This window comes from Lagenorhynchus albirostris, chromosome 3 (genome assembly GCF_949774975.1).
Source record: "Lagenorhynchus albirostris chromosome 3, mLagAlb1.1, whole genome shotgun sequence".
NCBI lineage: Eukaryota > Metazoa > Chordata > Mammalia > Artiodactyla > Delphinidae > Lagenorhynchus > Lagenorhynchus albirostris.
Window position 1 is genome coordinate 101256328 of NC_083097.1, and position 241604 is coordinate 101497931.

Genomic DNA, 241604 nt, shown 5'->3' on the forward strand with positions numbered 1-241604 from the left:
CGACTGAGGGTTTCATTCCAGCGCGCGCCCCGCCCCGCCCCCGACTCCCCCTTCACCCCCACCTCCGCCAAGATTTATGTGAGAGATTGCGTGGAGGGCTAGTCGACTCTGGCACCCAGCAGTACTCCTGAAAAAACGGAGCCCGGGAAAAGCGCAAACCCGCTGCGGGGACTCGGTCCTCTCGCCTGGCCGCGCGCGCCGGCCCGGATGCGGACAGCCGAGCGCGTGCCGAGATGCGTTCCCGTTTCCGCGTTTCCACTGCTTTCAGGACCAGGGCGGTGAGCCGGCACCTAGAAAAGACATATCATGGGCAGAAAGAGACAACAGGCGAACGGGAGACGTCACGCCAAAAAAAAAAAAAGTGGGAGGTGGGAGGGAGGAGGAGGTTTTTGTGCAGGAGAGGCGCACGAGCTGTGTGTGGATACAGCCGAGTTAGAACTTCCTTCTCCCCTCTCCCCTCCCCTCCGTTCTTCTGGCCTGCCTCCCGCCTCCCCCCCACCCCCACCCCCATCGCGCGCTCGCTCTCTCTCTCCCTCCCTTCCTCCCTCTCCCTCTCCCTCTTTCTCTCTCTCTCTCCCCCTCTCTCTCTCTCTTTCTCTCTCCCTCTCCCCCCCCCCCCCTCTCTCTCTCTCTCTCTCTCACACACACACACACACACACACACACACACTTGTATTTTCTGCTGTCGTAAAACCCACGTGTCCAGCGGGGAGGCTGCCAGATCGTGGAGCGGAGGAGCCGGGACGCGGCAGCGGCCGAGCGCAGCAGCCCGCCGCGGCTCCGGCGCCCGCGTCCGCCCGCACTCCCGCGTTCAGCGTAACTGTTCTCACGCCCTCCGCAGGCCTCTACACCTCTGGCTTGCGGCCCCGGAGGGTCCCGGGCGGGCGGATCTCTAGGGCTCTGCTCCCGCGCTGCCCAGGGGCATGTAGCGTAGCCGGGGCGCACACTCTCCCGCACGCTCACCAAGACACACGCACGCACGCACCCGCCGGCGGCTCCGAGTTTTCAGGTAAGCGTGGCTTGTCTAGGGCTGAGGGTCTTGGACCCGGGGAATAGGAGGCTGGAGGTCCTGCGCTGGGGGCGGGGGGCGAGACTGTCCCGCCTCCTGGCGCCGGAGGCCAGCGCGGCTCAGGCGCTGCGCCACTCCAGTTCGGGTCGGCTCCGGGCGGGGGCAGAGGGTGGGGGCTGCGTGCTGCCGCCGAGTTCTGCTGGGAAGCGCCCTCTCTCCGGGCTTCAACAGTGCCGGGTGGGCGCTGGGCGCCTCGGGCTGGGAGGCAAGGCAGGGTGCACACAGCTCCCCCCGCGCGGCGCTGCGGCTTCAGAGTAAACTTTGCGCCCCAGCCGAATTGGGAGGAGGGAGCCTCCGAACTGGGTTGCCGCCGGCGGAGCCAAGGACTCAAAACTCTCGCTCCAGTGTCTTGGCGGCGGTCTTCCCCGCCCCTCTCGCACCAGGCCCTGAGTCCGGCTCACGCGCACCCTCCTCTTTGCCCTCTGCCCCCAGCTTGAAGCGTCGGACATGCTGAAGCCCGGAGACCCCGGCGGCTCGGCATTCCTCAAAGTGGACCCAGCTTATCTGCAGCACTGGCAGCAACTCTTCCCGCACAGCGGCGGCGGCCCGCTCAAGGGCGGCGGTGCCGCGGGTCCCCTGGGCGCACCGCAGCCTCTCCAGCCGCCGCCCCCCCCGGAGCGCACTGAGCCCCAGCCGGACAGCCTGCGCCCGCGGCCCGCCTCGCTCTCCTCCGCCTCCTCCACTCCGGCTTCCTCCTCCACCTCGGCCTCCTCTGCCTCCTCCTGCGCCGCGGCGGCGGCCGCCGCCGCCGCCGCCGCGCTGGCCGGTCTCTCGGCCCTGCCCGTGGCGCAGCTGCCAGTGTTCGCGCCTCTGGCTGCCGCCGCCGTCGCCGCGGAGCCGCTGCCCTCCAAGGACCTGTGCCTCGGCGCCGTCTCGGGCCCGGGGCCCTCCAAGTGCGGAGGCGGAGGCGGCGGCTGTGGCGGCGGCGGCGTCGGGGATGTCCGGGGCGCCCCGCGCTTCCGCTGCAGCGCAGAGGAGCTGGACTATTACCTGTACGGCCAGCAGCGCATGGAGATCATCCCGCTCAACCAGCACACCAGCGACCCCAACAACCGTACGTAGCAGCAGCCCGCGCGCTCTCTTTCGGGGCGCTGGCTCCGTCGAGCGCGGGCGCCGGTCCGGGAGGCAGGTCGAATGAGGGGGACACCGGCTTGTGGGCTTTCCAGGCCGCGGGCCCGCACCTCTCAGACCACTGTAACCAAAGTTTTATGGGTTAGAGAAGGAAGGAGAACGGTTGGGACGGCCGGGTGACACCTCTGGGTTACCTTTCCCCCCCTCCTCCCATTCCCTGCTTCCCAGCTCCGAATCTTTAAGACCCGAGTTGCTCGCGGACCGGAGAGTACAGATCACAGCCCTCCCGCGGCGTACTGCGCCTCGCGCGGGGCGGGTACTAGCGGCGCGCGATGGGAGTGTCCGGGGACCGGCCTGGCCTGGCCTTAGAGGGGACAGGGCAGGGACTGTCAGCGGTCCTGGGGAGCGTGGATTCCAGAGCTAATTTCTCCTTCTCGCTATCTTACCTCTGGGGTTAACTTCGTCAGCTCATTTTCGGACCGCGGGTTTGTCGGGGGACCGGCCGGGAGCTGCTTGCTGGCCCGGCCTCGCTGAAGTAGGAGTTTTGGATGACACTGGGTCAGTCTCTCCCTGCAGGCAGGCATTATTCTTAGGTTTACTATTTATTTTAGAGAAGAAGGAAGAGAAAAAGAATGCCAGTTGCTTAGTGAGAAAACATTTCCGACTTCAGGGCAGGGTTGTTCCCTGCGGATCCCGCATTCTCCGTGCACCCTGGACCCTGCAAACGTTTACAGTCCGTAGCCACGCTTGTCGGCTTAACGTATTTTTTTAAATGAGGGTAACAGTAATTTAGTATAAGAAGCTTGCTCTTCTTTTTCCGAAATAAATGACAAAATGCCTAAATTAACATCAATTTTCTTCTAGCTTCCGTTCCTGTATTCACAATTTCAAACTCTTGATCCCAAGTGTAGTTCCATTTTCAGGTTTTGAACCAAAACTCTAAATGAAGATCAAGGATGAGTCATTTATTTTTCATATCCAATTCTTTTTGGTAATTTCAGAAGTTATGCTATGTTTACACTTAATGTGTTGAGATAAATGCTAAGTATACTTCCAGAGACCCCAGGAGAGAACATTAAAGCAGGTCAAGAGTTAGGTTGAAAGCAATATGGGATTTGAAACAGCGCTCAGCTTCTTTCTTCGTCTCATTCCTTCATCTAGCTTCTGTATGAGGAAAGTTAATTGTAAATGTATATGATCATTCTATTTTGAACAAGTTCCTTCTTGCAGAATGTCTACTAATCCGTGAGCTTCTTAATTCGTTGTAAAAGCAAAATAACTACAGGTTGTAGTTATTTAAAGGACTCCCAAATGTATTACTTTGATTAAAAACACTGAGCATGACCCTAGTGATTGAGGTGTATTAATCTTTTCATAATGGTTGGAGATAATCGTTCTAATGGAGATAATTATTATTAATAAAAAGAGTAGTTGTATTTACTTTTTTCCTTTCTAGAGGCTGAGGGTAAAGTATTTGGTTTAAAATGAGGGTTTCAACTCAGATTTGCCCTGCAGTTAAGAAAATTCCTATATTTCAGAGTTCCAGAAAATTTTATAAAACTATGTTGTCTTAATGGATTTCAAAAAATACATATCTCCTACTGAATTTCTTGATTGTGTTTTTTTCAAAGCAGTTCTTTAAAAATGTAAAATACAAAGATGAGAAATGCTTTCATAAAAGGTATTTCTTACCTCTAAGTGAAATGTAGTCACTGTGGACTGAGAGTGCTTCATCAAACTTGCAGTCTTTCTTCTGAATTAAATTAGTGCTGGAAAAGACACTAGCAGTGCACCCCAAAGCCCCGGCTGTGCGCTGAGCTCCATGTGCTGTTTACAGTGCAATCTTGAGGTTCAATACATTTTCACCGGAGAAAAACCTAGACTAATCAGAGAAAGAATTGGGACAGATTCCTAATTAATATGTGCCTATTGAACCAGTTTATTGTCTAGCTACCCTTTTTCATGGCTGGAGGAAATGAATTATGATTTATTCAAATTATTCCTATTGTGTTAATCTTCTGCTATCTCCTTTTGAGTCGACTGGACTGCTTCAGTGTGCAAAGTGCAGAGGCAAGGACAGGAGAGAAAGGAAGTCAGATTGTCTCATTAGAGTTACGCTTCACATTGCTGTCTAATTAAAGGGCAACTGAGAAAGAAAATAGAAAGCTGAGGTAGCTCTCCATGTAATGCTGGGAGACTAGGTCTGCCATGCTTCCAGGAACTTCTCTGGGCAAGAGTAGGCATTCATTTGAAACCATGAGATGTGTTTTACAAAGATGAAGTGAGAAGCGATTGAGTTTAATCTAACTAGGGGATCAGAACAACTCAGAAATGCAAGCAGTGCGAAACTGTTTTTTCCCTTGGCAGGGAAAGTTGATATATCACTTGAAAGATGGTGAATAACAGCTTCTCCCCATTCCCAGGTTGTATGTGGGTCGGGGGTGGGGTGAGAGGCGGGCAGAAGGGAAGCACCTATTAATTTATCAGGCACAGATCATCCTAGTTTTCCTTTTAGTCTATTGCCCTTTCCCTCTAAAAGAATTCTGTGAAGTGACCACTCAGCATTGCTTCGTTTTATTACTTTGTATTTAAAAACATATTGAGTCGTATTCTCTTTTTCTTACAAGGCAAAGAAAGGGGCCTCCGTACTTCTCCTTTTAGAAGAGTAACTTTTTGCCTGGGATCAGCAACCCAGTAACACCTGTGACTCAGTATCACCTTCACCTTGAAACTTTATTGCCACCTATGGCAAATGCCATAGTGAAGGGTGTTGTAGCTCTCTGTCACACATAAAAAGATTTAAAACCAGCAGAAACTATACAAGCTGGCCCGGGTGAGCTCTTCCAGTATATATCTAACTAACTCCGTGTATGAAGTTATTCTTTGATTGAAGTACACTTTCCACTGAGGCTCTCAATGCTTGCTTAGTTGCCTCTTTTTTCATCTCTATAGTCAGGTGGAGCTTGTGTAATGCAAATGGGGGATGGGGACCTTTCTTCCTCCTGTATTACTGCCCTCATTTGCTGCCGGTTTGCCTGAAGCCATTGATTCCGTCAGGCTCCGTTGCGGCGGCCTCTTCTCGGGTTCCGGGAGCTGGTGCGTTGTTTGAGACCCTGTCAGTACGCTTGGAAGGTATTGAGCAGCGGCCAAGGGGAGCGCCGGACGTTTGTGTTTGTTCGGAGACAGCCGGCCGAGCCAGTTAGCTTTTCATCCCCCACCCCGTTTTTTTTTTTTTTTTTTTTTTTTTTTTGGTTAAGACATTCCTCCCTCGTATCTGGGAGAGAGCAGGGGACTAATCCCGCCTGGGGTCTCTCTGCGGAGAATTGAGTCGGGGCAGTCCGCAACTTCCCCAGCTGGAGGTCTCTATCTCCTCCGTATTTCGGGGAGCCCTGCTGCGCAGGGAACAGCACCGGCGTGTGCGCAGGTGTTGGAGTTGGGCCCGAGGCCCCCCTGTTGGTAGTGCCATCCTTTCCAAGGGTTTGAGGAGAGATATTGGGGAGAGAAGGAAATCTGGGGTTTGTTTGGTTGAAAGGTCAGGGAAAGAGAGAAAAGGAGGGCGAGTGTTTACTGACCCTCCCTAATCTCTTCCCACCCAGTTGGAAAACGCAGGTCCTGTTTGGGAAGCTCCCGAGCCCAGTAACCCACCAGTGGGATTCTCCTGACGCCAAGGCACACTCGCTGCGCTACTCCCCGCTGTCAATGGCCAGCAAGCGACTTAGCTTTCAGACGTGGTCTCCGGTGGGAGGGAGGCTCGGCGTCACTGTGTGGGCTCTTGTGTTGTTCTCTTTTTCTTTTTCTTTGCTCTCTTTTTGTGCGCACGCCCAGCCCCATCCCGTAACACACATAATTTAGCTATTTTACATCATTCGTTATCTAGCGCCCTGAAACTGAACATAGAGCCATATATTAGATTGAGGTTAGAAGAGGTGGTGACTGTTTATTTAAGGTGATAAAACGGTTCATCAGCAGTAATCTCCATCGATATGTGCCACCAGAAGATGAAGGATGAGGGGACAAGCCACAATTAATTGCCCTATAGTTTTGTAGGAGAGAGTGGAGCCAGCCCAGACCCGCTTCGATCTCCTCTCGCGCCTCCTATTCATCATCTCCGCAATGTATATGGCGGCCTCGCAGGGGCAGGGGCCGGCGAGGTTTATCTCGGCGCAATATTCTCTCACCCTCACACACTGGCGCTGCCATTTAATTTATTAATACAGTCATCAGGAGACAAATAAAACCCACATTTCCTCCCTCCCTCTTTCTCTCCGCCTTTTGTCTCTCCTTCTTGGTCCCAGGGCCAAGCCGGCAGCCAGGCCAAGCAGGGAAAGCCCAGCGCGTAGGGAAGCCTTAAACTCTTCTAGAGAGAGGCTCCCAGAAGGTTCCTGGGAGCTGGGCCGCCCCGCGGGGGCAAGAACACAATCGGTCCCCCTAGCGGGCCTGCCTCGCCTCTAGACCTGCTCCTAGACCCGCTCCTGGGAGCCTAGAAGACCCCTTCCCGCTGGCAGGAAATGGGCAAGGCCTTCAACATACAGCTTAAGTGCTGGGGGGCCTGGCGCCCACCCCGTGCACGGTCCACCGCCATCCCAGCCAGCCAGTGGCTTGGCGCGGGGAGGGCTAAGCAGGGAGTGCGGGCTGGAGGGGGACGTGGAACTCTGGTGCGAGAGACTCCCAGTCACAGCGCTCCGCCTGCCCTCGGCCCCGTCGGCCAGCGCCCTCGGCGACCCCAAGGCCCAGTGCCCCCGCCACGAAGCACGCGGAGCTGCCAGCAGGCGGCACTCCCGGGGCCGCGTCGCCGTCAGCTGGCGGCGATCGATGGGCGCCGGCCCCCACCCGGCTCGGCCTGTGGGACAGAGGGCCGCGACCTCGGCGGCGGTCGCAGAGAATTTATAGCCGGGCGGTTACCGCCGCCCAGGCGGGGAGACAGGCTTTTCAGCTGCTCCTCGGTTGCCTTCCCGGAGGATACGTGAGGGCAGGCGAAAGCGGCGGAGAGGCTTTGGGGAGCGAAGGCCCAGCGCGGCAGGCGCGTCCCGAGGGTCCCCGCTCCGCCTGCGCCCACGCGCTCCTGCCCACCTCTCCAGAAGGCGAAAAGAGCCCTGAGACGTTTTATATTTCGCCTTTCCTGGAACGAGAAATGAGATACCAGAGAACTCTGGCTTGCTTTGCCCCCTTTACCTTAAAATAGATCCATTTTCAATTACACAAGTCGCACGTGCCCTTGTAAAAACATTCGAACAATACAGAAGGATAAGGAGGGAAGAGTGAGAGTCTGGTCTTCACTCCACTTGGCCTGGCCTTCTGAAGCCAGTGGGTGAACTAGTCTATAACTTAATGATACCTCCTTCTCTTACTCAGAGACCCATAAACAAGAGTATTAACAGATCTATTCAAGGGAGAGAAGAGACCATGATCTCTTACATTCCCTAATGCTAAAATGGCATTTCAAAGTATCTTGCTTGGGGAATATAATATCTCTCACAGATACAGACAACATTTTATGAATAATAATTATGAAGTTGTGGAAAAAACTTACCCTGATTTTAAGAGAAAATAGGAACATTTACTTGCCTCTTCTTTATGAATACAAATAGATGTACTATGTTTTGTTTGGCCTGGAATGCTGTATCATGTATATAATACATACGTATTTTTTATGTGTAGTTTAGGCATCTAGCCCACTTTTTTCCTCAAATCTTTTCATGTAGGTGTTAGTGGCTTGCTGTCTAGAAAACACTCTGCTAGAATGTTTGTCCACTTGGGCCACATTTGTCAACCCCAGCTAATCAGTTACTTGTTTTAGTCGTCCTCAGGCTCCTTTGGGACTCCGAGACATAAGTCAGAAGCCACATGTTTTCAGTGGCAGAAGTTTTGTGTATTAAGAAACAGTAACGTTAGGATATAACATGTATTTTGACGTAGCCTTTCAGGTAGAGTATTTTGAAATAGCATGAAATGGTTTATAAATGAAGAAAACCTATACTGGATGGACTGATGATGGTGGGTTGGCCTTGCCTACCCTGCAGGTGTTCTTCTACATATTGGGAGAGCCTCAGCTTGTCACTCTGCAGAATGCTGCTATTAAATATTTCAATACTTCATGGAGACAAATGAAATTTAATAAGTTGAAGAAGTACTTTAGAAGACTTCTTAGAGAAAGGACTAGCCATACTCTATCGTGCATAACAAATAACAGGAGTGTGCTTGTTGTCTGTGTGGGTGGTGGCCGGAGTTGGCACCTTTCCTCATTATATTGCTGATGTAGTGGGTGTGACGTTACAGGTTGTGGAGATCTTGTAAGTTGACAGAATCTCTGGTATGGACTGTTAGGGAGGAAATACCAAATGCTCTTTCTTCTCACCCTTTGTTTCACTGAGCCAACCAGAAAGGGAAAGTCTGTTAACTCCCTGGGGTGATTTATTTTTATTTTTATGGGCATATTGCCTTTGCTTATTGTCATTTGTTTTAAGCTATTTTTGCTAAGGTGCTGAAAGCTCATTTCTGAAGTTAGGCACTGAAATTCAAAATTATGGACATCATCTACTTACTTTTCAAATCATCCTCTTATGTTAACCTCCCCAAACCCAAGAGTGTGGGAAAAAGAGAGAAATCTCTTTAGTTCAATCATGCTACAACAGTTTTGCAGCCCCCAAATAGTGACTTCAGTGAAATATTTCAATGATATTGATTGAGTTATGAGTTTGGATATAAAATTCTCCTAGTTTTCATTAATCTTAGATCTCTAGGTTTGGAGGCTTTGGAGTCAGGCAGACCTGATTGTGAATCCTTCTCAGCCACTTTCTAGTTTCTGATCCTTGGTCAAGTTACATTGCTCATGAAGCCTCAGTTGCCTCCTCTACAAAATGGAAATTGTGATATTTAGATAATATGGTGGTTGTTTGGTTGAAGGTAGGTGTCTGGCACATAGTAGGCACTTGGTAATTGTGAGTTTTTATTGTCTTTCCTTCTATCCCCCCTTTATCTTAAGGTTTTTGTTTCCACAATCAGAAGCTTGAGAGGGTGTGTGAAGTGTCTGCATTCTGGAGGAGTTGACTTACGGTGAGACTGCCTCCTTCCATCTAGCCCTAGGGTCAAAAGCAGAGCCTCGCACAGTTTTGACATTAGTTTGTCTTGCTGTAAAAGGGGTCCTTTGTGTGATGGAGGTCCAGGAGGCATGGCCACTTCACTACCTGCAGAAACAGGTTGCTACTTTTCACTTGAGAGGCCTGGGGACACCCTCAAGAAGCTGAGGTCAAAGGTCCCCTCATTCCCTGGGCTCTTTTGGGGGAAGTGGAGGAGTAGCTGCCGGAGGGGAAGGCGCCGTGGGCTGGAGCCCTTCTTCACTGAAATAGGATACTCACCTAGTCAACCTTCAGTTCGCGGTGAAGCGAATGGCAAAATGGTATCGCACATCATGCTGGGTTGCGATTAGGTGTTCCTCGAAGGTTCCTCAGTGACTCACTTTTCACAAGTTCTTTGGGCATTTCAATTGTTCAAGCACGGATAGGGCACACCCAGGGCGATCCACCAGGACTAGCTGTGACCAAGGCTGGGCGCAGGAGCCCAGAGGGGGACCCGCCGCCTAGCGCTGGCGCATCCGCTGGTGCCCAGCTCTTGCCATCTCCGCCAGTCGGGGCTCGCCCGATATCAGGCCCAGTGCCACAGGGCTCTGTTGCGCAGGGGCGCCGTGGCTCCCCAGGGAAGCTGGGCCAGGGAGGCCGGTTTCGCCGGCGGGCGCGGAGGCCGCCTCCCAGAGGCCGGTCCGCCAGGCCAGGGCGCAGACACGGCGGCTCCGCCAGGCCCATTAATAACCCGGAGGGCGCTGCGATCCGACAGCATGGTCGCCGCAGGCCTGCTTCCCGCGGCTGCTTGACCTGTTCCTGCCCAGTTTGAGTCGAGGGACACTGGGGGTCCACGGCCGGCCGCCCCAGAGGGTGGGGGATCCCTCGCGCGCCGGCTGCTCTGAGGAACATAGGAGAGAGTAGGCTTTACTACAGCTCTCACTTAATTTATAACGCAGAATAATTGCATTTAGCCTCGGGCTCAACCGTCTGGGCAGGATTTGGGGCCCTCTCCATTGAACCTTTATCCTCATCATTAAAGACCCATTATCTTGATCGTTAAATTTGCTGTTGGTTTTTTAGGGGGCGTGCTTCCGGGAAGAGCTTGCACGCAAGCACAGGGCACCCCAAACCCGACAGAACAGCACCCCCTTTCCCTACCCGTCCCCACCTGGCCGGAGTGCCCGGAGCGGGCGCTTCCGGGGCGCTCGAGAGACCCTAGCGCCAGTGCGCCCTCTGTGGCCGGGGTCTAGAACTGGGGCTCCGCGGGGCCAAGGCCGGCTCCGCCCACTTACGTGGACGTTCTCGCGGGAAGGGAGCGTGGGTCGAGGAGTGGGGATGGCGTGCAGCGCCGGACCGGTCGCCCATCTGCTGTGGTGATTTTGAAAGTCTCTTCTATAACTGTAAAGAAAGGAAAACCAGACATACCCTGGCGACCAAGGTAGAATCTCTCCGAGATATCAGATTGGTCGAGAGACCGCCTTTTCTCTTGGTACAACGATAAATACACTGAAACACCACTGAGAGAGAGAACCCGAGGGAACAGGGGAGAGGGTCAGAGGGAGCTAGAGGCAGAAGGGAAGAGGGAGAGAAAGGGGCAGAGGCCGGGGAGAAAAGCCGAGAGCCATCGGTTCCTTGGAGACGACAACGCCGTCCGCGCCCAACTCGGGAGGCTTTTGGAGGCGCCCGGGGCCTCGACCCTGTGCCAGATGGATTTGGGTGCGACGAATTCCAAGGGAGCGCGTCGGGTCACCTCTTCCCCTGCTCCCAGTGGCCTCGGCGCCCTCCGGCGTCACTTCCCTCGCAGGTGGCTCACCCGGGCGGGGATGCTGTTGGCACGGGGTTTACCCGGGGTTAATCCTCTCCCTTTCCTCCCTCCCTCTCGCGTGTCTCCGGCAGGTTGCGACATGTGCGCAGACAACCGCAACGGCGAGTGCCCCATGCACGGGCCGCTGCACTCGCTGCGCCGGCTCGTGGGTACCAGCAGCGCCGCGGCCGCCGCGCCCCCTCCGGAGCTGCCCGAGTGGCTTCGGGACTTGCCACGGGAGGTGTGTCTGTGCACCAGCACCGTGCCCGGCCTGGCCTACGGCATCTGCGCGGCGCAGAGGATCCAGCAGGGCACCTGGATTGGGCCCTTCCAGGGCGTGCTCCTGCCGCCGGAGAAGGTGCAGGCCGGCGCCGTGAGGAACACGCAGCATCTCTGGGAGGTAAGTCGGCCGCCACCGAGAACCTTGCCACCCAGCTGGAGCTTTGGCCGCCAAAGAGCCTCCCTTGTTCCCCAGAGTGTAGTGGAGGCTCGATTTCTCTGGTCACGCAGATGCCTGGTATTTGCAGCACCTGCAGTGAAGAGGTGCAGAGCCAGGCCCAGCACTACAGCAACCCAGCCAGGAAGACAGGGCTTACAGGTTTCTGAAGATGGAATCACCATAACAAGCTTCCATTCTAGCTGTGATAGATTTGGCTGTTGTCTCCCTTGATCTTGAGAAAAAGAGAAACACCTGAGAAGATAGAACCTGAGGAGAGGAGGCTGGGCATTGGGATGTGAGCTAGGTGAATTTTGTGTCCTATTTTAAGCTCTTCCAACATGTTGTTTTTGTTTTTGCCCACTGGGCAAGAAGGAACATAAGCATAAACAGGAGGAAGGAGAGTCAGGTTCATTTTCTCAGATAAAAACAATTTAGTAAACGCTGAATGTGAGAGACTGTAACATGTTTCACAACTTTCAAAGTGCCCAAAGTAAAGCAAAATCATACTGTGAATCAGATACCACAAATTCTACTTCTCTGACAAAGTACAGTTATTCAGTCTTCAACAAGGTACTGTAGGAGAACTCTGGGCAGTTTGGTATAACCCAATTGGTAGTACTTCAATGGTACAATCTTACCTGATGCTATTACTTAAAAGTCAACAACGTGTCTGAAAACTATTAACCTGAGATTTGCCTCAAATCTTCATGGTTGATTATTGAGGTCCATTCCGGAAGAGACAGACCCTTAATGTAGGTTTCCCCCACAACAATTTTAGATACTCCCACCATGGAGAGTTATTTATGAAAATAAAGTGCCAGAAGTCTTACTCTTAAGCAGTATGTACATCTGACTGAGGCCAGGCAATATAATGGAGCGGGATTTGCCAGAAGACAAACTTTTTTAAATGCCAGGGGCCAAGTTGGCATGGACCTTAAGGCTCCATTAATGGCTCATTTCTGCAATAGCTTGCCCCCCACTCTTGGCTCAGTAGCCTGCAAGATGATCATTTTTCACTGCAAGTTGCCTTATAGTCACTAACTCATGCGATTCAATAATCCACTCAGATTTTGCTGAGCACCCACTCTGGCCAGCACTATAACTTGGTCTTTAGAACGCTTGTATGACTGTTGGCAGTGGGTACTAAGGCCTGTGTCTGCAGAGCTGCCTTTGATTAAAGGGGAGGAACTAAATCTATGAGCTCATAGCCATGCAGCCCAAGATGACCACATGGTAGCCACTGGACTGTGTACCCTACAGTTATCCACTGGTGCACTGCACTGTGCCCAGGCTCCCAGGTTCCATTTCACGCCTAAACTATTGTGAAATTATTACTGGAAAACAATTATACATTTTTAATCTTTCAGAATAGAATTCTTAAATGAGGAAAAATGAGGCATATTTATGTTGCCAAATAGTTCCTTTTTTTTTTTTTTTTAACAAATTTTACATAGGGAAATGGGGCAGGAGAAAATGGTCAATACATTCAGTCAAGTTAGACTTTAGAGCTTTTGGATAGGAAAAACTGACATATGGGAAATCATCTGGTTTTGAAATATTTTCTAGTTGGTTTTTGCTTTTGACTAATTAGTTGTTACCTCCACTGTGGTTTCAAGTTTATAAAACAATTCCAGTCACTTTTCTTGTTCCAGTGGTATTATTAGGAACTCTATACCGTACAGTTAAAGATCTGCCAGTACTTTTCTGAGGAAATCGTAAAGCAATTGCTTAGTGGTACAGATTTGTTCTATCTGAAAATGTTAAAACTGAGCACTATTACATTGCCCTCTGATGCCTTGGGTTTAGTGCCTGTCTATTTTTAGAGTGCCAGGGGACAAAGCCACAAATATGAAAAAAATCCCATAGCTTATTGTGGTTGTTGGTTTTTGTTTTCCTAAAAGGCTTTGAATGATTGGGATGTTGGCAGGAGACCACTATACAGATAGGATATGATGATATATAGCAATACTGAAAACTATGGAGCCTTTTTTCTGCACCTTTACTTGTACTTGATGAAGTTAAAATTCTGTTGTAGCAAAGAGACTGGGGAATTTAATTAGTTTGTTGTTGTTGATGATACGTCGGTGGATGTAAAGTGAGTTTTACCTGTTGTTTAGGGTATGTGAGTTGAGTGTGTTGGGGGGTGGTACATAGACTTGGTTCTGTGTTACAAAAAAAGACTTGCTGAGTTTATGCTTGAATGATCTACTTCTAAAAAGGACATAATCTGTTTATTTTTATCATCTGTAAGAATAGTTACAATAACATGCATTTAGGGGATTGAAGGGATATTAAAACTGAGGCCATGTAATATGTATCAGACTCCTGGGAGATCATATAAATGTGACCGACCAGGGTCGGGTAACTTAGTGCCAATGTCCATGTGTAAGATAAAATACTTATTTAATAGGTTTCAGAGTTTTACTAGTATAATTATTTTTAAGATATGAAGTGTAAGTTTATTTTTAATTTTTAAGCATTATAATTTATTGTTTTTATAAAATGTGACCATTTGAATTGTTATATTTATAACAGAAAATTCTAAATGTGGGATTGTTCCTCAGATTTTAGTCTTTCCTTTCAAATCTAAATTTTATTGTGAAAAAATTCTAATTATTATATTTTTTATATTATAAAGAATCAGTAATTGGAATACACTGTAGGTCTATAGGAAACTTTTGGCAATAATTGTTTAATGACTCATGTAATAATTATCCATTTTGAAAACATACTTTTAAAGATATCTTCCAGACTATCAGATCGACATAAAGCAGATCTTGAAAAAATTAAAAGCAATCGATCATTACTATTTCATTTTAAAAGTCAACTGGAATCGTTTCTCTTTCTCACATGTTTTTTCAAGTCACTTGCAGGTGAAGAAATGTCTTTATATTTAGAGTTCAATACTCAGGTCCTGATGGATCTTACCAAGGTTACTTATCTTTATTTCAGTACAATAAATGGATTGCTAGTCACTGTTTCCAAGTAGATGATGGATTTTTGTTTCAGTTTACAGTTCATTGTTTTTAGTAAGGTTGTACTTTATTATACACATGAAGGCTTATTACAGAAACAATCAGATTCACTTTAGTTACTCCTTTTGTTGAAGCATTAAGAGCTCTTTTTGTTTTTTGTAGAAAAATGACTTTTTAAATATTTAACATACATCATTTACGGAGAGCTTGTTTGATTGGTTTGTAAGTGTGCTATCATCTTTTAGTTAATATTTTCTTTATGTATAACCCTGGTTCATAAAAATACAATTTAAAGAAAGTTTAATATCATGCCACTACCTTCATTATGTTTTGACTCTTTTGGGTATTTGTAGTTTAAGGAGGTTAACAAGCTAAAAGCCAAATTATTAGTCCTTTTTTGGGCCAATTTCTTTTAGAATCAGAATTTTAATGTGTTTTACAAAAAAATAATAAGTTCAGATACTTTAAAACAGAAATATTATGGGATGGATTAAACAGTCACTTGCCTTGCTTATATACCTGTATTCCAGCAAGACTTGGATGCATGATATATTTCTAGCTATTTGGCCATGACGGGAAAGATCTTTCTGAATGTTTTGCAGAGAAAGCGTAGTCTTTCTCAGCAATTAGGTCTTATTGATGAGAGTGAGATAATTTTGTCCTAATGTGTTTTCTAATAAAGAAGTGAAAAGGCACATTTGATTCCAACATTTATGAAAACATTATCTCAATTATTAATGTGCCCCTTTTCCCTTGAGATAAATTAATCTAGTCGTATATGGTTTCCCCTTTCTGCTTAACATCAGAATTTAATACGACTGGACCTGAGGAATGTACATGGTGTATACTTTAAATTCTACTGGAAGAAAATACGGAAATTTAAAATTAAGTTACAGTTTAAGATAGCCTAGAATTACTCAAGCCTTTCAACTCAAAGTCTGATTTGACAAGAAATTTTACCAACATTGACAAAATAAATTGCACTTATTTTCACCCTAGAAAAGTTTTTCTGTTAATTGAAATAATGCAGTAACTTGTTAGGATTACAGTCAAGGTACTAATTTTACAGAATTTCTCTTTGCCTGAGTAAAATTTGAGTGTCTCATTTTCAATTGCACTACGTAGAAAGCTTCATTATTTTTCTTCAGAAAATCAAGGGGTATAACATAATGTGGTCCTTTTTGTGGTTTGATTTTGTGCCATAATATTTTAGATTTAATAAGAGTTTTACTTTGAAGCAAATGGTCTATTTTTCATCATTACTATTTAGCTTAGGTCAAAAGACATTAATGAAAACCAATTTTAAAAAGACACTACATGCTGCTAAATGTTTATATTTCAAAGCCATCACAGGTAATTGGTACTAGAAGGAAATGAATTGATTTCATATTTTAAGTGTATTATGTATGTTTCCATAAGTGACCCAAATCCATCTATAGTACTGTACCCATTTGTATATATTTAGATGTTGAAAAAAATCACTTGAAAATAATAATTTTAAATTCAATAAAAATCATTTTTAAATTCAATTAAAATCACTTAAAAATTGTTCCAGTGATAGTGCTGTAACTGTATACTCCATATTTTGCTTTATAGACGTGGGCTCATTTTGGCCTTATTCACCAAAACACCAGGGTACAGAATTATGTGGCTGTCACAGCTATATTGAAGTAAAAATTGTGTTTCTTAGCAATTTATCGTTTAATATAGCAGAGTGCTTGTCATTTTAGTTTTGAATATATCAACTCCATGAAATCCAAGTAATGTCTCCTTCAAAATAAACCATAGTCAAGTTACTATTATGTTTTTAATTATGCAGAGTAACAGCTGGTGCATCTCTTTGGCTTTGCCTCATTTGATTTGAAGATATCTTTTATAGTGGTGCCCATTTGATCGAGTGTGAGCATTTTGTAGTTTTACATAAACTGTAAAACCATCTGCCGCCTCTTGAAATGGTTTCCAGAATTGTGTTAAAAATCAAAACTTAGTACTTAAAGTTGGCTTTGAAAAGGTCCATTTAAAGTTCTGGTCCTCTTGGTTTATGTACCAAATGCCACCCTTGGTTTTCTAAGTCCAAAAATGACTCTGCTTTAAAAAAAATTATAACAGCCGTTTGGAAATTCTCATGTTAATGAAGTTTAATCCAAATATGCATGTGACACTACAGTGTTTTAGTTGCAGTTACTTTATAAAGAATGATGTGTTCTGTATCTGCAGGACTATTTTTCTCATTGGTCAGTGCAGTTTATCTATTGTTTACAGATTGCTTCTTTTGATAGCATTTTGTCCATGTGAAGAAAGTAATTCACAAGTATTTCCTGGTCCATAACTGCCTATTTTCTTACATTGTATAATTTTTTTCCTTTTTCCACACTGCCTTAAAAATAGGGTATGGAAATTAAAATCAGAATTGCAGAGGTTACTGGACAGATGAAATCTGCTGTCCCCAATCACTGCGTGGCAGCACGTGATCTGATGAAAATGTGATTTTGGTAACACTGGGTCAGAGAAACCTGCAGGGGAGCCTTTTAATTTCACTGTCGATTAAGGCAGTTTTAATTATTCAAGGAAATCTACTGTGTTACCCAGAAACCATGTGTAGTTGTTGTATAATATTATGAGTTTTAAACGTTTTTGGTTGAATACGGAAAACTGCCTATTACTCAGCTGAGGAATCATGTCCCACAGTATCAAAATCCTCTTTTCTCAGAGGGTGGATGTGATGCATTGGTGTTTGGCTTTTCTAAAAAGTGCTGTGCATGGGACCACTATGAAACTGCCTTGCTCTCCTTTTTTCTTTTTCTTTTTTAGAATCATATATACTCCACAATTTCATGAGTTCAGACATTCCTTGTGTATTTACACAAGAAATACAGACTCCGGTATAACTACTTAGCATAAAAGCCAGAGCAGCCAGAACAGCGTATACTTTTCCTTGTAAGCATTTGCCACCTCGCTCAGATAAGTTACAGAATTCCATTATCCAAATTGTTACACATGTGTGACAGAGGTTGACCTTTTGTCATGTCAATCCTTTTTGTGTAGGCCCCAGGCTCCAGCCTAATGGCTCAAACCCTGATTTACTCACTGTAATAAGGGCAGGAGGTCGAGCAATTGTCAGGCTGCCTGTTCGTACTCTTCTTGGAGCCTGGTTGAAGGCTGTTAACACAAAGCTTTTCAAAGTGAATTTACAACCAGCACCACTGACAGAGGCCAATCAGTGCACCATAAATGTCAGGTTAGTGAGATTGAGCAGTAAGTAAAGTACTGACAGCACACTATTGGCTGGAATCAATTGGCCAAGGTTTAACTGAGAAGAGCAATCTCTGTGTGGTGGGCTTAGGGAAAGAGCAAAGTGTGTAGTCTGGGTTTCCAGGTGGAGTCTGTAGATTTACCTGTAAGGGTTGGGATGTCACCCATTTGCTGCGGTGCATCCAGCATCATCGTGTCGATATGCTTCACGATCTGGGAGTTCAGAGCGGCAGAGCCTGCTGATTCTGAGTTGGGTGGTAAAAAATGCCCCTAGCATTAGACAGGAGAGAGAGAAAAAAAAAACTATTAAAATATGGGGCTGTCCGAGCTGGGAGACACATCCAGTGCGTTACAGTTCAGTGAAAGGTAATTTGTTTAAGTTGCAAAACTGTAACAGGGCTTTCTACCAAGGCAGAGAGACAGATAAGCCCGTTCTTTTGCTCTTCCTGGGGCTCAGCAGGGTGAAACTTTCATGGAAGTCACTAATGACTGATTATGGGTTGAGGGTCTGAAGGTTTCCCCACCAGACAAATGTTTTTATCATTTTGTGTAATGACAGCCTGGACAACAATTCATTTAACTCTGAAAGCATCAGCATTAAAATGGAGGAATCCATTAAAATGCTGTATGCAAGGATTTATAAATTAGGCAATTTCCTTGATTATTGCAGTCATTTACAAAATTGATTGTTCCAGTGTGGTATAGACAGATTTCAGCAACGATCATTGACAACAAGCACATTCTGATATCTATAGCTACTGGTCACTAAACCAGGTCAGTATGCCTCACCCCCCTTCTGTTCTTGGTCTCAAGGTCAGGCAGACTGATTTCAAATAAGCTTATAATTATGAAGTTTCATTTGTCTTCAGAGGAGACTAACCTAGACTGTGAGGGTAGGTGTGGGTTGCTCTTAAAGGTTGTAGCATTCTATTTACAATAGCCAGGACATGGAAACAACCTAAGTGTCCATCGACAGATGAATGGATAAAGAAGATGTGGCACATATATACAATGGAATATTACTCAGCCATAAAAAGAAACGAAATTGAGTTATTTGTAGTGAGGTGGATGGACCTAGAGTCTGTCATACAGAGTGAAGTAAGTCAGAAAGAGAAAAACAAATACTGTATGCTAACATATATATGGAATCTAAAAAAAAAAAAAAAGATCATGAAGAACGTAGGGGCAAGACGGGAATAAAGACGCAGACCTACTAGAGAATGGACTTGAGGACATGGGGAGGGGGAGGGGGAGGCGGGGACAAAGTGAGAGAGTGGTAGTATATATATGGACATATATACACTACCAAATGTAAAAGAGATAGCTAGTGGGAAGCAGCTGCATAGCACAGGGAGATCAGCTCGCTGCTTTGTGACCACCTAGAAGGGTGGGATAAGGAGAGTGGAAGGGAGGGGGATGCAAGAGGGAAGAGATATGGGGATATATGTGTATGTATAACTGATGCACTTTATTATAAAGCAGAAACTAACACACCATTGTAAAGCAATTATACTCCAATAAAAATGTTAAGGAAAAAAAAAGGTTGGAGCATTGTTTTTATATTTTAATCATACTTTGTGGGGAGGGTATTGATGATCCCGATATGCTTCAGATCAGTAGCACAGATTTTGAGATGTTTCCAACTTAAAAGGAAATAAGTTTTGCAAATTGCATCTGTAAATATTTGTTTGATTGAGGATCTAAAAGTCAATAATGTGTTTTATTTGTTGGTCCTTAGAGTTCTAATTACCCAATAGATACATCAGAGAGTCACTGGATTTTAGATCAATTAATTCTGGAAAGCCTAATAAAGACATTGTTACAAGTGTGGAATGCTCAAAATGCTGCAGATTTTCCTATATAAGAATGCACACAAGTTCACTTGGTGTTTAATCATTAACCACAAACCACAAAGTTGTCTTTATTTCTGAAATATCAGAGATGGGCATGCCAGATGTGTCTGCAGAGCTCTATCCAATGAAAGCTGGCCGTGCAGTTTATGCTTAGTACAGAATAACTAACTTTAGACATTTGTTTTCAATCATCATTTTGTTTTTAATCATAATTTTCCCCTTTTGGAAATCTAACACAAACTGGGGCTTGTAAAACAATAACACTTTAGAAAATTGTTTAATACTGTTGGGAAGGCAAAAAATGTTCAGTTTGTCCTGATTTGAATATATAATAATTTGATCTCAAGGTAGTTCTTTGTTTTAAATTGAAGATGTATGTTTTGGGAAGTCCTGTGGCTTGGGGGCACTTTGCACTTATCTGGCTGCTGTTACTTAATACTGTAAGTCAGAAGTTCATTTTCATTTTTAATTAGTTGTAAAATTCACTGCTTAAAAATTGAGTAAAAAAGGCAGTGTTTCAATTCAGTGTCTTGATATGATCTCTTCATTTTTATTTAAATTTTTTTTTACACAGTATTCTGGTTTCTGTTAAGACTTAAAAAGCCGTGTGACTAGATCTGTCTCGGGGGAACTCTGAACGAAGCACTCAGTTTTATAGGTGTTTTTGCCAGTCCCCTTGTAAGTTTATTTAATAAACCAGCACCTACAGCATGCAATTGTGAAATAATGATATGGGATTAAGCCCATTTTATTAAAATGAACAGTGTTTTTCACTCTCTGTGATCATTTTAAATTAAGCCTGCCTCAGATAATGAAGTGTCTGTAGAAACATTCGGTGTAATCTAATTCAGTAGAAAGTTCTTAAGTGCTTTTTATAATTGAAATTAAATGTAATCAAGTCATGTTTTCAGTATCTTGTACAGCACCAGGGCCTCAAGTGTTGTTAGCACACGTGGGAATATTAATGTTTATCGCAAAAGCAACAGTACTAAATTCCTAGATAGCCTTGCAAACTCCAAAATGGTAGATAACCCGTAAATAAATTCTAGGTTAGAATATAATGTTTTTAGAACCTGTTGTGTTTGTCCCACACTGATATTAAAATCTATTTTTGATATACAAAATGCACAAATAGTTCCTGGGAGAGAGAGTCCTGAAAAATATTGGTCTACTGAGGAAAACACTTAATTTCAATTTATTGCAATTTAAAATTTGACCTGGATAATCTACAAAGTAGAAAATCTAATTGCTAAACTTTAAAATGGTAGAAATGAACTTTTCTATTAAAAATAATTCTTATCATAAGAAATTTAAACTGTATGAAAATATAAACCAGTGGTAACTATTATTGACAATTTTTATAATGGTCTTTTGAGAGATGACTATTTAATATAATATACATCAGTTTGTATTTGCATTGTATATACATTGAATCACAGTTTTGCTGAAAGATACTTGTGCTATCTCCTTGATACTGCAAAACACATTTTAAAAGCAGCAACTAATGACACTGTTTTCATAGGATCTCCTGCAGATGTTTAAATTTGGCTCACCCATGAATAGATTTTGATTTTGTGTCTAGTCCCATCCTCCGCTCTCTGTATCTTCCCTGGTGGGAAATTTCATTAACAGTCTGCAGACCCTACTGATACTATAGAAGCATTTCTACTGATATTTTCATGTTTTATAGTACATCTTTAATAAGACCAGAGCCTTTCTGAGATCTATAGGGAGATTTTAATAGTCCTCAGGGAGGAAGGAAAAAATTTTTGTGTTTCTTTTTATACATCAAGGTATTAACAAAAAAGAATCAAATCTCTTTGAAATACTTTTCTAAGTAAGAAGACTCCTTGATTTATGTAGCTGTGTGTGAGACTTGAGGGAAACTACTTAATTTCTTTGTACCTCTCATTTCTCCATATGTAAAAGAGAGCCATATTTACTATTACACAAATTTGAGTGACAATATTTATGATGCTTGTTTAACAAAAGAGATTTTCCCTTTTTCAATTGGGGTTTTAATAATAATTTTTAAGTCTGTAGTGGACTTGCATATAGTAATAAAGAATCTCATTATTTGTCTGTGGAAACAAAAGACTGTACATGGTAGCCCATGATACACAGTTTGGATTTAATTACTTACTATAAAATCAGGCTTAATATTTAAATGCAAATTTATTTAGCACTGCTTACAAGTAAGAAAGGATTATGTATTAAGGGGATACCATACAATATGGATGTACAAAAAATCATTGCTGGCTTTAATTTTTAAAAGAACATTTCTAATGGAGGGCAACAGGGTAACTACAAATATTAGACACATAAAGAACATTTCCTAGAGGTACATGATTTCAGTAAGTGAAATGGTCACTCATAATCCTCACAACAGAGGACTGACTTGCAATATGAACATGCAAGGGGAAGCACTTAGTAAAATCACCAGGCAGCCCTAAACCTGAAGGTCTTTTGACCATGGGCCTTGAATCAGGAGCAATTCATTAGGTAGGTTTGACCCTGGATATTGAATTCTGAATAGAAAAACATCTCAATGCCCAGCATATCGTGACTTGTCAATAAATAGTAAATGACAACGAATCAACATAGTGGCACTTTTGCCACTGTCCATAAAAATGTGTGTGCAGCTATGTGTGTACCAGTGAATACCTACATAATAGTACATTATACAACTTATGAATATGTGTCAGTGTTGATTCCAAGTGACAGAAAATTTTAAATGAAAAAATAAACATAAATACCAAAACTTGTCATAGAGAACGAAAATTAAACTGAAATTAATATTTTTCTAATATATATTTATTGAATATTAACCATATCTCTTATGTTATCTGGAGATTTTACTTTGATGATAACCTAATCAGGGGTGATAGTCAAAATATTTGACAACCAATCCAGCTTAGACCCTGCCTCATAAACCTGGATGCCTGCAGTTGGATCTGTGCTCCATGGGCTACGTATCAGCTCCAGAGCTAGGATAGTTAGCAGAGCTTTAGCAAAGCCATTAAACAAATAGTCTGTAATGGGTATAAGTTTCAGTTTTGCAAGATGAAAAAGTTCTGGAGATTGTACAATATGGTGGCTATTCTTTACTAAACTATATGGTAACTTTTATGTGTATTTTACCACAATAAGAAAAGAATAATAACTATATTTTCAGTGATTTTTCTTCTAGCTCAGTGATTCTTAAACTCTCACATCCTGGAGACAAGAATCTCCAGGTGCAGGGAGCCCAGCAAAATTCAATCTGGGGACCTGCCCCCAAAAGATTCTGATTCAGTGGTCCTGCATTGGGACCCAGGAATCAATTTTCTGAACCAATGTCCCACGTGGTGCTGGAACTACAGTTTGGGGAACGAAATGCTAAGCTTCCCCTTTGTCGGCCTTACTCCTGAGGTTGTCAACTTCCCTTCGTGCTTCTTCCCTTGTCTTGGCTGCTCTTGAGCAAACCTGGCATCTCTTCGGTTTCCCTTCTATATCTGGTCTCGTCTGTTCCTATGTTAATTCTAGTCTCACCCCTTGCCTTCATTCCTGCTACACCTTGCTAATCTCTGGGCATTTCCAATCTCCTCCTTTACCACCCACACCCCAAGATAGGTAAATAAACAGATAGTAATAGATATAAATATTAAAGAACTACTAACAGCAAAATGGACTTGCCTGACTTTCATATTTTCTGTCTTTCTGAAGTCCTTCTGGCCAGGTATAAGGAAGCAGCCAAAAAGGCAGAAAGCTTTCCACTGTGTGTCAGCTGCAGTGTGTAACTAGCCCCTTAGCAATCAAGGTGTGCTTCAGGAGGAGGTGGCCCTCTGGAAGGCGTTTGGTGGCGTTCACAGGGCCTGAGTTCCAGCCCTCACTGGGTGTGAGCTGTGTGACTGCAAGCAGAAACCTTCACTCCCTCGGCTCTTACCAGCCCTACATCTGACGGCACTGTCCTTTCCATGTCTCCTGCCAGCTCCTTCTGTACAGCCCTATATCGTAGAGAGGCCATATACTCCTTGCATGATATTTGTGATTTGCGGTCTGTAAATTTTCCATATGCTAACTTTATCTGCAAATGTGCTGGTTGTTTTCTGTCTTCCTCTTCGGGTTCCCATTTCTGCCCGTTGAGGGAGCATGCAGCCTGTATTCTGATCACAGCGTACTGTACTGCTCTTACTGTTTCAGTTGCTCCCTGTGAGAGGTGGCTCTCAGACTCCGTTTCCCACACTGGGTCTGAGATCCTCTATCCTCGCTTGTCTGTGGGACATCTCCATTTAGGTATCCTGACATTGTTTCAAATTGAGTTCACTAACAGTGACCACCTCACACCTCCTCAAATAGGAATCCACTTATCCTTAACTTACCGTTTTCTCATTCTGCTTTTTGGCCTATGAGCCTAGCATTTTTGGAGTTACTGTAATGGCTTTTTAAAATATTTGTATTTCTGGCAACTAACAGAGTAGCACACAAAAAGCACTTAATAAACACTTGATCTTTTTTTTTTTAGAGTTGGAGTTGTTATATGAACAAATTGGAAAAAAAATAAATTTGAGGATCACTCAAGTAAAAGTTAATAGTGCATATAAATTATTTTGTAAAAAAAATTAAGTCCAAATATGAATCCTAAATTGCATCCTTGCTTCTGTCCAGAAGTATCCATTACTGAAAGGCAAGTATCCTCTATTGCTAATAAAAAATAAAAGATTTCTTTTTATTCTTGAAATTTGAGAACACATTTGACATTACTAAAGATGTCTAAAGAAATCTTATCTGTGACACTTTTATAAACAAGGTATTAAAAATTGCAGTGGGACATCTTAGACACAAGCCTCAATTGGTGCTAAGATCCACTTTCAGAGCCTACTTCTGTAAAAAGTAAGGAGGTAATAATCTGACACTGGAAACGCTGTTGATCTGACAGCAGTATTAACAACTAATACATTTAAGCTGAGACTTTGTGCCAGGCATTCTGCTGAGAGCTTTATAGGAGTTATCTTAATTCACCCACAGAATAACCCAATAAGGTAAAGACTACCACAGTATTTTTCAGATGAAGCAAGTTTTCGGATGAAGGCAGAGAGAAATTAAGTAACTTGCCCAAGGTTGTGGGTAGTAAAGGTAGGATTTCCACTGAGTTGTGTGAGCTGCAGAGCTTTTGCTCTGAACCCATCTGCTGCTGTGCTGCCTGCCCTTTGCACTCTCAGACCTGAACTCCCATCATATTACAGGGCTCCAGTCTCTGCCACAGACTTCTCTGTGCATCCAGCCTGGTCTCTGGACCTGGCTGGGAACACTCCCTCCTTGGTGGGCACTGCTTTGGTTTCTCAGACACAGCCCAGCCAGCTTCACAAGAGACCCCATAGCTTAGGCCCTTGAGATTAGTCCACCTTGTGTTCCAGGATCATGGGCTCCACATTTATCATCCCAGAAAATGTAAACTCCCCAGCATTCAGGGAAGCACATTTATGGAGAAACTACTGTGCATAAGGTGTTGTGCATGTCACAGAGATGGGCAAGACCAACTCTGCCCTCAAGTACTGTAGAGTAGTAGGATTGCAAGTAATTCCAGTTGAAAACAGTGTCCGGAAAGTGCTTTTTGAGGTACACAGAGGGGAGAGGTTCCTGCTGAGATCAGGGAAGGAGGAGAAATTTGACCTCGGGACATAGATAGTTAATACTCAGAGAGTCAGGGATTGGGAGGAAAGATGCTCCTAGGGGAAGCTCAGCCGTCCCCTCCTGGTCCTTAGAAGCCCAGTTTTCTCCCTCTGCTCCTTCATTCTAAGTGAACTGCTTCCTGTTCTTTGTCAATGTCTTGCTAATTTCCACTGCTGTGCTTTCTGCCTAAGCTATTACTTCACCTAGAAGGTTTTTGCTTCTTATTCTGGTCAACCTATGTATCTTTTACTTTTTTAGAGTCATATCTTCCAAGAATTCATTGGGGGTTAACCCCAGGTCTCCACCACCCTTTCCACATTCTCTTTCCTTCAACCCTGTTCTTGACAGTTGTTAAAGTTTTACTCTTTCGCCTGATATTGCTTGCAGCCTCGGTTTGGTAAGCTCATTTTGGGGACATACTTTGACTAAAAAATTGCTTGTTGTTTGTCAGTGATTCAGCTTTGACTGAGTGTCCTGTATTTTTATGTGTGAAATGTGCAGTCCTATTAAGGTGACAGTTGAGGAGAGACCTGATGAAAAAAGGAATGAACTGTCAGGGAGGCCAGTGTGCTGTAGCCCAGTGAGTTCAGAGGAGCTTTGTGGGAGAGAAGGTCGGAGGTATCTGGGATCAGGTAAATTAGACCATGGGAAAGACTGCATTTTATCCTGAGTGAAGTAGATCTTGAGAGAGGAGTAGCACAGGCCAACTTATGTTGTTGTTGTTTTTTAAAAATAAATTTATTTATTTTTGGCTGCGTTGGGTCTTCATTGCTGTGTGCAGGCTTTCTCTAGTTACGGTGAGCGGGGGCTACTCTGTTGTGGTGTGTAGGCTTCTCATTGTGGCGGCTTCTCTTGTTGCAGAGCGTGGGCTCTAGGTGTGTGGGCTTCAGTAGTTGCAGCATGTGGGCTCAATAGTTGTGGCTCATGGCTCTAGAGCACAGGCTTAGTAGTTGCAGTGCATGGCCTCAGCTGCTCCGCGGCATGTGGGATCTTCCCGGACCAGGGCTCGAACCCTGGTATTGGCAGGTGGATTCTTAACCACTGCGCCACCAGGGAAGTCCCAACCTCTGTTTTAAAAGGATCACTCTGGGGTGCTGTGTGGAGAACAAGTCTGTGGCGGGACAAGGGTGGACGCTGGTAGGAGGAACTCAGAGGACAGGATGTGACTGGAGAAATAAACAGGAGTTGTGAGCATTTGGCTGTTATTTAAATCCATAGGACTACTTGAGGTCAGCTGGGCAGTGTTGGTAGGCAGAGCTTTGACTAGAGGAGAGCTACAATGTCTCTAGTTCTAGAAACCTCTGTGAATTGGATCTGCAGGTTGAATGTGGATGAAGGACCATGTAGTTAGGTATAGCTGTGGATGCCTCACCTCATTTCCCTCCTGCGCCAGTAATGGGAACTGTCCTTTCTTTTGCCTCTGTGGTTGAACGGCAGTGAGGCAGTAATACAGCGACTTGGAATGATGCTGCCGCTCTGAAATGTGTTGGCATCTGTGAACCATGAAGCCATTTTATGTCCTAGATGCGGTCTATACCAGGGTCCTTCCCCAAGGAGAGGATGCTTAATCTGACTCACCTACATGTTCTGTGGAAAATCTCATGTATGTCCTCTATTCGTAGTGAGTCATCCCCGTGTTCTCTTGCATTTTTCATCATGCTTTTTGCGAGGTCTTTATTTTATTTTTTTTTACGATTATAAGTGCTAAACATATTTATGAAAGGGAATTTGGAAAATGCAGAAAAATATTTTTAAAAGAAAAGAAAAATGAGCTGTAATTAATTTGGTGTCATTCTTATTGCAGTTAGTTTTTTCATTTACTATACAGACGAAAGCATGCTGTTTGCCTTTTATCATAAAATCAATAAGCATTTTCCCCATTTTGAAAATTCTTTGAGTACATAGCCAGTGATGTTGATTGGCTGTATACTCTTAATATGGTTGAATCCAATTGTTGAGTACTTGTGTTGGCCCTCCCTTACTCCCTCCCTCCTTCCCTCCCTCCTTTCCTCCCTTCCTTCCTTCCACCCTCTCTCCTTACTTTGAAAGTGTTACTAATCATTTGATATTCTGAGTGTATTGGATCATGCTTGCCAAAATACCTGCAGGAAAAAACACACACAGAAAAACTCTGTTTATACTAACAAAAATAACATTAAGAACAACAGGAGACATTTGTCCTGCATTTTCTAATTTATTCAAGATTTCACAACCGGCTCACTGATTTTGTTGCTGCTGCAGCCTCTCAAATGCAGGGAGTGCTCTGTGCTGCCTGGTACGAGTGAGATGGGGAAGCTGGGTCCTGGGGGCTGCCTGCTCTGCTCTTTGGAAGGCCTGGCGGGTGGAGCTGGCTCTTTTGACCCGACTGCTCCAGGGGAGCTTTCCATCTGTCCAAATGTTAGCCTGGAACGAAACGCCTCCATACAGTGATGAAATCCCTAACAAATGTAGTGACAACACTGAACATAAGGGCTTCATTTTTTTCAAATCGCTTGCATTTACCGTTAATTCAATTTGAATTATAAGTCACCTCCACGTGAATGACTCACGCACTCATTATTGTGAGCTTTGTTTTTGAAAATGTACAAAACAGGAGAAGTTGGTTTGCAAACTCTGCATTGCCGAGGTAGTACTGAACTGGTTTCCAACTGAGAAAATTGTTTTACGTCTTTGCACATCTTGTATTCCAGACCTGGAGTTCTACAAGAAAACAGAAATATCTTTTATTTTTTAATTTAATTTAATTTTTTTAACATCTTTATTGGAGTATAATTGCTTTACAATGTGTTAGTTTCTGCTGTATAACAAAGTGAATCAGCTATATGCATACATATATCCCCATATCCCCTCCAGAAATATCTTTTAAAAGCACACTTGTATCACTGTCCACAGTGGCTCTTGGAGGGGATAAATATGCAAATCAAACTTAACTGTGTAGCAAAATGAAAATTTTTTTTTTCTATTTCAGGACATTTCGTTTCAGGCCAGTTGAAACCCTTTTCCAAGTCCGTACCTTCTGGGATCTAGAGGGGTGGATAGATTAGGCCTTATAGGTTGTGACGAAAGTGGGGAAATGGTTTCAAAAGCAAATCACTTTCACACTGTATAAAATACTGGAGAGAAACAGTAAGGATATATTCAGAAAACAGCCATATAAATAGGTAATTGCTGAAATATTTGGATAATTTTGAGAATAAATGCAGGCTAACATTTTTGGACAGTGAAATCAGCTTTTCATAATAACTCTGTCTCCCAGCCAGTAATTTCCTTGTTCTCCCTAATTTACTTCACTTTTCTGTAGCTGACAAATTCCTGTACCTCAAGTTCTGTACCTCAAATAAACCGACTTTCCAGCTACCAAGTTCTGTTGTGAGACTCTTGTGTTACCTCCTGCTTTTATGCACAAACTGGTTCCCGCCACCCTGCCAGGGAGCTCTGGAGCCCTGAAAGCTCTGGGCTTTCTGATGACTTTCCCCATGGGGCTTCCAAGGATGCCTGATATCCCAACAGTTCATTTAATTTTGGACCCAGGTCCAGAGTAATTCTAGAGTTATGCAACTTTTAACAGTCTTAGGGCTCCTAATGAGGGGTGTGGGTACTGGGAGAGGGCAGTGAACACACCCAGCAGTCTCTGCTAGGGGGCTTATGGCTAAGTGGTCACAGCCAAGATTGGACTGCCCTAGAAGGCGGTGGGTCATTTGAGGTACCTTGGGTTTTTGGCTTTTTTTTCCTGGCCAAGGAAGAGGAACGGTAGTGACTTCTGAAAACTGTTTAGTAGCCTGGCATGATGGAAATTTTCACGCTCTTAACTTTGGATCGCAGCAAGTTTGTGTCTGGAAAGTTTAAAATGCCTGTTTTAGGAACACATTCTAAAGGACTAGGTAACCAGTAGGAAATAAGATGGGTTTCATTTTGGTGTCTTATCACCTCTCCTGTTTGGCTAGAGTCACCGATGGGTTTTGCTCAGATTCACCCCACTGGCATAAGATGTCTAACGATGGAAGTCCTATTTAAATCTTGCTGAAGTTACCAGAGCAGAGAGCATCACTCGAAGCAACTGTGGAGAGTGTCACATAGGAATGAATGTAAAATCCAAGTAGCATTTGCTTTGCATGCATGATGACTAGCACGCTGAAAACTGGAGCAGAAGCTGTGGAGATGTGTAAAGTGTTAACAGAGGCAGTGCCAGATCTGGAAGAGTTCACCCTGTGACCGAGGAGAGCCGCTCAACCGGTCAGTCTGTATACTGGGGCTGCCCAAAAATGTTCGTTTTCTTCCGTAAGATGGCTCTAGTAGCGCTTAGTTGTCTTTAACTTCATTTGAAACAATTTTGTTAGGTTGTGTTGTGACAGCTGTCATATCAGCGTGGAAGTAAAAAAAAAAAAAACTATCAAAATCGGTGAATTTTTGTGTAGCCATTTTAGTATTTAAGATGGAAGGAAAAAAGCAGCATTTTCGGCATATTATGCTTTACTATTTCAAGAAAGGTAAAAATGCAACTGAAACGCAAAAAAACGATTTGTGCAGTATATGGAGAAAGTGTTGTGACTGATTGAACGTGTCAGAAGTGGTTTGCGAAGTTTTGTGCCGGAGACTTCTCGTTGGGCAATGCTCCACGGTTGGGTGGACCAGTTGAAGTTGATAGCGACCAAATTGGGACGTTAATTGAGAACAATCAGCATTATACCACCTGGGAGATAGCCGATGTACTCCAAATATCCAAATCAAGAGTTGAAAATCATTTGCACCAGATTGGTTATGTTCATCACTCTGATGTTTGGGTTCTACACAAGTTAAGCGGAAAAGAAACCTTCTTGACCATATTTCTGCATGTGATTCTCTACTTAAACGTAATGAAAATGTTCTGTTTTTAAAACAAATTGTTACGGGTGATGAAAAGCGGATACTGTACAATAATGTGGAACGGAAGAGATTGTGGGGCAAGTGAAATGAACCACCACCAACCACACCAAAGGCTGGTCTTCATCCAGAGAAGGTGATGTTGTGTATATGGTGCAATTGGAAGGGAGTCCTCTATTAATGAGCTCCTTCTGGAAAGCTGAATGATTAATTCCAACAAGTACTGTTCTCAGTTAGACCAACTGAAAACAGCACTCGAGGAAAAGCGTCCGGAATTAGTCAACAGAAAACACATAATCTTCCATTAGGATAACGCAAGAGCACATGTTTCTTCGATGACCAGGCAGAAACTGTTATAGCTTGGCTATAACTGTTCCTCTCCACTCCTGCTACAGTGACCAGCAGCTTCTGCCCGTGATGCCTAGCCCTGCCCCCTCTTGGAATTAGAGGAATGCATCTGTTTGTGGGCTGGAGATTAGAGTTTCGGGTGGGGGACTACAAGGAAAGCTGTCTTTTTGGGTGGCCTCACAAGACATGCTTCAGACCCGAAGCTGATACTTCTAAACTTCCTTCTCTGATAATCTATAATTTTCTGTTTTTAGAACTACATTGTCAGCGATGTCAGAGAGACCCTTCTCAGATGATTCATCCATTTAAGACTAGCAGTAATATCTCTTGTTTGGAAATTAAGCAACAGAAAGGACTTCAAGGGGGCAAGCTAAATAAAGACATTTTAAATTAAAATATGTCTCTGCTTATACTACCAAGTTAAGTCAGGTCAGTTTTATTCCAGAGCTTTAAACAAGGTTGAAAAATTATATTTTAATTTATATTTTTAAATTTCTTTAATCTGAACATTTTAAGTTAAAAATTATTTTTACAGGATTTTCCTTCATCATGTCTTCTACAGTGCCCAGTATACATTAGCTATTTTGTAAAGAGTTATTGCTTAGTTTTTAACATCTTTCATTTTTTCAAGGTGTTTATTTATTCTCATTTTACCTTGTTCCGAAAAGATTTAAAATGGCTCTTAGAGAGTCTGCATTTAGAGACTGATAAATATATTAGGGATATGAAAATGGAAAATAGCAACAAATATGCATAGCTTAAAAATATTCTAGGTAGGCTTCCCTGGTGGTGCAGTGGTTGAGAGTCCGCCTGTCGATGCAGGGGACGTGGGTTCGTGCCCCGGTCTGGGAGGATCCCACATGCCGCGGAGCAGCTGGGCCTGTGAGCCATGGCCTCTGGGCCTGCGCGTCCGGAGCCTGTGCAAAAAAAAAAAAAAATTCTAGGTATTGTTTTGGTGCTAGAACATGTTATATCCAAATAGTGTTGTCTTGACATGGTTACCTGATTTACTCCCCCTCCAGGTGTTCTGTTGTTTATTTGCTTGCAGAATGGGTATGATGCTACCATCATCTGGAGGCAACAGAGCGACACATGCAGAGTTGCGCAGGCTGAAATCTGTCTGTGGGGTGTAGCTGACTGTAGCTGTGAAATACTGTGTTTCTTTATTGTTTTTTTTTTTTTTTTGCTTATAAAACAAGTAATTGATGTTTATTGTCAAAAATTTTAAAAAAACAGAAAAAAAATTAAATTCTCATAGCCCACCACCTGGCAACAAACTCTAAATTTTATTTTATTTTACAAACTCTAAATTTTAAATGTATTTTTAAAGAAAGATATATATGTGTGTATTATGTTGAAAAAAATTTTACTTAAAATTATTGCCTAAGCATGTTGGAGTATAATTAATATTCTTGTAATCACTTTATTTAATATATTGTCCAGCAAATGGATGAGTCAGGATTAGCTTAACTGTTTTCTTATTGTTAGATATTTAGCATCTGTGTTGTTTACAGGTTTTCATTATTTTTATGAACATATTTAGACATGCTACTTACCATGCTTTTGACCTCTGTATATTGGGAATTATTTCTCTCTTACAGGGTTATTGATAATAATGAATAAGGTAATATATGACAAATAGTAGGTTCTTATTAAATATGGGCCCCCATTTTCTTTACCTTTGGCCTGAATAGGGCTGTCTTAAGATCTTTGAGTTGATGTTTATAAACAGTAACTTACTGATATTTTGAAAATGATAATTACAAAAATGTAAAATTCCTAACTTTATACAAGAGAGAGTTCTGAAAAATTGCTTTAGGTTCAGTTTTGCAAACTGAATATTTTTAAATCACTAGGGCAGTGGTTCCCAAGCCACTGGGAAGCTTTTTCCCTAACTTTCTATAGAAATTTAAAATCTACCCAAAGGAAGGGAGAACTAGTACAAGTCCTCCTGTACCCAGCATCTGTTATGAATAATTTTTCTTTCCATTCTCTTCCTTCTATTCTATCCTGCCATTTTTTTTGCTTTGTTTTAATTTTGTTTTGTATTTTTTGTTATTGTTCGAATATTTTAAAGTAAATCCCAGGCACCATAGCATCTTACCTACAGATACTTTCTCTAAAAGATACAGATTTGAAAAACCCACATAACCATAATACCATTATCACACTCAGCTGTATTAACAATAATTTCTTAATATTATCTAATTTCCATATTCCCTCATTTCCTCCCAAGTATCGTTTTTACAGTTGGTTTGTTTGAATAACGATCAAAACAAGATCGTCACATTGCACTTTGTTGAAATTTCTCTTAGGTCTCTTTTAATCTATAACTATTGAATAGTTGTGGAGCTTTTTTTTTTTTCTTTTATGAAAGTTCTTGAGTCTTCCCCTCTAACCTACTGAATCAGGATCATCAGGGAGGTAGTCTGACGGTCTGCGTTTTGTAGAAGCTCTAGCAGTGATTCTGATGGAGAAACAGAGAATCTCTGTATCAAGGAGCATACTTAAGACACCTTTGGAGTGAATTTTTTAGTAGAGGAGTAAACTTTTTGAAATACTAAAATAATCACCCCCTAATTCCCTGCTTTATTTATTTTATAAATGTGAACCCTTTATTTATTGGGTTTTCCCCAAATGAGAATTACTTCTTGTATGGGTGATGATTGAGGTGGTTTATGGTTTCTTTTCACAATAACTTCTTTTTCTCTTGATGATTGTTCCTCCTTATAGGTGCTTTTACTGTTTCCTGTTAAGAAATCAGTACTAAAATTTCTTAGTCTATTTGTATCATATATGTAGTTATCTATCTTTGTAAAAAATTTTTTAAATGAGGATATGTAGGGAAATAAGAAGAAAATAAAAATTATCTATACTCTCTGTTTAGAGGTAATCACTGATAGTATTTTCACTATTTCATTGTAGTCTTTTCCTATGGCAGTCAACTTTTTAAAAAAACAAAGTTTTAAGTTCTATTATGAACATTTTGGTAACTTTCTAACATGATATATTGTAAATGTTTTTTTCAGCGACTAAACATTCTTTACTATAAATTTAATGGCTGCCTAGTATCCCAGCATATGGGTATGGTCTAATGTTGGGTATATGTCTTGTTAATTTTTTTCCCTGGTATGGATAATACTCTAATAGAATCAGTATAGATTTTTTTTACGTATGTTTGATTGTTTTCCTGGTTTAACTTTTTATATTTCTAAGCTAAAATGTTTTTACACTTTAAAGGCTTTTAATCTTGCCTAATTTGCCTTCGGAAGGGTTGTATCAGTTTACATTCTTCTGAGTGGATGAGAAACTATTTCCCTGACCCCATATCTACATTGTGCTCTTTTTCTATTATAAACCAGTTATTTGTCATTCCCTCTTTCATATTAGTGGTTTTTAGTATAGGACCTCACTTACATTCAGTTATGCTTTCTGAAGCACGTGGTACCTGATGATTCAGTATTTGATCCTTTTGACTCTTGGAGTATTAGGAAACAGACTTTGGAGGTCAGGGATTCCACCTGTGGTCAGTTCAAAGCCCTCAGTTCTCATTACAGGGATAAAGGATGGTAGAATCATGTAGCTGCTATTGAGTTTTTTTGTGTAGTTTGATCATTTTAAATATTGCATTGTGACATAGATAATGAAATGTCCTAGTTCTAGAGGTAGCTGCATTTTGTGGATAAGCAAAATGAATCCAAAATAAATGAACTTTGTCAATTATCTTTAGTAACGTCAGAGACCAAATTTGCAGACAAAATATTTTACAATTGGTTGTATAGTTTCCATTTTTATTGCCCTTCATTCTTTTCAACATTTATACTGATGCCATAATAGGCATATGTTCTCTCTCTCCTCCCATGCAAACTCTGATACCACTCTGATACAGTTTGAAACTTTAGACCTGGGTGACATAGACCCTTAATGTACCTGATTTATTATCTAGCTTTTCTGGCTCCCCTTCAGTCCAGTCTCTTGTGTCAGATGGGAGCTCTAGGGGCTGTCATTACAGGGTGACTGAAAAAGGAATACCATGGAAAGACAGCTAAGGTTTGGATGGAGAAAGGGAGACCTGGGGTCTTTGAATATTTTTTAAAAACTGTTGAAAACCATGGTTTGGAGTAGATGACAGTCCTTAAACAAAACTCATCAGAGTGGAATGAGCAAAGTCAGGGAAGACAGGATCCCTTGTAAGTTTCAGCTTGGCCCAGGGTGGGCCAACCTTGGAGCCTGACCAGACAGGCTGAGCTGCTGTTACTTTTGTGTTGAAGGCAAGTCGGTTGTGCATCTCTGTTGTGTGCGGCAAGTGTCCTGAGCAACCACACCAAAATACTTTGCATTTGTGACTTTTTATGCAGCACAACAGGAAGAGTCAATCTGGTGATTTTCTGAATAATTATTTCAGTCTAGATGGCTAGCAGGATAACTTAGACTCCAATGGAAATGATTTTATCTTAAATTGTCCAGTGTGGCTACTCACATTGGTACAATGAATGTTGCCAAATTTTAGCTTCCTTTTGTGCTGTTTATACACACTTCATACGGTGCTTTGTTTTAAAAGACCTCAAAGTATTTTTATGGAAGTATTTACAGGAAGTTTGGTTCTCAAGGGCTAAGGCAAAAATATTGTTACTTCATTGGTAAATGTATTTATCCAAATCTGCTTTTTAAGACAATAGCCTAACATAGAGCTGGCATTCAGTGGAATGATTCTGGTCTTTCACAGATACAGTGTCTAATTCAGAAACTCTGCTGTTTTTGGCAATCACACTGCCTTGATTTAGGTGGGACAGGGATCAGGGAATAAAATGACTCCACCCAGGAGCAAAGTGGACAAGTTTGACAGCAGTGAAAACTAAGACATTGCCACATCCGGAATATTTATGGTTACGGCCAGGGAAGTCTGGAAAGTTAGACAACTCTGTCATTTATTAATTTATTAGCCTTTGCATCATGCTTTACTTTAGAAGACTGATCTATGGCCTCTGAAAGGATGTCTTCTACCTCTGTATTTTTTCTCTTCATATAAAATAAAGATACTCTACTTACAGTTTTCTAAAAAAATAAAATAAAGGGAAAAGCCATCCATGCTTTTGCATCCAGATCTGTGAAAAAACTGCTTTCTCTCTAGTCACATATTGTGTACCCCAAAGATTTGATGCTAGAAACTCATCATTACAGATATTTCCCTGGAGACGTAGTGTGGGCAACTTATGAAACATTTTTTTTTTGAAACCTTGTGTTGCATTTTCCTGAAAACTCTCCCAGTACCCTGCTCAGTGCACATAAACACACACATGCACACACACACACACACACACACACACACACACACACACACACACACACACACACACACACACACACACACACACACACGGACTCTTCAGCTGTGGGTGCCTTTCGTGCTGCTAACCCAGCTAGGCTTGTAGTCCATTTTAAGTCTGGTGACTCACAGTCTATTTGGTTTTATTTTTGCCTCATTTAAATTGCGGTATCATAAATAACTCCATTTTTTAAAAATCATTTGAGTAGCAGACACCCCAAAGCATTAAAATTAAACAATGTTAATGGGGATTTACTTTGGCTGCTATTGTTTTAATATGACAAATGGCCATGCATCAAGCTGCGTAGCACAGTTTATTTATGCAGACATAATTGGGCCTTTGAAATGAAATATGCAGTGAGCCATTTGCCAGAAATTCAAAGTCGACTTGACATGGTCCCTCCTCCAATCTTACTCCTTCTGTGTGCTTGATAAGTTTACAGCAAAATGTAAGCTAGATGAATACTCTTGGGTGGGGGACATTGTAATTAGGCTTAGGAAAGAAGCTACCTGATACTCAAAATGGAACACTTCCTCCTGCATTTCTTTGGTGTTTTTTGGTGACTTCTAGTGGGAGAGACTTGAAAGGTAGAAAAAAAAATATTTTTGGTTTCAGATGTCTGAAAAAGAGGCCGTTTCCCAAAGTGTTCTCATTGAAGAGTTTCGTGGTCTGAAGGACACTGAGCCCTAACATGCAGGCTTTTGGAGAGAAACCATAGAATGTCCTTTCTCAGAGATCATGGAGAACAGTGTACACGCTCTCATTTCCAAGTCCTTGTCAAGCCCATATAGGGTCCTGTCCTTCTCTCTCTATGTTCATTCTGTTGTGCTTATGTGAATGGAGGGAGGAATAGAGATATAGTCGTTCATTTATGGCTGGACAGATGTTACTTTAAGGTTGTAATTACTTTTTAACAGTTAGTAAATAGGGACTAAGTTGGCACAGCAGATAAGTTCTGGGAATGAGGAACCAACCTGCCAGGAATTCTCCCCAATTCATTTCAGCTTCTCACTCTTGTTCATGCCTAACTAGGCCCAATCCCTCATTAATCTGAGAGGGTATTGGGTCGTATCAATAAAGGCAAAGAGAAGGGAGCAGGAGTCCATGAGTTATGTCACATTTGTGACAATCACTATATCTCATGCTTGGAATGAAATGTCAAAGAACACCTCCTTTGTCCTTAGGTAACTGCTTTGAAGTCTGAAAGAAGGGATTGTTTGTTTTGTTTTTTTTAACATCTTTATTGGAATGTAGTTGCTGTACAATTGTGTGTTAGTTTCTACTGTATAACAAAGTGAATCAGCTATACACATACATATATCCCCATACCTCCTCCCTCTTGCGTCTCCCTCCCACCCTCCCTATCCCACCCCTCTAGGTGGTCACAAAGCACCAAGCTGATCTCCCTGTGCTATGCGGCTGCTTCCCACTAGCTATCTATTTTACATTTGGTAGTGTATATATGTCAGTGTTACTCTCTCACTTCGTCCCAGCTTACCCTTCCCCCTCCCTGTGTCCTCAAGTCCATTCTCTACCTCTGCGTCTTTATTCCTGTCCTGCCCCTAGGTTCTTCAGAACCTTTTTTTTTTTTTAGATTCCATATATATGTGTTAGCATACGGTATTTGTTTTCTCTTTCTGACTTACTTCACTCTGTATGACAGACTCTAGGTCCAGCAGGGATTGTTGACTATAATTGATGATGATTTTCGTAGTGAAGTTTCGAATGTAGCTTCTCTGTAGTGGATCTCTGTAGATCTGAGACCCCTGGCAGTGACCAGTGAACTAGTTCTGTTTGGGAAGAGCATTTTCTCTGGGCTTAGCTAATTAGTTATGGAAATGGTGTCATACCAGCCACCACCATACCCAGGTTCTGAAACAGTCTCAGAACCGGTCCAGTTCTTTTTAAGACATTACCAATTTCTTAGATTCTGTTTTAACCAAGTTTTGTTTGTTTAAGCAAGATTTATTTCCTAGACAACAGGTCATATATATTCCTACATTTTCTTAGAATGTAGGAAATAAGATTAATTTTAAGGAGAATATTCCTTGCCAATGACAGGAATATCCAAAGGTTTTACACAAAAGAAATCTTCCAGATACTCACCTGATCCTAGTCTCCAAAGATTTTTTTTAACATAATCATAATTATTAATAAGATTTTTTGTCTTATAATGTGATACAAAGTGGTTTCTTCTGTTGGTGTAAGGAAAGTTGATAAATGTTTATTGTTTTTGTTGTTTTGGTACAAACGACTGAGCAGTAAGTTTAACTGAAAAGCCAGACTTCCAAAACTTAGACAAAGACCGCACCCCACTCCCAACACTTACTTCCTTTTACTCCTATTAATCAGAAGCACTGGGAAAATCTGACAGTTGAGGTGGAAAGGAAAAAAAATCAAGAGGTTGGGAAAAAGTTCTTATTTCTAATCCTTAGAATTGTAAGTTTGAAGGTAAAATATGTGGTCTCTGTATGCAGCACCGTTGAGAGAAGTAAATGGAGAAGTGACTACATATTTGGGGTTGAAAAAAATGAAAACACTGTTAGTAATGAGTCTTAACCCTTTTCAAGGTTTGTTAACTTTTAAATCCATGCCTTGGAAAGATCTGTGGATGAAAATAAAGCAAAGGATTTTGATCCTAAAACAGAACTTTTAGAGGAATGATATTCTAAGGGATTTCTTGATAATATTTTAGTATTTTGAAGTCATTTAAGATTATATGGAATTCAGGACTTAGTATATGGATTATTATTAACAAACAACATCTCCAAAATCTAAGCATAGTAAGAGACTCCTGAGGTGTTCATTAAGCTTTAGTTCTACCCTGAATATACGAATTCAAAGTGTCTGAAAAACACTTTGCATTGTAAACAAGCACAACACCATTTTAGGACATTAAGTAAAGGTTGTTGTGTGATCTTCCCAAGCATCTTCCTTCCTTCCAGTGCTGTATGAAGAATGAGCCTTTATGTGAAAGGAGCTACGTGGGGTGATGTAACGAATAAGGCCTTGGTAATCATGCAGGTTGTTCAAACCCTGACTCCACTTCATGTGATTTGGGACAAGTCACTTTTAACTTTTCTTAGCCTCAGGTTTCTCATTTGTCAAATGAGGAATACCAGTCTTATCTAACTTTGATAAGAATTAAATACAACTAAGTTATGTAAATGAAGCATGCTGCTTGTTACATAGTCAGTTCTCAGTAAATGTTTCCTTCCCTTCACTGCATTTTCAAAAAAAATCTAGAGTATGAAGTTCTGCTCCATTTAACATCTAAGCCAGAGAGAATCAGCAAATCTACTATGTCAGACCTAAGCAATTCCTGTTAATAAAAATAGCGTCTGAAAGGGCTGGCACCCTTTCTTCCTCCCTCCCTCCCTCCCTCCCTCCCTCCCTCCCTCCTTCCCTCACTCCTTCCCTCTTTCCTTCCTCCCTCCCTTTCTCCCTCCCTCCTTCCTTTCTTCCCTTCCTTCCTTCCCTTCTCATCCTTCTCATCCCTTCTCTCTTTATCTTTCGTCCACAGAGGTTAGCCCTGAAACACATCTTGAAGAATCAGGAAATCTTCAACCATGGGGAATAACTCATTTCTTAATACATGCAACAATGCACGTATATCTTTGGATTAGAATCAGGCACAGAGGATCTCTTTTGTAATGACTTTATTTAAATACTCTCATTTATTTAGGGATTTTTTTTTTTACATGATAAAGTCCATGTGTTCCATTAAAGTGTTTCCAGTATTAAGAGATTAAAAATTGCATTTGAGCCAAATGATAGTCAATAAGCAGTTATGAATTCTCTCAAGAGGTGGTCTGAGAAGTTAATACAGCTGCAATTCCACTTGTATTCTTGACAGCACACAGTATTCCAGGCTACTACATTCTGTTCATTATGTTAGAAGTTATCGTTATTAATATTAACAGCATTTACCATGTGCCAGGCATTGTTCTGTGCACTTTGCACACGTTATCCATCTTAATCTTGAATCATCCCTCTGAGGGTGGTTTAATTATGCCCATTTTATACATCAAGAACTGAGGTCTTGGGAAGCTATATCTATCATACCATCATGGTGCATTGTAGTCATAAAGTTTAATATCTGTATTTCTCAGTAGACTGAATAAAAACAACTTGAAGTCAAAGGTCATGTCTGACTCAAGTGTCCAGCTGACTCTTGAACATCGCGGGGTGTTAGGGGTGCCAACCCTCTGCCCAGTTGAAAATCCACATATAACTTCCATTCGCTCCTCTGTATCTGTGGTTCCTCCCCATCGCGGCTCTGCACAGAGATTTCAACCAACCTCAGATCTGTGATACTATAGTATTTACTATCGAACAAGCTTGTGTATAATGGAGACTTGCTCAATTCAAACCGATGTTGTTCAAGGGTCAACTGTATATTTTCAGTTTTGATAAATATTTGGTGGATGAACAATGATGGTAAGAGTTATCATTTTGAGTACTTACTCTGTGCCGAGATGTTTTGCATCTAGAATAATCTAGGTTTTTGTCTCAACTTAGTCCTCTAATAGGAGTGTGTCCTTGGGTAGGTTGCTTAGCCTTTCTGTGCCTCAGGTGCATCAAAGGCAAACTGGACATAATAATAGTATCTTTTCTGTAATGCATCTTGAGGAGTGAATGAGTTAACATATAAAGCTTTTAGTGCCTGGGACAGAGCAAGCAGCCTGTAAATATTAACTATCATTATTATTTCTAACCTGGGCATGTCTCATTCCAAAGTATGTGCTCTTTTTATAAAAACACCTATATTTCTTTTTAAAAAAACTATTTGCATATCTTTAAATAAAAATCGTGTATATGTAAGGTGACAGCTTGAGGATTTTGATATATATATATATATATATATATATATATATATAGTGAAATGATTACATAGTCAAGCTAATTGACAAATCATCTCCTTGCATAGTTACTGCTTTTTGGTATGTGATCATGCACTTGAAATCTATATTTTAGCATATTTCTACTGTTCAGTATGGTGTTACTAAGTATAGTTATCATGACTGTACATTAGCTTTCTTGCTGTTATGCTTAGAAATGTTCATGTAGAGAGATCCAGACTTCCTTTGTCTATTACTCAAGCTAAATTCCTACATTGTGGTCTTTTCAGCACTGAGAAGCCCATCCATTAACACACAGGATACATAAATGTGGAGAAACACCTCAGGCCTTTCAAAATTAGAATTATTGCTGGCTCAACCTTCACATAAGCGGGATAAACATATTCCTCTGTCCAAGTAACAACGAGTTATGCGGGGCTTTTTGTTTCCTCTTCCTAACTTATCAAAGAGAAGTTTCCAAATCCTGGATGTTCTGTAAGTACTTTCTAATGGGTTTCCTTGTTTAGTTTTCCACAAGGGCAGGTATAACATCCCCATATCTCTGGTGGAGCACTCTTAAAGTGTGTTGACATTTCAGGAAGCTTTGAATGTTTCTAAATGCATCGGTGTTTTGGGCTGAGTGGTTGGCCCAGGCCCAGAGAAATGTGCCTACACAAGATAGCTTCCAAGATGATTTCTAACATGGTAGAATTTTGGTTGTACACACATATGTATTATACAGGTTGATATCTCTTCCAGAGCACTGCCTTTCTCTTATTGTCATTATTTTAGAGGTTTTAATTATTTATTAAACATTTACTCTCTCAGATGTGTTAGGTTTTGTTAATTTTATTCTATTTTTCCAGTATGTAGATATTATATCTTTACAGTTGAACTTTGATAAACTCTTACATATTATCTTTGGCAAATATTATCTAGAAGGCTATTTTCTGACAAACAGGACATATTGTCCATCCAGTTCTCCAAGCCCTGGAAACGTACAGTATCTCCTAGTGAAGGGCCTTGTAAGGAGAAAGGACACGTTGATATTGATAACACATTTTAAGTTTTGGAAAGAAGATACAAAGTCAGCGACACCTAGTGTGGGATGGCTATAAATATGGAAGTAAAAAGAAAAGAATGACTTGATTGCAGAAATAGTGTTAATTACCTTTGTTATAATCTCCTTTTCCATTTGAAGCAAAGTATTCTTATTATCACAGGTTATGCATTTTGCCAAACTGAGGAGAGAGTAGGAATCTCATATAAATTCTTCCTGTTCAAACATGTATGTTCCTCCTATAACTGAGAGAAATAACCACCTTTGATAGTACTGGTAGTTTTCTCCTTTTGAAGTGGAATCAGAGTCAAAGCTTCTATCATAGAAAAGGACAAAAAAAAAAGAAAAAAAGTTCTGGTAGCTTATTATACCTTCTTAAAAAGAAAAAAAAAAGAACAAAACACAACCAAAATATCTTTTTTCATTAAAAGTCATAATTAGCATTGCAGATACAAGCCAGAACTTCAGCACTGTCACATAGGGTGAACCTTTTGATAAATTGAATCTTGATATTTACAGAATCTATTAAAACACAACCAATAGTATGTTTGTTTATATGTTGACAAGATGATATACACCCTGAAGGTCAAGGGTGATGTGAACTGTTATGGTGTTCTTGTCAAAGTAGCTAAGAAAGGGGGGCTATTTAAAGAGTTTTGATGGAATAATGGCTTCACCAGAAGTGTGACAGCAAATACAAGGATCATCCTGAAGGAGTTCAATTGATTTGAAACAAAAATCTGTGATGTTTATCAATCAAAAAAATAAAAGGGAACGTTTCTCTTCCTTCTGTAGCATGTTAAAAAATTGGCAGCTCCAATGGAAAAACAAATAGTGAAATTAAACAGAAAAGCATTGATTTAACTTCTTGGGTGGTTTATCAAATGCCACACCGAACTTTTCATTCTGTCTTGTCATTTATTAATTACCCTCTTTTAATCAAACCAGTTAAGGATCACTTTATAAACTTCTGGGTTACTTCTGTATAAATAGTTCCAGCAACCCAGAGTCACTTTGTCTTTTTACAAAGAGCTATCTCTAATTGTCAGCCAAGTTGTAGTTCTTTTCCCCTTGTAAAAAACTCAGAATATATCTGAAAAATAAATGTGAGGTTTACATAATATTTTCCTAGCGTGATTTTACCACTGCATTTGGGTTCCTTGTTTTCTTTTTCTTAACAGTTGTAATGGCTTTAATTATTGGAAACTAAAATGTAACACCAAAAAGAATGCGGATGCATTCAAAATCAGTAAGTTTTTAAAGAGATCTTATTTTGGTACTTCAAATGAGCATCTAGAAGAAACGTAGTAAAAATTGTACGTGTTAATTTCAAAGTAATAGATTAAGCTTACTTTAATGAAGAGGGTTGGTACAGTCTGTTAACAAATTATGAATCGGTATAAGGAAATAGATTTAGATGTTCGATCCCTTCCATCTATTTAGAAAGCTTTTTAATTTGTATGTATTTTAAATTATTGTAGCATACAGAAAGCTAATTTACGGGCATATTTTAATTTATTTTTGGAAGGACCTGAACTTGTTCATGTGTTTGTCATAAAATGGAGTCATTAAATGAAATTAAGACAGAATAACTGTAAACAGCCATATAAAAATTATTAACCTCACATCTCCACCAGTCATTTTCAGTTAAGATTTCTGCTAAACAGTCTATGTGGTTTAGCTTGCAGGAATTAGTTCTTTGAGTACATTTCAGTAGACTGGTTCATCTCTAGTTACTGCTCAGCATGCAGAGATGTGTAATAGAACGTTAGAGAAGATGTCAGTGTTTTAAGAAACTGATCACATTGCAGTGCAGGAACATTTAACCTGCAATGGTTGACACATTCAGCCTCTGCAGGATATGAGGACACCCAGATCGTACCAAATAAATGCATAAAAAGAGGCAAAATATTCTTTAAGAAAAGCTCATGGATCCCTGTTCTCCTTAAGTAATTAGAAACTTTTGCTGAAAATCAATCTCCATGGCTGTCTTGATTTAAAAGATCATGGTCATCCCAGAATTAGCAATTATTGGATGGTTTACACAGGGTAGAAACTATAGTGAGGTAAAATATATGAGAGTGTTTTGAGAACAATAAAGTTCTACACAAATGCACCGTGATGTCAGATAAACTTGGATGAAACTATAAGCATTGAAAACGTTTTACTCATCCTAACGGAGGGAGGGTTAGAAGTCAGCAGTTCAGATAAAAGTGTTCGTGGAACATCTTTAAGGCAGTGTAGGATTGTGAAACTCACCACACTGAAAAAGGTAAGGCCATTCCCCCAAACAATACACAACAAACCAGAAAGCCATCCCTGGCTCCAAGAGTGAATGCAGGAGTTTCTCCACTGATGTGACTCCACTCTGTGTTCATGTCTGAAGGCTGTATTTCAGCTTCGTATTAAAGACTGTGGATTTAATAAAACTTGAGGGTGTGTCCTTGAAGGGTCGCTATAGATAAGATGTTGGTAATGCAACATTACCCCAAATCACCCTCATCTTCCTAGCCCAGAGCCCCAGGAACTATATCTAAGCCACTAAACTATTATTAAAGCTGATTAATCACCCCTGACTGTTTTGAAATAAGACAAATGATTTAAGAATTAAAGTTTCTGTAGCCTATTATCAAACTCATTAAGTCATCTCAAACTGCTGGATTTTGGGTGAATTTCTGAATTCCTTAGAATCTGTTCATGCACCATCACCCCCCAACACACACACACACACACACACACACATATTTATCCATGTTACACAAATATTAAAATAACCAGACCAATCTATTTGGACAGCAGAGTACAACATAATTATTTAAGAATTTCATTAGTTTGTTTTGTTAGCTGTCACATTGCCCTGGGATATTTTTTTCAATTTTTTATTACTTTTTCACTCTCACCAAGTGAAGGAACGTATTAAAATTATGTTTGCAGATGGTCTAAGATCTTACAATAAAAATGAAACTTTCTTGTTAGGCCAAGTCTCGCTGTTCTGCTGACATTCATGGGTTTTCGGAGGTCTCTGTGACTTGAGAGCGACCAGGTTTCTTATGGGAACTTTAGGGGAAGAGTTAAGTTATAAGGCTATATTTTAAGCCTCATCATACTATGAAGTCAGACCTTTTTTTTTTTTGTGGTACACGGGCCTCTCACTGTTGTGGCCTCTCCCGTTGCAGAGCACAGGCTCCGGACACGCAGGCTCAGTGGCCATGGCTCACGGGCCCAGCCACTCCGCGGCATGCGGGATCCTCCCGGACCGGGGCACGAACCCGTGTCCCCTGCATCGGCAGGCGGACTCTCAACCACTGCGCCACCAGGGAAGCCCTGAAGTCAGACCTTTTATCTCCTTTCAGAAATTGTTCCATTTAAGTTTTAGGGCTGTGATCATATGACTGCAACTCTGAATGTATTCTGTGGCATGTTGCATGGTGTAATGTGAACTATGTAGGCCTAAGACGAATCACACCACTTCTATTTTATTTCTGCTCTAATTGTTTTAATGTGTTTATAGGGTTCGTGTTGGCCAAGAATGGCAGTGAGATATATGACGTTATTCGCCCAATACAGTAGACTGTTTCACAAACTAAATACCCAAGAGGCCGAAGTGTTTCCAATCATTATTATTTTCTGCTCTTTTGTAGAAAGAATGAACATGTAAAAAGAAAAAAACCTAATTGCAAATTATTTAATTAGCCACTAAATCTAAGAGACTGCAAGTACATTTTAGGCCACAATTTTTCTTTTTAATATGAATCCTTTTGTGGGGGCGGGGCAGAGAGATGCTGGGTATGGATTATTTGGGTTTTTTATTTTTCAGTTGATTGTAGTGCTATTAAAAGGTTTAATGTTACTGATGGCATTTAAGCTAAATTTAATCTAAAGAATATATGTTGCAGTGTATTTTGTTTCAGTTTCCTTTTCATTTTCTAGCTGTCATTCGCTTTCCATATTACTTTTTGGTTCTCTCTCTGCCTCTCCTGCTGCTCTCCTCACGTCCTCAGAGTTCTGTCAGTACAGTGTGCATGGGAACCTAAAAGTCCACACTGCAGGCAGGCTTCTGGGGCTCCAGTTCCCAGCTACATCACCTCCTACCTAACCCTATAATCTTGTGCAAGTTCCTTCTCTTCATGCTCCAGTTTCCTATCTGTGAAATAGGCTAAAGAATGGTTGTGAGGATTAAGTGAGATAATATATGGTGCATCCATGGCACCATCCCTGAGACAAGGTAAGCACTAGGTAGATGTTTGCTGTCATTTCCCAATATGCTTATTTCCAAGCCACTTGCAAATTTGTGTGCAAGGTAGGATGAGGATGAAGGAGCACTAAATTGGGAGTCAAGAAACCCGAGGTCTGGATCTGGTTCTGCTCTGGCTTTCTGTGTGCGATGACAGTGCAGATCATTCTAGGAGTCCTGAGATCGTCACATTTTAGAATTTAGAAGAGACTTGAGGTTACCCTGACATTACTTATGGCCGAGCAAACCGGGAGATCCACAGAGCCTGTAATTACTCCCTGCGTGCCACATATAACTAGGGCAGAGCTGGCCTTGGAAGCCAATGCAGTGTTCTTATTTCTTAAGTCAGTGTTTGCCAAAGTGCGTATGTTGTTGTAGTTAAAATAATTTTAGGTAGTATACAGAAAAATGTTTTCAATACTACCATATTAGTGGTATTAAAGTAGTATTAAACTTACTACAGGGTTAGGAGTATTAAAGTAGTAGCATTAGTAGTATACAGCAAACCCACAATTTTATAAATAGTGTTGATTATGTCAAGGCTATGTTATGTGAACAAATTGAATTAAAGTCATTTAAAAAAAGACATCAAATAGGTAATGGTATAGATAGTGTAAAGATAAAGCAAAAATCATTCATGCCGACGCTGAGGTATGGGAAATCCTGCTATTCCAGGTTCACCCCTGTCCCTTCAGATACTGACAGAGGCCAGAACTATGTGACAGCCCGCACGGTTTTCTATGATTTAAGATCTTTTTTTAATTCATGATTATATGCCCAAAGAGACTTCTTTGGCCCGAGGAGTTTTTCCTGTTCTAGTAACTTAAAAAATGGATAAACGGATATTGGTTAACCGTATGACATCCTGTTCTAGAATCCTAAGTACAAAGGGAAGCAGTAGTTGTTGGCACTGGCACCGAGCTGAGGGAAGTGTGAGATGCACTTTAGAGGGAAAAGGCAGATATGAAAACCCACATGTCAGGAATGGTTCTGATAGTGGGTTATCTTATCACACGCAGATGCATATTTACCCATTCACGTTCCACAAAGATTGTGAAGCACCCATATCATCCCTTCTCTGTAGCTGTATGTGCACACACAGGTAAACCCTCTTTCAAACAGTAGCTATATTTTTGAAATGTTATAAATACTTTGAATTTGTTTTATTTGGTTTATCCCTTAGGGTTCTGCAGAAGTTGAATATTCTAAGGAAAACTAGTAAAGCTTTTTGTCAAACAAAATCATCCCTTTATCTCGTATAAATTTGGATATTTATATATCACATTTTTTTAAAACAAAGCAGACATAATTAGAATGTTCAAGATTTGAGCATATTAGGTAACAAATACTTGGTTTTGTTTCAGTTATTTGTGCTGTTTGTTGATTGTTTTTGAAGACATGGAGGGAAGCCCTTGGAAATGTCAGCCGGGTTCATGGAGAGGAGTGACAGGGCTCTCACCCACCCTTGTTTTTTGGTTTTTTTTTTAACTTTTTATTTGATATTGGAGTACAGTTGATTAACAATGTTGTGATAGTTCAGGTGATGTTATACATATATATGTATCTCTTCTTTTTCAAATTCTTTTCCCATTTAGGTTGTTACAATATTGAGCAGAGTTCCCTGTGCTATACAGTAGGTCCTTGTTGGTTATCTATTTTAAATATAGCAGTGTGTCTACGTCAATCCCAGACTCCCTAACTATCCCTCTCCCCCTGGTAACCATAAGTTCGTTCTCTAAGTCTGTGAGTCTGTTCATGTTTTATAAATAAGTTCATTTATATAATTTTTTTTAAGATTCTGCATATAAGCCATATCATATGATATTTCTTTCTCTGTCTGACTTACTTTACTCGGTATGACAATCTCTAGCTCCATCCATGTTGTTTCACCCACCCTTGTTAAGCACCATTTCTCTATCTCTCACTCCAGGAAAGTGCACTAGGTCATTTTTTAAATGAATGAAATTCTAATATTAAATTGGCTGTTCTTTGACAAATAAGAAAAAGGAGAAGTTGCTTATTATCCCTCCAACTAGGGAGCTAGCCTGGCTCAAATCAGCTTTAAAGGATAACTTGGAATCTTGGTAGATTCTGAAAGCCAGTTCTTTTTTAGGTGGTTTGGGAACTAATCTCCTCATGTGGATGATTCAGAAGCACAGCTGGTCATTTACAGATAATATTTAGTGAAAGTTAGGTCTTGCTGTTGTGTTAAAATTAGCACCCATTTTTTGGGTAATTTCTTTTGTATGTAGTTTGGGATAGTGTGCTTGAGAGAGAGGAGGATACAGGACAGTGTGGGCCACAGGGTCTTTGCCGTTCTTGAAGGGATCTTTGGAGAGTCATTTCCATACTGGTGTATGCTGAGCCCATCCTTGAGGTCACAGGCTTCCCTTGGTGTGTGCAGGCTGTGCTGGACCCTGATGCCTTATTTCTATAAAGTCACCGCACCTACTGTTTTGATTCCATTGACTGATCCAACCAATGCTTAAAATGTGGGAATTTGGGGACTTTGGGTTTATTACAGAGGCAGAGTTGAATTGAAAGAGGGCAGAACTTCTTGCTCATTGAGTTGAACTAAATAGGGGAGAGAGGAGTACGAAGGTTGGGCTGAGTGATGGGGGAGGATGATCAGGAACAGGGACAGATGAGTGGCAAAAAGGAGGCTGCAGGAATGGCCTCTATTTGATGCAAATGTTTTTGTAATTTGTTTGTTAAAAGATGTTGACATAATTGTATAATTTATTTCAAACCGTAGTAAGCCCGGCATTTGCTATTTAAAAAAAAAAGAGCTGTGTATTTGATAGTCACAGTTTGTATCAAACCATTCAAAAAATACTCTAAGCACAACTGCAAGGTCATAGATTTCCTAAGTGACATCATAATTTCAGATCATAATTATATCATAATTACCATGCTTATGAGTTACCATGCTGAGTTCTAAGATATAAGAACATCTTTAATCTGAAATTATCTGTGCTTGGCCAAATCAGCTTGCCTGTATTTTCTTTCACAAAACATTTGGTCTCAATTGTAGATTTCTTTCTTTAAAAAAAAAAGGTCAGAAAAAGTTCAAAATGACATGATGAAATATGTATTTGTTTGGAAAAATGATCTGGTTATTGCCATGGCAGCTATATTAAATTTTTAGGGTTATGTGATATAGTTCTTATATTAATACCATCTTTGAAATTTATTTATATGATGTAACAGCTCCAGTGGTCACATTACATCCTTGAAAGCAAAAATGTACAAACTAGTCAAGATTTATGCAGCTTCTTAGCAGGACAAAATTATTCAACTTACAGGAAGATGTATATTTGTTGGATTTTAATTATGCCATTTAGAATTTGACATGTATTTAATTTATGACAAAAGAAATGTAAAGACAGTTATAGGAAAAAAAGTCAATTAAATAATGACTTGGTAAGACTGTATAATTTAACATATCTTGGTAAGACTATATTATTTTGCTTTCTAATGAAAGCAGAGGTCTGAGAAATGGGTGTTATGAATGAGAGAATCTTTGTATTCAGTCTTCCCTCTGGTGCATGAAATGGTTATACATATTTACTCTTGCTGCTGGTTTGTAAATGGTTTACTGATCAAGAGAAGGTAAATTGTTAATTCTTAAATAAATTATAGGTATTATTGTTTTTAACTATTTTTATTGACCTATATTTCATCAGTCATGTCCTCCCATTTAAATTGAACCTCAGGTTCTAAGGTAAAAAATTCTTTTAAATGAAGTCAGTTATTTTTTTAGGGTTAATTATGGTAGTTGTTGCAAGGGTGATTATAGAAACTAAATATTTCTATTGAGATAGAGAAAAATACAATTTTTTTAAAAATTAATTTTTATTGGAGTATAGTTGTTTTACAATGTTGTGTTAGTTTCTACCATACAACAAAGTGAATCAGCTATACGTACAAATATATCCCCTCTTTTCTGGATTTCCTTCCCATTTAGTTCACCACAGAAAAATATAAATTCTGTGAAGCTTCTTGTGATTATACTTCCTTGGTTTTATAACCCAGTTTTGAGTAATTATATCCCAAGCTCAGAATTGTTCTGTAAAATAAATATATCAAATTCTGATTCTTTTGAGGACATAGAAGTAGTATTTATTTTCCCCCTCTAAACTATTATTTTAACCTAAAAAGAAATACGATGTGTTACAATGAAATGAGATAAAACTGAAATGACGTGGAAATTTATTTTCAAGTTGGAATGTGCCTCAGTTAATATTTTAAACATTGAGTACCGTGGCATTTATGTTTTTAATTAAAAATAATTGTATAGAGTTTTTTTCAGAATTTGTTATTATTTGACTCTCTTAGTATTTAAGATAATGGGGCCACTGAACTACAGAAAAATTTTTAATTTTTCTAGTAATTCTTTTTTGTAGCTGTGTGTTTGCCACTATTCTCAGCCTTTGTTGTGTGCCTTATTTTTCTCAATCCTAGCACAGCCTATTATTCTCTTTTTACACATGAAAAAATGAACTTGGAAATATTAAGCAATTTGCTCAAACTCACCCACAACTCAAAGTCACACAGCTGAGATTTGATTCCTATTCTGCCCAATTCCTTTGAACACACAACACCCAAGGGATGAAAATTCTGTCATTTTCTTCTGTACTTAGTTTTTCAGAAATATTGAAGTAAATAGAAATTTGTTTTGGAAAGGAAAACTCAAACCCACCAGTAAAAAGCAATGATAATTGGTGCTATTTATTGAGCACTTACTATGTGTCAGGCACTTATATGGATCATCTCATTTCAGCCTAACAAAACCCTTTGGAAGTTGCACTAACATCTTCCTCATCTTACAAATGAGATAAGTGTTTTGCCCAAGATGACACAGCTCCTAATTGCTGAATCTATGATTCAGACTCAGGCTGTCTGATTCTATTCCATGACTGTGTCTACTTTTCACTGAAATCTGAATGTATCCATTACATATTTGCATAATTGAATTCACTTTCAATTACATGGAATTTAAAAATATATAACTGTTGGAGAAGAGTTTATTTTTGACTTAGGTATACTCTACAGCTTGGAAGGTATGAATTATAATTAAATTGGCACAGATATAATGAAAAAGTATGTGACTTAAGGTTGTTATTCTACCCCCCCACCTTACTGGACATCAAAATATTTTTATATGTACTCAAAATGGTTGTTATAGCTTTTATCCTTCCGAGTTCCAGCAACCAAGTACTTATATTTAAGACATATTTACACAGTCATCAATTCATAGGATCATGGAAGTTGAGCTGGAGGATCCCGAAAGTCATCTAATTTAACATCCATACTTCACATTGGAGGACTTGAAAAGTCAGGTTAAGTGACTTATCTACATCACAAAGTTACTACTGGCCAAGTCAGAATTAGAACCCAGGATTCCTATTTTGTAGCTCATCTACCAATGAATTAATTAGGAAATATAAAGGCATAAGGCCGAAGAAGGTAAATAATGCCTTAATTTAGAAAAACTTTACAATTTACAAAGCAAGCGGTTCTGTTGGGTGGGCTGATTTAGTGTGACTATATACTTTCTTTTTAGTAGGAAAAAATGGTGGCATCGAAGGGTTTGATCAAAGCTGAAAGGGAATGCTTTGGAGTATTAATAACCATTGACTCACTAAATCCAGAATGCTTAATGTCCACCGAGCTGAAACACTGAGCCATCCAGTGTAATCTGGCCCACTCACATGATCTCTAAGCTAAAAATATGTCTTATGAAATAAACCAACCAAAGGTTTACTATTCCAGTTTACTTTTCTAATGGTCATGAAAATGTGGTCAGAGTTTTAGGCAAAACCAGTACAACAAAACACAATTGTAATCAAATACAAAATGAGCCAGTAAAGGGATCACGGAAAGCTCAGGGTCCCTAGCTTCAGAGAAGAGGAAATGAGAATGAGATCAGACAGTTCAGAGGCCCAAAGAAGCTTATCAGTCCTTAAAGAGAACCTCACCAAAAGTACGTAAAACACTTCAAGGATTCTAACTCATCCACAGATAGTTTCATTTCCATTTCTTCATTCAGTACTTTCTCCTGTCTGAATGTGTAGAACCTGGCAGTAGTTTCGTGTGTGTGTGTGTGTGTGTGTGTGTGTAAACACACCCCCTTTGAGAATCCACTAACTCTACAGAACTTCTTCCCAGAAGATTACCCATATGCACGTATGTCATTTTCTTGAGATTCAAGGTATTTGTAGTCTTACCTGAAACCTCACTATGGACGCCGGTGTGAGAGATCTCTTTCCATTCGTTACTTTCATCCCACAGATGCTTCCTGTGGAAAGAAAGGAATCCTAAGTCTTGTCTAAAAGTTAGGAAGCATGCATGTTCTAACAATGTGATAACTAGGTGTTGGTTTTCTTTGGGTGTTGACATTAGTCACACCTCCGCTAGCCAGAGATTTGCAAACCTTGTGCCTCAGACGTTCAGGTTTACTACTTTTCTTGGTTGGATTTCTGGGGAATCATGCCTTGAGGACTTGACTGCGGATCCAGGAACACAGGACTGTCTCTCTGTGGGAAAATATCATGTCGGCTACACACTGGCCAGCCCCCTGGCCTGACTGTGTAAAAGGAGCTTTATTAACAAGCCCTAACCAGGGCTGTTTAGAGACCTGGGCAACTTCCATTTTTTGAGGTCCTTGATATATGGAAAAATGAAAAAATGCCAAAACAGGGTTACAAAAACAGTGGTATACTTTAAATGTTTATCTTTAACAGCTTAATGCTTTTAATACCAGAAACATACAATTGTGCTATTCATAAGTTAATTACAGGATTTATAAAAATGTTAATTTATGGTTTACTTCAGGCAGTGTGGTCTGGTCAAAGGACCCAAGTTCAGAGTTTGCAAAGGCTGCCTTCTTTTAATCCTGTCAGTCTGTCTCCTGATTGTATGTATAACCTCATTTGGAAATGACTTCAAAGGTCTAAATTTGAGGCTCTTTATGTAAGTGAGGCTGAGTGGCACTGCCGGCACACCCTGGAGAGGATCTGCAGAAAACGCTTCTGCAGGAGGAGCTGGGGTTGCCCAGAGTCCCTGACCTTCTCCTCCAGGCCCCCCACACTTCCGAAGCTACCTGTGCCCTTGACCTGGAGCTGTAGCAGCACAGTCAGCGGCCTAACCCTGCATCTCTACTGAGGACCAAAATGGACCATCTATCTGTGCAATAGAAGGGTCCCAGGGATGGTCATTTGTCCTCCCCAGGATGACTTCAGCCCCTATTATGGTACTTCAAATTCCTTTCAAAAGGCAGACCCCCTTTCAAGCCTCACTTGAAGATAAAGCTCTAAATGTAAATATTCTTTCCAGGAGCAGCATGTTGACCTACACTCAAAACTGGATGTAAGTCTCAGTTACTGGGAGCCTGATGAGGGCAAGCACTGGGCCCAGAAGAGAGGGCTGGAAGGATGATGGAAGGTAGAAAATGAGCCACCTAAAGAGAAGACTAGGGATAGTAACAGTGACCCACAGCAGGGGGCAGATTTGTGGGGGCGGCACGAGAGGGGACAACTGCAGAGAGGCAGGTATGTGCCAGGCTCTGGCCTTGCCGTTGACTGAAGTCTCCATCCAGCTGCTTTGCAGTGACCTCTGCTCTGCAGAGACAACTGAACATTTTTTATTTATTTATTTATTTATTTTTGTGGTACGTGGGCCTCTAACTGTTGTGGCCTCTCCCCTTGCGAGCACAGGCGCCGGACGCACAGGCTCAGCGACCATGGCTCACGGGCCCAGCCGCTCCGCGGCATGTGGGATCTCCCCATACCGGGGCTCGAACCCGTGTCCCCTGCATCGGCAGGCGGACTCTCAACCACTGCGCCACCAGGGAAGCCCACAACTGAACATTTTTAAAGGAACTTAAATGTTCTTACCAAAAAGAAAAAAAAAAGATAAGTCTGTGAAGTGATGGATGTGTTAAGTAACTAGAAGGGGAGGAAATCCTTTTATAGTGTATATCAAACTACCACCATGTACACTTTAAATGTCTTACAATTTTATTTGTCAGTTATACTTCAGTAAAACTGAAATTTAAAAAAGAAACAAACTGGGGCTTCCCTGGTGGCGCAGTGGTTGAGAGTCCGCCTGCCGATGCAGGGGACACGGGTTTGTGCCCCGGTCTGGGAAGATCCCACATGCCGCAGAGCGGCTGGGCCCGTGAGCCATGGCCACTGAGCCTGCGTGTCCGGAGCCTGTACTCCGCAACGGGAGAGGCCACAACAGTGAGAGGCCCGCATACCGCCAAAAAAAAAAAAAAAGAAACAAACTAGGGGAAAAATAATAAAAGTTAATTTTAATTAGTAATTTTAATTAGTAAGGAAAAGAACACTTTTTCGGCAATGTTGCATTCCTTAAAATTTTCCCAGTTGGATATTCATTTCTGCCTTAGATGTGTTGGCCTGCCCAAAGGGCAGAGAGACATGGTCCAGCCTTTAATGCTTGGGTACCTAGAAGGCACCTTATCCTATCACCTGTATCCTTCTGACTCTCTATTCATTCATCTATGTACCCAGCCACCCATCCACCCACCCATCAATCCACCCACCTACCCATCCACCCTCCCATCCACCCACCCATCCACCCTCCCATCCACCCATCCACCCTCCCATCCACCCATCCACCCTCCCATCCACCCACCCACCCACCTACCCACCTATCCACCCAACCACCCTCCCATCCACCCATCCACCCTCCCATCCACCCATCCACCCACCCACCCACCCACCCATCCACCCTCCCATCCATCCATCCACCCACGCTTCCACCCTCCCACCCATCCATCCTCCCATCCACCCATCCATCCTCCCATCCACCCATCCACCTTCTCATCCACCCATCCACTTCTCATCCACCCATCCACCCACCCTCCCACCCTCCCACCCACCCATCCACCCATCCATCCTCTCATCCACCTATCCACCTTCTCATCCACCCTCTCATCCACCTTCTCATCCACCCTCTCATCCACCCATCCACCTTCTCATCCACCCACCCACCCACCCACCCACCCATCCACCCTCCCATCCACCCTGCCATCCACCCTCCCATCCACCCATCCACCCTCCCATCCTCCCATCCACCCATCCACCCTCCCATCCACCCTCCCATCCACCCATACACCCTCCCATCCTCCCATCCACCCTCCCATCCATCCATCCACCCACGCTTCCTCCCTCCCACCCACCCATTCACCCATCCACCCATCCATCCTCCCATCCTCCCATCCACCCATCCACCCATCCACCTTCTCATCCACCCATCCACCTTCTCATCCACCCATCCACCTTCTCATCCACCCTCTCATCCACCCACCCACCCATCCACCCATCCACCCTCCCATCCACCCTCCCATCCACCCTCCCATCCACCCTCCCATCCACCCTCCCATCCACCCTCCGATCCACCCATCCACCCTCCCATCCTCCCTCCCATTCTCCCATCCACCCATCCACCCCCCATCCACCCACCCTCCCATCCACCCACCCTCCCATCCACCCACCTTCCCATCCACCCACCTTCCCATCCACCCACCCATCCACCCTCCCATCCACGCATCCACCCACCCTTCCACCCTCCCACCCTCCCACCCACCCATCCATCCATCCATCCTCTCATCCACCCATCCATCCTCTCATCCACCCATCCACCCTCCCATCCACCCATACACCCTCGCACCCGCCCATCCACCCACCCACCCACCCACCAATCCACCCATCCACCCTCCCATCCACCCATCCACCCATCCACCCATCCACCCACCCACCCACCCACCCATCCACCCATCCACCCTCCCATCCACACATCCACCCTCCCATCCACCCATCCACTCATCCACCCATCCACCCACTAAACCAACTAACCAACAGACATTTATTGAACACCAAGCACTACGGTATGCTGAGCTCTCTGTTAACCGTTAGGGAAACTATAGCACACAAGACATTTTATCTTTGCCCTCATTGAGGTTATAGTCTGGCAGATTTTAATTAAATGTTTGTTTAATGCTGCCTTCACAGTCTACAATTTGTTTAAATAGCTAGCTTTAACTCTTTAAGTCCTGATGTCCTTTTTACAGAATTGTAATGGATTACCCTTCCTACACCTAGGAACCCCATTCTAGACAAATGTTCAAAGATTGGATGGGAAAATCTACAGATCATTATGCCAGAATAAATGTCTTCTGATTTGTTTAAGTGTGTATCTCTCCTATTGAACTGTTAATTGCTTGAGGGTAGGAACCGGGTCTTAAGTTTTTAATGCCCTGCACTAAGCACGGTGGCTGGCACGTAGTAGCTGCTTTCTAAATGTTTGTTGAAAGAATGCTGTCTAGGAAGTCAGAAGTCTCCATTCAAGGCTCACCATTACTGCCATGACCTTCTGTCCTTGCTGCCTCATCTCCTGGATCTTGATGGGGAGGAGATCTATGGCAAACCAATGTGTTCATTCAGTCCTCTGCACAACTGTGCAAACCTTCCTTCAAGAAGAATGGTTCTGAGAAGCCAAATTTCATCCCTCTCCCATGTTTCTTGCTCCAGGACAAACTTAGAATTTCGCTCGGTTTTGCCTGTAAGCAGTTATCTTGGGAGGACAGCAAGCTCAGGGGGCTCTCCCTTGAGACCACCTGGTTTAGGCCTGCTTTAGCCTCCACACTCTCACTTTCTTGAGCACCCTGAATCTAGGATTTATTTTGTTCCTTCCATTCTACTGTGATCCAGGGCATGATGGTGTAAATTGGGAACTGAGGGCACGCTTGGTACTGTCCCAACTTGATGTAAGGAATGTCTCCTAGATTATTTAAGATCTGAAAATAGGTTTTCTACGCTTGACAGATGGTCACCTTCCCCTTAATAAAGCGTGTCTGACAATCACACTTTATTGGTGTGGTTAGGAAAAGAATGTCGTAGACTTGAGAAAACATAATAATTTAGAGAGTGACACATTGCAGTGAAGAAATAAAGCTGTAGACTACTTTGAAAAGAAGTAAAACCATAGGAAACCATGATTTCATTGGAACAAACGTTCTGTGTCTTCAGAAAGTTCTTACTAAAAAAAGAAGGGTGACCTCTAGGGTATGGTGTGTGTGTGTGTCTACACATACATGGAAGTAGCCTCGCTCTGATTTTTTAGGGACATTCTCTTTGCAAACATTCCCCACTTAGTACCTTGTAAGTTTTTTAATATGATCACTAACATAGCAGTTTGCACCTAGGCTTTGGTCCGGGCTGCTTCTTGGAAATCATAGCTACCATGCTGAAGTATAAAATCACTTATCATTTTTATCAAGGTCTAAAGGTCTGTATAGTATCATACCCCGTGGAATTTATAAACCAGTAATTTCCACTACAGTAAGGGTTAAATAATACCCCATAAGATACAGTGCATGAACCATATGGAGAATTCAAGTGCTTACCACAATGCACTCACTTTACTGTGTTCTTTTGTGGCTTTCAAGTGTAGAACTATTTGGTACACTATCATAGATAATGTGCAAATCCCAGCAGTTCACACTGGTAATATTTCTAGGATTATTTTAACAAAATAATGGTCCCCTTTCCTATTTGGTAGAAAACTAAGGCTTTGTTTTTCCAACTGTAGGAGTATGTTCATTCAAATTTCCCTGTGGTTTAATTTTCCAAAATTGATGCTTTCTCACAAGGAGCAAGTTGTTGTTTATTTTTTTCAAAACCCACCTCTCACTGATTTGAGAAAGGATGGAGAATAGCTGTGCGTGTTCACTAGTCAGAGTCTGAGATTAGTCATAAGGCAGGATTCTCTGATGCTCAGTGCTGAGATCTGGTTCCACAGATCCCTTTCCACCTCAGCAAAAGTGAAAATGAGAGAGAAGATCAAGAAGGGCCAGAATGGGAGGGTAGCTGGAAGCTGTGGTGTTTCGCTCGTTCATCTCAGTAGATACAGAAAAATGTGGTAATACTGTGAGCTGCCCTTTGCTTATAATACATACAGTTCATGGCAGCAGTCTATATAAGCCCCAGTGGCATTTAACAAATATGAGAAGATACAGGCTTTCTTGATTACTTAGATCTGAATGTTTATTCAAGCTTTCATGAGAGTTTTTCTTCATTTACACAGAGCTCTCTCCACTGAGCAAATGTCCATTTTTAAGTGTGGACCCAGTACATATGAAACAAGTTTTCACAGGATTCAAATTCATTTCATTTGGTCAGGACTTCTTGCTGGTTACTTTAATTAAAACTGGATTTTTTTAAAAAAGAGTAAAAGCAGTCTTTAAATGGGTGGCTTACATCAAAGATTTTACAGTTTGTGAAAAACATTAGTGCTGATACAATAAAAAAGAAAAAAAGGAAAGAAATGAAAGATAAATTGCTGCATGAAAATATTTCCAAGGCTGTTCTTAGCAATATAGGATTAGCAGTATTTTCCTTTTCAGTGTAGGTGTTGTATGGATACTGGAGACAGTTGTGCACTGTGGGTATTACTGCTGTGACAGAGGAGAGGGGAAAAGATAGGTTTGCAGCCGAGCCTGCGGATGGCACCAAGCCAGTGCCCTGAAAAATGGCAAACGTGTCACAGCTAACAGCTGGATGCAGAAATATTTCTCTTTAATTTGGATGGATAAAACTTTTTTCACAGCAGGGCACTCTCAAAAGAGGACAACATCAAAGAGGGTGGGTCTCCCCAGTTAGACATCAGCGGGCTCCAGGATGGAGCAAAATGAATGAACTGTCAGGACTTTTCCAGCATATATGCTTCTGCCAAGTGAGAAGTTAAAGGTTCAGTGGCTTGTTCGGATCACAGACAAAGTCCTGATAATGCAAGCCTGATCCCCAAAGTCTTCCCTCTGATCAACAGACAGAGGATGTCTGAAGAAGAATCTGGATTGATGGATGGCAGGCTTTGTAATGGTGACCACCGCCATCCTCGGAGATAAAGGGATTCACCAAATGCTCAGAGGCTCTCGGGAGCTCCCGATCTCCATGCTGGAATCCTCAGTCACCCACTCTCCTCTGCCAGCCTGCAGCCTAACAGCTGCTACCCCACAGTGTGACCAAAACACCCATCTCATCTCTTCCCACGCCTGGCTCTCTGAGGCAGGCTTCACGGATACCCCCACCGGTGTTTTACGGTTTATTGACACTTTTCAACTGTTTTTCTGATTACCATGTTTCAGTCTTGACTTATGTGTTAGTATTATCTGCAAAGTCAACATAAACCTCTAATGATTTTCTGATATTTCTGGAACTTGATGAATGTGAATTGACAAAGTACAGTATATAGCTTTATATCAGCATTACTGAAAATACGGCAACGGTGTATATAACCATTACTCACTTCTTGACCTTTGAAACCTCAACTCAAAACCTTGGCATTCCAGATATTCCAAAATACTCCAAACCAAAATGAGAGGGAAGAGTTTTCTTATGAAAAATAACAACAAAATAAGTTAATTCTAATGGAGAAATTTTTGAAATGAAAAAACATGTATAGTATTATATATTTGAGAAAAAAGTGGAAAAACTGAACACAAATAAATCTGGCCACAGTAACGAGTATTTGCTTTAATGAAGAAACTTTCATTTTAGAATATGCATCTTCATCCACAGACTTATGCTTTGGCCATTTTTTTGGTGGTCCTGGTCATTATGACACATTGCCAGTGGAAGGAGAGTGGGTTTTACGGAGTGGGGGAGTGGTGGCTTTGTCCATTGTGTGGTTGCTTTGTGTAAATTTGACTAACAGGTTAAGTAATTCTCACTAAATTGACGTTTGCTCTGAAAATAGGAATTTGATAATGACATTATTAATCATTATGGACATTTTCATGGCCCTCATTCCTTCCTTTGAAGAGTTTCAGGTGCTTTTTAATGAAAAAGCTCGGCTAGTTCTCCCTGATAAGACAAATGGGATGTGATAAAAACAACAGTCACATGGTGGCCCATGATTCAGGAGGGTTTCATCCTTGTCACACTCACAGACCCACTATATGACTGTGGGCAAGTCATTTCACCCTTCTCAGCCCAAAGTTTCTGATCTGTAAAATGGAATAAGTGTTCCAGCCTACCTTCTAGGTGAGTTGTAAGGATCAATTAAGCTTGGGAAAGTATTTTATAAACTAAAATCCCTCTCAAATGTGTATGACCTGGTTATTAGCTGCTGTTCTTTCTTTGTGTTAAGGTGGAGGCAGATGCTTCACTCATTTTTTTTTTTTTTTCGGTGGAGCCACACAGCTTGCAGGATCTTAGTTCCCTGACCAGGGATCAGACCCGTACCCTCAGCAGTGAAAACACAGAGTCCTAACCACTGGACCGCCAGGGAATTCCTGCTTAATTCATTTCTAAAGTATTGTTTTGTGGTCTCTCTTCTCAAGGTTTGACTTAGCTTGAGTTGAAAGTTTACAAGTAGAGCTTTTAGGAGACCACAGTGGTGTGGTTCTTGCTGTCTTCCTCTCTAGATTGGGAAGCAGTGCCCGGAAGCCATGGCTGACAGTGCTCCCTGTTGATCTGATGCTCAAGGCTGCCATCCACAAATGTCCCCTGCTCCTCCTCCAGGTACATTTGACTGCACAGACAGCTCACCTACCTTGGCCATGCTCAGTGCTCATGTAGACATGAGGCACTGTGAGTTGGAGCCTCCTCTGGCCAGAAGTGTCTTCAGAGGTCAAGCAGCTGCATGGTAGGGAATATTCAGTAAGAGGGCTGAAGCCACAATTAATTAAAATGCTTGTAACAACCTGTTAGTTACAGAGATACTCCAGGAATGCTCTTAAAGGTGTGGTGGGTGTCTGTGTCTTTTGGATTACATGTTTGTAACACTGTGTTAACTTTAAGAAATGGAAAATGTAGAACTGACGAAATGCTTCCTTACTGTTTTCTAGATAGTATTCACATTCATCCAGCATTTTTTATATTTTGTTTTATTTTTGGATAGACTCATTGGGGGGGCAAAACATAAATGAGAACGACTGGTTTATTCCTACACCCCCTTTATGTTATTCCCAATTTTTCCTTCTCTCTCTTTGAACAAAAGTTGATTTCCTGTTATGTACAAAGCTTTGTGTAAGGTACCGATGGTTAAAATCTTAAAATATTTAAAATGCATTCCTGCCCTCAGTGAGCTTGTAATGTTCCGGTCTTGTAATCTTAGCAATAATGAGTTTGTAAATGCCACATGTATTATCTTGTGGTCAGTGTCCATGAGCAGGTTAGTAGATGAAGTCCAGGCTGACATTTCCCATCTAATTATAGTGATGGCCTAAGGATAGCTAATGCTTTCTGGACTCTTACCATGTGCCCAGCGCTGATTTAAGTCCTTTACATATACTAGCTCATTTGATTTTCATATCAGCCCTTTGACTGGGACTGTCATTAGCACCCTTTTTTTCCAAGAAGGTCTCAGCTTCCTCAAGAGGTTAAGTAACTGCCCAAAGTCACTTGGCTATCCGAGGTGAAGCTATGATTGTAACTCACACACATTGGAGCTGACACCCACGCACGTGCTCTTAACCTCTGCCCTCTACCCTCTCCAGTTCCTCCTGACTGGGGTGGCTCCTATTGCATGTTTTCATTGGTAATACTTTAGAAAGTCTCCTCTAACAACCATACTATTTTTTTTTTTTTTTTTGTGGTACACGGGCCTCTCACTGCTGTGGCCTCTCCTGTTGCGGAGCACAGGCTCTGGACGCGCAGGCCCAGCAGTCATGGCTCACGGGCCCAGCCGCTCCGCGGCATGTGGGATCCTCCCGGATCGGGGCACGAACCCGCGTCCCCTGCATCGGCAGGCGGACTCCCAACCACTGCGCCACCAGGGAAGCCCCAACCATACTATTAAAAGTAAAATCTTTTATTGAGCAACAAAGGTATTGTGTTTTTTTAACTTTTCAGTCTAAACAGTCAAGAATTATTCTTTTGTGTAAATAGTTGTATAACAAAATATTGCACCTCTATCTTCTGATACAAAGGAATCTCACAGTAAAACATTTTTATCCATCTTGCCAAACAGTATAGTTTTCAATTCAGTTTCTCAAATTACTAATACACTTGATTATTGAAGCCCTTGTTTTCTGAATTTTACAGAAAGATGGGGTCGTCTAAAGGTAGTGTGTAGAGAATAGGTGGAGGAGATCTGAGAAACCCTCTTTGTATCTGTTCTTCCCTGGATCTTCCATGTGCTGTGAAGGGACTTAAAACAGTGCTGGGCTCTTAGGTTTAAACTGGAAAACTCCCCAAGAACTCTTCTTGACCCTTTTCTATGGTAATTGTTTATTACATTTTAATCATCATATGAAAACCACCTTCGCATTTCATAGAATTGAAAGAAGTTAGGTTCAAAAAGGATGTAATATTTTCTTTAAAAAGCCCTGTTGTTAGTGCTTAGAATGAAGTTTTAATTGCATTTAGTGGCGATTTCTTCTCAAGCTTTGAATAAAATCTGAGATCTTTAAGAAGCTATAGAATTATTGTGAGAATTCAATTCAGTTCACTTCAGCATGTTTTGAATTTTGCCAACGTGTTAGGCCTTGTGTTAGATGTTTGGATGTAAAATATGCACCCTCACCTCAAATTTGGGGGAAAACTGAAGGAGACTGGTGTTTCAGCACATGACCAAATGCTGCTGCTTGGGCCTAGGCACGGGGACATGCCACGGTGTGGAATCGTAGGAGAGGGAGCCTGAGATGTCTCCCTACTCTCTGAAAATTGGCTAATACTTTCAAATAAAACCTTTGGACATTTTCTTTTTCCTTTTTTCCATGCCAAAATTCAGAGATCCCAGTTCTGGGAGGAGCAGATTAATGTTTAAGTTATAATTCAAGTTCCTTTTGTTTAAGGTCTGTGGCTCTCTTTAGAATATCTGTAGGATTAAATGAGGTGTGAGGAGGCCTCATTCTGCCATTGACTAGAGTCTCAGTTTGTCTAAGTCACTAACTTTTGGAGACCCCTTTTCCTTATGTATATAGTCGTCCCTTGGTATCTGTAGGGGATCAGTTCCAGGACCCACCATGGATACCCCATTCTGTGGATGCTCAAGTCCCCTATATCAGGGGTCCCCAACCCCTGGGCCACGGACCGGCACTGGTCTGTGGCCTGTTAGGAACCGGGCCGCACAGCAGGAGGCGAGTGGCGGGTGAGCGAGCGGAGCTTCATCTGTATTTACAGCTGCTCCCCATCGCTCGCATTACCGCGTGAGCTCCGCCTCCTGTCAGATCAGTGTTGGCATTAGATTCTCACAGGAACTGTGAACTGCGCATATGTGAGGAATCTAGGTTGTGTGCTCCTCATGAGAATCTAATGCCTGATGATCTGAGGTGGAGCTGAGGCTGGGCGCTGGGGAGCGGCTGCAAATATAGATTATCATTAGCAGAGAGGTTTGACTGCACAGAGACCATTATAAATCAATTGCTTGCAGACTCATATCAAAACTTTATCAGTGAAAACAAGCTCAGGGCTCCCACTGATTCTGCATGTGACTGAGTAGTTATGGTGAGTTGTATAATTACTTCATTATATATTACAGTGTAATGATAATAGAAATGAAGTGCACAATAAACGTAATGCTCTTGAATCATCCCGAAACCATTCCCACCCCCTACCCCGGTCCGTGGAAAAATTGTCTTCTAGGAAACTGGTCCCGGTGCCAGAAAGGTTGGGGACCGCTGCCCTGTATAAGCCAGCATGGTGCATTCGGCCCTCTGCCCTCGTGTCTGTGCGCCCTCCGCGATTGGCTGAATACGCGGATGCGGAACTTGCGCGAGAACCAAGGGCTGACTGCAAACTGATCAGGTTAGAACAGGCCATCTCTGAGATTTCTTCCAAATCTCATTTCCCTGGCCTCTAAACTTAGCCAAGGTACTCAGCTGTCTAGCAGAGTTGTTGACTGAAGCCTATCTAGTGGAGGAAGTGCTCTGCCTGTGATTTTTCAAACAGGGTCCCTGCTTCACTGTGGGCCCTTGGTGATGTCCCAGTGACTGCGGCAGACAGCAAAGGTGAGGTTCGCTGAGCTGGTGGGATGCTTCCTGGTGGACTTGCTTTTTATCTGTTATTATAGTAGACCACAGCAACTTTTATCTGTTTTTATAGTGTAATTACATTTATGACTTCTTTGAATTAAAACGGACCCCTTGCTTAAAAAGATTATTGAAACCCTCTTCTGGTAAAAATAAAAGAAATGAACTCTCTTCTCTGCACTCCCACTCCCTGGAAAACTACAGCACAGATGCTTGGATCTTGGTCAGATGATGGCTTCTGTGCAGCACCCAAGTGATCAATGTTTGCAGTGTTTCCAGGCTATCAGTTCAAACAGGTTTTCTTGAAAGTGCCCCCAGCGGTAGCAGACTGATTTTCACGGGGTAGCAATAATTCCTTTACAGCTGGAATTCCAACTTAAATGCTTTATGAGGCCAAGCAGCTAAGTAAATGAGTGAAGTAAGGAACACTTAAGGATAGGGAGTAGTAGGGAGTATGGGGAATGAGAAAAGCCCATGGCTAATCTAAAGAGGCCACATTGAAGGGGCCTTGGATGTTTCCGTGGATTAGTGCCAGAGATTGGGGACCCATCTTCTGATTTTTTTTCTCAAGAAAAATTAGAAATTAGATAAAATTTCCAAAATTTTAAAATACCGGAGAGAAAACAAAATTGGTCAATTACGTGAATTCAGCCGGAGGGCCACCAGTTTGCAAATCTTGCTTTAGAGAAACATTGCTCAGAGCCACCAATATACACAAATTCTTATCATTCAGAAGATGGTTTTCTTGCTATTATGTTAAAATGGGCCCAAGTCAGTCACTGGCTTACATTGTTTCTATGATTATTATTATTGTTAATGTTAATTGGCAGCATTCATAAATGACAAAGTTGTGGAGAAGCCACTCAAGACCAGTGTTTTTAGGACACAACACTGGTGCAGATTTTACTCATGTTGTTCTCATGTAAAATAGATTCTTGTTCTAGGAAAATAAGATCGTAGGAGAGAATGCAGTTTCCTGATCTTCAGGATTGCATGAAATACCTTTCACATGGTGGTTTTCAGTTAATCTATGCGTGGTTTATAATGAGCGACAATTTGTGTGATCATTATCTCAACCACATGTGTGGTATTTCAGTAAATATTGGGTTGAAAACTATAAAAAGTTCCTTAAAAAGGTAAGAATGAGCTCTCCCCCTTACTTATCTTTCTACTCCCACTGATACAGGATAAAAGAAAAAGTACAGACCAAAACCAGTGGTTTTAAAATAGCAACAAAACAATCAGGAAGGAAATCAGTGGCTGATAATGTAGTGATACATATTACCAAGAGTTTCCCAGGAAGATAACACAGATACAGTTTTTAACCTTGGGTAAGATAGTAGGCTTCTCTATTTTAACAACACATGTAAAAATTGAAGTACAGAGAAATAAATGGCTAGGCTTTCTTTTCATTTATTTTTCTCTCTTTGATTTTAAAAAAAAAATCAGAAAAGTCCAAAGTATAATATATAAATGCCATATACAAGCCACCAAAAAAGTGAGTGTTAACACTTTGCCATATTTGCTTCAGAATCTTTTTTTTTTTAAGATAAATGAAGCATTTCAGATACATGTGAGTTCCCTTTGTTTTCCTTCCATCCCCTTCTTTCCAAAGCCATGACTCTGATGAAATTATCGTGAATCCTTCCTGTGTGTCTGTTCAGAATTGTACTATATGTATAGATACATATAGATAGGCATATTGCTATATGTATATTACAATATACACTCATAAAAGATACTATTGGGTGTTATTTTGTATATTTTGAAATGTTGACAAATGATATCATATACTTTAATCTGCAACCTGATTTTCTCAATCAACATTATGTTTTTGATGTTTATATCAACTAGATCTTAATGCAAACAGATCTAGTTCATTCATTTTAAGTGTTTTGTACTTTTTTGTTGAATAAATAAACCACAATGAATTTATTCTTCTGATGATGGATATTTCTCTTATTTATAATTATTTACTGTTATAAGCTGTGCTACAGTGAACGGCCTTGAACTCATCTCCTTAGGCACATGTATCAGAGTTTCACTGGAATAATTTCCTAGAAGTGAAATTGCTGAGTCACAGGAAATATGCATTGTCAACTTTATTTTGTTGCCAAAATGTTGCCAAAATGTTCTCCAGTGTGACTGTGCCATTTTATATTCCCTTTCAGCAATGCTAGGACTAGCTTTGTAAAATGAATATACTTTCTACAGCTTTGAGGGGTTTCCATTACAAAATTTAACCCTTTTCCTACCAAGTGTCCTGTGTGTTTCTTTACATGTGTTTCCCCTACCTCCAGAGGGTCATTTGTTCAGCTTCTTTAGAAAAAGCAGAGCAAATATTAAAACTTTGGTGGTTCATATTCTTTCAGAATAAAGTGCACAGTTTCCAGAAAAACTATGCTTGATTCAAGGGTTCTTTCAAGGAATTTTTTTCCTAATCTAAATTTAACTCTTACCTTCATTCTCACCATTTGAATGAATACAATTTCTGACCTTTTTGACATTTTCATCAGTCCTGAGGAGATTGTCTAAACACTTTATGCATGATTTTTGATATTTTTCTGCTTATTTTAAATCTTTTGAAAGGTAATGAAAACAAAATAACTCTTGGTCTTGGCATTAATACATCTCCTTAGATTCCTTAAATTTTTTAGACCTATTAGGTATCTAGCTTAAAATTACATTTTAGCATCACACAAATGTAGATGTTAATGTGGCTTCCAAGAACAACTTCCCGACCTTGAAATTGTTGCAGCTGCTCTAGACCGAAATCTGCTGAAACATTTCCCCACTCGTGGTTCCTTCTCTCCTAGAAGGAATAATGTCAGCCCGTCTGGATACAGGGACAGTGTCCTTGTATAGTTCAGATACACGCAGAATTTTATTGCCCTCTTTAAAAAAATTTTTTTTTAACTAAGCTCTTAGATGGAAGCAAACTTGAGCTAATGATGGAGAGTAATAATAATACTCAAATTAGGACCCAGAGCTTTTCTGAGAAGTCGTCTTTAGTTCCTCTTTGGCGTGCACATGTGGGTATCTTGGTTTTCCCAATTTTATTCTACTTCTATTAGGAAAATGAACAGAAATAGGCATCACTGCCTTCTGGCCCATTGTTTCACTTTCAAGAAACACAGTTTAAATGTTAACTCCTAACAGCAGAAGCCAGAAAGTGCTCCAGGATGGTCTTGAGCCAACTGCAAAGGCACGTGTTTTCCACCCACCTCCCTAAATAACGTAGGTTGGAGGTGCTGCCCGTATTAGTGTGATGGGCCCCCATGACGAAATTTCACATGCTGTGAATATATGTTGTTATGACTGGACATTTTATGACATTTATGAAGTTTTTATTTTGGGGGGGTTGAAAAGCATATCATCAGATTCCTGTTTTGAAAGATCACTCTGGCTGTACTTTAGAGACTAGGTTGGAAGGGCCTGAAGAAGGTGCAGGAAGATCAGTTAAGGGACTTTTGTCTTCCTTCAGGCAAGAGAGGAAACTGGTTTGGGCAGGATGGTGATGGTGGAGAAGGAGAGATGTTTAGGAGGCAGATTCAGCTGGATCTGGTGATAGCTGGGCTCTGGGGGGTTGAGGGAAAGAACAGTGTCAAGGTTGAATGAGCTTCCTCAACTCTGACTGGATGCACACTTGTGCGATCCAACTAGGTACATGGGATTTTCATCAGTTTCATGTGAAATCGTGTGATGTCGGTATCAGGCTGAAGCCAGGGAGGCTCAACCTCGTGCTGTGCGCTCATTGTGTGATATTTGGGGAAAGCTTGACAGATAGCCATCTACTTTCCTCAAGGCGAGAGGAGTTTCACCAGGTAGGCAAAAATTGTAGGATTCCTGTAATCACAATATACTTAGTTTAAGGAGACTATTGTTGAAACAGTGTGGGAGGAAACACTTTTTTTTTTAACATCTTTATTGGAGTATAATTGTTTACAATGGTGTGTCAGTTTCTGCTTCATAACAAAGTGAATCAGCTATACATATACATGAATGGATAAGGAAGGAAACACTTTTTTATACTCATTTTCAAGACTGACTGGCTAGTGTCTGGTGTTCAAATGAGCTCACGCTCAAGGCAACACCCACAACTACATATAAACGTTAGAGAGTTTTACTTGCTGTTGAGGACATTAGCTACAAGCACAAAGGAGAACTGCGCTTCTCCAAATGTGTCGTTATTTTCACTAGCAGCTGTCATGGGTGGTTTGTTCATGGGGGAAGGACAGGGCAGGGGGCTGGATCATCAACATTTTGGGCTCCGTTATAGATAAACAGTGGCATTCAGAGAACTGATGGCTGTGTTCAGTGTTGCACGGGTTGTCAACAGCAGACTCAGGGTTGAGACTTTGAGCCTTTGAACCAGTTTCCTAAAACGAAAACAAAGACAACAACAACAAAATAAGTACAGTGTAATAACCTAACCTAAATATGAAATCTGTCATTAGGTTGCTCGAAGAGCAGATGTATCCACTGCATGAAATGTTTCCGTTCTCTGCCATCATCCCCGAGCTAGGAATTTAAAATCATTAATCTTAAATATAATATCATCCAGGAATCTCTTCATTCTTCTCAGGCTACATTGATTATCAGCTGTAATCACTCTGGCCTGCTACCCAGTTATAACTTCTCCAACAATTGTATTGGTTAGATTGGTGTCTCTCTTCTGTTTCTGGGGGTTAGTGGAAAGATTGGGGGTGAAGACAAATGAGTTCAAGAAAAGCCAAAAAAAAGAAAAAAATCAGCTATTTTAAAATGACTGGTGATGATAAAAAGAACTGTCATCACTAAGCCCTTTGGCCTCCAGAATAGAAATACTGAGCTAAATTAATATGAATGACCCTACTAATTTTAGGGCCGAAATGTAACCAGTGAGGCTCTCTGTGAGACTTATCTCTGTGTCTATTTGGAAAGGAAAAGTGGAAAGGCTGATTAGCAAAGGTAAAAAATATTTTCTCAGGATGCTCTGGGGAACAGAATCTTACTGCTGATTTTACTTGAAAAGGTCCAGTTTTGCCATGGTCCTTCTGAGAACTGTACCCCTTGCTTCCTGGCTACCCCATAGGGCTGAGGATGACCTATGAGAATTGCTGTACATATATAACCCCGGATCTCCCACTCCTCTAGATACCACAGCCTTCAAGGTACCCAGGGCTGACCTGGTTTCTGGAAGTGAGAGCCGATTGTCTCTGCTGTCAGCACTGACTCCGCATGTCCTAGGCTGGCCAGTTGTTTCGCAGAAGACTTTTTGTCCCACGCTTATTGCCTGGTTTGAAGCAGATTTCATTTCCTTGAATGTGCTTGAAAGAAAATCTGCTTGAGGTGGCCTAAGGCAATAATTATTAGACCAGCCTTAGTTAAGACATTAAAAATCCATAGGAAACAGTTATTATTATTTTTTTCTTTCCCTTTGTGAGGGTCTCTCTTTTTTCATGACTCCTCTCCTAATAGTTTCAGGTCCTGACAGCTGAAGTCCTACATCTTCTGCGAGGTGAGAGTCCGTTTATTTCATCTGAATCAGAGTCTGCTTTATCAGTGTGATAACAGCTCCATAATGCTCCAACCTCTGCTAGGTGTCACCCAGCTTGTTAAGCAGACGGTCCCTGCCTCCCGAATGCCTTCGAGCAGTTATGTGTTTGAGAGGAGGGCCTCTCATGTGGATGTTCCAGCCATGTCAGCGTGGCCTCGCCTCTCAGCTTGCTTTGTTTACCCAGCAGCTCATTACTTAAGAGTAACCTGTCAAAAGAGGTTAAATATTCTTTGGGAAACATGGTCACTCACATCCTTGAGATGCCACAAATGTATTTAATAAAGGGAAGATTGGCTCGATAAGAAAAACGTGATTAACTTGCATCACCAGAAAATGTTTTTCTTCTGTTATTCCAGTTGAGTTTCCACAAGCATTCATAAGCACTAGCAAACCTACGGGCAATAAATTGCTGCAGCCGACACATAAAGACACCAAGGGAAGCAGGGAAAATGATTGCTGATGATTCGTTCTAACTACTTGACCTTCTGACCTCTTCTCTAGATATATGACCAAGATGGGACACTACAGCACTTTATTGATGGTGGGGAACCTAGTAAGTCGAGCTGGATGAGGTATATCCGATGTGCAAGGCACTGCGGAGAACAGAATCTAACAGTAGTTCAGTACAGGTAAAGTATACCTTGATTTACCGCTTACAAAGCCAAAGCCCTTTGCCTTGCATATATAAATTCAGGCTTGCTGCTAGTTTTGAAAAAATCCTGCAGAGTCCTGAAGAACTCTGCAAGGACTGGCAGGAATTTTTTTTGCTAGGTTCGTGATATCTCCTTAGTTCTCCTAACAGTAATTTCTTGAGAATTCGGGAAGAAAGATGTTAGGAGAAGGCCTTTTTTCACTCACTGCATGTGATAAAGTTACTTCCACATCATCACCTGAACTTTCATAATGGCCTGAGTGAGCCCGGCGAACTCACTGACTCGGAGTGATTTCCCCCAGAGCAGACATGTCCACACGTAAACAGGAGTTTAGAGATTCAGCCCCAGGTCGCTTGCCTTCAGTCCCCTGCGGTCTGGCTGTCTCCTAGGGAGAACAGTTTGATTTGTACAAAGGCATGGGAAATCAAGAACTCTCAACACTCCCAAAGCTACTTTTCTAAAACCGTTATGCTCGGCAGCCTTGGCTGAGTCAGAGCAACCTCTTCTGATCCCTTGAAAGGTGCCAAAGCGTTTGGCTTTGGTCCTGCGACAATTCAGAGTACGTTTCAGGGGATGAGGTAGTTCCGGAGCATAGAGAAGGCCCTGGTCTCCTGAGATGTTTGGGCAAAGCCCAAAGGGTAACAAAGATGAGGTGAGCCACCCCCATTGCCCAGAGTCTCATAGGGAGGCCTGGGGTGGGGTAGGGGCATAGAAGCAGGGTGGATTCCCAGAGCCTAAGCCACACCTGCCCAGTGCACCTGTTGGTCAGGCATTTCCATTTAATGCGAAAAGCTGGAGTGGAGACAAAAAGGCAAAGACAGATCCCATAGGAAAAAAGCCCTGCCACTAAGCCTTCTTTTCTCAGAATCCCTCGAAAACATGTGCCCTGTAAATATATGACCTCAGTTATAAACAGCCGTGTTCCCTTTCGGATCAGAAGCAACTGTTTAGCTTTACCAGGCACCACAGACACATCAAAGCAGAAGAGCCCTTGCTCGGCAACTTGGAGTCCTGCCTATGACGATTTATTTTCATTCTCATTTTTTTTTTTTAAATGAAGACTTAAAAAAAAAAAAGCTTTATTCCCCTTATAGGTTAAAGGCTGCACAAATCTGGCTTGCTCTCCAAAGGCCTCCAAATTCAAAAGGAACATATTTGGGCAGCATGTGACTCACTGCCTTGGTTTCCTAGGCAGTTATCTTTCATTACATAAGGGTTTAAACGAACTTGTGTACGACGGGATCTGGTTACAGTCTGTATATGGGCTTCACCCACCTTCCCTGCAGCTGCATCTCTGTCATGAGGTTTTTATAAAACTCGGAGCTAGAAAATTAGTAAAGGTTGTGCTTCTCCATTTGGCAAGAGATAGATTGGCTGGTTCTGTCATGGGCACCCAGGGAGCTCTTGAGGCAAATTCTGACTTTGGGAAAATAAGAAACCCCTACGAGGAAGGTGGGTATGAGCAAGTCATTACCTTTCTGTCGATGTTAAGTGGGTTTTATTGCTCCCTTTCCTGATGGCACTTACACATCAAGTTCTCTCTGCCGATCTGTTTTCGATTACTTCAGATCTTTATAAAATGAACTACAAAAACACAATTTAAAAACTGGCATCCGTCACCAGTGACCACGTCCAAGAGTAAGAAAATAGAAAAGTTGGACCCCGAAGAGCTAGCCTAATTTTTATTGTACATGAATGTCCTCTTCACAAAAAGTCAGCTGGTTTAGATTCATTCTGTTATGATTTGTAATATCTAAATGGAATTTTCTTCAAAGAACCCTTGATTGATTGACCCTTAGCTGAACGTTTTGTTTTTATTTTGAGGCTGACAATAATGTTTGTTGGCGTGTGTTCTGCTTCAGCTGCGTTGGGACGCCATGAAGCTATCTTTATGAGTCATCCAACCACAATACTAAATACATGTCAGCAAAGGAAATATTATCTGAAAAGGGAAAAATCCCTTTGATGTGCTTCAACATGCAGAGATTTCTGCGAGTTTTGGAAGCTCTGCCCGCTTGTAAAGAACGGTGTACGCTTACACATTTTTTTCCCCCTTTCGGCCTACTCTGTGCCTCAAAAGACCACCCATTGCTCGAAAACAGTTCTGCTCTTTCAGCGGCAAAGTGTGTCATTTGGTTTTAGCACATTCATTTGCCGGGCGCTGTGTTTATATTAAGGGAAGCCAAACCGAGAGATGAAATGTTACAAGGGTGAAGTACAAAGTCGACTCAATTTTTCTCAAGTTAGGAGATGCCAGTGATTTATAGCCCGGCTCCAATTTTGATTTTTTTATGTAGCAGTGGAAAGAATTAATAAAATGCACAGCTCTTGGAGGTGCGGAGGGAGGAAGGGGAGTGAGGTCCGGACAGCTGGCTGGAGTTTTTGTCAGATATTCATAGAATGTTGGGAGAAAACACTCTGCTTAGCTAGCAGTGCCCTCGTGAGACAGAATGGCAGCAAGTAAGGAAAATAACAAGATAAATGAAATTTTTGCAGCTGCAAGTAAAATATTGAGAATCTGCACTTTTTTTTATTGATCTTTATGATCCTATTGCCAAGAGCCACTTTGTGGTGACAAAATATGTTGACAAGTGCATATCTCACTGCCATGAAAAATGTGGTGAAGGCTTCGCATTATGTCTGCAGTGTTACACAAGGAACAAATTGCCCTGCTACGGCCAATTCCTTACAGAAAGGCTAAACTTAAGGTCCACCAACCCTAAACACTTTTATCTTGAACTTGAGGCTAATATTTGTAGCAATTCTTCATTGAGAAAACCCGTCGCAGGCTCCTCTTTCTTTTAATCTGTAGATTTTTCTTTACAGTGCCACAGCTGTTATAAAAAAGTGGTTATTCCTTGGTACCTTCACTCCATCATTTCAGAGTATAATCTTTCAGCCAGAGTAAAGTGCTCCTCTTGTATTTACTGAATTTCCATCCATTTCACATAAGAGGGTTTTTCTCTTCTCCTGTATCAAACTTTAGAAAAAAGGCAATGGGGAAGACTTTTATTTCTTTCAGTCCTTATATCACAAAGCTGCTTAATTTTATTACGAATTAGAGAACTCCCAATGCCAAGTTGTAAGAATATACGCAACACTTTCCCTTCAAATAAGAAATCAATAGTATTAATTTATATGTGAGGTTGGGGCACCGGAGTCTGCAATTTGCCAATAGAGAGAATCTTCTCATTAGTATGAGATGGAATTTTTTTAATGAACTCTTCCTTTCTGCTGTCTCCCGGGCCAAATATCTTGTCTCTTCAGCCAAGAGGTTCTGTGGAGGGACACTGTGGAAATAAACTGTGAGCTATTTATCAGACCAGGTTACAGGCTCTAATTGGTTGTTGGGAACGATAAGGTGGGTGCAGATTTTATTACAAACAGAAACTGTTTAGGTGGAAAGCTGGGCAGAACTTTTTCGGGGCAATAAAAGTGTGGATGGGGCACATGAGTCCTACCGATTACTAAGCTGGGTTTTCTTTTGTTTTGAATAGGTCGAATATATTCTACCGAGCCTGTATAGATATTCCCAGGGGTACCGAGCTTCTGGTGTGGTACAATGACAGCTATACGTCTTTCTTTGGGATCCCTTTACAATGCATTGCCCAGGATGAAAACTGTAAGAATTTATTTTAGCTCTGAATTCACATTTCCAAATACCTATTTCAAAGCTAACTTTTTTTAAGAGTGTTGTTTGAAACTCCTGAAATGCGGTTCACTCTGCTGTGTAACACAAATGTGCACGTCTGTTCCATCATTTTCTTTTCCTTGTATGTCCTTTGCTTTTTCACAGGGAGTCTTGACTTGTACAGGCCAATTTTTCTTCGCCTGCTTATGATTTTAAAACCTTTGTCCTTTGTCCTGGTTTTAAATCATTGCCAGCAGAAATGTTAAGGCAGTTGGTATTTACTGAGCACCTACTATGTGTCTGTTTACAAGAGCAGCATAAGATACAACTTCTCCTCTGAAGGGATGCACAGTCTTGCTGGAGTTGCATTATTTGCAAAAATGAAATAATGAGAAAACACTGTTGTTTAATCAGGAGTAACACCCCTCCAGTCGATTGGTTTTGCTTCCTCTTAAGTAGTCATTGAAATGAGAAATGGTAGGAAAAATCATAGACGTATGGTTGAGGAATTTGTCTCTCTCTAAGCAACTTAGTCTAAAGTGAACCATGTAATTTTCTTCTATCTTTCTTACCATGGCAATCATTATGTTTAAAAAATAATCTAATGTCTAGGCAGATGCAAACTTTTGCAGCAATTTTCACCTAAACTTTATATATTTGTTTTTATCAATTCTTTGGGAAAATGTTATGAAGTGATTTCCAGTATTTGGAACAGAATTAAGTGATTCTGATGTGCTTCAGTGAGAAACACTGGTTTTAATGACACTGTTTTTTCTTGTCATCAAATTGACTAATCTGTGAACTGATAATTTGGGATTATACAGTAGAAAAAGACGCAGAGAGAACAGATCTATTTAAGAAACTTCATTTTGGAAAAAAAATGTGTTATTTTAATTTTTCCTTCTCTACTTACTTTCTCTCACACACATATAAACTCCAAAAAAATGTTTGTAATACTACTGATTGAAATGCTGATCAGGTATTTCTTTTCCATGTTATCTTTATTTTCTTTGTGAAAAATAGAATCCTCAAAAAAGCATATTACTCTCAACTTTCCTTTTCCACTTTACCCTAACCCCAAACCAATCTCAAATCAAAAAATGAATCTCTGGACATGTAAGTACATTCTTCTTACTTCCCAAGTTTCCATTGGAAAGTTTCTTTTCTGCAGTCCTACTCCTGTTTGAGGGAGTGTCTGTTTCATAGGAGAAAATCTCAGTGTTGGACATGAGTGTGTGGTTGGTATTACAGGCAGAAATGGCCGTGGCAGCCAGTGTGCTTTGTCTTCCCACAATGGCTCCATGCCAAGCTCCCCTAAAACTAGATGTAGATCCACACATGGAAAAGCACCAGGATCAACTCCCCTGATCTGCTGACATGGGCCTGTCTATACATTAAAACCTTGCTGTAACTTCGCCTTCTAAAGGATGGAATCTGATCCAAAAAGATTCCAGAAATCTTATAAGGCCTTCTGTTTCCTCCTTTAGTACAGCCTGCTCCAGACTCTGAAAATATTGTGGTATGTGTGTCAAGGGATGTCTGGGAGTAAACATATCAAAGTCTAGAGTTGTAAAGTACATGGCACACAGTCTAAAAATAAATTCATTCATTCATTCATTCATTCATTCATTGATATTTGTTGAATACTTACTAAGGACCAGCATCATTGCTGGGTGCTACAAACATAGCAGTGAACAAAACAGACAAGAATTCCTGCCCTCCTAGAGCATAGAGTCTAGTAGAGGGAGACAGATTATCAACCTGTATATGAGTAAATAAATAGTTTGTCAGGTAATGATAAGTGTCATAGAGTTAACAAAGCAGAGAAGGGGTGAGGAGTGCCAGGAGTTGGGAGTTGCAATTTTAGAGATGATCGGGGTGGGCCCTACTAGGAAGGTGGCCTTTGGGCAAAGACTTAAGGAGATGAAGGAACAAGCCATGTGTTCTTTGGGAGCAGAGTGTTGCAGGCAGCTGGACTCCAAGTGTAAAGACCCAAGATGGAAATGCTACTGGCCTGTCAGAAGAGCATCACAAAGCTTGACATAGGTGTGTCAGTTGGAGTGTATTGGTTGAAGTGGGGAGGGGTTACCTTAGATTTGGGGGAAGGGATCTTGTAGGGCCCAGAAGGTCACTGTCAGGACCCTGGCTTTTACTCTGTGTGCCTTGGACAAAGGGGGTATTGCAGAGTTTTGAGCAGAAGAGTGATATGATCTGACTGAAGTTGTAACAGGATTACTCTGGCTACTGAGTGGGGACCTGACAGTGAGGGTGAGGATGGAGCAGGACCCAGTTAGAGGCTGTTGCTGGAATCCAGTGAGGGGAGGTAATGGTGGTTTGGACCAGTGTAAAAGTGGTGGAGGTGGTGAGAAGTGGTTGGATTCTTGATATATTTTGAAAGTAAAGTCAACAGCATTTGCTGACACATTGGATGCTGAGTGAGAGAAAGGAGTCAAAGATAACTCCAGGGCTTTGGTCTGAGGAGCTGGATGGATGGAATGGCCATTTACTGAGTTATGAGTCAGACATGGGAACTGTGGAATGACTGCTCAGGGAATGTGTTTCTTCCCCTTGACGTGGATCTCTGGGGTGGAAGTCTCACATCTACGACATTGCTTCTACCTCATGATGCTGTTACATGGACGAGAGGGATTTAGGGACTGAGCTGGAGGATTGGGGGTTGTATGTGTCATTCACAGCCACCTGACGATGGTGTCTAAGAGCGTACCAGCTGGTCTCCAGTTTCAGTGTGATAGTGCCATCAAAAATGTACTTTCTGGCAACACCAAGTGCTTTGCTTCTGAGGCCTTCTTTCTCCCATTGTCCAACCTGCGTGAAGCATTCTTGAGGTTGCTGATTAGAGGATTTAATAAACTCTCCCGGGGCACATGTTATGTATCATTTAGCACCTGAAATCCTTGGAAGAAAATTCACAAAGCTAACGCACCTGGAAGTATTGTGGATTCAGTAGGTAAACTATGCAGCTCTTTTAGGTTGAGTTCAGAGCTCTAAGCAAGGGTGGAGGGAAGTTTAAAGGGAATTAAGTCATTGACTAAAATGCTCGGCAGTGACCATCTCCCTCCCCCCTAAGGGTATTACAGGAATTTTATTTCAGTTCTTGTCTCAAAGTCATATATCTGTCATGCGATTGGCCACCCAGGAAACCAGCAGAAAGCTTCATCAGATGGCGTGGGGGGAGATATATGACTTTGACTCTAACTCGAAGATGGATTGTCATTCCATATGATTCACGGAGAGACCTAGGGATGCTTTATAATGAGGGATCCTTATTCTGTACTGAGAAAATACTCTGTGTGATTTAAAAGCACAAATGTGTGAAAGGGCATGGACAGATAATTTAACAGATAGCCTTCTGCAGCCCTGAGTAATTGAAATCATCTCAATGGGATTAGCAGTTTGAAGACAATTTTTATCCTACTGAGTTAGCCACAAAATAAATGAGGTACCCTAAAAAGAAGCTTCTTGAGATCAAAGACTTATTTGACAAAAGGCTTCCACAGAGCCTCCTTATAGTGCTATGCACACAGTAAACAATTAATACATGCTCACTGGATACATATTGAGAATTTTGTTGCCATTACTAGAAGGGGTACATAGTTCAGCTAGATTTTTTTCTTGGTTAATGAAATTTATACATGGTCCAAGACATTCAAGTAAAATATGATTTTACTTAGTGAATAATACTTATTAAGCGCTTTCATTTATAAAAATATCATTTTCTTCTCATAGTTCTTTCAACGGCGAAAGTACACATTTCCTATTGAGCATGTGGGCGGGTTCAGGCTTCAGTCACTGGCCCCTCTGGCAGTGGGACACGCTCACTGCCTGGAGGAGCCATTGAAAGCAGCCTTGCCTCAAAGAGAAGGCAGCGTTTCACACAGGCACTTGGGTTCTGGAAGCAATTCCTATGTTATTTTCTTAAAAAAAAAAAAACAACCCATAGTTATAAGTGTAATAGAGCTCCAAAGAGAGCGCAGCTCTGTCCACTATGGGCCTTTCAGAAGAGCCTGAAGGAACGCCTGTGTCGACAGATTGTATCCGCAAGAAGGAATGAGGTTCCCCAAAGCTTCCAGTGGGGGATTAGCTCCTGCAGAGTGTAAAGACCATAGTGTATTCATATTCATTTCAGAGGAAATTGAAAAAAGAAACCTGGGAATAAATGTTAAACACGTCTTCCTGCTGCTTTTTCTGTCTTGGCATGTGAAGCTGAGGTAGCAGAATGTGACACTTGATGGCAGCGCAGAGGTTCGCTGCACTGGAGTAAACTCTGCCCGCAAGAGGCCTGCCTTTTTCCTTTGATTTTAATGAGCAGAAAATAAAAATTGGCACCTCTGCACGGCGCACTGACCCCACCATCCCACCAACAATAAGGAACTAGGCCCCGGATAGAAAGGCCCCGCTCAAGCCTTCTACCTATGAACATTGAGGCGATTACAGTATAGTTCAGTCCAATGAGAACATCTGTGTGCAAGGCCCTGTGGGAAGCATTGTGATGGGGTACAAAACCTCAGACCCCGTCCTCAAGGAACTCCGTGTAGGAGAAGGCACGTAGCAATAACTACAACAGCAAACCTAACGCAGGTGCCATGTGAGATGGCCGTAGCAGCGAGCCTGGGCTAGGCGGGTGTTAGGCTCAGTCTTACTGCAGTTGGGAGGGGCCCGGTTCTAGGCTCCTTGTGCACAGTGAGCAGCTGGGACTGGATCCTCACATAAATCCAAGAACCAGAAGTCACTGTTTTGTCCCTTAACGGGACTAGAAAAGTGCTACCCTCAAGCCAATAGGCCATTGGTGAAAAAAACAGTATGTCATGCTCCAAAAAACCAGCCCCAGCTATGGGAGGATACAGGGTTGGATTTTGCCTTACCTGCCAGTTGTGGAAACCCTGGGCCAAGAAGTAATATAAAACTTGGCTCAGAACTGAAGGAACCTGTAGGGTCCTAGAACAAACAGAGGAGAAGTCACCCCAGAGGGATGTCTTGGTATCTGCACAGGACTCTAACAGAAAGCAACAGCCACTGAAAACACCTTCACAGAAGGAAGTGGCAAAAGACACAAGGAAACCCGTTGTCATGAGAGATTTGACCTCTTGGGCTCCTTGATCCCAGCCATGCTTTAGGATTGAGGCCCTCATTCCCCCATATCTGGGGGTGTAGAGGGCTGAAAGGTGCTCCCAGGTTTATACTGCCAACCCAGACCTCTCACCGGAGCCCCAGGATCTTGTCTACCTGTCGAATTCCCACCTGCACTTGCCTGTCTCAGAGGCGTCTCAAACTAAACATGGTAAAGTGAAACCATCCTACTCTGTCCAGCAAGCTGCCTCTCCCCCAGTTCAGTACCTCTCACTCCCATTCATCCAATTGTTCTTTCTAGAAACCTTGACCGCTTGTTCTTTCTCACCCCTTCTATCCAATCATTCATAAATCCCTGTTGATTGTGTACTCTTAAATGAGTTTCTTTTCATTTCTGCTGCCACCTCCCGATCAGCCTCACCATCAGCTTTGGCCTGGACCCCTGCGGTAGCCACCTGCATGTCACATTTTCCCTTTTAGTATCACAGCAGCCAAAGTGAAAATTCACTGATTTGTTGATTTTATTGTTTCAGCTTATTCACTTGTTATGTTTTTTTGTTTTTGTTTTTGCGGTACGCGGGCCTCTCACTGTTGTGGCCTCTCCCGTTCCGGAGCACAGGCTCCGGACGCGCAGGCTAAGCGGCCATGGCTCACGGGCCCAGCCGCTCCGCGGCATGTGGGATCCTCCCGGACCAGGGCACGAACTCATGTCCCCTGCATCAGCAGGCGGACTCTCAACCACTGCGCCACCAGGGAAGCCCTCACTTGTTTTGTTAATAGGTAGTTTGGTTCCATAGATCAAAATACAGAAAGTAATATGGGCATATTAATTCTTCTTCCAAAAGGCAATCAGTTGAAACACTCTTAGGTGTCCTTCCAGATGTATTTTTTTGCCCATTCTCTCATTTGAGCATATTCTCCCTCTCTTTCTCTGGCGCTCTCACTCTACCCCTCCCCTTGTATGCAAATAGCAGCATACTATATATTCTTTGTTCTGTACCTCGCTTTTTCATTTAATGATACAGAGTGATGATGCATTTAAAGCATAAATCTAATAACCTTATACCCTAGCTTAAAACCCTTCTTTGGCTAGCCATTACTCTTATAATCAATCCCTAGTTCTTTAATATGATAGTCCATGGGCTACATATAGTTTCCAGAAATGTTTTGTATGGCTCACATAGTGTTTTGCAAAAAATCGAATTCAAACATCTTTACGCTGGCCATGCCCTATTTAGTTTGCTGAAGACCCCACCGTCCTCTGTTGTATTAACCTGCTTCCCAGCACTGATTTCTGCTATGTGCCCTGCCGCCACGGGCATTGGGAATTGTGCTGCCTTCTTCTCCAGCCTCAGCTACAGCCCATCTCTGCCTCGTTCTCTGGCCACATGAGTCTGCTTTCCATTCCTTCCATGCCCTGAGCTCCTCACCTCAGCATGCCATTCAGACTTAGTGACACAGCTGCCAACGTGTCATCTCCTCTCATCCCCTTTTTCCTCCCTTTGCACCTGTCTGATGCTGTGTACCCTTCAGGACTCACGTTCAAGGTCACTGCCTCAGGGAAGCCATCATTCCCACCCGAAGTTTAGCCATCCCTGTTAGACATTTTCTTGGCCTCCTTTCTTCTCTGTCATACCACTTATTACACTTGTAGCAACTGTATATCGTCAATTCTAAAATTCATATATTTTTCACATTTTAATCTTTCTGAACCTGCTAAGTGTGTTATCATGATCAGTGACTTACAATTAACGGTGTGGCTTGCAGTTAATGGAAGTTTAGATTTGATGAAACTGAGTAAATATTTACCTGTAAGGACATTTGTATAATATCTGTCTCTGTCACTACAGTTTACGTGGCCTGAAAGCCGGGGCTGTGGCTCTCTTGTTCCCCTGTATCCTCAGTGCCAGCAATGTCAGGCTTGTCACTGTTGCTCTGTACGCATTTGTGGACTGAATGAATGGATGAGGGTGTAAAGTAGGACTTTGTTGTATAGATCCTGCATTGCATTCTCTCAGGGGTTTAATTTTGCAGGATTTGATGAGTTTATGTTCTTTCCTGACTAAATCCTTTAGGGCTTTGAAAGTTTGCCCTCTTTCCCTTAACCTTTGTCTTATAGACTGAAGAGATTTTACTTGCTCATTATGTCTTCATGTAGAAACCCCTTCATCCTTTTGGGGAATTGCCTTAGTCGTTTCTGGGCCTTTTGCAGTGGTCTGGACTGTCATGGCTTGGGATAACATAGTGTTTTCCGATTCATTTCTTGTCCTCTTATAATTCCCTGTGTTTTGTTAATACTTTTGTTTGTTGGGCCGTCAGACTGGTATTAGGAAGAATGATCCTCTGTGTCCTTTTAAGTCCTGCTTAAAAAATTGTGCTTTGTATCTAGACCTCTAGGGTCCTGTGGAAGTATGCAGGCGCTCTGCAGGACAGCTTCAAGAGCAAATATGGTTGCTTTCATGAAACTTATCCATTCCTAGCCTTACTTTTTTTTTTCTCTCTCTAAATTATATGCTCATTTCATTCAGCAGGATTGAATTTATTCACAAGTACAAGAAAAGATCATGCCAAAAGCAGAATATAGAGTGCAGGTGTCGCTGCTATATCTTGAAAACATAGTATGTTTGTTTTGAAGTGTTCCATAGGAGGAAAGAAGACAGAGAATAACCATCCCAACTCTTATTACCTAAATGCTATTATTATCATTAACTCAGATCCCGTTTATCCCACATCATTATACAAACTGGTATACACTTTTCTTTATTACTATTTTGACATTGATTATTAAACTTAGAAAAATCCATTGACCCACACATTCTTTTAATAGAAAGGTGGTGTGCCCTTAACAATTTTTGAAAATGAATTTATTGGGTTACTTTCCAGGAGCTTAAGTGAGAAGTCAGCATTTATAATCTATACTTAGAGTATTATTTGTATGATTTCCCCCAGAGGCATCATATTCCTCTTTCCAGCAGTGAGCTTCTGGCTGGCTTTCCTGCTCTCTTGCATGTTGATGACATCTTCATTCCACAGTCTCCCCACCCCTCCTTCCTTCCTGCTAGTCTGGCCTTCCCAACCCGCAAGAGCTTAGTGTTGCCTGAAGACTTGCGGGTTTCCCTGTGCTTTGTCTCTTCCGGATTAGTTATAAACAGGCTAAATAAGATGAATTTTACCCTAATCTCTGACAGTGCTGCTGTTTTGGTTTTTTTTTAATTAAGAAAGAGCCAAAAAATAAAACATTTCTCCTTTTCTTTCAATATGTATTTCAAAAGTCACAGTTTGTGTACAAAGATTTTTTGAGAGTCTGAAATGTGTGCACACATTTCATATTGGTTATACACTTTGCCCCAGAAGTTGAAATTATACATAAATTTTATATGTGAAATATATACATAAATATGTCTGTACATGTGTATATAGGTGCATATATAACATATGTTTATGCATGGGTATATATATACACACACACAGAACTCTGTACTAGCTGTAAAATGTCCTTTTTATTTTTGCAACACAGCTATTGAAAAGACACAGAATGGGAGTGTGGTCAGAAAAAAGTGCCTTGGAAATCAGAAAGCTACAGCTTCCAGCTTAGCTGTATCCTTGACCGAATGTATGACCATGGGCAAATTATTAGACCTGCTTGGTCTTTAGCATTTTCTTTTCCTTCTTTCTTTTTTTGGTAATAAGAGAGGGTAGGATTAGATCAGTGGTTCTCATCTCTGATTGTATATTAGAAGTACTTGGGGAATTTCAAAAAATGCAGATGCCTAGGCCCTACCAAGAGATTCTGGTATTTAAAAAAAAAATCTCCCCTGTGAGTCTAATATGCATTCAGGGTAAAGAACTGCCAACTAGACAAACTAGGCTCTCCCCTGGTCTGTGAGTCTCTTGTTTTATTTCTCCTTCCTAAGACAGGATGGGCCAGGCCAACAGAACCCTGTAGGATGAGCTATTCCTTTTGTTGGATTCATCAAATACATGTGATTGTGTAGAACACTCAGAGTTGAAGAGTCCTTAGTGGCAGCCCATTAACCTCCACACGTGGTGTCTACCTGTCCACTCAAGTGTGGAGCCTCCTGGCAGTCACGGTCCCCTACCACTCTCTTTTTGTAGTTGAGGACGCCTGAGTCTTCGTGCTTCGTAGGACTCTCAGAGATGGTCCATGTCAGGAAAGAATGAGAGCTCCCAGTTCATGTATTTCCTCCACGTGGCCTTGAACTAGTGACCAACAGCCATAGTTTACTTCCCATCACTAACCTTTTTGCCAGTCATCCTTTTTTAAACTTTTTGGTCTCTAATTTCCCTCTCTTGACCACCCTGTAACCTTTAATCTCTATGATCTCTGAAATACCAAGAAATACATTTTATTGACAGAGTGGTTACTTAAAAAAAGAATAACAGTTTTTAAGCATATTAGGTTCTAATTACCTCTGAACCTGTGGGTTGACCGGTGAATACATGATATATATTATTAACACAATGGCAACTTAAAAAAAAGAAAGAAAAATTTCATGTATATTAGGGTTCCCTCCTCAAAAATCTTTCTTTTAATTCTTTCCCCACTCCCACTGCCACCACCCATGCTTGAATCCATCTCCCTTCATTTCAGTCTCTTCTTCTAGAATAAGAATGGTGGCTGTTGTTGATGGTAGGCCCTGTGATGAGCACTTTCAGTATCTCATTTAAACCGCATAAAAGGGGGTTTAAAGATAAGGAAGCCAGGGCTCCTAGAGCTCAACATCTACCGAGTGGCAACCATATGGCAACCATAGCATTTACTAGCTGCCGTCTATGCATTATCGCACCCAATCCTTCCAGTAACCACTTTACATTTTACCAAGGACTAAATTGTGCATTCAGATGTTCTATGTTTTCCCACAGTCACAAAGGTATTACAGTCAGCCTTCTATATGCAAGGGTCTGCATCCGCAGATTCAACCAACCACAGATGGAAAATATTTGGGAAAAAATTTCCAGAAAGTGCCACAAAGCAAAACTTGAATTTGTTGCATGCTGGCAACTATTTACATAGCATTTACCTGGTATTAGATATTATAACTAATCCAGAGGTGATTTAAAGTATCCGGCAGGATATGAGTAGATTATATGCAAATACCGTGCCATTTTATATACGGGACTCGAGCATCTACAGATTTTGGTGTCTGCGAGGGCTCTGGAACCAACCCCCATTGGATACCAAGGGACAGCTGTGAATAGTGGAGTTTAAGTTTAGGCCGTCTCGACCTCTAAGCCATAATGCTATTACTGTTAGGATGATTACTTCCATTGTCCTCATTTTACAGATGATGAAACAGAGGCACAGGGAGATTGCGTAACTCCATAGATCTTTCTGATTCCAAACCCCGAGTGTCAAGCACCGAGCTCCAAGATTGCATACTCTGTCGCCTCCCACTCTTACCTTACACACCGCACCCTGTCTGTGCATCGTGCCTCACTCGGGCCCTTCCTGAACACTGACTCTTTTCTTGCTGTTCCTCTGGTCAGAAACAGTCAGTGTCTATTTCTTAGGCCTGAAGTCTTCTGTTTATTTATTTGGACATTAAAGGCCCTCTGAGATCTGCCCCCCGAAAGCCCGCGCTGTGCTCGGTCAGCTGATTTCCCGTGCCATCCCACCAGCATGCCAGACTTCTGTCTCCAGGCGTCTTTCATAGGGTTGCCTTCATCTCTTCAGCCAGTTTTTCTTGAAAACCTGTTTTGTGCTGGCAGGGTTGGATGGAAGGCCTGAAATCCTGAAGGCTTGAATCTACCTTCTCTGCTCAAGGCCACCCTCTCTGGGGAGCCCCACCTTTCTCTCCCTGTCTCTTGCTGTACCTCCTATCTGAGAACCCCCAAATCTAGGCTGCAGTGTGGAGCCTCGTTATGGAGTCTTTTTATCTCAAGTCATAAGTGAGCTCTGTGAGGGCAAAGACCATGTATGAAAAATCTCAAGCAGAAAATAGGTGCTTAATAAATATAGACATTGAATGAGTTCATTTGTGGTAATTGTGCTTGTCCCCTTAAATCAAATTGTCTGCTCTATGTCCATTCTGAGTCCAGAAAAACCAATTTTTAAACTGTTGACTTATAGGAATTTTTTAGAAGTGTGTGTTATCATGCTTATTTGAAGGGCTAATAAAACTGATCTTCTCAACCCCTTGCTGTTCTCCCAGTAAATGTCCCCTCGACGGTCATGGAAGCCATGTGCAGACAGGACCCCCTGCAGCCCTTCAACAAGAGCAGCAAACTCTCCCCCGCCGCCCAGCAGCGCTCCGTCGTCTTCCCACAGACTCCGTGCGGCAGGAACTTCTCCCTCCTGGATAAGTCTGGGCCCATGGAATCAGGATTTAATCAAATCAACGTGAAAAACCAGCGAGTCCTTGCAAGCCCAACCTCCACCAGCCAGCTCCACTCGGAGTTCAGTGACTGGCATCTTTGGAAGTGCGGGCAGTGCTTTAAGACTTTCACACAGAGGATCCTGTTACAGATGCACGTGTGCACGCAGAACCCCGACAGGTAACCCCACCTCTCATTGCTCGCCGGCTGTGTTTGCTTCTGAGACTCACTGCTTGCCTTCCTGTCGCCTCCTCCAGTCACACCTCGGGGAGAACTCTGTGATCAGAGGTCTGCATTCTGGAAGGTCATAGAGTAATGTTGGGCCCCTCTTTGGCTTTATTGTGTAGAAGGGCTGCATGAACAGTGGCTGCAGAAAGGAATCTGCTGTCGCTTTCCAAACAGCTCTGCCCAGGTCTAATGGGAGGCAAAATAGAAGGCACATTGATGAATATCATAGATGGAAAAATGAGGTCAGGATAATTAGAATCCTCTCTGTCTTCCAAAGATAATATAGCTGGCTGCTCTGCTGCTGTTCAGTCGTCTCAGGGTTCACCTCCAGTGTGCCGTGAGTATGAACTTAATTAAGTACTAAGAGGTAATGAATTGGAATTTTTTGCTTAGTACTATTTTTCTTCAGAGCATGCAAACCCATAAATCCTGCAAAGCTGTCAAAAGGAAATACCTACTCTGCTAGTGATGTGGAGGAAAACAGATGCCACTTATTCAATAAACTAATATCCACACAGAAGAAAAATGTTGACTAGATACCTCAGAGTCAAAGTTGCTTTGAAAGTTTGTCAATAAAGAATTTTATGGCCATGAACTGAGGATGAAATTTAGCTGAACAAGTGAATTAAAATTTCAGGTACTCTGACGAGTGGCACAGTAGATATAATGGAACTATTATTTATGAGTCAAAACTGGTTTATTCGACAGTCTTGATAGCTGGGAGTGCAAAAGACAAAAATCAAATTAATTCAATAAGAAAGGACAGTGTTTTATCTCCCCTTCACATCCTATGAAAATTTGATTAAACACCAAATATCTAAGAATATTTTGAATATAAAAGAAGAACGTAAATTTTGGAAGTAGGATAGGAGACTTGAAAGCAGGACTCCAGAATTATTTTCTTAATTTGGCCACTGATTAACCTTAAGCCACTCAGCTCTCCTTGCCTTATGATATACATCCAACTCTCCCCTCCCAGCTCTGCAGGATATGACAGTGTACTCGAACCCAAGCAGGCAGGGAGGATAGAAGTGTGGTGGAGAGGGGGTGAATCTTTTCAGAAATAATAATGATCCATTTTAGGGTACACGTGCACATTTACATGTGTATATATTTTTATTTGTGCCATTCTAGAAACTACTTGCTTGGCATCAAGCATTGCTGTGACTGATTGATGTTGAAGCATTTGTATTACAGCTGTTAAGGCGGTTGTGTCTTTATAATCTTTTACCTTCGATAGGAGAGTCCCCTGGTGAAAATATCCACGGACTTCTGCATATCTTAGTACTACTGGCTTTAGAGGGGACACAAAAGTTTTGAAAATGTTTTCCTTACTCCAACAGGGTTTTTTTTTTTTTAAAGTCTGCCTTCCTTGCAAGTATACAGATAGCCTCAAGATACATCTATTCAGAGTTTGCAAAGCATTTTATTTTTTTAATATAGAAATGCATTAAAATCTTGTTATAAACTTGCTTTTTGAATTGAATGAGTTTAGGTGTATGGATCTGTTATTTGCACAGGTTCATTGTGGTCATAGTAACTGAACATACAAGGTAAGATGAAATGATAGTTGAAAGTTTCTGGATACAGGAACTGAAAGCTTAGCTTTGGGTATGATACAGTTTCATGCTGAATGTCATATAAAACAATGAAAATATGTCTTGGTAAACAGAAAGTTAGCAAAACAGACTGTTTTGTCTGACCCCAGTTACACTTCGAAAACCGTATGTGGATTATGCTTTAAGTCCCTATGATGTCTGTTCTGTCAAATAATAATGTCAGAATTTATAAAGCATCTATGTAATCTTGTCAGAAAAGTACCCTACAAATTAGAAAACTTACATGTACAAAATAGACTTCCACGAGGGACTGTTAGGTCATCGCTGATTCCAAGCTAATCTAGAGTTACTGGCAAAAATCCAAGTGGCTTGAGACTCCCATCCAGTGCGAGACCCTGGTGGGCTTATTTGATGCAGATGCCCAGGTGTCGTTTGGCCAGGTTCCCAGATGAGGTGAAGTAATGTGCTTGATATTCAGGTAGATCACCAGGGTGGAATCAAATTATTAAAGCAGTGGATTCCTACTTCTCTCTTCCCTGTGCTTTGTTGGTGAAGACTTGAGAGGCGGTATGATTCACCATCATTCATGAATAAGTTAAAACTAAGAATTATGAGTTCAAAGAATTAGTCCTTTTATAGGCAAAGTAAGAAAGTACAATGTTTCTTACTAGTAATGGGGAGATGCTTGAATTACTCCATCACATCTGAGTTGATTACTGGAGATAAGGGAAATAGAGATGCCCAGTCTCTTTGACCCACTAGTTTCACTGAGATACATAATTTCATTGAGTTACATAATTTGCTTTTAGCATATAGGTTCTGTATGGTGTTCTAGAACCTAGCATGCTCTCCTGGTACCGGCAAGTTTTGAAGTACAAGATACTTTCCCTAATTCTTGACCACACAGGTGAATTGCTAAAGAGGAGAAACATGCAGAACTAAAATGGAACATCAATTTGTGCACGGTTGTGAAATTTGGAGTCATTCCTCTTATTATCCATGTGGAGACTTACAACTGCTGAATATACATATTTTCTTTAGCGATTGACTCCATAAATTCGGTGGCTTTTAGTCTTTGGCGGTTTGTGCCCATTCAGCCATATACAGTGAAAAAGCTTAGAACCTGCCAGTCAGAAACCATTTCCCTTCTATTTGAAAAACTCAAACGTTTTATTTTGCTAGGAAAATCTTGCTAGAACTAGAGGCAAGAAAGGGAGACACAGAAGACAAAGTCAGAAAGTAAACAGGTTAGAGTTTCAAACACGTCCAAATTTGAAACAGGCCCCCGAATCTTAGGTCCAAAAGATTTTTCACTCAGCACACTGAATATTTGGCCATGAAACCCAAGACATTTGAACCTTCATGAAAGAGACTGTGTGTGTCTTTATTTGTGAGCTTTTTCATGTGAGGGACCATCAGTAAGTCTATGCCTTGATATAAAGGAAGGAGATCCGAGGATACCCTGGGTTGTCAGCATTACCATTTTTCACTACTGTGTTATTTACATTGAACGCAGAAAAAAATTCCATTTGACCTTTCAAAGTAGGAATTAGCATTAAAAATAAAAATACACCCGTATGAGAGCCCAGGAGGCACAGAATCGTTATTTCTTGATTTTATTCTGTTAATATTAAACATACAAAACCAAAAGTCTCTTCTTCTTTTTTCTCAAGCTACTGACTTTTTCTTTCCTGATTGAATTCAAAGGGAAGAAGCTGTCGGAATCTAGATTAACCTAGATCTAGACTAAGGACTAGGGACTTAGGGACCTCATAAACATTTGAGGTTTGGCATAAGCTTATTACCTGGGCCAGGGCAGCTTGACTGACTTGTGCCTGAAACAGGAATTAGAAATCCCTTTTCTCTTCTGTTTTTCTGCTACAGAAACTCTCAACAGTCCCATTTGGGGGCGGGGGCAGTCGAGAAAGGGGTAAGCAATGCCTTCAATCATAGTGGATTATTTTCTGATGAATATGTTCTTTTTATTTTCTGCAGAATGTCTTTTTAGTGCTTATCTTTATTTTGCATCCTTTTCCTTTCCTTTCTGATTGTGCTACCTGGGGAAAGTTTGCCTTTAGCCTCCTGGGCATACTGTCAGCCATTCACATTTATGTTTTGAGTATCCTTGTTTATAATTGGGTGTGGTGGTACCAGAGGGGAAGATAACTCTAGAAGGAGCCGTTTGGTGGGAGGAGCCTGGAGATAATCCATCACCATAATAGTTTCTTTGGAATGTGTCAGTGTTCTCGTGTTCCATTGTTTCCCCCTCCCCCAAGTGTGAAGGTTACCTTCTTTCCATGTTCTCCCAGTGTTTCGGCTGCATACTTGAGCCACTTTCCTGAAATCTTTTTCTCCTTACATAGAGCTTAGTTCTTTTCTCACTCCACACAGCTAGCAGTGGACCTAAGTAACGCCCCGTATGAAGTCTCGGGAGATGTGCACTTGGGCTTGACTGACGGGGAGCAAGGCCCAACTTGCTCAACTGTGGGCCCAACTGAACAACTTTTGTCCTGGAGGCTTTCATGCCATGAAAGAAAAATCAAAGAAGGATTAATAATATATTAAACCAAACCACACTTAATTTTGTTAAATGTTTCATCCTTTTCCTATGTGTACAACAAACCAATTACAGACTCAAAGTAAATGAATTGCACATTTTACTGGAGTCATCTTTAGCAGAGGAGCCACCAGTTACAGAGAATGCCAGGGGACATACAAAATTGTCTTGCTGCTTTCTTTTTGCTTAAAAATCTACTGGCATTGATATACGCTAACTAAATCGACCCAGGCTTTGTCTGTTTTTTAGATATTTCATTGTTGAGGACAGAGCACATTTTAGTTTTTCGTGAAGCTTGATATTTCTGTGTTGGAACAAGCCACACGAGGCTATTTAAATTTAAATTAATCAAAGTTAAGTAAAATAATACTTCAGTTTCTCAGTCACCCTAGCCGCATTTCCAGTGCTCAGTAGCTGCTTGTGGCTAGGGGTTCCCATATTGGATAGTGTAGTTATAGAACACTTCCGTCATTGACAGCACTGCTAGATATCTCAAGTAGTGTTAAAAAAAAAAACAAAAAAACCCCGCCAAAAGCTTTTACTGGTTATGAAATGTTATCTCTTTGTGAAGAATGCTCATTGCATTTGTTTTGAGAATAATAAAATGCTGTATGTGTATGATGACTTGGAAAGAATCAAGGTGCTTTAGAAAGGAGAGTCCCATTTAGCTGCTGAATGACATGAGATCCTACAAAGAGTGAAGCTGAACACAGCACTTGACTATGCCAGTCCTCTTGGGCTGCCTCTGGTATGACACATCAAAGGGAGCAGAACTTGGGATTTGAAATTGATTGTATCCAAAAGCTTAATAAATTAAGGCTTACTTTTTAATTTTTTTTGGTTGATGATGATATTTTCTTTTATTTTTTCACTTTTTTATCCCTTTAGTATTTGTAGAACTTTTCAAACCCCACCCTTTATTCTATGAGTCTTTTTTTATAATATCCAATTTTTAAAGGTTATACTCCATTTACAGTTATTACAAAATATTGGCTCTATTCCCCATGTTGTACAATGCATCCTGGAGCCTATCTCACACCCAGTAGTTTGTACCTGCCACTCCCCCATCACAGTATTGACCCTTTGACCAGACCTTGAAAAGTTAATGAGAATGTTAGTCATCACAATAAAAAGCTGAGTAATGGCAACTGATTCTGTGCCCCCAAAGCCCTTTAGCTGTAACCTGAGAGGTGAGGAGTCAGGGTGTGCTACTAAAAACATCCATACAGAGTCTTAAATCCTGTGGTCAGTTGTCCCAAAAGAAGTTGTGATGTCTGGGATTCTATGGTGATGATGATGTTTTCTAAGTAAGCCCTGCTCTTGGGTTTGAAGATTTCATTCTGTCTTGAATGTATTCCTATGCCCTTAGATGAACTCTAGGATACAATTAATGTTAAAATTACTTTTTGAGCATTTCCTTTTATTCATTTTTAGGAAATATTGAAAATCTAGGGAAAGAAGTATCTTGTCTGTATTTTCTGAGGTCTAACTTTGCATATATTTCTAGGCTGAGAGAGAGAATCTGTTAACACAGTGGCAAATAGAGTACACATTTTAGTTCTAAATTCTACATGAAATCAGTTTCTGTGATGGTGAATATGACCATATGCTCTAAAATCTTACTCTTTAAGGTACCAGGATTAAAGGGATATCACTTTGTTTTTTGAGATCAACTAAAGTTGGGTCTTGTATTTTGGTACTAGATTTTCTTCTTGCTCTGAATTCTCAACTGTTTACCAAGTAAGTTTAAATGGTCTGTATTCTAATTAGCATGACTAGACACACAAAACCGTGGAAAGCTCTCCCTGCAGGGCACTGGCTGGTACACACGATGGAGGATGGAGGTCACATCGTTGATGCTGTCTACTGTGAGGCCATGTCTTGGACAGATCCTTAGGTGGCACGTGCTTGTTGATTATCTGAAAGCAGGAGCAGAACATGATGGGATGTGAGAGGGCATCTAGTTCAGTCCATCCTGCTTACCAGAGAGATGAGGAGATGGAGAGTCGGGGATGTTGGGCGACTTGTCAAGTCCCACAGCTAATTGGGGCCAGAGGCTAAAGCAGGACTCACCTCTCCCATCTCGCCCATTCGAGGTTGTTCCATTCAGTCAGCTGAATTCTGCAAAGTTTTAAAAGCTGTCACGGGATACCTAGCAAATACCGCTCAGGCTGGTACTGGCCAAGGTGATGTTTTATAATCTGATTTGCCTTTCATTGGTGTTACCTTGATATAAGAATTCAGCATAAGCCTCTCTGTGGTCATCTCTTCTGTGTGTAAATCTTTGCCACCTTGACTATTAGCATAAAAAGGATGGAATGACTTCTGACTATAGGAAATAAATCACCCCAACTTTTGACAGCAGAGTCAGAAAAAAAAGATTAATTGGTTTTATTTAGTGGCTAATTGTTTATTGTGATAGCTATTAAAAATAGATAACCAGAGGCTAATAAATGTTAATGGTCCTTCACTATTAGAAAAATCAATTGTCAGTGGATATAGCATATATTCATATATTATTTTGTTTATAATCTTCAATACATTTAAAAAATTCACCCCGAGAGAATGATTTCTTGAGGACTCCTTTAAGGTTAATGGTTACTACAAAGAATAATTTTGACAAAAGGATATTTTCATCTACATATGATTTTAATGGCTTCAAAGCTTTATTTCATGATGGTAATAAAATGCATGTGCAATTTGTCAAGTTTGATAAACTCCTTACCAAGGACTCTTATATATATTTCTTTGAAACTTGTTTGAGAGCAGTTAGATAGATTTCTAAATGTAAGTAATTAAAATTGTATAGTATTGAGTTATTGACCAATCCCAGACTATTAATCAAGCTAAAAAATTCTACAATCAGTGCTCAGTGCGCTGAAGCCTGGTAAAATAATCGTATTTGTGTTCAGTGAGGCAAGTAGCCACAATTAAGCACTTCACTTGACAAATGAGAGGGTACACTTTATTTTGCATGTAATTGAATTGTTGTACATGCTCGGTCACCATTGTTTCCTAGCCCTTCATTTTGGTTTCTGGTCATTGGAGCTTATGCATTTGCTAAAGGTAGAGCAATTAAGTCTGCTTTTGCCATTGGCTTTCTAAACGCAGCCAGAAATTTCTGAGCCACAAACCAAGGCTTCCTGAGCTCTGGTAATATCGCTCATGACAGATTATTAATTTTCGCAAGAAAAATTTTGATAAACAAATTAGAGCCCTGTCAAGGAATGATATGAAATAGCCTCGAATAGGGAAAACTCCCCAGGTTTTATATCACTCACCAGATTCTGTTTAAGTAAGCAGAAGAACTTCTGTAGAGAAGACAGAATTTTAATTTATTTTATGAAAACCAAAAATTGATTTCTTTCTCATGAGCTGAAAAGAATGCGCTCTGATAATCTTGCTAATTATCAGGTATTTGTCACAACTTCCTTCCATTTGCTTTTGCATCCCAGTCCGCCTGCAAGCATAGTGACATCCTGTCATTTCTGTGCTGCTATAAATCATTGCTTGCTACCAGATTAAACTGGGGAGCCGAAGTTCACGAAAAAAAGACCCAGTGGATAAATATGAGTTTAGGTTGGGGCGGGGAGAGAGTAAGTAGAAGTCAGGATTTCTTTTACAAAGAAACAAATCTGGGTGCACGCCTGTGTTGGCCTGTGCACTATCACACAACCCCAAGTTGGGGATGTGCTATAGACAGACCCCAGGACAGTCTAGTATCTATTAAAACACACATGCAGCTTGCTGACTTGCCTGCATCTTTACCTGGGACTTAGAATAAGGTCCAGAGTCACCCTAGAGTGACCTTGGCATCAAGAGCTTATTTCCTTTGAGGACAGTTTATCCTCACTTTTCTGAACTGGCAGAGATCATAACATCCGCTTTCCCTGAGAGGATTATTGTAAAGATTAAACTAGATCATTGATGTTAAAGCACTTTGAAAAGTTAAAGTGCCCCAGAATTACGAGAGACAATTACATATCTTCTCTTGTACTGTTGTGCTTCATCAAGTCTGTACTCTCAATGCTCCAATATTTGCCTGGGGGTGGGGCTCACAACAAGAAATAGGAGTTCTTGAAATGGTATGGCTAATACAGGAAAGGAATATTCTTTGGGGAATGAACGGCTCTCATCAGCTCTGTTAATTTTGTTCGTGTGGCAACAAGTATAGCCATGAGAACCTAGCAGTCCCAGTGCTATGCTTTGTTACAGAAACTGAGAGAACGTCCCCAGAACGTTTTGGCCCTTGCCTCGTGATGCTAACGTCTGCTGACTGACATAGAACGTAATGACCAGGCAGTGTCTTCATTTGTTTCAGACCATACCAGTGCGGCCACTGCTCCCAGTCCTTTTCCCAGCCTTCAGAACTGAGGAACCACGTGGTCACTCACTCCAGTGACCGGCCTTTCAAATGTGGCTACTGTGGTCGTGCCTTTGCTGGGGCCACCACGCTCAACAACCACATCCGAACCCACACTGGAGAAAAGCCCTTCAAGTAAGTAGCGGCTCGCACCGTATCCCTTCTTTCTCTGAGCCTTTCCTGAGAGCCGGCAGACAAGGTGGCCCAGCACTGCCTGGCTCAGCCAACTGGTGGAGGACGCTGTTTTAGAAAGTCAGCGTCCAGGCTGCAAAAGGCCCCGCTTGTTTAGTGGTCGATACTGGGGAAATGAAGTCAGGAAATTTATACACTGATCCTGGGTTGAGCTGTGCAACCTTGGACGTGAGACGTTCTTCGTGGTCTGTTTTCTCACCAGTAAAATCAGGAAGTAGGAGTAAGTAACTTTAAGACTCTTTCTGGTTTCTGAGGGTCTGTGCTTCTAGAATTTGAGCTAGGAGGCATGCAGAATACCATCTCTGGCCATCAGCAAGCAAGTCCCCTGACCATCAGCGAGGTGGCCACAATCGAGGACAGCTGAATGAATCGTCTCTTGGGAAATCTGAACCCTTTAGGATTCTGATGAACGATTTCCTCCTCTTTTATATTTGTTAAGGGGGTTTGAATCTATTATAGCAGCCAATTGGTAGCTTTTCAGCATGCCCTTTGGATCTCAGACTTATCATGTTAATGCAAAAAAGAAAAACCAAACCAAACATAGGGCATATCTGAGTCCTTGAGGATTCAGGGAATGTGGAAAGAGAACGGAATTCCAAGGGCTTTGGCAAGGTAAGGGCACCTGAGCGAGAGACTATGTTTCTGGATATAGCACAGTCATGAAAACGGTGGATATCTGAATCCTGCAAGATGGTCTCTTCATTCACTCGCTCACTCATTCATTCATTCATGTATATATGTGTTCATTCATTCAGCAAATATTTATTGAACACCTTCTTTTGTACTAGGCACCCTGCTAGGCACAAGAGATATAAAGGTGAATGAAACTCAGCTCCCTAGTCTTTGAAGACCTCATAGTTTATGGGGAAGCCCAATTAATAAGCAAGTATTACCACCTAGGGTGAAGGGTGCAAAAGTGAAAAACAATAAGGCATGTATATACAGTGTTTCAGGGTAGCACGAAAGTGGAGTAATCAGTGCTATCTGGAGAAGATGATGTTTAAGATGTGTTTTGAATGATGAGTAGGAGTTTTCCAGACATACAAAGGAAAGGAGGCTTTCTGGTAGCCCATGTGGGACATGGAAAGGCTTAGGAGGGTGAGCCAGCTTGGGTGAGTGGTTGGTCATCTCAGAGCAGATTTTACTGTCTGTGTGATAGACTCTTTTTTGTTCAACTCTCTTATATCTCTCTTTCCTCATTTGCCATAATGACTTTCCTTGATGAAGGAGGAACATGAAAAGGGCGTGGATGAACAGCCTATTTACCTTCTGTAGGACAAGATCAAGCAAGAAAGGAAATGATTCAGGCAGTAGGAGGTGAATCCCCTTTCTTGGTCTCGGCCAAGGAGTCTTCCCAGAGTCTCATTACCCATGCTTTTCCCTCTGGACCTGCTGGCGTAGCATGCAGTTGCCATGGTGCTCGGCCTGAGACGGGGCTCAGCTTGGGGTGGCAGAGTCCTGCTGGTCTGGGTCCTGCCTGCCTTGGTGTCTGCCAGGAGAGGGAGAGGCTCATAAAAGGCTGTCATCTTTACCCACCTCCCCATGAATTAGTTACCTTTATTCGTTATTCTTAACTGTTTTCCATTGAGGTTTAATTTATGATATTAATTGTGAAAAGTTTTAATTTTTGTCTGTGTACACAGGTGGGGCTTATTAACTGCATAAAGGCATCTGGCTGAGGGCACTGGATGGGGTCTAAAAATCCAACCTGCACTACGCCAGCCAAGCTGTGCCCTCTGGGGCTGCCATAGCCCCAGGGGGCCCTTTTTTTAAATCTACCCTTAAGGGCCGGGTAGGTTAGCACAGTCCTCGAGTTCCCTATGGCAGGTGTCTGTGTCTGCACAGTGGGCTTTGTCATTTCCCCTAGGCCCTCGGGGGTTCACAGATTCTGGTTTCACCACTGTTCTAGATGTAGAAGATGACAGTGGCACATTCCCTGTGCCTTTGAGCAAGAGAGCTCTTCAAAAGCAGAGACGCAGGAGGACTGACAATCCTCCTGGCCCCTTACATTAGAGAGGGTAGCCAGATGGATACAGTACCAGGAATCAGATTGATTTTTATCTTGTTGCTGTGTAAATAGATTTTAGTAATTAATTGAAGAGGTTTCAGGGTCAGCATGGGAAATAGATTTCTATTAATGTTCAGTTGTTACTTAAGTATAACCTCGTTGACTCCAGTCAGTTTTTTTTTCTTTAACATCCTGTTTTTGTCCTGTTTCCAATAGAGGTGCCATTTTAACTTAATTTTAATTCATCAGATTAATATTTGAAGGGCTTTAGTACTTGTACGTTTTTCCTTTCTCAAAGTATTTTTGGGGACCATAACCTGATTTCATCTGGAAAAACAAAAAAGGAAACACCAGACTTGGTTGGATTAGATTCACTGTGCCTGTTTTAGTTCCTCCTGCTTCTTCTCATATTAGGATAGCCATATGCTGTAGAGTTTGTTTTTTTAAATTTATCAAATGTTAAACATATTGCCAGGGGAGAACTGAGTGTACGTGTATTTTATAAGTGCAAGATTTAAACGTCTTCTAGGAAATGGAAAGCTAAATCCTTCAGTGTATACAACCAGATCGTTCAGGATTGAACTACCCCAAGGGAATTTTGGGAATCTTCCAACCATAGCTCATGGATATCCATCCCATGGACATTTGTAAATATTATGAGGATATCCTTTTACAAGCCTATAAAACAAACATTCAAAAAAAGTTTATTGCAGATTAGTCAATAAAATGGATTTTGCCACAATGGTTAATTTTACTACTTCAACTAATGGGTATTGGCTGAAACAATGTTGCAAAGAAAGAAAAGAATCTTGTAAAGATACACAACCCATGCCCCAAATGGCTCAGTCCCCAAATTGTCCTACCCACCCAGGGCCTGGGAGGCCTTTGCAAGATTGTTAGGTGCCAGGCCACAACAGGGGAAAGCCTTTTCTAGCTTCTAAAATCTTCTGCTGAAAAGTGATTTTTCAGGGCAGATCAAGATTATTGCCATACAAGAAGCCTGGAGAAGATTTGGCAGTAAGAGATGAGAGTTTCACTCCAGGCTTTGTCTCACAATCTGATTGGCTGAAATGCCACTGAAAGACTCCATACCCCATGCTCTAGGTAGATCATGGGCTTGTCAGCAGCTAACCTAGGCTGTGGATGCAGAATTTATAAGGTGAAGGAGATCATAGGAAAAGCACATATCAAAGGATCATATTGAAGTTTGTACTTTCCGTTTGTACTGTGAGGCTGGAAGTCGTGGAGAACAAGGAACAAAATCAAGACATCATTTCATCTCACAGCAATTGCCAAGCACTTTATCGAAAAGAGAAAAGAAGGAAGGAGGGAAGGAAGGAGGTTGTCAGTCTCAAACTTACTCTTTACAGTGAGAACCCTTTCTCCTTCTCTGTTACTAAACATAATCTCTCAACATCTCAGAGAGGCTGCTCTGCCCAGGATCCATGTGAGCTGCTTGATGCCTGGCCTTTGCGCCTGGGAAGACCAGGACTTTCCATAGGAGAGTTTCTTTTCTTCGTCTTCATTAGAAGCAGGGGAAATACCACTAAGTTTGTGCCTTAAGTGAAGACAGTTTGGCTCAGTATAAAAAATAATCAAAGGATATTCCAAAGAGCATCTGATATTTTAGCAAGATCTAGGCAAAATCAAAGCAAACCAAAAAAACACATCAGTAAAATGCATTAAGCACATCATACGTACGAAGCAATTTGGTTTCATTCGGGAAATATTTGGTGACAGGCCATAGAGGACCAGAAAGAAAGCTTCCTGTAGGTTTTCTGTGAACAGAACTTGACATCGTTTTGCACATCTGTCAGTTTCAGATGACGATTGTTAAGCTCCCTCTGTACCTATAAGCCAGTTGACTATCACATTAAGTAAAGGATGATCTCAAATCTAAAAGGAACTCAAGTCTCATTAAGATGCCCACACTGGCAGAAAGTTGGGGAATTTCTCTTTGCTGAAATATTTGGATGGCTTTCCACTTCACTGTTCCTGCAATGTTTCCTTAAAGGCTGTGGCGTCAGCACTGAGGGGAAGACCCTGTGTGCCGGAGCAGTTTTAGTCTCCTGGATCATTACCTGCATCTTTCTTTCTTTCTTATTCTGCTAAACCGCATGAAATCCAGGCCTGGAGGTGCCCATGACCAGTCACTTGGCTGGGATTGTAGTTCAGGGTTAATTCCGTGCCAACACAGCTGAAGTCCAACTCTGACCCGCCAGAACCTAAGCATTTGCATTGAGTCTGTCCTTCTGATGTGTTCCATTAAGCCATGAAAATAATTTGTGAAGGGATTTTTGTGCTGAAATTAAAGATGATGAACATAAAACTGAGGCTCTCCCCTTATTTAAAAATATTTTTACGTCAAGTTCTCTTTATATCCTTAATTATACAAATTACATTCTTATCATTACCAACACACGTAGGTATTATTTCTAGTAGCCCACTTTCCTCAAGAAGGGGAAATTCCTAGGAAAAGGATCTAAGTTAAGGTAATTTTCTACACATCTGCATGTGTTTTTACTCACACTTGGTGAGCAGATGGCCCTAGAGATGATTTTTCAGTGATGATCTCAGGAGAGCCCTATAGACTTAGTAAATTTCCTGACTATGACAACAGATGGTTCCATGAGTGTAAATATCTGTGAGGCAGTTAGGCAAACACAGGAGAAAAATGTTAACTCCCCTCTTACTGTCTCTGCCCAGTCTGGGTGTTTAATATTACATATAGACATACACATTTGCCTTATGTGAAGCACTACACCTCCCACTTCTGAATTCTTTATATTCTGATACACAAGATCAAAGGTGCAAAAACATGACCTAGGTAACTAGTCATAACTTACAATTTTTGAAACTATTCTCTCCTTGAAATTGATTCTAGAGCTTCAGAATTTTAAAAAAGGAATATAATAATTTGAAAGTTTGTCAAGCAGTGAAAGGTAGTATATTTTGACACACTAATTTAGTAACTAATCAGTTTTCTAATAAACAATCAGCAATTCACTAGCATGTCATCAGCACTTCAGGAGCTCTGGAGAAGGGATGAGCTGCCCATGGATGTTAATGAATACACCAAAAATCATTAGCTGATCAATACTTCTGAGTTATTTTCATTGAGCTGATAGGTCTGATACATTAAAGCTGACATTATACATTTGTCAAGATCACAGTGCAGTTTTTAACAGTGGAACAGGCTGCTAAAAATATCCCCCGAAAGACAATTGAAGAAACACAACTTCCTCATGGTGACACATTCAGCTGGTGCAGGAGCCCTGAAAAATCCAAGCGTGATAGTCAAGCTCCAGCCTCCCAACGATAAAACATATGCAAGACTCCCTAGTAGGGATAGATGTATTTTATTTTTATAGGTAATTATTTCCCTGGCAAGGCACTTTGTATAATTTACTCCAAAGGAAAAATACAGGGCTGCCTACCGGGTAGCAGGGCACGTGGCAAGTGATTGGGCGTGTGTGGATTTTCTTCTGATGGCTTTACCACAGCCCTACTAGTGCAGGGACCTAAGACCGAAGGTTGCATTATTTAAAAGAAGAACAACTGTCAGCAGCTCTCCTGAGTATCTTTTCCTTTTAAGGTTTCAGGAGAGGACATTAGGGGGAGCGCTGAGGGGGCTGCTGTGCCCCAATGGGTGCTTGGCCAGTGCTCCAGGCAGCCCAGACAAGTGGAATAGTGACAGGGAAGCCACTGTCCGTGCCCAGCTTGCTGCAGCAGTGTGCGTGTGTGTGTGTGTGTGTTGAAGGCTGTGTAGCCATCAAGCTAGTCGGTGTGTGTTGCAGGGAAGATGGCTTAGGCCCAGGGTCTCTAGGTTAGCTTTTTTTTTACGTTAAGGAGAGGAGGAGATATTCCTGAAGTGCGATGCCAGTGTTCTCCTTATCAGACACACCAGCCCTTAATTACGGCCCACGTGTACATTCTTCCTGCTGTGCCTTGTAGAGGTGAATTTGAAGCACACAAACATTGGCTGATTTCGGGTTTTTCTGAGTCCCCTATCCCAATGCAAACATTTTTTAACCCTAACTTCGGTGGAGCTGTGATACTCTAGCTTTTGCCCCAAAGCGGTCACCCACACCCACCCGCCACAGTCACTGAAAACTAATGCACTGCTTCTTCCAGTTTCCGAATTCAAAGATGATGGCTCTCTGGCTGCTGTGCTGAGGGGAGTAGAAGTCCCGATTTTAAATTAGCAGCAGGTGAAATTCTATTTGTCATCAATTTCTCTTTGGGGTTAGGGAGCAGAAAACTGCAGACAAGCTGCTGCTTTGATGGCTCACTCCTAAAAATCTCTTTTTGTTCTTTATCTATTTGAACTGACAGTGATCAGAGCTGCAGCAGGACAGGGCTCTCTGGAGAAATCACCTTCCCTCTGCCTATTGACAGACCCCTCTGTTCTGCATCAGCCGGGCTTTGTCCCATCACAGGCATCCAGGCCTTGGAAGGAGCCACCAATTAAACCTCTTGAGCCGGTAAAATCTGAAGCCACTTTGGAGTGTCTGTTCTGATTAGGCAGGATGAGAGGAAGTCCATCAACCTGCAGGCCCTGCTCCCTGGTCTCAATTTTCTCTCTTGCCTCCACCAGGTGCGAGAGGTGTGAGAGGAGCTTCACGCAGGCCACCCAGCTGAGCCGACACCAGCGGATGCCCAATGAGTGCAAGCCAATAACCGAGAGCCCAGAATCAATCGAAGTGGATTAACTGATTGACTGGTTGGAATTAAACTTCAAGGAAAGTCATGATTAAATGTCACGGACACTTAAGCAAAACCAAAGATTTCCTCTGAGCAACTTTCAATCAGTCCCGGAAAACCAAAAGCAGTAATAAAATAAGTAAGATGTTAAGAGATATTGATCCTGGCGTGGAAGTCAGACCAGGAGAGAGATTATTTATTTATGACTAGGGATGAGACTCATTTCAGTGGACGACTAACCTGGGATGGCTCACGTTTCCAGTCCCACCGTGTATTTGCTTTGTTTCTAAAAAGCTTTTTTAAACTGTTATTTAATACCAAAGGGAGGAATCGGATGGGTTCTTCTGCCCACAGTTGTGACTAAGAATGCACAGGGACTTGTTTCTCGTTGCACCTTTTTTAGTAGCATGATTCAAGGGGACCCATTGTACAGCCCTCTTCCTGCTGTTTCAGTTTGGCCTGGCCTGCCTCAGGCTGCCCAGCAGGGACCACAGATTCGGGAGCCAGAGCCTTCGCTGAGTCCAGGCCATCTTCAGCCCCACGGGTGCTCCATTTCTGTGTTTTCCACACTTATTATTTCTCGTGCACTTTTCTCACGGCTCCTTCCATCCAGCAGCCCGGTCTTGATGCAGAAGAACCTGGAAGTGGAAGAAGATGGTTTAAAATTCAAAACAAGGGGAAAAAGAAATGGGGACTTAACAGTGTCCTGTCAAGATTTCAAAAACATTTAAAATGTACGGAGCTTCATAATACAGTATATTGTTCTGAAGCGGCTAGTGAGAAAATTTTGTTTTCAATAACATTTTAGCTTAAAAAAAAACACGAAAATAAAGTTCTTCAGTATGAGGCTGAATATAAGGTATTAGGCTTCCAGTAATTTTTTGTTGTGTCTATGAAAGTATTGAATATGTGAGCAAAAACAGTGCCAAGCCCCACTGTCAAGACCATTCTAGGCACTTTCATCTTCCTTCCTCGTACCTCCAGGGGAAGCCTGGGAGGCCCTCCTGAGTGTGGGGCATTTCTGCAAAAAATAGGTGAAAATAGCCCAGACAAGGAAACCTTGAGAGGAGGAGCCACGGAGAGGGTTGTGGTTAGAAAAGATCGCCCTGAACAGCTAATTTTTTCAAGAGGAGTTCCCTTCTCATCCCCTCCGGCCCTTGATAATCTTCTTTCAACACTGATCCACTGAAAGAGAAAGGAGTATGTACACAGTTTCACTGATCTTTGATTGAGTGCCAGGAAAATGGGTGTCACTTCAGCTACCCTTTGGGCAATTTAGCAATGGTGCTCAAATTGTGTCGCATTCCACACAATAATCCCACATCAGGAAGAACTGACGGCTCTTGCATATTAGCCATTAACTCCCAGCAGCATCACGAAGACCGAGTCTACCTTGATGGCCGGTGTAAATCTGAACAGTTTAGAGTACTTACCAGCAGCCATCTCTTGTTTGTAGATCTCTTGGTCACCTGATAGCAGGACACAGCCCGTTAAGGAACTCCTTGTCTTTTTAGCCTTGCCATTGTCTTCTCTTAGCAAAAATGTGAGACACATAACAGAACTGGCCACTGAAAGGCAAGGATAGCTGTGGTTTGGTTTAATCTACCATCATGTATTTTGTCCTCAGAAATCTTCCTCTTCTTTCCATTTCACTCCCTCATCCCTTAGCACCCATCTGCCACATTTAAAATGGAGTGAAACGGGGCCTCACTAATTGTGTTTGTAACTTATTGATATATGTCTCAAAATAATGTCTCACCGAGGAATTTGGCTAATTCTGACCTCCGTTGCCCAATCTGAAGTCGTTCTGATTTTCCCCCATTTCTTGCTGTCTCCTTGTCATGGAAGTAGTAAGCAATCTGTGCTGCTGTGTAACTGTTTCTGATGGAAAATATTTTCTTTGGTAGATTGGAATGTGTTGTGCTTTTATAGTTTCTTGCCCTAAGTGATAGAGACGTTTGACAAAAGTGTGAGCCATTGGGAAGGGTGGAGAGAATATGTAGCCATATTAACCCAAAATCTGCAAGAAAGTGACAGACCGGCTATACAGATGAGCAAACTGCTCCATTTATTCAAGTTGAAACATTTGGTTGTACTTTTTCAAAATGATAAGGGACTCATCTGTATGTTTCTAATACTGTTTTCAGTGAGAAAACCCAGTTCTGCCTTTTGCCTCATTTCACAGTTTTACACAGTGCATCCCACCCTGTGCTCATGAGCTCCCACGCGAGTATGAGAAGCCTTCACTCCAACCTTGACACCCCGCCTGGGCAGAGTCTCCATAACAATGGTCTCTACCACTCTAGTGGCTTTGCCAGCTGATCCCAAAGTCCCACTTAATATGGCGGTAACCTGTATACTGAAAGGTTCTTCTAGCCTTCTGCTCATTTAAGTCTCTTTTTCTCCTTTATTAGTAAGGGCAACTTTTAGCATGTCTTTTCTACCAAATTTGGTCTGAAAATATTTGCTACTGAACAAATAGAAAATTGGGGACATTCAAAATTTTCACATTGCTGAGCCATTGCTGACTTCTAGCAGACTGGCCTTGGCCATCAGTCTACGGGTAAGATAGGCCTATACCTGCCAATTGACTTGGAGCCCTGAAGCGGGTACCGCCATCGCTTGGGTCCCAAATGCTCTTAATTGAAGCTGGGGGTGGGGGGCAGTTCTCCTTAAAACCTCCCAACAATTGCTTTAGCCTTTTCTATTTAAAATTGACAGGTATTTCCTAGGGACACTGCAAATGGGTGGTAAACACTGCAGTCATCAAGATCTGTCAGATTTCTTTATTAGCAACTTCCTAATTAATCATGGTGTAAAAAGAAAAAAAGAAAAACTCTGAGTCACTGAGGAGAGGGGAGGATATCTAAGATGAGAAAGGGAGCCTGTAAGAGCTGAATCCGTGTTTGGCTTTCGGAGCAATCGTTTTTTGCCCCTTTCTATCAATAGGGACTGAATTTTTTTTTTTTTTTCCCCACAATAAGACATGCATCCTAACACATGCCAGTTTGTCTAGCTAAGAGCCTAAGCTAATGGGGGTGATTCCAGGTGGGTGTGCAGACATCACATCTCTAGAAAAATCTCAGTAACTTTAGGTAAAGCTGAATATTTTTCCCAGGAAATGTGCGTAAATTATTTTAAGATAAGCTTTGCGTTTTGGTTGTCTTTGTCTTTAAAAATGACTTTTTTTTGGAAGAGATATGCTTTTATAGAGTTGTGTGGATAGTTAAAACTATAAAACTCAATCTTGTGTAATTTATATAATTTGATTCAATTAGTAAATATTTATTGAACGTCCATTCAAGTATAGCCTTATGGGGGAAAACTGTGTATAATAGAGAAGGTTTATGGTACACTAGTGTCCTCACAGGGCTTACAATTTATTGGATCGTACTTTGGGAAAAGTTCATTCTAGTCGAGATAAACAAAGATTTACTAACATTTACCAACTCATCAAATTTTTTTTGTCAGTTGATTGGTTCATTGTTTCATTTATTCATCAAGTATTTATTGAACTCTTATTTTGTATAAAGACCCCATTTTAGATGTTCACCGTAAGGAGTTTTACTTAATTGGCGAGAAAATAATATTCTCCTCCTAAGCGTCTGGCTAATAGCATGGGCCTTTTAGGCCTTTAGACCATTGTCTCAGTGAAGTTACAGAGATTGCTACAACTGGGAGAATCAGAGAGATATAAACTCAGCTGGGGACCAGAAGGTAGCAAATTTCAAAACAAATTAAGATACACAACTTGGACGTCTTTGGCTGATCAGCCCCACTGTTGGTTCTTAGCAACAATCTCAAGATACCAGGATTGGGGTCTGGGTCTTAAGATTTTTATGACCCTATTCCAGTGATAAGGTAACAAATGGGGACAGGGCCGGAGTTACTCAGGGCAGGAGCTCTGCAGACCCTGTGTGGGTCTGAGTGGCCTTGTGAGTGTCAAGCCTTGGCAATGCAGCCCTCGTCCCCAGTGTGTGGGCTGTGGTGCTCTGAGAGGTTTCAGAGAGCACCATCAGGGTAGATATTCACTGCTGGTTGAAAGGTAGCAGTTGTTTGGTTAAGTTTGTTTTTGAACCTCACTGTCAAGCTCTTTATGCGCTCAAGCTGGAGGATCTTCCTCTTCAGTGGCACCGCCTCCAAGGCCCCAGGTGCCTGGCACATCATTGCAGAACTAATTGCTAATAATTGGCTCTGAGTTGTGCATTTAAGAAACTGATGTTTCGTTGCTTTTCATAGTAGAAGTAGCATCATTACTGTTATTTGTTTTGCACCAATTTTAAAAATCAAATGCAAGTGGCTGTTGAGTCGTTTAAAATGGGAAACGTGGCACATCTCACAAAGCAGGGCATTTCCAGAGCAGCATGGGGTCATGGGTCCTCCGAGCAGGCCCAGGAGCCTGTGTTGAGAAGCAAATCCATCATCCTCATATTAAGGCTACATATGTCTACAGAAACCAGGCCAGGAACAACAAATAAACTAAATAAACACATTTTCAAAAAAGTTGGTTTCAATTTTCCTTCCTTGACGTGAATTTAATTTTATTCCCCATAGCCTTTACCAATTCCTGACACCAAATCCTGAAAGATACTAAGAGATATGCTTCTTAAAGTGATAACAGGAGGTTTCAGAAATGTCACTCATTTGTCAAGTTCCTTTCAAGGTGAAGAGGTTTGGAAGTGACAAGATGTTTAGGTCCTTATCCACCCAAGAGTTTGAGGCTTTCCCCATCACTAGCACTTATCTGAACTACCACAAAATAACAACAGAGTCCCAGGAAAAGCCACATATTTCAAGCCTTCTCAAGATTAAATTCTACAAACCCGACAATCACCTGTCACATACAACTGGCCAAAGAGAGCCAAACTGAAAAGAATATTGCTTTATCTATGGAAGCCTTGCCACAGATGTTTAGCCTGTAATCCACAGTTGTGTTTAACATTTAAAATATTTATTTGATTTATTCTTTTAAGTAATGTATGTCAGATGTTTCATCAAATCAATATGAAAAATGATAAAAAACACAAAAATATGCCATAAAACAGGGCAAAGACATAAAACCATTGAATTGTCTGCCCTGTATACTGAGATGCTACCATTGTACTTAGGATTACAAAAGAATCTGCTGAGTATATTTTAATGGAAAAATAAAATCTGAGCTTATTCCCTCAGATGTCGGGAATAATAATAATGATAGCAATTTATATTGTGCAATCACTGTCAGGCACTGTTCTAACTGCTCAACATGGATTATCTAATTTAATCCTTGTAACATAGATACTATCATTATCCTTTTCTCCTATATACTTAATCTTATCTTAGCAGCTTTACATTTTCACCCTCCAAAACCACACGACAGTAATTTTTTAAAAGGGAAAATATCTCTTTATTCAAACTCTTTTTAAGCATATGAGCTTTTTAAAATAAACAAACACAAGTATAGTTTATTGATCAAATGAATTTGTGGAAACAATACTAAAATATTCTCAAAATATGCGTTATTATAGTTGCTGATTTTGTATCTCTAAATCTGTGCTTCTGGACAGCAGAATTTCAAATATCCCACTGCTGGCAGGTATTGTTTTATTTTTCTAAACATGCAACTAAAATTCCACAGTAAAAGAAAAAAAATCCTCTCAAGTGTGTGATACACATTAGGACAAATGGCAACAGGCAGGAAGGCAGGTTACGTTGGACACTGGCCAAAAAAGAACTAGGCTTGAACGCTATTGACAAGTGAAAACACATCCTGAATGGGGCTAAGTGAAATCTAGTTTTCTTTCTTTGTTCTGACTGAATGCTAAGTGAGTTACTTTTCAGGCATCAATGGAGTAATTATGCAGTTGTGTCCATTAAGAATATGAGCTTCTGTGGTTAGGCTGTTGATTTAAAGCACTGAGGTAGAAAGACTGGAGTCATTACAGGTTTGATTTGTCAAAGGCACAGATAATGTAGTTCTGTGCATGGGGTACTCAAGGAACCAGTTCAAGTTCTTAGAAACAATCTAGATGAGACTATTTGTGAGAGGTATTCAAGAAGAAAGTTTACAAAACTTCTTCAGGAACTGACTTAATTACAGGGCAGTTCTTTACCATGGTCTTGAAATTACAATCTATGTTACTTTTTTCCAAATATGGATTCTAACAGGCGCAATGGTTGTCAAAACGATGAACGTGTTTTCCCCGTCAGTCAAACACGGTGGGCTCCAGTTGGTATTTCCTGTTTCCTGCCTTGCAAAACATCCCTGTTGCTGCTTTTCTCCCCAAAGCTTGGCACATCACTCCTGACTGAAAACAATCTTGATATAGACTTCAACAACTTGGAGATATTTTTATATAGCATGACTCATTCATGTTTTTAAAAGCTCCTATCACCACAGATGATAGGTGATCACCACATGTTGGGGAGAGCGGCCATTTTAGACCAAGTGTCCACCAGCTTACTGTCCCTGTTGATCCCCATTCAAGCGTTGTCTAACGCTAAAAATCAACCCTGGTAGACTCACTTTCTCTGAACAATTTAGTACACATACTCAAGCTTCTCGCAACTTGGAGAGAATAAAATAGCAAAAAACAGGCAAAATTTCTCTCCTGGGAAGTTCTAAGTACTCTGTGAAAGAGGTTTCCCCTGGTATGAATGCAAATGCCAAGTTGGTGACTCAGATATCGAGGAAAACTTTGGCTTAGATCAGCAAAATTAGTTTGGAAACCTGATGTCCCCTTAATTTGTTATATCAAGGGGAGGGCATCCAGCTTTGTAATATGCTAATAGAAATGTGATATTTAGATGCTATCAAGGCACTGTATAAATTTCCCTCATATGCTAATTTAAAATTTACTGTAAATGTTCCCCATTGAAATAGAAATATGTCTCTCTTCAACTTCCCCACAAAGAAAATGGCTAGAGTTAGGGCTCAGTTTCTGTTCTTGATTTTTGAGGTTTGAAAGTTTAAATAAGTCAGTCAAGAGGTTGAGGAGAAGCTCACCGTGGGTAGTGAGGATCCCTTGCTGTAAAGACTACTGATGTGACAAGAACAAGTATTCTGCAGTTAGAATGGTAAACAACTGGCTTATGTTTTTTTAACTTATTAAACTCACATTTTAAAAAAACCACAAAGAACCAATGCGATGATGCATGCAGCTATACTCTTATGATAGGATCTACCAGGATTCGATTGTGTTTAAATGAAAAACAGGCACACATTTAGAGATAATTGGCCAAGAAGTGTAAATATATTTGATTAATAAAACATCCCTATGATGACTTGATCTGCCCTTGGTTTCTTTCTAGTCCCACATTGGTCCTTTTCCCAAGTGCAAACTGTTCAATTCTAGCATGCAGCTTAGGGACCTAGTAGGCAGTCAACAAACTCTTTGGGGGAAAGTATTAGCTAGAAAATGGAATGAGAAAGCTTGTAGAACTTGCTAGCAGAAAGGTTGTTAAAATTCATGCCTGTGGTTTATTAGATATATTCAAGATTGCTCTTTTCCTCACTCCTGTGCTCTCATGCCCATTTGCTAAACCAAGTTGGGTCCCCTCTCAACAAAACTCATACACAGAGGCCCAGCCACAATTCTGTGGCAGGATGGATTTGATATTTGATCTCTGGCCTTCATAAAACTTCAAGAAGTTTACTTGCTCTGTGAGTAACCTGGATCTGTGACTCTTCTCAATGTCCAAGGCTGTGGGGCTCTCAGAAAGCTAAAGTCAGCTGTTTTTCTCTTATTCTGTTAGGAAATAAAATTCCACTTGTATCTGAGAAAGAAATATATGAGCTTCAAGGATTAGCAAGGACACTGAGGCTGGAGTGGATGGAAAGAGGCAGAGATTGTAGGAGGTGAGGTTGGAGAGGTAAAGTGGGGTGGACCATTTAGAGCCTGGGTGGCCATTGTGAGAACTTGGCTGTTTCCTCTGAGTGAGGTGGGGAAAAACTGGCTCTGATGGGGCAGAGATGGGGCATGGACTGATTGAAAAGGATCATTCTGGCTGATTTGTTGAGAATAGACTGTAGGAGTATGTGGGCTGAAGATGGGAGATGGTTAGGAGGGTATCTCAATACAGATGGAGATGATAATGTCTTCTGCTAGGGTGGAAGTGGTCAAGGTGGCCCGAAGTGGTTAACTTCTGGGCATAGTTTGAAGATTGTCAGGATTTGCTAATGGGTCGGATGCGGACTGTTAGATAAAGGGAGGAGTCGAGGATGACTCCAAGGTATTTTAGTCTAAGCAACTGGAAGATGCACTGTTTCTGTTTGGGAGTCTACACTCCATTTTTCAGTCGCTTGTCCTTTCCATAAGCGCCAGGATGATTCCAGTATAATAAATGTGAAAACGATCCTGCCAACAGGCAGCTGCCTGACAAGGTTGTTGACTCTCCTGAGTGGCCAAGCTCAGCAGCAAACCCCAACCTGGAAACAAGGAGTTTTCAGGTTGCTTCTTCTGTCATACCAAATGGATATCCCATTGTCCAGGAACAACATGCAAAAATTTCTCAAGTAAAAGATTACATCAGAAGTGAGGATCTACTTTCAAAATAGTAGTGCTCAGCAGCCACCAGGCACCTGCGTTTCATTCTGGAGATTCTTTAAGGAAAGAGTGCTCTGGGAATACACATGAGACTGTTTTCCTGTGTAGCTTGTTTCTCTGGTCAGGCTCCATGCTTGGTGGAGGGAAGGCAGGGCCAGCCAGAAGGGTGTTTGTGGTTTTCAGCCTCCTGGTTGGTACACTTCTAAGCAGGTTTAATGAGACTTCTAGTCCTTAGACAACTCATGTTTGTCATTCATCCATTCATTCATACATGCACTTAACAAATATTTTTTTAAATTTATGTGCTAAGATTCCATTTTTCTTAATACCGAAATCACTAGGACATGGTGGGTGATGAAATTTGGAAGAGAGAGAAAGACATGTAATCAAGTAAAATATAGAGGTTGTAGGAGACTGTACAAGAAGCAGTGGGGACAGATTTGAGAGAATAGTCAGTTCTCCCTGCAGGCAGAATTCAGGCAAGTCCACAGAATTGCCTTCTGAGATGTGAGTTGAAATGAACAGAGACAAGTGTTTGTATTCCCTACTAAATAGCTACCACAATGAACTGTCCATGTGGGCTCTTTTGGAAGAATTTGCCACCTATGTTGAAGGCCACCCAGTGTGCCCTTCCCTAGGACATCTGTATTATATTTGAATCAAAGTTTTTTTGTTTTATTGAAATTGTATCATTGCTGTCATCCCCATGTGGATAATAAGTTTGCACATGGAAACTAAAGAACTTGCCAAAGGTCAATAACCAACTGATGGTTCATAGCATTGAGTCAGCCTGTGGATATTCTTACCTTTTGGGGGTGATGGACTTCTTTGAGAATGTGACTGCTCCACAGAAAAATTTACAAACACACCCAACTTTACATTGAACTTCAGGGAGCGATCCTGGATCTCAACTTAAGAACCTCTGATTCAAGAGTCATGTACCACAATGTTCATTGCAGCTCTATTTACAATAGCCAGGACATGGAAGCAACCTAAGTGTCCATCGACAGATGAATGGATAAAGAAGATGTGGCACATATATACAATGGAATATTACTCAGCCATAAAAAGAAACGAAATTGAGTTATTTCTAGTGAGGTGGATGGACCTAGAGCCTGTCATACAGAGTGAAGTAGGTCAGAAAGAGAAAAACAAATACCGTATGCTAACACATATATATGGAATCTAAGAAGAAAAAAAAACATGGTTCTGAAGAACCTAGAGGCAGGACAGGAATAAAGATACAGACACAGAGAATGGACTTGACACAGGGAGGGGGAAGGATAAGCTGGACGAAGTGAGAGAGTAACATTGACATATATACACTACCAAATGTAAAATAGATAGCTAGTGGGAAGCAGCCGCATAGCACAGGGAGATCAGCTCAGTGCTTTGCGAACACCTAGAGGGGTAGGATAGGGAGGGTGGGAGGGAGATGCAAGAGGGAGGGGATATGAGGATATATGTATACGTATAACTGATTCACTTTGTTATACAGCAGAAACTAACACACCATTGTAAAGCAATTGTACTCCAATAAAGATGTTAAAAAAAAAAAAAAAGGAACCCTGACTCTAAGGTCTTGCATTTCGAATGGCGCCCTTCAGTTGTCAGTTAGAGCTTCAAAAGTTTGAATGGACATAATAGGTAATAGTAGATATAGTAGTTAACCAAGAGATGTGCATTTCTTCATTCTCTACATGAAGATTCTAAGTAATGAGGAAGAACAAGCAAGGTGGATTGGCTCCCTCTTCTAGTAAGAGTGACAAGAGGCCTGGGTGCCTGCTTCTGAGACCAAGAACTTCTCTCCCTGTTTATGATGCAGTATGAGGACCACAGAGACCCAGAAAGGAAGCCAGGCCAGATCAACAAGTCAGAGAGGTCATTTTCTTATTCATTAAAAGGGGAACTCACAGCCAGGCAGAGATTTTTCCCACCTGTTATCCCAGATTATTCCCCTTTCTGATCCCCAAATTGAAAGCAAATCTGAGTGTACAGAAATTATGCATGACATGCATACAATTGTGAGGAAATACTAATTATTTAGAATCCCAGTCACAACCAAAATCAATTCTTTAGTACCTATCAGAGCAGGTAAAATTGAACTTTTAGTCCCAAACTCACCATATAATAAAATGGGGAGTGATCTTACAGGGCGTTTCTGTCAATTTGCCTTGCTTTCAGGTAATTAGTATGCAAACACACATACACACACATTTTATAAGAGAGAACAATCCATTTCATCTTTAACATCCTTAACAAGACTTTCAAGCTTCCATTTGTATTCTCTTCTGAGTTTCACCATCCTCTTTCCTATTTGCAGCAGGTTGAATGGTACCCCCCCACCACACACACACAAAGGTATGTCCACCCAGAACATATCTTTCTGGGTAGACATATCCACCCAGATATGCAAGAATATTTTGCATATCTGGGTAGATATGTCTTATTTTGTGAAACGGTCATTGCAGATATAATTAAGCTAAGGATCTTGAGATGATCCTGGATTATCCAGGTGGGTCCTAAATCCAGTGATGCATCTTTATAAGAGACAAAAGAAGAGAAGACACACAGAGGAGAAGACCATGTGAAGATGGAGACAGAGATTGGAGTGCTACAGCCACAAGTCAAGGAATGCCTGGAGCCACCAGAAATGGAAAGAGGAAACGACTTTCCCCTAGAGCCGTTGGAGGGAACATGGCCCTGCCGACAGCGTGATTTCAGACCGCTAGAGACTCCAGATTTGCGAGAGAACAAACTTCTGTTGTTTTAAACCTCCAAGTTTGTGGTAATTTGTTATAGAAGCTATAGGAAACTAATGCACCGTTGTAGTTCATAACCCAACATCTTGCAACTAGTGAGTGGCAGTCAAATTCACTTCTGGGAAATTTTCTCCATTAAGGTAATTTCATTTGCGCTTTTCCTCATTGGTCAGTGAGACTTACTATGTCACTTTTGCAATGCAGAATGACAACATTCTCTAATGATAAGTATTCTTGAATCTAACTCCAAGTGCTTGGATCTATACAGAATCTATTCTGCTGATTCTCAGGGTTGGCAAGCTCTTTTTTATAATTTGCTGACCATTGTTTGTTTTTCAAACTTTTATCGTCTACAGAACATATAATGGCAAAGAGCATATATGTAGTCTACCAATTTTAGGTATAAAGAGTTGTCATAAGTTTTTAAATAATAAAACATTTAAAAATAAATCATAATTTTTTTCCATGTAAACAGTAAGAATGATAGCGTCTGTTATCTTTCCCCAGTTTGTCTTCCTGAAAGGTAATCTGGTCTGGTTCCATGAAGGACAGCTTGAGCCATAGGTCTGTTTCCATGGCTTGGCAGATTTTCTTTTTCTTTATTTCTTTTAATTTAGAAACACTTAATTCCCAATTATATCATTGGCAATGGCAGCAGGTATTTGATGGTTCATTCAGAGTCATCAACATTCAGGTTAGCCACAAGCCCAGGAATTAAGGAGAAGTTTATCACTGAAAATTACTTACAGCTGTGTGTCAGAGTCTACCCTGAAGAACATACACTGTTTCAAAGCTGGAAATTTGAAATTTCAACCTGAGAGTTAAAGGCAAATGGTTTCCTAATCCACTGTGGTTGTATATGGCTGTGGAAAGTATTTCTTCCAGTTCTGTTGTAGTATTTGTTTATGGTTTTAAAAAGTGTCCAAAATCACTGATTTCTTTCCAACAAATAATAAAAATAATCAAGTATCAAAAAGCCCTTAGCAGTTAGACATTTGTATTCCAGTTTGGTCTTATAAGAAAGTACAATTTTAACTTAAAATCATGATATCTTAGGGCTGATTGTAGAATCAGCGTGCTCTCAAACTGTAGAGCACATTGTGAGCAGTTCATAGACACAGCCCACCGATTTTAGGTAAAATTTAAAAATACATCCACTGAAAAATAAATCTTGAGGAGAGAACATTTTGAATCATTGAAATGGTCTTTCCCTTTGCTTCTGTGGATTCATTCCCTTTGCCAAGTTGAGCTTGTAGTTTGGGTTACCAAAGAGGTGGAGTCTATTTCCCCATACCTCAAATAGGGGCTGGCTTTTAGCTTGTTGGTCAGTAGTGTGAGTAGAAGTGACTGTGGCTAGCTCTGAGCCTAGCCCTCAAAAGGTTTTGTGTGTTTCTGCTTGCACTCTTGTATTTCTTCGTTACCAAGAGGACATGTCTGGGGTCGTCTGCTGGAGGATGCCAGGCCCTTGGAACTGAGCCTCGTTGCCCCAGTAGCCCCAAGCTGAGAGCCAGCCAATCCCTGGATGTGTGTGAGCCCCACCAAATTCAACAGCACTGCCAAGTGAATTCCCGAATGATTCTGACTACATGAGCAATACCGTTGCATGCCACAAAGATCTGGTGATTCTTAGTTATATGGAATAACTGTGGCAATAGATAATCAATACAGTAACCAACACAGCTCAGTGTAAAGAATCTGAGAGCTTGTGTTCCCGCTGCTTTTTCATACAGCACATCAAAAAGACGATCAGTGGCTGTGAGTCCATTATATTTACAATTTTCATTATTTCCATCAACATCTAATTAAGATTTGGAGGCAGATTTTTGGCCACCCACTGTTCTTTGTGAATAAAGCTGGCTATGGATTGACACTTATATTTGATAATTGACAATTATTTTACTCTTTTGTTCTTAGTACGTACATATGAAGTACCCCATCAATACTCAAATTGACTCACCTTTTGTATTATAGCTCACAGAATGATTATTAAGGTAACCCCAAAGGTCTCTTCTTCTGTAGTATTAGCTTTCAGTGTTAATTAGAACAAGAGTCATCACACGTTTCTCCTTCGTATTCACATATGCTGAATGTGTACACTGCACATCAGTGGTTTTGTCCAACTCCAGGGTGGAATGTCTGTGAGCACATGTTTTATTTACTTGTTTGACAAACATTTATATAGCAGGTACTCTGTGCCAGGCACTGTCCTAAGTGCTTTACATTATTGATTTACTTCAACCTCCTAGCAGCTCTGGGGCAGTACTATTGTGGTCCTATTTTATACACAAGGACATTGAGGCTCGGGGCAGTGGGTAAGGAACTTGTCCAAGGTCACACTGTTAACAAGTGGCAGAGTAGCTATGTGGATTGAGGTATTCTGGCTCTGGAGTCCATGTTCTTAATCACTACACATGATGGAAATTTCTCCTCTTTATGTCATTGTCATCTGAAAAGGGAGCTTCTCCAATAGCTTGTTCTGCTTTCTTGCCAACCATGATATCAATCAGTAAATATTTAGCTGGCTTTGCAAGCTTATGGGCAGTAGTGTGGCTTGTTGCGCTGTAGAGAATATCACTTTAAATGATGCCTCTGTACTTTTGGTTTCTTGTATGCTTTGGCAGCATAGTTTGTAAATTCCTTGCTGAAAAGTATTATTTTGAGCTTGTTCTAGAAAAACTGTTGGTTTATCAGGAAGGTGGTTGTGCTGTGTTTAAAAATAAGGGGAAGACTCGAGTTGCTTTATGACACTAGAGGAAAGTTTTTTAACAGAAAACATGCTAGAGACCAGGGGTAAATGGAGAGGGGATCTTATAAAATCTATTTTTCAGATATCATATACTAGGATTCACTCATTCCAGCCTAGATAGATACATATTTTATATATTTGCATTTGAGTTCTGGTGATCATTTACATTTATGACATTATCCTGAGATGTATATTTTTAGTACTATTTTTATTACTTTTGCATTTCAATGTATCACTTTGGAATTCGTGTGTGTGTGTGTGTGTGTGTGTGTGTGTGTGTGAATTGGGAATAAAATGATCGATAATTGAGAGGTAGCAGAGGGTCAAAGTTTATTAACTCAAGCTAGATTGTCTGGGGTCATGTTTCAAATCCAACACTTAAAAATTATGTGACCATGAGCTAGGTACTTAATGTCTCTGTGACTCAGTTCTCTCATCTATAAAATGGGGATAGTAATAATAATAACTACCATATAGGATCATTCTGAAGATTAAATGTGTTCACTTGAAACAGTATCTGGCACAGATAAGTGGTTTGTATATATCTTCCATCTAGCAAATAAAAATGTATGGATAACAAGAATGAAAAATACAAATTTAACTGTTGTTGATAATAACATGCAAATATAATGAAGAACTGTAGCCTGTTAATTGAAAGTTAGCCATGAAAAACTGACTCCGTGTAATCCTAATAGTGCATGTATAACTTAAGAATATAATGGTTACTGAGAACAGAATGGGATTTTTGTAAAAACCCTACTCAGCCATACATTACAAATGTGTTACATGTGTGTAAATAAACCTGCCTCCTCACCGTTCCCACTGAAACCACTAAAACTACCAAGGGACACATTCAGACTACCATTGCTGCATAACTAGTTACCCCAAAATTTAGTGACTGAAAACAGCCTTTTTATTTTGCTCACAATTTTGTGGTTAAGGAATTCAGGAAGGGCTCAGCTGGGTGATTCTTGTTTAGAAACTCTCCAGCCAGCAGTTGGATGGGGCTGGACCATCTGTGAAAAGCTCTACTGGGCTGCAATCCAAGATGGCTCTCTGGTTGGCAGTTGATGCTGGCTGTCAGCTGGGAGCTCAGCTGGGGTGGTTGACAAGAGTGCCTGGACATGGCCTCCCTAGCATGGCAGTCTTAGGGGAGTTTAATGTGTTACATGGTGGCTGGCTTCTCCCAGAGTGAACATCCCCAGAGGACCAGCCTTGGAAGTCACATAGCATCACTTCTATCATGTTCCATTGGGTAAAGCTGTTACAAACCTGCCCAGACTCAAAAGAGGAGACATTGACCCCCACTTCTCTACTCAAGGAATGCCAAAGAACTTGAGGGCCATGATTTTTTCTTTTTTATAAATAAATAGATTAATTAATTAATTTATCTTTGGCCGTGTTGGGTCTTCGTTGCTGCGTGTGGGCTTTCTCTAGTTGTGTCGAGCGTGGGCTACTCTTTGTTGCAGTGTGCGGGCTTCTCATTGCAGTGGCTTCTCTTGTTGCAGAGCATGGGGTCTAGACACTCAGGCTTCAGTAGTTGTGGCACACAGGCTCGGTAGTTTTGGCTCGTGGGCTCTAGAGCACAGGCTCAGTAGTTGCGGCACATGGGCTTAGTTGCTCTGCGGCATGTGAGATCTTCCCGGACCAGGCCTTGAACCCATGTCCCCTGCACTGGCAGGCAGATTCTTAACCACTGCACCACCAGGGAAGTTCCAGGCCATGATTTTAAACTGCTTAAGACCACCTAACAGAATTCTAGTAGCTATCAAAGATCTGCAGAACCATTCATCTGCAGTGTGTATATCTAGATTATTCAATACCAGTTTATTTTTTCTTAAGGGTCTAATGTTTTAACCTTTGAGCCATTCACAGAGATTTATTCTGGAACTTTCATAACAGAAATATCCCAGGACCAGGACAAAGAGAACTTGGAAATCAGCTAAAACTTTGAAAGAGTGAGGAGAATCCTGTGAAGTTCCTTGAAAGTCATTCATAGCAGTGCTCATCTCTCTCAGAGCTTGCAGATCTCACTATTCTGCAACCAACAGGCATTTAAATTGCTCTCTTTATGGGCCAAGTCACACTGACTCAGCAGTGTCTAAAAATCACTTTTCCTGAGGCTTGGGAAGTGAATCCCTATTTCCTGGCCCTGCTGCTTCTCCAAGCAAATTTTGGACATGACTCTGGAAAAAAAAAAATCCCTTCTTCACACTACGCTCCATTTGTCCCCCTTCACGCACTGCCTACTCCTCCATGGGCATCTCCTATGTGAAGAGTTTCCCTGGCTCTGAGTCTTAAAAAAGCCTCTTGACTAGGCCCTTCTCTTCAGGAGCAGGAAGGGACCTGATCCACTGAGTCCCGAATATGAGGGCAGCACCCACGTAACACAGACCCAAAAGTAACTGCTCTAGGAGAAATTATTCTTAGGTGAATCCTTACGGAAATAGGCCAAAAGCCACAGCTGGATGAATTCTGTTTTCAGGTTTAGAAATAGTTTGCTTTCTAAAAGTTGACGTTGTCCACGGGACAAATATATTTAGTATCTCCCATTGCCGCTCACTGGGGGCAACTTTGATACATTTACTTTAGGCCAAATAACAAAAGGATAACAATAACAAAAGTCCCTCTGATGAGGCAAATACACTGGATTCAGTGTGGAGGTTCCCTGAGTCTCACAAGGTGAGGTTTGAAGAATCACTGATAGGTTTGCCTCATTTTCTTTTAAAAGACCATTTCCCACAGTTAAGAGCTTCCTGCCAGCACCCTGGTCTTTCCTCTCCTTTCCAGCCTTTTTTCAGTTTAAGATGGCTTTCCTAGACTGAGTTGTTTTCATGTGCTTCCTGAGCGTTAGCCTGGTGGGTTACCCTTCTGTCAGCTGTGCCTACATGAGCCAGGCAAACCAAGAGAGAAGACCTGGGTCCTGGCCTCCTGCCCTCCCCCTGCTTAAGGAGTTAGGGTCCATCCCCAGCTCATTCTTCAGGTACCCAGCCTACTGCAACTTTCATTCTGCAGGATTTCCTTCCAACCCTTTCCCTTTGAGCCAAGTTTTGGAAGTGCTCAAACTCCACAGGCCACAGCTCTGGACATGAATTTGAGTCTTACTGGTTTTATGATCTTCTGGCCAATCACAGAGCCTCTTTCATTAAAAACAAACGAGATAAGAGGCTAAGGTTTTCTTGCACATCAACAAGCTCTTCAAAGCAACATTTCAAGAAGTGCTAATGACTCAGACCAAATGGAGTCCATTTCCCTGCAAAAGACAGGAATATCTAAAGAAGCAGGATGTGAAGCTTGGGACAATCAGTGTTTTTTGGATTTTCCAAACTCCAGCCTCTTTCCAAATACCATCGAGCTGCATCCTGCCTTCTCTCCTCACCTGTCTACTTGAATTGACACTGCCCTTCAGCCTTTCAAAGGAAACTGACTTAACCCATAAGGAGAAAAACCTCAGACTTCAAACCTTGGATAGGATTCTCAGATTCCTTTCATTACCAAAATGCTTTTAGTTCAAAGTAAATGTTTTATTTTTTAAATTGTGGTAAAAAATACATAACATAGTATTCTAGCATTTTAACCATTTTTAACTGTACAGTTCAGAGGCATTAGGTACATTCACAGTGTTGTGCGTCCATCACTACCATGCATCTCGAGAACATTTTTCATCTTCCCAAACTGGAACTCTATACCCCTTAAACAATAATTCCCCGTATTCCTCTCCCCCTGGACCCTGGCAAAGACTGTTCCACTTTCTATCTCTATGAATTTGACTGTTCTTGGTACCCACATGAATAGAATCATACAGTATTTGTCCTTTTATGACTGGCTTATTGCACTTAGCTTAGTGTCTTCAAGTTTCATTCATGTTGTATCATGTCAGAATTTCCTTCCTTTTTAAGACTAATAATATTCACTGTATGTACATACTATGTTCTCTTTATCCATTCATCCACCAGTGGACATTTGGGTTGCTTCCACCTTTTGGCTATTGTGAACAATGCTGATATGAACATGGGTGTACAAACATCTCTTCAAGATCCTGCTTTGAATTCTTTGGGGCATATTCCTAGAGTTGGAATTGCTGGGTGATACGGCAGTTCTAGTTTGAAGTTTTTGAGAAACTGTCATACTCTTTTCTATAGTGGCCATACCATTTTACACTCCTACCAACAATACACAAGCTTTCCGATTTTTCACATCCTCATCAACAGTTGTTATATTCTGTTTTTTGTTTGTTTGTTTGTTTAATAATGGCCATCTTAGTGGTGTGAAGTAGTACCTCATGGTTCTGATTTGCATTTATTTCCCTAATGATTAGTGATGTTGAGTATCTTCTTATGTGCTTATTGGCCATTTGTTATATCTTTGAAGAAATGTCTGTTCAAGTCTTTGCCCATTTTAAAATCAGGTTAGTTTTTGTTGTTGTTACTGAGTTGTCAGGTTTAATATATTCTGGATATTAACCCATTAGCCAGGGATTATATGATTTGCAAATATTTTTTCCCATTCCTTGAGTTGCCTTTTCACTCTGTTGATAGTGTGTTTTGATGCACAAAATTTTAAAATTTTCATTGAAGTCCAATTTATCTATTTTTTCCCTTTGTTGCCTGTGCCTTTGGTGTCATATCCAAGAAATGATTGCCAAGTCTAATGTCATGAAGCTTTCCCTGTATTTTCTCCTAAGAGTTTTATAGTTCTAGCTCTTACATTTTTGGTCTTTGATCCATTTTGAGTTAATTTTGATATAGGGTATAAGGTGAGGGTCCAACTTCACACTTTCACGTGGGGATATTCAGTCTTCTCAACACCATCTGTTGAAAAGACAGTCCTTTCCCCACTGTATGGTCTTGGTACCCTTGCTGAAAATTATTTAACCATCTATGGGAGGGTTTATTTCTGGATTCTCAAAGTAATTCTTGACTCATTGGATTCTGTTAACGATCACAGAATTGCTTCCAGGTCCTTCAGACCAGATGCTAGACACTGAGGCCCCCAGGATGTCCTAGAAAGTTGATTCACCTCATAATTAGTTCATTCATCCATAAGCCACTTTGGGGGGGCATATCAGTTCTTTGTGTGTAAAAGATTTATAGTGCATTTTCCAAGTGAATGAGTTTAACACAGCCCTGAAAATGCTAGTAGGCTGAGGTAGTAGGGAGTGCAATGAACAAGTCATTATATATGTGATGAGTGTAGAAAGTGGGAAACATGGGGTGCCTTTGTATTGTGTAGCAGCTTGGAGTTCGGGAAAGCTTCCTTGACCAAGTGAAGTTCAGTCTTAAAAGTGAGGACAGTGGGAGATTGGGATTGACATATATATATACACTAATATGTATAAAATAGATAACTAATAAGAACCTGTTGTATAAAAATAAATAAATAAATAAAATTTTTTAAAAGTAGAAAGATGTCTCAGGCAAGGGAACAGTACGTTATCGAGTCTTTTCTGGTCTTCTGAATATGCTTTGACAAGACCAAGAGCCACAGAGAATTAAAAAGATGTTTCCTTATGTGTCTCCTTCCCTAGACTTGAAGTTCCTTGAGGGAGGACTGTGTGATATTCACCTTTGTATCTTCAGTATGTATTGTTGAAGCACCTGCCCACAGTGGGAGTTCAGTACGTGCTTATTTCATCAGACCCATGAACACTGAGCATGTATCTGTGGTTTCTGACAGCTTCTAAGGCAGATATCACCATCAAATGAAACATTTTCCTGTGTGGAGCCTCTGATTTTGTCCTCATAGCTACCTTGTGAGATAGGCGTTGTTATCTGGTTTAGAGAAGAAAACCAAAGGCTCATAGAAAGTAATTTGTCCAAGGTCACATAGCTAGTGAGTAAAGAAATCAAGATGTGGACCCAGATATGCCTTGTAATTACTTCATGCTGCTTCATTTTGCCCCAGTAATTAAGAATTGTGGGTAGGGAAACCAGCTTTCATTGAGGGCCTAGATATCATGCGAGGAGCTTGACTGTCTTCTGATAATAGCTGACTTTCACTGAGCACTTACTATATACCAGCCTATTACTAAACACATTGCCTGTCTTTTCTTACTGAATTCTCACAGCAGCCCTATAAGGTAGACACTATAATTTATCACCATTTTACAGATGAGAAAAATCTAGGGACAAAGAGCCAGAATCTGACCTGGGCACACCGACTGGGAGACTGAGCATCACCCTTGAATCCTCTCCGTGTCACTGGGAAGCAGTTACTATTATCTTTCTTATCAAGAGGAGGGAACTCAGTCAGAGGGATTGATATTTATTGTCTTTGCTCTTGGTTTTAAATCATTTTTACTATTTGGAATGATCTCTTCTTTCTCCCTTGTCCATCCCTCATCTGCCTCCAAATAATCAGAAAACACACTTACGATGGGGTCGAATCGCTAAGAAATTCTTTCTCTCAGCAGAGGCTGTCGCTTAAACTGCCAATCCTTCTCCAAGGTCTTAGTTGTTTGATGTTCTTTCTGCCTTTGGAGGGTTGATTAAGAGCCCAGCAAAAAGAGGAGCTTTAGAGCTTCTAAGTTCTGAAAGGGTCCAGTGACCGCAGGCACCCCAGCAGCTGGGTCAGACATGGTGACCATGATTTATAGACCAATAAACAAAGCCTTTCCAAACCATGTTTCTCCTCCTTTAAGGGAGCAAGCAATGAACGTTTTGAGTATAAAGCCTAGTTTTCGTAAAATATTTTTGTTTGTTATTGAGAAAAGCCTTAGTATTGGGGGTCGGGGTAGGGGATTAGTGGGAGTGAGAGTGAGGGATACGTGAAGAAATTAGACAAAACAGAGACTCCAAATCCTCACAGGCACAAACACCACACATTCTGACTTAGGTGGTTATATCCAAACGCTCTTCATTTTGTTCCCCTACAAACCATGTTTGCAGACAGTGACTGTTGGCTCATGTGTTCCCCTGAGTAGAAAATTACACATGTGGGAAATGAGCTTCTCCTCCCCTCTGCCTTCCTGCCTGCCTCCCACTCAATGGTATCCCCTTCCCACCCTCCCCCCCTCAACCAAGAAAAGAAAAAAACACAACCCACCACACTTTTTTGAGCTACATGATGCAATGTCACTTTTTTTTTTTTCTGAACAGTGAAGCAGCAGTTGTTTCTCTCTCAACTGATTTTTATTCCAAGACCTCACAAGGCGTGAGGAGAATAACTTCCTGAGTGAAGAAAGCATTCGAGTGCCTGCATCTAAAGATACACAAATCCGAGAACTTAATGGGAGGAGGGTGGAGACTAGAGGGAATGAAAACAGAAGTAAGTCATTCCTGCTGCAGGGAAATTAGAAACCAAGACCTTTGTTTTGTTTTGCTTTCTTTTCTTTCTTCCTTTCTTTCTCTTTCTTTCTTTCACTATCCCCTCCATCTATAAATAACCCTATGGACTTAAGTTCAGCTTTCTTCAGCTGGAAAAAAAAAAAATTCTAAGGCATGCTTTTCTTTTCTCTTTCTTTTAAAGATCTAGGTCACTGATTGTGGAAGTTGGGATATGGAAGATTCTTAGGAGATGTTGTTCCAATAAATTCTAGTCTGACTTATTGGGTTGTTAAATTATAAATTCTATTAAGGCATATTTTCTTCCACTTTCAACTCCAGAAAGTTTTCCAAGTATAAAATCCTCAGATTACACACAAGTGAGCACTAAAGCGGAGACTGCGGGAGGAGGGTAGATAAGGGTTAGGCGTCACGTCGAGAAAATTCCTATAGCCATGAACTTTAGGGGCGCACAATTAGCAGGCTTCCCGGGAAGGTTATACATCATGTCCAGGACTTTACATTAAAATGACTTTTTACTTGAGTCATTTGTTAGTCCATTACCAGTTCTCATATCAGATTGCATTTCATCTTGTATTAAATCAAGGTAATCTGGCATGTAAAAATAGCCTCCTTCATGTCACTTCCAACGCTGGACAAGACTTGGAGATTCCGTGGCATTTTGCCTCACCCTTCTCCATGAGACATGCAGAAAGAAGCACAGCCTTTTGCCGAAAGCATTCATTGTTGATTGAATCCCAGATTCTCCCACAAAGACGTGCAACGTGCAAATGAAGGCTGAACGGTGTGTGCTAAATGCTGATTTTTCTCTTTAGGGTTCAACTCACTCTCCTCCACCTACAGTCCTAAAAGGACCTGAAACTGAGTGACTCCTGTTGCTAATCCTGCAATCATTACAGACCCAAAAGACAGAGGAGAGACCCAGAACAAATTACAAAGGAGCAGAGGAAACCTGCATGAAAAAGCCACGTCCTTATATTTTGAGGCCAACTGGATCCTCCTTGTATGATGACTAGCTCCATTTCCAAGCAGCGTGTCCTTTTATGGGGATGCAGGGGAGGGCTGGTTAATTACCAAGACATCACTGGTAGGAAAACCGAGCGTCCACATAATTCACTCTATTTATTGCATGAAGGTACTGTTAGGTTTTTGTGCCACCCGGGACAGGAATGGCTACAGTGTTGGAGTGAAATCCTGCCCTCCGCAGGCCAGGACCACATGTGTCCCATCAATTACATTCCTAATGCTCTTTCCCGGTACCCCTGTGTTTCCAAACGCTTAATGCACCTATGAGTAAATGATTTCTTTCCACTACTTCTTAAAGTGCCAGAGGCAAGAGAAATTTAAACAGACCTAAGATCAACATTGTGCGTTTACTTGGCCTCCCCATCTAGCAACACTGCCATAAATTTCCTCGGCTTCTTAGTTGGGAATTTAAAGGGCCTAGAGTCTTGGCAAGGTTTACATGACAATGTTTCTTCTGTATGGATTATAAACTTGCAAAATCCAAAGCAATGGTAGGGTATCATATTTGGTCAGTGGGTCAACCTGAGAAGCCAACAGAAAAACTCAATACCATGTCCAGCCAAACCCTTTCTTCTGGATTTGGCCTGGTGGGTAGAAACAGCTTGGTTGGCTCCATCACTGACAGGGTCAGAAGCTGGGTCTTGGGGGCCTTTTCTGTTGTTGTTTGAGGCTTTGCTATTCTAGAGGCCTGTCTTCTGTGGCCCTTGCAGAGCCAGGGGCCCTAAGCAATGCTCTAGCTGGCAGAGCCCCAGAAGAATGTTCCAGAGGGAAGTTATAAGCTCCAGCTTCATGAAGCTCTCTCAGACAGCCATTCCTCAGAGCGCAGGAATGCACAGAGAGTGGGAATCAGTGCTGGTCTGTGCTGAGGGTTACCCTGGGAGGCCTGGGGTTCATCAGCCAGTTAAGTGTGCTTGATTCTATCAAAGGAGGCTTTGTGATAAGGAAATGCCCCTCCTTCTCTGCCCAACTACATTTTCCTCTTCAGAAAATGGGTCTTCAGAATGACCTGCTGTGGAGTTACATATGCCTCTTTGCCCAGGTGCGTGGTGGTTGGCATGCAACCTTCTCACACAGGGCTGGTGAGTGATCTTGTAAATGACTTGGCTCCAAGGGGACTGCACGTGTCCCTCACTAAAGCTGAAGAGCATTTCCTTGATGAGAACTGGTCTCCTGCAGGTGAAGCTCTTCCCTCAAAACAAGCATGAAGTTTTTGCCTCCTATGGGGTCACTCAGTAGAACAATAAGTCTCTTTGCATTGAACATGAGTCCTCATGTGCAAAGAGCTATGTGTTAGGAGCTGAAGGCCAAAAGTGGTGTAAAAATTGGCCAGCAATTGATGAGCTCCAGTAACCACGTGTCAGAGTGATGTATGCATGCATGGAAAACCTTTATCTTCTCCTGCTGCCAGGGAAAGTACAAAACTGTGGGACTTTACTCTGACTTTGGAAGGACATTTTGGTTTCACTCTTAGTTAGAAAAACTGTGAAGATTGTTCTCATATCTGGAAATGGGCTGACAAAGAAGTTTGCAACCAGCAAGACTGACCCGTGAGAAGAGGAGGGAAGGCTAAGAAATTCTTGGATTGGAGAGCAGTAGGAGGCTAACTTTGCATTTTACCAAGACTTATTAGAAGGAAACTAAAATATGAAGTTATGGAAATGATGCAGAAAACCAATTGGAAGTTACTGGTATATAGTATTTAGACAGAATGAGGCATATCAGGGGAAAAATGACAGACATTGAAATAATGCACGGTCACACAGGTGTTTCTGGTTTGTTCTCTCATAATTCAAGGCCCACACAGTATTCAATTAAAATTAAGTCAAAAGGTTTCCACTGAAAATTGATTCAAGGATATACTCTATGCATCATCAACCTATGAAAGTCATCACCTGGGGGTATCATTTCTGTCCAAGTGAAGTAGAAAAAATTACTAGTTGGAGGCGCAGTTTAGATCAGTAATTTTTAAGCTTTTTTTTTTTAACAGTGGAACTTAAAAAAAATGAAATCTTAAACAAAATCCCAATATATAAAACAGTGGAGATGTTTTGGGTGGAGGAGGACCCACTGGCCTCTTCTTTGTCCCTTGAAACACTCATGGCTCCATAGAAAAGAGGGTGAAATTTTGCGTTTTAGGTAATTATTTTTAAAACCTAACCAGTGGGCAAGCATTGACCCAGATATCCTCAACAAACCTGTTCCCCAGAGGCAATGGCTGGCAAAGCTTATGGCCCCAGTATTTCTGGAGCTGAAGCTTCTAGGCTTAGTTTTGCCATGAATGATGCTGTTAGGGACAGAATTAATGCTGCTTGCCGTCATTATTTTCCACTTGCCTCCCTTGGATATGAAAAACGTAGGGTATCCATCCTCTTTCCTGGGCTGGCAATACCTGTTACAGTCACTATCTACTTCTGGAATTTGCTGGTGTTTAGAAGTAACCAGTCTGAAAGGCATCAGAAAAACAGATTTTATCACAACTTTGCCTATTGAAAAGGTCAGTAATAATTTCCTATCATTGTACTTGCAGAAATATTCTCACCAAAAATTCATGTAGATCTCCAGAGACTGTTAACAAAAGCAAAAGAGGACATTGAAGATTGTTTTCTGACTTCCTGCCTGTACTCTCCCTTCCTGAGGATTGCATGTCCATCTTCTTAATTTGGGATGTGATTAAAATGGATTGGTTTTCAAATCAAATATCTCTGCCCTACCTCAAGCCTTGGTTGTGCATGTGCATGTGATGCCTTACTCACCCTACCTTCTGTTCCACTTGTGAAGCCAGTGCTTCTGGAAGCCAAATTCCTGAGGATTTTGAAAATACATTGTCAGCCCTGGAATTGGGTTAGCTGGGAGTGAAATAAACAGGTTAGCAGAGGAGGTGCAAATCTTATCTACAGGTCTGTAAATCTAGGAAGGATATTCACTTCCAAATAAATTTGGGATCAGTTTGTTTCTCCAAAGGTAGGTAAATATGGATAAGATGACTCTGCCTTAGAGAGCTGCATGATTCTTTTGTGTTTAAAATTTTGTCAACTTAGCAAGAATTGACTACTAAGCTATGTAAAGAAGTTCCATTTTATATGGAGATTTGACTCCAAAGTCAGTATTATTTAAGGCAAGAAATGTGCGTAGTCCAGTCATCCTTGAAAACCCCTTATAATGCATGTAAAGTACAGAAAAGTATATGTATAAAAGTTTCATTATATAGTAAAGCAATATATAATAAATATTACTTGTGCAAGAAATAATTTTATAATATTTTTAATTGCACAAAAAGACAGACCCGCCTGAGTATGTGTGGGCGCGCTGTTGTAAGTTAACCTGGTGTGTGTATGGCCTTTCGCAGGCATCCGTGTGTGTGGGCCACACAGGCACTGGGGCCATCGCTGAATAATTCCTCTGAATTCACGGACCACCACTCCCTGACTTTGTTTATCCATCACCCAGTCCTGTTTTTTATGGTCCCATTTCCTTGCAGTATCTTGTAGCTTCTTGGCATGTGATTTACTTTCCTTGAGATGAAGCATGAGAGGATTGACGTTTCTTATTTCGATTAGTTGTTCACTTTATAATACATTCTTCTGATATGAAGAACTAGTCTGATAGGGGGAGTCAGAAATCAGCCTTGTAAAAGAAAGAGGAATACATGTTTGGACCAAATCAATTTCAAGGGCTTTCCCCCTGCATGTTGGATGAAGGTCAGGTAGGGAGATGTAATGCTTTCCACACTTACCTGATTTAGATGTGATTGAAATCATAGTGTTGAAAAATAGTCAGACTACCAACCATTCTCCTAATATACCAGTTAAGAAGAATTATTTAAAATCTCAAGTAAGCTTTTGCTTCTTAGATCTTGAGGGCAGACCATTTGAATGACCTACATACACGCAGCCGAATGCTCTTGTTGCCTCTTGGAACTGATCTCCCCGTGTTTCTGTTCCTCAGAAAGAAATCGTTGAGTTACATTTATGCAGTGTTTTGTAGCCTAAGAGGCACATTCACATACTTTCTTATCTGACCTTCACCATGACCCTGTGCAAGTCATTGTGAGATACAGCAGTGTCATCCCTACTTTACAGATGAGAAAACAGAGTCTGGGAAAGACCAGATGACTCACTGAAGCTTACACGGCTAGTGAGTGGCAGGGCTGAGACTGGAACTCCAGTCTTCTGGTGACTTTCCTCTCACCAGGGAATCTTTCATTTATGATTTACTAAGTCAAAGTTTACTTGGCCTCTCTGTTTTCTGCGCAGTACGTTGTTGCTGTTTGTGTAGGCGATAAGGAGGATATTTGTTTCACACCGCACTTGTGGAAGATAGAGTTCTCAGGCCACAAACTTATAAGAATTGTGGCTCCATTCCTTACATTTCATTTCTGCCTTCATCTGACAGCCAGAACACAGTCTAGTCAATTCTAACATTTGGTCCGTAATTTTAAGGGCAGATTCAGTCACTTAAGGGTTTCCTTTTTCTTTCCTTCTCCCGTGAGGGATTATGGGTTCAGAAGGTCTTCCTTAGCAACGAATCATCTCAGTTGACTTGACAGAGTCTTCCTTAGCGATAGGGTGTCTGAGGTGAGTTTAGGGGGGTGCGTGAGATTGTGAGGGTGAAAAGTGCTCGGGCTTCTTCATATCTATACAGAAGATCTGGCTTCTGCTAAGCGATGCCATGTATTTTGGGTCTTAGCTGGTCTTCACCTCTCCATGCTGGCATCTGCTACAGTGAATGATGCTTTCATCAGAGCCCTGGCTGGAAGCCCCAGGCCGTATCTCCTTTTGCAGGGGCTGCTTACCCTGGCCTCAGGACCTCCTGAGCACTGCCATTCTCTTCCCTGTCTCCCCACTGCTGCATGCCATTAGCTTGCTTTCCAGGGGCACGATGACAAAATAATTCTAAGGGGCTTGGCCACCTCTCAGTACCCACAATGGAAAACGCACCCAATTCTCTATATCTAATTACTCACCCCCCAACCTGGGCAAAGTGTCCACCCCATCGTATAGCCAATCACAAATCCTCTCAGCTCTGTTTTGCTCACCAGCTCCCAGGATCGCTATTTTGGGTGAGGGTGAGGGGTAGAACCCCACAGAGGTTAATTAGGTCTCATCGCTTCCTCTGTCAGACTCAAGGATAAGCAGCTTTTGAATTTAAAAACTCATGGTTTGCCCCTTTGTTCACCTATCACCTCTGAAATTGCCCTCCAGTGGAGGCCATATGGCTAATGGCCCTAATGGGAGACGCTCACGGGGTCACAGTGCTAAAAAAATGCAAACAAAAAAAGCTTCACATGGTTAATATATCAAATTATTATCCCACCACACTAAAAAGTATATAGGGATTTGATACATGGCTATTAAATAGAAAACATATATGAACACATAACTTTAGTTCTCCTCTCCAAAAGTCAAAGACAAATGGTCCATCAAAAGGTCTCTAAAGTTACAGCTGAAACAGTCTTGCAAATCATAGGTGCCCAAGGAACCATTAAAACATGCATCATTTTAAAGGGCAATGTAAAAGCGGAACCCTCAGAAGTGAATTTCACATTTGGTGAAACCTCAGTATTGTAAGTCGAAGAGTGGGTAACTGCAAATGTTCAAGCTTCACTGGTAATCGTTTTCTGCAGTAGCAGTGTTTAACGATTGTTAGGAGCTTGTCAAACATTACAGTGGATTTTTAACATTCTCTTGCCCCACACTTAGAGGTAAAATTTATAATATAATATACATATCATTAAATAAAAACGCAGAATATCATCTTTGAGGCATACTGATTGATGCAAAATTGAATCAAATAAATGTAGTTTATGGCTATCTTCCAGCAAGTGCTTTCCATGCTAAAGAGTTCCATATAATAGATTTCCATTTTAAAAATCACATCAATTTTTACTTAAAACATTTCTGAAAACAAGTACAGCCGCTTCCAATCAGCTGCCTGGTGATAATTTAAGATTCTCTTTCCATTAAGTTGTAAAAGTTTGACCAACACACAGCAGAATCTCACTCCTTTGGTGTCTTGATCTGCAAATCACTGTTTGCAGGGCTGCCAAGGATTGTGCCGTCAGTTGCTGTGGGACAAAAACAAACAAACAAACAAAAAACACCCAGAACTTTTCCTGGAGTTGGGAGCCACATCATTTGGAAAAGAGAGATAGGTCTTGGGCCAAGCTCCCTTCCATGACTGCATGTTTGGAACAGAAAGCTTCTCTGTGCTGGAGAATTGATTGATTGCTTGATATTTATTGAGGGCCCGTGGTGGGTTTAGTTCTCAATATATATGAACACATCAATAGTTTTCTTTCTCAACCAGAAACATGATGCCTCAAGACACTGCGTCCAGTACTTTCCAAAACAACGCTACCTGGAGTCATTCCTATATCCTTTCAGGATGGATATAAACAAAAAAGTAAGTAAACATGGTTTTATCAGAAGTTTCTTGTCCTTCTTATATACCCCCAGTACTACCCAGTAATGAGTCCAAACTCCGAGTAGAATTAGAATGGCCTTTCATCATCAGTAAAGTCTGTGGGAGCCAGTCCCTCTTGGATCTCCATGGTAACCAATGTTGTATTTCAGAGCAAAGATCATCTGGAATTAAGAGGAATCCTACCATTTCTATCACCGGCAGGAATAAAAGCCCCAGGCTTGGCAAACCAAGTGGATGGTCTATGCTTCCAAAATGACTGCCCAGGAGGATCGCTCTCCTCTGGCCTAGACGATTTCATTAATTGGTGTCTAACTCATAAGTCTGAGTTATTTATTGTAAAACCCAATAGGGACCATGTGACTTTGAATATCTGATCAGACCCAGGCTGTGTGGGCCAGACACTGAGCAGATCAAGTCTCCCAGCATTAATCTGTCACAGTCCATTTTTCACTTGCTAAATCAGCTTTATGCAAATAGTCATTCCCCTAGCAGAGCTCACCTATTCAGAAACTCTTCTTCCTCATCTCCAGCATCTGTGGATGTTTTGGAGCTATGGGCACATAACCTTAAGTCTTTAGATGTACACTTCGAATTTTAGAATGGGAAGAAATATTAGCCACCATCTTATTTAAGCCCCAATTTAACATATGGTGAAGTTGAGGTGAAATGACTTGTCCAAGATCACAGAGCCAAAGTGACACCAACAGGAAAAAAATTGTTATTACATAGGTTCTGCATCAGCAGTGCTAGAAAGAATCCAATGTTTTATCTAGCCTTTGGAAGACATCCTTCTATTCCCAGAAGCTTGCCACACACCCCCCCCAACCCACATTATTTAATAGGTTATGAAAGCAAAACATAATGTAAACAAACAAACCAGCAAGCAAAAAGTAATATATATTTTGGAAAATTCCCTCTCCTCTACTCAGAAATAACTATGGTTAGCATTTTGATGCATATACGTCCACTCTCTGTTTTTAACCTGGGCATAGAAGGCATATGACTTTTTACAAAACTTTGATCCCATTAAAATTGGTGAAAGTGATAGAATTAGTCTATTCTTTTGAGACTTCTTTACTTCATTCAACAAACAGGTTAAGACTTTGCTCTGGTTATTTAGGAAACCACAGGGCTGTTTAGGCACAGCCCTGCCTCTTGCGTGCATTAACATAGAGATCTTATTTGGGTCCTAATTCTTGTATGGGAAACTCAGGTCTCTAGATTTAGGAATAGTATCTTTCTTTCACAAATCTTGTTTTGTGGATATTTACTCCCTTGCTGCAAAGACTTCTGACACCAACTCCCCAGACTTAGATTTCGCAGGTTGAGGGCACAGTTAGTCCTCCACAAGACTACCTTCACTTCAAACACCAGCCACAAACGCAGGGCCCCCGGGCCACCTGCACTTCTGACCAACTGGTTACAAACTTGAGGGTTCCCGCTACCCCCTCAGGTTTGATAATTTGCTAGGATGACTCACAGAACTGAGAAAGCTGCTTTACTTATGATTACAGTTTCATAGGGTGAAAGGATACAAATCAGAATCAGAAAGAAAAAACACACAGGAGGAGGTCTGGAAGGTTCCCAAACACAAAGCTTCTGAGCTCTCAGTGAGCATCACCCTCCTGGCACATCGATGTAGGACAACCAGGGAAGTTCACCCCTGCTTCAGTGTTCAGAGTTTTTATTGGGGTTTGGTTATGCAGGTATGAATGAGTGAATCATTGTCCCACACAGCTCAATTTCCAGTCCCTGTCCTCACAGATGGTGCTGACATCACGTGGCTCAAAGCCCCAACCCTTGAATCACATGGTTGGTCTTTCTGACATCACCAGCCCCATCCTGAGTCATCCCATTGGCATCAACAGGGTTGTGATGGGGAAGGGAAGCACCATGAATAACAAAGATACCACTGTCACTCCAGAAAGTCTAAGGGATTAGAGGCTTCCTCCCAGGAACCAGGAACAAAAGTTAGCCAAATTCCTTATTATATTGGACCTGCATGAGTACCATTTTTTTCCTATCACCATGCCTATACCTCCAAAGTAAACTTTTAACACTGGGTAAAGGAATGCGTTTAACTGACACCAAGTCTTTGGATTTCATAAGAAGCCGGAGATCTCGTACTTTGTGTCCATCAGCCTTATTCCCCATATCTGGGCAGGGGGAGGGGGGAGGGGGAGGGGGAGTGTTCCCATCCATGGTTCTCGTCCAAGACCACCTCCAGTGTATGACTAGTGGTTGGGTAGCTGAGTCCCCAGTTTTCTAGGTTGCCTGGAATGCTTAAAGACTCAGTGTTGGTCTCATCTAATATCTATACTTCTCTCCCTCACTGGTGACCTTGATCATTTAATTTTCTAAACTGGGTACTAGGCAAGCCCTCACGTTGAATGTATGGTAGGGGGAAAACTCTCTTGTAGTTTCATTCCTGAGCTGCTGCTATTTTTTTTCCTTTGCAGTTCAGGCAATTTGTCTCTCCCACCTTCCAAAACACTAAGAAGGAAAAAATGTATGTTTTACAAAAGAGAGGTACAGAGTAGGTGCTGGAGTGGAGTGGGGTGTTCAGAGCACCAAGAAACACAAACTCCTAACTCTGGAATCAGAGTCACCAGTAGGTCCTGGGTTATCCATTCTTTTTGTCTAGCACTCCCTCTAGTGACACCAGAATTCTCTGAGGTTACAACTGGACATAGGAAATGACAAGCATCTTTAAAGAGGCATAAGGTGCTACAAGGTTACAGAGAGGAGTGATTGCTTCCATTGGGAACTAACATTTGACCTGGGACTTGAAGGATGACTATGGTTTGGAAATGTTGAAAGTGCAAGGAGAAAGGATCACATTAGCTAAGACCTGGAAGGAAAGAGAATCAGGCAAACAAAGAGTTACCCAATGTGACTGAAATTTTGAGTTCCTAGAGAAGAATTATGGAAGGTAAGTCCAAAAACTTTCCAAATGTCAAGGTCCATGGAAGGCTAGGCCAAGGACAATGGGGAGTCCATAATCTGTGTTCTATTCTGAGAAGTGTTTTCACTTCTGAGGATCACGGGCAAGACCCTGTTTATTCCCCATCCATTGAGCAGGAACAAATGCAAACTGTCCTGGGCAAATGGGTGTTTATGAAGTTATCTCAAGACTCTTTCAGATAGAAACTACCATTTGATCATGGGCTGCTTTTGAATCCATGCTTTGAGTCTGGGCCTAGGCCTCCTTCATCTGTGTATGGGAAAAAGTTGTATAAAGAAAGGGCACTGATAACATTTGGCCATGCCCAAAGGCTGACTTGAACATGAAAAACAAGGTTTCACAGACTTAACTCAAAATACCTCTCATGTCTGTGCAAAGAAAAAGTGGCCAACTTAATTCTGTTTTGATTTTCTCTGATGTGTGACTTGATCTGTGGGCTGGATTTGCAGAGCCATGGTCGTGCCAAACTCCATTTGTGTTTAAGGCATACTCCTGACCAAATATGGATTGCTCATGTTTTGTGTGGACCATGTGTCTCGGTCCAACTACCCAATCCAGGACAGAGCCCTGGCCAGGGCTTGAACAGACACAACATAGACCAGCATTATGCGATGCATAAACAATTTTGCCTGAAATAACAGCATGTGAATAGCTCAGCTGGTAGATTTGTCAGCAGGAAGTATGATGTAGCCTGTGAATGGCTGCTGCTAAAATCACATTCTGATTGTTCCCTGCCAGCTTTAATCTCAGCCTCCAAAGCAAGGACAAGGAGGTTCTTAACTCCTTTTTGGAGCTTCTAAATTCCAGTGTCTTCTAGAGAGAGAGACTGGTAAAGAATAGTGTGATAGAAAAGAGAAGAGACTAAAAAAGAAGGTATAGAAAAGAAATAAGGAAGGAGGGAAGGAAGGGGGGAAGAGAGGGAGGGAGAGAAGGGGGAAGGAAGAAAAGAGAAAAAGAGACTCAGAAAGAAGGAAATAGTATGGTAGCGGGGGTGGGGGTGGGCAGGAGGAGACTGGAGCAGAACAAGAAAGGGCACAGGTAGGAGCAGGATGGAGGAAAACCCCTACAGACAAGGGCTGACACTTAGGAGAGTCAAACAAGGCCTGGTGTATGTGGAATCCATCCCCTAGTGTCTGTTTTAGGGGAACTTTGGAGAGCTCACACATTCCATGGCATTGAGAAAGCCTGGCTAGCTGGATTGTCTTCTGACCCACTCCCTAGTATGGTTGTGCTTAAATTATTCCAATCCAGCGGAACATCTGCCAATGTTGATTTAAGAGGATCAACACCCAACACCATGCTAAGTCTGGGTGTTTGTATTGGGTTTAAATGCAGGGCTTCTTGAACAGTAATCTGCATATCTGCTTCACGACGCTGCTGGCCTGGGTATAGCTCAGCTCCACAACCTCCAAGGAAATTAGTCAGGGATAATCAATATCTATGTAGTGTCAGGGTGAGTGTGTGTGTGTGTGTGTGTATTTGGATTATTTCTTTTTTCCCTAAGCCATCCCCCACCCCGCAAACTGTCTCATATATAGTAGCTGCCTGATAAATAATTGTTGTATGAGTGAAGCTTTTGTCTCAGGGAGAATTTTGTATGTGCCCACTAAGGTCCACATTCATGTATTCGTTTTAACAAACATTATTGGGCACTTACTTTGTGCCAGGCAGTGTTCAAGAGAAAAACATCTCTGCTTTCACAGAGTTCCACTCTAGCTAGCTTGGACCCAAGGTATCTACTTGGTGACTTCTTTCTGCTGCCACTTTTACTACCTAGGGAACCTCCCCAAATAATTCTATTTTGTGTTTAAAATCTCTTAAAATTATTCCAAGTTCCACCATGCCGTGGATCATTGTGAGGATTAAGTGTGGTAGGGTGAGTAAAGCGCCTTACACAAAGTTTGTGCTTAGTAAATATTAGTTCTCTTCCCCTTTCAGGGGACAAAGTCATTATAGTATATTAACTACCAGTTCAGATCACTCAGTGATTAGGGCTGATGATGGGCTCCACTTACTAACTGTGAAATCTTAACCTGTCTAAAACTTGCTTTTCTCATCTCTAAAATGGGCAGGAGGAAAAGATGAAAGGAAGTAAGCACGTAAAGTCCTTAGTACAATGACTCATCATAGTATGAATCCTAAGATACTGTTCCTCCCACGGGGCTGATTCCATCCCAGTATGGGATAGTCCCAGATGGGATAGTCATCTGGGTGATTGAAGAAAAATGTGGACAGGCTAGAACACTGGTTTGAAATTATCAAGAAGAAATTAAACAGGATGGATTCTAAAATCTGCCCTTAGATTAAAAGTAATTATTTAAGTTCCACCTGGGGCAGGGGCTTAGCTGTGGTGAGAGGGTCTAGGAGTGCTGGTTGATTAAAGTCAGTGGTCCTAGGATGAGGCTTGGCCACTAACATAACTAGAGGGCTCCTGGGCTTCATTCATAGATGATGATTCCACAAGAGAGAAGTAATTTAAGTCACATCCCCCTAAATTATTATGTAAATTATTGTGCTCAGTTCTGAAAAAATGTGGACAAACTCAGAACGTCCAGGGATTGTGAGCCAGGGGGTACAGGATCTAGAAGCCTGCTCTGGGAAACAGTATAGCACACTGATTAAACATATGGGCTTTGGGACCAGACAGACTGACGTTCTAGCATTGGATGTCCTTCTTACTAAATGAGTCATCCTGCACACGTCATTTAACTTCTCTAATTTCTTCATCTATAAAATGGATATTAAGTGAGATAATGCATTGTATTTATTAAGGTAAGACCTACTGCTGGAACAGAAAAAACTCTGACTTCTCAGTGACCCAGTGTAATTACAGTTTATTTCTTGCCCATATCACAGTCCAATGTGGTTATTCTCATCAGATGGCCTTCCATGAGGTCATTCAGGGACCCAAGATCCTTCTGTCTCATGGTTGTACCTGCAGATGAGGTGAGAGACTACTTTCTTCTTAACCTCATCAGCAGGGAAGTGACAAATCATTTCCACTCACATTCCATTGTCAAAACTTCAGTCCTGTGGTCATACCTAAGTGCAAGGGTTTCTGGGAAGTATACTAAATGCAAGTGCCCAAGAAGAAAGGAAATGAGTTTTGGTGAACACGTAGCAGTCTCTGCCATAGTCCAGCATTCTGGTCACCAGTTACCCACTTCCTTCTTCCTCTACACTTACCTCTTTCCCAAAGGAGACAGCTCTGAATCCCATCCAGTTACTGCATCTGGCTCAGAGTCCAGGATCTCTGAAATATATAACCCTTTCTATCAGGTCTAGAAGAGGCTTCTCATGGTCCTACTCTCTACGAGAAACCCTCTGTCCATTGCCCTCCACCTGAGGATCTGGCTCCACCCTCTGAAAAATTTTCCATTATCCTCCATAAGTACACCTAAGCTGAATATTGAGGAGTGTCCCTTTCAGTCTGTTCAGCTTTCTGATGGTGTAAGTTCAGGGACCTGAAGGATGTTGATCATTTAAACAGTCCAAAGAGTTTTTGTGTTTTGGTTCAGGCTCAGGGTTTCTCTGGCAAGAGAATATTCTCAGAAACTTAGAAGGCTTCTGATCTATTTGCTTCTGTGAATTCCTTGTGCTAGTAACCATACACAAAGTTCTTTCTCAGATATTATTCTCCAACATTCATATTTCTTTGCTTTCTTCTCCCCATCTCTCTCAATTAAATGGCAGCTTCTTTGAGGTCATTATATGTAGGGGAATATACCTTTAATCTGTTTTTTGCTCCAGGACTGAGTCACTTTGTTCAACTGAGAAGTCTTACTGGGCCATTATCCCCAAAGCATTCTTCAATTTCATCTCTTAACCTTTGGGGTCCAGAAGTGATTGATCTTTCCAACCTTGTAAGATCCTTGATTCCTAGACTTTCTCTGTACATTCCAATCTTCCTTGATAATTGGCCAATTCTTTCCCAAGCTCATCTCTTTCTTGTAATACCTTGCTAAAGCCAGGTAGTTGCCAACATGCACCAGCACTCTGACCCTTTCTACGATTTCTAGAACTTCTGGAACTAGCCACTAAGCCATTGCCACACATTTTAGGTTTTTGTTATGGCATCTGACTTCCACTACAAATCTCTGTATTAGTTAAGGTTACACTGGTTGCTGTAACAGACAAACTTCATATTCTCAATGACTTAACACAGGAAAAAAAATTTTTTTTCTCCCTGGAAGAACCACTTCTTTTATTTTATTTATTTATTTATTTATTTTACATCTTTATTGGAGTATAATTGGTTTACAATGGTGTGTTAGTTTCTGCTTTATAACAAAGTGAATCAGTTATACATATACATATGTTCCCATATCTCTTCCCTCTTGAGTCTCCCTCCCTCCCACCCTCCCTATCCCACCCCTCTAGGTGGTCACAAAGCACCGAGCTGACCTCCCTGTGCTATGCGGCTGCTTCCCACTAGCTATCTATTTTACATTTGGTAGTGTATATATGTCCATGCCACTCTCTCGCTTTGTCACAGCTTACCCTTCCCCCTCCCCATATCCTCAAGGCCATTCTCTTATTCACATCACAGTCTAATGCAAGCATCATGGTGGGGTGGCTGTCCACGAACAGGCACCCAGGCTCCTATGGTCTTTTTTGCCTCCACCCACCTCTTGGTCTTCAGAATCCTCTCCATTCAGCAGGCAGAAGGCAAAGACATCCTGCTACAGCAGGGAAGACATTCCTACCCCTTACCACATTCTCAACACACAATAAATATTAGTTGCTCTTTCTGTTACTACACGTCCGTTGAAAATAACAGATGAAGGAAATGATGTATAGTTTTAGCCTGGAGTAAAGAAAACTTAGAGGAAACATGATAACAGCTTTCAAATGTCATGTAAAAGAAGAATTGGACTTAAGCGTAGCTCCAGAGGGCAAAACTGGGAGCAGCAGGCGAATGAGGCAGTTTTCCATGTAAGGTAAGGAGAACTTTCTTATAATTAGGCATGAATCCCAAATGTGGTCTTGCTTGAAAGATAGCAAGTGCTGCGGCACTGGGCGTGCAGAAGCAGAGACTGCTGTCAGAATCCTTAGAGAGAAGATTCCTGCTTTAGGGAACATTTCCAGCCAGAGGACTCCTGAGTCCTCTTTCAGCATTAATATTTCATTTTCTGTATTTGAGACAGTGAACAGAAAGAATTTTTTTTTGCCATACGCGGGCATCTCACTGTTGTGGCCTCTCCCGTTACGGAGCACAGGCTCCGGACGCGCAGGCTCAGCGGCCATGGCTCACGGGCCCAGCCGCTCTGCGGCATGTGGGATCTTCCCGGACCGGGGCATGGACCTGCGTCCCCTGCATCGGCAGACGGACTCTCAACCACTGCGCCACCAGGGAAGCCCCAACAGAAAGGATTTTGATTGGTGATATCTCCAGCAATGTGTTGACCTCTGAGATTATTTCTCCTTAGCTAATAACTGCATTTTCTGCCTTTTGGAGCATTTACTATGTCTTTGTTCATACGCTATTGGCAAAACGTTATGTCCTCCCTATCTCATTGCTGCATCTGACCCAATAAAATCTCCAAGAGACCTTCTTCAGCCCCACTGCACAGTTAGTCACTGAAGGAAATGGACTCATATTATTCTACCACCCACCTAATTGTTCAGGCCTGAAACCTGGGAGTTATCCTTATCTCACTCACTGCCACCTCTGACCCATCACCAAGTACTTGCTCTTCCATTTCCTAAATATTTTGCAAATCTATCCACTTCTTTTCATTCCCATATGTTTCTCTCCAGTACAGGCCGCTCTTGTCTCTCACCTGCCTCCTTCCCATCCATTTTTCACACAGGAGCCAGACTGAGCCTTTTGCCTTTCGATATGCATAAATGGTATGGATCGTGGCCCACAACGTCAGCTGTGTAAAAAATACCACGGGACTTTATTTTTCATGGATCACCCTTCTCTTAATTTTGAAGGCCAGTCCTTCCAGGCTGATAGAAATGGTATCCCCAGGCATTCCTGAGATTTCTCTGGCTCCCTGGAATTGTGTCAGTCTTCCAGGTTCTTGTATGATCAAGGTTTAGGGGCAGCCAAGAGATGTCCTCTGGGATGACCATCGCCCACATCTCTGTTTCTTTTTTAGGAGCTCCCTGGTGTCTCACTGCTGCTGACAGGTTGTCCCCATACACCCACCATTCCAGAACCTACTAATCACTCTCTTCTTCCCCAAGTCCAAAGGAATCGATTTTTCTAACCTGCAGGGAAGCCCCTATCTCCATCCTCCTTCACCCTACAATGCCTTCCTACTTCCTTTGCAGATCTCCAAGTTCCCTAAGTGCTTAGGCTTCAAAAATTAAAGCAGAAATTCTCGCATGCTGTATCTTCTTACTACCCTGCAAGTAGCACACCTCCCCCAAATACTGGAAAGCACAGTCAGATATTTGTTTAAAAACGAAAAAGATAAAGAAGAAAATGGTGGACAGAAAAAAAAAAGCCTAAACTACTCTTTCAGAATACTCTCAGGCCCCATGTACAAATCTGCTTGTGTTGCATCCCCACTTAATTGTTCCCTACCGCCCTTGGGATCAAGTTCAAATGTATCTCACAGTCTTGGGGGCTTTTGCATGATAGCATCCCTGCCCCCACCCCCTGCAACTTCTCTAATCCCCTTCTTCCTTTTTCTCAGACACCCTGGACAGTCCTCTCTGCCTGCAGTAAACCAGGTGTGGAGTCTCCAAATACATGGGTCCTGGGCTTGGAATGTTCTTTGCTTGCCCCTCTCCCCACCTGGCTCTCTGCTTAGCAAGCTCCAGGTCTGGGCTAAAATACATGTTCCTTGGGGAGGCTGCCCCGCCCTGACAAGGTTTGATCCATTGTTCTGGGATCTCACAGCAGCACCTGTACGGCTCCTTCCCTGCCTGGGCTGTGTGCCTGTTCAGTGTCTGGAAGGCCCACAAGGGTGCTGATGGTGTCTGCCATATTGACTGCTCTATTCCCAGTGCTGAGCAAGGGGCCTGGCTACTTGAGAAACACTTTCTCAGTGCTTCAGAGAAGGCCCTAGAATGCCGTCCTACTACTAGGTAACTTGATGCACTGCAGAACTGGAGCGAGTATGTTTGTGATTTTCTGTTCTGGCTTATCTGTGCCCTCCTTTTCCCCCTATGGAGCTATGAGTAAGGATTTGAATTTAAACCAAGCTCATCTATGAAACATTTTACAGACACTTATATTCATCCTTACTAGAGATTTGCTTTTCATTCAGAATATTCTCATACTTTTTCTTGGACTTCCTCCTACAAATGTCTGCACAGCCTAGTTTCTGTGGGAGCAAAGGGGAGGAGGGGAAGGATAAGAGAGGGAGGGGAGGGAGACTGCATTTTTGTTCACAGAAGCAATGGACCCTAGAATAGCAGGGCTCTGGGAGCGAGGACATTGAAGCTTAATTATTTTTAGGGAATGTATGTTTGTTTTTAACACATTGGGAGCTTGTTTCAGAGATCTCCGTGCTATGCAAAAAAGAAAAAAAAAAAAGAGAAACAGGAAATGAAAAAGTCAGCAGAAAGAAGGTCAGACAAAGTTCCCAAAGCCTCCAACATCAATAATTTTTTTAAAAGGGGGAAAAAAAAGCCAATTTTTTTTTAATGAAAAGAAAACCCTGTTTTATTAACTGATGATAGCTTTATGACAGTTGTGTGATCTGGTCTATAATTTCTAAGTCATTCTTGAACTTGGCCCTCTGGAATCTCTCTTCCAGTTGCTCAGGAACTAAATCTCGACAGCATGATTTCTATGCTGCAAACTGACATCCCGGCCTCCTGGCACAGTGATATTCACATGGTTAAGCAGATGTGAACTGTGTGCGTGGGGACATTCCCATACCCTGGTGTCACACCCTTCCAGGGACTATATAACATAATGGTGCAAAAACAAAAGAAAATTAGTCTGGTCCCGCCACATAAATAATACTTTAATATTGCTAAAAGAAGTTGTCTCTCTTTTTTTCCTTCCAGTCTTTAATGAGTTCCCTTCTCTCTACTAAGCACTGAATCAGGCCCTAGATAGTTCCAAAACGGAGCTTTGAAATCCTGACTTTGAAAAAGAACAGTGCGATCATATCAAGATATGATTTTCCTAAAAACAGGGACATCTTGAAAAGGGAATCCTCTGAAATTATGAAGTTATTTATTGCAAACTTGAGATCACTTGTCTTATGGCAGACGAGTGCTCCCTAGGGCAGGGGAAAGAGTTCTACTTAACTAAAATAATTGTAGACCTCAAACAGTCTTATAAATAAAGATGAAAAACGTACTGGTATTGTACTTTCGCTTCTGAAAATTTATCCAGTGAAAATTAATCCTAACGATGGAGAAAGCTTCATGCACAAAGATGTCCAATGTAATTTTATTTAAAAGAGGAAAACAATCTAATGCCTTTAAATTAATTATTTGCTTAATGCAATATTATGCAGCCTTTTAAAATAAGGTGTACAAAGAATCAATAAATGCTTGGAAAGTTGTCATGTTGTCATGTTAACTTATAATGTAAAATTTTAAATACAGTGTGACCACAAACATTCAACTCAATAGCCATGAATAGAGAAAAGAACGGACATAATTTACCAACACTTGTGATTTGTTGCTCTTTGGGTGTTTGGATTATGGGTAGTTTTTCCTTTTACTTTCCTATATAAGTATGTAAAGTATGTAATGTTTACAGTGAAGGAAGAAAAACCTTTATTTTTCCAACAAAGAATTATCTTAGCTTCAGCTTTTCTTCCACTCAAACAATGTATATACTTGACTCTTTTTTCTTTTAATTAATTTATTTTTTTAAATTTTTATCTTTTTAAAAATTGTTTTATTTTTGGCTGCATTGGGTCTTCGTTGCTGCACGCGGGCTTTCTCTAGTTGTGGTGAGCGGGGGCTACTCTTCGTTGCGGTGCACGGGCTTATTGCAGTGGCTTCTCTTGTTGCAGAGCACGGGCTCTAGGCGCGTGGGCTTCAGTAGTTGTGGTGAGCGGGCTCAGTAGTCGTGCCCCGTGGGCTCTAGGGCGCAGGCTCAGTCGTTGTGGCACATGGGCTTAGTTGCTCCGCGGCATGTGGGATCTTCCCGGACCAGGGCTTGAACTGCAGTCCCCTGCATTGGCAGGCGGATTCTTAACCACTGTGCCACCAGGGAAGCCCCATACTTAACTCTTAAAGCAAATTGGATGAATGATTTTGACTACTCATCTGCCATATACTGTTATTTAGTTATCGTTAGAGAGTACCACATTAATTATATAAAAATGATGAAAGACCAACTTCTCTTCCTGCTGCCCTGGATGAAATAGTACATACCCATTTATTTTTCAGAAGAAGAAAAATCTTATTGGTAGTTTAAACCTAGGGTAATGGATCTGAATTGCACATTCACTGGTGGAGAACTTCCTGTCTGGGTTGCTTTATCTAGTGTCTAGTTTATAAATTGAAGAAACAAATTCAGCCAAAATAATTATAATAAAATCATAACACAAAAAAGAAACAAACCCCCAAATGCTAGTTGCTATTAACCAGATGATCCCCAAGCAATTTCTGTACAACTACTCACTTAATGTCACATATCTTTAGAACTGGTCCCATTTGTAGGTGGAAAGATGAAATCACAGTGTACAAGTTATCAGCTTCCAGAGGAATTTCATTTGTAATGACGCTATCCAGTTTTTTCTAAATAACACGCATGAATGTAACCCAAACACACACTGTTACGACATGATAGAAGCAGAACATATTTGGTTTTAATAAGTGACCACATTAAAAAAGAATTATGAGTCAGATTGATGAAGATATAGGGATACATGGGAAAACTGCAAGCTTCCAGCAAAATCAGAGAGAATCTCGAGTAATTCATCCACATGAAGGATGAATCCTTTCTCATGTCAAGAGAAGTTTGTGTAGGAGTCTCAGTTTGTGTAGCTGAAACGTTCTTTTTCAAACTTGGCTGGTTTTCTATATGAGGATGTGAAATGACTAAGGCATCATTTTCCTTCTTCTTTTGAAAAAAGGGTAATAACAGCTTTCTTTTGGTATCTATGATTGTATGCTTTCATTTATGATCTCTAAAGGCAGAGGAAATTGTAGGATATAACTAAACAGGAATTGATGCAAAGCAGATACCTCCTCTCCTGAGAAGATGACCCTTGGTTAAGGACCATCTTTTTCCCTGCGAACTCTGGCATGTGGAGTGGAAGGACAGGCAGGTGCCTCTTGAATGTGTGACCCCAAATCAATGAGAAGGGCAGAGTGGGTAGCCTGGGTAGGAGGACGCTCAAGAGAGGGAAGCATCCAGTATCAGGCTGGACACATCAATTTCTAAACCTCCTCTCCTCAAGAAACTCTCTGAGTTAGAAACAACCATTTCATTTTCAACTCTGCCTTATGACTTGTGTGTTCCCCAGACTAAAGGCAGCGGGCTAAACTATGTACTGTGGAGCTCCCTTTGCCTGCAAGGCTATAAGGCTGGCACTGGCTTCTCTCCCTGTCAGAGCCACTGCCAAACACCTGGCAGACGAAATGCATTTGTTGACTCCCGGGATGGGAGAAAACGATCACATGTGTCCAGCAGTGTACGAGAGTGCCTTGTCTTCAGTCCTCTGGCTCTGACCTAGAATGGCAGGGATGGCTGGGTGAGTTTGTATTTCTGAATGATCCCCAAAGTCTTCCTTCATCTGGCATTACTGCAGTTTGGGTTGTGGTTGTTCTTCCACTTGTCATTCTTGTGCTCCTGGAGTGGAGAGTCTCTAGCTGAAACAGAGGGATGGGTGGTAACAGCAGTAAGAAGGGGAACAGGGGTGACTCCTAGCCCCATATGTCCCAATCCTGCTTCCAACCTATAGACCCAAGGATATTTTAAAGTAAGTGAAATACGCCTTATGTGGGAGAGAATTATTTGACAGCTAGACCATAAATCCATCATTTCCCCCAACTCTTCCAGGACCCATCCAAAGTTTGCAATGCCTGCCCCCCTGGTCTTTGCCCGTCAGAATCTCACCTGATTTCAAGATGTAATTCAAATTACCTCTTCTCCAGAATCCTTCTCTGATGCCCACAGGTCAGAAGGGTCAGTTTTCTCTTCCGTGTGATTATCTGCATTTTCTGTATTGTGTATTAGGACATGGGTAGTGGGAGCTGTATCATACCTGCTGGCCTCTGCCACAATCCAGGGTTGGTTACAAGGTGAATGCCATGCTCTCTCCTCTGTCCAGCCTGCTGCTCACACCTCTGCATCAGCAGCAGGCTGGACAGAGGAGAGAGCATGGCATTCACCTTGTAACCCACGTGGGGCTTGGTGGGGCTTGTGGAAGGGAAGTGACCGGGCTTGTGGAGGTTCTGGTACAAGGGCTGATTTAGTACAGGCATTTGCAGTGAATTCTCCTAATAATGAAACTTTTAAGTGAGCTGAGGCTTAGCTGCCTCTAAATGATAGCCTAGAGCCTGGGGAGCCAGATGGAGTGAACCGCTGGCTGGGAGAAAACCGGGCCCCGTGATGTGAATGAATGCTGCGCCTCCCCAGTGTGCCTCCAGGCTCTGAGAAATTTCCTGTTGGATACTGTAAGCTCCCAAAGCGTGTGGACTGTGATGGCCCTACTTACTTGTGTAGCCCGGTGCCCCATGCATAGGACTATTTAATAAATACCGTTTAATGCTGACCACTCTCATAGCACGAGGTGAGGGTGCTCTCCCTGTGCCCCAGGGAGCAGAGGGCTGGCGGTGACCCACCAGATACAGTACGTGGACTGCTTGTAGTTAATGATGTTTGCTGAATGCTGAGGGAGTAGTGCGATCCTGCCCAGCTTTTGTGGGAAGTAACAGGAAAATAGAACTTGTGCTCCTCTCCCTGAAACCTGCTTATGGTCTGATATAAAGCTTAGTCCCAGAAAATAAGGCCAGAGCTGAAGAAATATGTCGAGGCAGGAAGGATTTTAATAAAGACTGCAAAACTCCACCTGATTATTCACTATGAGTTTTCAAGCCTTCTGTGATTGCTGCCTCATTATGATGTAGGAAAAGTGACTTTTTCTGTGAACTCAATTCTTTCGCCAAAAAAAAAAAAAAAAGAGCAGTTACAGGTGTTTTCATGTTTCTGCTTAAGGTAGCTCCATAAAAATCTTGTAAGTTACGTTTTAAAAATAAAACTCACAGGAATAAGAAGGTTTGCTTCCTGTGCTGAAAAAGGCCATAGCGTCGTATCCGCCTGGGAACAGAGGGAAACAGGCTTTCTCTCTGTTGGCTCATCACGGATGAGTCTCCTTCAAAACGAAGCCAAACACAGGCTTTTCTGTCTTCTTCCTTAATCTTCCATTTGTTCAATGTTGTTCAAGGTCCTTCATATTTTATGTGTGAATTTAGAATTCAGAATCTCTGGAAACATTTGTTAACTTGGCTGATAGGAACACGAGAACTTTCTAACACATCTACCCCATTTCCTGGTCAGAATATGCTCTGTTTTTCTTCCACAGATGCTCTTGTGACCCCTGTTTTCTGCCATTAAACCTCCCCGCTGAGCTCTGAAATTCTGTTACGTGCTATGCTGAGCGTTTCATATTCATGAGCTCATTTTATCCTCACAGTAACCTTTCAGACAGGTGTAGTGGACATTCTTCGTGGCCAACCAGCATCTGAACTCCCTTTCTCTTGGAGGATTTCCCAGCCTGTGGTCTACGTAGAGTCAGAGACTCCCTTCCTCCCTTTATGGAGGCTAAAAACTTACTTTCTCAGCCTCCCGTGTAGCTGGGCTGGGGACAAGTCACTGAGGCTCCATCAGTCAGATGGACCTGTTCTGGACCTCACCAGAGAGCCAATGACACAAAGGGGCAGGGACCGCCTGGGGCATGTCCTGGTCAGGAGAGCCATAGCCAGGTTCCAAGAGCAACAGTTGCCAGCATCAGCAGCCAGTGAGCACTGCTGTCACAGTGGCATCTCCATGGGACCAGTCTGAGGCATGACTTTGGACATGGCTCCTGGCTTTGCAGCCTGGGCAGTCTCCAACTCCTCAATCCCTTTTACATGATCCCTTTCTGCTTACATTAGCCACAGCGACATCTGTTGCTGAAACTAAGACTCTCGACAGAGACATGGATACTATTATTAACCCTGCTTACAGATACTAATACTGAGGCTAGAGATGTTGAGTAACCTGCCTAAGGTCCACCAGCTAACAAGGGGTAGAGCTTGGACTCAAACACAGGTGTGCTGGATTTCAGAGCCCGTGCCCTTCACGTCCACCTCAGAGTACCCTGGGTGCTACATTGCATCACAGAACTCCTCACACCTCATAGTGTTGAAAGAGGGGGCAGGGATCTAGGACAGGTGCCCTCAACGCACTCTGAACCTTATAGTTTAGAGCCCATGAACACCCATTTTCTAGGCCCTTAATGTCCTGGGTTGGCCAAAAAGTTCATTCGGGCTTTTCTGTAACATCTTACGGGAAACCCCGAACGAACTTTTTGGCCAAGCCAATACTTGGTCTCTTTTAAACTCCTATTAGTATTATTGCTGTTTCACAGCTGAGGAAACCAAAACTAAGTAACTGAGGTTGTTTCTTGCCCGAGGCCACATGCTCAATTCCAGGTGATTCCAAGACTGAGCACTTTCCTCTCTGCTGTCTGTTCACAAATGCTACATCTATACTTGTCTATAAATTATGGCCTTTTTATCTATCTGCTTAATCTCATATCATTATGTGGGAAATAAGGGTGTGATCACTGAAGGTTTTAGGCTAGAGATAGTTTCTTTTGTCTTGATTTAATATTCCTGACTGATAATTCAAGCCATTTGGTAAGATTGTCCCATTTTCCAAGTGGAAAGATTTTCTACTAACAAAAATTCATTTTCTGTGTATGGCATGAGACAAGATTCCAGTTATATGTGTTTTCCCCATGTGAAAAGCCAGTTGTCCAGCACCATTGAATGAATAGCCTACTATTTCCCCACTAACTTGAAATGCCACTTCTGTCGTACACCATTTCCATATAAGTTACACACCTGTCTCTGGATAGTTAAAGCAACACATTTTGTCCCCAGATTTTGATATCTGCGTTTGCATCTTGTTCAGTTCTAAATATTTCATAATTGCCATTTGATTTTGCCCATGAATTATTTAGAAGTAAGTTTTTAAATTTTCCCAATGTCTAGATTTGTAATTTGTTTAAATTTGCTATTGAAATTTCCAGACATCAGGATTTGTTTTTATGTAAACTACACTTTGACTTTGATTTCTAAGTGTAATACACTGAGGTATGAGAGTGTGGTCTGTATGACAATGTACTGCTCTGTCCATTACAATAGTCATTAATGTCATGTGACTGAGGAGCTCTTGAAATGTAGCTAGTCCAAATTCAGATGTGCTATATTTCTGAGACTTAGTATGAGAAAGAAATTATATTCGGATATAGTGGATAAAATAAAATATACTGTTAAAATTAATTTCACCTGCTTCTTTTTCACATTTTTTAATGTGGCTATTAGAAGCTCTGTAATTACCTGTATGACTCACTTTCTATATCTATTGGATAGCACTGGTATAGATTATTTCGTATTTTTGACAGTAGCTTTGTGGCTTAGTGTTTGGTCAATTTTTGTAAATATTTGGGTGTACTTGAAAGGAACGCAGACTCTTTTGGTGGGTACAGAGCTCTCTACATATTCATTAGATCAAGCCTATTAATTGAATTGTTCGTCTATCCTACATCCTTATGAATTTTTTGCCTATCAGATTCTGAGAGGTGTGTTAAAACCCTCCTACTAGAAGTGTGCATTTATTAATTTTGTCCTGTAATTCTGTCCATTTTTGTTTCAGATATTTTTGAAGCTGTTTTGTTAGGTGCATTTGATTTTTTTTTTTTTTGAGTCTGAGGGTTGTTGTATCTTTTGGGTGATTTTTGCCCTCTACCTTTCTATAGTATATTTGTGTTCTTTTAGAGGTTATTCAAAATGTTAACATGTGACCTCTGAAGTTAATCAACATTTCTCCCTTCTTCCCACACTTCTTGAGAACCTGGGCTGCTGTAACTCACATCACTACCAGGATCCCACCTTCCTCCATCCACTTTGTATGCCTTCTTGTTTTTCAGACTTTTAGAATTAGACTTTCTGTCGTTGTTTTTAATATAGTTAATGCATATATATGCATTGTTTAAACTTTTGCATCTTGCTTCTCAATTATTACTTCTGTATTCAGGTTTCTTCTTACTGAAGAAAAGGCCTTAGGGGTTTTCTCAGCAAGTATCTATGACTGTTAACCCCTTGATTATTGTCTGAAGTAGCATTATTTTACCTTCACTCTTTGAATGGTTTATTTAACTGGAGACAGTGTTTTAGGATGACTATTCTTCAAAAGTGAAAGTGAAACAATGACTCTGGTAGACACAATAATGTTGCCCCAAAGATGTCCGAGTCCACATCCTAATACCTGGAACCTGTGAATGTTACCTTCTATGGCATAAGGGACTTCGCAGATGTGATTAGAATACTGAGAAGAGGAGAATCTCCTGGGTATCCAGGTGGCCCCAGTGTCATCACAAGGGTCTTTGTAAGAGGAAGATAGGCGATTCAGTGTCAGAGACAGGGAAGGAGACGTGATGATAGACACAGAGTGTGTGAGTGAGAGAATGGAAGGGAGGAAATGAAGGGGAGAGAGAGAGGGAGAGGTTGAATATGCTACACTGCTGGCATTGAATGCGAAGGAGGGGCCGAGAGCCAAGGAATGCTGGCAGCCTCCAGAAGCTGAAAGGCAAGAAAATGGATTCATCCCTAGAGCCTCCAGTAGGAGCCAGCCTGCCAAGACCTTGACTTTAGCCCTGCGAGACCTCTAGAACTGTAAGGTGATAAATCCGTGTTATTTTAAGACACTAAGTGTCTGGTAATTTGTTATAGCTGCAACAGGAAACTAATATAACTACTACAGACTGTATAATAGTAAAAACGAGAATAGGCAGATTGAGTGCAATATAACTAGATCACAGAGGCTATAATTAGTGAGTTACTTATCACAAGTTATTTTAATTTAAAGATATTATTCCATCACTTTCTGACCTTTTCTTTCTCCTTTCTGTCTTTGTTCAGTCTGTCCTGTTTGCACCTACAACAGTGTCTGGCATAAAGCAGGGTTTCATAAATATTTGAGGAAAGTGTTGAATACAGGAATGAATGGATAGTCACTCTAGTTGTTGTTCCTTGGTAGGTAATCTATCTTTTCATTCTGGTTATTTTTAAAACTTTCTATCTTTGGTGTTTTGCTGTATCTAGATGTGTCTAGGTACACAGTGATTCTCATTTACCTTGATGGACTGATTTGCTTCCTAATAGGAGGATGCATGTCTTTTCTCAATTTCAGAAAATTCTCCAGCTTTTCAGCCATATCAGCTATGGAACAATGGGATACTTTTCTTGCGATTTAAAATAATCTTTAGAATAACTGCATTGTTTTATTTTATTCGGAAAAGTTTGTTCTTTTTCTAACTTAATAAGAAAATGGTTTATGTCACGATCCCTGAAGCTATAGTCACAACCACCTATCTACATAATGTACAATTTAAAGTGAACAAACACAGTTCTCTACAACAGAATAATGTAATACATGTTGATCCCTAAAATAAGCATCATAGTCTCAAGCAGTCCTTGGAAATACTAAAAGAAATTCTGAATATCACAGGGAAGTTCTTTTCTTTAAACTGTGTTTGAGGAAACTCAGTTTTATAACCTTCTTCTTTATCTAAATTAAGACTAAGGGCTAACCTACTGCTCTGCATTCTTAAAGTTCTATTAGGGCTGTCTTCTCATTCTGATGTTCTTCACTAACTGCTAATGAAACATACATCCTCTAGTTTTGACCTATAATTGTAACACATGTTCTAGTAAAATTATTCAGGGCTTATGATAATTTAGTTCCATACCCTCGTTCTTTCTTTTTTTCTGTTTCTAGAGCGCGTATGTATATTGGATTTTGCTTTTTATTCTCCATCCTTCTTAAACTCACAATCATATTTTCCATCTTTCTTTTATTTAATCTCTCTGTGCTATTGTCTAAGTAATTTGCCCACAACTATCTCCTAATTCATTAATGGTTTCCATAGCTGTGGCTGATCTGCTTTTAATGCAGCTATTAAGTTTTAACTTCAGTGCCTACATTTTTATTTTCAGAAGTTTTATTTCGTTTTTTTCAAAATCTTTTAGTTAATTTAATTGTATCCTATTATTTCATTATGGTTTCTATTCCTTCCTTCGTTTCTTTTACCATTTCAGAGTATACTTCTTTATAGTTCTTTTAACATTATCAAACTCTAATTATTCTATTAGTTATATAGGCTGTCTCATTTATTGTGGATTATTTCCTCATTACTTTATAATTTTTTAGGAGGGCTCATTATTAGTAGGGATTTTTAAGGGAGTCTGATGCACCCTAGATTATGGGAGTATTTTTATAAAGCAGTTTGCTTCTCTTGGGTGCCCAGTTTTTAACATTAACTTTTCATATTGATACTCCATGATACTCAGTGACATAAATTTAGACTCAACATTTGCGAGTGACCTAGGCTTCAAGTGTCTGTCTCTTAGTGGGAGACATTGGAGTTTTCTCCTCCCTTCCTTCCTTCCTTCCTTCCTACCTTCCTCCCTCCCTCCCTCCCTCCCTCCCGTTTTTTGTACCTGCTTCACTGAAGTCCTGAATCTAATGTCTGGGTCTAACTAAACTACAATACTAGTAGCAAATTGCGAAAGAAGAAATCATCGGGAAATTCCTCTCTCTCCATAGCCACTCAACACACCTAGTTTATATAGATTTAGTATTGTACAGTAAAATATTTCTCACTGAATGTTATTTTACCATGTATTTCAACATTATCTGTTCTCAGAAAATGAAAGAAAAAAGTGATTACTCAAATGAGCAGTGTCCCTATGACTCCTGCTTTTCATTTCAAGGAGCAACAGTTTAATAAAATAGTAATGCCAGAAAATAAGTCCATTAGGTTTCACTTTTGCTAGCTGCATGTAAGTACCCTTACTCTAATTATAACAGAGAGGTCATTCCTAAGGAATTACTAACTTTCAAATAATATGAGATAATTATTCCCAAGAGAATCAGACAAATTTGTAAGACAAATACAGTTGAAATTTCAGACATCAATCTCTTTTAAACCATAGCCTGGGAACAAGGGAACTATGAAATATAATTTTACCCCAAGGTCCAACAAATGACTGCATGAAAATGATTTCCCGCCTGCCAAAAAAGAAAAGAAAAGAAAAAAAACAACAACTTTATTTTGGTACATAGCCTAATACTTGTACAGGGTGTTGTTTTGTTTAAATAATAAAAAAAAATCCCTGAAGGAAAAAAATCATTTTCTTCCAAATGAAGAGTTTTAGAAATAAATTTAGTGTGTATTTTAGGAACCATGTGCTCTGTGTTAGTCAGCTTAACGTTGAGTCCCTTCGGCATGTAGCCAATAGAATATTGGACCAGGCTTCTCATTTAGAATAGCATTTGGCTTGCTGAGTGTCTCTCAACTTTTCACTAAAATACACATGAAGACATTGGAAGAGGTGAACTGTACACCATCGCCAATAAGTGGAACTCACGGTCAACCCACAGACCAAATTGGAGATGAATTTCCTTTAGATTCAACACCAATTATCCTAGATTTTAAAATGAATAGTCTACCTTCCTGAACAGTGCTTGTGGAAAGAGAAAAACTATCTCCCTTGGTACCAACCCCCCAAATCTTGGAAGCAACCCATTTATAGCAGAGTTTCCCAAACTGGTGCATCTAGAAGCTTGATTCCTAAGGGGTTTCCCTCTTGGAAAAGAGCCTATGTTCAAAAGTTTGGGCACTTCTGAAAAATATATCTCTTTTTGGAAATTCAAAAAGTACATCAGTGATAGTAAAGTTTGTGAGAGTTCTTGCAGAATAAAAACTTTTAAAATATTGTTTAACTTAGAATTTCTGAAATGCATTTAACCACACAGTCCACTATTTTTTCCTGTGTAATAAAACCTGTTAACACCCTATAGCACCTGTATTTCGAGAAGCGTGCTTCGGAAACGCTCCCTACGTGCATAGCCATATAGAGTCAGCTTTTAAAGAACCAGAATATTATTTCTCTTCCCTCTCCTCTCTTTTCATGTTGAGATCAAATTCTTTAAAAATAACTGAGTAAGTGTCAGGTCTGGGGGAGCTTCCCTTAGAGAAAAGCCTTAACAGAGTAGAATAAGATAAAAATAAAGCAGCATGTAACGAAAATGAAGAGCAGTAAATTATACAGGGATTGTGAAGGGTCATGTATTCAGCAAATATGATTTAAATGCAAATAATAAGAAACCAATTTTATTTAAGCAAGTTTTTTAATGTTCATGTAGAAAAATGGACAAGAAAGTATAGCCAGAAAAATTCTGATAAATAAGTGTAATGAGAGGAATTAGCTTAGCCAGTTTGGCCTCTTTGTATAAAGACAACATGTAAAACAAGGTGGCTCTGGCACAAAAATAGACAAAGTGCTCTCAGTGGAAGAAAACAGAAGATCCAGAAGTTCCCAGACTGAAATACACAAGAACATTCAGCATATGACAATGGTAGCCTCTCAAGTTAGTAGGAAGAAATCACACAACCCCTTCTACAGTGTTCACTACGTGCCAGAGAGTGTCTAAGCCTTTTACGTGTATGAATTATTTCATCCCTACAAACACTCTCCGAAGAAAGTAATATTATTAACCTCAATTTATAGATGAGGAATTTGAGGCTAGTATGTGAGCAGAGTTTGAACTGAACCCCAGGCTACAGATCCTGTACTTTAATTTTTATACTCGTCAAACTGTTATATAAAAATGTTCATCAGATAATTACTGTTAAGTAAAAACAGTAGGATATAGCCTTAAATATATGTATACACATATACATATAAATTATGACCTCAAACTATATGTATGTATTTACATAACAGTATATTTATATTTTATGTATGTATATGAAAATAACTGGAAGGGAAAATACCAACTGGTTAGCAGTTTGGGAATTATATGTGAGCCTAATTTTTTTAATTTATAATTTGGTACAGTTTCCTAATTTCCTACAATGACATTGCTTTTATGATTGGAAAAAATAGAAATATGAAGAAATATTATATAAATATAAGATAAACAATGCTCTGATATTAAAATAAATATACTTAGCATATGGCTTTAGCTGAAAAATTGATATTAGTTTTTAGGAAACTGTGAAACTTCAAAAAAATGTATTTGTTGGGGGGTTCCCAGCCCTTGGTTCCTCTCGGCCGCCATTACTGGCCCTCTAGAGAAAGAGTTTGAGAAGCATTGGGGTAAGACTGGAAATAGTGGAGTTAGATATCTAGGGTGGTAAAAATTATTATTATGATCCCATCACTCTTTCTGGCTAGTGATATCTAATTCTTAAGGTAGCCAATGAAAGAACGATCATAGACACCATTTTTGGAATCCTGTTTCAGAAAACCCAGATTTTCCACTGCCAAGCAAATTGTACCTGAAGGTTTATGGTGAGTTCTATAATTCTTGGTACCATTCAGGCCCAACACTAATAGAGCTGCAACGTAAAGAAATGGTTTGACAGGCCCTTGATCACTGTCCCTACTGTAGAGCAAACCACTGTTAGACCCCTGAGATGGATAAACAGTCATCTCTTTTAAAAAGATACAGAGGGAAAGAGAGGTTGAATATATTGACCATGTTTTAAGTCTTGGTGATGTTGAAATGTTGCCTCCGCGGCCCCTCTGGCCACTGTAAGCCCAGTCAGCGGCCCCTGCTCTGCCTCCTTCAAGCCCCATCAGTCATAGCATTTGGGATGCTGTGTGGTTTACCTTGGTTTTCTTGTCTGTCCCGGTTCTCAGATTGCACACTTGAGGCACACACCACAGGTTCTCCATATCATCTCTCAGCACAGAGGAAGTACTTAGTAGTAAGTCCGGACTCCGAGAATGAATTGAGGAATTAATGCCTTTTAATTCTGCCTTAAAATGGAGAGTAGGCAGTTTGGGAGTGAATCTCAAGGGATTGGACAGGGGTGGAGATAAACTCAGAAGTCATAAAAGTGATACCACATACATCTAGAACCTTATAATGCAAAAACTGTTCATTTTCCTATATATTCTCTCTACTGAACCTATTGGGTTGGCCCAAAAGTTCATTTGGGTTTTTCTGTAACACCTCACAGAAAAACCCAACCGAACTTTTGGGGCAACCCAGTATGGGGTAGGCAAGTATCATCATAAGCATTTTCTTAGGTGAGAACCTTGAGGTTCAGAGAGGTGATATGGCTTGTTCAATGACGTTCAGCTAGGAAGTAAAAAAAAATGTTAAGAACGGACAGTTATGGAGCACTTTGTGTATGTTAGACGCTGGTCTTGGCAGGTTATTTATATCAACTCCTTTAATCCACTCACAACTCAACAAGGTCTTATCCCCATTTTAACTGCAGAGGAAAGGGAGGGGAAGAATGATGAAGTAACTTGCTCAAGGCCAGAAAACTGATAGGTGGAAATGGGCTCTCAGGGCCAGGAGGCTGCTCAAGGTCTCCTCTAGTTTACCTTGAAGCTGTACTACCTGTGGAGCTAGAATTTTAATCAGACTCTAAGTCCAGTGCTATTTCCACTAAAGGACATCATTTTTGTCATCTATGGGATAAATAAATTAGATGAATGCTAATAAATGTGAAAAATATATAATGCATCATATGCATAGCTCATAGGTTTGGATAAACAAATTAGATTAATGCATATTAAACAGTAAGCAGAATACCTTTCACATAGTAAACACTGAAAAATATTGGCTCTTGTTTCTGGAGTATTAGTTGTTGGAGTAGATGAACTCTTCAGGAACTTTGTCAATTTGAGGAGAAAGCTAAAATCTCTTTGGGGCCCCAGTTTTTAAATTAGTAGTATTAATAAGCCCTCCTCTTATTGCTGGATGGATAAAACAAGATAATAATTTGGAAGTAATTTGAAAACTAGAATCTCGTATGCAAAAATATTAATTACCTCTTATATGCAATCAAAATGTTCATATTGTGACTTCAGCCCAATTCCTCTTTCTCACACTTCAATAAGAGCCAAATGATTGATGCTCTGCCCACTGTTGGGGGCTCTGCCCAGTGTTGGGGGCTCTGCCCACTGTTGGGGACCCCCCCACCCCTGACCCACTCACTGGTCACTGGTGAGCAGAAGAGAACGTACAAGCTGAGTCTTTCCTTTAGGACCTGCCCCAAATCAGGATTGATTCTTCTCTCTGGCTTCTCTATGCTTTGACTATTTTTGCACAAGAAAGAAATTTCAGGATACAGATGGACTAGACAAAGGGTGTCAACAGCTTTATTCCCTATTAAATGCAATGTCCCCAAAATACTTAGTTACTACCCACATTGCTTTTGTTCCTCTAGCAGAAAGTGGTACATTTCCCCAGGGCCTGATTCCACTTTTGTGTGGAATGCAGATGAATGATGCCTGCAGCTGAATCCGTGCTGCAAAGTTCTCATCGCAGCTTCAGCAACTGTTGGAAGGGAGAGAGCACTGACTACTTATTATAACCATTCTGGGGCATTAGAGGACTGAAGCTTTAGGATGAAATCGATTTAGTATCTCCCAGGACTCAACCACCTTAGACCTTTGGGCGAGTCCTCGCTTAAGAGGTATTATTAGACCTTAAACTAAAGTACATGTCTCTACACATAAACAGGGAAACAAACATCTCTCTCTCCGGCAAGACAGTGAGAGTTCTCAAAACAGCCTGTACTCTTATGCTGTTAGTTTTCCATCAGTGTAAACCTGCAGACATCACAGGTGAAGTGATGTGCTCCTGCCATATCTCACTGAGGAACGATTGCAGCAACATAATAGTCTCTGTTTCAATAAGGAATGTTGCGTTGCATATCTGGTACCAGGGAAACTTCCGGTCCCCCGGGAGGATTTTCCCGAAAATCCCCTATATCAGCCTTCCTTTTAAAATAACATTTCTCTGTGGGAATTGTAGGTTCAGTCCCATGTCAGTAAATGGTCCCCTAATAGCTCTCCATGGCAAAGTTATGACTTATCCCCAAAGAAAAATGTTGCCTTGTGAGCATGTTTTATCGAGGCTAAGAGTCAAGTCATAAAACATCAGCCCTCACACATGAGTGCCTGTTCGCTAACACACTATTTATTTGTACATAAATATTTGTCTTTTCTTTGTAGGGGTGTATTTGCTTGCGTATTCAAGTAGACCATATGCATAAATTAAAAATGTCTAAAGTGTTATAATGGGAATGTAGATTAAGAGCTGATTATTTTGGTGGCTAGTTTTCAAATATATGAAACAGCTCCTTGCTTTATCTAAAGAATACACGCAAATACAGTTCACGTATTGAAGTTCTCATATTGAAAAAACATGTAATGCTATAAGTATTACATTAAAAGTTGACAGACCACACAGCTCTTCACTGTAAAATTAATTTTTATGCACATTTTTGTTTTTTTTTTCCTTATGGAAGAAGATGATTAGTTTCTGTTCATTTGATATCATAGAAACATTATGCTAAATTAAAACTATCATGTAAATATAAACATTAAGCAGTTTAAAATAATGCATGCTAAAATGATGAAAGGCCCCTAAGAAGTCCTATATTGTCCAACTGTCCATCTATATATCTATTTGCTACCTCATATGGTCTCCGAATCTCTGGGGATTTTTCCTAATGCATGTTATAAAATTGTCTTCTCTTTAAATTACTCATGCCTGCTTCCTGACTTCCATTAATAGAGCATATGTATTTCCCAAGTAAAAATATATCTTCTAATTGCTTTCAGTGAAAATTTGAAGTTACTTCTCAAAGCGAGCACAAAGGTGGATTGGGTATTTTCACTTATTTCATTTTTTCCCCGAAGTGTCTGTAGGGTGAAGCTATTTTTCTCAGAAACTCCTAGTATTGCTGAGGCACCAAGATAGCTTATGAAAATGATATGCATGAAAAGCAGACAGAAATCATCTATACTGTGCTTTCATAAGGAAGGATGTAAGCACTCTTGTCAAGAGGGTATTTGAATATATGTATTCATTCATTATGCTCCTTTCTGTCAGGTGTTGATAACAGGCTCATTACACTTAAGTTTGAGCTTAAACTTGGACTATAGTATTTGAAAAGAAGGTGCTGAAAGCAATTTTAAAACTTCTTTTTGTCTCTGCTAAAACTAATTAAATGGAACAGAAGAAGAAAAGAAATGCTGTCACCTTCGTGTCAAATCAGCTTACTGTAGGCCCTGACACAAAAGGGAAACCGGAAAGGAAGTACAGTTTGGCCCTTGAGAGTGAAATAAATTTGGTGTTGGTTTATTCTGCACCCTTAGCAAGGATGCTGACAGAAATTGCATGTGAGATTCTAATGACTAAATGTGAGCTGCATTTAGCTCTCTATGGGAAAGCTATGGGAAATCCACTTACACAAAAAGATCAGTAAATTAAAAGTAAATTTCAGAAGATTTGGATTTGACATTTTGGGCCTGAAAAATGAAGTGAGAGCTCTATGTTAAGAAACTATGTTACGGGCTTCCCTGGTGGCTCAGTGGTTGAGAGTCTGCCTGCCAATGCAGGGGACGCGGGTTCGTGCCCCGGTCCGGGAAGATCCCACAGGCCGTGGAGCGGCTGGGCCCGTGAGCCATGGCCGCTGAGCCTGCGCGTCTGGAGCCTGTGCTCCGCAACGGGAGAGGCCACAACAGTGAGAGGCCCGCATACTGCAAAAAAAAACTATGTTACTGCTACTGTTTATTTCCAACTGCTTTGGAAACTAAAAAATGATAATTTGCTTAGTGAACAATAAGAACCTCTCACAGTTAGAACCCAGGAAATAGAAGTCATCTGAAAATAAATGGGAGAGGCAAAACTCTAGGGGCTGACACAGATGGGTGGTTGCCAGGGGCTGAGGTCGGGGAAGGGGTCGACTATAAAAGGTGATGGAACCGTTTTTGTATCTTGGCTGTGGTGGGCAGACTCTGCATTTGTCAAAATTCATTGACCTGTGCATCCAAAAGAGTGAGCGTCAGTGCATGTAAATGAGCTAAAAATTCACTATAAAAAAATCACCATAACCAAAAGTAGTTTTAAGTTAATTTTAACTTGCAAAATGTCATTACTACGTCTTTTTAAATCTCTGGACATGGTTTCTGATTCCAGGCAAGTGGAGACAAGAAAGACAAGTCAGAGGGAAACTACTCTGTGCCTTCAGGGTTGTTTACCCTGAGTTCTCAGCAGAGCTTTTTAAAAATTATTTTGAAAAGAGTTAAAATACTATTGAAGTAGTAGGGAAAACAAATATAACAAACACCAGAATGGTCACCACCCAGAATTAGCAAATGTTAACATCTTGTTGTTTCTGCGTCAGATTTTTATGTGTGGGTAGACCAGAACTTCATAGGTCAAGGTGCAGCCTGCTTTATTCTCCTCTCCTGGCATGCTCTACTACCTCCAAAAGTGATTTTGAGAATGAATAGGGCAAAAATTGTGGGGAAAATGATGGATGCTCTCTTCAGTAAATGGAATGATTTAGTCACATTCACCACATAATCACCGGGTACGTACCTCCACAGTTGGTGCCCTTGGGAAGGCAGGATTAATACACACATGTTAACATATAAAAGACACATAAACACATGGCAACTAGCTGGTTATGCAGAGCTAAATGCAAACCTGGGGATGAGCACATTTAGTTTAATGACTAGGGTGGATGAGATTAGTGAACCTGGGTGCCCATTACCAATATCCAATCTTTCCAACTTTCTCATCCACTTCCCCCAAGAACTCTTGGGATAAAGTCAGTCCAGATTAGAGGGAAAGAACAAGATACAACAGATCTGCACTTAACAGGATTAATAAAGTTTTTAGCTTTCAAGAGTATCAAACCAAAGAGCCCACAAGAGAAAACAAATTTGGGGCTAATGCTGAATTTGCCATGTTCATTTAAAAGAAAATAACCGTAGATGGCTTTTCAAATTGTAAAAACTGCCTGAACTGTCCAAATGTCCCCACTCCCTTTCTACCGCATGTCTGTCTCTGACAAGAAAATTGCTAGCCTTAATCCGAAATAAAGCAATTACCGAATAGAGATGTGTCATATTTATAGTCTGCCCTTGGTGACAGGAACAACTTGCTTACAGCATTGAGAAAGTCACCCAAAATTGCTTTCTTAAATGTTTCGTGGAATTACCAGAGCCCCAGAGTAGCATATTAGCCTAACTTGTTTAATATGAGTCTATTTATATAAGCACCGGGTGATGTGACTCCAAGAGGCTGATGTCATCTTGCCATCAGCTACATGAACTGCTAAATTCTTCCAAGGCCATTAAGAACAAGAATTGTTTCTTCAAGCCCAGATTCTTTTCAGTGGCGTTTGAGACACTCTACAACCGGACTCCAACTTTGAGCTCCTAACTAGTTTTCACTACCCTGGAAAGAAGCCTTTTTGTCCAGCCACCTTTGCGTGCATGAAACACATTATCATCAGTGTGGTCTTGCCTCTCCACACTCCTGCTCTGGGTGACTTCAGCGAGTCTCATGGCTTTACATGCCATCTATATGTCTGTAACTCGACAAATTATATCTATACCTTTCTCCTGACCTCCCAAGGCATTTATCCTCTTGCCTGCTTGACACCTATGCTCTGATGTCTGATGCGGCATTACTTAAAGTGTGATTCTCAGATCAACACCATTGCATTATCTGGGAGCTTATTAGAACTGTGGGATTTAGGGCACCCTCTTAGATTGACTGAATCAGAATCTGCATTATAACAAGATCCCCAGTTTCCTATGCACATTGAAGTTTGAGGACCACTGGTCTATATCACGACTGAGGATTCTGCATGTTCTACTCTGATGATGTTATTTATTTTGGGGCAACTATTCTGTCAGATTATAAACTGTGCATGGTTTGAGACCAAGACTCGTTTTGCTTAATACTTCTAGCACCTAGCAGAAGAGACCCTAACGGTAGATACATGGTTTGTTCAATTACACTAAAATGCAAATTTGCAAGTTTGCATGGAAGCCTGTTGCATTTGTGCCTGGGGTGAAGGAAAGGTGACTGACCCCTGTTACTAGCCATTCACTGGCAGAGGCATCATTGCTCATCACTGTGGATTCATAAGCTTGCAAGCGGCACTTCGTGACTGGTTCTAGGAGGGGCTGTATTTTGCTTTAGAATGTCAATAAAGTAATGCTTTTGCAGGAAGTTACCACTAAATGATGCTACAACAACCTCACCCTTTCTCGGGCTTATTCGAAATTTGAATTTGTCCAAGGAGCCAATTAGAGTCGCTGCCCCATTTGTCCTGCTCTAACCTGGACATCTGTACAATAATTGGGGCACGGCTGAGGCTTTTCCTTAAAATATGTGTTTACCAACATTGGCCTGGGCTCATGCAGGATCACACTGGGCCTGTGCTTTTCAGCAGAACAGACAACCATTCGCATTTCACCCTGAGCGATAGCATTTCCTATTCAATTTCCCAGTTTTGTTCCTGTATCTGATTTTCGTTTAAGAGGATTTCACAGGACCCACAGGATTTGTGAGAATCAACGGGCAGTAAATTTAGCTCTCAGACAACCTCAGAATGGCCCTCTTTTACATCAGGAATTGAAACTGGGAACTGGAAGTAGTAACAGTGGGACTGCTAAGGTCCAGCAACCTCAGAAGGTGGGGCTGCTAGCCTGGTGCACGGGGCCAGAGTTACATCGCTTAGTGATCACTCACTATGCAGAGGAAGGCTGGCTTTGAAACAGAGCTTCTATGTAAATGAATACTATCATTAGGTTATTTTTTTTCAAGTATGTTTTAGGTGTCAGTGCTTATTGTCTATACAAATAGGGTCTCCAGCTAAAACATGATTCCTTATTTTTCAATTGCTCTTGTATCTATATTGCCATGTTTTACTTTGGAGCAGAGTTTCCCGAATGGGTCTGATCAGAAGAACCACCTGGGGAGTTTGTTAAAAACTTACTTTCCTGAGACCCACCCCAGACCTAATTAAGGTGTTCCTGGCAACTGCCGGGGGATGAACATTTCAAATCAACTCTCCAGCTGATTCTTAATTGAATTACCTTCTATTAAGTGTTGATCTGTATATTTTTTCTGAGGCAAATTAGTAAAGCTCCTCTGTTTGTGTTCATTCGTCTATTGAAGAATTTTTCTGAGGAATTTTGGATCCTGGGCCCTCTGCTAAGCCCTAGGGAGACAAAGATGAATAAGAGCCCACCCCTGCCATCAAGGAGATTAAATCACAGGAAGACAAGACACACAATAAGATGTACTGAACATAATGTCCTGCAGACCATGTAGGAACTAGACACAAATCAAACCCTACAGTTTCACCTCTTTGAGAGAAATAATAATCCTACACATTTTAAAGTAGAGCCAAAACAGAATTTTCAGGAAATTAGCATGTCTCCCATTCCACGTTAAAATGAGATTCTCTATGTTTTTAAGACAGAGCCAGGAGCAGCTTGTAGCTTGTCCAGCACCTGGCACAAAATTGGCACTGAATAGATATTGATTAAACAAATTAATGAAAAGAAATGTCCACAAAATTATGTACTAAAGGACTTCACTGGTGGCGCAGTAGTTGGGAGTCCGCCTGCCGATGCAGGGGGCACGGGTTCGTGCCCTGGTCCGGGAGGATCTCATGTGCCGCTGAGCGGCTGGGCCCGTAAGCCATGGCTGCTGAGCCTGCGCGTCCGGAGCCTGTGCTCCGCAACGGGAGAGGCCACAACAGTGAGAGGCCCGCGTACCGCAAAAAAAAATAAAAATAATAAAAATTTTAAAAATTATGTACTAAAAGCAAAACAAAGGGATTCTTCCAAACTAACCATAAGTGAAGAGGACTGGCAGAGCCTCAGAATGCTTGTTGCAAGAGTTCACACAGGTGTTTCAGACACCTCACTCTCCCTTTAGGTTCCATCGCTGGCTATCTAATACCTTGGTTGCCATGGAATAAAATATTACGTTTTTCCCATGAGTCACTTTGTTCTGTCCCCAACAGCATGGCAGGGGAAAGTTGCCCTCACTCAGGACTTCAGCGTTTTTTGTTGTTATTGTTTCTTGCTATCCCTTTTTCCTTCCAAATGCAAACTATTTAATATGAATGTTATTTTTTTCCAAGCAGGCCATAATGTCTAATGTCTAATGTTGGGCTTTCTACCAGGGGAATATCTTACTAAATAGAGCTTAGTGCCATATATTTTTTAGGCCTAGATTTAATTTTCCTGGAAAGAGTTTCTCATCTGCTCAGAAGGGACTTCAGGTTGAAAGCCTTCATGACAAAAATAAATACATAAATAATAAAATAAATCTAACACTAGTTTCTCCAGCTACATTCCCATATAAAGAACCCCAACTGAACCAGAAATGAACACCAGAATATTTGTGTCCTGTCCTATTCTCCCTGTTTTTTGAAATAACTGTGTTCTAAGTGTCATAATTATAGCTGGAAAACAATGAAAGAAAACACTTGCAACTCCATGCCAGCTTTCTAGAAGTTGAGATGTAGGTAGAGCTATTCTAAAATTAAGGGTTTCTTCCCATGTCTGAGGGAATCTGGCTCCATTACTCATGAGCTTTGGGAACCAGTAACTTGTAGGCAGGAATATTCATCTAACAATTGTGCCCTGGCTCTCTAAGAAATCATGGTAAGTTGCTGTGGGCAGAGTCACCGAGCTCCAGTGATCAGTGTCTCTGTGGCAGCCATACTGCACTCAGGTGAATCAACCATCTTGTGTCTGATGTCTCAGGGTTTCTCTGACGTAGCTGGACCTTCCAACAGGAAGACTATCATCCTGCCAAAAAAGTATTTTCCCAGGCTGTGTGGTCACCATATTTATTCCCATCTCTTTTGAAGAGCAAAGAAAACCAAACTAATAATTTAAAAATCTTTAGAGGATACAATGATATTGATGATGATAGCAGCTAGCATTAGGTAATGTGGGCCAGAACTCCGCTAACATTCATTATATCACAAAATCTCACAGACAGGATATTGCGCCAAAGAGGATGATTCTGTACTTTATACAAAGCTCTAGAACAGGCAAAACTAACCTATGGTGGTTGGAATTAGATCAGTAGTTACTCAGGAAGGAAGTGAGGCAAGACTGCAGTGGGGCTGAGGGATCTTTTCTGCGGGGAGGAAAATGTTCTATGTCTTGGTTGGAATGGGTTATTACATGGGTGTGTTCTTCGGGAGACCTAAGCACCCATGGCTTTCTGGTAAACTTTCTGCTGGGTATGTTGAGCACCAGGTGTGTCTATCTATTCTATAACAATCCACCCCTGCTCCCAGAAAAATCATTTAGAGCACATGAGAATGATAAGTGGCTGCAGTTTTGTACTTGAAGGAGATACTCAAAGGAAAGAGTTTTATTTAAAGCAAAACGAAAAGAAAACTACCCTGCGTGGAAGTGACCAGTCGTCTCTAGTCCTTTTCCTGGGCAGTTCTCCCTACCACTTCATTTCATTATTCATCCTCTTTTCATGTCCTGATGATGCTTTTTGTTTACCTGGGGCAACTGGTTTTTAATTGATTTTTTAATAAAGGTATTTCTTGCTCTCTTTCACTCTGATTAAGAACCATAGCATGATCTCATCAGGCTGGACAAGTATTGACGGGCTGGGGTATCAGGGGGCTAATAAAGAGTGTTATCCAGTATTTTTTAGTGACACATAAAAACTCCCTCATGAAAGATACAGGAGGCAGAGCATAATATAAATGTCATGCTAGAAACAGTGGTATTAGAGTGTATATGGCCAGACATCAGTGATTTCATTAATGCACTGAGACAGGTCTCTCCCAGGGATAAGTGGTGGTGAGTGGGCACTGGAGGGTCAGCAGGAAAGCAAAAGTGAAGCCATCACAAAACACAGAGCAAGCCCTCAAGGTCTCTAGGTTTTTCTAGGTAAGCTGCAACAATTTAATAAAATGCTTCAGATGAATGGGAAAAGGATAACTTAATTCAACTCTTCATTTACCTATCTCTGCCTTCTCTTGGGCCCAAAACACTATTTACAATATTTCAGAAGAAACAAAGTGTTGAAAGCCACAGGTGCTTTCGGATTTATCTTCTTATACTCATTAAATCTTTAAATTCTGTGTGATCCACTCGGCTTCTTAGATTACTGAGGGGAAGAAAGATGGAGGTTCTGTGAGCGAAATTATTTGGGACATTCCCAGCTACTGCTCCTGGCTCCCATTTCAATTAACAAGTATTCTGCGCAGAGAAACGAAAACTGCCCAGTTAATACTGGGCAGAGAGAGCCCGAGCCTTGCCATGAAATGACAGTCTGGCTTTGGAGAGTCCAGGAAGCACCATTTTGCCAAAGGGCAGGAGAGATTTTGAAGCTTTTTCCTGACTGAAAATGTGGTATTCCTGTGATGCGTGCCCAGTGCTGACCTAGGGCCATGGAAGATAGAAAGTATCTAAGACCATCTGTCCACTTCCAGGGAGGGACTGGCTGAAGAACACATAGTATGCAGGAAAGGAGACTCACATGCACACACACACTCACACATAGACACACTCACACACACACACATATGCACACACACACACTCCTGCACATTCACACACCTTTAGATTTCACAGAAGCAGAGAAATGTAACAGCCTTTCCAAAGAGTACATTTTGAAAGTTATGTTGACAGTCTGATATGTTAAAAATCAACTGAGAAAAACCACTTTAAAGACAACAGAACATAATTTTCTTTTTACATTTGTCTCTACTTTCTCATTATCCATTGAATTCATTATTTTCAGGGAATTCTCTGTTAAGCAGGTAGAGACAAGCACCAGTGGAATCTGAATTATTATCATTAACATAACTTCATTTGTGCCCACAGGTTGTTAGTCCTGGAGAAATTCATGGTGTGTGTGTGTGTGAGTGTGTGTGTGTGTGTGTGTGTGTATGTTCCTTGTGTTCCTGCAAAATTGGAATCATGCTGTGAGTCATATTAAGAAGCGTCATTCTTACTGTGTACTATCAGTTGCCATGTCATGAGCATCTACTTACAATATCATCTCATTCATTCATTCACTTAAGAAATAATTATTATCATGTGAACCCTTCCCATGCTTCAATTTCCCACTGACACTTCACTCATTCAGTCTTGGTTTTGCTTTGTTCTGTGATCAGAAGCCCAGAAACTGTTGTATGAATAACTTCCAAGTGGAAAGGTACAAAATAAGAATGACTCAGGGTCCCAGATGATGAGTGATTTATAAATATAATAAAGCCATTGACAAAAATTTGGTCATGTTCTCCCTCTCCTCTGACCTGAACATAAAAAAAAAATAGTTTTCACAGAGTAATATTGTACATGTTTGCCGAATAAATTTAGAAAACACAAATAGGCAAATAAGAAATAAAATAGAAAATATAAACCATGGATAGTACCATCATCTCCCCCCAGAGATAAAGTGGTGCTGACATTCTTTTGTGCACCTCCTTCCCATCCCTTATCTGTACAGTTAGGATGGGTTTTGTATGGAATTTTGCAAAAATGAGATCAAGGCATATGAATAGTTTGGGAACCTGCTTATTTATCTATGTCCTTAGCATTATTTTCTTTGACGTCATTTGAGTACAGATAGTGGCTGAGGAATTATCTTTCTTCTACTCTGTGTAAGTGATCACAAGCCTTTGGCTCTCTGTGGTTTATGTCTTTTCTGGGCGTGGTTTCCTACATCAGAAGACAGTAGTAGTAATAGCTCATATTTATCGAGCATTATTATGACCTGGCCACTTTAATAGAGTATCCCTTGTGATCTTCAAAACTGTATGAGGCCCATTTTATAGATGAGGAAGCTGAGGCACAAAGAGGTTCAGAGCAGACAGCAAATATATGATAGAGGCAAGATTGGAATTTAGGCAGTCTGACCCCATGATCATAAGCACTAACCCCAGTGGCTGAAAACTCTATTCAGATCTAACAGATCTGAACAGAATTCAGGGTCTTCTAAGCTAATCATGAAGCTGGTAGACAGCTTGGCCATCACCTGGCACAGCCCTCCTGATTCCGGTTGAGGGACTTCAGGTGGCCAGGCTCCCAAGTCACCTTCTGTTGTTCTTTCTACTCTACCCTGCTGCCTCCCTGCCATCCCACTTTATTTTTCCTTTTCAAAACTCTGTGATTTGAGTGTTTGGGGACATGAAAGATTAATAACCTCAGTCTGGACTGGGCTGACTGTGGGCAGGCCTTGTGAGAGCTTTTCCCACACTTTGGTGCCAACAGGTCTCGGGCCTGGACTGCACACCCCTGTTATTCTTTCTAGTTGTGGGCCTCTCTGGAGCCAATCAGACCCACCATGACAAACCTATCCAAGATTTTGAGAGAGAGAGAGAGACCCAGGGGACCCTGCTACCCAACTCGTCACGGAGCCAGCTCTGGACGTCTTTACCTTCATTCTAAAACTAGTGTCAGACCAGACATGCTGGAACCTTACCAAGCTGACACTTTAATCTATGTAACTAAATCCATCAGTGAAATACTAATGCTGTCTACATTATTTTTCCTTTCCTTGTCAGTTATTCGCAGCCAGAAAAAGTTCGTCTTGAGGAATTCACTTCCCCCAGGACCTTTATTGAAGTGCCACAGAGTTCACTGAGGAAAATGTGAGGGGGCTTATCTCTGGGTCCAGAAGCGGGTCCTGCTAGTGATCTCAGTGACTGTGGACATGGGGCTTCTCCGCTCTGGACCCATTCTTCGTCAGTTAACCAACTGGCTTGGCTTACGTGGATTCTGAATGTCTTCCAACTTAAAAGTGTCTATGGTCATTGTCAGCCTCCGTCAAACAAACTCTAAGCTTGCCTCAGTTTTCATGAATTTGTGTATTTATTCATTTATTTAAGAATATTTTTAAAGTACTTAGCCTGGGCTCAGTCCTTGGGGTAGAGTGGTTGACAAACAGTCATGGAATCAATTCACTTCTGTGGTGATAGTGCCACCAATGAAAAATACAGGGAGATGTGAGTATGTAGTAGGGCCTGATCTCAGCTGGGAGGCCAGCCATGGCCACTGGGTTGGCATCGGCCAGACGACAAAAGAAGGAATGAGCTTTGCAGACAGGACAGCACCAGGTTTGGCTGATCCTGGCCCGGGCTGATGTAGAACCATTCAAAGATATGAAAGAGCCCCAGTGGGATTGGAGTGTAATCAGTAAAGGGAGCGTGGTTTCCCATCATCCTTAGAATAACACCCCAGCTCCTTCCCTGATCACGGTGATGAGGCCCTGCCTAAATTCCCAGCCTCGTCTCATGCTAGGGCAGGTCCCATATCTGTTTTGGTCTCCTCATTTAATATTTGGGGTATGAAGGAGGCTAGAGTGTAGTCAGATTATAAAAAGCCTTACAGAGCTGACTAAGGCACTTGGGCATATGAAGCATCTCAAGGAGAAAGTGACCATCTCTCCATGTTACACGTGTAGGAATGCTTTGTGGAGACCAGCTGGGAAAGAGACGTGAGAAGATGTGGGGAGACCAGGTAGAGGTGACTGCAGTAGTCTATTTAAGAGATCAGATGGGATGCAGCAGTAAAGAGAAGCATGGTGGCTGGACTCGAGGGGTATTTATTTATTTATTTTTAATTAATTAATTTGTTTATTTATTTTTGGCTGCGTTGGGTCTTCGTTGCTGTACGTGGGCTTCCTCTAGTTGCGGAGAGCAGGGGCTACTCTTTGCTGTGGTGCATGGGCTTCTCATTGCGGTGGCTTCTCTTGCTCCAGATCAGGGGCTCTAGGTATGTGGGCTTCAGTAGTTGTGGCATGCAGGCTCAGTAGTTGTGGCTCATGGGCTCTAGAGCTCAGGCTCAGTAGTTGTGATGCATGGGCTTAGTTGCTCCGTGCCATGTGAGATCTTCCTGGACCAGGGATTGAACCCGTGTCCCCTGCATTGGCAGGCAGATTCTTAACCTCTGCACCACCAGGGAAGTCCCCTCAAGGGGTATTTAAAAGTCCATAAAATTTGTTGATGTTTTGGATATGGGAATAAAGGAGAAGGAAGCATCAAGGGGACCCCAGGTTTGGGGCACAAATAGATCCTTTTAGCAGGATGGAAAGCTCTAGAGGAGGAGAAGTGAGCTCATGGAAGGAAGATGAAGGATCAGACTTGGGATATTTTTTGGGTTTAGTGCCTATATGATACCCCAGTAGAAGATCTGTTAAGGGGGCTAGGGCATACATGGATCTGAAGCTCAGAAGAGAGCTATGGGCTGGAAGACAAATGTATTAGGGAGTCAGAGTGGTTTGGAAATGGCAGTGTCTTGAGAGGCAAAGGTAGACCTGATGAGAAGGATGAGGGAATAAAAAACCTCCCCCCTCCTGGTCCCTGATGTGATTTTTTAAACTGAGATAAACGTAATATGTAGACCATAACATTCACCCCCTTAAAGTGTGCAATTCTGTGGCTTTTACTCTATTCACAAAGTTGTGCATGTATCACCACTAATTCCAGAGTGTTTCTCTCGCCCCAAAAGAAACCCTGTACCCATGAGCAGTCAGGTCCCCATTCCTCTCTCTCCTTAACCCCTGGCAATCACTAATCTGCTTTCTGTCTCTGTGGATTTGCCTGTTCTGAATATTTCCTGTAAACTGTGTCCTATAATATGTGGTCTGGCTTCTTTCACTTGATATACTGTTTTCAAGGTACATCCATGTTATAGCATACATCAGTGCTTCGTTCCTTTCTGTGGCTGCATAATGTTCCATTTATGAACACACATTTTGTTATCCATTCATCAAGTGATGAGCAGCTGGACTGTTTCCACCTTTTTGCCTATTGTGAATAACACTGTTATAAACAACAACAAAACAAGAAACCAGCCTCGCCTTGAGAGCCCAATGGGGAAGTCCGGCAAGACAGGCAGGTTTGATGACGGCACAGAAGTGGGTGGGTTTGAGGATGTAGGAGAGCTTTAGGTCAGGGTGGGACAGCTCTGGATGGCACATGTAAGGATTTGAGGGCATGTGGGAAAGAGTAGGCCCTGAGTTAAGGGCCGGAGAGAACGAGAGGAATGGTTCTGTAGGAGAAAAATGTGGGCCGTGGTTTATGGGGCAAAACTGAGAAATCACTGAGGACCCCTGGATTTGAGCCAAGGAGAAATCGCATTGTTTTTCACAACTGTCGAGATAAAAAGGTTGTTCTCTAGATGTCCATTCGAGACCTCTCAGTGAGGCTGGATGGCCAGGGACTAAGCCTCTGAGAAACTTTTTCTCTTGACTGCAGGTTTCTGGTTTAGCTACCGGCTTCTTCTCACTCTGGTCTGCTCCTCACAGACCCACTGGGGCATATGTGGATTTTTGATTTTTAGTTGAAGTCAACTAAATTTGTATGCTTACATTATTTTGTTCCAATCATTTTAAAATGGGAAACGCTATGCAGGCAGATGGCAGAGAATTTATGTAGCAGAGAACAAAAAAATCCCCTATAATGCCATCACCAGATCACAAACTATCTTCATCTGAGAGCATTCTGTTCCTTTCGTCATATGAATTTGTACTATTTTGCAATTTCAGTTTTGTCTCCTGTTTATCACTCAGCATTCTGAACATTTCCCATGATCATCTAATATTTCATAACTGTCACTCTGAGTTTTTGTATTGTAAGAGTAAATACCTGCTTATCTGAAGTTATCAGGGTATAAAATTATAAAAAGCAAAAGGTGACTCCCAGCTGACTCGCCCCCAAACCAAATCTCACTCCCCAGAAAGCCAAGGCCTGTGGCCCACTGTGCCTCTTTCCACGCACTTTCTGAGCATTTGCAGGTACAGATGAACATATATATGTATATACTCTCACTACACAAAAGAAGTCTTCTGAAATACTTACCCTTACTTGCTACATCACAGACATTATCTCATGCTACTGAACACAGAGCTGTCTCATTTTCATTTATAGCTGCATGGTATTCCATTGTATAGACATGCCATAATTTATCCAACTATACTCCAGTCATAGTTACTCATATAAAAATGCTGCAGTAATCCATGCACACATACCTTATGCACCCAGGAAAGTGTCTCCTTAGAGTAACTAGGCCGTGGAACCCTTGAGTAAAGGAATGTGCCTTGAAAAATTTGAGATACTGTCAAATTGTGCTCCATAAGGACTATAGCAGTTTTCACTTTAACTAACAGTTCCTCTTTCTTCAAACCCTGTCCTCAGTCTTTAGTACTTTGCCACCAGATAAGTAAGACCCAGAATCTCATTGTAATTGTAATAGGCATTTCTTCAACTTTGAGTGCACTTGACATTGTTTCATATAGTTAGCCATTAATATTTCATTTTTTGTAGATTGCTTGCCCTCCTTGCTCCTTATTTTATTGAAATACTGGTGTTTCACTGTTATTATTGTTGTTGATTTGTAAGAGTTTGCTGTATATTAAGGAAACGGGCTTTTTGTGTATACATCACAAAAATTTTGTCCAGATTTGTCTCTATTCTGATTTTGTTTCTCCCCTTCTACCAGGATTTAAAATATTCATGTAAAGAAATAGTTTAAGGTTTTCATTTATGGTATTCTCCCTTAATGGTTGTAGAATTTTCTAGCAATTAAATGCATTATAATTTAACTTTTACCACTAAGTGCGGATCTGTTGCTTCCAACTTTTAGGCAATATAAATACTACTGTGATGAACCACTTTGTACCTATAATTTTTTCCTTATTTTAGGCAAGAATATGGTTTTTTAAGCGAGAGTACTAGACCACGGCTCTTGATAATACATTGTCAAAATAATTTTCCAAAAAGAAAACCCACGAGCAATTTGTGAGAATACCAAGAAACCTGTCTGTGTTTCTAAAAGACTGACACCTGAATGCCTGACATTCATTTGTAATATAAAATTTATACAAATGGTCATTGGATTTACTTTTTAAGAGGGGGAGGAACAAAAAGTTCAGGAGGGAAAAAAAAGTGGATGGTAGGGTTAAAGAAGTATATTAAGGTTTATTTTTTAAAAACGGGAGCTAAACAGATACAACCCACCCCTCCAATACATCAGTGACCTGGCACCCAAGGTTCTTTGGGAACAGCTTGGCTTCTCTTGGAATGCAAACACTTTCCAACCTTGGAGTGACCTTTGCACTTCGTAAAGCACATAATCCTCTAAAAGGGGGTTCTTAGAATTTGAGGTCTATTGTGTTTGTCAATTAAGTGAAACATCTCAGCTGATTTGGGTTGTGGTCAGTGGAGGTCTACTGTGTTCGTCAATTAAGTGAAACACCTCAGCTGATTTGGGTTGTGGTCAGTGGCTGTGTGATTCTGTTGGAGAAGAGAGGGGAGCTGATCTGGCTCACCTGACGTTACTTGTGCGTTAGCCAAAAAGCTGCCCATGATATACTGTCTCTTATACAAGCTAACATTTCTTTTACTTATAAAGCCTTTTTATTGTGGAAACGTCCATAGGCACCTATTTTGGGCTGAATTGTATTTCCCCCAAATTCCTATGCTGAAGTCCTAACTTTCAATACCTCAGAGTATGACTGTATTTGGAGATGGCGCCTTTAAGGAGGTGATTAAGGTTAAATCAGGTCATTGGAGGTGGGCTCTAATTCAATTATGACTGGTGTGCTTATAAGAAAGGAGGAGCCTTCCAGAAGAAAGACTGTGTGAAGAGAGAGAGAGAAGAGGGTCATCTACAAGCCAAGGAGAGAGACCTCAGAAGGAAACCGACCCTGCAGACACCTTGGACTTCTATCTCCAGAACTGTAAGAAAATTAATTTCTGTTGTTTAAGCCTCTAAGTTGCTTAAGCCACGCATGGTACTTTGTTATGGTAGCCCTAGTAAAGTAATACAGTATCCCCAAATGGAAAGAATAGTATAATGAATTCTAGGTACCCACCACCCAGCTTCAACAACTAACAAATCGTTTCTCTTGTGTTTCATTTATCTCCTCCAGTGATTTTTCCTGGACTCTTATAAAATAATTCCCAGACATCATATCCTTCTACTGATAAATATTTTAGTATGCATCTCTGTTTAAGGGCCTTTTCTTTTAAAGAAAAAAATACATATTCACCAGGTCATTATTTCTCCGAATGAAACTAACAGTAATTTCCTATTATTTGTTAGCCAGGTCATATTCAAATTTTCCCAGGTGTCTCAAAGAAGGTGTTGGTTTGTTTACAGACAGTCTGAATCAAAACTGAAATTCAATTAGCGTATTTGGTTGTCATTTCTCTTAAGTCTGTTTTATTCTAGAACATAACTCGGTCTCTACCCTTTTCTGTGGTATAAATTTATGGAAAAAGCTGAATTACTTGTTTTGTAGACCACCTCATGTTCTGAATTGGCTCAATACTTCTCTGTGGTGTGAACTCAATCCTTTCTCCCTGTTTCTTCTAATTTGGTAATTAGATTTAGAGACTTGATTAGATTCAGGTTCTATATTTGAGGCAAGATTATTTCAGGGTGGGTATAATTCTGAATTTTAAAAAGCTGGAGTGACAGTTTATTTTCTATTTGAGATACTATGAACAACACGTAAAATTGGCTTGGGTAGCTAGCAGAGATGGTAATTTTGCATATTAAGCACCAAGCAAGGACAGGGAAATAAAATGAGAGAAATAAAGGAAGCATAGTAAATGGGCATCATTTTCACTAAGACTCTGTCGTGGAATGAAACTTCCCGGCTTCAGGAACAACTACTGCACACTTCAGAGGTCACAATGAGTGAGATTATTTTATTTTGCTTCTCTGTGGCATTCATGCTTTACCCCCGTGCTTCCAGAGGTCTGCCCCTCCCTGGGAACAGGGCTTACTGAAGCACTGATTACAGCAGCAGAAGGCTGGAAATGACCTCCATGTCCATCAAAAGGGAACTTGTTAAATACATAAGGAACACTAAACAACCTTTAAAAATATTGGGTTGGCCAAAAAGTTCGTTCGGATTTTTCTGTAAGATGTTACAAAAACCCGAACGAACTTTTTGACCAACCCAATGCTTCTGTAAAGCTATTAGGTGCTAAAAGACACCATCTCCAAAACACACCGTGCAGTGAGGAAAGCAAGATTTAAAAACTGCATAGAACGTAGGCTACCAATGTTTATTATATGCATGGAATATTATTGTAAGAACACATAAGAAACTAGGAAGTTGGAGGACTCAGGTGCTAGTGTAAAAGATTTTTTTTATTGTAGACTCTGTGCCTTTTGAATTTTTAGCTATGTGTAGAAATTTTTCAAAAAATTAATGAATTCCTTGCAAATTGGGATGGACTGAGAAGTTGTCAGTGACGCTACGGAGTTGAGCCAGTAGGTTTCAGTTCTCATCTGTGTTTATCAAGCACAGGAGATGACAGACAGCAGTGGGGTTTTCACATGAAACATTTTCAGCTTGCATTTGACCACTTTGAAAGAGGGAAACCAAACAAACTTTTGGAACAGTTTTCAAATATCAAACGTGTTCTGTGTTTCAAAGGGTTTTAACTCACAAATAGTCCTTTCTCTGCACTGACATTCCTCACTTTGAGAAACTAAAACAAGTAGCTTGTACCAAAAAAAAAAAAGTATAAATTATGATTACTTCTGATCAAACACGTAATGTCAAGTCTGCAAGAAAGAAAAAGAAACTTCCAAAACAGTCTGTGTTAGTGTTTCCATAAAACATGCCATGTACTGTATGTTGGCACCAGGGCACCAGCTAAGGAAGTCTATTAATAGAACTAAGAAAACAATAATAGGGGCCCCCTGGGCCTGGTCATTTTTAAAGATATGAGAATGAGCACTTGATTTTATAATTTTAGAGCTGTTAAAACACCTGCCAGTAGGACTTCTTATTTGCGTGGATTTTTTTTTTCCATTACACTGTGTGTGGAAAGACATTTTCAAACAAAGCATAAAGGCCATTCAAGAAAACTCCAAGTCCCAAATACGAAGCTTGATAAAGTGTCCAGAAAACCTATGTTTACAAATTTGAAAATAGTCCCTGAGTGCTATTTATTAACCCTCAAGCACCCTTGAAGCTTAACTGTGGAGGTAATCCCTATAGAAAGGGTTGCAGTGGGCACAAATCACACAGAGCAGAAAACCAAAACCAGGTAGACTTCAAGATATTCATCACAGATTTAACTTATCGGGGCCTGGAACGTCATCCATCATAGTGATCAGGGCATGTTGCCACTGGAGGGGGTGCTTCCTGCTTTTAGGCTTCCAGAATCTCTGACTTTAGGGACCAAACCCAGGATTACCCTGGAAGGACTGACCTCCCCCTTGTTGGGCCCTTGATTCTAACAGCTGAGCCCATCATATACCCAGGCCACATATGGAAACATCTGCGGGGTGGGACCTATGAACCTGCCTGCAATTATTTTCTCTATTAGCTGATCAAATTCCTCATTTATTCTTTTGGGTTCAGTAATGGACACTGGATATACCAAAATGTTATGACATTAAGTGCAACATGGTGGTTAAGGGCTCCCGTGGTAGAGCCAGACAGACAAGGGTGTGAATCTCAGTACCCCCACTTGTTAGCTGTAAAAACCCACCTCAGATGCTAGAGTGACGGTTGAAAACTATAAGGCCAACACCTGACTCCAAAGATGCCTCACTACAAAAGAAGCCCTTCCCTCCAGGGCTCCCAAATCCAATCTGGAGGACAGGCATGTGTAGTAATAACTACATGAATGATCAGAACATCAGAGAAATGTGACCTAGGTCCTAAGCAAACCAAATGGGAAAGCAGGTGGCTCATTTGGGGAGAGGAGGGCAGGGGAGGGCTTCCGGAAGGAGAAGCATTCTGAGCATATAGTAAGGGGAATGCATTACAGGCAAAGATAAAAAACAGCTTGAGGAAAGTTCTGAAATGCTTGCACCGCTAGCTTACAATGTGACAAGGACTCATTTATGATGTTGCATTAGGTTGCTATGTTTGAGGGACTTGTGCAACCCCAGAGGGCTGTGTTATATATGATGTTTCTTTTCCCTAGGGCTTGCCACCTTGCAGTTGTAGCAGGGCAGAGTTCTCAGCCCTCTTCCTCTATTCGAGACACTTTATGATCTTTTCTTCTTTGCTCATCTCCTGCTTCATCACTTCCAAAGATGAGGGACTATTAATCTGGACGAATTGCAGGGCATTTATTAGCCCATAGAGACCAGTGGGCAGAACCATTGTATATAAAATAATTATGTACCTCTTTCCTGACTCTCAGGGATCTCTGTCCCAACCCCAGTCCCAGATGTTCCAAAGCATCAAGTGCTTTCCACTGACCACGCTGTGATTGCAAGGTCTCTCCTCTTGAAGGCCCCTGTGAGGCCCAGCTTCTACTCCAGGAGAGGCAGTACATAGAGGAATTCAGTAAATGATGGCTAGATTGAATAATGCTCTGGCTAAGAGGAACTCCATCCTCTTAAACATGCTTAGACTTGGCATAATACTAGAAGCTGGCACTGGTTTTGTTATATTTACGATTTAGACAGATAATGAGTTTTCTTGGAAGGCGTTACTGGCATCCAGTGTGGATTGCAGGTAAATTAGATGTCATAGTTTTGACCTTTGTGGAATGACTTGACATGATTGACCTGTATCAATTAGCAAATGCAGTCCAGCAGTCCTCTGCCCAGGTTTGAAGACCACATCCTAGTCTGTTCTGAGGCACCAGGGAACTCAGAACACCTGGCTTTTAAATGATCCTGACGTTTCCAAGTTCAGGGGATGGAGAAGATAACTGTCATCAGAGGTGGGTCCGAAGGTTATTAGGGTACCTGAAGTAGAATCATCCTTTTGCTAGTGCAGATTTCTCCATGTGTAGAGCGGGCCTCGGAGACAGGCTCTCAGCTCCCCTGGCAGCGTCCTCCTCCAAGCATGCCACAGCTCTGTGGAGTGACTCCAGGGCTCATCCTGCAAGCTCATCCCAAATCCTTTAGCCCTCCCAACAGCTCCAAGGAAACACATAGTAATGTCTGAATTTTGTAACTATGGAAGTTAAAGAGCAGTGAAGAAAATAGATGTGGCAAAAGACACAGAACATCTCAAAAGTGGACCTGGCAAAAAGAAAGCAAATTCTAGGGCTCTCAGACTCATATCTTGTGATACTCACCTCAGTCTCTCCCTTAGTTTCCTTCCCGATCTCCCTGTGGCTCACCACCTCCACTCAGCACTCTGCTTAAATAACAGAAACACCTGCTCTGACCTGTTTTTAAGAACTTCTCTTATAACCAGCATTCTCTCTTTCCTTCCCAGGCTTTGTTTTTCTTTTTTTTTTTTAAATTTTTTAACATCTTTATTGGAGTATAATTGCTTTACAATGGTGTGTTAGTTTCTGCTTTATAACAAAGTGAATCAGTTATATATGTACATATATCCCCATATCTCTTCCCTCCTGTGTCTCCCTCCCTCCCACCCTCCCTATCCCACCCCTCTAGGTGGTCACGAAGCACCGAGCTGATCTCCCTGTGCTATGCGGCTACTTCCCACTAGCTATCTATTTTACATTTGGTAGTGTATATATGTCCATGCCACATTCTCACTTTGTCCCAGCTTACCCTTCTCCCTCCCTGTATCCTCAAGTCCATTCTCTACTAGGTCTGTGTCTTTATTCCCGTCCTGCCCCTAGGTTCTTCATGACCAATTTTTTGTTTGTTTTTTAGATTCCATATATATGTGTTAGCATACGGTATTTGTTTTTCTCTTTCTGGCTTACTTCACTCTGTATGACAGACTCTAGATCCATCCACTTCACTACAAATAACTCAATTTGGTTTCCTTTTATGGCTGAGTAATATTCCATTGTATATATGTGCCACATCTTCTTTATAATTCATCTGTTGATGGAGACTTAGGTTGCTTCCATGTCTGGCTATTGTAAATAGAGCTGCAATGACCACTGTGGTATATGACTTTTTGAATTATGGTTTTCCCAGGGTATATGCCCAGTAGTGGGATTACTGGGTCATATGGTAGTTCTATTATTAGTTTTTTAAGGAAGCTCAATACTGTTCTCCATAGTGCCTGTATCAATTTACATTCCCACCAACAGTGCAAGAGGGTTCCCTTTTCTCCACACCCTCTCCAGCATTTATTGTTTGTAGATTTTTTGATGATGGCCATTCTGACCCGAGTGAGGTGATACCTCATTGTAGTTTTGATTTGCATTTCTCTAATGATTAATGATGTTGAGCATTCTTTCATGTATTTGTTGGCAATCTGTATATCTTCTTTGGAGAAATGTCTATTTAAGTCTTCTATCCATTTTTGGATTGGGTTGTTTGTTTTTTTTGATATTGAGCTGCATGAGCTGCTTGTAAATTCTGGAGATTAATCCTTTGTCAGTTGCTTCATTTGCAAATATTTTCTCCCATCTGAGGGTTGTCTTTTGGTCTTGTTTATGGTTTCCTTTGCTGTGCAAAAGCTTTGAAGTTTCATTAGGTCCCATTTGTTTATTTTTGTTTATTTCCATTTCTCTAGGAGGTGGGTCAAAAGATCTTGCTGTGATTTATGTCATAGTGTTCTGCCTATGTTTTCCTGTAAGAGTTTGATAGTGTCTGGCCTTACATTTAGGTCTTTAATCCATTTTGAGTTTATTTTTGTGTGTGGTGTTAGAGAGTGTTCGAATTTCATTCTTTTACATGTAGCTGTCCAGTTTTCCAAGCACCACTTATTAAAGAGGCTGTCTTTTCTCCACTGTATATTCTTGCCTCCTTTATCAAAGATAAGGTGACCATCTGTGCATGGGTTTATCTCTGAGCTTTCTATCCTGTTCCATTGATCTATATTTCTGTTTTTGTGCCAGTACCATACTGCCTTGATTACTGTAGCTTTGTAGTATAGTCTGAGGTCAGGGGGCCTGATTCCTCCAGCTCCGTTTTTCTTAAGATTGCATGGCTATTTGGGGTCTTTTGTGTTTCCATACACATTGTGAAATTTTTTATTTTAGTTCTGTGAAAAATGCCATTGGTACTTTGATAGGGATTTCATTGAATCTGTAGATTGCTTTGGGCATTATAGTCATTTTCACAATGTTGATTGTTCCAATCCAAGAACATGATATATCTCTCCATCTATTTGTATCATCTTTAATTTCTTTCATGAGTGTCTTATAGTTTTCTACATACAGGTCTTTTGTCTCCTTAGGTAGGTTTATTCCTAGATATTTTATTCGTTTTGTTGCAATGGTAAATGGGAGTGTGTTCTTAATTTCACTTTCATATTTTTCATCATTAGTATATAGGAATGCAAGATTTCTGTACGTTAATTTTGTGTCCTGCTACTTTACCACATTCATTGATTAGCTCTAGTAGTTTTCTGGTAGCATCTTGAGGATTCACTATGTATAGTATCATGTCATCTGCAAACAGTCACAGCTTTACTTCTTTTCCGATTTGGATTCCTTTTCTTTTTCTTCTCTGATTGCTGTAACTAAAACTTCCAAAACTATGTTGAACAATAGCGGTGAGAGTGGGCAACCTTGTCTTGTTCCAGACCTTTGTGGAAACGGTTTCAGTTTTTCACCATTGAGTATGATGTTGGCTGTGGGTTTGTCATATATGGCCTTTATTATGTTGAGGTGAGTTCCCTCTATGCCTACTTTCTGGAGGATTTTTATCATAAAACGGTGTTGAATTTTGTCGAAAGCTTTTTCTGCATCTATTGAGATGATCATATGGTTTTTGTCCTTCAATTTGTTAATATGGTGCATCACATTGATTGATTTGCGTATATTGAAGAATCCTTGCATTCCTGGGATAAACCCCATTTGATCATGGTGTATGATCCGTTTAATGTGCTGTTGGATTTTGTTTGCTAGTATTTTGTTGAGGATTTTTGCACCTATGTTCATCAGTGATATTGGCCTGTAGTTTTCTTTCTTTGTGACATATTTGTCTAGTTTTGGTTTCAGGATGATGGTGGCATCATAGAATGAGTTTGAGAGTGTTCCTTCCTCTGCTATATTTTGGAAGATTTTGAGAAGGATAGGTGTTAGCTCTTCTCTAAATGTCTGATAGAATTTGCCTGTGAAGCCATCTGGTCCTGGGCTTTTGTTGGTTGGAAGATTTTTAATCACAGTTTCAATTTCAGTGCTTGTGATTGGTCTGTTTATATTTTCTATTTCTTCATGGTTCAGTCTCAGAAGGCTGTGCATTTCTAAGAATTTGTCCATTTTTTCCAGGTTGTCTATTTTATTGGCATATAGTTGCTTGTAGTAATCTCTCATGATCCTTCGCATTTCTGCAGTGTCAGTTGTTACTTCCTCTTTTTCGTTTCTAATTCTATTGATTTGAGTCTTCTCCCTTCTCTTCTTGATGAGTCTGGCTAATGGTTTATCAATTTTGTTTATCTTCTCAAAGAACCAGCTTTTAGTTTTATTGATCTTTGCTATTGTGTCCTTCATTTCTTTTTCATTTATTTCTGATCTGATCTTTTTGATTTCTTTCCTTCTGCTAACTTTGGGGTTTTTTTGTTCTTTCTCTAATGGCTTTAGGTGTAAGGTTAGGTTGGTTATTTGAGATGTTTCTTGTTTCTTAAGGTAGGATTGTATTGCTATAAACTTCCGTCTTAGAACTGCTTTTGCTGCATCCCATAGGGTTTGGGTCATCGTGTTTTCATTGTCATTTGTTTCTAGGTATTTTTTGATTTCCTCAGTGATATCTTGGTTATTGAGTAGTGTATTGTTTAGCCTCCATGTGTTTGTATTTTTTACAGATTTTTTTCCTGTAACTGTTACCTAGTCTCATAGCCTTGTGGTCGGAAAAGATACTTGATACGATTTCAATTTTCTTAAATTTACCAAGGCTAGATTTGTGACCCAAGATATGAACTATCCTGGAGAATGTTCCATGAGCACTTGAGAAGACAGTGTATTCTGTTGTTTTTGCATGGAATGTCCTATAAATATCAATTAAGTCTATCTTGTGTAATGTATCATTTAAAGCTTGTTTCCTTATTTTCATTTTGGATGATCTGTCCATTGATGAAAGTGGGGTGTTAAAGTCCCCTACTGTGATTGTGTTACTGTCGATTTCCCCTTTTATGGCTGTTAGTATTTGTCTTATGTATTGAGGTGCTCCTGTGTTGGGTGCATAAATATTTACAGTTGTATCTTCTTCTTGGATTGATCCCTTGATCATTATGTAGTGTCCTTCTTTGTCTCTTGTAATAGTCTTTGTTTTAAAGTCTATTTTGTCTGATATGAGAATTGCTACTCCAGCTTCTTTTGATATCCATTTGCATGGAATATATTTTTCCATCCCCTCACTTTCAGTTTGTATGTGTTCCTAGGTCTGAAGTGGGTCTCTTGTACACAGCATCTATACGGGTCTTGTTTTTGTATCCATTCAGCCAGTCGATGTCTTTTGGTTGGAGCATTTAATCCATTTACATTTAAGGTAGTTATCAATAGGTATGTTCCTATTACCATTTTCTTAATTGTTTTGGGTTTGTTATTGTAGGTCTTTTCCTTCTCTTGTGTTTCCTGCCTAGAGAGTTCCTTTAGCATTTGTTGTAGAACTGGTTTGGTGGTGCTGAATTCTCTTAGCTTTTGCTTGTCTGTAAAGGTTTTCATTTCTCTGTCAAATCTGAACGAGATCCTTGCTGGGTAGAGTAATCTTGGTTGCAGGTTTTTCCCCTTCATCACTTTAAATATTTCCCGCCACTACCTTCTAGCTTGCAGAGTTTCTGCTGAAAGATCAGCTGTTAACATTATGGGGATTCCCTTGTGTGTTATTTGTTTTTCCCTTGCTGCTTTTAATATTTTTTCTTTGGATATAATTTTTGATAGTTTGATTACTATCTTTCTTGGCATGTTTCTCCTTGGATTTATCCTGTATGGGACTCTCTGTGCTTCCTGGACTTGATTGACTATTTCCTTTCCCATATTAGGGAAGTTATCAACTATAATCTCTAAATATTTTCTCAGTCTCTTTCTTTTTCTCTTCTTCTTCTGAGACCCCTATAATTAGAATGTTGGTGCATTTAATGTTGTCCCAGAGGTCTCTGAGACTATCCTCAATTCTTTTCATTCTTCTTTATTCTGCTCTGCAGTAGTTATTTCCACTGTTTTATCTTCCAGCTCACTTATCCGTTCTTCTGCCTCAGTTATTCTGCTCTTGATTCCTTCTAGAAAATTTTCTAATTTCATTTATTGTGCTGTTCATCAGTGTTTGTTTGTTCTTTAGTTCTTCTAGGTCCTTGTTAAACGTTTCTTGTATTTTCTCCATTCTATTTCCAAGATTTTGGATCATCTTTACTATCATTATTCTGAATTCTTTTTCAGGTAAAATGCCCATTTTCTCTTCATTTGTTAGGTCTGGTGGGTTTTTACCTTGCTCCTTCATCTGCTGTGTGTTTCTCTGTCTTCTCATTTTGCTTAACTCATTGTGTTCGGCGTCTCCTTTTCACAGGCTGCATGTTCTTAGTTACCATTGTTTTTTTGTGTCTGCCCCCAGTGGCTAAGGTTGGTTCAGTGGGTTGTGTAGGCTTCCTGGTGGAGGGGACTAGTGCCTGTGTTCTGGTGGATGAGGCTGGATCTTGTCTTTCTGGTGGGCAGGTCCACATCTGGTGGTGTGTTTTGGGGTGTCTGTGGCCTTATTATGATTTTATGCAGTCTCTCTGCTAATGGGTGGGGTTGTGTTCCTGTCTTGCTATTTGTTTGGCATAGGGTGTCCAGCACTGTAGCTTTCTGGTAGTTGAGTGGACCTGGGTCTTGGAGTTGTGATGGAGATCTCTGGCAGATATTCGTTGTTTGATATTACATGGAGCTGGGAGGTCTCTTGTGGATTAATGTCCTGAACTTGGCTCTCCCACCTCAGAGGCACAGCCCTGATGCCTGGCTAGAGCACCAAAAGCCTGTCATCCACTTGGCTCAGAATAAAATGGAAAAAAAAAGAAGAAGATAAAAGAACATTAAATTAAATTAAAAAGTTATTAAAATAAATTTTTTTTAATTTTTAAGTAATTTAAAAAGAGCAACCAAACCAAAAAACAAATCCACCAATGATAACAAGAGCTAAAAAATAAACAAGAAAACAAACCAAACAAACAAAAAAGATAGAACCCTAGGACAAATGGTAAAAGCAAAGCTATACAGAAAAAAGCACACACAGAAGCATATACATACACAATCACAAAAAGAAAAAGGGAAACATATATATATTGTTGCTCCCAAAGTCCACCTCCTCAATTGGGGATGATTCGTTGTCTATTCATGTATTCCACAGATTCAGGGTACATCAAGTTGTTTGTGGAGATTTAATCTGCTGCTCCTGAGGCTGCTGGGAGAGATTTCCCTTACTCTTCTTTGTTCGCACAGCCACCGGGGTTCAGCTTTGGATTTGGCCCTGCCTCTGCCTGTAGGTCGCCGGAGGGTGTCTGTTCTTCGCTCAGACAGGACAGTGTTAAAGGAGCAGCTGATTCAGGGGCTCTGGCTCACTCAGGCCGGAGGGAGGGAGGGGTACGGATTCGGGGCAAGCCTTTGGCGGCAGAGGCCAGCGTGACGTTGCACCAGCCTGAGGCGCGCCGTGTGTTCTCCCCAGGAAGTTGTCCCTGGATCATGGGACCCTGGCAGTGGCGGGCTGCACAGGCTCCCGGGAGGGGAGGTATGGATAGTGACCTGTGCTCGCACACAGGCTTCTTGGTGGCCGCAGCAGCAGCCTTAGCATCTCCCGCCCGTCTCTGGGGTCTGCGCTTTTAGCCGCGGCTCGCGCCCGTCTCTGGGGTCCGCGCTTTTAGCTGCGGCTCGCGCCCGCCTCTGGAGTTCCTTTAAGCAGCACTCTTAATCCCCTGTCCTCGCGCACCAGGAAACAAAGAGGCAAGAAAACGTCTCTTGGCTCTTTGGCAGCTCCAGACTTTTTCCCGGACTCCCTCCCGGCTAGCCGTGGTGCACTAACCCCTTCAGGCTGTGTTCACGCTGCCAACCCCAGTCCTCTCCCTGGAGTAAGACCTCCGAAGCCCAAGCCTTAGCTCCCAGCCCCGCCCGCCCCAGCGAGTGAGCAGACAAGCCTCTTGGGCTGGTGAGTGCCGGTCGGCCCTGATCCTCTGTACGGGAATCTCCTCGCTTTGCCCTCCGCACCCCTGTTGCTGTGCTCTCCTCCGCGGCTCCAAAGCTTCCCCCCTCTGCTCCCCCCCGCAGTCTCGGCCCGTGAAGGCGCTTCCTAGTGTGTGGAAACCTTTCTTCCTTCACAGCTCCCTCCCACTGGTGCAGGTCCTGTCCCTATTCCCTTGTCTCTGTTTTTACCTTTTTCTTTTGCCCTACCCAGGTACGTGGGGAGTTTCTTGCCTTTGGGAGGTCTCAGGTCTTCTGCCAGCATTCAGTAGGTATTCTGTAGGAGTTGTTCCGCATTGTAGATGTATTTCTGATGTATCTGTGGGGAGGAAGGTGATCTCCACGTCTTGCTCCTCCGCCATCTTGAAGCTCCTTCCTGGTTTTCTTTACAGCACTTAGCATCTGACATGTTATATATTTATGTACTGACTGCATGGGAACTCCAACTAGAAGACAATCTTCATGAGACTGGAACTTTTTTTCACTGCTGTATCCCAACACCTGAAACAAAGACTGGCAGAAATAAACCCTTGCAACATAAAAGAATGAATACTCGCTAATAATTAGTAAGGCCTTTATCAGTGCTAAGTGTTTTATATGCATTCATGGATCAAATTCTTATACCAACCTAATAAGACAGATGCTATAATTATTTCACAAATGAGAAAGCTGCTGCTGAGGAACATTAAAGAACTTGTCCAAAGCCATAGTTTTATTAACTGGTAAAACTTAAAGCCTGTGGTTTTATCAACCTTGATTGTGTTTAATTCTTTACCACACCCTAGTTCCCGCACATTGAAGTTTCACCTTCCCAACAGTCCTCAGAATCTCTATCAAAGATTACTCTACTAAAGCCCTTACTTTTGGATACCTACAATGAGGTATCACCTCACACAGGTCAGAATGGCCATCATCAAAAATTCTACAAACAATAAATGCTGGAGAGGGTGTGGAGAAAAGGGAACCCTCTTGCACTGTTGGTGGGAATGTAAATTGATACAGCCACTATGGAGAACAGTATGGAGGTTCCTTAAAAAACTAAAAACAGAACTCCCATACGACCCAGCAATCCCACTACTGGGCATATACCCTGAGAAAACCATCATTCAAAAAGAGTCATGTGCCACAATGTTCATTGCAGCTCTATTTACAATAGCCAGGACATGGAAGCAACCTAAGTGTCCATCGACAGATGAATGGATAAAGAAGATGTGGCACATATATACAATGGAATATTACTCAGCCAGAAAAAGAAACGAAATTGAGTTATTTATAGTGAGGTGGATGGACCTAGAGACTGTCATACAGAGTGAAGTAACTTAGCATATGGTATTTGTTTTTCTCTTTCTAACACATATATATAGAATCTTAAAAAAATATATGGTTCTGAAGAACCTAGGGGCAGGACAGGAATAAAGATACAGACGTAGAGAATGGACTTGAGGACACGGGGAGGGGAAAGGGTAAACTGAGACGAAGTGAGAGAGTAGCACTGACACATATATACTCCCAAATGTAAAATAGATAGCTAATGGGAAGCAGTGGCACAGCACTGGGAGATCAGCTTAGTGCTTTGTGACCACCTAGAGGGGTGGGATAGGGAGGGTGGGAGGGAGATGCAAGAGGGAGGAGATATGGGGATATATGTATAGGTATAGCTGACTTACTTCGTTATACAGCAGAAACTAACACACCATTGTAAAACAATTATACTCCAATAAAGATGTTTAAAAAAAACGGATTAAAAAAATGCTCAAAGAAGTGAAGAATAAGAAGAGATCAATGATAAGACCTACAAGTTATATGAACAGAGTAAAACTGCTCAAAGATTTTCACTTAAATGACTTCTGAGAAATACCTTGAGATGGACAGGTTAGTTGACACATTGAAAAAGCTCAAGCAATTTTAAAGAAATGTTAGGTTTTTAAGTCAGTGCTTGTAAGGATATTTGCCTGGAGATGTGATTGCAGGGTTGAGGGGAAAGGAAGGCTCTCTGTACTCACCCGCCCCCCTCCCACTTCCTCACACCAAAATTGCCTCTTGGGCAATCTTGTGGCACCTGGAATTACACCATTAACTGTGACATTATCTTCTGATAAAATATATCTCCTGAAGGATACAGTCCTTTGGTCTTCTCAATCTTTTATATGAATGTATCCAGTTTTTCATGAAAACAGTTTTTTAATAGGGGGAAAAGGTAGAAAGCACATGAAGATTTGCATTCCTGAGTGAGAACAGGGAGAAGAAAGAAGGGGGAAGAGAGGAAATGAATTAGCAGTTGTCTCCCTAGTTGGCACAATCTAAAGCAAGCATTTAAATGAGTCTAGTAACAAAAACAAAAATACTGATTTCTAAAAACTAAAAAGTTTTTCTTTGTAAACTCTGCTAAAAGGGAAACTGAGGCACATTAAATATTTTAAGAGTTTATTTGAGCAAACATCGATTTGAATCAGGCAGCATCCAATATAGCAGATAGAAAGGAGTTCCAAGGAGATGTGGAAAAATGAAAGACTTTTACAGTCAGAATGGAGCAGGAAAAAGAAATCTAAACCAGGCAAAAGATGGAGTCAGTTATTGCAAAGTTACTTTCCTTTAGGGTATGGCAGGTGTTCCATTTCTGGAGAGCTGAAACTGTAAGTCTCAGTTTGGTGTCATGGGGCTTGGCATAAGTAACTCCATTTGAGGCCTGTTGTCTTGTTTTTAACAACTCTAAGGTCCAGGGACTGGACCTGTTCATTCAGCCTGTATCCTCAGCGCCTCAGAAATGAGCACAGTGCCTGGCATGTAGTAGAAGCTCAATAAATATTTGTTGGGTGGATGAATGTACAATTCTTAAAGTGTTCCTCAAGCCCTTACTTCCTGTCCTCCTGCCTTCCCATCCTTCAAGCAAAGTTGTGCCTTCTCTCTCCCACCAACCCTCTCCCTAGGAAGTGAATTTCTCCTTCAATTTCTCCAGCAAATATTTCTACATAGGTTTTATGAAGAATTCATCATATAGACAGTGAAATCGCTTCAAAAATTTAAAGTTTCTTTCCTTCTAAAATGTTTCATGTTTATATCTGTCTCTGCCTCTGGATTATAAGCCTTGGAAAGGTAAAGGCCTCACAATTTAGGTTTCTCAGAACTCGTAACACAAATAAAAATATTGATTGGGTTTTTATAAGAAAACTTCACCTTTTCAAATTCAAGCAAACTAAAGGTATATGGACAAACCAACACACCGGGCACATTATCTTACTGCTTCAGTGTCTCAAAACCAGGATTGGAAGGTGCTGGATTAAATGAGAATATTTATCATTAATGACACACTGATGTTAACTAACAGTTGACCTTTTTAATGAGTCCTTATTTATCTGGACAAGAAATGTACCGTGATACACATACACACTATGACTTTACCTGAAAAAATTGAGGGAAAAGCCCATTAACTGCAAATGCCATAGCATAACATTATAATAGCCTCACCTTGTTGATTTGGAAGAGCTAGGTTTGATGGATTTGAGACTGATAAACAGTACTTTCCCTTGAAATTTTTATTAATATTCTAACAAACTGCAGAATTGGATCTTTTTTGAAGTTGCACTGTACTTTCAGATCTGTTTCCTTCCCAAGAATGAGTTCTCTTAACTACTGATAAACTGTTCTCCTTCTGTGGAAAATTCCTCATAATTTATTTCTTTGCAATGTGTGAGCACCGAGAACGTCACTGCACATAACGCGTCTACACAATCCAACAAACTTCCTACCATCCACCACCTTCTCTACTTAGTTATTATAGAGTTGAAAGTTCATCACGGTCCCCCACCCCACCCTTCACAAACTAGTGAGGAAAAAAGAAAATCTGCCACATCAACTGTTAGCAGGATACCATGAGCAGCTGAATGCAGTTCTAAGACAGTACTGCTGATCAGACTTACAGTTCATCCGTGTTGGGAGTGTTTTGCCTCTTAAATCAGGCTTTGTATGTGATCATGTGTGTGTCACCATCATGACCCACAGCATATTAAAGCTCACAATGGCCTAGCTGGTCCCATGGTGTTCTAAATAAGAGAAAAGAATGCACACCTTAAAAGGCAATGCAAACTTAGGAAGTAAGAGTTACTCTTGTATGTCGTGGTTTTGAGGCAATGTAGAAACAGAATTGTATTTACCCTTCACATTAGAAACATTTTGAGTATAATTTTAGTTTTTGATGTTTATAATTTTTCTCCCTCTCTCCAGGAAATGGGGTAATCAGGGTTGACAGAGCGGGGTAACTTGATTCTTGTCCATCCCTAGCTGCCACCACCTTCTAGGAAAACCACAATGGAGATTTTTTTAATGCCACGTTCAGAGACATGTGGAAGGTCTCTCCCTTGAAAGCCAACTCTTACTCATTAGTTGCCAGACAGTACCTAAACGCTCCATATATGTTTCATCTTGGCAACAGTTTTCTGAGGCTGGTGCCTTTATCATCACCTCATTTTACAGATGAGGAGACAAAGGGATAAAGAAGTCTTACCCAAGCTATTCAGCTGAGAAGTGGCCAAGTCAGAATTCACACGCAGTCAGCCTGAAGGCAGATCCCACTCAAAATCTAAATCCCTGAACAGGTCCTCTTTATAAATAGCTAACAGAGGGAAGTGTGCTCTACGGCAAGTAGATCCTCCCCCCACCCCACCCCCACTCATACTGTTATTCTTCGAATTTCCTTTCGTTGGAAGCAAACTTAAGGATAATATCAACTTGGATTAAAAGTCACATCCTTTTTACTGTCATCTTAGATTGTTGTGTAACCCGATAATGAAGAACAGCTAGAAAAGCAAAACAAAACCAAAAGAAATCAAAGTATGTGTCACTGTTGCATTACCCTCTTAGACGCTTTGGTTCTGCTTAAGAGCTTATCATTTTCCCCGCACAAGCCCATTTGGGAAGGAGGCAATATGTCTTCTGGCTCTCAAATGCTGCTAGCCTCCGAACCTCATTATGGCAAGTCATTTTCTGAAGCTGGGCTGTAGCTCTAGACAAATGATTGTATTAAGTTTTAAATAAACATACAACATTTACGTTATGCTGTTTCTTGAAATGATTTATTGTCATTTTCTTCTTTTAGTCCTGCTCTCTGGACATAAAAGACACAAGCTTTTACTGTTTATACAAACCAAATCCTCTGTTTGCTCTGATTAAGCATTCATGGGTCTTTAATACAGCACAGGCTTTAGATTTGGGATTATTCCCTATGGGAGTGGTGGAATTAAATACATTTAGCCAGCAGAGATAAGAAAGGGCACCAGAGTTTAATTGCCATTAAAATAGATATGGTGGGTCACAAAAATAGAAGGCAGAAAAACAGTCTGTGTTCCCCTTTTCCGCTCTGGTAGATGAAGCTCTACTATCGTGTGACTTGTAGCTTCTCAAAGTCTCAAGTTATTGGCCTGGAAGAAGAAGAAAAAGGTGAAAATGGTACTGGGGGGACAAGTCTGGTCCTGAGTTCCTAAGATGCCTTGTGCCTAAGAAGACATTACTGTTCAGAGAGGGAACTGCAGCACTGCCTGCTGTGGAAGGGATTCTACTCTTTCTGGACTGGGCACGGTTGGCGATTAGTGGAATCACTTATGTTACCCCAAATTCTCCTGCCTCTCAGAAGGCATTTTAGAAATGTTGAGAGAGAAACCACCTTCTTCTGTGGTCCCCACCAGCGACTGGACAGAGATGAGATTTTCATTCGGTGATTCCAACTGGCAGCTCTTTATATTTCACTCCTTCAGAATTGGCTGATCTGCCAGCATTTTCTTTTTCGTTCTACTCGTGGATATTGTAAATGAATCTTGTCACACTCCCCCAGCAGCCGACACTTGGAGTGAGCCGCAGCCATGGGGTTGGGCAACTTGTCCAGTTAACTCATATGGAACAGATAGGATGGAAATGTTTTTTTAAATATCACTCCATAAGTCATACATATTTGCACTTCAATTTAGAAATCTTTAACTTTTCTGCTTTATAAGTTTAAAATCAGGCCCCAAATGCTCCCTTCAGCAGTGCATGTACTAAAATTGGAGAAACCAGTTTGCAGGGTGTGGGGGGGGGATTAATAAATAAGGTCGTGCCATGTCGAAAAGAATCAAGAGAAATGCCTCAGAAAATAATACAAGTTTATGGCTTCCCTGGTGGCACAGTGGTTAAGAATCCACCTGCCAGTGCAGGGGACGTGGAGTTCGAGCCCTGGTCTGGGAAGATCCCACATGCCGCGGAGCAACTAAGCCTGTGCGCCACAACTACTGAGCCTGTGCTTTAGAGCCCGCAAGCCACAACTACTGAGCCCAGGCATCTAGAGTCCATGCTCTGCAACAAGTGAAGCCACCACAATGGGAAGCCTGCACACCGCAATGAAGAGTAGCCCCCGCTTGCCACAACTAGAGAGAGCCCACATGCAGCAACGAAGACCCAATGCAGCCAAAAGTAAATAGATTTATTTTTTAAAAAAAGTAATACAAGTTTATCAGAACGGAGGACCTTGAATTAAAAATATATTGGCTGATTCAATTTATTTGGAATTCTAGAAATGGCAAAACTAACCTATAGTGACAGAAAGCAGGTCAGAGATTGCCTCAGGCCAGGGGTGCAGGAAAGAGGGACCATCATCGGGAAGGAGTAGGGGAGCTTTGGATGTGTTGGAAATGTCCTACATCTTCATCGTAGTTAGTTGCACAATTTAAACTCCTAAAACCATACACTTAATGAGTGCAGTGCATTGTATGTAAATTATACCTCGATAAAGTTGATTTAAAAACTATATACTGGCGTAGGTTACTGAGATGCCATGGGAAACCTTCCTAAATCATCTTTTATTTTAATATTAAAAAAATAGTTGACCTAACTCCAAGCAAAAATAATGTATATCCATCAGCTTTAAGTGCTGTAGCTGACAGGCTCAGCTGTTACTGCCAACTGCTATCTGAGAAGAAGTTTCAGGCTGGCTCTGCCCGCAGAGGGTAGGCAGCCTGCTCTCCCCGGCAAGCGGCTCAGAGTTTTCCTTGCAAGTGGCTGAGTTTTCCTTGCCGCACACTGTGTTGTGTTTCATTCTTGGGAAGGGATCGCAAGACAGGCCCATGAATTGCAAGATGTACTTTTATCTGCCACGTGAACATGGAAATAAGTATCTATCAACTTCGTACCCAGCGCTTCTTTCTTTTTCATTTTCCAAGTTGCAGTTCTGGAATATTATCTATGATTTCATTCATCGAGGCCAGTTAGACGTGGGAGGAAGAAGGTGCTGAACTAGTCTGCGACGTGGAGGAGAGGCCGTGGTAGGTGGGGGCGGGAGGGGGACAGGCCTGTGGAGCTGATGCAGCCTGATGCTCAGCTGCGCCCTGCCGGGCATCCCAGGACCAGCCTGCACTGGCCTGACTGTCCCGGGCTCTCCCCCCTCTCCCACCGTCCCTCTGCTTTCCCCCAGTGTGAGATACTTTCCCCACCGCAGGGGCTCACAGCCCTTGATAGAGGCGGAGAGTTTGGGTTTTGTGATTTAACAGCTGATAGTGAGCATTCCCTCCAGAGGAGAAGCAGCCAGAGCCGTTTCTCTCTCTCTCTTTCTCTCTGTGGTCCCTCAGGCTCTTGAAGTATTTACACTAAACTCCAGGCCAGCAAAGAGAATTTACAGCCTTATCACAGAATTAAAGGCGGGGGTGGGGGTGGTGGGGGTGGAATGTGTCTCTCCTCCTTTTCTAAGGGAGACTTTTGGCTTCATGTAGGGGGCTGATTATTCTCTCTCTCCTCCTCTTCCTGAAGTTCCTCTCTGAAGTTTTTCTGTCATGTTTATTGGGATAATGAGGATTTATTTTTTTACTTCTATTCCAATATTAATGTTAGGAAATGATTTCTATAGGAAAGTATCTTAAAAACCACAAACTGGGTTTAATCAATGTAAAGATTGCTACAGGTCGGTATTTCTCTTTTTAAAAACATTGGCTATCAAGCTGATAAAAAGAATACTTAAAATCTAGGTAGGGTATAAAGAATAATGATACAGTGGATATGTAGTATAAGGACATGAGCTGTTTCCTTTTAAGATCTTTGATTTCTCTAATCCAGTGTCCCCGTCTCCTCCCCTGTGAATTTTTCAATTAGTAGCCCCTTACGATTTTAATATGTAATTTTACTATGTGTTTCCTTCCGTAAAAATTTTTTTTTAAGATTTCTGCATGTTTTTGAATGTTATATACATAGAATCGTACATATTCTTTGTGGCCTGCCTTCAGATAACACTGTGTTCCTAAGAGTTAGCCATTCTGCTGCATGCAGTATGGTATAATTCACTTATATTCACTGCTGTTTTTATCCCTTCTATTGTTGGTGGACACTTGGATTATTTCCAGTTTATTCTATTACAAATAGTGCTACTGTAAACGTTTTATAGATTTTTCCTGGTCTTCACTCTAGGATTTCTCTAGGCTTAGGGTGTATAACTGGGAGTGGAATTACTGGGTGTGTACATCTTTATGTATTGATAATGCCAAATGGGTCTCTGTACCCATTTGCATGGGTTTACTCTCTCACTAGCATACGTATATATAGAAATTATGCATCCCTTCACCAATATTTAATAGTATCAGATTTTTTCAATTTATTTTTTGCCAATTTAGTGGTAACAGAATAGATACTTACTGTGATTTGTACTTGGATTACTCCACTTAGTAATGAGGTTGCACATCTTTTCATTGGCTGTCTGGATTTTCTCTTCTGTGAGGAGCCTGTTTTCTTTTCCATTGCCTATTTCTGCTTGTTAGTTATATATTTCGCAAATATCTTCTCTTGGTTTGTGGCTTGTCCTTTCATTATCTTAATGGTAAATTTCAATGAACTGAGGTTGTTAATTTTAATGAAGTTTAATTTATCCCTTTGACTATATAGTTCATGGGGTTTTTGTGTCTTATTTAAGAAAGACAAACCTAATCCTAGGATATAAAGATAGTCTCTCATATTGTCTTCTAAGAGTTTTATGATTTTACCCTGCACATTTAAGTTTTTAATGCACCTGGAATTGATTTTCATATGTGGCATAAGGTATAGACACAATTTCAATTTTACTGTATGGATATCCAATTATTCCAGCATCATTTACTGAAAAGTCCCTGAAATGCAATGGCTGTTGTCATAAACTAAGTGTGTAAGTGTATGTTCCTTCTGGGCTCTCTCTTCTTTTCCTTTGATCAATTTGTCTATCCGTAAATTGATACCATACTGAATCAGCTATACTTTCATTGTAAATGGTGATATCTATAAATTCCCCCTTGACCCCTTGAAAATATTAAAATCACTTGTCAATTTCATACAAAAATAAACTTTGGGAGATTTTTATTGGAATCATATCAATCCATGAACATGGTATATGATTTGATTTCTCTAATTTTTTAAAAATATTTTTTTAAAGCTCTAAAAAAGCTTTATAATTTTATTCATAGAATTTTTATACAACTTTTCTTAAATTCCTGTAATCTCTATACTTTTGATATATTAATGACATATTTTTTAAAATTGTATTTATTCAGTGCTGAGTATAAAAATGCAATTGATTTTTGTATATTGATTTTGTATTCAGCAGCTTATAATTCTTTATCTGTATATTATTTTTTTTCTACACAGTGGTTTTATAAGTGGAATATTGCTTTTGTTCTTTCCAATGCTTATACTTTTTATTTATTTTACTTGCCTAAACTTCACTGGAGAAAGGTTGAATTTTTAATAGCAGGCAACCTTGTCTTACTTCTGACTTTAAAGGGAATGCGGTGAACATTTCACCATTAAATGTGATGTTTACTGTAGATACCCCTTTATCAGTATTCAGTAAGTATAGTTCTATTCCTTCTTTGATAAGAGGTTTTTATTATGAATGTAAATTCAGTTTTGTCAAATACTTTTTCATTATTGAGATAAGCACATGATTTTTCTCTATTACTGTGATGAATATCTGTAGTTGATTTTCTAATGTTAAATTAACCTTGCATTCTAGGAAAAAACTCAACTTGATCATGATATATAGCATATTTGACATTGTCGGGTTTGACCTGCTCATAGTTTTCATAGGATTTTTTCATCTAGTGTTCAAGTTTTATTTCTTACAAGAAAATAATTTCACTGGTCATTATCCAGTCTTAATGATATTGAACCTTAGAAGAATTATTAAAACTGTATTCCACTTTGTGATCTAGAAACATATGCATACAAATAAAAATCTTTGATGAGCATCGTGGAAGCATCATATAATGTTGTTGTTTCACCCCCCCCAAATATATTCTGCATCTTTTGACTTTTAAACCTTGAATTCATTATTTGAGCAACTTTTCAAACAGCAAGAGAAAAAAATTAAATTTTTTAGACTACATGAAGGTGATATATGTAGATACAGTATTTTCACAGGTTCCTAAGTACTTTTAACCATAAGGAAGTTTCCAGATTTTGTATCCACATATATGGTAGTCAATTTATTTCTGTGCTTCTAAATAACAGTACTTATTAGATTGCCATGCTTGCCTGGCTTTCCTCACAATTAAATCATAAGGTTTTGGGGAGTTTTTTAGTCATTAAAAGTTTTCTTTATGGAAGTATAGTTGATTTACAATGTTGTGTTAGTTTCTGGTGTACAATAAAGTAATTCAGCTACATTCAAGGTCCTATAATATGTAGGACCTTGTTGTTTATCTATTTGATATATAGTAGTTTGTATCTGCTAATCCCAAACTCTTAATTTATCCCTCCTCGCCATTTTCCTTTGGCAACCATAAGTTTGTTTTCTAGGTCTGTGAGTCTATTTCTGTTTTGTAAATAAGTTCACTTGTATCATTTTTTATTTTCATTTATTTATTTGTTGAGGTGGATGCTATTTCTATCTCTATTTTTTTTAACATCTTTATTGGAGTAAAATTGCTTTACAGTGGTGTGTTAGTTTCTGCTGTATAACAAAGTGAATCAGCAATATTTAAACATATATCCCCATATCTCTTCCCTCTTGCATCTCCCTCCCTCCCACCCTCCCCACCCCACCCCTCGAGGTGGACACAAAGCACAGAGCTGATCTCCCTGTGTTATGTGGCTGCTTCCCACTAGCTATCTATTTTACATTTGGTAGTGTATATATGTCCATGCCACTCTCTCACTTCGTCCCAGCTTAACCTTCTCCCTCCCTGTATCCTCAAGTCCATTCTCTACATCTGTGTGTTTATTCCGGTCCTGCCCCTAGGTTCTTGAGAACCATTCCATTTTTTTTCTTTTTTTTTTTTTAGATTCCATATATATGTGTTAGCCTATGGTATTTGTTTTTCGCTTTCGGACTTACTTCACTCTGTATGACAATCTCTAGGTCCATCCACCTCACTACAAATAACTCAATTTCATTTCTTTTTATGGCTGAGTAATATTCCATTGTATATATGTGCCGCATCTTCTTTATCCATTCATCTGTAGATGGACACTGAGGTTGCTTCCATGTCCTGGCTACTGTAAATACAGCTGCAATGAACATTGTGGTACATGACTCTTTTTGAATTATGGTTTTCTCAGGGTATATACCCAGTAGTGGGATTGCTGGGTTGTATGGTAGTTCTATTTTTAGTTTTTTAAGAAACCTCCATACTGTTCTCCATAGTGCCTGTATCAGTTTACATTCTCACCAGCGGAGCAAGAGGGTTCCCTTTTCTCCACACCCTCTCCAGCATTTATTGTTTGTAGATTTTTTGATGATGGCCATTCTGACTGGTGTGAGGTGATACCTCATTGTAGTTTTGATTTGCGTTCTCTAATGATTAGTGATGTTGAGCATCCTTTCATGTGTTTGTTGGCAATCTGTATATCTTCTTTGGAAGAATGTCTATTTAGGTCTTCTGCCCATTTTTGGATTGGGCTGTTTGATTTTTGATATTGAGCTGCATGATCTGCTTGTAAATTCTGGAGATTAATCCTTTGTCAGTTGCTTCATTTGCAAATATTTTCTCCCATTCTGAGGGTTGTCTTTTTGTCTTGTTTATGGTTTCCTTTGCTGTGCAAAATCTTTTAAGTTTCATTAGATCCCACTTGTTTATTTTTGTTTTCATTTCCATTTCTCTAGGAGATGGATCAAAAAGGATCTTGCTGTGATTTATGTCATAGAGTGTTCTGCCTATGTTTTCCTCTAAGAGTTTGATAGTGTCTGGCCTTACATTTAGGTCTTTAATCCATTTTGAGTTTATTTTTGTATATGGTGTTAGGGAGGGTTCTAATTTCATTCTTTTACATGAAGCTGTCCAGTTTTCCCAGCACCACTTATTGAAGAGGCTGTTTTTCTCCATTGTATATTCTTGCCTCCTTTATCAAAGATAAGATGACCATAGGTGTGAGGGTTTATCTCTGGGCTTTCTATCCTGTTCCATTGATCTATATTCCTGTGTTTGTGCCAGTACCATACTGTGTTGATTACTGTAGCTTTGTAGTATAGTCTGAAGCCAGGGATCCTGGTTTCTCCAGCTGCATTTTTCTTTCTCAAGATTGCTTTGGCTCTTCAGAGTCTTTTGTGTTTCCATAAACATTGTGAAATTTTTTGTTCTAGTTCTTTGTAAAATGCCATTGGTAGTTTGATAGGGATTGCATTGAATCTGTAGATTGCTTTGGGTAGTAGTCATTTTCACAATGTTGATTCTTCCAATCCAAGAACATGGTATATCTCTCCATCTGTTTGTATCATCTTTAATTTCTTTCATCAGTGTCTTATAATTTTCTGCATACAGGTCTTTTGTCTCCTTAGGTAGGTTTATTCCTAGGTATTTTATTCTTTTTGTTGCAGTGGTAAGTGGGATTGTTTCCTTAATTTCTCTTTCAGATTTTTCAACATTAGTGTATAGGAATGCAAGAGATTTCTGTGCATTAATTTTGAATCCTCTTACTTTACCAGATTCATTGATTAGCTCTAGTAGTTTTCTGGTAGCATCTTTAGGATTCTCTATGTATAGTATCATGTCATCTGCAAACAGTGACAGTTTTACCTCTTCTTTTCCAATTTAGATTCCTTTTATTTCTTTTTCTTCTCTGATTGCTGTGGCTAAAACTTCCAAAACTATGTTGAATAATAGTGGTGAGAGTGGACAACCTTGTCTTGTTCCTAATCTTAGTGGGAATGCTTTCAGTTTTTCACCATTGAGAACGATGTTGACTGTGGGTTTGTCATATATGGCCTTTATTATATTGAGGTGAGTTCCCTCTGTGCCTACTTACTGGAGAGTTTTTATCATAAATGGGTATTGAATTTTGTCAGAAGCTTTTTCTGCATCTATTGAGATGATCATATGTTTTTTTCTCCTTCAGTTTGTTAATATGGTGTATCACATTGACTTGCATATATCGACGAATCCTTGCATTCCTGGAATGAACCCCATTTGATCATGATGTATGATCCTTTTAATGTGCTGTTGGATTCTGTTTGCTAGTATTTCGTTGAGGATTTTTGCATCTATGTTAACATTTTACATGTTAACCAAATGATAGACTTGGTGGATGAAGAGAGAGTTCAATATGAATAATTTTGGATTTTTCTATTTTCCTGATCTGTGACTGAAAGTGCTTTACCATCTGTCACCAGATATATGTCACCAGCATATAAAACTTGTCTATTCCTCTTTTGGTGCTTAGCATGAGGGCCTTGGTTTGATACTATGCTCTAACCTCCATGTTGTAATTTCCCAACCAGCATCTCCAATAGAGAGCTATTCATTCATTATTTTATTATCCAAAATGCCTAGCAGAATTCTTTATACTCTGGTAAATGTTCGTTAATTATTATTTTAGACAGTAGAAATAAATAACTAGGCAGTACCCAACTGAATGAAAGTTCATGATGTATACAAAGAGTTTCCAGTGATTTAGCTGTAATTTAGGGGATGTTATTTTTTAAGGTTTGGTCTTATGTCCTCTGCTTTTTAACATTTACATGATTGATGTAACATGGATAATAGAATGGAAATCATGATCCCAGCATTTTAAGATGAGGACATGTTTAGAATTGAGATCTAGTAATTTAAGTATTCATTATTATATCCCACAAATCTTTATGAAGCACTTAGTCTAAGCCAAACCCTGTGTTTGTACTTGAAAGACAAAGCATGATCCTTATGGAGCTTCCTTGATCTCGGTGGCCACAGATGGAGTAAGACCACTCTCCACAATGGCAGGTGACATTCACCGAGGGCCGGTATGTGCCTGGCACAGTTTGAAGTGGTTTGTATGTACTGACTCATCTAATTTTCACCACAGCCCTTTGTGGTAGGTATTGCAAAATCTTCATTTTATAGATTCAGAATCTCAGGCACAGAGGGATTCATTACATTACCCAACATTATGCAGCTATGAATGTTAGCCAGGATCAGAATCCAGGCAGTCTGCCTCCTGAGATACACTGACTTTCAATAATCAAATAATCTTGTAGACCAAATGATAATTTGTAGAAAATTATAACTGTTCCAAGAGCTGTGGAGGAGAGATTCATCGTATTCTTAAGCCTATTTTAAGAGGAAATGACCTAGGGGAGGCTTCCTGGTGTAGAGACAGTTAAGATGACAGCTGAAGGCAGAGTGGGCATTAACTAGGGAAAAAGGGGCTAGTGGAGTATTGTGTACAAAAGAAATGCCTATTGATGGCAAGGAGCAAGGGGGGATTCAAGAAAGTTGCTACCAAAAAGTAAATAGGTAGAGCAGAAGGTGGGTCTTGATGATATAGATTCCAGTTTGCAAAGCATTTTCACTTTAGCTCCTGTGTTTAATGCTCACAACCAACTTGGGTAGTTTAGAGACTTAATTTAACCAAGGCCATGGACCAGAAGTAGTAAGTCTGGGACCTGAATCCAGATCTCCTGATTTCAGTTCCCACAGCTATTCCACCAAACCAGAGCAGCTCAACAGTGCAAAGGAGGACTAAAGTAACATGTGGAGGGCACTGTGAGTATGGTATTTCTGGTCAGGGTCCACATGACTCAAAGATGTGTTCAGCAGTAATACTGGTAACACTGGTGCCTAAGGAAATGCATTTTATCTGGATGTAAGAAAGGAAGTACAATTCAAAATCAAGCCAAGACACAATTACTCTCAGATCTGATAGAATTCAAACATTACCTGTAACACTGATGTTGAGACAGGGCCCCATAGCTTCAGGAGGGCATGAAGAACTAGAAAATCAAGACTCAGGAGGGAAAGTCAAAGAAATTGGGTTCTTTGAAGAAAACTATCAAAGGTTGCTTATCAAAAACATTCTGTGACAGACAATGACCAGCTTACTTTTTGTCATCTCCCAGGAGGTAGAAAGCAGGAAGGATTGATACCAGCCCGGCAAACTATTCTCCATTTCCTGGCAAGATAAAGAGACACCCTAGGACCAATACCTCAAACATCAAATCTGTAAATCATTTGTGCTTGGCTCTGGAATTCTAATGCGATTCTCTTTCCTATTCCAGGTTTACCTATTTGTTTCACCTAGACCATTTTTAGGGTTATTTTGAAATCTCCCAAGCATGTGTCTTAATTGTGCTAAGGAAATCTAGTCAAGGATTAAAATGAGACAAAAAGATACCATCCAATAAAATAAAGCTGCAGATAATACATATGGGAGATAAACCACAGAAGGATAATTGAAAATAGTCAAATACTTGTTACAATAGCTGTCTAGCATCCATCCCTGTAGTAAAAAAAAAAAAAAAAAAAAAAAAAGCCTGCTGAGGATATGGGGGGAGACAAGGCATAATCGCTAGACCTAGAGCTCCCCTGCTATATTATAAACTCCTTGAGGGCAGGCAGTCTGTAACAATCACCTTTACGCAAACCATAGCACCCAGTTATAGGGTGCTAGCACATAAATGAGGATCAATAAATGTTTGCAACTTACAATTGTTATGCCTTTCCTTCTCGTCTCTCTCCATAATTGTCATTATTCAATCACTGTAAAAAAAAACAAATGTGTCTCTCTCCTGCTCCTTTTTTCTTGTCTTCAACACATGCTTAATGCCTGGCAGTAGATCCAGAGGCACCATTTAACTTTGCCAAGTGGCAATCAGAAGTAAGTCAGAGAGAAATATTTCATGACTCTCAGAGATGTTAAACCCTGGCATAAGTTGATGAGAAAGATTGTGAAATCATTTCTCCAGGGAGTCTTTGAAAATGTAGAATACCTAGTGTGATTCAGGGGTAAAGATATACCTAGAGATCTAATTTAACATTCTACAAACATATACATGCATACACACACTAGTTTTCCTTATACAAGTTATCCATGTTCAGTGCAGAAAATTTGTACAATCTAGGGAAGTATAAAGAAAATAATAATCACACCATCTAAAAAAGCTACAGTTAGTATTTTGGTGTATTTTTATTTTTTAATGTATCTGTCCACACACAGTCATTCATTCATTTATTCAACGAACTGTCATTAGGACTACCAACATTCTATGCAGAAAAAGACAGTAAACAATCATCATAATAAAAGGAAAATTATGTGGTATGGTAGAAGGTGTTAAGTGTATGAAAAAAGTATTGCAGGTTGAGTAATGGGGTCAGAGATGCTGGGGCAGAGTGGAGGAGGTTGTGATATTTTTTAAAATAGGGTAGACAAATAGTTTTATTTTGTCAATGGAATCCTTATTTTTTCTTTAGGTATAATTGACAAATAACATATTAGTTTGAAGTATGCAATGTAATGATTCTATATTTCTGTGTATTACAAAATGACCTCCACAAGAAATTAACATCTGTTATCATACATAATTACAAAAAATTTTTCTTGTGATGAGAACTTTTAAGATTTACTTTCTTAGCAACTTTCAGATATGCAATCAGTATTAGCATAGTCACCATGCTAAACATTACATCCCCATGACTTATTTTATAACTGTAAATTTGTAACAATTTGTACCTTATGACCCCCTTCACCCATGTCAACCAGCCCTTACCTGCTCCCCCCCCACCTCTGGCAACCACCAATATGTGCTCTGTGTCTGTGAGTTCAGTGTTGTTTGGTTTTGCTTTTTAAGATCCATGTGTGAGATCATATGGTACTTGTCTTTCTCTATCTAACTTATTTCTCTTAGCATGATGCCCTCAAGTCTATCTATGTTGTCCCAAATAGCAAGATTTCATTCTTTTTATGGCTGAATAATATTCATATATATATATATCTATAGCTATAGATCTCACAATTTCTTTATCCATTCATCTGTCAGTGGACACTTAGGTTGTTTCCATATATTGGCTATTGTAAATAATGCTGCACTGAACATGGCAGTGCATATATCTTTTCAAGTGAGTGTTGTTGTTTTCCTCAGATAAATACTTGAGAATAGAATTACTGGATCATATGATAGTTCTATTTTTTAATTTTTTGAGAAAGCGCCATACTTTTTTCCATAGTGGTTACACCAATTTACATTTCCATCACAGTGCACAAGAGTTCCAGTTTTTCTACATCCTCACCAACACTTATTTTTTGTCTTCTTGATAACAGCCATTTTAATAGGTGTGAAATGGTACCTCACTGTGGTTTTGGTTTGCATTTCCCCGATGATTAGCAATACTGAGCATCTTTTCACGTACCTATTGGCCCTCTCTGTCTTCTTTGGAAAAAAAATGTCTATTAGGATCCATTGCCCATTTTTCAGTTGGATTGAGGGTTTTTTGCTCTAGATTTTGCTTTTGAGTTGTATGAGTTCTTTATATATCTTAGATATTAGCCCCTTATCAGATATATGATTTGCAAATTTCTTATCCCATTCTGTAGGTTGTATTTACACATTTTTGATGGTTTCCTTTGCCATGCAGAAGCTTTTTATATTGTCACCCCACTTGTTTGTTTTTACTTTGGTTGCCTTTGTTTTTGGTATCACGTCCAAAAAAATCAGTGCCAAGACCAATTTTAGCACTTACCACGTATGTTTTCCTCTAGATGTTTTATGGTTTCAGGTCTTACATTCAAGTCTTTTATTCATTTTGAGTTAACTTTTGTGTATGGTATAAAAATATGGTCCAGTTCCATTTTTTTTTTTTTGCATGTGACTGTCCAATTTTCCCAACACCATTTGTTGAAGAAACTGTCTTTTCCCCATTGTATATTCTTGACACCTTTGTCGTAAATTAATTGACCATATATTCATGAATTTATTTCTGGGTTTTTCTATTCTGTTCCATTGATCTATGTGTTTTTAGGCCAATGCCATACTATTTTGATTACCAGAGCTTTGTAATGTAGTTTGAAATCAGAGAGCATGATGCCTCCAAGTTTGTTGTTCTTTTTCAAAATTGCTTTGGCTATTTGAGGTCTTCTGTGTTTGCATACAAATTTTAGGGATGTTTGTTCTATTTCTGTGAAAAATGCCATGGGTATTTTGATTATGATTACACTGAATCTGTAGATAGCCTTGGGTAGTATGGACATTTTTACAATATTCTTCCAATACATGAACATGGAATATTTTTCCTTTTATTTGTGTCTTCCTAGATTTCTTTCATCACTGTTTTATAGTTTTCAGTGTAAAAGTCTTTCACCTCCTTGGTTAAATTTTTTTTTTTTTTTTTTTTTTTTTGCGGTATGCGGGCCTCTCACTGTTGTGGCCTCTCCCATTGCGGAGCACAGGCTCCGGACGTGCAGGCTCAGTGGCCATGGCTCACAGGCCCAGCCGCTCCGCAGCACGTGGGATCCTCCCGGACCGGGGCACGAGCCTGCATCCCCTGCATCAGCAGGCGGACTCTCAACAACTGCGCCACCAGGGAAGCCCCTTGGTTAAATTTATCAGTAGATATTTTATTCGTTTTAATGTATTGTAAATGGAATTGTTTTCTTAATTTGTCTTTCTGTTAGTTCATTATTAGTGTATAGAAATGCAACATATTTCTGTATATTGATTTTCTTCTGCAACTTTACTGAATTTGTTGATTAGTCCTAACAGTTTTTTGGTTTTTCTATCATGTCGTCTGCAAAGAATGGCATTTCTATTTTTCGTTTCTGATTTGGATGCCTTTTATTTCTTTTTCTTCACTAATTGCTTTGGCTAGGACTGCCAATACTATGTTGAATGAAAATGGTGAAGGTAGGTATCCTTGTCTCATTTCTGATCTTAGAGAAAAAGATTTCAGCTTTTGCAATTAAGTGTGATGTTAGCTTGTCATGGATGGCCTTTATTAGGCTGAGGTAATTTCTCTCTATATCCACTTTGTTGAGAGTTTTTAATCATAAATGGCTATTGAATTTTGTCAAATGCTTTTGCTGCATCTATTAAGAAGTTCATATGATTTTCATCCTTCATTTTGTTAATGTGTATCACACTGATTGATTTGCAGTTGTCGAACCATCCTTGCACCCACTTGACAGTGCTGTATGATCCTTTTAGTGTATTGTTGAATTCAGTTTGCTAATACTTCATTGAAGATTTTTGCATCTGTTTGTCAGGGATGTTGATGTACAATTTTCTTTTCTTGCGGCATCTTTGTTTGGTTATGGTGTCAGGATAATGCTGGCCACATAAAAGGAGTTTGGAAGTGTTATCTTTTTTTGGAAGAGTTTGAGGATTGATATTAATTCTTTTTCGAATGTTTGGTAGCATTCACCAGTGAAGCCATCTGGTCCTGGAGTTTCATTTATTGGGCGTTTTTGATTACTGGTTCAATTTCCTGACTAGTTCAGTTTTTCTTTTTCTTCATGATTCATTCTTGGTAGGTTGTATGTTTTGAAATTTATCCATTTCACCTAGAGTGTCAAATTTGTTGGTGTATAATTGTTCTTAGTAATCTCTTATGATCCTTTGTATTTCTGTGGTATCTGTTGTAAAGTCTCCTCTTTCATTTCTTATTTTGAGTTCTCTTTTTCTTTTTTTCTTGGTGAATCTAGCTAAGGTTTGTCAACTTTGTTTATCTTTTCAAAGAACCAGTTCTTAGTTTCATTTATCTTTTCTAATGTCTTTTTGGTCTCTAGTTCAGTTGTTTCCACTCTGATCTTTGTTATTTCCTTCCTTCTACCTTCCTTCTTTTCCTTTCCTTCCTTTTCTTCCTTCTATCCTTCTAAAGATTTGGGCTTTGTTTTTTCTTCTTTATATAGTTCCTTGAGATATAAAGGTAGGTTGTTGAATTGAGACTTTTCTTGTTTCCTGATGTAGTCATTTATCACTATGACATTCCCTTTTAGAACTGCTTATGCTGAATCACATAAATTTTGGTATGTTACATTTTCATTTGTCTCAAGGTATTTTTTTATTTCTCTTGATTTTTTCTTTTTGACTCATTGGTTGTTCAGCAGTATGTTGTTTAATATCCACATATTTATTAATTTTCCTGTTTTCTTCTTGCATTTGATTTCTAGTTTTATACTATTGTGGTTGGAAATGATGCTCAATATGATTTGTTTTCTTAAATTTATTAAGACTTATTTTGTGGCCTAACATATATATCCTAGAGAATGTTCTATGTGCACTTGAGAAGAATGTATTCTGTTACTGTGGGATGAAATGTTCTATATATATCCGTTAAGTCTATCTGATCTCACATGTCATTTAAGGCCAATGTTTTCTTACTGATTTTCAATCTGTATAATATCTATTCATGTAAGCAGGGTGTTAAAATCCCTTGCTATTATTGTATTGTTGTCTATGTCTCCCTTTAGGTCTGTTAATATTTATATATTTAGGTGCTCCTATGTTTGGTGCATAAATATTACAAATGTTATATCCTCTTGTTGGATTGAGCACTTTATGTGCTGACCTTTTTTGTCATTTATTACTGTCTTTGTTTTAAAGTCAATTTTGTCTGACATAAGTATTGCTACTCCAGCTTTCTTTTGGTTTCCGTTTACATGGAATTTATTTTTCCAGCCTTTCACTTTCAAGCTGTGTGTGTCCTTATATCTGAAGTTTGCATCTGTAGGCAGCATATAGATGGGTTGGGATTGTGGTTTTAAATGTAATGGCTAGAGGAGGTCTTATTGAAAAGGTGATATTTGAACAAAGGTATTAATTGGGATCATTTTGAACAACATACTATGAAATTTGCTTTGATCATTATTCTTTAAAAGATGCTTATTTAATGGATGCACATCATTTTATCTTATAAATCTTATAAATAATTTTTTAACCCCATGGTTGGACATTTACATCAACTCCACTTAATTTTTTCTGTGTTTTACATTGTTAAATGAATCTGTGGCTTCTCTGTTCAGTTTTTGCAATTAACAGCATAAAGGTAAGATTTAGGTTAGAAAAGAGGAAACAGCATCAATGTAATAATGTCAACTTCTTGTGAGATATGTTGCAATAGTTTTCATTTACTTCTAATCTGATTATGATGTGTGTGGTTTTTTTATGATGTGTTTTTAAAATACCATTTGTTGTGATTTCAGTTAAAATGTACATATTTATGTTTAAATTTTGTAAAATATACAAAAGCAAAAGAAAATTCAAAATACCCATAATCACATCTTCCAAAGTTAGTATTTGCTCAAAATATACACTTATTTAGTTTGTATTATATTAAACATCCTGTATTATAATTTTCATTTAATTAAATGTGAACATTGTCTAAGTATTTTTTTTTTTTTTTTTTTTTTTGCGGTACACGGGCCTCTCACTGTTATGGCCTCTGCTGTTGTGGAGCACAGGCTCCGGACGCACAGGCTCAGCGGCCATGGCTCACGGGCCCAGCCGCTCCGTGGCATGTGGGATCTTCCCAGACCGAGGCACGAACCCGTGTCCCCTGCATCGGCAGGCGGACTCTCAACCACTGCGCCACCAGAGAAGCCCCTAAGTATTTTTAAGTATTTTATTTATAACTATGTTTTAAGTGTACTATTTTAAAGTATTCTTTTATAATCTAATTTTTAATAAGTGTACACTATTCATTTTTTACCCATTCCATAAACTATCCCCATTTTATAAACTGAATTATACAATTTATCACTATTGTACAATCTTTTCACATATATCCTTGCACACAACTCTGATTATTTCCTTCTATAATTAAAAGCATAAATCTGTCATTTATATTGCACATATTTTTACTAGTTTGTTCCTTTCCTTTTAGTTTTATTTATGTTGTTTTTTTGACTGAAAGAAATTAAATCTATCAATCCTTTCCTTAAGGGATTCTTCGTTTGCCTTTTAGGTTTTGAAAATCCTTTAGCACCCTGAGTTTTTTTTGTTTTTTTAAAAAAAACTCTTTTCCCTGGTGGGATTTATTTTGGCCCATGGTATGACATTTAGTGAACCAACTTTATTTCTTTTGGAATAGTTACAGCTTGGTTAACCTTCAATAGGCCTTTCTTTTCTTTATTTTGTTATTCTGTCAGTCAGGACTGTTATCTAAATACTTCTTCAAACCATATGTAAGAGCAAAGGTGGTGCTTCTTACTGACAGTCTGAGGATTCACATACTTGTGAATTGGGATTGAAGAGGGCAAGAATTGTTTCAAGGAGAACAAATACATAAACAGACTTTTGAGATTTTAATAAGACATGTTAAGAAATAATGCATAATTCCAGAAAAAGTCATTAATAATTATAACTCTGAACTTCAAAACACCTTTGTATAGATCCTCAGGAGTAGATTCACAAATTGGAAAGTTGGTGTTCCCATTAGAACTTATATAATGTATTAGTTAGTACTCTCTCATTGCTCTGAGAATAGGAGAAATATAATAATAACAAGAGCTGTCATTTAATGGGAACTTACTACATGCAAGGCATTGTGCCAAGTACTTCACATGTGGTATTTATTTAATCTTCAAAATACTTTAGAAGGGAGGTACTATCAAGATCTCTCTTTTACAGATGAGGAAACAAAGGCTGAGTGGGGTAGAAGAAAACTTCCACGGTCATGCAGCTAGTTAACTGTGTAAAGGGGACTCCTCAACTATTTCTCAGCAAAATTTAGTCAATGCAATAGTAAAAATAAGAGTATGAAAGAAAGTCCTAATTAGATACATCATATGCTGTCTCCAACTTCTCTTCTCCACGATGTGCTTGGAAAGCTTCCAGTAGTTTAAGTCATACCTAACTAATAACAACTACATCTGATAATTATTTATATTTTTTAAAGCACATTCAACCAAGAGAGTTGATGCTTACAGCATATGGTCCAGGTCATACCATTTGGATAGCTTAGAAAGCAGAAGTGCTAAGAGGTTAGGTAGTAGAGCTGGGATTTAAAACCATGACTCCTATCTCTGCCATCACTTCTTCCCCTGACCTCTACACTGCAAGTTTGGGAGGTTTCTCTTGGGGAATTTTTTTTTATCCAAATTTCAAAGTATTATTACTTATTGTTGTTGCTGCTGTTATTACCTAGCCATCTCTGACCTTTTAAACAATGAATATGTTGTATTTTAAATTCTCATTACTGTAATGATCTAGGCCATCTGATACTTTATTACACATATTGAATAAGAAACATTATAGGTATTCTTTTATCTAGTCCATCCTTTAGTGAATCAGTGATATAATTTGGACTTTTCTGTTGGATATGTCTCTTGAGAAGACATAAAATTACTTTATATGCTGTTAATAAATATATCATTACATATATGATGCTTTGACACTTCATGATAACTACATTTTTTTTGGCAGTGCACACATTTACACAAAAATCATTTTTCTTTAAGTAGAAAAATAGAAAAATGTCAATAACTGCATTAAAAGTAGTAACTTCTGAGCATTTCCCAGAAAACAAGAGTAATTTTAAAGGAAACAATATAAGGGCATTATTAAGTTTTTCATCTTTTGTGGCCTGTTCAAATGCTATCTCTTCTGTGACCTTCCTTCTCTGAAGTATTTCTATCCTTTGAGCACCATTATAGTATTTTTAACATTCCATTATAGTGTTAATCCCAAAGTATGCCTTGTATAAGTGATTTGTGCACATGACAATTTAGATTAAAACCCCCATGTTTTAGTCTTCTCTCTCTCCCCATACCTAGCCAGTTGCCTGGTACAAAATGTTAAACTGAATAAGAGGTAATCAAAGTTTAAATAGTGAAAAAATACATAAGCCTTAATTTAAGGCTTTTGTCAGATATATAGTTAATATATGAGGCATGCCAAATCAGAATGCAAGTCTACCTTGGATCTAAAATAGAAAGGACAATTTAAGTACTTTTAAATATAACCTGGAACAGAAAACTAAATCTGTTATGGTAGAAACAGGATGTGTGTTATAAGATTATATGAAATTTCTGTAAATGAATTAATATATATTCTCCAGTAATATTTTAAGATTTTAAAATCTTGATACCAAGGTCAGTAACTTTATTCACAAAAATCCATTGCACAGAGAGAAGAAGTACAAGTGTAAAGTTTAGGAATTCTGTTGAAGTTAAATTATCAGGTTAAAAAATAGGGTGTTATTGTTTTAAGGTATTTTATGTAAGCCTCATGGTAACCACAAGGGAAAATATGTAGTGATTATGCAGAAGAACATTGTAAAGGGGTCAAAACACACTGATATCAAAACATAATAAAAGACAGCAGGGTAAGAAACAAGGAAGAGTGGATCTACAAAACAACCAGAAGACAAATAACAAAGTGGCAATTGTAAGTCCTCACCTATCTATAATTACTTTAAACATAAATGGAGTATGGATCAAATTCTCTAATCAAAAGACTTAGGATGGCTGAAAGGATAAAAACAAGATCCAATGATATGCTGCCTACAAGAGACTCAATTTAGCCTTAAAGACACACATAGACTGAAAGTGAAGGGATGGGAAAAGTCATTTCAAGCAAATGGTAACCAAAAACAAGCAAACAAACAGGGTGTCTATACTTATATCAGACAAAATAGACTTTAAACTAAAAATGGTAAAAATAGACAAAGAAGGTCATTACATAATGATTAAAGGCTCAATCCATCTAGAGGATAAAACAGTTGTAAATATTTGTGTGCCCAACATTGGAAGACCTAAAGAAAGTAAAAGCTAACAGAGCTAAAAGGAGAAATAAACAGTAATACAACAATGGCTGGGGACTTTAATACCCCATTCTGAACAACGGATAGATCATTCAGACAGGGAAGCAATAAGGAAATAGGAGATTTGAGCAATACTATAGACTAAATAGCCCTAATAGACATATACAGAACATCCTATCCAACAACAGCACAATACACATTCTTCTCAAGTGGAATATTTTCTAGGATAGACCAAATGTTAGGCCACAAAACAAGTCTTAGCAAATTCAGGAAGACTGAAGTCATACAAAGTATCTTCTCAGACCACAATGGCATGAAACTGGAAAGTAATAACAAAAGTAAAATTGACACACATGAAAATAAAACAATACTCAGTAAACAATGGTCAGGGGCATTGAATAGACAGTTTTTCAAAGAAGATGTAAGAAAGGCCAATGGGTACATGATAAGATGCTCAACAAAATAGTTATTAGGAAAATGCAAATTAAAGCCACAATAAGATATTACCCCATACCTGTTAGAATGACCATCAAAAAGACAAGAGCTAACAAATGCTGGCATGAATGTGGAGAAATAGGAACTCTTGTGCACACTGGTGGGATTGTAAGTTGGCACAGCCACTATGGAAAGCAGTATGGAGGATCCTTAAAATATTGAAAGTAGAATTACCATATGATTCAGCAATTCCATCTCTGGGAATATATCCAAAGGAAATGAAAACACTAGTTTGAAAAGATATCTGCAATCCATATTCATAGCATTTACAATAGCCAAGATATGGAAACAACCTAGTGTCCACTGATGGATGAATGGATAAAGAAGTTGTGAGATACACACACACACACAAACAAACATACACACAATTGAATATTATTCATCCATAAAAATGAGGAAATGCTCCCATTTATAACAACATGGTCAGACCTGGAAGGCATTATGCTAAGTGAAATAAATCAGATAGAGAAAAACAAATAGTGTATGATATCACTTACATGTGGAATCTTAAAAAATAAAATATCAAGCTCATAGAAAAAGAGATCAGACTGGGACTTCCCTGGTGGTCCAGTGGTTAAAATTCCACACTCCCAGTGCAGGGGGCCTGGGTTCAATCCCTGGTCAGGGAACTAGATCCTGCATGCTGCAACTAAAGATCCTGCATGCCACAAGTAAGACCTGGCACAGCCAAATAAATAAGTAAGTAAATAAATGTTTTTTTAAAAAAAGAGTTCAGACTGCTTGTGGTTACCAGAGGTGGAGGGTGGAGGAGGGGGAATTGAATGAAGGTGGTCCAAAGGTGCAAATTTCCAGTTATAGGAGAAATAAGTGCTAGGGATGTAATGTACAACATGATGGCTATAGTTAACACTGCTGTACGATATATAGGAAAATTTTTAAGAGAGTAAGTCCTAATTTCTTTTTTCTTCATTTTATCTATATGAAATGATAGATGTTAGCTGAATCTATTGTAATTATTTCACAATATATGTAAATCAAACCATCATGCTGTACACCTTAAATTTATACAGTGATCTATATCAATTACTTCTCAATAAAACTGGGGGAAAAATCCAGTGCAATAGCAACACAATGCTATATGTTAATATTTAGTAACTTTAAAATGGACTGGTGTACAGACATAATGCTTATTGAAGGATGAAGATAATATTTATGCTTTTCCCATAAGGTACTTTTAATAAAATGTTCCAACTCAAAATATGTGTGATCTCAAAATTATGTCTTCAGTTCTTAGAATAAAGTCCTTTCTGGAAAATTATGACTAAATAGCATTTTAGAACCTTTAAATACCTTAAAGATCATATAATCTAAACCACTCATTTAATTATGCTATTTATTAATAAATATCACTGAAAAGAAATATTCAGTTATTACTAAATGTTATACAATGAAGTTAAGGTTCTTTCCTATCCCAGGGGCAAGGACTAATAACAGTTTCCTGGGTAATCTTCTTGAATTTTTCTGTACACAAGCATACATTTAATTTATTTAATGGCACCAATGCAAGCCAGCTATAAAAGTGTGATGGCTTGCAATAAATCTTGGAGATAATTTTCTCTTAATATAAAGATCTATCTCATTTTTTAATATGAAATATTTAAACAATGGTTACAGATAAATATCTAAAAACACTCTTAAAGATACTGCCTAAATTTAACAAATATTCACATTTTATTATTTTTTAATCTTTGCCTTTTAAGAAACAGTTGAAGACCCTTTTGTATCTCTCTTAATCTTTTTTACCCCCCACTACTTCCTTTTCCTTTTTGACCATTTTCCTAAATGTTTCCATTGCTGTTCACAGTCCTGTCCTGTTTTTTTTTTTTTAACTTTTATTACATATGTGTGTTCCATAAACAACTTATAGCCTCATTTTATATGTAACTGAATGTTCCATAATGGAATTGTAACTGGTTTAGTGAGAAGTCTCTAATCAGTAAGATGTAAGGATAAATCCATGTCATTTTTCTTCATTCCTTTTACTCTATTAAATCTCTCCTATGCTTAACTACATCCTGGACAGATGTCAGAACTTTCCAGTTATTTCAGGTTATTAAAATTCTGTTTAAAATTCTAATTTCATCCTATTTAAATCTTAACTCTTATGTTTTATGGTACTTTATTAAGATATAATTTATATACAGTAAGGTCCAAAAATATTGATTACATAAAGAAAATTGAGAATTTCACCATACAATGGATTATACAGTATTGTGTAAAAATTATATTAATACATATCTACACTTGTATCCACCTATGTGATCACCACTCAGATCAAGAAATAGAACACTCCTCACTCCCAGAAGTGAGGCAATATCCCTTACTCCCCTCTTGTGAAAACAAAATGTAACACTATTCTGACTTCTAACAGCATTGATTAGTTTTGCCTGTTCTTGTGTTTCACGTAAATGGAATCATACCATATAATGTCTGGCTTTTTTCACATAATGATTTTGAAATCCATCCATGTTGTTACATACCTCAGCAGTTCATTCTTTTTTGTTTTGGTATTTTTGAGTAGTATTGTGTTGTGTGAATATTCATAATTTGTCCACTCTTGTTGATGGGTTTGTGTTATTTCAAATTTTGAGCTATTATGAATAAAGCTGCCATGAACAACTTGTACAAGTCTTTTGGACATCTGCATTCAATTTTCTTGAGTAGATGCCTACAAGTAAAACTGCTGAGTCATAGGATTGTGTATGTTTAACTTTGTTAAAAACTGCCAAACACTTTGAAAGTAGTTGTCACATTTTACACTCTTAGCCAATGATATATGAGGACTCTAGTTACCACATGTATGTCAACACTTTGTGAAGTTAATCTTTTTTATTTTAGCCTTTCTTGTAGGTGGGTAGTTGTATCTTATTGTGGTCATTTTTCTATATTTTTAAATGGGAAAATAAAAAACATGGTTAACAGTTACTGTTGCTTGTACCTGCACAGAGTATCTCTAGAAGGATTAGAAGAATCTGAACATTCTGGTTTTCCTTTGGTGAGGATTGGTGTGCCCCTGTTTTTCTGGGTCACTGGTGTAGGAGGTAGATGTCCCCTTGTAAACTTTAGTTACTTTTGAATATTGAACCATGTACATGTTTTACCTATTGAAAAAATGAAATTATTTTAAAAATCACTCAATTAGTGGATAATGAAGCTGTACTCTACTCCCTGCTCACACCAGGCTTTTGAGTTGGGGAATTCTGAGTGGGGAGAAGGCACATTCCACCCTTTCACTCCAGTTTCACTAACAACTGACTCCAGTTGCTAGTCACCCAGTAACACTTTAGAGCATGGCCAGATTAGTTTCTGGGAACCTCCACCTCCTTCCTCTTCCTGCCTCTAGCTCTTCTCATTGGCTGGATGAGGCAAGAGGGAGAGAGAGGGAAAGGGACAGATTTATCTTTCTGTCTTTATTTGTGTCCTTCTCTTTTGAGGTTGTTGAAGTTTCTATATTATGGCTGGCCTTGGTTGCATTCTTTGTGGCAGGTCCAAAAGCACTTCTCTCCTGGGTCACATGTGAGGTTTTTATGGGATGGAGGGTGAGGAACTTGGGGAGCCTCCCCTCTGTACCATTCTCTGATGTGGAACATCCAGTTCCAGCTTGACTTCTTTCTACCCTCCTAAACTCTAATGCCTGGGGTGGGGACTAGGGGAACAACCTGTAACCTCTCATTCATGGGCCTATCTGTGGGTTCCAGCAAGGTTAGCTCAGGCCCATCTCCCTTTCATAGCACCCCCTGACCCGTAGGATCTGATGTCAGGAGGTGAGAAGACCTCCATCCTTGTCTTTTTTGGAGAAAGATTTCCACAAAAAGACAATATAGAGCAGGCACAAAGTTTATTGGAAGCACAGTATGTGCAAAGAGAACAAAGGAGCAACTTACTTAGAGCAGAAGGAAGGCAGAAATACACAACCAGGGAAGAGTGTGGGCATCCTTCCTAATGAGGAGCGTGCCACAGAGGTGATTTAAATCACTTAAATGGAGCATTTCTTCTGGGTCTTTGTTTTCCTCTGGCCAATTATCTCGCCTCTTTTCCCACATCTGGCCCTTCCCAATATGCATGCACGTCTTATTGCCAAAACGGATTCCAGCATGGGGGCCTATGGGATATTGATAGCACCTATTATGGGGTGGTGCTCCCTCCCTTTTTGACCCCCGAGGAGCATTCTTGTGCATGTGTAGTTAGGGAGGTCTCCTTGACCTCAGGAGTGATAGATATGGTCATCTTATCTCTTTACTCCAGCAGAGCTCAGCTTCTGCCATTAACTTTGTCCTTGAAGTGTCAGGGAAAACAAGCTCCAATTTACTCCACTTGACAAACTCCAGCTGCTCAGCCCAGAGGCCCATCTACCTCCTACCTCAGATCCTCACACATCTGTTGGAGATTCAAGTTACTCCTCTTTGTTCTCATCCTACCCTCTCTCATCAGGCCTCTCCTTCCCGCTTAGGAAGCTGCATTCAGTAAATCTAAATGTGACTTAGCAGATGGTCAATAGAGGAATGAGATGACAGTCTCTCCTCTTGTGGGCACTATCAAACTTGATGAGTAATTGCCTTAGAACCCTTCACACTGGGACCACCAGTTAGAGAGGGAAGGGGAGTAGGAGAGGAGAGAGAGGGAGAGGAAGGGGGAGAGAAAAAGCCCCAGTGCCCTCCTCTAGGTTGATGGCTCAGAGTTCCAACAATTTCTTCTTCCTCATTTCCTCAATCTTCTTACATATAATGCCTGAGTTAGGTATTATGGGGCCAGTTCTGCTAATTCTTACTAATATCTGTGTGTATATAACCATGCGTGGAGTGTTCCTGAGTATGCATTGGGGGTGACGTCTCAGTGTGGGATGCCTTTCTAGTCCAGGTCCTGTGATCTTGTTAATATGCAAGCTCAGAATCAGGAAATCCAAGTGGGGTCTGAAATCCTTCATTAAAACCTTTTTTATTGTAAAATACCCATAATGTAAAATTTACCATCTTAATCATTTTTAAGGGTATGGTCAAGTGGCATGAAATACATTCATATTGTTGAGTGACCATCATCACCATCCATCTCCAGATCTCTTTTTCACCTTGTGAAACTGAAACTGCATACTCATTAAACAGTAACTCCCTGTTCCCACTCCCCCTGGGCCCTGGCAACTAGCAATCTACTTTCTTTCTCTGTGAATTTGACTGCTCAAGCTACCTCATATAAGTGGAGTTATACACTATTTGTCCTTTTGTGACTGACTTATTTAACTTAGCATAATGTCCTCAAGGTTCATCCATGTTGTGACATATGTCAGAATTTCTTTTTCCAGCTGAAATTAGTATTTGAATTCTTAGACTCAGTAAAATAGATTGTCCTCAAAGTGGGTGAGTATTATCCAAATCCATTGAGGGTCTGAATACAACAAAAGGCAGAGGAAGGAGGATTTTGTTCCTTTTTTCCTGCCTCACTGTTTGAGCTAAGACATACCATGTCATCTTTTCCTGCCCTTGAACTGAGAATTTACATCATTGGCTCCTCTGGTTCTCAGGCCTTTGGACTTACTGAATTACACCACTGGCTTTCATGTGTCTCTAGCTTGCAGACAGTAGATCTTGAGGCTTCATAAGTTCTATAACTACCTGAGCCAATTCCTCATAATAAATATCCTATTGTTCTGTTTCTCCGAACAACCCTATTTGTTCTTTATCTCTGAAGAACCCTAATACAATATGATCATTCCTGTTTTTCATTTTTTTGAGCAAATGCCGTACTGTTTTCCATAGTGACTGTACCATTTTACATTCCTTCAACAGAGCACAAGTTTCTCAATTTCTTTACATCTCTACCAACAACTGTTATTTTCTGGGGCTGTTTGTTTGTAGTGCTCATTCTAGTTGGTGTGAGGTGATATCTCACGGTGGTATTGATGGTGAATGTTTAGTGATGGTGACCATCTTTTCATGTGCTTATTGGTAGTTTATATATCTTCTTTGGAGAAATGTCTATTCAAGTTCTTAGCCATTTTTTAATTGGGTTGCTTGATTTTGTCATTGTTGTTGTAGTATTTTATACATCTGATATTTTCACTCTGTTGATTGTGTCCTTTGCACAAAAATTTTTAGTTTTGATTTATTCCAGTTTATCTTTTTTTCTTTTGTTACCTTTGCTTTTGGTGTCATATCCAAGAAATCATTGCCAAATCCAATGTTGCAAAGATTTTCTCTATGTTTCTTATAAGAGTTTTATAGTTTTAGTTCTTAAATTTAGGCCTTTGATCCCATTTTGAGTTAACTGATGTATATGATGTAAGGTATGGGTCCAACTTCATTCTTTTACATGTAAATATCCAGTTTTCCCAGCTCCATTTATTGAAAAGTTTGCCCTTTCTCCATTGACGGTTTTGGTATCCTTGGTGAAAATCATTGGAACATATATGTGAGGATTTACTTCTGAGCTCTTTATTCCATTCCATTGGTCTATCAGTCTGTCATTATGCCAATACCACACTATTTTGATTACTGTATATGTGTAGTAAATTTTGAAATCAAAGTTAAGACTTCAAACTTTGTTCTTTTTCTCAAGATTCTTTTGGCTATTTAGGGTCCCTTAAGATTCCATATGAATTTTAGGGTGGATTTTTCTATTTCTAGGAAAACAAAAAAAAGGTCACTGGGATTTTGATAGAGACTTTATTGTAGAGTGCTTTTAGTGGTATTTATAGCTTAGTACTATTAAGTCTTGTAATCAATGAACATAAGATGTCTTTCCACTTATTGGTGTCATCTTTAATTTCTTTCAGCAACATTTTATAGTTTTCAGTGTACACGTCTTTTGATTCCTTGGTTAAGTTTATTCCTAAGTATTCTTTTTACTGTTGCTGTAAATGGAATTGTTTACTTAATTTCCTTTTTATTTATTGGTGTATAGAAAGAAACACAATAGATTTTGCCTGTATGTTTTGTATCCTACAGCTTTGTTGAATTCATTTATTAGTTCTAACAGGGTTTTTTCTTGTGGAATTTTTAGAGTTATCTACATATAAGGTCATACTGTCTGCTAACAAAGATAATTTTACTTCTCTTTTCCAATTTGGTTGCCTCATTTCTTTTTCTTGCCTCATTACCCTGGCCAGGACTTCCAGTACTATGTTGAATGAAGTGATAAAAGTAGGCATCATTGTCTTGTTCCTAATCTTAGAGGAAAAGCTTTCATTCTTTTATCATTGAGTATGCTGTTAACTGTGGGTTTTTCATGTAGGGGCTTTCTTATGTTGAGGTATTTTCCTTCTGTTTGTAGTTTGTTGAGTGTTTTTTATCAGGAAAGGGTGTTGAATTCTATCAAATAATTTTTCTACATCAATTGAGATGATCGTGTGATTTTTTTCCCCCTTCATTCTTTTAAAGTGGTGTATTATATTGTTGTTGTTGTTTTGGGTATTCTGAACCATCATTGCATTTAGGGATAAATCCCACTTGGTCACAGTTTATAATCCTTTTGGTGTATTGTTGAATTCTATTCACTAGTATTTTATTGAGGATTTTTGCATCATTGTTCATCAAGGATATTGGTTTGTAGTTTTCTTGCAGTGTCGTTGTCTGGTTTTGTTAATCTTGTTAATGCTGCCTCAGAGAATGAGTTTAGAAGTTTTCCATCTACTTCAATTTATTGGAAGAGATTGTAGATGATTTTTCTTAATTCTCCTATAAGTATTTAGAAGTCATCTGGCCTTGGGCTTTTCTTTATTGGGAGATTTTTCATTACTGATTCAATCTCTTTATAGTTATATGTCTATTCATATTACTTTTTGTTCATGATGCAGTCTTGGTAGGCTGTGTGTTTCTAGGAATTTGCTTATTTCACCTAGGTTGTCCAATTTTATTTGCATATAGTTGTTTATGGTGCTCTCTTATAGTTCTTTTTATTTATGTAAAGCAAATAGTAATATCCTCTCTTTCATTTCTGATTTTAGTTATTTGAGTCTTCTCTCTTTTTTTCTTAGTCATTCTATCTAAAGTTTTGCCAATTTTTTGAACATTTTAAAGAATCAACTCTTGATTTCTTGATTTTTTTTTCTGTTTTTTTCCCTTTGTTTATCTGCTCTAACCTTTGCTTCCCTTTTTTTTTTTTCTGTTAGCTTTGGGTCTTGTTTATTCCTTTTTTAGTTACTTAAGGTATAAAGTTAGGCTGTTGATTTGAGATCTTTCTTCATTTTAATGTGTTTACAACTATAAATTTTTCTCTTAGCACACTTTTACTGCATCCCATACGTTTTTGTATGCTGTGTTTTGATTTTCATTTGTCTTATGATCTTTTGTAATTTGTGAATTCTTCTTTGACCTACTTGTTGTTTAAGGGTGTGTTATTTAATTTCCACATATATATGAATTTCCCAGTTTCCCTTCTGCTAGTGATTTCTTTTTCATTTTATTGTATCTTTGAAAAGATACTTTGAATAATCTCAATATTTGTTAATTTGATTTCTGGCCTAACATGTGGCCTATCCTAGAAGAATGTTTCATGTGTATTTGAGAAGAATATATGTTCTGTTGTTGTTTGATGAAGTGTTCAGTATATGTCTGTTAGGTCAAATTGGCCTGCAGTGTTGTTCAAGTCATCTATTTACTTAAGGATCTTCTGTTTCAGTGTTCTATTATTAAATGTGGAGTATTGAAGTCTTCTACTATTATTGTGTTGCTATTGTTGTGTTAATATTTTCTCCCTTAGATTCTGAAAGTTTGCTTCATGTTTTTAGAAGCTCTAGGGTTCCATGTAAAATATTTATAATTGTTAGACCTTGATGAATCAATTCTTTTATGGTTATATAAATTCTATCTTTGTCTCTCATAACAGTTTTTGACTTAAACTGTATTGTCTGATTTTATTATAGCCGTTCTTACTCTATTTTGGCTACTCTTTGCATGGAGTATCTTTTTCTATCCTTTCACTTTCAATCTGTGTGTCCTTAGATCTAAAGTGAGTCTCCTGTAGACAGCACATAGTTGGTCATTTTTCTTTAATCCATTTTGCCAATCTATGTCTTTTGATTGGGGAGTTAATCTACTTACATTTAAAGTAATTACTGAATTATTTAAAAGACTTATTATTATCATTTTGTTACTTGTTTTGTTTGTCTTATAGGTTTTTTGTTTGTTATTTCCTTCCATACTGCCTTTTGTGTTTTGTTGATTTTTGTGGTGATGCATCTTAATACCCTTCTCATTTCCTTTCTGTGTACATACTACAGATATTTTCTTTGCAGTTATACTGGGAATTATAAACTTACAGTAATATATTTGAAACAAGTAACAACTTAAGTTCAGTTGCATACAAAAACTCTATTCCTTTGTTTGTCAACTATAACCCATTAAAGAGAGAGGGAAAAGGCTCTACTGCTTTAGAGCTACCCACACCCAGCTTTGTGCTATTGATCACAAATTACATCTTCATATATCATTACCCATTAACATAGATATAATTTTTATGTTTTTATCTTTTAAATTCTGTTTAAAAATACTGGTTTTATCTTTGTTCATGTATTTACTTTTACTGGAGAACTTTATATTTTCATGTCTTCAAGTTATTGTCTGTTATCCTTTCATTTCAATTTGAAGAACTCCCTTTAGCATATCCTGTAGTGCAGATCTAATGGTGATGAACTCCCTAGCTTTGGTTTATTTCAGAATGTCATAATTTCTCCTTGATTTTTGGAGGATAGTTTTACTGCATATAGAATTCTTGGTAGACTCTACTTTTTTTTTTTTTTTTGGCATTTTAAATTTATCATCCTAATGCCTTCTAGCCTGCAAGGTTTCTGTCAAGAAATCTGCTTATGCTCTTACAGAGGATCTCATATATGTGAAGAGTCACTTTTCTCTTGTTACTTTCAAGATTTTTTTCTTTGTTGTTGATTTGCAACAGTTTGACTGTAATAGGTTTTTCCTACTTAGAGGTCTTTTATCTTCTTTTATTTGTATCTCCATGTATTTCCTCAAGTTTGGAAGTTCTCAGCTATTAATTTCTCAAATTAAATCTTTGTCCCATTCTGTCTTTTATTTGTCTACTCCTATAATGTGCATATTGAGCTATTTGATGGTATCCCACAAGCCCTGTTTATTTTCCTACCTTTATTTTTCCTCCCCAGAATTGATCATTTCAAATGACCTGTCTTAAAATTTGCTGATTCTTTCCTTTGAATGTTTGGGTAAGCTTATTAAACCCATCTGTATTTTTCAATTCAGTTATTGTATTTTTCAGGCCAGAATTTTTTTGTTTCCTTTTGATAATTTCTCTCTCTTTGTCATATTTTTATTATGTTGATTATTTTCTGATTTCCTTTAGTCCCTTGTTCATGTTCTTCTTTAGCTTTTTAAACATATTTAATATAATTTTGAGGATTTTTTGCAGTTATTCAATATTTTTTCTCCTTTTTCCTCAGTTTTATAGATATATAATTGACATAAAGTGCTATTTAATGTATACAGCATAATGATTTGACTTATGTATATTGTAAAATGATTATCACATAAGTTTAGTTATCAACTATCATCTCATAGATACAAAAAGAAAAATAAAAAAATATTTTTTTCCTTGTAATGAGAACTCTTAGGATATACTCCCTTAACAATGTTCATATATACCACACAGTGTTAGCTATAGTAATAATGTACATTATGTCCCTGGTACTTTATTATCTTATAACTGGATGTTTGTACCTTTTGACTATCATCCTCCAATTTCCCCTCCCCCAAATCCTGCCTCTGGTAACCATAAACCTTAACTCTTTTTCTATGATTTGGTGGGTTTTTTGTTTCTGTTTTTTAGATTTCTCATAAAGTGAGATCATAGAGTACTTGTTTTTCTCTTTCTGACTTATCACACTTAGCATAATGCCTTCGAGGTCCATTCATCTTGCCAAAAAGACACTAGTTTCTTCTTTTTTATGTCTGAATAATATCCAGTGTGTATATATAGCACAATTTCTTTATGCATGTCAAGGAGCTTTTATCCCATGATTTTTTCTAGGAGTTTTATGGTTTTCCATCTTATATTTAAATCTTGTAATCCATTTCAAGTTAATTTGGGGTAATGGTGTCAGGTAAGTGTCCAGTTTCATTCTTTTAATTGTGAATATCCAATTTCCCCAGCACATTTACTGAAGACATTGTCTTTTCTCCACAGAGTATGCTTGGATCCATTGTCAAATCTCATTTGACTGTATATGATTGATTTATTTCTGGGCTCTTGATTCTGTTCCATTGGTCTATGTGTCTTTTTGATGTCCATACCATAATGTTTTGATTAATAAAACATTATAATATAGCTTGAAATCAAGATGTGAGATGGTTACCACTTTGTTCTTCTTAAGATTGCTTTGGCTATTTGGGGGTTTTGTGGTTCCATATAAATTTTAGGAGTGTTTTTTCTACTTCTGTAAAAACTGCCAATGGAATCTTTTTTCTTTTTTTTTAATACCTTTGTTGGAGTATAATTGCTTTACAGTGTTGTGTTAGTTTCTGCTGTATAACAAAGTGAATCAGGTATATGTATACATATATCCCCATATCCCCTCCCTCTTGTTTCTCCCTCCCACACCCTCCCTGTCCCACCCCTCCAGGTGGTCACAAAGCACTAAGCTGATCTCCCTGTGCAATGCAGTTACTTCCCACTAGGAATCTATTTTACATTTGGTGCTGTATATATGTCAGTGCTACTCTCTCACTTCATTCCAGCTTAGCCTTCCCCCCTCCACCCCGTCCTCAAGTCCATTCTCTACGTCTGCGTCTTTATTCCTATCCTGCCCCTAGGTTCGTCAGAACCTTTTTTTTTTTAACATTCCATATATATGTGTTAGCATACGGTATTTTTTTTTCTGTTTCTGACTTACTTCACTCTGTATGACAGACTCTAGGTCCATCCACTTCACTACAAATAACTCACTTTCATTTCGTTTTACGGCTGAGTAATATTCCATTGTATATATGTGCCACATCTTCTTTATCCATTCATCTGTCGATGTACACTTAGGTTGCCCCCATCTCCTGACTATTGTAAATAGTACTGCAATGAACATTGTGGTACATGACTTTTTGAATTATGGTTTTCTCACGGTATATGCCCAGTAGTGGGATTGCTGGGTCATATGGTAGTTCTATTTTTAGTTTTTTAAGGAACCTCCATACTGTTCTCCATAGTGCCTGTATCAATTTACATTCCCACCAACAGTGCAAGAGGGTTCCCTTTTCTCCACACCCTCTCCAGCATTTATTGTTTCTAGATTCTTTGATGATGGCCATTCTGACTGGTGTGAGGTGATAGCTCATTGTAGTTTTGATTTGCATTTCTCTAGTGATTAGTAATGTTGAGCATCCTTTCATATGTTTGTTGGCAATCTGTATATCTTCTTTGGAAAAATGTCTATGTATGTCTTCTGCCCACTTTTGGATTGGGTTGTTTGTTTTTTGATACTGAGTTTCATGAGCTGCTTCTATATTTTGGAGACTAATCCTTTGTCACTTGCTTCATTTGCAAATATTTTCTCCCATTCTGAGGGTTGTCTTTCAGTGTTGTTTATGGTTTCCTTTGCTGTGCAAAAGCTTTAAGTTTCATTAGGACCCATTTGTTTATTTTTGTTTTTATTTCCATTTCTCTAGGAGGTGGGTCAAAAAGGATCTTGCTGTGATTTATGTCATAGAGTGTTCTGCCTATGTTTTCCTCTAAGAGTTTGAGAGTGTCTGGCATTATGTTTAGGTCTTTAATCCGTTTTGAGTTTATTTTGGTGTATGATGTTAGGGAGTGTTCTAATTTCATTCTTTTACATGTAGCTGTCCAGTTTTCCCAGCACCACTTACTGAAGAGGCTGTCTTTTCTCCATTCTATATTCTTGCTTCCTTTATCAAAGATAAGGTGGCCATATGTGCGTGGGTTTATCTCTGGACCATCTGTCCTGTTCCATTGATATATATTTCTATTTTTGTGCCAGTAGCATGCTGTATTGATTACTGTAGCTTTGTAGTATAGTCTGAAGTCAGGGATCCTAATTCCTCCAGCTCTGTGTTTCTTTCTCAAGATCGTTCTGGCTATTCGGGTTATTTTGTGTTTACATAAACATTGTGAAATTTTTTGTTCTAGTTCCATGAAAAATGCCATTGGTAGTTTGATAGGGATTGCATTGAATCTGTAGATGGCTTTGGGTAGTATAGTCATTTTCACAATGTTGATTCTTCCAATCCAAGAACATGGTCTCTCTCTCCATCTGTTTGTATCATCTTTAATTTCTTTCATCAGTGTCTTATAATTTTCTGCATACAGGTCTTTTTTCTCCTTAGGTAGGTTTATTCCTAGGTATTTTATACTTTATGTTGCAGTGGTAAATGGGATTGTTTCCTTAATTTCTCTTTCAGATTTTTCATCATTAGTGTATAGGAATGCAAGAGATATCTGTGCATTGATTTGGTATCCTGCTACTTTACCAAATTCATTGATTAGCTCTAGTAGTTTTCTGGTAGCATCTTTAGGATTCTCTATGTGTAGTATCATGTCATCTGCAAACAGTGACAGATTTACTTCTTCTTTTCCAGTTTGGATTCCTTTTATTTTATTTTTTCTTCTCTGATTGCTGTGGCTAAAACTTCCCAAACTATGTTGAATACTAGTGATGAGAATGGGAGCCTTCTCCTGTTCCTGATCTTAGTGGAAATGGTTTCAGTTTTTCAACATTGAGAATGATGTTGGCTTTTGGGTTTGTCATATATGGCCTTTATTATGTTGAGGTAGGTTCCCTCTATGCCTACTTTCTGGAGAGTTTTTATCATAAATGGGTGTTAAATTTTATCAAAAGATTTTTCTGCATCAATTGAGATGATCATATGGTTTTTGTCCTTCAATTTGTTAATATGGTGTATCACACAGATTGATTTGTGTATATTGAAAAATCCTTGCATTCCTGAGATAAACCCCACTTGATCATGGCATATGATCCTTTTAATGTGCAGTTGGATTCTGTTTGCTAGTATTTTGTTGAGGATTTTTGCACTTATGTTCATCAGTGATATTGGCCTGTAGTTTTCTTTTTTTGTGACATCTTTGTCTGGTTTTGGTATCAGGGTGATGGTGGCCTCGTAGAATGAGTTTGGGAGTGTTCCTCCCACTGCTATATTTTTAAGAGTTTGAGAAGGATAGGTGTTAGCTCTTCTCTAAATGTTTGATAAAATTCACCTGTGAAGCCATCTGGTCCTGGGCTTTTGTTTGCTGGAAGATTTTTAATCACAGTTTCAATTTCAGTACTTGTGATTGGTCTGTTTATATTTTCTATTTCTTCCTGGTTCAGTCTTGGAAGGTTGTGCTTTTCTAAGAATTTGTCCATTTCTTCCAGATTGTCCATTTTATTGCCATATCATATAGTTGCTTGTAGTAATCTCTCATGATCTTCTGTATTTCTGCAGTATCATTTGTTACTCTCCTTTTTCATTTCTAATTCTGTTGATTTGAGTCTTCTCTCTTTTTTTCTTGATGACTCTGGCTAATGGTTTATTAATTTTGTTTATCTTTTCAAAGAACCAGCTTTTAGTTTTATTGATCTTTGCTATTGTTTTCTTCATTTCTCTTTCATTATTTCTGATCTGATTTTTATGATTTCTTTCCTACTGCTAACTTTGGGTTTTTTTTGTTGTTCTTCTTCTTCTTTCTCTTGTTCCCTTAGGGGTAAAGCAAGCTTGTTTATTTGAGATTTTTCTTTTTTCTTGAGGTAGGATTGTATTGCTATGAACTTCCCTCTTAGAACTGTCTTTGCTATATCCCATAGGCTTTGGGTCATCGTGTTTTCATTGTCAGTTGTTTCTAGGTATTTTTTGATTTGCACTTTGATGTCTTTGGTGATCTCTTGGTTACTTAGTAGCATATTGTTTAGTCTCCATGTGTTTGTATTTTTTACAGTTTTGTTTCCTGTAACTGATATCTAGTCTCATAGTATTGTGGTTGGAAAAGATACTTGATATGATTTCAGTGTTCTTAAATTTACCAAGGCATGATATGTGACCCTAGACATGATCTATCCTGGAGAATATTCCATGAGCACTTGAGAAGAAAGTTTATTCTGATGTTTTTGGATGGAATGTCCTATAAATATCAATAAAGTCCATCTTGTTTAACGTGTCCTTTAAAGCTTGTGTTTCCTTATTTATTTTCATCTTGGATGATCTGTTTATTGGTGAAGGTGGGGTGTTAAAGTCCCCTACTACGATTGTGTTACTGTCGATTTCCCCTTTTATGGCTGTTAGCATTTGCCTTATGTATTATGTATTGAGGTGCTCCTATGTTGGGTGCATAAATATTTACAATTGTTATATCTTCTTCTTGGATTGATCCCTTGATTATTATGTAGTGTCCTTCTTTGTCTCTTGTAATAGTCTTGATTTTGAAGTCTATTTTTTCTGATATGAGAATTGCTACTCCAGCTTTCTTTTGATTTCCATTTGCATGGAATATCTTTTCCTTCCCCTCCCTTTCGGTCTGTATGTGTCCCTAGGTCTGAAGTGGGTCTCTTGTAGACAGCATATATACAGTTCTTGGTTTTGTATCCATTCAGCCAGTCTGTGTCTTTTGGTTGGAACATTTAATCCATTTACATTTAAGGTAATTATCAGTATGTATGTTCCTGTTACCATTTTCTTAATTGTTTTGGTTTTGGTTTTGTAAGTCTTTTCCTTCTCTTGTGTTTCCTGCCTAGATAAGTTCCTTTAGCATTTCTTGTAAAACTGGTTTGGTGGTGCTGAATTCTCTTAGCTTTTGCCTATCTGTAAAGGTTTTAATTTCTGTGTCGAATCTGAATGAGATCCTTGCTGGGTAAAGTAATCTTGCTTGTAGGTTTTTCCGTTTCATTACTTTTAATATGTCCTGCCATGCCCTTCTGGCTTGCAGAGTTTCTGCTGAAAGTTCAGCTGCTAACCCTATGGGGATTCCCTTGTATGTTATTTGTTGTTTTTCCCTTGCTGCTTTTAATACTTTTTCTTTGTATTTAATTTTTGATAGCTTGATTAATATGTGTCTTGGCATGTTTCCCCTTGGATCTATCCTGTATGGGATTCTCTGCGCTTCATGGACTTGATTAACTATTTCCTTTCCCATGTAAGGGAAGTTTTCAACTATAATCTCTTCAAATATTTTCTCATTTCCTTTCTTTTTCTCTTCTTCTTCTGGGACCCCTATAATTTGAATGTTGATGCATTTAGTGTTGCCACAGAGGCCTCTGAGACTGTCCTCAATTCTTTTCATTCTTTTTATTCTGCTCTGCAGTAGTTATTTCCACTATTTTATCTTCCAGGTCACTTATCCATTCTTCTGCCTCAGTTATTCTGCTATTGATTGCATCTAGAGAATTTTTAATTTCATTTTTTGTGTCGTTCGTCATTGTTTGTTTGCTCTTTAGTTCTTCTAGGTCCTTGTTGAATGTTTCTTGTATTTTCTCCATTCTATTTTGAAAATTTTGGATCATCTTTTCTATCATTATTCTGAATTGTTTTTCAGGTAGACTGCCTATTTCATCTTCATTTGTTTAGTTTGCTGGGTTTTTACCTTGCTCCTTCATCTGGTGCATATTTCTCTGTCTTCTCATTTTGTTTAACTTACTTTTTTGGGAGTTTCATTTTCACAGGCTGCAGGTTTGTAGTTCCTGTTGTTTTTGGTGTCTGCCCCCAGTATGTGAGGTTGGTTGAGTGGCCTGTGTAGGCTTCCTGTTAGAGGGGACTGGTGCCTATGTTCTGGTGGGTGGGTCTGGATCTTTTCTTTCTGGTGGGCAGGGCAACATCTGGTGGTATGTTTTGGGGTGTCTGTGAACTTAGTATGACTTTATGTGTCCTCTCTGCTAATGGGTGGGGTTGTGTTCCTGCCTTGCTAGTTGTTTGGCATTGGGTGTCCAGAACTGGAGCTTGCTGGTCATTGAGTAGTGCTCAGTCTTAGTGTTGAGACAAAGATCTCTGGGGAAGCTCTTGCCAATTGATATTATGTGGGGCCGGGAGGTCTCAGGTGGTCCAATGTTCTGAACTTGGCTCTCCCACCTCAGAGGCTCAGGCCTGATACCCAGCCAGAGCACCAACACCCTGTCAGCCACACAGCTCAGAAGAAAAGGGAGAAGAGAAAAAGAAAGAAAGAAAGAAAAAAATAATAAAATTATTAAAATAGAAAAACTATTTTTTAAAAAGTAATTAATAAAAAAGAAGAGAGCAACAAAACCAATAAAGAAATCCACCAATGACAACAATCACTAAAACTAAACTAAGATAAACTTAAAAATCAGAAACAAATCAGTCGCAGACAGCAAACCCCAAGTCTACAGTTGCTCCCAAAGTCCACTGCTTCAGTTTTGGTATAATTCATTGTCTATTCAGGTATTCCACAGATGCTGGGTACATCAAGTTGATTATGGGGATTTAATCCACTGCTCCTGAGGCTTCACGGAGAAATTTTCCTTTCTCTTCTTTGTTCACACAGCTCCTGGGGGGTTCAGCTTTGGTTTTGGCCCCCCTCTGCATGTAGATCACCCTCAGGCATCTGTTCCCGCCCAGACAGGATGGGGTTAAAGCAGTGGCTGATTAAGGGGCTCTTGCTCATTCAGGCCAGGGGGAGGGAGGGGTACAGTAGTTATAATTGGAATGTGGGGTGAGCCTGCGATGGCAGAGGCCAGAGTGACATTGCAACAGCCTGAGGTGCACCGTGTGTTCTCCCGGGGAAGTTGTCCTTGATCATGGGACCCTGGCAGTGGCGGGCTGCACAGGCTCCCAGGGGGTTGGGGATAGTGACCTGTGCTTGCCCATAGGATTTTTGGTGGCTGCAGCAGCAGCGTTAGCATTTCATGCCTGTCTCTGGGGTCCAAGCTGATAACTGCAGCTTGTCCCTGTCTCTGGAGCTCATTTAGGTGGTGCTCTGCCTTCTGTGGGCAGACAGGGAAGGAATCCCCTCTTCTTGCGCACCCTGAAACAATGGTCTCTTGCCTCTTAAGCAGGTCCAGACTTCTTCCTGGACTCCCTCCCGGCTAGCTGTGGCACACTAGCCCCCTTCAGGCTGTGTTCACACAGCCAACCCCAGTCCTCTCCCTGGGATCTGACCTCCGAAGCCCAAGCCTCAGCTCCTAGCCCCTGCCTGCCCCAGCGGGTGAGCAGACAAGCCTCTCAGGCTGGTGAGTGCTGGTTGGCACTATCCTCTGTGCAGGAATCTCTCCGCTTTGCCCTCTGCACCCCTGTTGCTGCACTCTCCTCCATGGCTCCAAAACTTCCCCACCCACCCACCCCCCGTCTCTGCCAGTGAAGGGGTTTCCTAGTGTGTGGAAACTTTTCCTCCTCCACAGCTCCCTCCCAGAGGTGCAGGTCCCATCCCTATCCTTTTGTCTCTGTTTTTTCTTTTTCCTTTTGCCCTATGCAGGTACGTGGGGATTTTCTTGCCTTTGGGGATGTCTGAGGTCTTCTGCTAGAGTTCAGTAAGTGTTCTGTAGGAGTTGTTCCACATGTAGATATATTTTTGGTGTATTTGTAGGAAGGAAGTTGATCTCCACGTCTTACTCCTCCACCATCTTGAAGATTCCCCGCCAATGGAATCTTGATAGAGGTTGCATTGGCTTTTGGTAATATTGACATTTTAACAATATTAATTCTTCCAATCTGTGAGTTTGGATTATCTTTCCATTTATTTCCATTTATTTGTGTCTTCTTCTGTTTCTTTCATCAATGTCTTGTAGTTTTCAGTATAGAGATCTTTCACCTCTTTGGTTAAATTTATTCTTAAGAATATTATTGTTTTTGATGTTTGTGGAAATGGGATCAATTTCCTTTTTAAAAATTTATTTTATTGAAGTATAGTTGATTTACAATGTTGTGTTAGTTTCTGGTGTACAGCAAATCGATTCAGTTATACATACGTAAAATAGTTTGCATCTATTATTCCCAAATTCCCTATCCATCCCTCCCCCATCCCCCCTCCCACTTGGCAACCACGAGTCTGTTCTCTACTTCTGTGAGTCTGTTTCTCTTTCATAGATGGGATCAATTTCTTTATTTCTACTCAGATAATTAGTTTCTAGTGTATAGAAACACTACTGATTCTTTATACTAATTTTGTGTCCTGAAACTTTACTGAATTCGTTGTTTAGATCTTACAGGATTTTGTGTGTGTATGTGTGTGTGTGTGTGTGAAGTCTTGAGGATTTTCTATATATAAAATGATGTCATTGGTAAATAGAGCAAATTTTACTTCTTACTTTCCAATTCTGATACGTCTCATTTCTTTTCATTGCCTAATTACTCAGGTTAGAACTTCCAGTACGGTTTTCCATAGGAGTGATGAGAGTTGAGACTTTGTCTTGTCTTGATCTTAGAGGAAAAGCATTCAACCTTTCAACACTGAATATGATATTATCTGTGAACTTGTCATACATAGCCTGTACATTGTACAGGCCATGTTGAAGTACATTCTTTCTATACCTAATTTGTTAAGATTTTCTATCATGAATGGGTGTTGAATTTTTAAATGCTTTTTCTGTGTTTTGATATGATCATGATTTTTTTCTTTCTATTATGTGATATATCACATTTATTGATATGCATATATTTAACCGTTCTACATCTTAAGGAAAAATCCCACTTGATCATGATGAGTGATCCTTTTAATGTGCTGCTGAATTCAATTTACTAGTATTTTGCTGAGAATTTTTGCATCTATATTCATGAAGAATTTTGGCCTGTAGTTTTCTTTAATGTCCTTTTCTGATTTTGTTATTAGAGTAATGCTGTCCTTTGGGAGTGATCCTCCTCTTCAATTTTTAGACAGTTTGGAAGTATTGGCAATCATCTTTAAATATTTGTTAAAATTTTTTGTAAAGCCAACAGCCCCTGGGTTTTTCTTTGTTGGGAGATTTTTGATTACTGATTCCATCTCCTTACTAGTAATTGGTCTGTTCAGATTTTCTATTTTTTCCAATTCAGTCTTGGTAGGTTGTATGTTTCTAAGAGTTTTTCCATTTCTTCTAGGTTGTCCAGTTTGTTGGCATATATTGTTCATAGTAGGCTGTTAGGATTCTTTGTATTTCTGTTATGTCAGTTGGTAAAATCTTCCTTTTTATTTATAATTTTGTTGATTTGAGTGCTCTTTTTTTCCCCTTGGTTAGTTTAGCTAGATTTGTCAATTTTGTTTATCATTTCAAAGAACCAACTCTTGGTTTGGTTAATCTTTTCTATTGTTTTCCTGTTTTCTATTTTATTTATTCTGTTCTATATTATTTCCATCCTTCAACTAACTTTGGGCTCAGTTGGTTCTTACTGTAGTCCTTGAGGTGTAGTTAAGTTATTTATTTAAGAATTGTTTTTCTGGGGCTTCCCTGGTGGTGCAGTGGTTTAGAGTCCACCTGCTGATGCAGGGGACACGGGTTCATGCCTCGGTCCAGTAAGATCCCACATGCCACGGAGCGGCTGGGCCCGTGAGCCATGGCCACTGAGCCTGCGCGTCCGGAGCCTGTGCTTCGCAATGGGAGAGGCCACAGCAGTGAGAGGCCTGCGTACCGCAAAAAAAGAATTGTTTTTCTTTATTTTTTTATTGAAGTATAGTTGATTTACAATGTTGTTTCAGGTGTACAGTAAAGTGATTCAGTTTATATATATATATATAATCAGTTATATATATAATCTGAAAAAGAATATAATATTTATATTTTAATATATATTATATATGTTCTTTTCCAGATTCTTTTCCATTATAGGTTATTATAAGATATTGAGTATAGTTCCCTGTGCCATACAGTAGGTCCTTGTTGTTTACCTATTTTATATATAGTAGTATGTATATGTTAATCCCAACCTCCTAATTTAGCACCCCCTACTATCCCCTTTGGTAACCATATGTTTGCTTTCTGTCTGATGAGTCTATTTCTGTTTTGTAAATAAGTTCATTTGTATCATTTTTTTAGATTCCACAAATAAGTGATATCATACGATATTCCTATTTCTTTTTTTTATCTTTTTATTATTTTTTTAATTTCGTTTTTTTTTTCTTTTTTGTTTGGCTGCATTAGGTCTTAGTTGAAGCATGTGGGATCTTTTCCTTGTGGCATGTGGGCTCTTTGTTGCAGTGTGTGGGCTTCTCTCTAGTTGTGGCATGCAGGTTTTCTCTCTCTAGTTGTGGCACATGGGCCTAGTTGCCCTGCAGCATGTGGGATCTTAGTTCCCTGACCAGGGATCAAACCAGTGTCCTCTGAATTGCAAGGAGGATTCTTTACCACTGGACCACCAGGGAAGTCCCCATGATATTCCTATTTCTTAATGTACACATTTATTATTATGAGCTTTCCTCTTAGAATTGCTTTTGCTGTATCCCATAAGTTTGGATATGTTGTATTTCCATTTTCATTTTTCTCAAGAAACTTTTTAATTTCTTTAAATTTTTTCTTTGATCCTTTGGTTGTTCAGGTGGTTATTGTTTAAATTCTAAGAATTCATGAGCTTTCCAGTTTTCCTCCTGTTATTGATTTCTAGTTTCATATCATTGTCGTCAGAGAAGATATGTATAGGGTATGCTCTCGAGCTTTCTAAGACTTCTTTTGTGGTCTAACATTTGGTCTATCCTAGATAGTGTTCCATATGTGCTTAAGAAGAATGTGTATTTCGCTGGTTGTCAGATTGAATGTTCTATATATGTTAGGTTCATTTGGTCTGTAGTGTTGTTCAAATCCACTGTTTCTTTATTGATTCTCTTTTTGGATGATATATCTATTGTTGAGAGTGGGGTATTAAAGTTTCCAGCTATTCTATTGCTATTTATTTCTCCTTTTAGCTCTGTTAGTTTTTGCTTTATGTATTTAGGTGCTCAATATAGTTGATCACCTAAATATAATTATTTAAAAATTTTTGTCTGGTAAAACTGAAACCTGTGTTTTTGTAGGGTTGGTTTCTAGAGATTTATTTTGTTACTTTGAATAGGCCATGTTTCCTTTTTTCTTTGTATGACTTGAGATCTTTTGTTGAAAATTGGGCACAGGAGGAATGAGCCACCTCTCCAAGTCTTTGCAGACAGGCTCTGAGCAAAGGAAGAATTTCACTAGTTCAACTGGCCTGAAGGTTTAATTCTTTTCAGACCTTTTCAGGGCTTGTGTCTTCCCTGAGCCTGTGTGTGTGTTTTCCCCTAACTCCCCAGTATACATGCCTGCTTTTAAATCTGTTAATTTCCCTGAGTTTTACCCCTGCTTTTTCTCAGGTCTTCAAAGCTTTATTGTATTCTTCAGCCTATAGTATCTTGCCCCCAGGCACCCATGGGTCTGCAGTCCCCTGTAGTTTTTATGTGTTATTTTGCCTGCCACTGCTCTCAGCAGTCTCCAACCTGATAATCAAAATTATGCCACTGTTCCTGTCTGAGATTCAAGTCAGGAGAAACAGAAACTAGTCCCTCAGGGTTTTTCAGATAAGCCAAAATGTTGCAAGCAACTTCTGCTCTTTCCCTTCTGTCCTGAAGAGAGGACCAGGGATTTGGCAGCTTTCTCCTGACTGCCTTACTCTGCACTATTCCACATCAGGGATGGGGAGGGGTAAATGTGAGCAGAATATGCCACAAAATTTCCTATCATTTTGTGTGATTTTTTGTGTGCCTTTTTTTAATTGTTATTCACTTGGTTGCTGCATAACTTCGATTTCTAGAGCTCACCAAAATTATTCTAGTCAGTCCGTTGTTTGCTTGATGTTTCCATGGGGGAATGAAGGCCTGGAGCTTCCTGGTCCACCATCTTGCTTGTGTCACTATAACATTAATTTTAATAAGTGTACTTTTCATCACTTTTATATTCTAGAGGTCTTGTAATTTGTATTGATTTGTATTTTTCTCTTTGATGCAAGTGTAAAGAGAGTGTTTAAGTAATTTTTAAGTAGAAGAGCCTCTTTATAATCTAGTTTTCATATTAATTTTTAGTTTTTTCTTTTTAACTGGGGTATAGTTGTTTTACAATATTGTGTTAGTTTCTAACAAACAGCGAAGTGAAGTAGAGTTCCCTGTGCTATACAGCGGGTTCTCATTAGTTATCTATTTTATACCTATTAGTGTATATATTGTTAATCCCAATGTCCCAATTCATCCCTCCCCCACTTCCCCCCTTGGTGTCCATACATTTCTTCTCTATGTCTGTGTCTCTATTTCTGCCTTACAAACACGTTCATCTGTACCATTTTTCTAGATTCCATATATATGCGTGAATATATGATATTTTTCTCTTTCTGCCTTACTTCACTCTGTATGACAGTCTCTAGGTCCATCCACATCTCTACAAATGACCCAGTTTCATTCCTTTTTATGGCTGAGTAATATTCCATTGTATATATGTACTACATCTTCTGTATCCATTTGTCTGTTGATGGGCATTTAGGTTGCTTCCATGACCTGACTATTGTAAATAGAGGCAATGAACATTGGGGTGCATTTGTCTTTTTGAATTATGGTTTTCTCTGGGTATATGCCCACTAGTGGGATTGCTGGGTTTAATTTTTAGTTTTATCAAGACTGTGCTTTCTACATTTTTAGGTCATAAAATATTCTATGGCCTAACATACTCAATTTTTGCATATTTCATGTGAACTTGTAAAGGTTTATATACAGTTTTCTGGGTACAAAATGCATATATAAAAATTATATCTATCTAATTAATAATATTGAAGGTCTTCTACAACCTTTTTTTTGCCCCTTAATGTAGTGAAGGAAGGAGCCTTTAAGTACAGAGAAGCAAAGATAACAACACTCAGAATCCTAATGATGTTAATCTCAAGGCCATTCCCATTTCATTACTGCTGTATTTTTTTGGCAATTTTATCCTCTTTAGTGCCCAGGCAATTTCAAGCTGGATTTTCTGTCACTTAGAGAAAGAGACTTAAGTATGATGATATCACTAATATTTTCTCTGGCGTTAGTATTTGCCAGTTTATGTTTTTCTCTCAAACTGATTCTTCAATTATTTGTTATTTCCTTTTGAATTAAATTTAATTTTGTAAATCATCTGAAATTCCTTGTTAAAGGCAGCAAATATAAACCTGTACATAATATCAAGTAACTTCAAATAGAGTACTTTTCCACCTCTGCTGCAGCTGTCATAATGTTAGTCTGTGACATAAAGATTACTTGGTTTCTGTATTCTCTGTTCCAAAAAGCAAAGATGACTTTGACACTTTAAATATTTATCTTTAAAATGGTTAGAATAAGCAATTTTCAATGCAGTATTTCTCAGTTACCTGGAAAATCCACTTACATGGAAATGTACAGTTGATCCTTGAACATGCAGGAATTAGAGGCACTGACCTTCCTCAGAATTGAACTTTACAGTTGGCACTCTGTATCTGATATTCTGCATCTATGGAATCAACCAGCTGTTCATTGTGTAGTACTGTAGTAAGTATTTATTGAAGAAAACCCACATATAAGTGGATCTGCACAGTTCTAATCCATGTTATTCAAGGTCAACTCTCTATGCCCTAATATGGGAAACAGATGCATTATCAATATAGTAAATAGTATATTAAAAACTGAATACAATTGAAAAACAACCAAGAATGCCTTTATTAAGGCATTAGTGACATAAAGTAAATAGCAAATATTCAAAGTATACAATTCAAAAAGTTTTGAAATATGTATAAACCTGTGAAATCACCACCTAAGTCAAGATAATGAACATATCCATCACCCCTAGAAGTTTCCTTGTATCACTTTATAATTCCTCCACACTGTTCCTTTCCTTACCTTAAACCCTAATACAAATGAAATGTTGATGTGCTTTTGGGTATTATGCATTAATTTTAGCTTTTAAGAATCTCTATAAGTATAATCATTCATTAAATGCTCTCTTTTAGTTGGACTTTATTCAGCCTACGAATACACTCTTTGAAATTGTTTTGAGATTTATCCTTGTTGCATCAATAACTCATTCCTTTTTATTGGGGACTAATATTCCATTGTATGGATATGCCATAATTTATCCATTCTCATACTGATGAACATTTGGACTGTTTCCAATGTGGCTACAAATAAAGCTTCTATGAACAGTTATTTACAAGTCTTTTTATGGACATATGCTTTATTTTTATTTATTTATTTATTTTTTGGTAAACACCTAGGAAAAGAATGGACTATTTAATGTATTTAGTCTGTTTAGTGTATTTAATTTTAGCCATTCTAATTGTTCTATAGTAATATTGTGGATTTAATTTGCATTTTTTAATGACTATTGATGTTGAATATTTTTTCATGTACTTATTGGATATTCATATATCTTTCTTTAGTGAGGCATTTGTTAAAAGCTTTACCTTCCTAAAATTTGAGTGGTTTGTTTTCTTATTATTTTCTTGCAAGAGCTGTTTATATATTCTGAATACAAGTCCTGTATCAGATATGTGATTTGCAGATTTTTTCCTCCCTAGTTGTAGCTTGTTTATTCATTTTCTGATCAGTGTCTTTGAAGTGTGAGTTTTTAATTTGGATGAAGTTCTATTTATCAATTTATTCCTTTATGGATTGTGCTTTTGGTATTATATGTAGGGCATTTTTTTCTAACCCCAAACTACAAGGTTTCCTGCCAGAACTCTTATAGTTTTATGAAATATTTTGAGTTAACTTTTGTATATGGTGTGAAATATGAAAAGTTCAGTTTTTTTACTTAAGGACATCCAAATTTTCCAGAACAATTTGTCAAAAACAATTCTTTCTTCACTGAATTGACTTTGCATTTTGGTAAAAAATCAGTTCTGTGTATGTATGTGGTCTTTATTACTATATCTTTATAAAACTTGAAATTGGGTAGTGTTCATTGTCCAAATTTGTTTTTCATTTTGATAAGTTCCTTTGGCTATTCTAGGTCCTTGGTATTTCAGTGTAAATTTATATCTCAACCTAATAAAGGCCATTTATGACAAACTTTAATATTTTGGATATTAACCCCTTGTCAGTTGCATCATTTGCAAATATTTTCTCCCAGGCTATAGGTTGTCTTTTTGTTTTATTGATGGTTTCCTTTTGCTGTGCAAAAGCTTTTAAATTTAATTAGATCCCCTTATTTTTGCTTTTGTTTCCTTATGACTCAGATTAAAAAAATATTGCTACAATTTATGTCAGAGTGTTTTGCCTATGTTCTCTTTTAGGGGTTTTATGGTTTCAGGTCTCACATTTAGGTCATTAATTCATTTTGAGTTTATTTTTGCATATGGTGTAAAAAATATTCTAATTTCATTCTTTTACTTATAGCTATCCAGTTTCCCCAGCATCATTCATTGAAGAGAATGTATATTCTTGCCTCCTTTGTCATAGATTAATTGACCATATAAATGTGGGTTTATTTCTGGGCTCTCTGTTCTGTTTCATTGATCTATATGTCTCTTTTTGTGCCAGTACCATACTGTTTGCTTGTTTCATACATTTATTTATCTATTTATTTATTTTTGGCTGCATTGGGTCTTCATTGCTGAGAGTGGGCTTTCTCTAGCTGCAGCGAGCAGGGGCTACTCTTCGTTGTGATGAACAGGCTTTTCATTGCAGTGGCTTCTCTTGTTGTGGAGCATGGGCTTCAGTAGTTGTGGCTCACAGGCTCTAGAGCAGAGGCTCAGTAGTTGTGGTGCATGGGCTTAGTTGCTCTGCAGCATGTGGGATCCTCCTGGACCAGGGCTCAAACCCGTGTTCCCTGCATTGGCAGGTGGATTCTTAACCACTGCACCACCAGGGAAGTCTAGTACCATACTGTTTTGATGACTGTAGCTTTGTAGCTTAGTCTGAAGTCAGGGAGCATGATACATCCAACTTTGGTTTTTTAATTTTTTTTCCCCCTCAAGATTGCTTTGGCAATTCAGGGTTTTCTGTGGTTCCATGTAAATTTTAGGATTATCTGTTCTAGCTCTGAGGAAAATGTCATGGGTATTTTGGTAGGGATTTCATTAAACCTGTAAATTGCTTTGGGTAGTATTACCATTTTAACAATACTCTATCTGCCAATTCATGAACACAGTTTATATTTTCATTTCTTTGTATCATCTTCAATTTCCTTCATCATTGTTTTATACATTTCAGAGTATAGCTCTTTCACCTCCTTGGTAAAGTTTATTCCTAAGTATTTGATTCTTGATGGGATTTTAAGTGGGATTTTTTTTTAACATTCTGTTTCTGATAGTTCATTATTAGTGTATAGAAAAGCAACAGATTTCTGTATATTCATCTTGTATCCTAAAACTTTACTGAATTCATTTATTAGTTACTGAATTCTAATAGTTTTCAGAAAGATACTATCGGGTTTTCTCTATATAGTATCATGTCATCAGCAAATAGTGACAGTTTAAATTTTTCTCTTCCAATTTGGATGCCTTTTCTGTTTCTTGTATGATTGTTGTGCCTAGGACTTCCAATACTATGCTAAATATGAATGGTGAGAGTAGGCATCCTTGTCTTGTTCCTTATATTAGAGGAAAAGCTTTCAGGCTTTCACCATTGAGTATGATGTTAGCTGTGGTTTTGTTATAAGTGGCCTATCATATTCCTGATCTGATGAGAGAGTTTTCATTGTGAATGACGTTGAATTTTGTCAAATGCTTTTTCTGCATCTATTGAGATGACCATATGGTTTTTATCCTTCTTTTGTTAATGTGGTGTACCATCTTGATTGATTTGTGGATATTGATCATCTTTGCATCCCTGGAATAAATCTCATTTGATCATTGTGTATGACACTTTTTATATATTGTTGAATTCAGTTTGCTAATATTCTGCTGAGGACTTTTGCATCTATTTTTCATATATTGGCCTGTAATTTTGTCTTTTTGGTTGCATCTTTGTCTGGGTTTGGTATCAGGGTAATGGTGGCCTCATAGAATGAGTTTGAGAGTGTTCTCTCCTCTTCAATTTTTTGGAATACTTTGCGAAGGATAGATATCAGCTTTTCTTTCTGTGTTTGGTAGAATTCCACTGTGAACCCATCTGGTCCTGGACTTTCCTTTGCTGGGAGTTTTTAACTTACAAATTCAAGTTCACTACTGCTGATTGCTCTGTTCAGATTGTCTGTTTCTTCCTGATTCAGTCTTAGAAGATTGTAAGTCCCTAGAAACATCCATTTCTTCTACATTACCCATTTTGTTGGTATATAACTATTTGTAGTAGTCTCTTATGATTTTTTGTATCTCTGTGATTGCACTTGTAGTTTCTCCTCTTCCATTTCTTATTTTGTTTATTTGGGTCCCCTTTTTTTTCTTGATGAGCCTGGCTAAAGGTTTATCAATTTTCTTTATCTTTAAAAAAACCCCAGCTTTTTGCCTGATATTTTCTTTTTTCTTTCTTTTTTGGGGGGAGGGGGTTCTATTTTATTTATTTCCTCTCTGATCTTTATTATTTCCTTCCTTCTTCTGACTTTGGGCTTTGTATGTTCTTCCTTTTCTAATTCCTTTAGAGGGTGGGTTATGTTGTTTATTTAATATTTTTCTCATTTCTTGAGGTAGGCCTGTATCACTATACTTTTCTCTTAGAACAGCTTTTGCTGCATCCCATAGATTTTGGAAAGTTGTGTTATTGTTTTCATTTTTCTTGAGATATTTTCCAATCTCCTCATCAATTTCTTCACTGACCCATTTTTAGTAGCATATTGTTTGGTTTGTATGTGTTTGAGTTTTTCCAATTTTTCTTCCTTGTGTTCCCCCCCCCTTTCTTCTTTACCATTTTCCAACCACACTTGTGGGCAGAAAAAGTGCTTGATATAATTTATATCCTCTTAAATGTAATGAGACATGTTTTGTGGTCTAGCATGTGATCTATCCTGGAGAACATTCCATGTGCACTTGAAAAGAATATGTATTCTGCTGTTTTAGGTTGTAATGTTCAATAGACATCTGTTAAGTCCAACTGGTCTATTGTGTCATTTAGGACCTCAGTTGCCTTACTGATTATCTGTGTGGATGACCTGTCCTTTAACATCCCACTGACATCAAAATCCCCTACTATTATTGTATTACTGTCAGTTTCTTCCTTTGTGTCTGTTAATATTTGCTTTGTATATTTAGGTGCTGCTATATAAGTTGCATATATATTAACAAGTTTTATATCCTCCTCTTGTACTGATCTCTTTATCATTATATAATGTCCTTCTTTGTCTTTTTTATAGACTATTTTAAAGTCTATTTTGTCTGGTGTGAATTTGCCACACCATCTTTCTTGTCATTTTTATTTTCATGAAATATCTTTCTCTTGGCTCTCACTTTCATTCTGTGTGTGTCTTTAGCTCTGAAGTGAGTTTCTTGTAAGCACCATATGGATGCATCTTGTTTTTTTTTCAAATCCAATCAGCCCCTTATGTCTTTTGATTGTAGCATTTAGTCTATTGACATTTAAAGTGATTATTGATAGGTATGTACTTATTGCAATTTTGTTACTTGTTTTCTGGTTGTTTTTGTAGTTCTTCTCTCTTATTTTCTTCTTTCAGTTTCTTCCCTTCTGGTTTGATTATTTTCTTTAGTTGTATGTTTATGTTTCTTTCTGTCTAGTTTTTGTGTGCCTTTGCATGTTTTTGATTTGTGGTTACCATGGGGTTCATATATGTTGACCTATATCTACTTGTTTTAAACGGGTAATCATTTAAGTTCAAACACATTTTAAAAGATCTGCATTTTTTACTCCCCTCCCCCACATTTTCTGTTTTTGATGTATTATACTTCATGTTTATCCCTTAACTGTTTATTGTAGTTATAGTTGATTGTACAGTTTTTTACCTTTTAATATTTATACTAGCTTATTTAAGTGGTTGATCCACAACCTTTACTATTTATTTAACTTTACTAGTGGGATTTTTCTTTTCCTATAAATTTTTACCTCTTATTGTAACCCTTTTTTTCCCCCCACTTAGAGAAGATCCTTCAACATTCCTTTTAGGGTCAGTTTAGTATTGATGAACTGTTTTTGCTTATCCAAGTTCTTCATGTCTCCTTAAAGTCTGAAGGAAAATCTTGCTGGGTAGAGTATCCTAGGTTGTAGGTTTTTCCCTTTCAGCACTTTAAATATATCATGTCACTCCATTCTGGCCTACAAAGTTTCTGCAGAAAAATCAGCTAATAAACTTATGGGGGCTCCCTTGTATGTGATTCTGTTTTTCTCTTGCTCCCTTTAGATTTCTCTCTTTATCTTTTACTTTGCCATTTTAATTATGATATATTTTGGTGTGGGTCTTTCGGGGTTTATCTTGTTTGGGACACTGTCTGCTTCCTGCACCTGAATATCTGTTTCCTTCTTCAGGTTTGGGAGGTCTTCAGACATAATTTCATCAAATATGTTTTTGACCCCTTTCTTTCTTCTCTTTTTGGGACCCCTATAATACAAATGTTAGTATGCTCAATGTTTTTCCACAGGTCCCTTAAACTGTTCTAATTTTTAAAAAAATTTATATGCTCTTTGCTCTTCTGATTGAATGATTTCCAGTATTCTATTATCTTCCAGATCACTTATGTGTTCTTCTTATCATCTAGTGTGGTTTTCATTTCAGTTATTGTATTCTTCAGCTCTGATTGGTTCTCTTTAAAATTTTCTAGCTCTTTGTTAAAATTCTATGTTCATCTATTATTTTCCCTAGTTAGCATTCTTATTGCTAATGCTTTGAACTGTGTATCTGGTAAATTATTTATCTGTTTCATTAGTTGTTTATTTCAGAGGTTTTTTTCTTTTTTTGAGTAGTGTATTTATCATAATAATGTAATTTTTTCCCTAAATGAAAACATGTTCATTATAAAAATGCAAAAACATACACGTATATAAAGGAGAAGAGTGACATTTGCTCTTTTTGTATTCCTTTTCCATAATACCCCTTTCCTCATCCAGAGATAAACACTGTTAATGATTTTGTATACCACATCCTTCCCAAACCATTTCTATGCATTTACCAAAATATGTGTTTGTGTGCCTTTATATTTATATATATTAGACATATATACACATGTATATGGTTTACACATTATAGTATCATATTACACATATTGCTCTGTAAGCTGATTTCCCTTTAAATATATCATAGATATATATTAATGGCCAATTGCCTTCTCATGATGTTTTACCAGTTTACATTACCTCCAAGAGGTGTGCTTTGTTTTTGTTTTTAAAATTTTTATTTTACATTGGAGTATAGTTGATTTACAATGTTGTGTTAGTTTCAGGTGTACAGCTAAGTGATTTAGTTATACATATACATATATGTATTCTTTTTAAGATTCTTTTCCAGAATAGGTTATTACAGAGTATTGAGTACAGTCCCCTGTTCTATACAGTAGGTCCTTCTTGATTATCTATTTTATATATAGTAGTATGTATATGTTAATCCAAAACTCCTAATTTATACCCCTGCCTCACATTTCTGCTTTGGCAATAATAAGTTTGTTTTTGAAATGTGTGAGTCTGTTGATCTTTTGTAAATAACTTTATTTGTATCGTTTTTTTAGATTCCACACATAAGTGATATCATACAGTATTTGTCTTTCTCTTTCTGACTTACTTTACTTAGTATGATAATCTCTAGGTTCATCCATGTTGTTGCAAATAGCATTATTCATTCTTTTCTATGGCTGAGTAATATTCTATTGTATACATGTACCACGTCTTCTTTATCCATTCCTCTGTCGATGGACATTTAGGTTGATTCCATGTCTTGGCTGTTGTAAATAGTGCTGCAATAAACATTAGGGTGCATGTATGTTTTCGAAGTATGGTTTTCTCTGGATATATGCTCAGGAGTGGGATTGCTGGATCATATGGTAGCTCTATTTTAATTTTTTTAAGGAATCTCCATACTGTTCTCTCTAGTGGCTGCACCAATTTACTTTCCCACCAACAGTGTAGGAGGGTTCCCTTTTCTCCATACCCTCTCCAGAATTTATTGTTTGTAGACGTTTTGATGCTGTCCATTCTGACCAGTGTGCGGTCATACCTCAGTGTAGTTCTGATTTACATTTCTCTAATAGCTATGTTAAGCATCTTTTCATGTGCTTCTTGACCATCTGTGTGTTTTCTTTGGAGAAATGTCTATTTATATCTTCTGCCCCTTTTTTGATTGGGTTTTTTTTCATATAGAGCTACATGAACTGTTTGTATATTTCAGAGATTAATCCCTCATCGCCTCATTTGTCGGTCGCATCATTTACAAATATTTTCTCTCATTCTGTGGGTTTTTTGTTTTGTTTTGGTTTCTTTTTGTTTTATTTATGGCTTCTTTTGCTGTACAAAACCTTTTAAGTTTAGTTAGGTCCCATTTGTTTATTTTTGGTTTTATTTTCATTACTCTAGGAGGTGGATCCAAAAAGATATTGCTGCAATTTATGTCAAAGAGCGTTCTGCCTGTGTTTTCCTCTAAGAGTTTTACAGTATCTGGTCTTACATTTAGGTCTTTAATCCTTTTTGAGTTTATTTTTGTGTATGGTATTAGAGAATGTTGTAATTTCATTCTTTTACATGTAGCTGTCCAGTTTTCCCAGCACCACTTACTGGAGAGACTGTCTTTTCTCCATTGTATATTCTTGCCTCTTTTGCTGTAGATTAATTGAGCATAGGCGTGTGGGTTTATTTCTGGGCTTTCTATCCTGTTCCACTGATCTATAAGTCTGTCTTTGTGCCAATATCGTACTGTTTTGCTTACTGTAGCTTTGTAGTATAGTCTGAAGTGAGGTAGCCTGATTCCTTCAGTTCCATTTTTCTTACTAAAGATTGTTTTGGCTATTTGGCGTCTTTTGTGTTTCCATACAAATTTTAAGATTTTTGTTCTAGATCTGCAAAAAAGATAATTGCCATTGGTAATTTGATAGGGATTGCATTTAATCTGTAGATTGTCTTGAGTGATACAGTCATTTTGACAATATTGATTATTGCATTCCAAGAATATGGTATATCTTTCCATCTGTTTGTGTCATCTTTGATTTCTTTCATCAGCATCTTACAGTTTTCAGAGTACAGGTCTTTTGCCTCCTTAGGTAGGTATTTTATTCTTTTTGATGTGATAGTAAATGGGGCTGTTTCTTGAATTTCTCTTTCTGATGTTTCATTGTTAGTGTATAGAAATGCAACAGATTTCTGTGTATTAATTTTATATCCTGCAACTTTACCAAATTCATTAATGAGCTCTAGTAGTTTTCTGGTAGCATCTTTAGGATTTTCTATGTATAGTATCATGTCATCTGCAAACAGTAACAGTTTTACTTCTTTTCCAATTTCGACTTGTTTTATTTCTTTTTCTTCTTGGACTGCTATGGCTAGGACTTCCAGAACTATGTTGAATAAAAGTGGTGAGAATGGACATACTTATCTTGTTCCTGATCTTAGAGGAGATGCTTTCAGCTTTTCACCATTGAGTATGATGTTAGCTCTGGGTTTATCATATATTGCCTTTATCATGTTGAGGTATGTTCCCTCTATGCCCATTTTCTGGAGAGTTTTTATCATAAATGGATGTTGAATTTTGTCAAAAGCTTTCTCTGCATCTATTGAGATGATAATATGGGGTTTTTTTTCTTTTTGTTTAATTGAAGTGTAGTTGATTTACAATGTTGTGTTAATTTCTGCTGTACAGCAAAGTGACTTCATTTTATATATATATATATATGTACATACATACATATACATACACACACATTCTTTTTCATATTCTTTTCCATTATAGTTTACCACAGGAGATTGGATATAATTCCCTCTGTGAGACAGTGGGACCTTGTTTTTTATCCATTCTAAATATGCCAGTTTGCATCTGCTAATCCCCAAATCCCAATCCATCCTT

General features: G+C 39.9%; 1 protein-coding gene across 1 annotated transcript; it reads left to right on the forward strand.

Annotated features, from left to right (window-relative positions):
• Window positions 1-832: 832 nt before the first annotated feature.
• Window positions 833-101516, forward strand: PRDM6 (PR/SET domain 6). Its single transcript, XM_060146220.1, has 8 exons — window positions 833-1009; window positions 1502-2123; window positions 11095-11402; window positions 69888-70015; window positions 73537-73661; window positions 84932-85274; window positions 93760-93936; window positions 100599-101516. The coding sequence occupies exons 2-8, from the start codon at window positions 1517-1519 to the stop codon at window positions 100711-100713; spliced, it is 1803 nt and encodes a 600-aa protein (XP_060002203.1). The 5' UTR covers window positions 833-1009; window positions 1502-1516; the 3' UTR covers window positions 100714-101516.
• The last annotated feature ends 140088 nt before the right edge of the window (window positions 101517-241604 follow it).

What these genes read in the sequence shown, in the direction of transcription:
- PRDM6 (XM_060146220.1), top strand. Translation starts at nt 1,517, where the DNA reads ATGCTGAAGCCCGGAGACCCCGGCGGCTCGGCATTCCTCAAAGTGGAC. An exon ending in CTAACAGTAGTTCAGTACAG is followed by an intron (nt 70,016 to 73,536) that starts GTAAAGTATACC and finishes TGTTTTGAATAG; the next exon opens with GTCGAATATATTCTACCGAG. An exon ending in TGCACGCAGAACCCCGACAG is followed by an intron (nt 85,275 to 93,759) that starts GTAACCCCACCT and finishes CATTTGTTTCAG; the next exon opens with ACCATACCAGTGCGGCCACT.